Below are 285,498 nucleotides of genomic sequence, written 5' to 3'. Positions count from 1 at the left end.
GAAACACTGGATTGCCTGTATTCTGCAGCCAAAATCATATATACATATATCCTGTCTTCTCTATGCCGGAACCTCTTCAGAGTAGTACCCTCAGAGCTATTGAGAGACTGTTTCCCAGGCTATAGTCCTCAGTAAGGTCTCTGAATAAAAACTGAGACTGAGAACTCTTAGAACTCTCAGCATAGCCTAGGGCCTGACTGGCCAAGTGCAAAGCCAGGAGAGCCCAGCCCAGGGGCCCATGCAGGGGGCTGCTGCCCCAGCCTCCTAGGACCTCGCCAGGTAGGTAGATCTATTAGTGGTGGCCCTGGAATTCACAATGATCTTGGAAGGCCAGCCTGGGTCAGATGGCACCCCCTATATTATAAAGTAATTCTTCCCTGGTAGCTCAGATGGTAAAGAATCTACCTGAAGGAGGGAGACTCAGGTTCGATCCCTGGATTGGGAAGATCCCCTGGAGAAAGAAATGGCAACCCACTCCAGTATTCTTGCCTGGAGAACCAGAGGAGCCTGGCGGGCTACAGTCCATGGGGTCGCAAAGAGTCGGACACGACTGAGTGACTAACATTTCAAGGAACCCAGCTTCCTCTCCTTTCAGGTTTCAGGCCTAGAAAGTGCTTGAGGCCAGGGACTAAGTGGCTGGTTCCATCGTTTGAGAAGCGCGTGTGCAATGAAGGAATCAGGGAGGGAGCCCAGAAACATCCTTAGTTGGGGCTGAAGGAAATTGGCAGAGCATCCCTTGCCTTGGCCTCGAGTTCCGCTTTCCATTCCAGAGCACTTTATGCTGAAGCATAAAGGGACCATGAAGAAATAACCCTCAAGGGATTTGTGCATCCACAGGGAGACAGGCAGACACCTGGCAGCTTGCCAAGCAGGACAGGAGGTGCTGTGGGTTGTACGAGGCCCCGGAGTAGGAGAAGCAGGGGGAATCCAACACCAAGCCACAGGCCAGTGCGGGGAGGGCTACTCACTGGCCCCTGTCAGTGGACCCAAAGGGCCTGGTCTCAGCACTGCCCTTCTGGAAAACCTGACCTATCGTTCTCAACATCTCCATATATCCCATTGGCTGTTATTCTCACCAGCCTCATTCTTACTATTCTGCCGTATGCGCCAAACAGAGGTTTATACCAAGGGCTATGGGAACACCCAAGGAGGTAGTGACATGCTCTGCCAGAGGGGTGGCGGTCAGGGAAGGCTTCATGGAGGAGGCAGCTTTTGAGCTGAGGCTTGCGGGGTCTTTGGGAATTCACCAGGATGAGAAGGAAATTCCAGGCAGGGAGGAAAACGCACACACGCAACAGCATGGTAGGCGTGGTGATTGCTATGGCTTAGGGGTGGATCGAGATACAAATGAGGCCAGCCTGAAGGGCCTTGAGGACCAAGCTAAGAAGTCTGTGCTTTACCCTGAGAACACTTTTCTCTCATTTTACTCAAGGGCTTCCCAGGTGACTCAGTGACAAAGAATCCACCTGCCAGTGCTGGTTCCATCCCCGGGTAGGGAAGATCACCTGGAGGAGAAAATGGCAACCTGCTCCAGTATTCTTGCCTGGGAAATCTCATGGACAGAGGAGTCTAGAAGGCTACAGTCCATGGGGTCGCAAAGAGTAGGACATGACTTAGTAACTAAACAACACCAACACCTTACTTGACATCTCAGTGGCATTTGGCCTCTTTGTCCCCCTTTCTTCTCTTGCCTTCTGCAGCTAATGACTCCCTGGCACTCCCTTCCTCGGCTCCTGCTCAGGGTCCTTAGTGAACTCCTGCTCCTCTACCTGGCCAGCCAGGGTCCTCTGTGTAAGGACCCCCTCGCAACTCAACCATGTTCCTTTCCCCCTGAGCATCTGCATGGTTGGTTATTGGATATTCTATCATTTGTGTGGCTGTGTGATTACTGGCTTTCTCTCCGCCAGCCTGTAAGCTGATTCCGTGCACCGCACCTGGCACTTAGCAGACCCTTCATGAATGTCTGTTGAGCGAGCTGATGAACAAAGGGCAACATGTGTGATGGGGGAGGGGTGGGGAGGGGAGGCACCAAAGGGGTGTGAGCTGGGAAGAGCCGTGGCTTGTTTCCTTGTATTCTGGTCACTCTATTGGTTCCTGATCAGAGGGGGCTGGAAGGAATGGGGGATGAGGCACCGGCAGGCTGGAGAGGGGAGACCAGATAGGAGGATTTCAAGTCTCTGGTTCTGCCTCTGAGGACCCCAGACCATTCCAGGTGGGCCCCCACTGAAGCAAAAAGAAATCTAGAGATTCCAGCCTCTGCATTCTGCATGTGTGCAAGTTGTCTCTGACTCTGTGCGACACTATGGACTGAGCGCCAAAGAATTGATGCTTTTGAACTGTGGTGTTGGAGAAGACTCTTGGGAGTCCCTTGGACAGCAAGGAGATCAAACCAGTTCTTCCTAAAGGAAATCAGTCCTGAATATTCATTGGAAGGACTGATGCTGAAGCTGAAACTCCAATACTTTGGCCACCTGATGTGAGGAACTGACTCATTAGAAAAGACCCTGATGCTGGGAAAGATTGAAGGCAGGAGGAAAAGGGGATGACAGAGGACAAGATGGTTGGATGGCATCATGGCCTCGATGGAGATGAATTTGAGCAAGCTCTGGGAGTTGGTGGTGGACAGGGAAGCCTGGTGTGCTGCAGTCCATGGGGTTGCGAAGAATCGGACACGACTGAGCGACTGAACTGAACTGATGGACTGCAGCCGCCAGGCTCCTCTGTCCATGGGATTTTCCAGGCAAGAATATTGGGTTGCCATTTCCTTGTCTGGGGGGTCTTCCTGTGATTCCCACCTCGTGGGTCTCATCTCTGGACACCTGGCTTCTTCCTTGCAGGAAGAAGATGCCAACACCCAGCCACCTTCTACCCAGCCAACTAGGGGCAAAGCCAGCAAAGAGAGCACCAGCACCGTTTTTGAGTGAGCCTTCTTTCTGTGGACATAGCTCTGTCACTGCACTGACTGGTCCAGAATGAAACTCACCCTCCAGCCATTGGCAGGAACATCCTCAGAGACCCAGCAATTCCCAGGAAAGCCCTGAACAAGGGACCAGAGCCTGGAGAAGGGTGATGTCTGGTAGCCCTGTTTACTTCTGAGCAGGGATCCAGACCCCTAGAGAGGTAAGGTCTGTTCACACCCCTGCCCCCATCATCCCACCCTCCCAGTGCCCCCAGGGAGGTACAGCCCCCTGAAAAGGATGAGGCTTGGGTGCAGGGCGGTGAGGGAAGAGGAGAGACAACTTGGCTCCAGGTGTGGTTCTCACAGTAGGACATCAAGCACTGGGGAGAAATGCCCATTATATGGATGAGGCCCAGGTTGACTGTGATCTGCCCCCATTCTGCCCAAATTCTCAGAGTTAGTGGTCTTCATCACATTCAGCCTCCACAGCATCCCTCATCTGCTCAGCTTGGTAACAGGACCACTTTCCAAAGCAGCCTGCTCATCCTCAGATGGGCCTCGCCCCTGCCGTAGCAGCTCCCGGAGCAACCTCTGCAGTGGGCAGTATGACCTTCGTTTTGCAGTTGAGTGACCTGAACTGGAGGCCAAGTTCACACAGTAAAGCAGGCCTCCTGATGCCCATGCAGCTGCCCCTTCTTTCACACCAGGGAGCGGGCAGCTCCCCTGTGGTCCTTCCCTCTCCGGGGCTCAGCCCTGCCTAGACAGTCCCCTCCTCCTCCTCTCCCAGCAGAAGACACACACACATGCGTGCACACGCACATGCGCGCACACACACACACATACACTTCCAGCACCAATGTCTGTCGGCAGGAACAGACACCCTGGCATATCTTTCTGGTTCTATACTGTCCTGTACTGGGAGCTGGCCCTTTGCCTTCCACTGTCTTGTGAGGAACCTTCTGGACTTTCCCCCCAGACTTCTTTTGTTTTTCTCTGTCCCCCTCTGGGTGCAGCCCCATCTGCTCTCAGCGGGAGCAGAGCTGGGCTCTCTCTGCAGAGGACGTGTAAGACCATGAGGAGCCTGTGGACCACCTTGAGAGCTCAGCAGGCTGGACACCAGCCAGGCCAGGCCTGCGTGTGGGCCCAGAAGTTGTCCCCAGCTGATGATGACGTGCCTCGTGTCCCCTGCCAATGCTGCAGGGAGTGGACCCTGGAGGTACCCAGCAGGCTGGCATAGAGGTCAAAACCCAGAGCCTTGGTATCTGCCTCTGGGCTCAAACCTCGCTTCTTAACTGTACTGCTTCTAGGCAACAGGGCTGATAGTCATTCCTACATCATAAGATTGTTCAGTTCAGTTCAGTCGCTCCGTCATGTCCGACTCTTTGTGACCCCGTGAACTGCAGCACGCCAGGCCTCCCTGTTCATCACCAACCCCCGGAGTTCACCCAAACCCATGTCCATTGTGTCGGTGATGCCATCCAACCATCTCATCCTCTGTCGTCCCCTTCTCCTTCTGCCCTCAATCTTTCCCAGCATCAGGGTCTTTTCAAATGAGTCTGCTCTCTGCATCAGGTGGCCAAAATATTGGAGTTTCAGCTTCAGCATCAGTTCCTCCAAGGAACACCCAGGACTGATCTCCTTTAGGATGGACTGGTTGGATCTCCTTGCAGTCCAAGGGACTTTCAAGAATCTTGTCCAACACCACAGTTCAAAAGCCTCAATTCTTCTGCGCTCAGGTTTCTTTATAGTCCAACTCTCACATCCATACACGACTACTGGAAAAACCATAGCCTTGACTAGATGTACCTTTGTTGGCAAAGTAATGTCTCTGCTTTTTAATATGCTGTCTAGGTTGCTCATAACATTCCTTCCAGAGGGGTGAAAGAGGAGAGTGAAAAAGTTGGCTTAAAGCTCAACATTCAGAAAACTAAGATCATGGCATCTGGTCCCATCACTTCATGGCAAATAGATGGGGAAACAGTGGAAACAGTGTCAGACTTTATTTTTCTGGGCTCCAAAATCACTGCAGATGGTGACTGCAGCCATGAAATTAAAAGACACTTACTCCTTGGAAGGAAAGTTATGACCAACCTAGATAGCATATTCAAAAGCAGAGACATTACTTTGCCAACAAAGGTCCGTCTAGTCAAGGCTATGGTTTTTCCTGTGGTCATGTATGGATGTGAGAGTTGGACTGTGAGGAAAGCTGAGCACCGAAGAATTGATGCTTTTGAACTGTGGTGTTGGACTGCAAGGAGATCCAACCAGTCCATCCTAAAGGAGATCAGTCCTGGGTGTTCATTGGAAGGACTGATGCTAAAGCTGAAACTCCAGTACTTTGACCACCTCATGCGAAGAGTTGACTCACTGGAAAAGACTCTGACGCTAGGAGGGATTGGGGGCAGGAGGAAAAGGGGACAACAGAGGATGAGATGGCTGGATGGCATCACCAACTCAATGGACATGAGTTTGGGTAAACTCTGGGAGTTGGTGATGGACAGGGAGGCCTGGCGTGCTGCGATTCATTGGGTCACAAAGAGTCGGACACAACTGATCGACTGAACTGACTGACTGACAATAATTAAATGAGTTACTATATATATCTGGCAAATATTTGTTGAGTGCCTGCCTGCTAGGTGCTTGGACAGGGAGAACCAGAACTGTCCTGGGCACAAGCGAGGGATAACACTGTGGATGGAACCAAGGCTCTGATCTCATGGAACTTAATATATATATATATTTTTTGGCCAGGCCACGCAGCCTTTGTGTGGGGTTTGTGTCCATTCCCTGTGCAGCCTCAGGAAAGACTTCTTTCCTCTCAGGACCAGAGGGTCTAAGGATCTTTTCAGCATGGTCATCGGAGCTCCGAGGCTGAACCAGGCTGGGGAAGGACCTTTCCCACTGGAGAGTATCTAATAGGCAGCACCGCCCGCACCTTCAAGCTGATCCCCCTTGCTCCACATTGAACACACAGAGCGATGCACTGGCCCATAACCTCCCTGAGCCCCCGTACTCATACACATTCTCAGCTTCTCCTCCATTCATCCCTGGGTTCCTCCGGGGAGGAAGAGGGGAGGGGGATGACATTACTGGGACCTACTGCCCCACCGCTCAGGCCCAGTGGAGGTTCAGGTGTCTCCCGTCCCTCCTCACAACTCAGATAAGGGATACCAGATGGACAGGATCTGACAGCTGCACTTAAAGCCAGCTGATTTCTCTTCCATCTGGAGGCCAGGGAGACGCAGGCTCAGGATTGTCCCAGCAGCCATGGCCAAGATGGTGGCCCCCGACCCATCCCCACCGGCAGAGCCCTCAGGAAGGGAGAGCTGAAATACCCTCCTTTTCCCCACCTCCCACTTCCTCAGAGGGGAAGAACTCAGGGCAGGTGGGATCTGGGTGCTGGGACACCTGTGTTCCAACCTTCCATTCTGGGAGTTTGGCTCTGCCCCACTTCCCCTGGTCCTGGCAAGTAACCCTTCTGTGCACCTGGAGTCCCGAGAGTTCACAGAAGAGGAGCCACACCTGGGAGCGGAGCACAACAAAGAACAAACAGGAGGCTCAGGGGTTTTAGATTTCTTCTCTGCCAACCACAGGAATGTTCCTGATGGCTCTGCGGGGGGTGGCAGGGGTGGGGTGGGGAACCCACCTATCACACAGAGACCCAGAGAGCCAGCTCACCCTTAGGCACAGAGCTTGGGTACATGGAAGAACCAGCTCTACCTGTCCTCCTCCAGCCCCGAGGTCCCTGGGCCAGGGCAGCCTCAGGGGAGAAGCCTGGCTTCAATTGCGTGAATTTGTGAGGCTACCTCCAGACCCCAGGTTCCCGAACAGGGAAACCCACAGTGGTCTCCACCACCCCCAGGGTCCAGTCCAGGCTCCTTAGGCTGGCCGTGAGGGCCCTTCCCGCCCTGGCTGCCATGGCCTCTCTGCATCCATCCCTTGGCGCTGGCCCCGTTGGCCCTTCTACAGCACACTTTCCGGGCTGGCTGGGCATCTTGACCCGGGCAGCCCTCTCCTTCTGGAATGCCCTTTTCCACATTCTATTCTGGAGAGGCCTGCTCAGCCTTCCGGGCCAGGTTCGGGGATTGCCTCCTCTGGAACACCTTCCCTGGGTCCCGCAGGGCTGGCTGCTCCCTTGCCTGGGGTCTGCAGGAGTGAGCAGGGGTCTCTCCCAGAGCTGGGGTCTCCCAGGGGGCTTTCTGCCTCCCTCACCAGACTTCAGTGAGAGCGGGCCGTGGTCATCTTTGTGGCCCAGCCCCTTGGATGGGGCCTAAATGTAGCAAATGCTCAGTAACTCTTTGATGAGGAAATGAGTGAGTGAATGAGGGCGGGCAGTGTGAGGACTTGGGCTCCCAGGATCTCTGACCCTTGACCGTGAACTCCCTGTGGGCCAGGTGGTTAGGTCATCGGGGCTCAGAGCACCAAGCCATGAGCATGGGTGTGGACTCCCAAACCCAGGCTGCCCACATACAGATTCCCAGGGGAACAAGCATTCATTGAGCACCTACTGTGTGCATCACCCCAGGCCATTCTCTCCCATGCTTGGCCCTTCCCATCTGGCCCTTTCTCTGTCCTTCTCTCCACCCAGAATGTTCTTCACCCAGATCCTCTTATGGCTGTTCCTTGGATTTCATCAGATCTCTGCAGAAAAGTCACCTCCTCCAGGAGGCCTTCTATGACTTAAGGTTCTCCCCTCTCTATGCCTCATTGTCTTGTCTTAATGCTCTGTAAGGGCTTCCCTGATAGCTCAGTTGGTAAAGAATCTGCCTGCAATGCAGGAGATCCTGGTTTGATTCCTGGGTTGGGAAGATCTGCTGGAAAAGGGATAGGCTACCCACTTCAGTATTCTTGGGATTCCCTGGTGGCTCAGAGGGTAAAGAGTCTGCCTGCAATGTGGGAGACCTGAGTTTGATCCCTGGGTCGGGAAGATCCCCTGGAGAAGAAATTGGCAACCCACTCCAGTATTCTTGCCTGGAAAATCCCATGGATGGAGGAGCCTGGCAGGCTACAGTACCCTTGCCTGGAAAATCACATGGATGGAGGAAGAGCCTGGTAGGCTACAGTCCGTAGGGTTGCAAAGAGTCGGACACAACTGATTGACTTCACTTTCACTTTCTTTCATTTCACTTTAATGCTCTGCACCATGCTATTACTAGCCCCTAATTTTCATTTATTCATCTGTTTGGTAATTGTCTTTCTCTTCCTCCCTGCCTCTGACACACAGAATGTAAGGCTCTTTAAATGTAGGCATTTGGCCACCTTGCTCTCTGCTGCATTCCCATAACTGGAATAGGGCCTCGCATAAAGTGGGTGTTCAGTAGATGTTCAGTGAATGAATGAACACAAGCCAGACAGTCCCCCTTTTCACAAGGTTCAAGGTACAATAGACAGGCACCTGCTTGGAGAAGGCCACCCACATTGGTGCAATTTGCCACCGTTGATAAAAGCCTTTTCCCCATCCATGGAAGCTACAGTCACATCATGACAGGGGCCTCTGTCCTTTACTGACATCCCTGAAGGAAGGGATGGCTCTTTGCATTTGACAGGTGAGTGAAGGAAGCTCAGGTGAGGCTGTGTGCTTTGCCCTCAGGTCAAACACGTTTATAATGCCTCTGTCTTTATTACCTGAGGCTGTTCAGGTGGCTCAGTGGTAAAGAATCCACCTGCCAAGGCAGTAGACTTGGGTTCCATCCGTGGATTGGGAAGATCCCCTGGAGAAAGAATTGGCAACCCACTCCAGTATTCTTGCCTGGAAAATTACACGGACAGAGGAGCTTGGCTGCCTACAGTCCACGGGATTGCAGAGTCGGATATGCCTTAGCGACTAAATAGCAGTAGCTATATTACCTATGTAATTCTCCCTCTGGTGTCAGTGGCTTGCCCAAGGCCTGGTAGCCAGGAGAGGCTGCTGGAGTCTTGAGGCCCCCCTCTGCCTTCTGATCAGAGCTCCTTCCTGGGGCTACTCATTCCAGCCCTGCCTTCTCTCCCCTCTGGCCTGGGGAACCAGGTGGGGGATGAGGTCTCTATCCTCCATGATCTGGGTTCTAGCACCATGTCTTCCCAAGGCCTCGGGCCATCTCTGCCTTGCAACCTCTTGGCCACAGAATCACTGTGCCCTACGCGGCATATCCCCCGAGCCCCTGCCCGCAGACCACCTCCCTCTTCCAGCTACTGTCTCCAGCAGGGAGAGTTCAAAATGTTATTTCTCTTCTGCTTCCCTCCCACTTTTCCTTCCCATCGCATGAGTACAGGATGCCATGGAACTGACCACATTGCTGGAGGAGAGACGGGGATGGGGGGCCCCAGGTGCGGGTAGAGGAGCCGGCTGTGGGGAGCTCCCTGGATTCTGTGTGGGGGTGGTGATGTGCTGAATGTAGCCATCTAGGGAGATGACCTTGCCTGTTTCCCAGGGTGGTTGTAACAACGCACCCCAAACTGAGTGGCTTCAAACAACAGACATGGAGACTTCCCTGGCAGTCCGGTGATTAAGAGGTCGCTTTCCAATGTAGGGGGTACAGGTTCCATCCCTGGTCTGGAAGCTAAGATTCCACATGCCTCATGGCCAAAAAACCAAAACATAAGACGGAAACAAAATTGTAACAAATTCAATAAAGACTTAAAAACAAACAAACAAAAAACCCCCAGACGTTTATTCTTTCACAGTCCTGGAGGCCGGAAGTCTGAAATCAAGGCATCCAGGGGCCCGTGCTGCCCTTAAGAGTTCTAGGGAGGAACACTTTCTTCCCTCTTTTCAGCTTCCAGTGGTTCCTAGCAGTCTTTGGCGCCTGTGGCTGGGAGACACGTCGACCCAGACTCTGCCTCCCTCATCACACGGCCGTTTCCTCCCTGTGGGGTCTCTGTGTAGCTTCGTCTTTATAGGGAAGCCAGCTGTTGAGTTTAGGCCCCACCTGAATCCCATATGACCTCATCACGTCACATTCACAGGTACAAGTGGGGGCTACGGTTAGGCCTTCAACATATTTGAGGGAACCCGCAAATCCCATGGACGGAGGAGCCTGGTAGGCTGCAGTCCATGGGGTCGCTAGGAGTCTGACACGACTGAGCGACTTCACTTTCACTTTTCACTTTCATGCATTGGAGAAGGAAATGGCAACCCACTCCAGTGTTCTTACCTGGAGAACCCCAGGGACGGGGGAGCCTGGTGGGCTGCCGTCCCTGGGGTCACACAGAGTCGGACACAACAGAAGTGACTTAGCAGCAGCAGCAGCAGCAACAACTATAGGGTAAGGGAATTAGAGAAGGTGAAATTCAGAGAAAGAATGAGACGGGCACTTTACAGGAATAGATCACCTTTAATGAAGCGAGAAGGGGCAGCAGTCAGGTTAGTGGGCTGCTGCGCTAAGAGGAGAGCAGGTATATATGGAAAACATATATATACGGAGATACATTGTTTTGAGGGGTCTGTTTCTCCTCAAGATTATTTTTGATTAGTTAGCTTTCAACAACTGGGGCAAGGAATTCCTGAGACCAGCTGGAGACTGGGATCGGCTGGGAGCTGAACGTAATCAATCTTAATGTCCGTTCCTTTCTTCGGGGGAGAAAGTTCTTTATTCTGTATAGAATGGTGGGGAGGGCCTGGAGGGGAGCTTTAACTCCGGGCTATTTTGAGCCATGTAGCTTTCCTTCACCAACGGAGCCCACAACCCTGACTACAGAGAGTGCAGGTTGGCGTGGAAGGCCCTTGGGTAAGGGCCCAGATTTGTGAGTTCAGAATGTCGTGTCTATGTTTTTACGTGCCTGTGTTGGGTGTGTGTGTCTGCGTGTGTGTGTGTGTGTGTCTGTGTGTGTGTGTCTGCATGTCTGTGTCTGTGTGTGTGTCTGTGTCTGTGTGTCTGTGTCTGCGTGTGTGTGTCTGTGTGTGTGTGTCTGCATGTCTGTGTCTGTGAGTGTCTGTGTGTGTGTGTCTGTGTCTGCGTGTGTGTCTGCGTGTCTGTGTCTGCGCGTCTGTGTGTGTGTGTGTCTGTGTCTGCGTGTGTGTGTCTGCGTGTGTGTGTCTGCGTGTCTGTGTCTATGTGTGTGTGTCTGCGTGTGTGTGTCTGCGTGTGTGTGTCTGCGTGTCTGTGTCTGTGTGTGTGTGTGTGTGTCTGTGTCTGCGTGTCTGTGTCTGCGCGTCTGTGTGTGTGTGTGTCTGTGTCTGCGTGTGTGTGTCTGCGTGTGTGTGTCTGCGTGTCTGTGTCTATGTGTGTGTGTCTGCGTGTGTGTGTCTGTGTGTCTGTGTCTGCATGTCTGTGTCTGCGTGTGTGTCTGCGTGTGTGTGTCTGTGTGTGTGTATGTGTGTGTGTGTCTGCGTGTGTGTGTCTGCGTGTGTGTGTCTGCGTGTCTGTGTGTCTGTGTGTGTGTGTCTGTGTCTGTGTGTCTGTGTATGCGTGTGTGTGTCTGCATGTCTGTGTCTGTGTGTGTGTGTGTGTCTGTGTGTGTGTCTGTGTCTGTGCATCTGTGTGTTTGTGTGTCTGTGTGTGTCTGTGTCTGCGTGTGTGTGTCTGCGTGTGGGTGTCTGCGTGTCTGTGTCTATGTGTGTGTGTCTGCGTGTGTGTCTGCGTGTGTGTCTGCGTGTGTGTGTCTGTGTGTGTGTATGTGTCTGTGTGTGCTTTGTGCCCCAACCGCTCCGAGCCCTCTCACCTCTGATGCTGTAGCCAGGCCCCCAGGAGGAGGATTCTCAAGGAAGTAGCCTTGGGGTGTTTAAGCAGACTTGGACAGGCCACCTTTCATGGGGGACGAGCTCCAGGCTCAAAACGAGCAAGATCCTGATGGTGTGGTGGTGCGGAGCTTCGAGTCCAGGTGGGGGACTCGCTGCCTCTGGCTGCAGGCAGTTATCCAGGCAGAGATGCTCTGAGTAGAGCCCTGCGGGCACCCTGGGATGCAGGCCCGGGGAGGGGCCCCTGCAGGTCTCAGGAGCCAACTCCATCCTCCTCCGTCCCCTCGTTCCTCACTTGGGGGAACCTCATCCTACAGGACTTTCCAACCCAATCCTGGGCCCTCCCCCACCCTGCCACCTGCGGGCGGGCAGACACCTTCCGGCAGGGCGAGAACACTGGACTCCAGGTGGGAGAGCTGTGTGCACACGCTTGGCCACTCACTTGCTGTGACCCAGGAAGTCACTTTGCCTTCTAGGCTCCATTTCTGTCTGTCCCACCCCTCAGCCAGGGCCTCAGGATGGGCACCCACCACTTCCAGCTCTTTCCTAGCTGCACACAGCCTCTGCCCTGCCCACCTCCCTTCCCGTCTCTGCTCACACTGTTGCCCTGCATCCTGCCTGGTTAACTCCCCTCCACTGCCCTCCCCCGCCTCACCCTGTCCCGGCCAGGTGGGCACGCCTCACCTCTGTACCTGGCTCTTCTCCCATGCCACAGAGCACGTCTCCCGCAACAGACTGAGCACAATGAAGCCTGGGCTCATCCTTTTCCTTCTTCGTGTCCCCAGAGCCAAACACAGGCCTGGAGCTCTAGTTGCCCACAAGTGAAGTGAAGTGAAGTCGCTCAGTCATGTCCAGCTCTTTGCAACCCCACGGACAGTAGCCTACCAGGCTCCGCTGTCCATGGGATTTTCCAGGCAAGAATACTGGAGTGGGCTGCCATTTCCTTCTCCAGGGGATCTTCCCAACCCAGGGATCGAACCCGGGTCTCCTGCATTGCAGACAGACGCTTTTACCGTCTGAGCCGCCAGTTGCCCGCAAAGCGCTTGTTAAATGAAGGAATGAACCAGCAGACATCTGAAGGAGCCGGGCCTCTCAGAGCTGGGCGTCCATGCCTCTCTTCCAGACCTTATCTTCGGTCACATTTATGCACAGAGCTGGATCCCCAGTCCCACCCCAAAGGGGGCTCCTCCAAGGACTGATGCACATCCTCTTCCTCCTGTAGTCCCAGCACCAGCCCCAGGGAGATTTCAGAGGTGGCCAAGGGGCTGCTTCTCTCCTGCCCCCTGCTGATGAAGAGGGGGAATTGGAGGACGTCTGGACGCTTCTTTGGCTATCAGTGGGCCCGTCCTGGCCTGGGGACAGGAGAGTGGTTTCTATCATGCGGGGGAACAATGGCCTTCCCTTTGCCTGGTGGTCTGTGTTCTTCGTGCGCCTAACAATAGCCAGAGGACCTAGTTAGGGCTTTCCCCTTTCCCTCCTTCCAGAGCTACCCCACCCCCGTGGAAGGATGTGTGGTCGGTATCCGATTGACCCCCAGATCTCCAGGCTGGTCTGGGGGCCTCTTCTGATGCCTGAACAGCATCACTGAATTACAATTTTTCAATTGTCTACTCTCCCCCACTCCCAGATTGAGATCCCCAGGAGTAGGGCATCCCAGTCCATTTACTTGGTCAACAGATCTTCACTGTGTCAGCCCCACGCTGGGGGTTTTCCGCCCTCGTGGAGCTCACCTCTGTCTTGTCTTTAGGCCCAGCCCAAGCTTGGCACACATGCACGGAAGCGGGTGCGCATGGATGATTCAACAGGCAAGTGGGGGAGGGCTTTGGGATCCCCTCTACAAGTGCCCACACTCTGGTCCAGGCTGCTTGCTGCGGCCCAAGCAAAGCCCAGGGGAACAGGCAAAGAGCCAATTGCAGAGCAGCGGTCGCGGCAGAGCACGGGCTGCTGTCGGCTGCTCTGCCAGACCCACCCCGCCTCCTGGGGAGCTGGTCAAGGAAACCAGTGGCAGAGGAGACGATGGGACAGAGTGATCTCAGATGACCCTCACAGCCCTGCTACTCAGGGTCGCGTGAGGGTCCTTGAGTCTGGCCATCCACGAGGCAGGCCGCCGGCCTCCACAGCTCTGGCTGATCCAACCGGGAGGGCCAGATACGAAGGAGGTGATGGTAGCACACTGAAAGGTAGGTGGCCTCCTCCCCTGCTTCTGGGCACAGGCCTGGGACTGGAGTCTGCAGTGGAGGGACGATGACCAGGGGACACAGAGCAGCCTGCCCTCACTGAGTGACCCTACGGGAAAGGTGCCGGTGTGGTGGGACATGCCAGGCTCTTGGGACTGCAGCCAAGTCTCAGCCGCAGTCTGGACTCCTTGGGTGGTGAATCCTGTTCACAGTCCCGCTTGGGAGCCACCCTCTAGGCTTCGTCCCCCTTCCTCGGCCAGTGCAGGCCATTCACCGCCCTGACCACTGCTACAGATCTGTGGGTGTGTCTTATCCATCTCTAATTCCCAGGCCTCTCCAAAAAGCCAGCCCAAGCTCCGGGAATACACAAAGGCCACGAGTCACGGTGTTTGTCCGGACCTGCACCAGGAGTTTCCTCAACGCGAGCCCACCTGAAGGAGTCCAGCCGACAGCTGATCAGAAGCTGTGAGCTCCCCCGGGCCTGATCAGGTGCCCGTTGGCTCAGTCACCTTCATGTCCTGTCCTGCCCTGCCTCGAGGGGTGGGGGGGTGGGGAGCTGATCCCTGCACACCATGTGGTTTGGGTTCACTTGCCAACAGCTTCCTGGTTAACTTAGCCCACAGGATCTCCTGCTTGGAGATCAGGAGACAGGCAGGGAGGCCAGAGCTCTCCTCCCCACCTCTTGCTTCTGACAGCATCGCCGCCAGTACCCGTGTCTCTCCTTCGTGTAAGGTCCCGCCAGACAGCCCTTCTCACGGTGACCCAGCCTAGAGTGCAGGGACCACCCCAGTGGCTCCCTGCTGTCCACCCATTTCAGGTCGCCAAACCTTTCCGTTTGCCCTTTCAGCTCTCCAGGGAGCCTTGTTATCTCCCGCCCCACTTCACATCCCTGCTGGGGCGTCGTCTGCCCGACCGGACCTGGCTGTGGTTCCCTTTGCTGCCCTCTGTATTCCCCGATCATAAAGACACAGCACGCCAAGGGCAGGTTGGAGGCAGTTTCTTTATACAAACGTAACCAACGCAACGGACCCGTCAGCATACTGCTGGGGCACACGCAGGTCCGTCTCACCACCCCTGGGGCAGAAGTCTGGGTGGTAGGGGTGTCACTGCAGGGGAGGAACACTGCACAGGCCTGGGGACTGGCGAGCACACCAACAGGGAGCCCCCGAAGGGCACGCACAGACACACGGACACTGGGTAACCAAGAGCACTACACACAAGGCCAGGAAGGAACAGAGAGCTGGGATGAGCCGACCCCCCTTCCCCTAGGTTTCTTCGGGGCAGGGAAGTGGGTGGGAGGGGCCTGGGCCTGAAGCCAAGCGCCCTAGCTGTGCCATGAGAGCCACGTGTCCTGACCGTGCGCCCTGCTTTCTGCATCTGGGAAGTGGGGACCACTGTACTTCAAGAAGCTGTCACGAGGATAAAGGAGATAAACAGGGACACATATCAAAATACTCAACACAGAGCATGGCACATAGAGGTGTCCAATAAATAACTTCGTGTCAAGAAAATCTCAGCTCAGAGAGGCCCTTTTTGAGAAGGCCAGGAGGGGAGATCGTATCCCTGGCAACTTTCTCAGGACATCAGGACCCTTGAGCACTCCTTGGAGCCTGTGGCTGCTGGAGTGGCCAGGGCCCCGGAATACACGGTGCCAGGGCAGTTGAGGGGGGCGGGGGGCTGGACTCCCAGGGAGGCACCCGCGGAAGCTGGGTAGACACCCGAGGAGTTGGGGGTTGTGCCAAAATGATTCTGCACGTAGCACAAGCCGGAGGCAGGCTGGTACGGAGGCAGGCTGGGCATGTGCCCAGGAGCGCACGATGGCCAGGCCGCCAGTTTCTGGCTACTGGCGTGCTGCATCTGGGCGGCAGGGTGGTTTGGGGTCAGGTGAGGGTGGCCGCTCTGCGTGGGGTAGGAGCCAGGCACAGGGTTAGGCCTGGAAAGGAACAAGAGAGAAGACGGGCGCTGAGCTAGTCATGCCAGGAACACAGCACCCCGAACTGTTGATCCACAGGAGAAAGGCTTGGACTCGCTGCACTGCCTTCTATTACAACATGCTGTGGACGGGCATTTCCTGTAACCAGCTGTCAAAGTGCCACATGGGGAGAAAGGTCATATTAACTGAACAGAAAACAGATGCCCAGAGCGGGCAGGGACCACTCACGGCCCTGCAGTAAGCCAGCAGGAAGAGGGGCGATCGGGCCCATGCCTGAGACCCCTTGAGGTATAAGGGCAGTCTGCAAGTTGGATGGAGTTTGGGATGGGATCACGGTAGTTAAGCGTCTTCCATGGCTGGCCTAGCGATTCAACCAAAGAGAACAGGTCCACTTCTGTGGTGGTCGGAGGGCAGGGCTCCAACACGGTAACACAGGGCTCGGGCCCAGGCCTCGTCTACTGGCAGATGGTCCCCCAGTGACGGCAGGAAAGAAGGCTTATAGCTCAAAGTCCCGGCAGGCAGGGAACGGACATGACAGGTGCGGGGAGACAGGTGGCTGGGACTACAAAGGAGGACACATTCTAAGGGATTTAGCCTGTGAACTTTTGTGGAGATTTCTCAATACGAAGAACGAATGTCAACACCACTGACACCTGTGTTGCTGCTGCTGCCACCGCTAAGCCGCTTCAGTCGTGTCTGACCCTGTGCGACCCCATAGACAGCAGCCCACCAGGCTCCCCCGTCCCTGGGATTCTCCAGGCAAGAACACTGGAGTGGGTTGCCATTTCCTTCTCCAATGCATGAAAGTGAAAAGTGAAAGTGAAGCCGCTCAGTCGTGTCTGACTCTTAGCGACCCCATGGACTGCAGCCTACCAGGCTCCTCCATTCATGGGATTTTCCAGGCAAGAGTACTGGAGTGGGGTGCCATTACCTGTGTTAGGTAACAATTAAACTTTGATACATTTCAGTCCAAACCTAGGCTTATAAATCAACTGAAGTACAGACACATGACACTTAGCAGCACTTTCGGAATTTTAAAAATGCAGAGGCTCTGGCCTATAAGAAGCTTGATAAGAGCCTCCAAGGGAAACAAAGCTGTCCAGGCTGCCAGGACTGATGCCAAAACCAACATGTGCATCAACGTTGCCCATGTCCTGTTGTTGCGTGATCAGAAGCATCATGTTCTGTTCTGGGTGCCTGCAACAGGCCAGGATGATATGGGGTGGGACACTATGCCATGTGGGTCACCATATCCCCAGCCAGGTCTGCACGTTATGGGGAAGCAGGATCACTGGGCACCACGGGTGTCACAGTTACAGAGAAGTGAGTGTGATCCAGCGTGCAAGACCGTCCTCACCGGGGGCTGCCTTGTAGAGCAAGGCCCCAGCCGCCAGGGGTCAACATGGTCAGCTGTTTTAGAGGGGCTTCCTTCACAGAGCGCGGCTGAGGAGTTTGCAAATGAGGACCCCTAAGTTCTCTCTGAACTGAGCTTAGAACTAAGTTCTCTCTACATTCTGTGAGAACAGCAATTAAGAACCAAAAAGCTATATAATACAGCTAATTCTAAATGTAAACACCTCCCACCCGTTGTTGCTGTTCAGTCGCTCAGTCTTGTCTGACTCTTTGCGACCCCGTGCACTGCAGCACACCAGGCCTCCCTGTCCTTCACCACCTCCCAGAGCTTGCTCAAACTCATGTCCATTGAGTCGGGAACACCATCCAACCATCTTACGATCTGTTGTCTCCTTTTCCTCCTGCCCTCGATCTTTCCCAGTATCAGGGGCCTTCCAAAAAGCTAAAATACAGCTAATTCTAAATGTCAACACCTCCCACCCACTGAGACTCCAGGAATTACTTGCCTGAAATAAAATGAGTGAATGTGCGTTTCTATTTTTCTCACTACCTGCTCCTGCCTTTAAGAAATGGTCAGAGCTGGGACTTCCCCGGCAAGGTCCAGTGGTTAGGACTTGGCACTCTCACTGAGGGGGCCCCGAGTTTGATCCTTGGTTGGGGGAGGGGGGTTAAGATCCGACAAGCCACACAGCATGGCCAAAAAAAAGAGAAAAGAAAAGAAAATGGTCAGAGGGCTCTGAGCCACTGAAGGCTGAGAGTCCGCCTCCTAAAATAAACTATAAGCAACAGCTTCTGATTCAACCAAGATCCTGCCTCCAGGCCAGTGTTGGGGACAAGATGGACTCCATAGCTGGCCCAAGGCAGAAACGGGCCATGGACAAAGCACTTTGACTTTGCGGTGAACCCCTTCTCTGGGAGGGAAACCTCCTCCATCGTGAACTCTCAGCATCGACAAAAACCAGTGAAGGCCATCCGAGGCTGGCAGCGTGTGTGCAGGAGGGACAGGAAGTGAGCAGGACCCGGAAGCAGGAGCCCCTGGCTCTCGACTGGGCGCTTCTGACTCTGTGTTACCTGGAGAAAGACGTTTGTCCTCTTTGGGCCTCCTCTCTGACAGGAGGGAGTGAGGCTATGTGAGCACTCCATTGACAGTTAACGCACCTGGACTGGAAAACAGTAAATAAACTTCGCCTTCTCCCGCCAGGTGGCCAAGAACACCCTGAGGTTCAGGCCATGCCACCTCCTAAGCCTCCCAGTCAGTCAGGTGGATCGCGCTTCTTGCCAGCGTCACCTGCCGGAGCCCAATCCCAGCCCCACAGAGTGCTTGTCAGTGCTGAGGGCTGGTGATGCCACTGATGGGGCCGCAAGTCCCTCGGGATTATGTGCAAGGGCTTCAAATGCCTCCCATTGAATGCCCTTCCTGCTTGGACCCCACTCTGGAAGCAGCTGGGCAGAATCCAGGATGCTGGGGAGAAATCTGTGGACAGGTTTTGCTGGGTAGGCCTGGGCGACCCACACCCTCTTCCCTATTCCCCAGGACACCGAAAATCAGTCGCACCCTCTATAGCAGGGGTCCCCAACCTCTGGGATCTGATGATCTGAGGTGGATCTGACAGCAGAAATAAAAGTGCACAAAAAATGTAATCGCTTGAAATACCCTGAAACCACCATTCCCCCCCACCCCCAATCCCACTCCTGGTTCATGGAAAAACTGTCCTCCATGAAACTGGTCCCTGGTGCCAAAAAGGCTGGGGACTGCGCCTTTATAGGCCCTGCAGCTGCTTCAGGAATAAAGCAAGCACGGCCTTCTGTAACTTACTTCCGGCTTTGGGCTGCCCTCCTTTCGGCTGAAGAGCCGGAGATGTACTTGAACATGGAAATCCTCCTCATCAGGCTGAAGGGGAACTTCTGGTCGAGCTTCACGGCGACTTGCTCTGGGACGTCAAAGGAGAAGCAGTAGGTGAGGCCGTCTGGGGTCGGTGTATTAAGGAGAAGTGGAGAGAGCTGAAGGGAGGGGGCTGCACACTGCCCCCAGGACCCAGGAGCCACGCTGGCTCCACGCAGGCCTGGGCTTATTCCACCATCATCTCTGGACTGCAGTTTCCAGCTCAGGGGAAACCAAGAGTTGGAGTTTCTAGCCTCCGTTCCTCGGAGGGAACACAAGGCAGCAACGATAGGCAGGCAAGTGCTGACACCTTACCCATCCTCTCCCCTGGGCCTCTTGAGCCCCTGTAATGACCGTCAGAAGCCAGCATGTGCCTCTGTCTCTTTAAGTGGGATGAAGCAGGCGGCTAGTCTAATACCCTCTGGGAGGTCTGACATCTTGTCCTTTGTCCCTGGTCGAAGGAGCCTTGCCTCAATGTGATCAAGTGAGCTTCCCGTGGGCCTCTGTGGCAGCCCGCCCCCCACACTGTCACCAGCTCCCAGAGAGGTGAGGGCACCCTGGTCGTCCGACCTGCATCAGCCCGTCACTGCCGAGATGGCCAAAAAGAGTCAGCCTAATTGCCAGAATATTTATGCAAGGAATATAAGGCTTATTCTAAGTTTTTAACCACTCATATGGTCAAAGCCTACCTTAAAAATATTCTTTTCTTATTCTTCTGAGAAAAAGACTAAGCAAAACAAAAACAAAGAAACCTGTTTCCCGGGAATACCTTTCATGGAACATCTCTAGCTCATGGTTATTTCAGGATCCTCCAGTAAAAAAAAATTAGTCAACTGGGCTTACACCTTGGAAAAAACCAAATCAAAGTATTTTATTAACTGGCAGTGCTAAGCCATTGTATGGAAAGAGCTAAGGGGATCTCTTCCAGAAAAGAAAACTCTGGCATAAAGAAAGGAAGTGACCTGCCTGAGGCCGCGTGGTTCCAAATCTGAAGCTAGCACACAGAATACCTAAGTGTGAGCTCTACCTGCCTGAACCCCCCTGCCCCGACCCCCAGGACCTACAGTGTGGTTCACCCTTTGGCGTGTCAGTGTTACTACAACAGCCCTCTAGGAAGGATACATGCTAGCCCGATTCCCAGGCCACAGACGTTACTGAGGAAAGAGGTCTGGGGAATGAGCCAGGAGGCACAGAGCAGGAGCCACGGCACCAGCAGCGAGGGCACCACCACGCCGAACACCAGGGCCCGCCTCATCCTAGAGCGGACGCAGTTGACTCCCAGCATGGCGAAAGCCACGGGGGTGAAACCGCGGGCATCCTCCACCTCCCCGAGCTTTGACAGCGATGACACAGCTTCAAACGACAGGAAGATGATGGCGCAGATGATGGTGAAGACCACGGTGAAGAAGCAGTGGCGGACGGTGCCCACGGTTCTCTCAAAATTGCCAGCAAAGCGCCAGATGACGATGGCACCGCAGAGCAAGGAGACGGGATTCTCGTAGACAAAGATGTAGGTCACCAGCCTGTAAACTGCAGAGGGAACCGAGTTAGAGGCCCGATGGTGGCTTGCTCCCAGAAGGGAAAAGCCAGGTTACAACCCACCTAGGAAAACAGGGAGTAGCTGGCTCTCGTTGCCAGGGAAAATCAGCCCGGAGCCAGTGGGATAAGCAGAGGGGAGCAACAGCGAAGGACCCAGGACTCAAAGTAGAGGCGGGGATGTCTAATCTTTGCTCTTTCCCAGACCTGGAGCAAGTCTTATCTGTGACTGGCTTCCACGTGGGGGAAAAAAAATAACACTTTTTAGCATGGGATGGTCTTTTATAATTTGTAATGTCCTTTATAATCCTCTTTGAGGCTTTAATACTGACCTATCTCACCGGGCAGTTTGAGGGTTAATTAATTGTAACAGCTTCAGGTGGATTGAGTGGGTGTCACTTAACACTCTTTGTGCCCGTCTCCTCGGCAGTAATCCTGACCTCTCCTTCCATAGTGGCTGTTCAGAGGAAGAAAAAAGGGACCATGAATTATTGTGCACCTGTAAAGATGAGAAAACTATCACTAAGAATGTAGATACAGAACTCAGAAGTCTTTCTTGCAAGTGCTTATCCAGTCTTAGAGGTAGAGTGATGCTCAATATGCAATAAGACAGTAAAGAATCTTTTATTTTTCTAAAAGCAGTCCTTGCTTCTGTATTTTTATATCCCTGCAGGCCAAAACACTAAACTGAAGGAGGGGGGTGATCAGTGAAGTGGCAGTAACATTGGATTTGGAAGTCTAAAGCAATCTTGGCTCTGTCACGCCTAGACTGGCTGAGTTCAGCCCAGACACAGGGCCCTGTCGGCTTCAGTGTTCTTACTGTAAAATAAAATGGATACACTCGAGGCCCTCAAAGGTCTCTTACGTGTCTAATACTCACATTGTCCATGAATCCCACACTCAAGAGAAGCCGCAAAGTAAAGGGAAAAAAAAAGGGAGCTCAGTTTAGGCTGGCATTTTGCATCTGTCTCTGAAGACAGACGTGCTGTGTGTATCCAGGGTGAGGGTGAGGGGGACCACTTTTAGATTTGAGCAGGGAGGCAGGCTAAGAACCATATACCTCAGTCAGGCCATCTCTGTAAGGCTTCGTTATCTGAAGAGTATCGTCATTATTGTTGAGTACTTCCAACACTGAAATCCCAAGGGTACATGTGAAGATTCTAGAAGCAATTCTATATAATTTGGGGATTAGAAAGCCCAAGGTTCCAGTTCAAAAACGTCACAAGATGCAAAGAACAATCTGGGTTCCTGTGTCAACTGTATGACTCAAAAGCTCTGTGAGTCTTCTCATTAAGCCTCAGTTTCATTTAAAGAATGGACAACAATAGCCCATGGGCAATAATGCCTACAGTAATAATACGTCATGAGATCACCATGAGAATTAAAAGAGGTTAATGCATGTGAAAGTGATTTGCAAAACAACAAAAGTTACACAAATCTCCCATTTTCTCCCCAGAAAAGAATGGGGAAGAAACAGGAGACTAAGAACGTCTTTTATGAACAGATATTTATAATTAATTGGTCTGCAAAATATCTCCATCTCCCCAAGAAAACCAACACCTCTCCCAAAGGTACAAGACACCCGGCTCCCGCTATAAGCTGGGAATCGGATTCAGGATTAAGATAAAACAAAGATGCAGAAGAAATTCTAAACCCCAGGAGGCCAGGATGCTTACAGAGGTGGCCACAGATACAGCTCAAGTGTCTTGAGAAGGTGGGAAAAAAAATTTTTTTTTTTTCCAGTGGGGGGTTGGGCCCTAAAGCAGACGTAGGTGTGAATGTGACAAGGGAGAGAAAAATCCTCCTCGGCGAGCAAGCAGGGGTGAATGAAACCTAATTGCTACGAATGGATATGAGAGCCCTGACCAGAACGATGACGACAGGGACGGGAACAAATCTGGGTAGGGAAGGGTTACAAGGGATGATCAAGATGGGGCTCTGCACACAGACTTGGAATATGGGGCTGGTCCTCCAGGTGGGGAGAATGATGCGGACGGAGACGGGGTGGCGTGGGTGCTGGGAGGCCGGAGCCCAGGGCCTGGCGAGGTCGGAGGAAAAAGGACTGGCACCCGGGACCCGGCCCCGCCCTGCTCACCTTGCCAGTTGCGCAGGGCCTCGGACCGCAGCGAGAGACCCGAGGGCGCCAGGGGCTGCTGCAGCAGGAATAGACGGGGCCCGGATACCAGCAGCGAGAGCAGCGCGGTGAAGAAGGTGGCGGATGGCACCTCGGGCCACAAGGACCAGCTCCGGTACCCAGGCTCCGAGACCGCCATGGCCGCCAAGGCTCCCGCTCACCTACGCAGCTCTGGCTGGTTCTCGGCTCCTTCCGCCTCCCTGCGGCTGTCACCCCTGGCAACAGCGGCGGGGGTGGCCGGAAGCCCCGCCTCCCAGAGGCCCCGCCCCGTGCGGAGTTACCCAATCCGGTAACTCGCGCTGGCATGCCTCCCACGCGCGTAGGCCGCAGGGAGTCCAGCCAGTAATCTGTGGCTGCAGCGTCCTTGGAACTGGCTAAGAGTGCCGGGTGGGAGCCGCTTGGGGGGCACCGGGCGGGGCGGCTCGAATTTTGGATTTAATCATCTCAGCTCTAGCTACCTAATGAGTATTGTGCCTTGCAGTTTACAGAGCCTTCGATCTTTTTCTCTCTCTCTCTCACACACACACAGCCTCCCTTATCTGTGTTTACCTTCAATAATACCAGGGAAGACACTAGGGTCTGGGTAATGCAGTTAGATGGCAAAGACAATTAGAACTCAGGTTCCCGCTGTTGCTATGGCCTGAAACTGGCTACTGGCAAAGAGATTGGGAGCAGGAGGAGAAGGGGATGACAGAGAATGAGATGGCTGGATGGCATTACTGACTCGATTGACATGAGTTTGAGTGAACTCTGGGAGTTGGTGATGGACAGGGAGGCCTGGCGTGCTGCGATTCATGGGGTCGCAAAAAGTCGGACACGACTGAGCGACTGAACTGAACTGAAAGACAGGTTTTGGTGCCTGGATTAAAGAAACAGGGTAGAAGAGGAAGGAGGAATTCCACGGAAGGCCCTGAAGTGTTGTTCAGTCGCTAAATTGTATCCGACTCTGACTGACTCTGCGACCCCGTGGATTGCAGCACGCCAGGCTTCCTTGTCCTTCACTATCTTTTGGAGTTTGCTCAAATTCATATGCATGGAGACAGTGATGTCATCTAACCATCTGTTGCTCAAATTCATATCCATTGAGTCAGTGATGCTATCTAACCATCTCATCCTCTGCCACCCTCTTCTCCTTTTGCCTTCCATCTTTTCCAGCATCAGGATCTTTCCCAATGACCTGAAGTATTCGGGATGTAATATAACAATAATAATAACCAAGGTCTGTTTTAGCCCTTAAAGTCTGAAAAGCACCTTCACCAGAGAAGAAAAGCACCTTCACCTGCACCAGTTGTTTAGACAACTGAACTATTGTTTCCTCAGTAACAGATGCTCCAGACTAAGACTAGGATCTGAATCCCTGTTTGCTAAGTGCTGACTTTCTTCCCTTTTCACTATTTCCCTCTAATATCCTGCCTACTGCTGCTGCTGGTGCTAAGTCGCTTCAGTCGTGTCCGACTCTGTGCAACCCCATGGACTGCAGCCTACCAGGCTTCTCCGTCTATGGGATTCTCCAGGCAAGAACACTGGAGTGGGTTGCCATTTCCTTCTCCAATGCATGAAAGTGAAAAGTGAAAGTGAAGTTGCTCAGTCGTGTCCAACTCTTAGCGACCCCATGGACTGCAGCCTACTGCTATGCTAATGCTATGCTATGCTAAGTCACTTCAGTAGTGTCTGACTCTGTGTGACCCCATAGACGGCAGCCCACCAGGCTCCCCCGTCCCTGGGATTCTCCAGGCAAGAACACTGGAGTGGGTTGCCATTTCCTTCTCCAATGCATGAAAGTGAAAAGTGAAAGTGAAGTCGCTCAGTCGTGTCCGACCCTCAGCAACCCCATGGACTGCAGCCTTCCAGGCTCCTCCATCCATGGGATTTTCCAGGCAAGAGTACTGGAGTGGGGTGCCATTGCCTTCTCCACAGCCTACTGCTACATGTATATAAATTTGACTACTGAGAAATGAACAAATGCTTCATTCTCTGTGCTGGACTTTCAGATCCGTTCCCAGACCTAGTCTGCTCTCCTGTCAGTGGTTCTGGCAATATCTGTGTTCCCATGAACCTCAGGAAGGGAACCTGAGATTCTTTTCATCATTTGTGTTTAGTACTCAAAAATAACCGTAATTTTATGGGTATAAATATACAGCCATGGAACATATTTCAGCGAATTCTGTGTCAGTTCAGTTCAGTTCAATTCAGTTGTTCAGTCGTGTCCAACTTTTTGAGACCCCTTGGACTGCAGCATGCCAGGCTTTCCTGTCCATCAGCAATTCCCGAAGCTTACCCAAATTCATGTCCATCGAGTCGGTGATGCCATCTAACCATCTCATCCTCTGTCATCCCTTTCTCCTCCTGCCTTCAATTTTGCCCAGTATCAGGGTCTTTTCCAATGAGTCAGTTCTTCGCATCAGGTGGCCAAATTATTTAGTTTCAGCTTCAGCATCAGTACTTCAAATCAATATTCAGGACTGATTTCCTTTAGGATGGACTGGTTGGATCTCCTTGCAGGCCAAGGGACTCTCAAGAGTCTTCTCCAACACCACAGTTCAAAAGCATCAATTCTTTGGTGCTCAGGTTTCTTTATAGTCCAACTCTCACATCCATACATGACTACTGGAAAAACCATAACTTTGACTAGACAGACCTTTGTTGGCAAAGTAATGTCTCTGCTTTTTAATATGCTATCTAGGTTGGTCATAACTTTTTTCCAAGGAGTAAGTGTTTTTTAATTTCATGGTTGCAGTCACCATCTCCAGTAATTTTGGAGCCCAAGAAAATAAAGCCTGTCACTGTTTCCATTGTTTCCCCATCTATTTGCCATGAAGTGATGGGACCAGATGCCATGATCTTAGTTTTCTGAATGTTGAGTTTTAAGCCAACTTTTTCACTCTCCTCTTTCACTTTCATCAAGAGGCTCTTTAGTTCTTCTTTGCTTTCTGCCACAAGGGTGGTGTCGTCTGCAAATCTGAGGTTATAGATATTTCTCCTGGCAATCTTGATTCCAGCTTGTGCTTCATCCAGCCTGGCATTTTGCATGATGTACTCTGCATATAAGTTAAATAAGCAGGGTGACAATATACAACCTTGACATACTCCTTTCCCGATTTGGAACCAGTCTGTTGTTCAATGTCCAGTTCTAACTCTTGCTTCTTGACCTTCCTACAGATATCTCATGAGGCAGGCCATGTGGTCTCGTATTCCCACCGCTTGAAGAATTTTCCAGTTTGTTGTGATCCACACAGTCAAAGGCTTTTTTGTAGTCAATAAAGCAGAAGCAGATGTTCTTCTGGAACTCGCGTGCCTTATCAATGATCCAGCGGATGTTGGCAATTTGATCTGTGGTTCCTCTGCCTTTTCTAAATCCAGCTTGACCATCTGGAAGTTCACATACTGTTGAAGCCTGGCTTGGAGAATTTTGAGCATTACTTTTCTAGTGTGTGAAATGAGTGCAATTGTGCAGTAGTCTGAACATTCTTTGGCATTGCCTTTCTTTGGAATTGGAATGAAAACAGACCTTTTCCATGCTGTGTAGATTTAAACTAATGCTGCTCATGATGCAGCAGTGGGCGTGAAAATGAAGGTTTTACTCAACAGGAAGCAGCATATGACTCTGAAGTGCAGTGGAGCAGCTAAAAATAGCGAGTGGGGACTTGGGCTGCTGGAACCAGAGTCTGGGCCTTGGAAAGAGGAAGGGAATGGTGGTCCCATTTCCTCTGTGCCACTCCAGGAGTTCTGCATCTGCTTTCAGACATATATTTTGGAAAAGGATGTAGAAAAATTAGGGCTTGTCCAACAACAAGTGACTAGGATGGGGAGGGAAAGGGGGACTTCAAATCCTATTTGATGAGGGACAATTAAAGAGATCAGAGAGACTTGCCTGAGAAAGCTTCAGGGGTCCTGACCACTGACTATGTGAAAGGCTTTCCTGGAGGTGAGGGAGTAGACTTATCCTGTGTTCCTCCAGAGGGGACACCTGGGGATGAAAGGTGGAAAACAATAGGGCACCACTCTGGGCTTATGAAAGAACTTTCTGACAACTTGGGTTGTTCATCTGTGGCACGAGGGGCCTTAGATGATAGTGAGCTCTCCACAACTGGAAGTGTGCAAGCAGAGGCAATCTGGGGACTTGAGGAGCCTCTTAAAGTGATTCAAACGTCAGGTTGGAGATGGAACTAGATGCCTTTAAAAGTTTTTCTGGACCTTCAGTTCTAAGACTCCATAAACAAACAAATGCACATAGAGGGTTGAGACACTTGCCATTTACTGGGGCTGTGGTTCAGTTGCTAAGCTGTGTCCAACTCTTTGCAACCCCATGGACTGCAGCATGCCAGGCTTCCCTGTCCTTTAGTATCTCTTGGAATTTGCTGAAACTCATGTCCATTGGACTCCATGCTATCCAATGGTGATGCTATCCAACCATCTCATCCTCTGTGGCCCCCTTCTCTTCCTGCCCTCAAGCTTTCCCAGCATCAGGGTCTTTTCCAGTGAGTCGGCTTTTTGTATCAGGTGCCAAAGTACTGGAGCTTCAGCTTCAGCATCTGTCCTTCTCATGAATATTCAGGGTTGATTTCCTTTAGGATTGACTGGTTTGATTTCCTGCTGTCTAAGGGACTCTCTAACGCTTGCTCCTTGGAAGAAAAGCTATGACCAACCTAGACAGCATATTAAAAAGCAGAGACATTACTCTGGTAATGGTCCGTCTAGTCAAAGCTATGGTTTTTCCAGTAGTCATGTATGGATGTGAGAGTTGGACCATAAAGAAAACTGAGTGCCAAAGAATTGATGCCTTTGAACTGTGGTGTTGGAGAAGACTCTTGAGAGTCCCTTGGACTACAGGGAGAACAAACCAGTAAATCCTAAAGGAAGTCAACCCTGAATCTTCATAGGAAGGACTGATGCTGAAGCTGAAGTTTCAAAACTTTGGCCACCTGATGCTAAAAGCCATCTCATTAGAAAAGACCCTGATGCTGGGCAAGATTGAAGTCAGGAGGAGAAGAAGATGACAGAGGTTGAGATGGTTGGATGGCATCACTGGCTCGATGGACATGAGCTTGAACAAGTTCTGGGAGTTGGTGATGGACAGGGAAGCTTGGCGTGCTGCAGTCCATGGGGTCACAAAGAATCAGACACGACTGAGTGAATTGAACCGAAGGCACTCTCAAAAATCTCCAGCACCACAGTTCAAAAGTATCATTACTGCCCCCTGGTGGACAGTTCTGTGCAGGAGTCCTTTAAGTTTGTTGGTGAAGAGGCCAAATCCGAAGCAGAATACTGCCCCCTTGCCGGCTGTTCGGGGAAGCGGCTCACATCTAGATGGATGGCTTGATCTGGGGACATCTGAGTAGGTCCAAAATCCTGGATGGCCCCCAACATGCCCCCAAGGTAATGTAGCTTCAGCCTTCCATGTCATTCATGTTCCGTGCCAGCCTACCCCACCTCTCTTTTCCCACACTCGTGGAGTGGGGCACACAGCAGCAAGCCCACTCCCTAAATACACATGCCCTCAGAGAAAGGAACACCAGTCCCAGGACACCTGGCTGGCATCGCTGTTTCTGCAATGATCTTCCTTGGATCTCTCCCAACACATGGTTTCACTGGGACCTGGGAAGCCAGGTTGGCAACAGTCAAACAGTGGGAGCCCTTGCAGGCTGCGGTGAGCAATGTGAATCTTATTCCAAGAAAGTGGAAAGTTTAGAGGGCTTAAACTAGATTTTCCTGAATCATTTATGGTTTAGAAAGTAAGGAAATGAGCCCTCTCAGACACTGGGAGGATTGAAAGTTGGTGGAATTTCTGTAGAAGGAAATTTGGCAGTATCTTGCAAAATGACTAATGCACTCATCTTTGATCCAGCATTTCCACTTCTAGGATTTTAACCTACTGACCTATTGGCATCCATGGAATATGTCTTACATAAAACATTATCTACTGCAGTAGTAAATACTGGAAACAACAGGATGTCCATCATGGAAAGAATGATTAATAAACAATGGTTCATTCTTCAAAGGAATATTCTATAACCATAAAAAGAAAAAAAAACTGAGAAAGTTATGTATCAGTATGGGATGATATGTGAAATATTTTCTTGAGTGGAGAGGCAAGGTTAATATCAGTGGATATACCGTGCTACCATAAATATAAAGACTTGGGGAGAAAAAGATACCCTACTCTGTGTGGAATAATTCTGAGGCTTCCAGGGAGAGGAACTGCATGACTGGGGACTAAGTTTGGGAGGGCTCATTCCTTTGTAAACTCTTGGATATATTTAAAATTTTAAACTATTTGCCATGGCCTGAATGTTTGTGTCCCTCCGATCCATATGTGGGCTTCCCTGGTGGCTCAGACAGTAAAGAATCTGCCTGCGATGTGGGAAGCCCAGGTTAGATTCCTGGGTCGGGAAGATCCCCTGGAGGAGGGCATGACAACCCACTCCAGTAATCTTGCCTGGAGAATCCCATGGACAGAGGAACCTGGTGGGCTACGGTCCATAGGGTCACAAAGAGTTGGAAACGACTGAACCAATGTAACACACACTTATGCACCTAATGATTAACTGAGATCATTTCTCCTTTTTCCCTTTAAAAATTATCATGGCTGAGCAGAATCTTCAGGATTGGTCTCTGAACTTATCAGTTCACCCTAAGTAAAATAACTTTCTTCTTGACCAAAGCTTGCCTTGTTGGCTATGGAGTGGTGAGTGGCCCAATCTGAGTCCGGTTACAGACCTTCACCAAGGCTCATTTTGCCTCAGTTTTTCTCTCCAATCCTGCTTCCTTCCCTGGCATAGATATTGATCCCAAGAGCACTCCCCAATAAATGACCACTTCTCTCTCAGAGTGTGCCTCCCAGAAAACCCAATGCATAAAGATAGAGTTAATTTTAGGAGTTTTCCAAAGTGGTAGGGCTACTTTATACTCCTCCCGGCAGTAAAAATGAATTCCAGTTGATTCACATCTTTGTCAATACCAGGATGTATTCATTGATTTAATTTGCATTTCTGTGATGACTGATGATGGTGGCCATTTTGTGAAATGCTTGAATACAAAGAAAATGTTAAAAATGAAACAAAAAAGATGCCTTAGAGAGAGATGACCATGGCTGGACACAGCAGCTGAGGTGGAGAAAAATAAATGGATTTGGAATGCAATCTGGAGGTGGCACCTGAGTTAGCTGATGGAGTGGGTATGCAGAGTAAGAGAAGGAGAAAAATCAAGGGCAATACTTCCATGAATTATGGTACCCCATAAAGATCTGGGGCTTCCCTGGTGGCTCAGTCGGTAAAGAACCCGCTTGCCAATGCAGAAGATATGGGTTCGATTCCTGGGTTGGGAAGATTCATTGGAGAAGGAAATGGCAACCCACCCCAGTAGTCTTGCCATGGAAAATTCCATGGAAAGAAGGGCCTGGCGGGCTACAGTCCACGGGGTCGCAGAGTTGGACGTGATTGAACACACACACGGTATTGGCCAAAGGACTGGTGAACAGTGGAGTAAGACAGAGGACCCATCGTATATAAACCCTCACGTGTGGGCTCAACTGATTTTTTTCTAAAGATTTTTGATGTGGGTCAATTTTTAAAGTCTTTATTAAATTTGTTACAATTTATGTTTTGGTTTTTTGACTGCAAGGCACGTGGGATGTTAGTTCCCCGACCAGGGAAAATCTGCATCCCCTGCACTGGAAGGCAAAGTCTTAACCATTGGATCGCCGGAGAAGTCCTCGGTCAATTGATTCCTGACAGAGGCACCAATCCCATTCACGGGGGAAGGAATAATCTTTTCAACAAATGATGCTGGAAAAGCTGGATGCCACATGCAGAAGAATGAAGTTGAATCTTTTTTTTTTAACCTCAGCACACTGGTTCCATATATATATATATATATATATTTTAAAGTTGGATCCTTATACCAAACACACACACACACACACACACACAAATTAACTCAAACTGGATCAAAACCCTAAAACTATAAAAACACTTTGAAGATAGCATGGAAGAAATCTTCATGACATTGGGTTTGGCAGTTATTTTTGGATATGATGCCAACAGCACAGGCTATAAAAGTCAAAATAGATCCATTGAACCTCATCAAAATGTGAAAATTCTGTGCATCAAAGGACACTGTGATGAGAGTGAAAAGACAACCCACAGAATGGGAGAAAACTCTTTGAAGGCAATATAGGTGTAAACCTTTATGACTTTTAATTACGCACTAATTTCTTAGTTTTTATACCAAAAACCCAAGCAACCAAAGAAAATAAAGATAAATTGAACATCATCAAAAATAAGAATTTTTATGTGTCAAAGGACACTATCAAGAAAATGAAATGACAATCCACAGAATAGGGAAAAAAAATGTTTACACATTACATATATGATTAGGGTCTAGTATTCAGTTTATAGGCTTCCTCAATTGCTCAGTGGGTAAAAGAATCTGTTTCCTGCCAAGGTAGGAAACACAGGAAATGTGGGTTCAATCCCTGGGTTGGGAAGATCCCTGGAGGAGGAAATGACAACCCACTCCAGTAGTCTTACCTGGCAGGATACAGTTTAAAGGATCTCAAAGAGTCAGATATACAAATAACTTAAGAATAAAAAGACAACCCAGTTTAAAAACTGGGCAAAGGATCTGAATGGACATTTCTCCAGAGAAGATATACAAATGGGCAATAAGAAAATGCTTAAGATCATGAATCTTTTGGGAAATGCAAATCAAAACCATACTGAGATACCACTTTACAATCCCCAGGATGGTTATAATTTTTTTTTTTTAATGGAAATTGCAGTGTTACTGGGGATGTGGAGAAGTCAGAACCCTCGTAACTGCTGAGGAGAATGTAAAATACTAAAGCCACTGTGGAAAATAGTGGTAGGTTTTCAAAAAGCTATGCATAGAGTTACCATATGGCTAAGCAATTTTAACCCTATGTACCTAACCTGAGAGAACTGAAAAACCAGCGTTCAAACAAGAATTGGTATAGGCATGAGCATAGCAGTATTATTCATAATAGCTAAAATGTGGGAACAACCCAAATTCCCATCTGCTGGTAGATGAGTAGACAAAGCATGGTAGACAAAATAAATACAGTGAAATATTCAGCTGTGAAAAAGGATGAAGTACTGAAACAGTTGTAACATAGATGAGCCTCGAAAACATTATGAACAAGTCCAAAAGTAGGTCATATTGTGTGATTCCCCTTTTTTGAAAAGCCCAAAGTAGGTAAATCCAGAGACAGAAAATATGTTAGAGGTTGCAAAGGGATGGGGGAGAGAGAGGGGATGAGGGAATGAGGTATGGTGTCTCTTTTGGGGGGTGATAAAATGTGTTTTAGAGTTAGTGGTGATGGTTGCCTAACTCTGAACATACTAAACACGATTGAGGGAGTTCCCTGCTGGCCCAGTGGTTAGGATTCAGTGCTTTCGCTGCTGTGGGCCTGTGTTCAATCCCTGGTTGGGGAACTAAGAGCCCATAAGTCACATAGCATGGCCAAAAAATTACAAATAATTAAAGAATAAAGAACCAAAAATAACTGACCTCTATACTTTAAATAGTGAATGAATTTTATGGTATGTGAATTATATTGCAGGGAAGAAAGAACGTGCTCAAAAAATGCAAATGAAAAAATAAACTAAAAATGGATAGGATTGTATGCCCCCCCCCAAATAAGTTTTCTTGTGTGTAAACTTAAAATATAATTTTTAAGTATGAAAGAGTTTAGGTTTCTTGCGGGCAGATCCTTTGTCTGCATCAAACCGATAAATCCCAGAAAGCTGAATACATTGCTTTATGCTTAGTAGCTGTGGATTAAAGTAAATGATTATCAAATCCGAGTTATTTTCTTTGGGCAAGCATCAGCATGTTTGGGGCAATTACTCTTAGATTTATACAGTTTAGAGCTGACAAAAGGTTCCTGTTTCTCTGTAATTGACACGTCTTCAATTACAGCGAACTCACATTGACCTGCAAAGTCACTTTCCAAGGTGTTGCCAGCTGCCAACTCGGGTCAATGTACCCTAAGCCTTCCAGAGAAATGAACCTCCACCCACAACTTTCCTTCTATGCTGTCTAACCCAACTTCCTCATCTCCTCCCCAGATCCTATACATGTGTAGATACTCAAACCCACAGTGGATTGTGACATGAACAAGAAATAAACTTGCATTGGGTCTAACCACTGAAATCTGCTTGTCTGTCTTTCTTATCAAGACCCTGGAGTAAAAGGATGACAGACAGACTCAAAATGGGGCCATGAGGCTCTTGGGACTTCCTTGATGGTCCAGTGGTTAAGAATTTGCCTGCCAATGCAGGGTTCAATCCCTGGTCTAGGAATTGAGATCACACTTGCCTTGGGGCAACAAGGTCTGTGTGATGCAATTACAGAAGCTTGCATGCTTCTCTAGACAACAAACAAAAACCTCCAAGACTCTATCTTAAAAAATGGGACCCTTAAGGGAAACTTGGTAAAGGGACTATTTGTAAAGATGTGGCCAGGTAGGCAGGTAGGTACCCCAGGGCTGGGAATGACTAAGAGCCATTAGACCTGCAGAGCCTGACAGGCAAGAGGTACCAATAGAGGGATGACCCAATATCCACAACACAAGAATAGACCAATCTCCCCCCAAAAAAGCAAGGGGGGTGTTTTCTTTCAAAACCCACCTGCAACTTCCTCACCCCCAGAAGTAACCCTAACTCTGAACTCCTCACTGTTGGGTCGTAGGAACCCAAAGGAGAAATCCGAGAGAGATCTTGCTATACAGGAGATGGCAAAGGTACCCACTGGCTGGAGGAATACAAAGTCATAAGTGAGTTGGCTGGGGGAGATGACAAAGGTCAATCTGATCTCATAGGAGGATTCAGACTTTGAAAAATGAAGCAAAGTAAGAGAGAAAGGGAAGCAGAAGGATGGCTTGGTTTGCAATTCTTTGGGCAGAAAGAGTAAGGAAACCCAAGAATTGATGCTTTTGAACCATGGTATTGGAGAAGACTCTTGAGAGTCCCTTGGACAGCAAGGAGATCAAACCAATCCATCCTAAAGGAAACCAGTCCTGAAAATTCATTGGAAGGACTGATGCTGAAGCTGAAGCTCCAATCCTTTGGCCACCTGATGCGAAGAGCTGACTCATTGGAAAAGACCCCGATGCTGGGCAAGATTGAAGGTAGGAGAAGAAGGGGACAACAGAGGGTGAGATGGTTGGATGGCATCACCAACTTGATGGACATGAGTTTGAGTAAGCTCTGGGAGTTGGTGATGAACACAGAAGCCTGGCATGCTGCAGTCCATGGGGTCACAAAGAGTTGGACACTGAACTGAGCTGAACTGAACTGAAGAAGGAAAAGGGAACGGGGGAGGGGAGAACCCAGGGAAATTCTCCTCCAGTTGCCCTGGTAACAGACTCTATCCCCACTCCTGGGGTGAGTCAGGAGAGAAAACTCATGTAGATGAGGCAACAAGAATCGGGAGGGATCACAACTCACATGTGTTACCTTGGCTCCATCTTGGGGCAAATCTGGGGAGACTTTTAAAAGGGTTTGTGACTCTGACCCACTCCCAGGCAGTAGGTTCTGGAATTGCATGTCTGTGATGGCTTCCTGCCACTGTGTCTGCTTTGCTGCCTGGTAAACGCAGACTCCCCTTCCAGGCCCCTGGGTGGGTCAGCCTGACACTGGCTTGGCATCCTATGATCACATCAGCCAGGAGGCCATCCTCCAGGGACTGGGGCGTGGGCCTCATGCACTGAGACATTTAAGCCCTCGTTGGAGGAGACAGTGTGAAGCAGAGAAGAAACCCTGCATGGGAATTACAAGACAAGGGCTTATATCCCAGCCCAGCCTCCTATGTCTGGCTTTCAGGCATCATTTCAGCTCCTCTGGGCCTATAAAGTAAGCCTAGTAAGTCCCAGCAAGGCTGTTCTTATTCAGAATCAACCAATTTTCTTTATTTTTTTTCGGCTGATTTTTGGTTTCTTGAATGGCCCTTCTGGGGAGTGGACAGGGGATGGTTTAAAACTATATAGTCTCATCAAACACAAAGAGAAGGTTTATACGAAATCAGCAGATACAAATTTGGATACATGAAGGCACAGATAAAATGTTCTTCAAACCTTAACCTTCCTACCCAGATGGCAAATTCCTCTCCATGAAGCACAGTCTGGTCTCTCTTGCTCTTTTTAAAAAATGTCTATTTGGTTTGATTTATTTAATTTTGACTGTGCTGAGTCTTCATTGCTGTGGGCTTTCTCTAGCTGCAGAGATTAGGGCTACTCTTTGTGGGCGTGCCCAGGCTTATCGGTGCAGTGGCTTCTCTTGTGGAGTACAGGCTTTAATAGCTGTGGCTCATGGGCTTAGCTGCTCTGTGGCGGCATGTGGGTTCTTCCCGGACCAGGGATTGAACCTGTGGCCCCAGGCGGATTCTTAACCACTGTTCTACCAGGGAAGCCTCCAGTCTCTTAGGTAGAAATCAGTTCCTCCCTCCCCAAAGTTGAGTCATACTCAGCTGCCCACTTGGGACTTGAGTAAGTTACTGCTTTTCACCAACTTGTTTCCTCATCTGAAAGGTACTTAACTTCATAAGTGTTTCTTGCCTACTCCTGATGTTTCCCTCCACGTGGTGGAAGTTTATTTGCATTACACTCCTGGCCTTCCTCTGTCTGTCCACTTACTCTGTTCCAGAGAAGTTGGAATAACTCAGTTGCCTGGAAAGTTTGAAGGAGAATTCACGTGTCTCCCCTCACCGCCCACCCTCTTTTCCTTTGCTTTAGAGCTGGTTCTTTCCCTTGGAATATATTTTCTGTTCTTCTAAGAACAGGTTCCCTGCCTAAGCCTGCCCCATCCAGCAAAGCAGCGACTGGGCAGCAAGGTTGTTAACTCTGGGCTTTTATATCTGATCCCATTATGGCTCTTATACCAAGCTGCCATTCTCCGATCTAGCCTATATTAGTGATAAAGGAGTCATCTAAAAATATATATATTTACTTATCTATTTGTCTGCACTGGGTCTTAGTTGTGGCATGTGGGATCTAGTTCCCAGACCAGGGATCGAACCCAGGACCCCTGCAGTAGGAGCTCGAAGTCTTAGTCACTGGACCACCAGTGGTGTGTGCTTAGTCACTCAGTCGTGTCTGACTCTGCAGCCTCATGGACTGTAGCCCACCAGGCTCCTCTGTCCATGGGGATTCTCTAGGCAAGAATACTGGAGTGGGTTGCCATGCCTCCTCCAGGGGATCTCCCCAACCCAGGGATTGAACCCAGGTATCCCATATTGCAGGTGGATTCTTTACCATCTGAGCCACCAGGGAAGCCCAAGCCCCTAAAGGAGTCATTTTGATTGTCTATATGTTGTCTCCTTTGTCTTCTGTCTTAGTTCAAAACTCAGACAGAAGGAGGGTTCTGTTATTTACAAAACAGAAACAGACTCACAGACTTCGAAAACAAACCTGTGGTTTCCAAAGGGGAAAGAAGGGAGGGGAGGGATAAATCAGGAGATTGAGATTAACATACACACACGGCTACATATAAAATAGATAAGCAACATGGCACAGGGAACTCTACCCAACATTCTGTAACAACCTGCATGGGAAAGGAATCTGAAGAAGAAGGGAAATATGTGTATTGTATAACTGAACCACTTTGCTGTATGTCTGTGGAAGTTGGGCTTTCCTGGTGGCTCAGATGGTAAAGAATCTGCCTGCAATGCGGGAGGCCTGGATTCGATCCCTGGGTTGGGATAAATCAACCACAACCCAATGTAGAATAAAAATTAAATTTAAAACAGAAGGTTCTGGAACTTCCCTGGTGGTGCAGTGGTTGAGACTCCGTGCTTCCAATGCAGGGGCATGGGTTCAATCCATGGTCAAGGAACTAGGGTCCCATGTGCTGTGAGGGGAGGCCAAAAGAAAAAAGAGTTCTGTTCATTGGCCCCGTGGTGGGTTGTATTATTGTTCCAAAGATTTACTGTTTTTCCCTAGAGGAGATTATTCTCTCCGCACTCCTAAAGTCAGGATGTGCATTTATTGAATGTAGCTAATGAACCACGTGGGTACAAGACGCTTACTCCTTGGAAGGAAAGTTATGACCAACCTAGATAGCACATTCAAAAGCAGAGACGTTACTTTGCCAACAAAGGTCCGTCTAGTCAAGGCTATGGTTTTTCCAGTAGTCATGTATGGATGTGAGAGTTGGACTGTGAAGAAGGCTGAGCGCCGAAGAACTGATGCTTTTGAACTGTGGTGTTGGAGAAGACTCTTGAGAGTCCCTTGGACTGCAAGGAGATCCAACCAGTCCATTCTGAAGGAGATCAGCCCTGGGATTTCTTTGGAAGGAATGATGCTAAAGCTGAAACTCCAGTACTTTGGCCACCTCATGTGAAGAGTTGACTCATTGGAAAAGACTCTGATGCTGGGAGGGATTGGGGGCAGGAGGAGAAGGGGACGACAGAGGATGAGATGGCTGGATGGCATCACTGACTCGATGGACGTGAGTCTGAGTGAACTCCGGGAGTTGGTGATGGACAGAGAGGCCTGGCGTGCTGCGATTCATGGGGTCGCAAAGAGTCGGACACGACTGAGTGACTGATCTGATCTGATCTGACCATCCCTATTTGTCCTTTTTCTCTGCCACGAACCTGACTTGTTCAGATATAAGCTGTTCTTGCAGCCTGGGATATGTGAGCATAGCGGAGTTGACCATAGAATAACATGTAAAGTGAGCACGAAATCGCCTTTACTTTTTTCTTTTGGTAAGCAACTGAGATTTATGGGTGGTTATTGTAATATTATAGTGAATAATGACCTGTACAAAAATTGGTACCTAGAAATACGAAAATCTAAAATTAATTGCATTGGCAGTCATTGGAGATCCAGGAAAAAAATGGCAGTTTGTGTTGCACAGTGGCAAAACCTTTGTCAAAACTATCACCTGAACTAACTGGGAAGGAAGTTGACTTAGCTAATGAATTTTTGGCTTTGGGATAAAGAAATGAGAAGACAGAATTTGGGGCCATGACTAGGTTTCTCTCGGTTGCATCTGACACATATTCATGAAGCTAACTAAATTTTTGAGAAAGTTGTAGCATCAAAAGAACCATCCATCTGAACTAAAACGGAAGTATTTCAGTATTTGAAATAATCCTGGGACGCTTTAACATTCTAAGGCAAGAAGGAAACTGAGAAGGCTACTCAGCTTCCACAGAGAACTTGTGCTCCAAAGTTTACTTCAGATAAGGCCGCTGGGTGTAATGGTGTAGACAGAGCTTCTTCAGGAGCAGATTCAAGAGCCGCAGGGAACAATGGACTAGGGAGACCCTTCCAGAGACAGAAACGATACCCAGTCAAAGAATTTTCCCCAATCCCAGGCAGGCAGCCTTCCATCTTTCTCCTGTTTGAGTGGGAGTGTATACCATGATTAACCCTTCCTGTTCTGCCATTGTGTGTTGGTGAGTATTGGGTTAGGAGGAAGTCCAGACATCAAGGAATTTCCCCCTATCCCAGTTAGGGAACTTTTGCCAGGAGGATTTTAGAAATGACTTAATAAAATGCTATTTGATTATGAAATGAAATTTAAAAGTCATCTTCTTTGGGCAAACATGAGCAACTTTAGGGCAAATATTCTTCCACTCTCGTGGCCCAGTGCTGACAAGAGATTCACATTTCTCAGTTACCTTCACTGACATGAACACATGTTGACCTGGATCCGCGTCTGAGATGCTGCCAACCAAGGTCACCGTGCCTTACAGAGAAACAAACTCTCAATCTGACTGTGTCCCAACCACAACTTCTCCTATACATTTTGATCCAACTTCCTCTTCCTTTACCTTCTTTCCAGCTGCAACTGAATTTCTCAACACACACACACACACAGATACACAGACACTCACACCCTTATCGCAATCCTTTGACAACTCCCCAAACCAAAACACACACACGCACACACACACACCCCTATCTCAATCCCTTGACAATTCCCCAGACCAAACCATACACACACACACACACACACACACACTCACATACACAAGCACACACACAAACACACCCCTATCTCAATCCTTTGCGAATTCCCCAGAGCAAAATGTTCCCTTTCCACTAGAGTTCAGCTCTGTGGTAAACCTCAACTCTGCTGACAGCCTAAATTTAGATAAATTTCATTCTTGCTAAAGAGTTGAGAATTCCTGTTCACAAAGAGAACCCATCTTTATTTCACAGGAAGTCCCCTTTGAATCATGGGCAGAAGCACCAGGCTCTTCAAGGCTGCCCTCTATATGGACAGGCTGGGAGAGAATGTCCAATCAGAACAGACTTGGCCAATAGTGAGCAGAGCTTGTTATTTTTACTCTAAGCTCTTTGCTTTAGACATCTTTGCCACAAGCATTTTCCCTGCAAACATTTTCAACTTATTTATTCTTTTTGCCACATAGGGCTACTCACTGGAAAATACCCTGATGGTGGGAAAGATTGAGGGCAGGAGGAGAAGGGGGCGACAGAGGCTGAGATGGTTGGATGGCATCACTGACTCAGTGGACATGAGTTTGAGCAAAGTCCAGGAGATGGTGAAGGACAGAGAAGTTTGGTGTCTACAGTCCAAGGGGGTCACAAAGGCTTGGACATGACTGAGAGACTGAAAAAGAACAAATCTGTCATCAGGCAATTTTGCTGTAAAAGATAAAACAGTGCAAAATGAAAGAGGGACATTAAAAAGGACACCCTGAAACACGAAACCTGAATAACAAAATCCAACTAAAAAAACTTTATTGCGAAATACAAAACACTTGAACGAATTGAACATGTGTGTAAGTTTGTGACAAAACTGCACAAATAAGTTTTCGGGATTGCGCCTAAACCCTGTCTCTCATAGTGTCACGTACGTCGTTCCTAGCATCATGCATTTTTCTGCTTGTTGATTCGTATTCTCATTACACTTTTTTTTCCTTTCTCACTAAAATTTCTATTTTCAAGGGAGGTGTCAGTTTCCAGACGCTGGGGTGTGTGTTTGTAACAGCTCCAGACTGCACTGGGAAAGCCTCTGCACTGTTTTTGTTCTTGGTGCATTGTCCATATCCGGGTTGATAGATGTTCCAAAGTTCTGTGGGAAATGGGGGTTCAACGCTGAGCCTTTAAGGCCCTCAGCCTCTTTTTCCTCCCACATGGTATATTTAAAAATAAGAAACCAGCTGTTGGGGAACTCCTTGGTGGCCCAGTGTCTAGGACTCTGCTTTCACTGCTGAGGGCATGCAAGTTCAAGCCCTGGTTGGGGAACAAAGATCCCACAAGCTTTGAGTGGGGGAGAAGAAAAAAAACCCCAGCTCTTGGGGCCAATCATTGTCATCGATCAGCTTGATAAAGCCATCAGTTAACATCATTAACTGGAAGAAACACTAACACATTTCAGCCAATTGAAACCGAAGCGTCACCAGTTACAGTAAGTCCCCTATATACAAACTGTCATGTTGTGAACTTTTCAAAGAAGCAGACGTGCCTCCACACGCCAGCTGTTGTGCTATTGTGCTTTCCAAGATACTCTACGATTAAAAATATTTTCTTTATTTTTTTGTTTGTTTTTTATGTACATATTATTTGTTTGAAAACTATTATAAACCTATTATAGTACAGTATATATAGCTGATTGTATTAGTTGGTACCTAGGCTAACTTCGTTGGACTTACAAACAAATTGGACTTAACGAACATGCTCTCAGGACAGAACCCTTTGTATGTAGGGGACTTACTGTATTTTATCTTTCAAAGCCAATTAGTGATGTGGTGGCTTTCTGGATGGCTCAGTGGTAAAGAATCTGCCTGCCAATGCAGGTTTGATCTCTGAGTTGTGGAGATTCCCTGAAAGAGGAAATGGGCACCCATTCCAGCATTCTTGCCTGGGAAATCCCATGGACAGATTTCCATGGCAAGTCTGGTTGGATACAGTTCATGGGGTCACAAAGAGTTGGAAATACTGTGACTGAGCACACACAGGTGTGTGGTGAAAATGTTTGTAGCAAAAATGTTTGTGGCAAAGATGTCGACAGCAAAGATGCTTGAAGGTGAAATTACCTAGAACCGTTTCGAGGATAGATGGAATTCTGACTGTGTCTGGCAGGTGTGACACTGGTCAGTGATAAGTTCTCCTTACTAGAAAGGAAGCCTAACTTTCCACTCTGGGCCCAGGCTGCCAACACCTCGGTACTGCTCTTTGGGCCAAACATGGGCACTAAGACACAGAGCTCAGGCGTACAAGGGGAGGGAGGGCTGACCTAGCGAAATAAAGCTATTTTCTGATCACATAGCTATTTTCTGGATGGCATCACTGACACAATGGACATGGGTTTGGGTGGATTCCGGGAGTTGGTGATGGACAGGGAGGGCTGGCGTGCTGCAGTTCATGGGGTCGCAAAGAGTCGGACACAACTGAGCGACTGAACTGAACTGAAAGCTAAAGTAACACACATCTGTTGGATGTCTACACTGTTCTACAAGGTTCTTCTGTGTATTGAGTCTAGCAGGAGGCTCCAAGCTGGTGAAAAACCAGTCCCCACAGCAGAGCTGAAATGAGAATAAAGATCTTATCACTCTGACTCAGTACTAAGGAAGTGTCCTTTATCAGCATCAGTGGGAGCTGTGTTTCCTCTGGAAGGGGTAGAAATTCCATTGTAAGACAACCTGGAAAGAGGCCAGTCCTTGGACAGTAAATGGTGGTGGGGGGGTGGGGGAGACAGGGCTCAGACTGATGGAGAGCAAAGGTCTCTCTCTGTTCCCTGGCCTCAGGCCCGCTGAACCTACGCTCTGAGGCTCAGGCAACGGAATGGTTCATTTTATGTGTCAACTTGGCCAGGCTAAGATGCCCAGGTGTTGGTTGAACTCCTGTCTAGATGTGGCTGCGGAGGTATTTTTTAGATGTGGTTAAGGGAGGGATTGGGGGCAGGAGGAAAAGGGGATGACAGAGGATGAGATGGCTGGATGGCATCACCGGCTCGATGGACTTGAGTCTGAGTGAACTCCGGAAGGTGGGGATGGACAGAGAGGCCCGGCGTGCTGTGAGTCATGGGGTCGCAAAGAGTCGGACATGACTGAGTGACTGAACTAACTGAACATTTAAAAAAATACTTATTTACTTTTATTTGTTTATTTGGCTGCACCGGCTCCTAGTGGCGGCACTGGGATGTCCGATCTCTGCTGCAGCATGCAGGATCTTTAGCTGCAGCATGGGAACTCTTAGTTACGGCATGTGGGATCTAGTTCCCTGACCAGGGATCGAACCTGGTCCCCTGCCTTGGGAGTGCAGAGTCTTAACCACTGGACCACCAGGGACGTCCCTAGCCATGATTAACATTTAAATCAGTGACTGAATAAAGCAGATCGTTCTTTGTAATGTGATGTTGCTGTTCATTTGCTAAGTCGTGTCTAACTGTGTGACCCCATGGACTGCAGTGCATTGGGCTTCCCTATCCTTCACCATCTCCTGAGTTTGCTCAAACTCATGTCCATTGAATCGGTGATGCTCTCTAGCCATCACATCTCTCTGTCCTCCCCTTCTCCTCTTGCCCTCAATCTTTCCCAGCATCAGGGTCTTTTCCAGTGAGTCAGCTCTTCGCATTACAGTGTGATGGGCTTCATCCAATCAGTTGAAGGCCTTAAGAGCAAAGCCTGAGGATTCTGGGAAAGAAGGAACTCTCCTTGCAATACACAAATCCTCTCTGAGCTTCCCGTCTGCTGCCCTGTGAAACTTCGGCTTGACACTGTGACATCAGCCTGAACTTCCAGCCTGCCATCTTGTCCTACAGATTTTGGACTTGTACAGTCATGTGAGCCAATTCCTCAAAATAAATCTCTATCTCTGTTTATATAGCTATAGATAAACACTCTATCGTTCTGTTTCTCTGAGAATCCTGATTAACGCACACAATTTCTCCAGAAACCAGCTCCTGCGAGGGCTGAGGCTGGGAGTTGGGCAAGAATGGAGTTGGAAAGGAGGCTGTGGGTGGATTGACCCCTGTGGATTTGGGCTGCCGTCCCTTCCGAGGCTCAGCTGGGAGGGTGTGGATCAGGGTCAGCAGATGATGGCTTGTGAGCCAAATCCCTTGCAGGCCACTGTGTGCAGCCCATGGAGTTAAGATGGGGCTTTCCATGTTTCAAAGGCTGTCAAAACAAACAACCAGTCAAAAAGACTATGTGACACAGATTGTCCGTGGCCCACAGTGCCTAAAACGTTTATTATTTGGCATTTTACAAAAGCAAATCTGCAGACCCTGCTATGGATTATCCATTAATGTCCAATATGCTATTTTTAAATGCTTATTCATTTATTTTATTTCTGGGTCTTCTTTGCTGCATGGGCTTTTCTCTAGTTGCAGAGAGCAGCAGCTACTCTAGTTGAGGCGTGAGGGCTTCTCATTGCAGTGACTTCTCTTGTGGGGGAGCAAGGGGTCTTGGGCACTTGGGCTTCAGTAGTTGGGGCTCCTGGGCTCTGGAGCACAGGCTCAATAGTTGTGACTCACGGGCTTAGTTGCTCCGAGGCATGTGGGATCTTCCTGGACCAGGAATCGACACCATGTCTCCTGCATTGGCAGGATTCTTTACCAGGGAAGCCTAACGTTCAATATACTAGTTTTGTTAGAAGTTACAGTCTGATCACAGCTGCTCTGTGGGGAACTGAGAGATATATGGGGTCAAAGAAAAATTGTATCTTCTCCGGGAGTCAGAAAGCTGAGAGCTGTGGAGAATACTGTCAGAAAAGGGAGCCAGGGCATGGTCATCTCATAAGACACAGATGTGGTCAGAAGGACAGAGGGCAAGAAACTGAGAAATTCACCTGAGTCATGAGAAGCAGCGCTTGAGGAACACACAGAAATGACAGGTGAATAATACGATGGGAACTGGGTCCCTGTATTGGTAAAGCAAGCTCTAGGTAAATCTCATTTGGGGGTGTTTAACGAAATACATGGACTTCATTGGGGGACTTCTGAACTTTTTAAAAAGTGTTTATTGAATTCGTTACAATGCTGCTTCTGTTTTATGTTCTGATGTTTTGGCCTGCAGGCATGTGGGTGGGGTCTTAGCTCTATGAGCAGGGATCAAACCTGCACCCCCGTATATTGGAAGGTGAAGTCTTAACCACTGGACCACCAGGGAAGTCCCTGAATTTACCTTTTTTGTGGATGGAAGATCAGAATTATTCAGCATGAAAACCAAGTTGGTAAAGTGAGGTGGTTGATGGGCAAGGACTTGAAGCCAAACGGTTTGGTTGGTCTCGTGTCACCCAGGCTCTGCGGAAATATTCAGACATAGTTCTGCTCCAGGAATAAGGATCTCTTTCTAATGATGAGATCCTCTTGTTCATCACAGAAATACAGCTTAAATGCTAGGATATAGCAAGACCACACCAAGTTCTGAAGAAGCCTAAAATAGTCTTTTTCCCAACTTGAATATAGAAACTTTTAGGGAGAATGATGCTTGTTTATAATATTATACTTGTACTATTTATAAAATATTATTTATTAATGTAGGTATATGCTCATTTTTAAAACTGCATGTTATAATGTATATTATATAGCAATTTATTAATTTGCAAATATTGGACTTCCCACTCTCTGATTTCATGAAACTAATTTTTCCAAATGCCTTCCTGAATCTTTGACACCAGTGGCTTTATTATTACTGAAATCCTCCTCATAAACACACACACACACATACACACATACCTTTCTATTTCAGAACATTTTAAACTTGTATCACATCAAGAGAACAGTACAGTGAAACCTCAAGTACCCATCACTAGCTCCAATCATTAACAGTGCCTGGACAATCTCACTTTCTTTGTGTTCACCTGTTCATCTCTCCCATATCATCTTTTTCTCTTTTAAAAATTGAGATAAGGGCTTCCCTGGTGGTCCAAAGGTTAAGAATGCGCCTGTCAATGAAGCAGACACAGGTTCGATCCCCGGTCCAGAAAGATTCCACATGCCATGGGGCAAGCAGGCCCAAGTGCCACAGCTACTGAGCCCATGTACCCTAGAGCCCGGGCTCTGAAACAAGAGAAACCACTGCAGTGAACACCGCCTCGCCTGAGCACCACAGCGAAGAGTAGCCCCCGCTTGCCACAACTCGGGAAGCTCACACATAGCACCAGAGACCTGCTGCTGCTGCTGCGTCGCTTCAATCGTGCCCGACTCTTAGCGACCCCATGGACTGCAGCCTACCAGGCTCCTCCGTCCATGGGATTTTCCAGGCAAGAGTACTGGAGTGGGGTGCCATTGCCTTCTCCAACCAAAGACCTAGCACAGCCATAAATAAATATCTTAGAAATTGAAGTAAAGATTACATAAGATTAACCATTGTGAAGTGTATACAATTCAGTGGCATTGGGCATATTCACAATGTACAACCACGCATTCTGTCTCGCTTCAAACTGTTTTCATCAGCCCCAGATAAACTCCTTACTCCCATTAAGCAGTCTCACCATTAACCACTAATCTGCTGTCTGTCTCTTTGGGTTTACTTTTCTGAATATTTCATACAATATGTGATCTTTTGTGTTTTGCTTCTTTACGTCTTTAATAAATAAAGCTTTTGGGGATAATGTAATTATAAAGGCAGTCTTCATTATGATATAATCATAATGACTACTACAACATCCTTCAAAATCAACAAGTTTTTAGAATCTTGTAAGTTATCAGTTTTCCCAGTTATCTCAAAAATATCTTTTTATCATTGATTCGTTCCAGTGAGACCCCTGAATAGGCCCACACAGTACACTCAGTTGCAATGCTTCTTAGGTCTCTCTTTCTTATAATATTTCATCTTCATGTAGTTGCATTTATTATAGAAAATAATATACTGACTAAGAATACTACTGGAATTCCATCACCTCCACTAGCTTTGTTCGTAGTGATGCTTTTAAAGCCCACTTGACTTCACATTCCAGGATGTCTGGGTCTAGGTGAGTGATCACACCATCGTGATTATCTTGGTCATAAAGATCTTTTTTGTACAGTTCTTCTGTGTATTCTTGCCACCTCTTCTTAATATCTTCTGCTTCTGTTAGATCTATACCATTTCTGTCCTTTATCAAGCCCATCTTTGCATGAAATGTTCCCTTGGTATCTCTAATTTTCTTGAAGAGATCTCTAATCTTTCCCATTCTGTTGTTTTCCTTTATTTCTTTGCATTGATCGCTGAGGAAGGCTTTCTTATCTCTTCTTGCTATTCTTTGGAACTCTGCATTCAGATGCTTATATCTTTCCTTTCCTCCTTTTCTTTTCACTTCTCTTCCTTTCGCAGCTATTTGTAAGGCCTCCTCAGACAGCCGTTTTGCTTTTTTGCATTTCTTTTCCATGGGGATGGTCTTGATCCCTGTCTCCTGTACAATGTCTCCCAAAGAAAGGCAATGCCAAAGAATGCTCAAACTACCACACAATTGCACTCATCTTACATGCTAGTAAAGTAATGCTCAAAATTCTCCAAGCCAGGCTTCAGCAATACGTGAACCGTGAACTTCCAGATGTTCAAGCTGGATTTAGAAAAGGCAGAGGAACCAGAGATCAAATTGCCAACATCCTCTGGATCATTGAAAAAGCAAGAGAGTTCCAGAAAAACATCTATTTCTGCTTTATTGACTGTGCCAAAGCTTTTGACTGTGTGCATCACAATAAACTGTGGAAAATTCTTCAAGAGATGGGAATACCAGACCACCTGACTTGCCTCTTGAGAAACCTATATGCAGGTCAGGAAGCAACAGTTAGAACTGGACATGGAACAACAGACTGGTTCCAAATAGGAAAAGGAGTACGTCAAGGCTGTATATTGTCACCCTGTTTATTTAACTTATATGCAGAGTACATCATGAGAAACTCTGGGCTGGAAAAAGCACAAGCTGGAATCAAGATTGCCGGGAGAAATATCAATAACCTCAGATATGCAGATGACACCACCCTTATGGCAGAAAGTGAAGAGGAACTAAAAAGCCTCTTGATGAAAGTGAAAGAGGAGAGTGAAAAAGTTGGCTTAAAGCTCAACATTCAGAAAACGAAGATCATGGCATCCGGTCCCATCACTTCATGGGAAATAGATGGGGAAACAGTGGAAACAGTGTCAGACTTTATTTTGGGGGGCTCCAAAATCACTGCAGATGGTGACTGCAGCCATGAAATTAAAAGACGCTTACTCCTTGGAAGGAAAGTTATGACCAACCTAGATAGCATATTGAAAAGCAGAGACATTACTTTGCCAACAAAGGTCCGTCTAGTCAAGGCTATGGTTTTTCCTGTGGTCATGTATGGATGTGAGAGTTGGACTGTGAAGAAAGCCGAGCGCCAAAGAACTGTGCTTTTGAACTGTGGTGTTGGAGAAGACTCTTGAGAGTCCCTTTGGACTGCAAGGAGATCCAACCAGTCCATTCTGAAGGAGATCAGCCCTGGGATTTCTTTGGAAGGAATGATGCTAAAGCTGAAACTCCAGTACTTAGGCCACGTCATGCGAAGAGTTGACTCATTGAAAAAAACTCTGATGCTCGGAGGGCTTGGGGGCAGGAGGAAAAGGGGATGACAAAGGATGAGATGGCTGGATGGCATCACTGACTCGATGGATGTGAGTTTGACTGAACTTCGGGAGATGGTGATGGACAGGGAGGCCTGGCGTTCTGTGATTCATGGGGTCGCAAAGAGTCGGACACGACTGAGCGACTGAACTGAACTGAACTGAAGAATACTACTTCCCTCACTCTTACATTTCATGCAACAATTTTATTCCAACACAGCAATGCTTCTTAAGTCTCTTTTACTCTCTCTTTCTTACAATCCTTAATTTCCATGTAGCTGCACCCTTCATAGGAAAGAATATACTGATCAAGAATACTGCTTCCCTCACTCTCACATTTCATGCAACAGTTTTATTCCAACGTGTGTATATCTAGAGCAGTATTTTAAATCTTTCAGGAGGGTAGCTGCAGTACATCCACAGCACATACATATTTAGGATGTCTCAGGATTTTAATAGAGCACTTTTGGAAACTGTGTATGACGTCATCATTGGAAATCTTATCACAAGCCAGAAGCAAGCATCTGTGACATCTACAAAACTTCCATACTGTTTATTTTTGCAATATTTTTATCGCTAAGTACTGTATTGCTTTTGTCTTCCTTTGTATTATGGAATATTTTAAACATGTGCAAAAATAGAGAGAAGAGCAGAGTGAGCTTTCAGTTACTCACCACCCAGCTCAACAATCGTCAGTTTATGACATCAAACTTCATATGTGTGTCTTTCCATCTCACCCCCTCTCCAGTCTGTAGTGTCTTGAGGCCATTCCCAGACATCATATCATTTCAGCTGTAAATATTGTGTAAAAAATATAAGGACTCTCTGTAAAAGCACAACTATAATACTATTATAGCTAAAAAAAATATTAATTCATTAATGTTACTAAATGTCCAGTCCATGTCCAATTTATCCAATTACTCCATAATATTTTTTTTAATAGTTGGTTTATCAAGATTTTAACAAGGTACATACATAAGTGGTTGATATGTCTTTTTTGGGAGAAGTAAAGATTTTTTAAAATGAATCTTTATTGGAATATAGTTGATTTACAATGTGTGTTAGTTTCTGCTGTACAGCAAAGTGGATCAGTTATACATATACATATATCCACTCTTTCTTAGATTCTATTCCCATGTATTGAGTAGAGTTTCCCATGCTATACAGTAGGTTCTTATTAAATATCTATTTTATATATAGTGTGTGTATGTCAATCCCATCATCCTAATTTATTCCTCCCCACCTCTCCCCTTCACGCAGATGTTTTCTGCATCCGTGCCTCCATTTCTGTTTTGTAAACAGGCCCATTTGTACCATTTTTTTTAGATTCTACATATAAGCAATATCATATGATATTTGTCTTTTTCTGACTTCGCATGACAATCTTTAGGTCTGTTCATGTCTCTGCAAATAATTAATCATTCCTGAACGTCATCAGATGGCCAGTCTGTGTGTCAGATTTCCCGTTAGCCCTTAATCTATATGCATCCATGCATATATCTTTTACAGTTGGTTTATTTGAATCAGTATCTAAGCAAGGTCCACACATCGCAGTGGTGATGTGTCTTTTAAGTCTCTTCTTCCGTCAACTACTGTTTGTCCTCCCTCCTTCTTTATTTTTTTCCCTTGGAATTTGTTGCTTGAAGAGACTGGGTTGTTGACCCTGTAAAGTTCCTACATGGCAGATCGACTACCTGGGGTGCTATTAATATTTAATGTATCCCTCTGTCCCCTCTAGTTCCCGGAAACCTATGGTTAGTGGCTTAATCTGTTTCAGCTTTAAGTGTTTTGCAAAGACTACTTCCTGGGGTCACTGTGACCTTCCATTAGGAGGAATCTCATGCCCCTGTCTTTCTCTCTCTTCGTGATATTGAACGAAATGATTTTTGCCTGGATCCATTATTTCATTAAGAGGTTGAAAAATGGAACATTATGATCTCATCATTTCTTTCTTATTTATTAGGTGAAATTCATGGAGGGGAAGGTTCCCTTGGCAACTACTCGGTTGCCCTGGATACAGTTTGCACAGGAAAGCCAGATTAATTACTTGATTCGTTTTTTTGGTTTTTTTTTTTCTTTAGTTTTCTGGGTGAGTTTTTTCCTTTTTTCCTCATCCCTTAAATGACTGTTAGGGGTTGAATTGTATCCCACTGCCCAAAAGATATGTTCAAGTTCTAACCCCCCAAACCTTGTAATGTGAGCTGTTTTGAAAATAAAGTGAAAGTCGGGGTACTCTTTCTGCCCCCTTCTGATGCCTATGTCAGAAGCTTTCTCTATCTCCTTTATACTTTAATAAAACCTTATTACACAAAAGCTCTGAGAAATCAAGCCTTGTCTCTGGCCCCGGTTTGAATTCTTCTCCTCCGGGGGCCAAGAATCCTGGTGTCTTCGCGTGATTCAACAGCACCCTTTCATCTTGGGGGCTCGTCCGGGATCCTTCAGGACAAGATGGGAGCTAACAATTCCAGCCTCATTCCTTTGAACTGTATCCTGAAAAATTGGGATAGACTTGATCCCCAGGGCTTAAAGAAGACGTACCTGGTCTTCCTATGTGATACTGCATGGCCATGGTATCCATTGGAGGACGGTGAACGGTGGCCACTTGGAGGGTCTTTTAAGTATAATACTGTTCTACAATTAGACCTGATACTGGGGCAACTTATTCTGTGCTTTCTGAAGCCCCTGGCCCACTTTCTTCCTGATCCGCTTCTGTAATGGGACTGTCTGGACCAGCCAAAAGCTCGGGAGGATCTAAAGGATACCCCATTCGACGATCCTGACATGGAAATATTTACAGATGGCAGTTCTTTTGTTCGGGATGGAAAGTGTAAAGCAGGTTACGCCGTGGTGACTGCTAAACAGGTTTTGGAAGCAAAATCTTTCCCCCAGGGAACCAGTGCTCAGTTAGAGAGCTTGTGGCTCTGACCCGAGCTCTAGAATTAAGCAAAGGGCAGCGGATGGGCCTGATAATCTATGTGAGCCTACTTCTGCTGACTCCAAAAATCCTGAGTCTGCCATTTGATCCTCAAGACAATGTCTTCCTGTCCTGGGCTCACTCCTATGCTGCATTCCACAATCGGTCTAACTGCTGGTCTGCGGAGCACTCCCCTCTTCATCAGTGGAAGGCTTCCGGTGGTGGACATCCCCACTTCAAGGAAAAGACTTTCTCCAAGTCTGTGAATACCTTCGACAACAATCACATGCGATGCCTCTTCTTCATCTGATGACATCTACCAACCCTAAAATGGACTGGTGCAACACGTTGCACTTTAACTATGGACATAATGTGACTTTTAATTTCGATTTTAACTTGTTTTAATGACTATGTTGCCTGCATCTGTAATTGTATAACTGGATTTGTTTCTAGCCGCATAAAGCTTTTAAGTTACAAATGGTTGCTCAAACTCCTGCTACTGCTGTAGCTTCCTCCAACTACTATTCGGGGCCCCTGGATCAGATATGCTCAATATGAGGATTAGGAGAATATGTTGCCTCACCAATTTAGGGACAACACCCCTTGTCAGCTCAGAAGCAGTTATGGAACAAGAACGACGCCCCTTTTCCCTAGGCAACATAAAAGAAAAGGGGAGAATGAGAGAGTCATTTCCTAGGCAGGTTGATAGGGAGTCTAGGGGTCCCCAAGGAGAGAGGGGTCTGGAATTCTCAAGGAGGAAGAAAGGACAAACTTTTTTTTCTTTCTCCACATTCCTTAGGATTATATAACAATAATGTATCCTGCCTAAGGACAGTCTCTGGATTAAACCTTCTGTTATCTTAAAATGTAAATTATGGGAGTAGACCTGGTCTTTACAAGGATGTATCCTGCTTGAGGACAGTGTTATCTTAAAATGTAAATCATGGGAGTAGGTCTGATGAGGTCTTTACAACCTCCAGACCTTCTTTGGATTATATAACTTCATTGTTAACACTAGCAAGCGGGTACTCTTTCTACCCCCTTCTGATGCCTATGTCAGAAGCTTTCTCTATCTCCTTTATACTTTAATAAAACTTTATTACACACACACACACAAAAATAAAATAAAGTGAAAGTCACTCAGTCATGTCCGACTGTTTGCAGTCCATGGAATTCTCCAGGCCAGAATACTGGATTGGGTAGCCCTTCCCTCTCTAGGGGATCTTCCTAACCCAGGGATGGAACCCAGGTCTCTGGCACTGCAGGTGGTTTATTTACCAGCTGAGCCCCAAGGGAAGCCCTTTTTGGAAATAAGGTTGTTGCTAACCCTAGGACAAGCCCTTAATCCAATGTGACTGGGGTCCTCAAGGGAAGGGGAGAAGATGGCCATGTGGTGGTGGAAGCGAAGTGACACTCCAGCAACCCGAGGGGTACCAAGGAGTGCCGGCAAACACCAGAAGCTGGAAGAGGCAAGGAAGGAGTCCTCCCTACAGGTTGGAGTGTGGACCTGCCAACACTTTCATTTTGGACAACTGGCCTCCAGAACAAGGAGACAAAACATTCCTCTTGTTTCCAGCCTCCCAGTTTGTGACACTTTGTTACGGCAACTCTAAGAAACTAATAGAGTAACTGATGAAGTTTTACATTTTTTAGATTATTTTATTTGTTTATTTTATTTTAGCTTTGGCTGTGCTGGGTCTTCAATGCTGTGTGGGCTTTTCTCTAGTTGCGGAGGGTGGAGGCTACTCTCTAGCTGTGGTGCGAGGGCTTTTTGCGGTGGCTTCTCATGTTGCAGAGCACAGGCTCCGGGGCTCGCGGGCTTCCGCATTTGTGGCACGTGGCTCAGTAGCTGCAGCTCCTGGGCTCTAGGGCACAGGCTCAGCAGTTGTGGTGCACGGGCTTGGATGCTCCGTGGCATGTGGGATCTTCCTGGATCAGGGATTGAACCTGTGTCTCCTACACTGGCAGGCAGATGCTTTACCACTGAGCCACCAGGGAAGCCTGAAGCTTTATTTTTTAAGTGCCACTGTGAACTCACAAATTTGACCATATTTTTTGTTTTAATCCGTAGCAGTTCATAATTTTTGATGCATTTCAAATTGTCCAATCTTTAGTCAGTGAGGCCCTCTCCACTTTGACTCCTGCTCCCCTTTAGCACAATTGCAGTCATCTTTGCTTTTTTGCTTATCTTGGATATTTCCAATCCCAGAACTGAAATAAGTCATTTTCTTCAAAGTTCTCTGGTTTCTTTAGTGGGAAATAGTATTTAGAGACCACATTCTGGGCCTCTTAGGATTGCTCATTGCTACCGTAAGTGGTCATTTTTCTGGGCCTTTTCAGTGGACAGAGCTAGGAAATACGAATTTATTTTTCTTTTTTCTTTATCAAAGAATAAAATCTTTACTGATAGAACAGTTGGTCTTATGATTTTCCTAGTACCACACATATTTCAAAAAATATATACAGACAGCTATGATTATTATTGGTATCAACTTCAGATATGCAGAGGATACCACTCTAAGGGCAGAAAGCGAAGAAGAACTAAAGAGCCTCATGATGAGGGTGAAAGAGGAGAGTGAAAATGCTGGTTTGAAACTCCATATTCAAAAAATGAAGATCATGGCCACTAGTTCCATCACTTCGCAGCAAATAGATGGTGAAAAAGTGGAAACAGTGATAGATTTCATTGTCTTGGGCTCCAAAATCACTGTGAATGGTGACTGCAGCCACAAAATTAAAAGATGCTTGCTCCTTGGAAGAAAAGCTATAACAAACCTGGATAGTGTATTAAAAAGCAGAGATATCACTTTGCCAACAGAGGTCTGTATAGTCAAAGCTGTGGTTTTTCCAGTAATCACCTAGGGATGTGAGAGTTAGAGGTAGAGAAAGCTGAGCACTGAAGAATTGATACACTGAAACATGTATAATGTTTCAAACTGTGGTGCTGCAGAAGACTCTTGAGAGTCCCTTGGACAGCAAGAAGATCAAACCAGTCAATCCTAAAGGAAGTCAACCCTGAATATTCATTGGTAGGACTGATGTTGAAGCTGAAGTTCCAATACTTTGGCCACCTGATATGAAGAGCTGACTCATTGGAAAAGACCCTGGTGCTGGGAAAGATTGAGGGCAAGAGGAGAAGGGGGTGACAGAAGATGAGATGATTGGATGGCATCACCAACTCAATAGACATGAGTTTGAGCAAACTCCAGGAGATAGTGAAGGGCAGGGAAGCCTAGCAGGCTGCAGTCCATGGAGTCAAAAAGAGTCAGACACGACTTAGCACCTGAATAACAATATTCAATTACATGGGTATTTGTTGTTGTTGAGTCACTAAGTCATGTCTGACTCTTTGTGACCCCATGGACTATAGCCCACCAGGCTCCTCTGTCCATGGGATTTCCCAGGCAAGAATACTGGAGTGGGTTGCCATTTCCTCCTCCATGGGATCTTTCTGACCCAGGGAGCGTGCTTGCGTCTCTTCCTTGGCAGAAGGATTCTTTACCACTGAGCCACATGGGAATCCCTACTACATTTTATTTAACGATTCATCAGTTGATAGATGTTGGGTTGTTTCCACTTTGGAGCTATTATAAATAATGCTCTAAACATTATGTCAAAGTTTTGTGTTGATGTATGTCTTCATTTCTCTTGTTATATACCTTAGAGAAAAATTGCTGGGTTGTATGCTTGACCTTTTGAAGAACTGCCAGACTATTTTCCAAAATGGCAGTGCCATTTTACATTGCTACCAGCACTGCATGAAGGTTCAATTTTTCCCACATCCCCATAACACCTATTTTTATCTGTGTTTTTGATTAGAACCATTACAGTCAGTATGAAGTGCTATCTCATTGTGGTTTTGAATTGCATTTCTCTCATGACTAATGATGTTGGGCATCTTATCACATGCTTATCGGTCATTTCAGTACCTTATTTGGAAAAACATCTGTTCAGATCCTTTGTCTATTTTTAATCAGGTTATTTGTCTCTTTATTATTGAGTTATAAAAGTTCTTTACATATTTGAGGTCCAAGTCCCTTATCAGATGTATGATTCACAAATATTTTATCCTTTTCTGTAAGTTGTCTTTTCCCTTTCCTTTTTTATTTATTTGCTTGTTTTCTTAGTATACATATTTTATTGAAGTATGTCTCAGGTACACAGCAAGGCAATTCAGTTATACACACACACATACATTATTTTTCAGATTATGTTCCATTATAGGTTATTACAAGATATTGCCTATAGTTCCCTGGTCTTTTCACTTTCTTGATAGTGTTCTTCACAGCACAAACTTTTACATGCTAATGAAGTTCAATCTATCTGTTTTCTCTTTGGTGGCTTGTGCTTTTTTAAATATAATTTTATTTATTTATTTTTGGCTGTGCTGTATCTTTGCTGCACAGGCTTTTCTCTCGTGGCAAGCAGGGTCTACTCTCTCGTTGTGGTGTGCAGTCTTCTCTTTGCTGTGGCTTCTATGGTTGTAGAGCACAGGCTCTGGGGTAAGTGGGCTTCAATAGTTGTAGCACGGAGGCTCGGTAATTGCAGTTCCTGGGCTCTAGAGCACAGGCTCAATGGTTGTGGCCCTATGGCATTTGGGATCTTCCCAGATCAAGGACTGAACTGTTGAACCGGTGTCTCCTGCATTGGCTCTTTACCACTGAGCCGCCATGGAAGCCCTGTGCTTTTCGTGCCATGTCTAAAAACCCATTGCCAAATCCAGAAGATTTACCCCTATGTTTCCTTCCTATGTTTCATAGTTTTAGCTCTTATGTTTAGGTTTCTCATTCATTTTGAGTTAGTTTTTGCATATAGTATGAGGTAGGCGTTCAATTTCTTTCTTTTGCGTATGGATATCCAGCTGTCCCAGTACCGTCTGTTGAAAAGCCTGTTCTTTCCCATTGAACAGACTTGGTACTTTTGTCAAAAATCAATTAACTGTAAGTGTGCTGTGTGCTTAGTCACTCAGTCGTGTCCCACTCTTTATGATCCTATCAACTGCAGTCCGCCAGGCTGCTCTGTCTATGGGATTCTTTAGGCAAGAATACTGGAGTGGGTTGCCATGCCCTCCTCCAGAGGATCTTCCCAACCCAGGGATCGAATCCAGGTCTCCCGCCTTGAAGGCAGATTCTTTACCATCTGAGCCACCAGGGAAGCCCATGAATACCAGAGTGCATACCTATCCCTTCTCCAGGCAATCTTCCCAACCCAGAAATCGAACCGGGGTCTCTTGCATTGCAGGTGGATTCTTTACCAGCTGAGCTACCAGGGAAGCCCTTGACTGTAAATATGACGATTTATTTCTGGGCTGTTAATTCTATTCCACAGATCTATACATTGATCTTTATACCAGTATCAAACTATCTTGATTAGTTTCTAGTAATTTTGAAATCAGGAAGTGTTAGTCCTCCAATTTTTTTTCTTCCTTTTTGGCTATTCTGGGCCCTTTGAATTTTCATATGAATTTTACAGTCAGCTTGTCAATTTCTGCAAAAAAGCCACCTGGTATTCTGCTAGTAAATCAACTTCTGGAATGTTGTCATCGTAACAATAATAAGTCTCCAACCCATAGACATGGAATGTTTTTCCATTTATTTAGGTCATTTTAAATTTCTTTAAACAATGTTTTATAAAATAAAAAGAACATAATATTTTGTAGCTTTCAGTATATAATTCATTCACCTCCTTGGTTAAATGTATTCCTGGTTATTGTATTCTCTTTGATGCTACTGTAAATGGAATTATTTTTTAATTTCATTTTCAGATTGTTCACTCCTTAGTGTGTAGAAATAAATAATCTCCCCCCCACCTGCTGGGACATACCATCCAGAGTGTGGGACCTTAGTTCCCCAATCAGGGATTGACCCTGTGCCCTTGGCAGTGAAGGTGAAGTCCTAACCACTGGACCACCATGGAATTCCCAGAAATATAACTTTTGTATTTAATATTGCTCTTGTATCCTGAACTCATTTACTAGCTCTAGTTGTGTGTGTGTGTGTGTGTGTGTGTGTGTGTGTGTGTTGTGTTATTTAGGGTTTTCTATATATAATGTCATGTAATCCACAAATGGAGATGCTTTTATTTCTTGCTTTCCAGTCTGGCTTCCCTTTCTTTCTTTTTCTTGCCGAGTTGCCCTGGATAGAATCTCCAGCAAAATGTCTAATAGAAGCGATGAGAACAGACACCCTTGGTTGTTTCTGATCTTAGGGAGAAAGCATTCAGTCTTTCACTATTAAGTACATTGTTAACTGTGGGTTATTTGTAGATGCCCTTTATCAGGTGAGGAACTATCTGCCTAGGTTTTGAGTGGTTTTTCATGGAGGTGTTGAGTTTTGTCAAATGCTTTTCCTGCATTTATGAGATGATCGTGTTTCTGCCCTTTATTCTATTGATATGGTGTATTACATTGATTAATTTTTTATGTTAAAATGACCTTGCCTTCTTGGGATAAGTCCTGCTTGGTTATGGTGTATAATAATTTTCTTATGCTACTAGATTCAGTTTGCTAGCATTTTGTTGAGAATTTTTGTGTCTATATTTATAAGAGATATTGGTATGCAATTTTCTTTTCTTGTGATATTTTTGTCTAATTTTGGTAGCAGGCTGATACTGACCTCATAGAATGGGTTGGAAAGTGTTTCCTCATTTTCTATTTCTTGGAAGAATTTGTGAAGAATTGATATTACTTCTTCTTTAAATGTTGGGTGAAATTCACCAGTGAAGTCATCTGGGACTCAGCTTTTCCCTGTGGGTGGCTTTTGATTACTAATTCAATCTCTTGTCATAAACCTATTCAGAGTTTCAAATTAGTCTTGAGTCAGTTTCGGTAGTCTGTGTCCTTCTAGGAATGTGTTAATTCTGCTTATCTATTTTGTTGACATATAGTTATGCGTATTATTCCCTGTAAGTACTACTTTAGTGGCAACCCATAAGTTTTAGTGCAGTATGTTTTCATTTTCATTCATCTCAGAGTGTTTTCTAATGTTCCTTGTTACATCTTTTCTGACCCATTGGTTAATTTCCTTATGTTCTTAATATGTATAGACTCTGCAGTGAGAACACCTCTTTTGTTCTTTATCCACCTAGCTAGGATTACTATCAATTTTATTAATCTTTCTAATGAGCAACTTTGAGCTTTGTTAATTTACTCTACATTTGTTCTCTATTTGATTGATTTTTGCTTTTATCTTTATTATTTGCTTCTTTTTGTTCACTTTGGATTAATCTTTGTATTCTTTTTCTAGCTTCTAAAGATAAAAATCTGGGTCACCTATTTTAAACCTTTCTCTCTCTCTCTAATATAAGCATTAAAACTATAAATTTCTCTCTAATCACTGTTTTAGTTGAATACCACAACTTTTGATGTGTTGTATTTTCATTATTATGAAATAATATTTCATATTATTTTTATCAATTCAAAATCTTTTCTAAGCTCCCCTGTAATTCCTTCCTTAATCTATGGATTATTAAGAAACATGATGTTTAATTTCCAAATACATTTTTCGTGGATTTGTTATCATTACTGGTTTTAATTTAATTCAATTTTGGTCACAGGACATTTTCTTTAATATTTAAGTTTTTTTTTAAAATTTATTTATTTTTGGCTGCTGTGGGTCTTCCTTACTGCAAGCAGGCTTTTTCTAGTTGCAGCAAGAGGGGGCTACTCTCTACCTGTGATGCACGATTTCTCATCACTGTAGCTTCTCCTGTTGCAAAGCAAGGGCACAAGGGCACTAGTTTTCAGGCTTCAGTAGTTGTGGCCCATGGGCTTAGGCGCCCGAGGCACGCAGGATCATTCCAGCCCGGGGATTGAACCCTTGTCCCCCGCATTGGTAGGCGGGTTCTTAACCACTGTACCACCAGGGAAGCCCGTATTTCAGGTTTTTGAAATGTACTGAGCAATTGGCCAAGCACATTGTGTATCTCAATGGCCATATTATATGCATTTGGGAAAAAATATATTCTGCCTTTGTCGAAGGTAGTGTTCTATAAACGTCAGTTAGGTCAAAGTTATTAAGAACTTCTATGTCCATACTGATTTTGAATCTACTTCTTCTATCACTTACTGAGAGAACTGTGTTATAATCTCCAACTATAATCATGAATCTGTCTGTTCCTCTCTTTAATTCTGGCAGTTTTTCCTTATGTGTCTTTAATTTCTTTTTATTTGTCTGGTTGTTCTGCACTGTATGCAGGACCTTAGTTCCATGACCAGGAATCAGACCCATGTTCCCTGCATTGGTAGTGCAAGTCTTAACCACTGGACCGCTAGGGAAGTCCTTTTCTTCAAGTATCTTTAAACTATTAACAGGCATATACATATTTATAACTGTTATGTCTTCCTGATGAATTATTACAAAATGTCCCTCCTTATATTTATACGTCTTCCCCCATCTATTTATTTTCAACCTATCTGTGTCTTTATATTTAAAATTCATCTTTTGTAGACAGCATGTAGTGGAGTCTTGCTCTTTTATCCAGTCTGACAACCTCTGCCTTTTAACTGGAAAATTTAGTCCTGTGCAGAAAAGAGTTACTCATAGCATGGTCAGCCTATCCTTAGACCTAGCCTTAGAAAGACCTGCTTATGAGTTTGGTCTTTGGTTGGCATCTGGGAACTTGGTCCTTGGAGTGCATGCACGCTAAGTCACTTCAGTCCTGTCCAACTCTGTGTGACCCCATGGACTGTAGCCCGCCAGGCTCCTCTGTTCATGGGATTCTCTAGGCAAGAATACTGGAGTGGGTAGCCATGCCCTCCTCCAGGGGCATCTTCCCGACGCAGGAATCGAACTTGCATCTTTTATGTCTCCTGCACTGATAGACGGGGTCTTTACCATTAGTGCCACCGGGGAAGCCTGGTCCTTGGCGTGTTTTCCTAGTCAATAGTTAACTGATAAGGAAGATTCATTCTGGCCAGAACATTCGTTCGAGCAGTATGGTTTATGCTGAACACCTGCCTGCCTTCTGGGATTCTAGAATTTGGTATATTCCTGCCAAAGAGTGGGCTTCCCTGGAGGCTTGATGGTAAAGACTCCACCTGCAATGCAGTAGATGCAGGAGACATGGGTTTGACCCCTGGGTTGGGAAGATCCCCTGGAGGAGGGAATGGCAACCCACTCCAGTATCCCTGCCTGGAGAATCCTCTGGATGGTGGAGCCTGGTGGGTTGCAGTCCATGGGTTTACAGAGAGTCAGACACAACTGAGCAACTAAATACACACACACATCTCACACTTACTAACTCAGCTGAGTCTTTGACAATGCTTTTGGGCTGGCAAACAGGGTGGAGATCTCCATGCCCATCTTACAGGTGGGAAAACTGGGGTTCAGGGAGAATTAGTGAACTGTCTGCTCTCACTACGGAGAAGGCAATGGCACCCCACTCCAGTACTCTTGCCTGGAAAATCCTGTGGATGGAGGAGCCTGATGGGCTGCAGTCCATGGGGTCGCTAAGAGTCAGACATGACTGAGCGACTTCACTTTAGGAAATGGCAACCCACTCCAGTGTTCTTGCCTGGAGAATCTCAGGGATGGGGGAGCCTGGTGGGCTGCCGTCTCTGGGGTCACACAGAGTCGGACACGACTGAAGTGACTTAGCGGCAGCAGCAGCTGCTGCTCTCACTAAGCCGCTAAGTAGCAGAGCTGAAATCAAAATCTATCAACTGTTTGTCCAATGTCTTCCCATGTTGCTGCATGACTGCAAAATAGAACTGCTTGTGCTGTGCAGACAGAGTCTCCTCTTGGCATCATCATATTATGGGAGACTCTGTCCATCAGGAAGTCATTCCTTGTAAGAAGCCATTTGTTAAGGTCCTTGGTGGCAGAAACCAGGGGAAAGATGAGCAAAGTGGGCTTTCTCGTGTGCCCTGTCTTCCTGCTGAGGTTGTAAGCCTCCTGAGGACAGAAGGGGTTCACGGGCAGAGTGGTATGTGCGGAAACTCTTTCCATCTCCTCTCTCAGTGCCGTGATCTGTTTTGGTGCCTCCTACCTCTCCCAGGAGCTCATTTAGAACCCCATCTCCTCCAGACTCCCCAAACTTGCTGGTAGCTAACTACCCAACCCAACGAGGACTTCCTTCTGTGGCCTGAGCCACTGAGCCCATGAGTAGGAGCCACTGGCCCCACTCATGGTCTTGGATGGATTGGGCATCACCATAATTCCATCACTCATTTCTACTCTTGCTTTGCAATTTGCAAAGTGCGCTTATAACTGTCATTCAAGCCTCCTACTGGTTCCAGGAAGTAAGACAAGCAAGTACATACCAGAAGCATATGATTTCCGATGATTCCAACCAATCCCATGAGATTTGAAGTCAAGCAAGTGGGAAAAGTGTGTCTGATCCCAGACCCACCTCTTCAGTATCCTTGGGCAGCCCAGTGAAGGAGCCGGGCCTCTGTGGCTCCAGCCTCAGTATCTTTCTGTCTTAGGGAAGAAATCCAGCTGTGATAATCCTTCAGGAAGAATGCCCTTTCACTTCTCCTTTTACTGAGGTCCTTGACCTTGAGCTTTTGTGGATCAGCAGAATCTGATCCTTCCTTGACTTCCAATCAGGAGCTCTTTCTACAAGAGAAGGATGGGACCTGGCCTTGGGCAAGACAGGAAAACCGGGTGGCTATGGCTTCCTGTCCGCAAGCCTGGGGAAGCCTTGCCTTCTTAGGCGTGGCATCCTTAGCCGTGGCCCATCCGAGGGACCCTGTGCGCATGCCCAGAGGCCTTCCCTTCCTCCTGCACCCACCTGTTTTTGGTGAGCCTCCAGTTAGTAAATACCATCCAGCCTCCCTCTCAATACCACTGTTTCCCCTCCTTGCATCTCTCAGGACTTAAGGACCATGAGTCCCCTAAGTCTTCATTCTGCGTTCCACCCAGTAGTACACCGAAGCTAGCTCCTCCCACCTGGAACAGCATCTCTTCCCAACTCCATGTTCAGGTTGAAAGCCTGGAATCAGGCATGTGAGGAGTATTTACATCATGTGTTGTTATTGTTTAGTCACTAAGTCACGTCTGACTCTTTGCGACCCCGGGGGACTGTAGCCCGACAGGCTCCTCTGTCTATGGGATTTCCCAGGCAAGAGTACTGGAGTCAGTTGCTATTTCCTTCTCCAGGGGATCTTCCCGACACAGGGATCCAACCCACATTTACCACTGAACCACCAGGGAAGCCCATATACATCATAGGAATGAGCAAATGTTGCAAAACAGAGCTTTCCTCTCAGAGCCAGTTAAAGATTTACCAGTGCGTCACTGGGCTGCATCTCACCTGTCTGTCAACCAAGAGCTGCCAAAGTATTTGCTGATAACCACTGGTGTTGGTATCAGTTACTTCGTTGGAATTTCTGAGTCCCCTTTCCCAGCAGGTCAGCCTGACCTCAGGGGGCAGAGTCAGCCAGGTACTGGCAGATGGAAGCCAGGCCATGTGCCCTGAATTGATAAGAACTAGGGGATAGGGGCAGACCACGAATAGTTTCACACACACACACACACACACACACATACTCACTCCTGGTTTACTTTAATATTTGTGGGTTTATTTCAATGCATATTGGGAAAAAATATAGCCAGTACATTAAATCTGTGATTTCAAGGACTTTGTGTGTGTGCTTTTTTCTTTTTTTTTTTGACTGTGCATGCAGCTTGAGGGATTTTAGTGGCCTGACCAGGGATCAAACCCAGGCCCCTGGCAGTGAGAACTCCAGGTCCTAACCAATGGACCGCTGGGGAACTCGGTCGTGGATATTTTGGGATGAGCTCAATTTCTGTTAGGTGTAAGATAGATTGGGTGGTGGGTAAACATTCTGGAGATGATGGAATGGTTGAAAGTTTAGTTGTTGGTGATGGGGTCCTAGTGAAGAAGTCTAGGCAGGGGAGTGAGCCGGGCAGTGTGCACTGTAGGAGGAGATTTCTCGCATCTGTGTGCAGAACAGATGGGACGGAGGCAAGTTGGGGGGCAGTGGGATGGGGTTGAGAAGGAACAGGTGGGTCTGGGAGTTAAATTGGTTCAATCAACAAAATTAGAGACATTATTAGATATGGGGAAGGGGACAATGGTGACTTGACTGGACGTTAAGAACAATACGTGAGTTGCATCTGGGGCAGGACGATTGAGGTATGTTTATGTTATCTCTGCCGCCAATCTCCCAACCTCATCTCCTCTCATCACCTTCCAGAACTCAGTCAATCCGTTGCTTACCAAGCTTCCCATTGGCTTAGAATACCTTTGACCCCCTCATCCTGTGGGAGTTCCTGTTGTCTTCTTTTTTTAAAAATTGATTAATTTTTATTGGAGTACAGTTGATTTATAAAGTTGTGTTAATTTCAGGTGTACAGCAAAGTGAATCACTTACCTGTGTACATATACCCACTCCTTTTTTTAGATTCTCTTCCCACACAGGTCATTACAGAGTATTGGGGTAGTATTCCCTGTGCTAAACAGTAGATCCTTATTCTCTATTTTATATATAGTGTGTATATGTCATCCCGGTCTCCCCATTTACCCTTCTCCCTGTCCCCCTTGGTAATCATAATTTTGCTTTCTACATCTGTGACTCTATTTCTGTTTTATAAATAGGCTCATTTTTACCATTTTTTTTTAGATTCCACATATAAGCAATCTCATATGGTATTTGTCTTTCTCTGTCTTACTTCACTCAGTATGACAATCTCTAGGCCCATCCATGTTTCTGCAAATGGCATTATTTCCTTCTTTTTTATGGCTGAGTAATATTCCATTGTATATATGTACCACATCTTCTTTATCCATTCCTCTGCCAATGGACATTTAAGTTGCTTCCATGTTCTGGCTACTGTAAACAGTGCTACAGTGAACACTGGGATATATGTATCTTTTCAAATTACAGTTTTCTCCAAATATATACCAGGAGTTGGCTGCCTTTTTTCCTGAAGCTTCCGCATCCCCCACATACAGCCATGTTTTCCTTTGTGCTCCCAGAGCCCTTTGTCTCTTTGTGCCTGGCAGGTCCTTGGCACTAGCGAAGACTCCCCCTTGTTAACATTTATTGCAGGTCAGACACCCTGCCAGGAACATTATGTACAGCTCATGGTTCACTCTCTTCTCCTAATACCCCTGGGAAGCAAAGGGTTTCATCCCCACTTCACAGATGACAAAATCGAGGCCAACAGAGCCAGGATCTGAACCCTCGCTTAATCACCGCTAATGCGCGTGCTCTTAATCTCTCTGCTTCCTATGCCTTATCATGCTCAAGTGTAATCATTCATTTGTGTGTTTGTCTTTGCACTGGACTTAGAGTTCTAGTGGCATTGAGTCTGAAATGGGTCCTTCCCTGGATCCCAGAACCTCAGCGCTACATGGGACTTCTTCATCTAAAGCTTGAATTTCCCACTAGGGAGGTCTGCCAAGAAGTGCTTGCATGGCCCACTTGTTGGGGAACTCGATACCATCCAAGATGTGCAGATTTGTCTCTATATGGCTCTGGCCACTACTAATGTCTTCCTTTGTTGAGTTTTACCTCTTGACCCCTGCTTCTGTCTTCCTGGGACCTCCAGTGTCTAAGACAGAACAATGTGCCTGTATGCTCAGTTTTATCCAACTCTTTGCGACTCCCTGGACTGTAGCCCACCAGGCTCCTCTGTCTATGGAATTCTCCAGGCAAGAATACTGGAGTGAATTGCCATCTGCTACCCCAGGGGATCTTTCCAACCCAGGGATCAAACCTTTGTCTCCAGCATTGCAGGTGGATTCTTTACCATCGGAGCCGTTGGGAAAGCCAGATGGTAGCACTGACTGAGATATGCCAGGGGATCTTCTAGTTCCCTTTGGTTTAGAGTTGTCCCAGTTCACTAGGCAGACTGGGCTAGCTGGTTAGCAGTACCACTGTCTCTGCTCCTGCTTCCATTAAGTTGAGCTCTGATCTCCAGTGCTATAAACATATGTGTTAGTTGCTCATTCGTGTCTTTGCAACCCCATGGACTATGGCCTATGAAGCTCTTCTATCCATGAAATTCTCCAGGCAAGAATACTGGAGTGGGTTGCCGTTCCCTTCTCCAAGGGATCTTCCTGATCCAGGGATTGAACCCAGGTCTCTTGCATTGCAGGTGGATTCTTTACTGTCTGAGCCATGAAGGATTCCCTCCTATAAGCCTGATGTATGATAAAAACAAATAGAGTGAATGCATAAATTCATATCGCAAGAATGATTATTTTAAATTTATGAGACTTTAATATTTTTTATTTTTGAGTTCATTTTATGCACTGAGCCACTGACATAATCATATCTTTAGTTTTTATTCCTTGGTCAAGAAGCCTATTTTACCAGTATATTTATATACATCATCAATAAATAGGCCTACAATTAGATTTTTGGTTTATTACATAATATTTCCTAACCCTGTTTCAGTTGGAAACAAACATCTTACATATTGGTGTTGTGTGTTTGCTGAAAGACTCAATGCAGTTTATTTTATTCACTTTTGTTAAAGATTAGGGTTAAAGATGAGGGTTAATTTTGTTTCTCCTTCTTTTTCTTTTCAGGAAATGTAGAAAAATTTTTATTTTAAATTCCTGGAGTCAGAAGTAACCATTGTGAATATTTTGGAGTTTTTTTTTAATTTATTTTTAATTGGAGTATGATTGCTTTACAAAGTTGTGTTAGTTTCTGCTGTACAACAATGTGAATCAGCTATAAGTATACATATATCCCCTCCCTCTTGAGCCTCCATCCTCCAACCTTCCTACCCCTCTAGGCCAACAGAGAGAAGCAAAATGAGCTCTCTATGCTATACACAGAGAGCTGTCTATTTCACACACGACAGTGTATATATGTCGATGCTATTCTCTCAGTTCATCCCCCCTTCTCCTTCCCACCCTGGGTCCGCAAGTCTGTTCTCCTCATCTGCATCTCTATTCCTGCCCTGCGAATCAGTTCATCAGAACCATTTTTCTAGATTCCATATATATGCATTCATATATGATATTTGTTTTCCCTTTCTTCTCTTGAGGGAATAAAAACCATTTTGGGGGAGGAATTGAGGAGTGGACATCTCTAACTAGGAAATACTTCTTACTCCATCCTACCTCTCTGTTAGCACCCCATCCACCGGCCCTGTTTGTGTGATCATTACCATGTGGTCCTTTATCTCCCCCCAGCCTTGGCCACAGACCTTTATTTTCACCTTGATGCTTGCCAATCGACACCTTCACCTCTATTAACTATTTACTTGCCTTTGAGATTACCTCATATTCACTTTTCAAGCGTGCCTCAGTGGTAAAGAATCTGCCTGCCAAGGCAGGAGACTTGGGCTCGATCCCTGAGTCAAGAAGATCCCCTGGAGGGGGATCCCCTGGAGGAGGAAATGGCAACCCACTCCAGTATTCTTGCCCGGGAGATCCCATGGAGAGAGGAGCCTGGCAGGCTTATAGTCCATGGGATCGCAAAGAGTCAGACAAGACTTAGTGACTCAACAACAGCAATTTTTTTCACAGCCCAGTAAAATAAAGGTGTTTGAAAAAAAAAAGAAAAGTTGAGTTCTGGGAAGTCCTCCTATCAAGAGATCAAAGGGCAAGGTGCTTCATAGCTGTCACCTGTCTCCCCGTTGCACTGCCCAGGGCCACTTCCCTTCCGGGACGGGGCTTAGGGTATGCGAGGAGATGACCGCCCCGTCAGAGCTCCCCCGGTCTATCAATGGGCTGGCCTCTCTCTCCGAGCACTCACCCCCACCCCATGCAATGAAGCCATATTCTCAGATGTCCTCGTGAACTTTGGACTTTTGAGTTTTCAAGCCAAGCCAAAGTGAAATGTACAGGAGGATCCCCTCCCTGCCCTCGAGGCCCCTCCTCCCCGCCTACTCTCCCAGACACGATAGGAAAGGGGAAACATTTCTAGATTTGGTGCTACAACTTGTCACTTAGCCACCTCCAGGTAAGTGGCTCCCAGGACCATCCCCTGTTCCCAGTCCTTTGGGACCGTGTGTGTGTTGGGTAACGGGTGGGGAGGGTACCAGGGATAGCAGTGATACCCCCAGCCTGCTCTCCCCTGATACTCTGCATGTCTTACCCCAGTGCCTATCCATCCTCCTGGCTCCTTCCCGCATCTCCCTCACTTTCCACCCCAGACACTCTGTCTTCAGCCACTTTCAGTTAGGAGGTCGGGGCAGGAATCCAGGAGAGAGCTGATGGAGCCTGGTGCCGTGGTTCTTCAACAGAAGATGGAGGACCAGTCCTGCTGCATCATGGCTCTGGGGCTTGAGTAGGTCATTTAACCGCTCTGAGCCTCAGTTTCCTCACCTGTGAAATGGGAATAATAAAGGATCAGGTAAGAGCTCAGAAAGGGGCTTCCCAGGTGGTGCTAGGGGTAAAGAATCTGCCTGCGAATGTGGGAAATGCAAGAGACATAGGTTTGATCCCTGAATCGGGAAGATGCCCCTGGAGAAGGGAATGGCAACCCACTCCAGTATTCTTGCCTGTAAAATCCTATGGATGGAGGAAGCTCAGGGGTGGCTCAGTGGTCAAGAATCTGGCTATCATGCAGGAGATGCAGGTTTGATCCCTGGGTGGGGAATATCTCCGGAGGAGGAGATGGCAACCTACTCCAGTGTTCTTGCCTGGGAAATCCCATGGACAGAGGAGCCTGGAGGCTACAATCCACGGTGTCGTAAAAAGTTGGACAGGACTGACCAACTGAGCTTGTGTGCACGCCTAAGGACACCAGTTATATCGGATTTTATCTCTTCTGAATGACCTCATTTTAACTTGATTTTCTCTGTGAAGACTCTGTCTCCAAATCAGGTCCCATTTTGATTCTGGGGGTTAGGACCCCAACACTCATTTTTTTGAGGGAGACAAAAATTCAACCCCACACTTTATTAATTGATTGATTCTTATTTTATTCAGTTCATCACTATCCACTATTACTGATCAACTGTCTCAGACTTGGCCAGTGTGAGCTCCGGCAAGCTAGCTCCTGTGTCCTTTGGACATATGATTCTTTGGGCAATTTCTTTCTTTCTGGCACCAAAAGGATATTCCAGTTTCTGCTTTCTTTGACCCAGCACTGGAATCGTTTATTTCTCCAAGGAGAAATATCTTTGCCAGGTATGCTCATCACTACTGGTGTACTACCGTTTCTGAAAGATGATATTTACATGGACACCTCTGCTTTCAATTCAGCACCCTTGGGTTCACGCACTCCTTCCCCTGTTGCATATTTTCTTTTTTGAAACAATGTATTTATTTATTTATTTATTGTTGGCTGTCCTTGGCCTGTCCTTGCTGCACTGGCTTTTCTCCAGTCACCGCAAGCGGGGGCTACTCTCCAGTTGCGGTGCGTGAGCTTCCCATTGCAGGGACTTCTCTTGTGGTGGAGCTCTAGAGTGTGTGCAGGCTCGGTAGCTGTGGCACACAGGCTCAGTTGCCCTGCGGCATGTGGGATCTTCCCGGATCAGGGATTGAACCCGTGTCTCCTGCATGGGCAGGCAGACTCTTAACCACTGGACCACCAGGGAAGTCCCCCCACCCTTTGCATATTTTCAACACTCTTCTCCAAGAAGGACAAACATGGCTTCCATGATCCTCATTTCCAGAGGCCTAGAATACAAAAACAACCCTCTTATTTTAAGCTATTGTGTGCATGTGTGTGTATGCTCACTTGATCGGTTGCATCGGACTCTTTGCGAACCCATGGACTACAGCCCATCAGGCTCCACTGTCCCTGGAGTGGGTCACCATTTCCTCCTCCGGGGGATCTTCCCAACCCAGGGATCAAACCTGCATCTTCTGAGTCTCCTGCATTGGCAGGTGTATTTACTACTGGCACCACCTGGGAAGCCCATTGTAAGCTGTTAAAAGTCACTTGTGTGTAGAGGGAATGAGTGTCTTTTATTGCCTTTTTATACAGTAGGCTTTGATATAAGAAGGGACAGAGGGAGTCAGGAAGTACTGGGGTCTTAGGAGGGTCGGGGGAGGAAAGAGAGAGAAGGAGGCCCTCAAAGCTTCATCTCTCTGAGGACTCGGCCACGGAACCCGCCTAAGGAAGCTTCCTTTTCTGCTTGTTTGCCAGGAAGTGTGCCCAGGGTCGGGGAGAGCCGGGGGAAAACCCACTGCTTCCTGCCCACCTGTGTGCCCTCTCAGATTTCACTCTCATTAATCAGACCCTTGGATGAAAGTCAGGCCATGTGAGGGAGATAGACGAGAGTTTTGAAACTGGGTGTGGCCTTTATGAAGCCTTCAAGGCCCCACCACTGGAACAAACATTTGGAAGGTGTCCTCAGCAGCTTCTTCTTTTTTGGTTGTGCTGCAGGACTTGTGAGATTAGTTTCCCCGCCAGGGATTGAAGCTGAGCCCGTGGCGGTGAGAGCACAGAGTCTTAACCAAACTAGATCTCCAGGGAATTCCCTCCTTTAAATTTTAATTTAGATAAAATCCACATCACGTAAGAATTCACCATTTTAACCTCTTTAAAACATACGTGTGAGTGGTATACTCACAGTTTGTACAACCGTCACTACTATAAAATTCTAGAACATTTTTATCACCTCCAAAAGAAACTCTGTATCTCCTTACTTTCTCTTCCTACCAGGCCCCCAGCAGCCAGTAATCTGCTGTAAATCCTTATGGATTTGTCTGTTCTGAACATTTCCTACCAATGGAATCATAGTGTCTGGACTGTTGTGCCCGTCATTTAACTTAATGAATATATCGGTACTTCGCTCCTTCTCACGGCTGAATAAAATCCCGCTGTACATTGCACTGGAGCCTTGTCCATTTATCACTGGAGGGACATCAGGCTGTTCCCACTTTCCAGCTACTACGAATACTGTTGCTATGAAGGTTCAGGTGCAAGTTTCCATGTGAATGTCTGTTTTCCGTTTTCTAGGGTTAGGGTGAGGGTATGAAGTTATTGGATCATATTGTAACTCTACATTTAACTTTTTGAGGAACTGCCAAATTTTTCCATAGTAATTATACCATCTTACATTCCCCATGAGTAATGTGTGAGGGTTCCCATTTCCTTGGCAACGCTTTTTATTTTCTGTTGTTTTTTTTTCATAGCCATCCTTGTGGGTGCGAAGTGATATCTCATTGTGATAGCTCATTGCTTTTCCCTATTGACTAATGATGCTGAGCATCTTTTCATGTGCTTATGGAACATTTGTCTCTCTTCTTTGGAGAAATGCCTAGTTAAATTCTTTGCTTATTTTAAAATTATATTTTTTTGTCTTTGAATTGTGGACTTTGTATATTCTGGATCCTAGAATTATCAGATAATTTCCAAATATTTTCTCCCATTATGTGGGTTGGCTACTCACTTTCTTGAGAGTGTGCTTTGATTCACAAAGGTTTTTAATTTTAAAGAAGTCCAACTTATTTATTTTTTTCTTTGCTTGCTTGTGCTTTTAGTGTCATATCAAAGAAACTGTTACTTAATCCAAGGTCACAAAGATTTATACCTATGTTTTCTTCTAAGGGCTTCCCCCGTGGCTCAGATGGTAAAGAATCCGCCTGCAATGTGGGCCACCTGGGTTCCATCCCTGGGTTGGGAAGATCCCCTGGAGGAGGGAATGGCAACCCACTCCAGTATTCCCGCCTGGAGAATCCCCATGGACAGAGGAGCCTGGCTGAGAGTTTTATAGTTTTAGCTCTTTCATTTAGATTTTCGCTCTATGTTGAGTTAATTCTTCTATGTGGTATGAAGAGGGGCGTCACTTTATTTATCTGCTTATGGATATCCAGTTGTTCCAACACAACTGTTGAGAGACTGTTCTTTCCCATCAAATGAACTTTGCACCCTTGTCAAAAATCAATTGACTGTAAATGTAAGGGTTTCTTTCTGGACTCTCAACTCTGTTCCTGTAATCTACATATCTGTCCTCATGCCGGTATCAATCTATCTTGATTACCTTAGGGTGCAATAAGTTTTGAAATCTGGAAGTGTTAGTCCTCCAACTTTGCTTCCTTTTTCAGGATTGTTTTGGCTGTTCTGAGTTCCTTGCACTTCCACGTGAATTTTAGGATCAGCTTGTCCATTTGCCTTCTATTTCTTAACCTTTTTTCTTCCTCACATTCCCTCTATATTTCTAACACCCTACATTGTGGTTGAGGTTTCAGCTGCAAATAAGATTCAGTCAGGGACCGTGTGACCAGGAACAAGTTACTTCACCTCCGTGCAACAAAATTAATAATATCTACTCCATAGGGTCATTATTGTAAAGATTAGATTAAATGACATGATATACGAAAGGTCACTGGAAGAGACTAAGATTGCTTAGTCAGTTCACCAGCTTGTAAACAAGTTGTAATAAAAACAACAAAACAAGATGACCACCTTTTGTTTGCTGAAATGTTCTAATAGGTATACACTTTAGTGAACTACATCTTTGGTAAATAAGCCAATATTTTTGTAAAATTTTTAATGCTTCCAAGTCAATGAAGAGTTTATAAAAGTCTCCTTACAAAAGGCATTTAATATGTCATTGCCTGGTAGATTATAAGATACAATTATCACTGTTTTGTACTTGATATATTATCTCCCAAAGAAAGAATGGTCTTTCCATGAAGAAATGGACTTTCTGAGTTGTGTTCGCTCCTGGATCCCTTGTCCCTAGAACTTACCTGCCACTTAGTATAATAAATATTTGTCGGGAAATAAAGGAAACACATAACCATCTTCTCGTGGGAACTTGATCTATCCAGACGGGGAGCCAAATACTTGACATGAGTTATCTTACTGAATCCTCATAATAACCTACAAGACAGATATTGTCACTATGTCCCATTTTACAGACGGGGTGTGGATGCTAAGGTTTGGAGGAGTTAAGTAACACTGGCCACCCAGCTGAGTTAAGATTTCAACTCTGGCAGGTGACTCTCCAATCTAGAAAGGTGGTCCTCTGAGCCATGGCTCCTGGTCAGTCTTCTCAGGGTTTAGGGAGGGGCTTTATTTTTTTTTTAACTGATGCAAAATGTTTATTCCAAGTTGGGAGGGTCTTTAAAAGATGGGTTCTGGACTGGCTTCCATGATGTGGGTCTTAGGAAACCCACAGGTGCTTCTTACCCACAATCCAGGACGCGCCAGGGGTCACACCCAGATTCCGTATCGCCCTCTCCTCTAGGCACCTCAGGTCAGTCTAATGTGTGGAGCAGAGCCAATTAAGCTCTCTCGACCCCTGATCGTCCCTCCCCTGGGAAGCTACGTGATCTCCAATCCCTGCCCCCGGTCCCTTCCTATCACACCTGCTGGTGTATCCAACCATGACTCGAGACCACAGATCTGACCTCACTGACCCTGACCTCAAAACTGAGTGGCCCCCCGCCAACAGGATCACGGCTGAGCTTGCCTGGCGAGAGGCACCGCCTGAACCTTGAACTCAGGTAGAACTCAGTTCAAATGCCAGCTCTCCCCTTTCCTAACCTTGGAGTTTCAGTCTCCTTGCTATAAAGTGGGGAAAATTAACGCAGACAAGAGCTTCAAAGTACTTAGCACCTTCATCGGCAGGTGGGGCTCTGCTCCGTTGGTCACCTTTCCTACCCCATGCACCCCAGCCGAACATCATAACCCCTGTCTGTGGTCTGCTTTTGTACCACTTAGGGTCATCAAGGCCCATTCTTTCTTGCTGGGACTCGTCTTTGTGTATGGAGTTGTTTCTAGTCCAAGCTAACAGCTCACCTCTTCTGATCGGTTCTTATGAGGATGTGCCTTGGAGCGCCCTCGTCCATTTGGCCGCTGTGCGTTGGCCCAGCTTCCCTTTGAATTCTGTGCTTCATCGTCGCTCATGGTGTGACCCACCCAGGAGAGGCAACCAGGACAGCACCCTGGCTACTGTTCATGAGGGCAGGACCACTGCCACCTGCTCCCTGCCAGGAACAGCTCTGATCCCCCCAACTGCTCAATTCCTCCCCAGGGCCAGCTCCTCTGAAGAAAACATCGGAAGGGAAAGGCCCTCAGCAAGGATCTTGGCCAGGCTTCTCAGACTGCAGATATTCTTAGATTTCAGATATGCTGTCTCTGTTTCTGTCGTATTTACATACCATTTGTTCTGTGATTTGCTTTATTTCGTTTTTTTAGTCAAAAAAGGCTTCCCTAGTGGCTCAGTTGGTAAAGAATCTGCTCGCAATGAAGGAGAAGTGGCTCAGTTGGTTAAGAATCTGCTTGCAATGCAGGAGGCCCGATTTCATTGAAACATGTATAATATCATGTATGAAACGAGTCGCCAGTCCAGGTTCGATGCACGATACTGGATGCTTGGGGCTGGTGCACTGGGACGACCCAGAGGGAGGGTAGGGGAGGGAGGAGGGAGGAGGGTTCAGGATGGGGAACGCGGGTATACCTGTGGCGGATTCATTTCGATATTTGGCAAAACTAATACAATATTGTAAAGTTTAAAAAAAAAAAAAAAAAGAATCTGCTTGCAATGCAGGAGGCCCGATTTCAATCCCTGGGTCAGGAAGATCCCCTGGAGAAGGGAATGGCAACCCACTCCAGTATTCTTGCCTGGAGAATGTCATGGACAGAGGAGCTGGGCTGGCTACAGTCCATGGGATCTCAAAGAATCAGACACAACTTTGAGACTAACTTTCAGCCCTCATTTTTTTTAGTCAACTCATATTTTCTCTATCACTGTCATAGATATAAAACCCCTCATCATAGACCCTAACATTTAAATTAAAATGAAAAGCGCCCATTCTTGTATCCCCGTGGTGGTGTGACTGCAACACCGGGGGAAATGCAGATCTGGCCAACACCCCAACTTCTCAGATGGACAAAGCACAGCAGGGGAAGGGGCAGGGTCTGAGCTGGAGTGGAGGGGCTCTGGGTGCTTCATGGAGCAACCCCCTTTCTTTCTGGCCACCTTGCACCATGTGGGATCCTAGTTCATGGACCAGGGTTTGAACCTGGGCCCCCAGAAATGGGAGCTCGTAGTCGTAACGAATGGACTCCTTCCCCAAGTCTTTGCATCCACTGTCTTGCCCTCCTGCCTTCCTTCTCTTTCTCTAGCTATCTCTTTCTATTCTGCTTTCTTGAAACCTTCAACTTATCCCTCTCTTACTTTGAGTAATTGCTCTGGCTGTTGGATTCCCCGTTTCAAGCGGGAACATGCAGGTCCCCGTGATGGGAGTCGGGGTAAGTGGCTCTGTGGTGGTGTCTAGTCATCTTTTGTAGATTGCATTTTTCCCCTTTGTAAAACAGGTTGGTAATCCCTGCCTTACCTGCTTCCCCAGACAGAGTAGTGAGACTGGGTATCGTGTTTCGTTTTGTCTTGAACCAGCCTTTCTTTTATTATTTTAAAACTAATTTTTATTGGAGTGTAGTTGTTTTACCATGTTGTGTTTGAGTGGGTTTTTGTGTGTTTTTTTTGAAGTGTCTTGGGGAAGTCTGTAATTGGTGTTAACTAATTGGGGTGAGGCACCCCACCCCAAACCCTCCCACTAGATGACCTTCTGCCGTCCCACTCCGGTTGCAACATGTGGTCAATGCACGAAGGCTTCCCACCCTGCTCAGTCCAGTCCCCACTCTTCTCTGGCGTGCTACTTCCCTTCCCAGTGCCCCCTGAGTCATGAAACCCAGACAGACAACAGGGTGTCCCCTCTGAATCACTGAGGAGCAAGGATTAGAAGGGGTGCCCTAAAATGGACTTGTGAAAAGCTCTTGCACATGTAAAGGGCTCTCATTGAATGCTCCCATCTTCTGTCCAGTGAGAGTTGCCACTGCTGGCTGGGGAGGAGCTGAGTGGGGTGCTCAGCAATTTTCACTCTATGAACAAGGCACTGCTGATCAAGGCCTCCCCGACTTCATCCCTGTCCCCATCAGAAGACCTGCCACGTGGCTCCCCTGTGTACCCACTGACCCCAGTCGGGCTGGGCAGAGATCCCATGGGAGTCCCTGATCCAGAGGAGAGTGACCCAGAGTTGGTCCATCATATATTCATTCTACAAATACTGGCCATGGAAGAGGTGACCTGCACGGGACTTGGTGGAAATGGGACATTGATCTCAAGGTGTTCATGGTCAACTGGGAGGCATAGACACACAGCTGGTCACCATCAGCCAGGTGATGTGGGCCACTGTCGTGCCCCACAGGTGTGCTCTTGCAAGACCAGAGTGGAGAGGCTGGAGAAAGCCAGCTGTTCCTGTGAGAAATGGAATGGAGAGGACGGAGTAGATTTGGGAAAGGAAGCAGCAGTCTCTAAACATGGGGTCCCAGGCTGGGAGCCAGGAATGGGGGACGGAGTTGGGTGGGTATCATGTTCCATTCAGTGTGACAACTGAGCTGAGTATTACGGGTTACAAAGCTCTAGGACAGTCCCCACTGCCTTTCATCCTCCAAACCTCAGCACAGCCAACCTCACACCCTCCACAAGGGCATCCCCTACTTTCCTCCTCGCAGTACTGGCCAGTCCTTCCAATGTCCCCTTGTCTCAGGTTTGGGTCCCTAAAGGAGACCCTGAGATGAGGATTCATGGGCCAGTGGTTTATCCAACAGTGCTTCCAGGCGAAACCAGCAGGGGAGAAGGGAAGCAGACACCGAAGGGAAGGGGTCACTCAAGCCTTGTCTCACAAAGAGAAACTGACTCAGCCCTGACAGGAACACTGGAAACAGTGTAGATCACACTGGACCTGGAGTCTGTACCCCTCCAGCCAGCACTGGTCAAGGGCTTCCCTGAGGATGTAAGTTTCCAGACACTTCCCACTTTCCTAGAGCCTGTAGGCTAGGCAGCTCTGGCAGCTTGGGGGCTAGAAAGGCAAGGTCACCAAGAGGCGGTGTGCATGAGCATGGGCAAGGGGTCTGAGGGGCTGGAGACGGATGATACTTGACTCTACGCCCACTCCGCCAGCACCTGCAATAGCTGATTCTATGCACTTGATCTTATATGTGCCTCCCCACTTAGAAGCCTGGCACAGGGTACATGCCTAATAAGAGCTGCTAAATGAGTGAATGGATGATAGTGTTACCCATTTTCAGATGAAGAAACTGAGACTCAGAGAGGTGAATGACTGACCCAGAGTCCCACAGGCAATGGCCAGCATAGCCAGGCTCCATATCAGCCTTCTGACTGTGCATCCAATGTGTTTGCTCTTCACCCTGGCGGGGGAATGCCCTCCTCCTCCAGCTCTTTCTTAGCATGCTCAGGATAACCCCTGACTCAGCAGGCAACAACTTCCCCTTTGCAGATCTGAGGCTTCTAGGACTTTGAATGGGGGGGGAGGCTTCCCAAAGAGAGGCCGCTATATAAACCGATGTTTCCTCCTAGCTGCCTGAAAAGGGCCAGAGGGTAGGTCAAGTGCTCTCATCCCAGCCGTTCTCTTCTTGCCTGCCAGCACTGAGCCCTGAGCTGCCCTCTCTGCTCTCCAGAACATGGCAGGGCCCGTGACCATGGCAACCAGCCTCCTCCTCTTGGCCCTGTGCATTGCCCCTGCAGGTAAGACCTCTGACCCAATCCTGGGTCTCCTGTTCGGGATAGCCATCCCAAGGGCATGACTGGGATGGCATAGCAGAGCATGGAGGACCGAGCAGCCTCGGTCTGCAGGGGAATGGTGAGAAGGGGGGCAGCCCAGTGGCTGGACCGGAGGTGTTTAACGCAGGGTGCGTGTATGCTAAGTCGCTTCTGTCATGTCCAACTCTTTGTGACCCTATGGACTTTAGCCTGCCAGCCCCCTATGACCATGGGATTCTCCAGGCAAGAATACTGGAGTGGGGTTGCCGTGCCTTCCTCCAGGTGATCTTCCCAACCCAGAGATCCAACCTGTGTCTCTTGCGGCTCCTACGTTGCAGGCGGATTCTTTATCCCTGAGCCACCAGGGAAGTCCTTAGGGTATGGGCCCTTATTGAAGCTCAGAGTCTAGGGCAGGCTAGTGGAGACCATGGCTCTTTTCTCTCCTGTCTTCTAGACTCCGTGACACTCCCCTCTTCCTGCTGCATTACCTTCATTTCCAAGAAAATTCCTGAGAGCCGAGTGATAAGCTACCAGCTTACCAACAGGAGCATCTGCCCCCAGGCAGGAGTGATGTGAGTAACTATTACTCAGGAGGAGGAGTAACTATTACTCCAGGCCCACTGAGGGCCCTGCTCTGTGATCCCGGACAGGTCACCCCACCCCCCTGAACCTCAGCTTCCTCACCGTGAGATTAGCAAGAGGATTCAGAGTTGACCATCATAAATATACGAGGCAACCTCTGGGGCCTATTTTTGTTGTTGCTGTGTAGTTGCTTACTTCTTCCGACTCTTTGCCATACCACGGACTGTAGCCCACCAGGCTAGTGTCCATGGGATTTTCCTGGCCAGATTACTGGAGTGGATTGCCATTTCCTTCTCCAGGGGATCTTTCCCGACCCAGGGATCGAACCTGCGTCTCCTGCATTGGCAGGCAGACTCTTCACCAGTGAGCCACCAGGGAGATCCATTGGGGCATATAACATTCCCCTAACTAACCCGCTCAGCCATTACATCAGCTGCAGTTGATTATCCCCATTTGACGGGGGGCAATCGAGGCTAAAAGGTGACCTACTCAAAGTCACTTAGGACTTGAAATAAACTTCAGAGTTTCGAGACAGCAAGTGGGAGCTCACTTCGTAAACAGCAACAGAAATGTGATCTTTTCTTAACCCAGAAGGTAGTATTTATTATGCATAACCATTTCCTTGTAGTGAATTGTTTAAAGCTGCTAACACTTGTTCAAATTGTTTTGCATGCTCAGTCACCTCAGTCATGTCCAGCTCTTTGCAATCCTATGAACTGTATAGTCTGCCAAGCTACTCTGTCCATGGGATTCTCCAGGCATAAATACTGGAGCGAGTTGCCATGCCCTTCTCCAGGGAATCTTCCCAACCCAGGGATCAAACCCATGTCTCTTATGTCTCCTGCATTGGCAGGCAGGTTCTTTACCCACCAGTGCCACTTGGGAAGCCCCCAAAGCAAGCGTTTATGCAATGGTTTACAGAATTCAGAGAATTGCTTTTATCAGTCTGGAAGTTAATTAAAACTTTGAATCTTTATTTTGTCTGCATCTTTGAGGGGCATTAAAGAAAACCATTGTATTATTATTGGTAATTTTCTCCATTGGCACCAGACCCAGCTCCACAGCCTGGCATCCCTGGCTTGGAAGAGGGCATTCCACTGCCTCCTCCCAGCTCTGGCATCCTTATCAACCGCCTTTCCTTGCACAGCGTGTGAACTGGAGGCCTTTTTGTCTTGGGGGTTTTCAATGCAACTTCTCTCATTCCCTGTGAGTAGACACTGTGTCTCTCCCTTCAGACCCAGCGTTCTCTGCAGGCAGGGCTGGGCTTCCCCACCTGACAAGGAGGTTACCGAACATGAACATGAAGTTTTTGAAACAAAGGGATGCAGACGCACAGAGAGAAGACATTGTGTTCAGAGCCTGCCAGGAGGCTGGGGCAGCGCATGTTCTCTGGGCTTCCGCGTGCCCTCCTCAGGAAGGGAAGGGATTCCCCGGCCCCGCCCGGCTTCATGGGTGCCCTGTCTTCTCCCCACAGCTTCACCACCCGGAAGGGCCAGAAGTTCTGTGGCAATCCCAAGTTGCCGTGGGTCCAGAAGTATGTAAAGAACTTGGATGCCAAGCAGAAGAAAGCCTCCGCTAGGACCAGGGTGATGAGCACTACAGCCCCCTTCTGGAGACACCTGGCCAACAGCACCTTCATCTAAGCCCGGCCCTGGCCCCCAGTCCTGAGCTTGGGCCTGGGTCCCGCCTCCTGGCAGGCTGCTCTGGGCCTGGTGAGCCAGCGGTGGTAGGCAAAGGACTGCTGTTGCCGTTTCTTTGCATCATTCTCAGGGGATGTGTCTAGTTTATTTAAAAAACCCAAGGCTCCAAGGATCCCAGCCTCTTGCTTTTCCTGAGCTGGGGAGAGAAGGTCCCAGAAGCAGGGCCGTGGCACTCCTTTGTCCTTCCTCTGAGCTGGAGCCGGCCCTTCTCCAACTCACAGGTTACATAAGAGTCCCAGTGGACGAGGCCTGACCTACAGACAGATTCTGTTTGTGCCTTAGCCTGCAGGTAGCTTCGATGGGCCTTCTGGTCTTGTAGTGAGGCCTCCAGGCTGTCTGCCTGTCTGTCTGTCTGGGGATGGGTGACCTCTCAACACCTGTAGCTCTCCATCATGATGGGGATGCTCCTGGGTTGTCCTACTCACAGGTGAATAAAAACCCAACAAAAATAGAGGGCTCTTGGTCACAGACACTGCCAGATCCTGGCCCTCCTTGCACACCTCTGTGGGACATGATTAATAACGTTTTCAGGAACTCGTTGGTTTTTGTAATGAATGCACCTGGAGGACTTGGGTGAGGGGCCAGCCTGGGGAGCTGCATTCTTCTGTGAAGATACGGGATTGAGGAGATGTTTTGCTTCATGGTATGTTTTGGCTTCCCTGCTGCTTTGGGGATAAAGACCCACTCTGCCTTTGAGGCTGGCCTTTCCCCTACGTTTTGCTGAGGGGTAGATGAGGTGGGAGTTGAGGGCGAAGAGGATCCCAGTTTTTTCCCAGCATCATGTCATTTGTCTGTCAAGTGTAAAGGGACACACTGGATGTTCTGAAATGACAATCCAAGTAAAATAGAATCTTTCCTTCGAGGTTGGTCCTGTCTTTCCTGTTCTCATCTCCCTCGGGCGGGAGGTTTGGGGTGTGAACAGTTGAGTGTGTGCCCAAGAGATCACCCTGAATGAGTTGTCCATTCAAGGCTGGGAGGGAATGAAGGCAGCCTGAGCCCAGGGCATCCCAGGAGTGGTCTCGGCCTGCCCTTGGGAATCCTGTTATGAACTTCGAGAAACATACATGCGTGACTGGATTCAGTTAAATTTATAAACAATTTCCACAGAACACATTGTTGCACAACCAGCTGTTTAGGCTTCATAAGACTATTAAATTATAAAAGATGGTCTCTGGATTCAAAGGATCAGGGAGAAAAATAATACATCAGCACTTACAAGTCAAAAGCAGTATGGCTTTCATACCAATCCTGATTGATAAACTGCAGGAGCTTGAAATATGTCACTTAACTTCTCTGAGCCTGTTTCCCTCATCTGTAAAATGTTGTTGTTGCTGTCGTTGTTCGGTTGCTAACTTGTGTCCTATTCTTTGCAACCCCATGGACTGCAGCACGCCAGGCTCCTCTGTCCTTCCCTATCTCCCGGAGCTTGCTCAGACTCACGTCCACTGAGTCGGTGATGCCATCCAACCATCTCATTCTCTGTCACCCCTTCCCATCCTGCTCTCAGTCTTTCCCAGCACCAGGGTCTTTTCCACTGAATCAGCTCTCCGGGTCAGGTGGCCAAAATATTGGAGCTTCAGCTTCAGCATCAGTCTTTCCAACGAATATTTGGGGTTGATTTCCTTTATGATTGACTGGTTTGATCTCCTTGTTGTCCAAGGGACTCTGGGGAGATGAAAAACTTTTCATTTTTGTTTGAGTTTTCCCCAGAAGCAGTCCCCAAAATAAAGATTGGGGTTAAAATACTACATTTGGGAGGCACTGGTCGCACGCACAGGAACCGCCACCAGGAGAATGAGGATGTAACACGAGAGACAGAAAGCAGCCAGTAAGAGTGTGATATCAAGCGGAGGGGAATCAGCTCCAGTCACTGGGAAGCGGTGTGAGACCCACCCCTCAGAATTATACCTCCCTCCATCGGTCATTGCCAACTGGGGAGAGATCCCCAGCCGTCTTCCTGCAGGTGGGAGGCAAGCCAACCTTCCACGGTTCAAAACAAGCCTCCAGGTACAGAAAGTCTGAAGAGCACTGAAAAGCCTGGCAGTAAACTGTTTAAGTTCTCTGGTTGTTGTTGTTCAGCTGCTAAGTTGTGTCTGACTCTTTGCGACACGGTGGACTGCAGCATGCCAGGCTTCCCTGTCCTTCACTATTAGCTCAAACTCATGTCCATTTAAGCTGGTGATGCAATCTAGCCATCTCTTCCTCTGCCACCCTCTTCTCCTCCTGCCCTCAGTCTTTCCCAGCATCAGGGTCTTTTCCAGTGAGTTAGCTCTTGGCATCAAGTGGCCAAAGTATTGGAGCCTCAGCTTCAGCATCAGCCCTCCCGATGAATATTCAGGGCTGATTTCCTTTAGGATTGAGTGGCACTTTCTTTTAACTCCATACAAAGCAGAATCAAGGGTATGGATAAACCACGCAGAAAAGAGGACATTCTGATGTGGGGAAAAGAGCCTGCAGAAATCCTTAACAAAGAGCTGGCATCTGAATGGTGACTGAGCTTTCCCTCTGAAAATAAGAGTGGTTTTCTAAGGAGGGAAGAGAGCTTGCACCTTCAGGGATGAGAGACTGAACCACAAATAGACATTGGTCTCATAGGTGACAACAGAACTCTGACACAGAGCCTCTGTAGCAACCAGCCCAGAACCATCACGAGAGGGTTCAGTGACTGCCAGCGCCTTAATGGTCCCCCTTGTCCAACTTGGAGCCAGTCAGAGAAAGCCAAATATACTCCTGGGGTTTTCCCTGGAGGTCCATTGGTAAAGAACCTGTCTGCTAATGCAGGAGACACAAGAGACTTGGGTTCAATCCCTGGGTCGGGAAGATGCCCTGGAGTAGGAAATGGCAACCCACTCCAGTACTCTTGCCTGGGAAATCCCAAGGACAGAGGAGCCTGGTGGGCTACAGTCCATGAGGCCACAAAGAGTTGGACACGACTAAGCAACTAAAAACCAGTTGTTAAGACTTCGCCTCCCAGTGCAGAGGATGCTGGTTTGATCCCTGGTCAGAGGAGCTAAGAGTCCACATGCCTGGTGGCCAAAAAAACAAAACATAAAAAACAGAAATAACATTGTAACAAATTCAATAAAGACTTTTTTCCCACACCAAAAAAATATTTAGAGAAACAAACAAACTCCCAAATCAATCACAGAAGATGTCTGCTTCTAATTATCCCGTCTCCAGCTTCCTGACCCCAGCTTCCAATGAAGACATCCCTGTGCCTTCCTTCACATCCTCCCTGAAACTCTCCCACCTGCCCGGTGGCCCATGAGTCCCTGCAAAACGCGAATGATGCATCTGACTCCTCTGCTGAAGGAACTGTCTTTTCTGGTTCTCATCTGGCGGTTCGTGTTTGTTTCGTCAGATCTGGTACAGCGGCAGCCTGGCTCATGAAGAGGATTGAAGGCAAGGAGATGAGTGCCCCCGAGAGGGTGGAGAGGCTGGAACTCTGTCCTACAGCTGGCAGGTGTGTCTCCTGGTCCAGCCTCTCTGGATGGTCTGGGAGCATATGTTAAAAGGTTAAACACGCATCCCATTGACCCAGCAATTCCACCTCCAGGAGTGTGTCCTACACACTTGCCCAGAAGTGCATGTACAAGAATGCAGGCAGTGCTATTCGTGTGGCTTCTCTTGTTTCAGAGTGCGGGCTCAGTAGTTGTTATTCACGGGCTTAGTTGCCCTGTGGCGTGCAGGATTTTAATTCCCAGACCGGGGATAAAACCCATGTCCCCTGCATTGCAAAGTGGATTCTTAACCAATGGACACCAGGGAAGTCCCCCAAGACATATTTTTAAGTGGAAAAAAAAAAAAGCAAGGTGCATAAGGGCATGAAGTGTATGATCCTATTTGTGCAAATAAAGATGCTTGTATGCTTAGCAACTTGATGGACACAGACCATCAAGAGTGGTTGCCTTTGGCAAGTCAGAATGGGAGTCAGGGAGACAGAAGATATTGTGACATCTTTATTAGTACTTTTCTGGGGTGTTTAAACTTCTTGCGATGTGCACTTATCCCTTTTGTAGTAAAAACTAGTGTACGGAAGCTGTATTTTCTGTGCCCCTTTCCCTCGGGCCGTATACCTTCGGTGTGCTCCTGACTTCTTCCAACAGTCAGGAGGATCTGTGGCTCTGTGCCTGGGTACGTCATTCTTTGCCAGAAATACCAGGGAATGAAGAGCCCCAGGTAGCCCTCAACCAACAGCTAATTAGAGTGGATGTCTCGAAGAAGGAAATGGCAACCCAATTCTGTATTCTTGCCTGCAGAATCCCACGGACAGGGGTTGAACCTGGTGGGCTATATAGTCCATGGGGTTGAACATGACTGAGGTTGGACATGACTGAGCCATTGAGCACGCATCAGTGTAGTAGAAAAAAAAACATCGTGTTCTGTTAACAAATATAGTACAAATAAAATTAACAAAAATAAAATAAAGTAGACATCTAACCACCATCCCAAGTCCCTATCTCCTTGGTGGAAAAGGCCCTGGGGAATGTGTTCTCCGCTATCTGCCAACAAATTGCTGTTTCACAATCAATTACAGGCTTGACAACACACCCTTCTGGCTGCCTGCCCTTCTTGCTGGTGTGTCTGCATCTCCTAAATAAACTACATACTCTTGGACCCTCATCTCAGGGTTTGTTTCTGAGGGAATGCAAACCAAGTCAATCAGTTTAAGTGACCAAAAAAATAAATAAATAAAGGAGAGACCACTCTGTCTGAGGAGTCAGATGGATTTGATTCCAGCCCCCTCCATTTTTGGCTGTGTGATGCTGGAGAAAGTTAATTGAGCTCCCTGGCCTCAGTTCCCACATCTCTAAAATGAGCATAACAGAAGTATCTGCCTCATGCATTGGCCATGAGGACTAAATAAGGCACTTAATGCATAGGAAACGCTTATCCTAATGCCAGGCACATGGTAACTACTCAATGCGTGTTAACTGCAGGCAGGCTCAAGTTAAGGCAGGAGGCAGAGAAGCCGAAGCTGGTCCTGCTATGGCCAGGGCACCTGGTTGACCCTTCTGTGGCCATTCCAGTGTCTCTGGGCCCACCTACTTCCTCCTGTCTCATTTCTCTGATGGTCATTAAGTGCCTCTGCAGAAAGGAGATCCTCACTGCAATGCTGATTGCGGAGCAACTGAACTGTCCACCAGAAGTCCCAGCCTGCCTTGACCCTGGTCTCTCTTTAGAATGTGAGCCTTGGCTGTGGGTAGTCAGTCTGTGTGTAGGGAGGTGACACCCTCCTGCCCCGCTTCTGGGTTGGCCACCAGCACGATGACAATGCATGGAGTCACCCAGTCTTTCTCCTGCTACCTTGAGATATTCCCGAGATGGAGAGGGTGCTGGGAATTGCTGTGGTCAGGGAGAGACAGAGCTTTGTGAAACCAAAGTTGGGCTGTATTTGGGAGAGCAACCTGCCCCAGACAAAACCTGTCATATGACTCACTGAAACTGAGTAATTAAGCTCTGTTATAGCCCACGGCTGGTGGATCAAAAAGTATAATCGTAACCCAAGGGTAGGGGAGGAAGTGAGCACAGGTGAGCCCCTGAGCCCGAGGAGAGGGGTATGAAGGAAACCCACAGAACAGCAGTTCTCAACCCTCCGGGGCCTCAGAATCTGGCTTGCTCTAGTCATGGCGCATGGGCTTCTCATTGCAGTGGCTTCTCTTGTTGCAGAGAATGGATTCTAGGGTGCACAGTAGTTCAGTGGTTGTAATGCATGGGCTTAGTTGCCCCTTGACTCATGGGAATCTTCCTGGACCAGGGGTTGAATTCATGTCCTTTGCATTGGCAGGTGGATTCTTAACCACTGGACCACCCGAGAAGTCTCTGTGCAAAAGCTTTTAAGTTTAATTAGGTTCCATTTCTTTATTTTTGCTTTTATTTCTGCTGTTTTAGGAGAAAGATGCCCCTAAAATATATTGCTATGATTTATGTCAAAGAGAGTTCCATTTATGTTTTCTGCTGGGAATTTTATGGTTTCTGGACTTACATTAGGTCTTTAATCGATTTTTAGTTTATTTTTGTATACGGTATTAGAAAATGTTCTAATTTCATTCTTTTTTTTTTAAGTCATTTAAGCTTTTATTTTTGTGAGAGGATTCAAAGGAGAGCTTTAATACAGGTGAGACTCAAGGCTTTTGAAGAGGATCTAAGTCTTGATGAAGTGATTCAGACTCAAATCTTGAATGCATAATCATGGTAGTTCCCAGGGTCTTCAAAAACTTATATTTGATGCTTTCCCAAAGTGCTAAGATTTGAATGCCAAAGTGCAAACTGATTCATGTTTCTGTTCATTAGTGGTCCATGGATTTCTTTAAATGAAGTCATGTTAGCGCCCACAGATATCAGAGTTCTGCAAAACTGGAATCCGCGGTTCCAGGATGACCACAGATGCCCTGCCCCTAATTTCATTCTTTTACATGTAGCTGTCCAGTTTTCCCAGCACCGCTTGTAGAAAAGACTGTTTTTTCTCCATTGTTTATTCTTGCCTCCTTTGTTGTAGATTAATTGATCATTAAGTATGTGGTCACATTATTTCTGGGCTCTCTGTTCTGTTCTGTTGATTTCTGTCTGTTTTTGTGCCAGAACCATACTGTTTTGATTACTGTCACTTTATAAAGTAGTCTAAGTTAGAAAATGTGATTCCTCCAGCTCTTTCTTTCCTCCAGTTCTTCTTTCTCAAGATTGTTTTGGATCTTTTGTGTTTCCATACAAAATTTAAAACTATTTGTTGTAGAACTTGTGGTTGCTGGAGGGAAGGGTGGTAGGAGGGATGGTTAGGGAGTTTAGGACTGACATGTACACACTACTATATTTAAAATAAAGAGCCAGTGAGGGCTTCCCTTGTAGCTCAGTCGGTAAAGAATCTGCCTGCAGTGCAGGAGATCTGGGTTCGATCCCTGGGTTGGGAAGATCCCCTGGAGAGGGAAATGGCAACCCGCTCCAGTATCCTTGCCTGGAAAATCTCATGGACAGAGGAGCCTGGTGGGCTGCAGTCCATGGGGTTGCAAAGAGTCAGACACAACTGAGTGACTAACACTAAGGACCTCCTGTATATATATATTTTTAAAAAAGCAGGGTCTTCCCTGGTGGTCCAGTGGCTAAGACTCTAAGCCCCCAAATGCTGGGGGCCTGGGTCCAATGCTTGGTCAGGGAATTAGATCCTACATGTTGACATATGGCAAAAGCCACCACAATATTGTAAAGTAATTATCTTCCAGTGAAAATAAATTAATTAATTAAAAAAAGAGAGAGAATTCTGAAATTAAAAGACCCTGCATGCCACAACAAAGATCCAAGATCCTGCGAGCTGCAACTAAGACCTGGTTCAGTTCAGTTCAGTTCAGTTCAGTTCAGTTGCTCAGTCGTGTCTGACTCTTTGCGACCCCATGAATCGCAGCACGCCAGGCCTCCCTGTCCATCACCAACTCCCGGAGTTCACTCAGACTCACGTCCATTGAGTCAGTGATGCCATCCAGCCATCTCATCCTCTGTCGTCCCCTTCTCCTCTTGCCCCCAATCCCTCCCAGCATCAGAGTCTTTTCCAATGAGTCAACTCCTTGCATGAGGTGGCCAAAGTACTGGAATTTCAACTTTAGCATCATTCCTTCCAAAGAAATCCCAGGGCTGATCTTCAGAATGGACTGGTTGGATCTCCTTGCAGTCCGAGGGACTCTCAAGAGTCTTCTCCAACACCATAGTTCAAAGCATCAATTCTTCAGCGCTCAGCCTTCTTCACAGTCCAACTCTCACATCCATACATGACCACTGGAAAAACCATAGCCCTGACTAGACGGACCTTTGTTGGCAAAGTAATGTCTCTGCTTTTGAATATGCTATCTAGATTGGTCATAACTTTCCTTCCAAGGAGTAAGCTTCTTTTAATTTCATGGCTGCAGTCACCATCTGCAGTGATTTGGGAGCCCCAAAAAATAAAGTCTGACACTGTTTCCACTGTTTCCCCATCTATTTCCCATGAAGTGATGGGACCAGATGCCATGATCTTCGTTTTCTGAATGTTGAGCTTTAAGCCAACTTTTCACTCTCCTCTTTCACTTTCATCAAGAGGCTTTTTAGTTCCTCTTCACTTTCTGCCATAAGGGTGGTGTCATCTGCATATCTGAGGTTATTGTTATTTCTCCCGGCAATCTTGATTCCAGCTTGTGCTTCTTCCAGACCTGGTGCAGCCAACTACATAAATTAAAAAAAAATTTTTTTTAAAGTAGATGTCAGAGCTTTAAAAAAAATTAGTTCTAGCTCTTTGGAAACATGTTCTTTGTATTTTGGGGGGAGGGGGGAGGGGAAATGCATGACAGTCTTTTCTTTTAAATGATTTTCAGTACACCAAGTAGTAACATGTAACAAGTTAGTGAATTCTAATCTAGCAATTTTGAATAAGAGAAACTAAAAGCAGCCCAGTACTAGGACCCATTGTTCTAACTCTTAGCCGGAAAAAGTACTGTATTAAGGCTGGCTGCTGCTTCACATCAGTTATAAATAAATACTTACTACTTTTTCAGAGATAAAGCCCCTGACCTTCAAGAGAGACTTAGGGAAAGAAATATTTTAATCCCATTCTTTCTTAAGAAAATTGGGTTTTTAAAAACTATCTAAGAAAGAAAAGTCAGTGTTAATAATATGCTGCTTGACCGAAAAGGCATAGAAAACAGACAACATATATCCATTAAATTTCTAAGATATATGAGGTAAAAAGATACCACCTTTGGATAAGCTTGCAGCCTGTACAAAGAATCTATGTTTTCTATTCTGCAAAAAGTGAAGGGACCTACTATATAACACACAGAAGTAATTTTAATGCCTTTTTGTAAGACTATAACTCCAGCCTTGCTCAAGCCTTAGGTTCCATGAAGGCATTCAAAACACCAGTCCACAGAACAGGTGCTTTTCTCCAGCCTCTATCTATTTATGCGGTAGTTCTCATGGATTTCTGGCCAGATGGCGCAGACAAAGGCCAAGAGGTTATCCAGGACGTCATCCCTGTCCTGCCGGAAGTAGATCTGAAGGATGGTCATGTTCTCCCGGGTGTCCTTCTCCACTTCAGGGCTGCAGCTGCTGTGGGATCGCAGAGCCCAGCTTCCTTGGCCTGGAATTCCTTCTCCTCCCGACTGACTAGCCATGTCGGTGGCAGCAGCGACTTATCACCCCTGTCCTTTGTATCTTGAAAGGGATTGCACTGAATCTATAGTTTGACTAGGGAGCGTGCATGCATGCAGCATGTTTCCATCATGTCTGATTCTTTGTGACTCCAAGAACTGTAACCCGCCAGTTTCCTCTGTCCTTGGGATTATCCAGGCAAGGCCACTGCAGTGGGTTGTCCTTTTCTCCTCCAGGCGATCTTCCCAACCCAGGGACCGAATCTGAGTCTCGTGCTGCTTCTGCACTGGCAAGCAGATTCTTGCCAATTGGGAAGCCCAGATGGCCTAGGGTAGTATGGTCATTTTAACGACATTAATTCTTCCAGTCCACATCCTAAAGTCTTGTACTTTCTCAAAGCCTTTGAACTTTTCAGAGCATCCTCCCCTCCCTTCTCCTCCTCTCCCACGTCTCCTCCTTCCTCTCCTCCTCCCTGGGTTTTTCTCCTCTCTCCCACCAGCCAGCCTTCCTACCGGGTTCAACAAGGTCCCACCCACCTATCGAGAGGACGACCATATAATGATGGGGGTCCCTGCATTGCTGACCCCCCAGTGATCAGTTCCTTCAGAGAAACAGCGGTTCTCTTCTCCCCGATTCCCACTTCCTTCCTGGAAACGGACCTTCTGGGAGGGGTTACTGGCAAGGGGCTTTGTTTGGCAGAGAAAGATGTTTTGCTGTCAGAACTTCTGGATTCTTATTGCAGATCTAGATCTCAGCCCTTGCAAAGCGATTTGTTCCAAAGAATCCCAAGGCCTCATCTCTTCAAGGCCTTGTAAAAAGGTGGTGGTTGTTTAGTTGCCAAGTCGTGTCTGATGAACTGCAGCACTCCAGGTTCCTCTGTCCTTCACTATCTCCTGGAGTTTGCTCAGACTCATGCCCATTGAGTCGGTGATGTCGTCCAACCATCTCATCCTCAGTTGCCCCCTTAGTTGTCTGGAATTCTCTGATGCTCCAGTGGTGGTTAGAACTCTGTGTTCCCCTGCAAGGGCTCAGATTCAATCCTTGGTTGGGGAATTAAGATCCTGCAAGCCACACAGGTATACCTGCGGCAGATTCATTTCGATATTTGGCAAAACTAATACAATATTGTAAAGTTTAAAAATAAAATAAAATTAAAAAAAAAAATCATCAATCCAAAAAAAAAAAAAAAGATCCTGCAAGCCACGCAGCCAAAAAAAAAAAAGTAATTGTTTAACTTCCCAGAATTACACATTCATCAATTTCCAGGAAATCCCTTCAGAAAACATTCAACATTTACTCTCCTAAAGCTGTGTGCCTGGGTCTTTCACCCAGCATTCCACCCAAGAAACAGATGAGGCTGGGGGAGGAGAGAGAGGGGACATAGGGAAGACAACTCAGGCACCTCCCCAGCTTGACTCCTGACCAATCCCATCTCCGCTCTTTCTGCCCCTTCTTTGATAAGGGGAATAATCACGTTCAGATAAGTTTTGTTTGGCCTCTATATTTCTTGATTCTAGGGAAAAGAAATATACTGTGACTGGCTTTCCCTGGAAATCTCAGTATCCTTCTCCTGACTCTCTGGTTGGTAGTCGTTTAGTCGCTTAAGCGGTGCTGGACTCTGTGACCTCATGGACTATAGCCCACCAGGCTCCTCCGTCCATGGGATTCTCCAGGCAAGAATACTGGAGTGGGTTGCCATTTCCTCCTCCAGGGGATCTTCCCAACCCAGGGATCAAACCCGGGTCTCCTGCCTTGCCGGCAGATTCTTTACTGACTGAACTACAAGGGAAGCCCTAATTTCAGAACAGTGATAAATCCTAGGGAACATGCACTTCTTGTCTGGATGCTGTGGGTATGACCCCCTCTGGTGATATCACCCAGGGACCTGTTTCCAAGACTCACCTGGAAAAACATCTCTCGGATCTCAGAATTAGGAAGAGCTGCACGAATCTCAGACAACCAGCAGCTTGCTTTTATGTTGTGTATGCTGTGAATCTTGGGACTGATAGCACTTCCCTTTTGATAGCATTCAGTTCAATTCAGTCGCTCAGTCGTGTCCGACTCTTTGCAACTCCATGAATCACAGCACGCCAGGCCTCCCTGTCCATCACCAACTCCTGGAGTTCACTCAGACTCACATCCATTGAGTCAATGATGTCATCCAGCCATCTCATCCTCTGTTATCCCCTTCTCCTCCGCCACCAATCCCTCCCAGCATCAGAGTCTTTTCCAGTGAGTCAACTCTTCACATGAGGTGGCCAAAGTACCGGATTTTCAGCTTTAGCATCATTCCTTCCAAAGAAATCCCAGGGCTGATCTCCTTCAGAATGGACTGGTTGGATCTCCTTGCAGTCCAAGGGACTCTCAAGAGTCTTCTCCAACACCACAGTTCAAAAGCATCAATTCTTTGGCTCTTATCTTTCTCCACAGTCCAACTCTCACATCCATACATGACCACAGGAAAAACCATAGCCTTGACTAGACGGACCTTTGTTGGCAAAGTAATGTCTCTGCTTTTCAATATGCCATCTAGGTTGGTCATAACTTTCCTTCCAAGGAGTAAGCGTCTTTTAATTTCATGGCTGCAGTCACCATCTGCAGTGATTTGGGAGCCCCAAAAAACAAAGTCTGACACTGTTTCCACTGTTTCCCCATCTGTTTCCCATGAAGTGATGGGACCAGATGCCATGATCTTCGTTTTCTGAATGTTGAGCTTTAAGCCAACTTTTTCACTCTCCTCTTTCACTTTCATCAAGAGGCTTTTTAGTTCCTCTTCACTTTCTGCCATAAGGGTGGTGTCATCTGCATATCTGAGGTTATTGATATTTCTCCCGGCAATCTTGATCCCAGCTTGTACTTCTCCCAGTCCAGCGTTTCTCATGATGTACTCTGCATAGAAGTTAAATAAGCAGGGTGACAATATACAGCCTTGACGGACTCCTTTTCCTATTTGGAACCAGTCTGTTGTTCCATGTCCAGTTCTAACTGTTGCTTCCTGACCTGCATACAGGTTTCTCAAGATGCAGGTCAGGTGGTCTGGTATTCCCATCTCTTGAAGAATTTTCCACAGTTTATTGTGATCCACACAGTCAAAGGCTTTGGCATAGTCAATAAAGCAGAAATAGATGTTTTTCTGGAACTCTCTTGCTTTTTCCATGATCCAGCAGATGTTGGCAATTTGATCTCTGGTTCCTCTGCCTTTTCTAAAACCAGCTTGAACATCTGGAAGTTCACAATTTATGTATTGCTGAAGCCTGGCTTGGAGAATTTTGAGCATTACTTTACTAGCGTGTGAGATGAGTGCAGTTGTGCGGTAGTTTGAGCATTCTTTGGCATTGCCTTTCTTTGGGATTGGAATTAAAACTGACCTTTTCAATAGTATTAGCTCATTGAAAGCTCGCTAACCCTCGAAGGCAAACAGGTGCCACACCTTATCTGTCAGTCCTTATTAACCCTTTGCTTTGACGTTATCACCTAATTGAGGAGTTTGGCTCCAGGACAGAGCCTGAAGCAAGTCAACCTTGAGGCCTTTTCTCAGGGTAGGGGGGTGGGCAGGGGAAAGGATCCTGAGACACCCAGAGGCAGGATAAGACACAGACATGAGACAAACCTGGCTTTGAACCTTGGCTCTACCACCTGCTGTTGGGCTTCCCTGGTGGCTCAGTGGTAAAGAATCTGACTGCCAATGCAGGAGACACAGGTTCAATCACTGAGTTGGGAAGATCCCCTGGAGGAGGAAATGGCAAACTACTCCACTATTCTTGCCTGGGAAATCCCATCACCAGAGAAGCTTGGCGGGCTACAGTCTGTGGGGTCGCAAAAGAGTCAGACCCAACTTAGCGACTAAACAACAAAACAATCTGCCACCTGCTATCTGTGCGACCTTGAACAAATCACCTCCCTTTTCTGAATCCCAGTTTCTTTGGATGAAAAGTAAGGATATGAAAACCTCCCCCAGAGAACTGCCATGAAGATAGATGGAGTGACTGGTAACAAACAATACCCTCTCCCCCGCAAAAAAAGCTTGTCTTTTTCCAATTCCTGGAAACATGTTTTCTTTTCTGGACTCCATCCAGACTAGGACACTGCCTGGGCTTCCCAGGTGGCTCACTGGTAAAGAATCCTCCTGCCAACGCAGATGTGGGTTCAATCCCAGGATCGGGAAGATTCCTTGGAGGAGGGCATGACAACCCACTCCAGTATTCTTGCCTGGAGAATCCCATGGACAGAGGAGCCTGGAGGACTATAGTCCATGGGGTCTCAAAGAGTGGGACACAACTTAGTGACTAAACAACAGAACCACAGGGACACTGCCCACCGCCTGGGGAAACCCTCCTGACACCCTGTGACTCCTTCTGGCCTCTCCTCTCCCTAACGGAGTTTCCACTGTGACCTTCCGAAGGTGGAGGTCGTGTCTGTTTACTTGGCTTTGGTAAGGACAGGGCTGGATCTTGTCCAGCATGATCCGCCAAAGCCTTGGGGAGCTCCTGGGCACCTGGTAAGAATTCAGCAAACGCTTGTGAAATCAATGGGTTCCAGGCACTGCACTGAAGGCTTGTGAAGACAAACAAGGAGGCTTCTTACTTGTCTTCTACGTCCTGCTTGTCCCTCTCCAGTACACCCTCCTTACAACAGCCAGAGGGTTCTTTATAAATCTAATCTTATACACTGCTTTAAATTCCTTAATGTCTCCCCATTGTGTTTAGGATAAAGAAGAAAATGTTTGGAAATTCCTGGCAGTGCAGTGGTTAGGACTCCGCACTCTCACTGCAGAGAGCCAGGGTTCAATCCCTGACCCGTGGTCAGGGAACTAAGATCCTGCAAGTCATGTGGTGCAGCCAGAAAAAAAAGAAGAAAATGCTTGACCCATGGTCTACATAGAAGACAACAGAGCCGAGTCGGAGGGAATTCACCATGAGGCCCGTCACTTTCAGGGTCCCTTCCAAGCCCTGAACCTCATTTGGTAGCTTTGCATCTATTAAAAAAAAGGGGGGGGGCCACCAAATGTATAAGCATTCAGTTAATTCAGTCACTCAGTTGTGTTAGACTCCTTGCGACCCCATGGACTGCAGCACACCAAGCTTCCCTGTCCATCACCCACTGCCAAAGCTTGCTCAAAATCATGGCCATTGAGTCAGTGATGCCATCCAACCATCTCATCGTCGTTGTCCCCTTCTCCTCCTGCCTTCAACCTTTCCCAGCATCAGGGTCTTTTCAGATGAGTCAGTTCTTCACATCAGGTGGCCAAAGTATTGGAGCTTCAGCTTCAGCATCAGTCCTTCCAATGAATATTCAGGACTGATCTCCTTTAGAATGGACTGGTTGGATCTCCAGTTGCAGTCCAAGGGACCCTCAAGAGTCTTCTCCAACACCACAGTTTAAAAGCATCAATTCTTCGGCACTCAGCTTTCTTTATAGTCCAACTCTCACATCCATACATGACTGCTGGAAAAACCATAGACTTTTCTGACTCCCTAGCCTCATTCACATTCCCTTAGTTTACACTCTTAAAGCTCCCTGTGCTTCCCCATCCAGGTAGAATTAATAATCCATTGCAGGACTTCCCTGGTGGTCCAGTGGTTAAGAATTTGCTTTGCAATGCAGGGGACAAAAGTTCAATCCCTGGTCTGGGAAGGCTCCACATGCCTCAGAGCAACTAAGCCATGCACCACAGCTACTGAAGCCCACTCGCCCTAGAGCCCAGTGCCCTGCAGCGAGAGAAGCCATTGCAGTGAGAGGCTTGTGCACTGCGATTAGAGAGTAGCCCATGCACAGCAATGAAGATCGAGCACAGCTGAAAATAAATTAATTAAAAAATAATCTACTGGGTGACTGCTTTCTGTTCAGTATCTAGTCCCTCCGCTAGAATATACACTCTCCGATAGCAAGGACTGTGTGTCTTGTGTTGACTAAAAAGATGCACAACGTGAGAGCTGGGAGTTAAGTTTTATTTGGGGCAAAAGGCAGGCTGGGAGACAGCGTCTCAGATAGCTCTGGAAGACTGCTCCAAAGAGGCAGTGGGGGAAGGTCAATATATGAGATATTGGTGAAGGAGAAGTTCAATATAATCAAGTGCTTACTTTACAAAAGGTTTTCTGCCAGTGATGAGGATCTGATGTCATCATTTAGTGATTTAGTGCTCTTCTAGATATGAAGAACCCACTCCAGTGTTCTTGCCTGGAGAATCCCAGGGACGGCAGAGCCTGGTGGGCTGCCATCCATGGGGTCACACAGAGTCGGACACGACTGAAGTGACTTAGCAGCCGCAGCAGCAGATATGAAGAGGTGAAAGGATTGGGATCATGAAATCAGTTCCCGAAATATGTAACAATCTGTTAGATAGTTCTAAGGAACAGGAAAGACGGGTTCCACCAGCTTCCCTATTCATACTGTTCATGGGGTTCTCAAGGCAAGAATACTGAAGTGGTTTGCCATTTCCTTCTCAGAAGTGAAGTGAAGTCGCTCAGTCGTGTCCAACTCTTTGCGACCCCATGGACTGTAGCCTACCGGGCTATTCCGTCCATGGGATTTTCCAGGCAAGAGTACTGGAGTGGGTTGCCATTTCCTTCTCCAGAGAATCTTCTCAACCCAGGGATCAAACCCAGGTATCCCGCATTGTAGGCAGACGCTTTACCATCTGAGCCACAAGAATTATACAAAAAAGATCTTCATGACCCAGATAACCACGATGGTGTGATCACTCACCTAGAGCCAGACATCCTAGAATGCAAAGTCAAGTGGGCCTTAGGAAGCATCACTATGAACAAAGCTAGCGGAGGTGATGGAATTCCAGTGGAGCTATCTCAGATCCTAAAAGATGATGCTGTGAAAGTGCTGCACTCAATATGCCAGCAAATTTGGAAAAATCAGCAGTGGCCACAGGACTGGAAAAAGGTCAGTTTTCATTCCAATCCCCAAGAAAGGCAATGCCAAAGAATGTTCAACTACCCAACATTTGCACTTATCTCACAAGATAGCAAAGTAATGCTCAAAATTCTCCAAGCCAGGCTTCAACAGTACACGAACTGTGAACCTCCAGATGTTCAAGTTGGACTTAGAAAAAGCAGAGGAACCAGAAATCAAATTGCCAACATCTGCTGGATCATCAAAGAAGCACTAGAGTTCCAGAAAAACATCTGCTTCTGCTTTATTGACGACGCCAAAGCCTTTGACTGTGTGGATCACAACAAACTGTGGAAAATTCTTAAAGAGGTAGGAATACCAGACTGCCTGACCTGCCTCCTGAGAAATCTGTATGCAGGTCAAGAAGGAACAATTAGAACTGGGCATGGAACAACAGACTGGTTCCAAACTGCAGTACATCAAGGCTGTATATTGTCACCCTGCTTATTTAACTTATACGCAGAGTACATCATGAGAAACACTGGGCTAGAGGAAGCACAAGCTGGAATCAATATTGTCGGGAGAAATATCAATAACCTCAGATTTGCAGATGATACCACCCTTATGGCAGAAAGTGAAAAAGAACTAAAGAGCCTCTTGATGAAAGTGAAAGAGGAGAGGGGAAAAGTTGGCTTAAAACTCACCTACAAAACTTAAAACTCAACTCAACTAGAAAACTAAGATCATGGCATCCAGTCCCATCACTTCATGGTAAATAGATGGGCAAATAATGGAAACAGTGAGAGACTTTATTTTGGGGGGGCTCCAAAATCACTGCAGATGGTGACTACAGCCATGAAATTAAAAGATGCTTGCTCCTTGGAAGAAAAGCTATGACCAACCTAGATAGCATATTAAAAAGCAGAGACATTATTTTGCCAACAAAAGTCCATCTAGTCAAAGCTATGGCTTTTCTAGTAGTCATGTATGGATGTGAGAGCTGGACTATAGTCCAAGAAAGCTGAGTGCCGAAGAATTGATGCTTTTGAAATGTGGTATTGGAGAAGACTCTTGAGAGTCCCTTGGACTGCAAGGAGATCCAACCAGTCCATCCTAAAGGAAATCAATCCTGAATATTCATTGGAAGGACTGATGCTGAAGCTGAAGCTCGAATAATTTGGCCACCTGATGTGAAGAACTGACTCATCTGAAAAGACCCTGATGCTGGGAAAGATTGAAGGCAGGAGGAGAAGGGGATGACAGGGGATGAGATGGCTGGATGGCATCACTGACTCGATGGACATGAGTTTGAGTAAGCTCTGGGAGTTGGTGATGGACAGAGTGCTGCAGTCCATGGGATCTCAAAGAGTCAGACACAACTGAGTGACTGAACTGAACTGGACTGAACCAGTTTCCCTGGAGCACAGAGTGCCTCATTCTCCAGTCTGAATTCCCCTCAGGCGGTGCCAAAGGTCAACAGCTGCAATAGCACAGGGCTCAGTCTCTGCAGAGGCAGATGGCAAACGTCCTTGCTATTGTTCAGTCACTGGCAGATGCTCTTGGCAAGTGCCAATGTGTAGTTGACACTTGTTCACCTCGGGATCTCAGCATCTAGCACCATGCAAAGAGCATGAAAAAAAAAAAAAAATGTTGAATGAATTAGTCAGTGAAGAAAGAATTTACTGTCCAGGAAGAAAGGTAGATAGATAAGCTGGTGAATTTCAAAAGAAATGATGATGCTGTCTGTGGTTCAATGCTGCACAATGTTCTCTGGGAACCACGGGAGAGCTTGGAAGGGAGGATGGAGGAAAGTTTTTGTGAGTTGTTGACATAGGTCATAGGTACAGAGGGTGAAGTCTCTGCAGATGCAGAACAGGGCACAGCATCCCTAGCAGAAGGATATTTGGTTCCTACTGTGAATCCACATGTAGCAGATACTGGGGGTGCCCAGCCCACCTCCCTTCGCACCCACCCTCCTATTTTCACTGTTCCTTCCATCCCCCATCTGAATGCACCTGAGGTGCTTCACCTGAGGGCTCCCTCTAGGCCCACGTGCCCCCACCAGTGGTGGTGGGAGGTGGAAGATGAAAGCTGCAGCTTCCTGGCCCTCAGTCGCAAGGACTCAGATTCTTGTCCAGAGGTCTGATGGAGCCATTGCCCTCAGCAGGAACATGCTTATTAAGCTGCCCTTTCATTATTGGCTGCCTTCCCATCTCTGTCTCACTCCTCCACACCCCAATGGTATTTCCTTCCGTCTTCGCCTAAATATGTTGTTTGCACTCAAATTCATGTCTCAGGGTCTGCCTCTAGGAAAACCCAACCTGGGGAAAAAATACAAGCAAGAGGGGAGAAGCCCTCACAGAAGCATGAGGCTGTGTTATGTAACTCAGGCTGCTGTAAGGAAATTCCACAGGCTGGGGGGCTTAAACAATAGACATTTTAATTTTCTCGTGATTCGGGATGTGGGGACTCCAAGGTGTCAGCAGGACTGGTTTCTCCAGGGCCTCTGTCCTCGGCTTGTAGATGGCCATCTTTTCCTGGTGTCCTCTGACCATCTTGTCTCTGTACACACACATCCCTTGTGTCTCCTCCTCTTCTTTTTTAAAAATAATCTTATTTACTTAATTTTATTTTTGACTACATGGGGTCTTTGTTGCTGCATGCGGACTTTCTCTAGTTGTGGTGAGTGGGGACTCTTCTTCTTTGTGGCCCTCAGGCTTCTCGCTGTGATGGTTTCTCTTGTTGTGGAGCACAGGCTCTAGACATGTGGGTTCAGTAGTCGCACTGTGATGGTTTCTCTTGTTGTGGAGCACAGGCTGTAGACATATGGGTTCAGTAGTTGTGGGGTGTGGGCTTAGTTGCTCTGCAGTGTGTGGAATCTTCTTGGACCAGGGATTGAACCCATGTCCCCTGCATTAGCAGGTGGACTCTTATCCACTGGGTCACCAGGGAAGTCCTCCTCCTCCTCTTATAAGGACGCTAATCCTGTTGGATCAGGGCCCCACCCTTACGACCTCATTTGACCTTAACTACCTCTTTGAAGACCCTTATCCTCAAATATAGTTACACTGGGGAGTAGGGCTTCAACATATGAATAAAATTCAGGGGAATAAAATTCAGTCCATGAAGAGGGGAACTGGGGAAAAGCAACTCAGCTAAGGAAAGTTGGGCTTAGAGAGGCAGGTCAGTTGTCAAAGCTCAGTGCCCAAGATGACAGAACAGTAGGTCTGATTCCAAAAGAGTGTCCATAGCAATGGAAATGCAGATTTGACAGTTCAGAACTTGGGAACCACACAGGATGGGGGTTCTGAGATACCCCTATATATGTGCTGGGAGCCTAGCTGGCAGGTTGGAGGGGAGGGGGCAGGGCTTCAGCCATAGGGAAGGGTCTGGGAGGAAGAGTGGGATCCCGGGCCACCAGCCATGGACTGGCATTAAGGACATACTCAAGGCCCTGGCCAGATGGGCCTATTACACAAGTACCAAGAAGAAGAGGTTTCAGCAGAAGTCTATTTACAGACATGCTCCTTGTCTGAAGAGACCCAACTGCCTCACAGATACATAATTATTAGCCATAAGAGGGGAAAGTTGATAATTAGGACTACCCTGAAATTTGGAATTTATATTCATTAGAAGACACCAATAAGGGAGTGAAAAAGCAAGAGATTTTTGCAATACATCTAGAACAGCTGAATTGCACCCCTGCCCCAAATTCATATCCACTCAGAACCTCAAAATGAGGCCTTATCTGAAAACAGGGATTTTGTATATATAATTATTTAAGCTAGGAAGAGGTCTTCACTTGGACTCTGGGGGTGCTCCAGATCCAGGAATTATGGCCACTGAGACAAACTCTGGAGGGCAAGTAGGAGCCTGGACGTTGAAGTTGGGCATGATGCCTAGCATAGACTGCCAGGTTGAGGAGAGGCAGGACTTGGAAGAAGGAGGTTGAAACAGTGCAAACACATGTGACCTGAACCAGACTTGTAGACATACCAGGGGAAGGAGAGAGTTGATGAGTTGATGGATTGCGAGAGTGGAACGTGTGAAATAGCTAGCTAGTGGTAGTTGTTATATAACACAGGGAGTTCAGCCCGATGCTTTGTGATGACCTAGAGAGGGATGGGAGGGAAATTCAAGAGGCAGGGGGCATATGAATACTTAATGGCTGATTCACGCTGTTGTGCGGCAGAAACCAACACAACATTGTAAAGCAATTATCCTCCAATTAAAAAATTAAAAAAAAAAACAAATTAAAAAAAAAAATGTGTGGGCTGATGTGACAGCCAGCCAGAACTTTTCCCTAAAATGAGAAAAACATTCTCAATACTAAAGGAGGAGGAGGAAAGAAGGGAAATGAGAAGGTCATGACACTGATAAAACATTAACTGCAGAGGGATGTGTTTTATTTACCATTTCCTTTCCCTTCACTAATTTATCAGATCATATTTATTGAAATATAATACATAAATCCTACGGATACAGCTCAATGAATTTTCACAAGGATAAAAGGGTCCTCTAGCATGCAGATCACTCTGGTACTCTTGCCTGGAAAATCCCATGGACAGAGGAGCCTGGTAGGCTGCAGTCCATGGGGTCATGAAGAGTTGGACATGACTGAGTGACTTCACTTTCATGCACTGGAGAAGGAAATGGCAACCCACTCCAGTGTTCTTGCCTGGAGAATCCCAGGGATGGGGGAGCCTGGTGGGCTGCCGTCTATGGGGTCGCACAGAGTTGGACACAACTGGAGTGACTTAGCAGCAGCAGCAGCAGCAGCATGCAGATCACGGAATAGAGCCACTTACCAGTCCCCCAGGCTCCCAGCTTGGCCCTTCCTTCCTTCCAGTCACTATGCCCAAGGGGTGACCCTATTCTGATTTCCATCGTAAAGGGTTAGTTTTGCTTATTTGGTACTTTATATATAAGGAACCCTACAATGTTTCTCATTCATGTCTGGCTTCTTTCCTTCAACACTGGTCATAAGATACTTTTCCACATGTGCTGGTTTAGTCCCTCAGTAGTGTCATATTCAAAAGCAGAGACAATACTTTGCCAACAAAGGTCCGTCTAGTCAAGGCTATGGTTTTTCCTGTGGTCACGTATGGATGTGAGAGTTGGACTGTGAAGAAGGCTAAGCACCGAAGAATTGATGCTTTTGAACTGTGGTGTTGGAGAAGACTCTTGAGAGTCCCTTGGACTGCAAGGACATCCAACCAGTCCATTCTGAAGGAGATCAGCTCTGGGATTTCTTTGGAGGGAATGATGCTAAAGCTGAAACTCCAGTACTTTGGCCACCTCATGCGAAGAGTTGACTCATTGGAAAAGACTGTGATGCTGGGAGGGATTGGGGGCAGGAGGAGAAGGGGACGACAGAGGATGAGATGGCTGGATGGCATCACTGACTCGATGGATGTGAGTTTGACTGAACTTTGGGAGATGATGATGTACAGGGAGGCGTGGCATGCTGCGATCCATGGGGTCACAGAGAGTCGGACACGACTGAGCGACTGAACTGAACTGAGTGTCAGACTCTGTGGCCCCATGGACTGTAACCCACCAGGCTCCTCTGTCCATGAGATTTCCCAGGCAAGACTACTGGAGTGGGTTGCCATTTCCTTCTCCAGGGGATCTTCCCAACCCAGGGATTGAACATGCCTCTCTGGAATTGCAGGTGGATTCTTCACCACTGAGCCAGCAGCCCTCATTGGTTATGTGTAATTCTCATTGTTGTATGGTATTATATTACATTCATAAACCATGATTTATTTTCCATTCCATGTTGATGGATACTTTTGGTAGTTTCCAGCTTGAGGCAATTACAAGCAATGTCTTTAGGTGCATGGATGTACACTTTTCTGATGGATATACACCCAGGAGTAGAATCTGTGTATGCTCATTTTTAGCAAATACTGCCAAGAATTTTCAGTCCCACTGGCAATACTTGAGTTTCCAGTGCACCATATTTTCATACTGAGTATATTCCATCTTTTTCATTTTAGTCATTCTGATAGGGGTGTGATAGCCCGTTCTCATTCTAGTTTGTTTGCATTTCACTAATTACTCACTTAAACAGCCCCTTTTCCTTCGCCATTAGGGTTTCCTCTTTTATAAAGAGTTTCCGTCAGTTTTTTCTATTGGGTTATCTGTGTCTTCCTTATTGATTTATAGTGTTCCTTAGAAATTCTGAATTCTAGACCTTACAGATACAAGTTGCATTTGTTTCTCAGGGCTTCTGGAACAAATTATCACAAACCATATGGCTGAAAACAACAGAAATTTATTCCCTCATGGTTCTGGAGGCTAGAAGTTCAAAGTCAAGATGTCAAGAGGGTCATACACGCCCCTGAAATTTCTAGTGGAGAATCTTTCCCTGTTTCTTCTTATCTTTTGGAGGATCCTGGGTGTTCCTGGGCTTGTAATGGCATCATTCTGATTTTTGCCTTTGTCCTCATGTGGCCTTCTTCCCTGTATGTCTCTCTACCTCTTCATGTGGAACTTCTTAACAGGATACCAATCATTGATTTAGAGCTGAAAGGGGAAAAGAATCTTTGTTTCCTGTCTACTCAGTGAAACACTGTATTCTGCATACTTTACTTCTGATGAGGATGTGGGAGAGTTTTCCTCACACCCAGCGATTCTCAGACACCAGCTGAGTTCCTACAATTTACTCAGTTCTGACTGTCTACCTGGAGATCGTTTCAGATCCCACAGGCTAAGGGCTCAGTCCCACAAGATTGCACCCACACTTCAGATGCCCATTACAAGCCCAGGCTACCACCTTGTAACTGGACAGGACCCTATGAGGTCTTCCCCAGACAGACCCACCCCACCTCCATCCTTTGTCTGCCTCTTTTTAATTATTTTTATTTATTTTTGGCTGCTCTGGGGCTTCACTGCTGCTCAGGCTTTTCTACACTTGCGGTGAGTGGGGTCTGCTCTCCAGTTGCGGGGGTGTGGGCTTCTCATCGCTGTGGCTTCTCCTGTTGCGGAGCACAGGCTCTAGACCTCGCAGGCTTCCGTAGTTGCAGCACATGAGCTCAGTAGCCGCGGTTCCTGGGCTCTAGATCACAGGCTCAGTAGTTGTGGTCCACAGGCTTAGCTGCCCCACAACATGTGGAATCTTCCAGAAGCAGGGATCAAACCTATGTCCCCTGCATTGGCAGGCAGATTCTTAACCACTGGACCACCAGGGAAGTCCTCTTTGGAGATGTTTATAGAGGCTTTACTGTGCAGGCATAATTCATTAAATCACTGGCCACTGGGGATTATTTCAACATTCCAGATGGTTGTGATGTTCTAACAGACTTTGAGACCCTCTAAACTGGATGAGATACCCCTAAGTGCCCCCCTCAAGCAGCCCTGGCACCTCACCTATGTGAAGCACTGGGACGCTAGGAAGGGCACATCCCTGGAGCATCATTCTTGAACACCCATTGTGTAATCACACTGCTCTACGCTCCTTGCCTGAGACTGTCCAGACCTCCTTGAGAACAATCAACACTTCAGAAACCATAAAAGCTTTGGCCAAGAACCAGACATCTATCTGGAACAGTCATTGATTTATAAAAACAATTGAGGTCAATTCACTAGAATTCTTACTTCATTTCCTCTGTATTTGCTTCTAAAATCATCAGTGTTGATTCCAACCATTCCACTGGCTGAGAGACTTTCCTAGTGTGCTGGCTCCTCCCCTCCCATGATACCTCCTGACTTTCTAGTCTCCTTTTCACAGATATAAGGTTACTTCGCACTGAAGGGTCAAAAGAGCTGCTTTTGTGCTGAACCATAAAATTCTCTGGAACTACCTCCAGGGTCAGCTCAGCCCCATAAAAGAGGGTTCCTGACAAGACAGAGGAATTAAAAGGAAGGCTCTGAAGGACCCAGCTTGCAGCACGATGAAGAACTTCCCTATGGCTTCCCTTCTTTTCCTGGTTCTTATCTTGAGTGTCGATCTCGGAGCTGCCACACGTACGGAACTGCCCCACTCCCTTCCCAGGCTGACCAGGGATGGAAGCAAAGGGCCAGCTCCAAGACCCTTCCTCTCTCTGTGTTTTTTCCTCTAAGGTGGCAGCGATGTGGCCAAGTTCTGCTGTTTCCAGTACAGCCAAAAAACCCTTCCCTGGAAGCAGGTGCATAGTTATGAATTCACCAGGAACATCTGCTCCCTGAAGGCTGTGATGTGAGTATTTCTCCTTTGGGTTTTTGGGGTCCCTTACGAGTTATGTAGTTAGAGAGGTGCTGAGCAGACCACACCCCCCACCTCAGGGCCAGGATGAACCTCAGGCTGGAAACCTGGTCAGTCGGTTATTGTTTAACCTCGGGCATTAACAAGCGTGACCCTGAGCTTGCTTTCCTGGCTTGCAGACCATGATCCAGGGATCTGCCAGGCACTGTGCTAAGTGCTAGGTATAAAAGAATAAACAGCCCTTACAGACCCAGGTGGCACTAGTTGTAAAGAACCACCTGCCAATGAAGAAGAATGTGGGTTTGATCCCTGGGTTGGGAAGATCCCCTGGAGGAGGGCATGGCAACCCACTCCAGTATTCTTGCCTGGAGAATCCCCATGGACAGGGGAGCCTGGAGAGCTACAGTGCACAGGGTCCCATGACTGAAGCAACTTAGCACGCCTTCATAGATCTTACATCTAGCATCAGAAAGAGGGCATTAAAAGACACTTGCACAAAATAGGTAATCTCAATTGTATGAGTGCTTGAAAAAGGCAGCAGGAGAAAAGAGCAGGAGGGAGCATGTCATTGGAGAGGAGGTAAAACTTAATCTCTTCCCTCCTCGGGGCTCTGGCTGAGCCTGAGGATTAAATGAACATAAAACAGATTATTAGGAGGAAAGCATACAGATTTTTTCATGCACATGGAGCCCCCACAGGAAGATGAAGCCCCAAGGAAGTAGCAAAATCTACATGCTTTTGTCCAAAGCCTACATGCTTTTGAACAAAGAGGGAATTGTGGGAAAGTAATTAATATATATGGGGGTGAAGAAAGCCAAAGACTGATAAGGGTTATCTTAATAATGTTTGTTTGTACAGTTTTCTTGGCCTTGACTAACTCTGACGTTAAGAATAATTTTTCCTCCAGGTACAAGGAGGACATTTTTCACATGGGAATTTTATCTCCTGCTTTCAGGAGGCAAAGGGGAGGTCAGAATGCCCTTCTTGCACTTGCTGGTGTTTGGGTTTTTTTGTTTTGTTTTTTGGGGTTTTTTGTTTTTTGAGTTTTTTAGTGTCTTTAGCTCAAAATAATCCTTTTGTCAAAGTGGCATATTTGGGGGCAGCATATTTGAGTACCCTTCATCATAGTCACAGGAGGACCTCACTTAGCGTTGGGAGGCTTTCCTGGAGGAAGTGACATTTACACTGAGAACCCCCAAGGGCAAGTGGGAGCGGCCCAGGTGAAGGGGGCTGGCAGGAGCGTGGTGGATGGGGGAAGGGTGAACATATTTCTGACAAGGGAGGCAGGTGGACAAGAGGCAGGTCACAACAAGCCCATCGGCAACAGGCGAGATGACACGTACCGGGAAGGGCCCCTGGAAGGACTAAACGAGGTTAACATATGCAAAGCACAGAGCTCTGAGCCTGCGTACAGTCAACGTTCAGCAGATGGAAGTGATGCTAAGTCGCCTCAGTTGTGCCCAACTTTTGGTGACCCCCATGGACCGTAGCCCGCCAGGCTTCTCTGTCCCTGGGATTCTCCAGGCAAGAATACTGGAGTGAGTAATGGAAGCGATCTTGAAGTGTAAATACACAAGTAGGGGCCGTCACTGCTCTCCAGGACTTGGGGTTCCTGAGCATGAGAGAATGTGCAGAAAGGTAGATGACAGGCTCCAAGGACAAACCCAAATATTGTCACAGTTAAGGGCAGGCAAGAGGCACCCCAGTGCCCAGGTACGCAGGGGGATGCTCCTGGGCTCAGGATGCGCTCCCTGGCTCTTCTCCTTTGTGACTTGATTGACTTTTTGGAGCTTTAGAGACATTAACACTTAAACCAACAGCTGGCAAAGCTAAGCTAAGCTCAAAGCAGCGGCTCTGTCCCAAGTTGTATGACCTTGGACACAAGTCATTTGTAAAAGGAAGGTGAGGGGTCTAGATCAGCCATCTGTTGCTGCATAACAAATCACTCAAAGTCTAGTGGCTTAATCCAACAGTGATAATCTTCTTATCTCTCATGGCTTCCCTGGGTCAGGAATTCCAGAAGGGCTCGGCTGCAAGGCTCTGGCTTGACATCTCTTATGTGGTTATGGCCAGATAGCGGCTTCCCTGGTGGCTCTCCAGTAAAGAATCCACCTGCACCGCAGGAGACACATGCAGGAGATGCAGGTCCGACCCCTGGGTCATGAAGATCCCCTGGAGAGGGAAATGGCAACCCACTCTAGTGTTCTTGCCTGGAAAATTCCATAGACAGAGGAGACTGGCAGGCTATGGTCCACGAGCTCACAAAAGAGCTGGATACAACCTAGCAACTCAACAACGGTAGACTGATGGTGCTGGAGCTGGGTCAGCTCGGGGGGCTGCAGGCATCTCTCTGCCTCCAGGGCATCTTTGTGTGATCTCTGTTGGGCTAATTTGGGCCTCCCCACCGAGTGGTGACCTGGGGTGGCAGGACTCCTTACAAGGAGGTCCAAAGCTCCTGCATGGGTGCTTAGTGAACCAGGCAGAAATTCTACAACCTCCTATGGCCTAGCTACCAAGTCACATAGCATCACTTCTGCCATTCCTATTGGTCAGCCACCCCTAGGACTGGCCTGAATTCAAGGGGAGGAGACATAGATCCCCATTTCTTAATGGGAACAATGTCAAATGGATGTGCAAACATCCGTGAAGCCCTTTTTCTCCCTTATTTTCCCATCCTTTGGGCTCTTCTCCCCTGCACGTGCCAGGGCAGGAACCCCAGTAAGTACACGGTGCCCCAGCTTAGAGCACCCTTGACTTAGGCTCTTGTCACTTCTGAATGCTCTCAAGGAGCAACGGGTGAAAACAATTCAGGGACATCAACCACAACCCCCAGTCTTTTTTTTTTTTTTTTTCATATTTATTTATTTGGCTGCTCCAGTTTTTATTTGCAGCATGTGGGATCTAGTTCCCTGACCAGGGATTGAGCCCAGTCCCCACTGCATGGGGAGTGCAGAGTCTTAGACACTGGACCACCAGGGAAGTCCTACAACCCCTGGTCTTAAGGAGCTCACAGTGTGGTAAGGAACATGGGAATCTTCTCCCCATGAACAGCTGTGGCAAACAGCCCACGGTAACGTGATTAAGAATTAAGTGGCACCACGTGTATGAGGTTCCTTTGTGCGGTGATGCAAATGTTCTAAAATTGATCGTGGCAATGGCTGTATCATCTACGGATATAGGAAAACCCTTGAATTCTAATTATAACTTGAAGTGGGCCAATTATATGGTGTGTGAATTATATCCCAATAAAGCTGTTATATTAAAACAGAAGAATTTCGAGGCATGGTGCAGGTTGCCTGCTTCAAACCAGAGCTGTTGGGACATGTTTCCTGACAAACGTGGGCGAGGAAGCATGGCTTCCAGTGGAAAACAGGCTACGGGAGAGGAGGGAAGGCAGGGCCGGAAGAGGGAGCTGGGAGGCTTCCCTGGTGGGTCCAGTGGTTAAGAATGCGCCTGCCAATGCAGGGGACACGGGTTCGATATCTGGTCAGGGAACTAAGATCCCACAGGCCTCGGGGCAGCTGAGAGCTCATGCCCTGGAGCCTGAGCTGGAGCCGGAACACCACAACTAGAGAGGGGCCCACATGCTGCAATAAAGACTCGACCCAACGCAGCCAGAAAGAAGGAAGAGGGCACAGGGACGGGGGTACAGCAAAGGGGGAGCGATCAGGAGATCATCTGGGGGGCGGGGGCTGCCCCTCAACTCCATCCTTTTCCAGGAGGCCAAAGTTCTTAGTATTGACTCTCAGCATCTCTTTTCCGCAGATTCACCACCAAGAGAGGCCGGAAAGTGTGTGCCCAGCCGAAGGAAGAATGGGTGCAAAGACACATTTCAAAACTCAGAGCCCAGCAACAACTGTGACCTGACCGCTGAATTTTCGCTCCAAGACTCCTGGATCCGGCTCTGCACTTGGCTCTGCTGTCCTTTGATGGAGCCTGAAGAACTTTTCCAACTGAAGGCTCTACGGGTCTGGTAGGGTGGAGAGGAGAGTTTTCAACCAGTCTTTTTTTGTTTTTAATAAAGATTTGATTTGCTCGATAAACATTCTTATTCAATTAAAACCTGAATTTTCTTCAAAGAAAATAAAGGAGTCAATATTTGCAGCTGACTGCCTGGCCAGTCCCGAGTCCCTGATTGGACCATGGTATTGAATTCTCTGTTATGTTTTTGTTTGTGGGGGGAAAAAAAAAAAGCAGGGACAATGTTGATATATTTTGGCAAAATGCCCATGAACTGTTTTAACATTATATAGAGGGATAAGTTTATGTTATATGGAAAATTAAACTGTACAGTACCTCGTGGCCTGTTTTTGCGGGATAAATGAAGTACATCCATATTGGGCAGGGTTTTCTCATAAGGTATTAATTAATAAGCTTCCCTGGTGGCTCAGCAGTAAAGCATCTGCCTGCCAGTGCAGGAGATGTGGGTTTGATCCCTGGGTAGGGAAGATCCCCTGGAGACGGAAATGACTATCCACTCCAGTATTCTTGCCTGGGAAATCCCCTGGACAGAGGAGCCTGGTAGGCTGTAGTCCACGGGGATCACAAAAGAATCGAACACGACTGAGAGACTAACATTTTCACTTCATATAGCATAAACAACCTAAAAAAAAATTACAGATTCACGGGAAGTTGCAAAAATAATATAGAGAAGTCAGGTGTACCCTCTAACCCAGTGTTCCCCGACAGTCACATCTTACACAATTATGGTGAAATAGCACACCCAGGAAATCGACAGTGGTGTAAGTGTCTGTATGAGTCTGTCGTTCTATCCCGTGCGAGATTCCTGAAGCCACTCGTGCAAACGAGAGCCAAACCTATTCTGTCACCACAAAGATCTTACGAGTGTCTTCTCTTCTCAGTCACTTCTCCCTTCCCCCACCATCCTTAACCCCTAGCAACTCCTAATCTGTTCCCCTTCAAAATGTTGTCATTTCGAGAATGTTATACACATAGAATCATATCATATGTGACATTTTGAGGTTGTTTTTTCAAAAAAAAACTTCACATAATGCCCTTGAAATACATCCAAGTTGTTGTGGGTTCCCACAATTTATTTATTTTTTTTTTTACCAATGACTAACTAGTATTTCATGGAGCGATACTCTGCAGTTCATTTAAACTACCCTCTCATAGGTTTTTAGTTTGAGGTTACTACAGACAAAGCTCATAAGAACCATCACGTACCCACAAGGGTTTTTACATGGACATGGGTTTTCATTTCTCCGAGATAAATGCCCAGGCATGCAATTAATTGCTGGGTCATAAAATAAATGTATGCTTAGTTTTTTAAAGAAAATGCCAAGGGTCTTCTCTGGTGGTCCAGTGGGTAAGACTCTGTGCTTCCACTGAAGGGGGCATGAGTGCAATCCTTGGTCCACTGGTTGGGAATCGAAGATCCTGCATGCCTCCCGGTGCAGAGAAAAGAAACTGCCACACTATTTTCCAGAGGGACTGTTGTTTTTACCTTCCCACCAATACTAAGGATCCAGGTTTCTGTGCCTCTGAGCTAGCATTTGGTGTGATCACTTACTTTTAATATTAGCTGTTCCAAAATTAAATCACTAATGAGTGTGTGCTGTTGTTCAGTCTCTAAGTCATGTCTGATTCTTTTGCGACCCTATGGACTGTAGCTTGCCAGGCTCCTCTGTCCATGGAATTTTCTAGGCAATAATATTAGAGTGAGGGGCTTCCCTGGTGGCTCAGAGGGTAAAGAACCTGCCTGCAATGCAGGAGACCAGGGTTCGATCGCTGGGCAGGGAAGAGCCCTTGGAGGAGGGCATGGCAATCCACTCCAGCATTCTTGCCTGGAGAATTCCATGGACAAAGGAGCCTGGAGGGCTATGGTCCATGTGGTTGCAAAGAGTCAGACACGACTAAAGCCACTTAGCACAATATTAGAGTGAGTTGACATTTCCTCCTCCAGGGGATCTTCCCAATCCAGGGATCAGACCCATGTCGCTTGTCTCTTCTGCATTGGCGAGCTGATTCTCTACCACTGCACCACTGCGAAGCCAAGGCATCTTACTGTGGTCAGCTATGTGATACGGCTATCACTATGCAATGTCTCCTCATGTGCCTATTTGCCATCCACATATCCTCTTTGGCGAACTAGCTCTCTTGTTTTTTCTCTACTTTCTAACTAGAGTGTTTGTTTTTTCACTGTTGAGTCACCAGATATGAGTCCTTTGTCAGATATGTGGCTTGCAAATATTTTTTCTCGGTCTGTAACTTGTCTTTTCATCTTCTTAACAGCTTCTTTCACAGAGTTAAAGATTTAATTTTGATGAAGTTGAGGTTAATTCATACACCATAAAATTCACCATTGAGAAGTGTACAATTCATTGATTCCTTTGTACTGCAACCATCATCACTACTAACTCCAGAATATTTTCGACACCCCCAAAAGAAACCCCATCCCTGTTAGTATTCACTCCCTAACAGCCCTAGCAACCCCTTCTCCCAATTCTTTTCCATCTGAGTTTTGTTTTATGGCTCAGAATACGCAGTGTTCCTTGTTGTACGTTTCTCAGGCATTTGAAAGGAATGTGGATTTTGCTACGGCTGGTGGGTGGAGCCTCTTATAAACATCAGTTAGGTTCTATTGGTTGATGATGGTGTTGAATTCTTCTATATCTTTGCCGATTTCCCGAATCGCTGTTCTATCGGTTTTTGAGACAGGGGTCTTGAGATCTCCAAGTATGGTTGTGGATTTGTCTATTTCTCCTTTCATTCCTATCAGTTTTTGCTTCATATATTTGCCAGCTCTGTTACTTGGTGCATACATTTTGCAGAACTGCTGTTTACGACTGCTACACCTTCTTAAGCGTCTGTCTACAATGCAGAAGACCCAGGTTCAATCCCTGGGTTGGGAAGATCCCCTGGAGAAGGAAACGGCAATCCACTCCAGTACTCTTGCCTGGAAAATCCCATGGACAGAGGAGCCTGGTAGGCTACAGTCCATGGGGTCGCAGAGTCGGACACGACTGAGCGACTTCACTTCACTTCACACATTCTTGGTGGATTGACTTCTTTATTATTATCTAATGCCTCTGTCTGTCCCTGGTAATTTTTCTGCCCTGAAGTCTACTTTATCTGATGTTAAATATAGACCTGGCTGCTATCTTTTGATTAATATTTGCATGCTATATCTTTTTCCCATCCCTTTACTTTTCACATACCAGTATTATTATATTTGAGTTGAATTTCCTATAGACAGTATATATTTTGGTTATTAAAAAAACATCTATTCTCGGGAGTTGCCTGGTCGTTAGGTGGTTAGGACTCAGTGCTTTCATTGCCATGGGCTGGGTTCAATGTCTGGTCCAAGTGCTAAGATCTCGAAAACCACGTGGTGCAGCCAAAAAAAATTTTTATCCTGCCCAATCTTTGTCTTTTGACTGGTACGTGTAATCCATTTATAGTAGGGAGTGATATCTAATTACCTGGGTGGGGATGAAAGTCTTGCCTTGGCCTTAAAAAAATGGCTAAAGGAAGTTCTTTAAACAGAAAGGAAAAGATAAAAGAAGGAATCTTGGAAATCTCACAGAAGGAAATCTGTGAGTAATAGTAGATGCAAAAACTCAGCCTTCCATAAGGCTTGGGCTTCCCTGGTGGCTCAGAATCCGCCTGCAATACAGGAGACCTGGATTCAGTCCCTGGGTTGGGAAGATCCCCTAGAGAAGCAAAGGGCTACCCACTCCAGTATTCTTGCCTGGAGAATTCCACAGACAGAGGAGCCTGGTGGGTTACAGTCCATGAGATTGCAAAGAGTTGGACACAACTGAAGTGACTTAGCACACACTCACACACATAGCAATATGTACCAGCTAGGAGCAGACTGGCTGGGAGATCCCCACACCACAAGAGAAAATGTCGGAAGGATGGCAGTTCATAAGACACCATCTGCAAATAACGTTCAGGATCTAACGGGAGAAGTGACACGCCAACAAATCATCATGGTTCGATTTGTACTGCACCATGAGATAAGAATTGTCAGAATAACCAACATTTATATCATGACTTTGGGGCTTCCCTGGTGGCTCAGATGGTAAAGCATCTGCCTGCAATGCAGGAGACCTGGGTTTGAGCCCTGGGTTGGGAAGATCCCCTGGAGAAAGGAATGGCAACCCACTCCAATATTCTTGCTTGGAGAATTCCATGGACAGAGGAGCCTGGCGAGCTACAGTCCATGGGGTTACAAAAAGTCGGACACAACTGAACGACTAACATACAAATATTATGACTTAGTGTGAAGGAAGCCTTTCTGCTGGAAGTCCAATCTTCTTAACTTAGCATCCCAGGTTCTTCCATGATGTTTTAGATTTACTTTCACTGGAAACAGGCCTTGAGATTTTAAAAAACCTGAGTGTAGGACTTCCCTGGTGGTCCAGTGATTAGGAGTCCGCCTGCCAGTGGGAGGGACACGAGTTTGAACCCCGGTCCGGGAAGATGCCACGGGGCAGCTGAGCCGGTGCACCACAACTGCTGAGCCCGCACTCCAGAGTTGAGCGCTGCAGCAGGAGAAGCCACTGCAGCAAGAAGCCCGAGCACGGCCACTAGGGTAAGTCTGAGCACAGCAGCAAAGACCCCGTGCAGCCAAAAATAAAAACTGAGTGTACATAATATATTTTGGAAGTGATCAGAGGAGATACCAGTAAGAAATGAGGAAGTGAGACAGGAAAGGGAAGGCAAAGAATAAGGGTGTATTATTAGGCAAGTTGTCACTCTGGGCAGCTGAGCTTAGTCTTGTTGGGGACCTCTGGGAGGCAATGACTGAACAGCAGGTGTCTCAGAGTTAACCCGACTCAAGGGGAAGAGAGCAAGGCTGTTTATAAACCAATTCCAGTCGGTCAGAGGCTAATAGATGCTGGCGTCCAGGAGACATACGCATCCTATCTGCTGTGTATGAAGCCACAGTGGGTCATCAGAGAGAGCCCTCAAAGAGATGCAGATGCTGGCGGGCTGGGATACCAAGGTGAGGCCCGAGGGCTTATGCGCAGGGCACTGACAGCATTAGCTTCACTGGGCAAGGCTGCAGCCTACTTTTCCAGCTGACTTACCTAAGTAAACACACTGGGCCACTCGGTGCTTTCCTGAATAACGTGAGACAATCCCTAGCTCACTTCAGGCCAACCAGTGGTCATTTCTTCCATCTCCTGAAAGCTATTTCCTCCACCAGAACATCCCCTCTCCAGTTCCGGTCTCTCCCTGCCAAAATTCTATCTGCCAAACAAGATCCCCCCAAATGTCAAAATGCTTCTTCCATTTGCTGAGAACACTGAAGTTTTCCACGAGCTCTTGGTGATTTTGCTCCATGCCCCCAAACAGTGTGTGCTCGCGTCATCGTGTCTGACTCTTCGCAATCCCTAGACTGTAGACAGCCAGGCTCCTGTGTCCATGAGATTTTCCTGGCAAGAATACTGAAGGGAGTTGCCACGCTCTCCTTCAGGGGATCTTCCCGACCCGGGGATCGAACCCGTGTCTCCTGCGGCTCCTGCATTGCAGGCAGATTCTTTACTGCTGAGCCACCTGGGAAGCCCCCTCCCAAACAGTTAGCAGATCTCTTGTGCCTTGGGAGGATGCTGGCATCTTTTGCTCATTTTCTATGGTACTCCTTGACAATTATAATTTTTTTAAAGATTTTTTTTGATGTAAGCCATTTTTAAAGTATTTATTGAATTTGTTACAATACTGCTTCTGTTTTATGTTTTGGATTTTTTGACAAGGTTTGTGGGATCTTAGCTCCCCAACCAGGAATCAAACCCACACCCCCTGCACTGGAAGGTGGCGTCTTAACCATTGGACCACTGGCGATGTCCCTACAATTGTAATATATTTAATGATGCTCTTGGATTTCTACCAGACTGTAGGTTCCTGGAGGTCAGGAGTTAAGTATAAATATCTTTGCAGAAATGAAGGACTTCTAAAACATTTGTGGACCATGCCAAAATGCTCCCAGACATTTTTTGCCCAGGCTCCAGTAAGAGTGGTATATATACACGCAAGCCTGCAAGACCAAGGTCATGTTGATGGGTCTAGTAGAAGGACAGAGTTTTGTGGAATTCCTTGGCGATCCAGGGGTTAGGACTCCCCATGCTTTCACTACTGAGGGTTTGTGTTCAGTCTCTAGTTCAGTCTCTAGTGGGGGAACTAAGTTGATCCCACAAGCATCGCATTCATTGCTCAGTTGTGTCCGATTCTTTGCAACCCCATGGACTGTAGCCCACCAGGCTCCTCTGCCCATGGGATTTCCCAGGCAAGAATACTGGAGTGGGTTGCCATTCCCTTTTCCAGGGGATCTTCCTGACCCAGGGATTGAACCCCGGTCTCCAGTTTTGCAGGCAGATTCTTTAGGGTCTGAGCCACCAGGGAAGCCCAAATACAAGAAACGAAAGGGGAAAACACACACACACACACACACACACACACACACACACACACACACACACACACACACACACACACACACACACACACACACACACACACACACACACACACACACACACACACACACACACACACACACACACACACACACACACTTTTGTCTGTAGTTCCACACATCGACCAGCAGATGGCAACCGTCACTTACCATATGTCAAGGACTCTTGTTTCCTCTCCCTGGACAATTCTCAGATAATGAGAAGTCCATTCTCTGAGTCTTTACTGAGGATCTACCTGAGGTCCTGGATCACATGCAGGCAGCTAAGAAGGAAGGCAGAGGAGAGACAGGAGAAAAAGGAAGACAGTTAAATTTTCAGGGATTGAGGGTCTTGGGGAGAGGGGAGCAATGAAATACAAAGTAATTAAGACCCCCTACAAAACACCCCACTCCAGTACTCTTGCCTGGAAAATTCCATGGACAGAAGACCCTGGTAGGCTGCAGTCCATGGGGTTGCTACGAGTCGGACACAACTGAGCGACTTCACTTTCACTTTCATGCGTTGGAGAAGGAAATGGCAACCCACTCCAGTGTTCTTGCCTGGAGAATCCCAGGGACGGGGGAGCCTGGTGGGCTGCCGTCTCTGGGGTCCCACAGAGTTGGACACGACTGAAGCGACTTACGGAGGAGGCAATGGCACCCCACTCCAGTACTCTTGCCTGGAAATCATGGATGGAGGAGCCTGGTAGGCTGTAGTCCATGGGGTTGCTAAGAGTCGGATATGACTGAGCAACTTCACTTTCACTTTTTACTTTCATGCATTGGAGAAGGAAATGGCAAGCCACTTCAGTATTCTTGCCTGGAGAATCCCAGGGATGAGGAAGCCTGGTGGGCTGCCATCTATGGGGTCGCACAGAGTCGGACACGACTGAAGCGACTTAGCGGCAGCAGCAGCAGAAGCGACTTAGCAGTTAGCACAAGATAAAGGGGGGCTTCCCAGGTGGCACTGGTGTCTCCTCCTATGCAGGAGACATAAGAGATGTGGATTCGATGAGGAAGCTTCCCTGGTGGAGGGCATGGTAACCCATTCCACCATTCTTGTCTGGAGAATCGCATGGACAGAGGAGCCTGGAGAGCTATGGTCCATAGGGTCGCAGAGAGTCTGACACGACTGAACAACTTAGCAAGCACAAGATAAGGGACCTGTGTGAACCTGGCTGGAGACATGATCTCCTTGGGCTCAGTTTCTTCATTCACAAAATCAGAATACTGGAATAGATGCTAAAAAAGAAGTTAGCACGTGCAGATCTAGCTGTGCAAGGCTTTATGAAGAAGACTGGGGCTGGGTGCAAAAAAGTGGGCAGGTTTGGTAAGGGAGACACAGTTGCAAGAATAAACATCTTTGTCCATGATGCACTTGGTTCTTCCCATTCTTTGAACAACCATTGATTTTCACCCACTCTGTGCTAGACACTCTGCTAGATGCTGGGGACACTGGGTTGGGGGGCAGGAGGGATGGCAACTAAAAGCGGCAAAGACTTTCCTAGGAGTTCATGGTCTAGTGGAGAACTGACACGACAGCAAGTATTTGCGGCGACATTTGTACAGTGCCATGAGATAAGAGCTTGGTGTTTAAAATCTGCAAAACTTAATGAATTGGGAAGAGGTTCAAGTGAACTCTCAGGTGATGTTTTATGAGTTTGTAGCATTTATACTTCTACAAGTATCAGAGCTTCAAATTGCACAGAGACTTCAGGAGGATATATCTTGTATCTTTATAGACCTGGCCGCCTCTTTTTAAAACAGTCCTTTGCCTGGGTGGGCTGTTTATCTGCTTGAGCACCGAAGTTTCTTTTTTCTAGATTTGGTAAAGGAATTATGAACAATAGTATTAATTCTCCTGTAATAATTTGAAAGGAATTGGACCCTAATAGTACTCTTGACTGGAAAAATCCCATGGACGGAGGAGCCTGGTGGGCTGCAGTCCATGGGGTCGCTAAGAGTTGGGCACAACTGAGTGACTTCACTTTCACTTTTCACTTTCATGCATTGGAGAAGGAAATGGCAACCCACTCCAGTGTTCTTGCCTGGAGAATCCCAGGGACGGGGGAGCCTGGTGGGCTGCCATCTATGGGGTTGCACAGAGTCGGACACGACTGAAGTGACTTAGCAGCAGAAGCAGCAGCAGCATGAGATAAGAGTTGTCAAATACCTAACACTGATGTACCTATTGCCTTATCATTTATAAAACACATCAAAAGTATTTCTCAATCTGGCAAGGTGAAGAAGAAGAAAATGATTCCCATTTTCAAGGAAGCAGAGGTAGAGACAAGAGGTGGTAGGGTCAAGGTCACACTTCCGCCCGCAGTGGTGCATCGTCAGCTAACACCAGTTCCTCCAAATCCACGTCCTGTGGTTTTGTCCACTTCCTCATCCTGCTTACAAAAATATGACCCTGCTGATCAGCTACAGAATTGAAAAATATTGGTCCTCAGAGAATTGGTCCGCAGAGCTTCAGAAAAATCCTTTACTCTTTAATAATAAGGGAATATTCATTAGAAGGACTGATGCTGAAACTGAAGTTCCAATCGCCACCTGATGTGAAAAGCTGACTCATTGGAAAAGACCCTGATGCTGGGAAAGATTGAGGGCAGGAGAAGGGGGTGACAGAGGATGAGATGGTTGGATGGCATCAACAACTCAGCAGACATGAGTTTGAGCAAACTCCGGGAGAGAGTGAAAGACAGGGAAGCCTGGTGTGCTGCAGTGTATGGGCCACAAAGAGTCAAACATGACTGAGCGACTGAACAATTCTGGAATAAACAGATCTCTTGGTTTCTTGAGGATAATCTGGGGCTATTGGGGTAGGATATGCTCCCAAAGCGACTGCCAGGAGCTGGTGTTCTTGCTCTGTCTCACGGTTACTGGCTCTCCAGAGCCCCTCAGACTCATCCCAGGTTGATGGGAATCTCATGAGACACTTGTCCTTCCCTGCTGAGCCCCGGAGGTCCGCAGGGAGTCACTCGGTCTCCAATTCCATTTGGTTAAAAAAGGAGCATACAGACTTCCCTGGTGGTCCAGGGGTTAGAAATTCGCCCGCCAATGCAGAGGACATAGATTCTATTCCTAGTCTGGGATTATCCCACATGATGCTGGGCAGCTAAGCTCATGCCCACAACTATGGAGCCTGCCCCTAGAACACGTGCTCCGCAGCAGGAGAAGCCACTGCGATGAGAAGCTCACGCGACGCAACTAGAGAGCAGCCGCTGCTTGCTGCAACTAGAGACAGCCCGTGTGCAGCAACAGAGATCCAATGCAGCCAAAAATAAAATAAAATACATTTTTATAAAGGAGCATGCTCATGTAGGACCCTGGAGATCCATGTGGCTGATGCCCCCATGGAGATTTCCAGAAAGACTTCTCAGGATCCCTTCAGCTCTGGACAATTAAATCTCAAAATCCCAAGTTTTATACCTGGTTTGAGCTCAGTCACTCCATCTTTCTGAAAGTCGCTCAGTCGTGTCCGACTCTTTGCAACCCCGTGGACTATACAGTCCATGGAGTTCTCCAGGCCAGAATATTGCAGTGGGTAGCCTTTCCCTTCTCCAGGAGATCTTCCCAACCCAGGAATCAAACCCAGGTCTCCTGCATTGCAGGCAAATTCTTTGCCAGCTGAACCACAAGAGAACTCCATCTTTGGGGGCCTTTAATTTCTAATTTAGGGTTTTTTTTTTTTTTTTTTTTGTCATTTATAATAATCCCTTTCATTTGCATGTAATTTAAAAACTGATAAAGTCTTCCCACATCCTCATGATTGCTTTTATTCTTTACAACATTGTTAGGAAATTTTTTCCTCTAATTCAGAGATTAAAAATAATATCTATGGCTCCAACGGACATGAATTTGAGTAAACTCCGGGAGATGGTGAAGGACGGGGAAGCTGGGCATGCTGCATTTCATGGGGTCACAAAGAGCCGGACCTGACTTAGCGACTGAACAACAGGCTCCAAACATTTATTAGTAGCTCAAGTGGCAGAGTTTGAATTCAATAAGCCATGCCTTCAGCTCCCCTGCAACCTGCCCATGGTGCTGTGTGCCTTCTCCAAACACACCCTCCCCTTCCCAGCTCCCGAAATTTCTGCATGTGCTTGCCTCTGCTTGCCAAGACCCAGCGTGAACACCAGCTTTCTTCAATCCTGACAGTGAATTAATCCTACTCTCTGCCATGTCCTGAGTTTTGCAAACTGCAGTGGAAAGAACACAGAAGGGATCGGAATTCCCACCTCTGCCAGTTGTTAGTTGGGTGACTTTGGGCAAGTTTCTTAACCTCTCTGAACCTCTTTCCTCATCTCTAAAGTATACTATTGAGAGATCATTTTCAGAAAAGGCAAAACCATGAATTCATACAGGCATGAAAAAGAACACTCGGTAAAGATTTTATTTTACTCATCACGAGGGAACCAGGAAAATGTTACGGCTGGTTCAAAAGAGAATCTGAGAAACAGACACCTTTATGGATCAAGAATATTGAAATGAATCAAATCTGTTTTTTAGAAAAGTGTGTCTGACATTTGTATGGAGAACAGGCTGGAAACACCATCAAAAGCAGGGATGTATCCATGTTCCTAACAACATCTTTCACAATGGCCAAAAGGTGGAAATGACCCAGATGGCCATCAACCAACGAATGGATACCCCAGATGTGAAGTATATATACAATAGAATATTATTCAGCCTTAAAAGGAACACAGGCTGATACATGCTACATGAGTGAACCTTGAGAACATTATGCCAAATGAAAGAAGCCAGAAACAAAAGGATAAATATTGTATGGTCCACTTATAGGAGGTACCTAGAAGAGGCAAATTCATAGAGACGGAAAGAAGCGGAGAGGTTACTGGGGACCAGGAAGGAGGGTGGTGAGTTATTATTTAGTGGATTCGGAGTTTCTGTTTGACTTGATAGAGAAGTTCTGGCAACGGATAGAGGTGGTGGTTGTGCGACATTGCAAATGTACTTAACATCACTGAATTGTATACTTAAAAAATGGTGAAAAGGATACACTTTATGTTACTATATTTTAACCACAATGAAAAACAGCTTTTTAAAAAAGCTGTGGGGAGGCTGCTGTAGAGTTCCTATTGAGAAAGGCTGAGGGCCTCATGGAGGCAGGACAGGAGAGATGGGAGAGAGAAACTCCTGAGTTACCCAGGGCTTAAACCCAGAGGCTTTCGTTCCTACCTGGGTACTCTCCTGGGCTCACATGCTTTGATTCTATTCTAAAATTGCCTGCATCTGTTATACTACCTCTATGAATTATCTAATACATCTTTGATATTGTGCCTGGGCTAATGTCTGACGCATAGTAAATTCTTAATACCAATGTACTGGATGAAGGAAGAAAGGAATAAAACAAAAGCAGTAGAACTCCACAGCAATGGCTCTCAGGGGACACAGAAGAGACAGGAGCATCTTAGAATCACAGGGAAGCTTTTCTTAAATGAATCCTGCCCAAGGGCCACACCCAATACCAATACCCGGGGTCAGCTGGGACGCAGGCAGGGGGTTAAGGAACCCAGATGAGGCGGACTCCTGCCAGGAGTCCCAGACGTATAGATGGAAGAGGGTCTCAGCAAACACTGGGACCCTGACACAGAGGAGAGAGAAGCTGTGGGCGTAGAGACAGGAGCCGAGAATTGGCCAGAATGGGCTTGGATCTTTAGAAGCCAATCACAGCGTGTCCATTTCCCTGCTCTGGTCCTTAATGACCTTGCCTCCTCCATTATTAGTCCGGTGTTTCAGCTGAAGTTGTGACTCTGCGGATCCATTAAGGCTCTCCTGGGGCTGTCTGGCTTCCACCAAGTGCATTAGAGCGGAGAAGGCACAGGCGTAGAGGCAGCACTCAGCCCCCACCGCGTCCATCCGTTGGGCCCCTCCCCTCTCCTCCCCTCTCCCCAGCCATCAACCCCAACAAATTCAAGGTGCTTGATTAAGAGCATCGCTGCACTGAGCATGTTACTGGACCCTCCCACGTGTGAAGCAGTTCTCCCGTTAGGGGACTTTTGCACGTGATCGAAACATTGCAAGGGGCGGGGGTGGGGGCGGGGAGGCTGAGAGCGCCGGCTTGGACTCTGGCTGCCTGGGCTGGGAGCCCAGGGCCACCACTTATCGCTTTGGGGATCTAAGATAAGTTCCTGAACCTGAACTCGATCATTAATCCCGGTTTCCTTACCGGCAAAGTGGAGATTATAGTGATACCAAGCTCCAGGGGTCGCCCTGAGGTTTAAATGAGGTAATTGCATTAAAAGCTGAGAGCGCAGGGCCGGCTCTGTAGTCAGTGATTAACTCTGGGCGGTTGCTGCAGCGGCTTCTTCTGTTGTCTTTATTATTGTTACAGTGAGAAGGTTGGACAAGATAGTCTCAGGGTCCTCTCAGGGGCTAATGTTCTGTTCATTAAGTAAATGTTTATGGAGCGTGTATACTAGGCAAAGTCCTCTTCTAATAGAAGCGAGGAGATAGGCATGAAAGAGAAAAATCTCTGACTTCACATTTCCGGGCAGGGTGGGGGGAGAGTGCAGATACGTGATAAAGGAATAAACATAATAAATAAGTAAACTAGATAGTGCATTAGAAGGTAAGAACTTTGGGAAGTCCACGTCGGTCCAGCGCTTAGGGGGCCTCCCAGATGGCACTGGTGGTAAAGAATTGGACTTACAATGCAGGAGATGTAAGGGACAAGGGTTGGATCCCTGGGTCGGGAAGATCCCCTGGAGGAGGGCATGGCAACCCACTCCAGTATTCTTGTCTGGAGACTTCCATGGACAGAAGAACCAGGCGGGCTACAGTTCATAGGGCTGCAAAAAGACAAGACTGAAGCGACTTAGCATGCATGCACGCCAATGGTCAGGACTCTGAGCTTTCACTGCAGAGGGTTCAAGTTCTATCCCTGGTCTGGGAACTAAAATCCCACAAGCCCTGTGGTGTGGCCAAAAAAAAAAAAAGGTAAGAGCTCTAAAAAAGTAGAAATGGTAGGAGATGCTCAGGAAGAGTCTCACTGAGGTGACCTCTGAGCAAAGACTTGAAGGAGGCGAGGGCATGAGCCCTGCAGGTGTCTGAAGGAATAATATTCCAGGGAGTGACAATAGCCAGTGCAAAGGGCCTGAGGTAGAAGTGTGCCTGGCTTTGGTAGAGGACACAGTCTAATGAATGAGAAGTGAATGAAATGAAAAATAGCAGGTGAACCAGAGATAATGGGGTCAAAGCATGTAGGGTCTGTGACTTATTGTCAAGACCTTGGCTCTTAATGTGCACTGGTTATGACACTGAATTGCACAGGCAGTTTGGGGTGAAGTATCAGTGGGAAAGAATAGCTTTATTCCTTTGCCAGGCAAAGGGGGCCACAGCTGGCTAATGCCCTCAAAACTGTGTGTCCCGATCTGGAGTGGGGTTGGGGGTGGAGGAGTCTTACAGTCCAGGGGTGGGGTTGTTGATAAGGATTTGTGTGTGTGTGTGTGTGTGTGTGTGTGTGTGTGCTGGGCGTTCCTTCAATCCAGAGATCACCTGCCATCAAGTGGTGATGGGGTGAACTGTGATGTGGACAGATGATTTACGTGCAAATGGAAATCACCAGGAATTAAGACAGGAGTAATGTTGGCACAAGTGACAGTGAGCTGGAATCGTAAATATTTTAAAATGTAGGTTTTGAGACTTCCCGGGTGGTCCAGTGGCTAAGACTCCATGCTCCCAGTACCGGGGGCCTGGGTTCAATCGCTGGTGGAGGAACTTGATCCTACATGCTGCAACTAAGACCTGCAAAATATTTATTTAAATAAAATTTATTTAAACAAAAAAAATAAAGTGCAGGTTTTATTATTACTCAGGTGTGGTGAGGCCACCAGATCAGGAGATGACTGCCATTGAAAAGGTAGTTTGTTATACTCGCAGATCCCAAGAGCAGGGTCGTGTCACCCCACACAGAACCACACAGGGGAGCAGTGGGGTGGATCAGGAGACAGAGGGAGAAGGAAAACTATGAGAGCCTTTGCTGTGGTTTTAATGGGCGACGCAGGGTCAGCAGGCCTAGGGTTGGCTCCTTTAGATAACTTCAGCGGGTTCTGGGGTGTAGGGCCACCCCTAGTTGTCTGGTACCGGCCTGGGGGCTGATTATGGAAGGTGGGTTGCCCCCTGAAATGAGAGCTCCATAAAGGAGGAGTTAAGGTGTGAACCCCGGGGTGGGGGGGGGTAGGGGGGTGGGGTTTGCATATGAAAGATACACTCCAGGGAAGTTGCGGTCTCTAAGAGTTAGTCGACCTAGGAAGGATAGTCCCAAGGGAAGATTTCAGACCCAATGTTTCCTTCGCTGTTGCCTGAAAACCCTTGAAGAGAGGTCAGAACCTCCCACCCCACAGTGATCAGGAAGGGCAGGAGAGGAGAAAGGGAGAGGGAAGGAAGGGATGGGAGGAGACACGATGAGAGGGAGGAAAGGAAAAGGAGGAGAGAGAAGGAGGCTGATTCTTTTGGTTTATTCTCTTTGATTTTTAAAACTCTAAACATCATAACTTTGATAAAATTTTTTTTAATTTAAAGAAAAAGAAAGATAATTCCAGTATTATTTCCTTGGACCTAACAGTTTGCCGTGGCAGGAATTAGTTAAATCCTTATTTTACAGATGAGGAAGTTGAAGGTCAAAGAGGTTAAGTGATGAGTACATAGTTAGCAAGTGGGTCTGGCACTTGGCCCTGGTTAGGGCCGATCCCAAAGCCTGTGCTTTCCCCAGCTGTGCGGGCTCACTGTCTAAGGAAGAAATGACCAGGCACCTGATGCATGGTCGCTGGGAACGTTCCAGACCCACCGTCTCCTTCTTTGTCTGCCAAGGATGCTGGAAACTCCTCTAAGAGAGGACAGAACCTCCCACCCTACAGCCATCGAGAAAGCAAGGAGCTCGCCCTTGGTGCTCACCGGCCACTTATATTGTGACTCTTCCTTCTTGTCTCAAGAATCCGGGTTCCCTAAGTCGAACTAGCAGACACCCCTTGTACCTGGGCCCTTTTCCCTTCCCCACAGCACCCCTCCCCCGATAGGGACAGCCTCAGAGAGGGTAAACCAAAGGACCTGCCCATCAAGACAGAAAATTGTCAAAGGGACACCTTTGAAACCCTTCCTCTAACTGTCCTACTCAGCCTGGCCTGAGCTCAGATCCTCTTGCCCAAGATTTTGAATCTTGACTGAACCTGAAAGCCCCACAGAAATCCTCTCCCAATCTCACTCCTCTCTAGACACAACCTGAGTGTCTTCCACCTGTCTTCTCTCTCATGGCCTGGGACCCCCCTGTGCGCTCCCTCGTGGCAGCCTGCCTCTCTGCAGCCCTGTAGCCCCCTCTTCCTCTTTCTATTTTTCTTCTCATCCCATTTCTCCACCCTCGCTTTTCCTGACACATGATTTGGATTAGTGCCATAGAGCATAGTGACAGCTTCTCCTGCCTGTGTTTAATTCACTTCTCAACACACTGCAATTTAGCATCTGTATAGTAAAGCACTGACCTCACCTAAGGAGAGGGCTGGCTTTGCCTGCAGCTCCTGGGCGATGATCTCAAAGCCCTTCGAATATCCTGCCTGATAAGAGCATCTCTGTTTACCTGGGGGCCTCCAGGTCTGACGGTGTTCTCCTGCCTGGGCTCTAATGACGCTGAGATCTGTTAGCCTGCCATCCCTTTGACTTCTCAGTCCTCATTTTCCTTGACCATTTCTTGTGGCTACTTCTTAACACTTGCTCAAGTGATAAGCACAGTGAGGCTTAAGCTCAGACCCAGATCCCCACTGTGGTAAATCCCTAACTTGGTTCCCTACACTGTCCCCTTGCTCCTTAGTCATCGTGACTGGTGTGAAGGATTTAAAGTCAAACCCGAGAGCTGTGACGCTCCGAGGGCTTTAATGTCCGTCACTCCAAATCTTTGTTGTGACGAGACAAAGAACCGAGGAACATACACTTGCGTGACATCTATGGTGCTGTGACTCGGGTTTAACCTGGCTGAAACAACCTCTGCGCAGAAGAGGCCAAGCACAGCAGGAGCCCAACTCAGAGAAGCTCCTTCGATAGAAGGAAGGCAAAGAAACCCAGCACAGGGGAAGGCCCATTGTGCTGGAAACCGGGACAGCGAAAAATGAACTCAGCAGAAAGCTCACATGGCCCAGTCTCAGATTCCAGAAGACCTCTGGTTAAGGTAAGAGGTCCTTGCTCCTATGGCTGGAGGGACCTTTACAATCTCTCGTTTCTTGTTTCCTAGAACCTCCCGCAAACAGGCGGGTGGCAGGGGGCACACTTGAGGGACTCTGGAGAGGCCACTCCTCAGCATGTCCCAAAGGCGCTATCTGCTGAGCCCCAATAGCTGTTACCCAAGCCGGTGGGGGTTCTTCTGTCCTTTCTGTTCTCTGTGTCAAGGATCAGAACAATGAAACTGTGAGCACCGGTCAGATATTTAGCAAATTTTCTGGCGGGCTATGAAGGGGATTCCTTGGCACATTTTTCCCATTGCTTTTTCCTCCTGTCCTTCAGCTCTCTCCTGGGATTCAAGCCCGGCCAAAACTAATGAAACTCAGGCTCTGATGTCTCATTGCAAAAATTCATTGAGAGACAAAGCGATAAGAGGTGGATTTGTTAGGATCCAGAGAGAAGCCACTCTTCTGGGTGTGAACCATTTGCGAGGGCAAGGGATGGGGCCATGGAATTAGGCCTGGCTAGATTTTGTGAGGACCCCACTCCAGTACTCTTGCCTGGAAAATCCCATGGACGGAAGAGCCTGGTAGGCTGAAGTCCATGGGGTCGCTAGAGTCGGACACGACTGAGCGACTTCACTCACTTTTCACTTTCATGCATTGGAGAAGGAAATGGCAACCCACTCCAGCGTTCTTGCCTGGAGAATCCCAGGGACGGGGGAGCCTGGTGGGCTGCCGTCTATGGGGTCACACAGAGTTGGACACGACTGAAGCGACTTAGCAACAGCAGCAGGTACATGTCCTAGTGTGTCCACAGGTGAACTCATCACCTTTCCCTGAACGTATTCCTCATCTAGATCAATGGCATTGTTTGGCCCTGCAGACCCTAGACCCTGGTGCATCACTGGGATCAATCCAGTGCTATCTTCCCACTCCTGGCTTGTAGTCTGCTTGTCCAACTTTGGTTCCGGTTCCCATTTGGGCTTAGTTCCTGTCTCCTTGGTTCCTGACTTGACACAGCCCCTGGCTCCAGTTTCAGATTTTGCCTTAGGCTCCTGAGTCAACCAGGAGAGGTGTCCCCTTCCAGTTTAACTGGCCTAGTCAGGTGCGGGGCATCCTAGACCATTCCTGGTAGGTCTCTGCTGTCTTCTTACTGGTCACCACACTTCTCTTCAATCTATCCTGACTCCCTACAACTCACACACACACACGTACAAAATTAACATTCTGAGTACTGGCTTGAACATTTCAAGATCTGTCAAAGCCTTTAGACAATAAAGTATAAGTCATTGCTACATAACTAAGGGAAGCTTGCCATCTTGGAGCTTCTATTATGCACCAGCTAGTAATAAACTGAGAATCTGTTTTAACCAACATAAAAAGCACTTATTGGGATATGTTTTGTTGTTTCTATATTTATCAAATATTATGTTTACATTTTCTTAATTTTATTTTCTAAATTAAAAGATCCATAAGGGTGTTAGGGTTAGGGTTTTCTTACTGAAAAAAAGACAAGAATACATCTGGTATGATTCCATTTATATAAAATTCTAGAAAATTCAACTAATTTATGGTGGCAGCAAGCAGATCAGTAATTGCCTAGGCACAGGGGTTTGGGAGGAGGAAAGACCAGACTGGACTTCCCTGGTGGCTCAGTGGTAAAGAACCTGCCTGTCAATGCAGGTACGCAGGTTCGATCTCCGGGTTGGGAAGATCCCCTAGAGAAAGAAGTGACAACTCACTCCAGTATTCTTGCCTGGAAAATCCCATGGACAGAGGAACCTGGCAGGCTGCCCTCTATAGGGTCACAAAGAGTCGGACATGACTTAGCTACTGAACACGCACGCAGGACTAGATTACAAAGAGACATGAGGAACTCTTTGAGGGTAATGAATATGTTCTTGATGTGGTGATGTTTTCATGAGTGTATATTTGTATGTCAAAACTCATCAAATTGTATACTTTAAATAGATGCTGTTTCAGATCAGATCAGTTGCTCAGTCGTGTCCGACTCTTTGCGACCCCATGAATCGCAGCACGCCAGGCCTCCCTGTCCATCACCAACTCCCGGAGTTCACTGAGACTCACGTCCATTGAGTCAGTGATGCCATCCCAGCCATCTCATCCTCTGTCATCCCCTTCTCCTCTTGCCCCCAATCCCTCCCAGCATCAGAGTCTTTTCCATGAGTCAACTCTTCGCATGAGGTGGCCAAAGTACTGGAGTTTCAGCTTTAGCATCATTCCCTCCAAAGAAATCCCAGGGCTGATCTCCTTCAGAATGGACTGGTTGGATCTCCTTGCAGTCCAAGGGACTCTCAAGAGTCTTCTCCAACACCACAGTTCAAAAGCATCAATTCTTTGGTGCTCAGCCTTCTTCACAGTCCAACTCTCACATCCATACATGACCACAGGGAAAACCATAGCCTTGACTAGACGAACCTTTGTTGGCAAAGTAATGTCTCTGCTTTTGAAGATGCTATCTAGGTTGGTCATAACTTTCCTTCCAAGGAGTAAGCGTCTTTTAATTTCAGGGCTGCAGTCACCATCTGCAGTGATTTTGGATGTTGTTTAATGTTGATTAATTATATCTCATTAAGCTATCAAAATATGTATACTTGGGCTCCAGGATCCTGTAGGAATAATGTGGTCAGCTTATGTGTTCTATAGTATTTGGAGAAGGAAATGGTAGCCCACTCCAGTATTCTTGCCTGAAGAATCCCATGGACAGAGGACCCTGGCAGGCTACAATGCATGGGGTTGCAACAGTCGAACATGACTTAGTGACTAAACCACCATCAACAACCACCACCACCACAAGGTATTAAATCAAATTCAAACTAGATGTGGGGTGGGGAAGATTTCATCAGTTACAGAGAGGCAGGTAATAAGACAACTATGACTCCCACAATGGGTTTCCCAGAGATAGATTCCATATCTGGAAACCAGGCATCCCCAGAACATATAAAACAAGTGGTCCCAACATTGCTTGGAGAGACTGGAGGAACTGAAAGCAGCGAGCAGAGTCTTATCATCTACATCCTGGGGGAGGGTTTCCCTCAACCCTTGGCAAAGGGTTTTGCTGCTGCGGCAAGTGGGAAATCTTATTTTTAACTCACTCTTGAGTTTCACGGAGGAAGGTAACTCACTTGAGTCTTTCTCCACAGGGTGCCTCCAAACCACAAATTCCCGATTCCTTCTCTGATTTATTCTAATAAGAAGTAGGCTGATCCCTTAATCCCTGTTTAAAGGGCCCCTGTTTACTGAAGCTATAAACTCTGGGCAAAGGCTCACAAATCACTCTTTAGCTGGGTCCGGAGCAGGAGGTGGGCAGAATGGACAGAAGGAGGTGACACTGGTATGCAGCCTGTCTGTTTTCCTGGTAGGTACACTCTGGTGAGGGCCCCCTCCACCCCCGTCCCATGCTGGGAGCTCTAGATCTAGCCTCCACTCATATCTACTCTGCTCTGAGCCTGGAAGGAGGGCGGTACCTGACCCATCACCTTAGCCCTCTTCTTCCAGCTGGGTTTGGCCAGTAGGAGGCGCTAGTAGGAAGTGAAAGGATGGGAGGGGTGGAGGTTGGGGTCTTCGGTAACTGATCTTCTACCTTAGGCCACAGTTCTTGTCAGGTGCCTCGTCTCCATGACTAGAGCAAAGCCTGGAAAACTAGGTGCCAGCTAATCTCATCCCAGAGAAAGCCAAGGGGAGCCACTCCAAGGCCTCCCCTCCAAACACAGTCTAAGAGAAGGCAAAACCAATGTGCTTGCGATGCAACTGTAGCCTCAGTGCAGATCCCTCCACCATGGTGGTGGTTTAGTCCCCAAGTCGTGTCCGACTCTTGCGACCCCATGGACTGTAACCTGCCAGACTCCTCTGGCCATGGGATTTCCCAGGCAAGAATACTGGAGTGGGTTGCCGTTCTCTTCTCCAGGGGATCCTCTCAACCCAGAGGTTGAACCTACATTTCCTGCATTGGCAGGTGGATTCTTTACCACTGAGCCCCAGGGAAGAGCCTTCCATCATATGCCAATCCTTCTTCTATAGAAATTCTAGGGCTTCCCTGCTGGTCCAGTAACTAAGACTCAGTGCTCCCAATGCAGGGGGCCCTGATTTGACCCCTTGTCAGGGAACTAGATCCCACATGCCGAAACTAAAGGATCCCGAATGCTGCAACTGAGACCTGGTGCAATCAAATAAAGGAATATTTTTTAGAAAGAAAAAAAAATTCTAATTCTGGCCCCAACACTGCCTCCTCCCTCCTCCTCATTTCCTTTGTCCAAACCTATTCACAGAACCCATCACTTCATGGCAAACAGATGGGGAAACAATGGAAACAGTGACAGACTTTATTTTCTTGGACTCCAAAATCACTGCAGAGGGTGACTGCAGCCATGAAATGAAAGACACTTGCTCCTTGGAGGAAAAGCTATGACCAACCTAGACAGCATATTAAAAAGCAGAGACATTACTTTGCCAACAAAGGTCCATCTAGTCAAGGCTATGATTTTTCCAGTAGTCACGTATGGATGTGAGAGTTGGACTATAAAGAAAGCTGAGCATCGAAGAATTGATGCTTTTGAACTGTGGTGTTGGAGAAGACTCTTGAGAGTCCCTTGGACTGCAAGGAGCTCCAACCAGTCCATCCTAAGGGAAATCAGTCCTGAATATTCATTGGAAGAACTGATGCTGAAGCTGAAACTTCAATACTTTGGCCACTTGATACGTAGAACTGATTCATTTGAAAAGACCCTGATGCTGGAAAAGATTGAAGGCAGGAGGAGAAGGGGACGACAGAGAATATTGTTGGATGGCATCACCAACTCGATGGACCTGAGTTTGACTAAGCTCTGGGTGATAGACAGGGACGCCTTGCTTGCTGCAGTCCATGGGGTTTCAAAGAGTCCCACCCAACTGAGCGACTGAACTGACTGATTCATAGAACCTCCCACAGGATTGAACTCTCTCCTGGCTTGCTAGTGGAGGCCCTCCTGGGCTCTCACCTACTGCCGGTGTCTCCCCATTGGTTCCCTTCCTTCCCGTCGCCCCCAGAATCCCATCCACACGATGCCAGCTGGCAAAGCCGGCAGAGGCTCCCCGGTGCCTACATAGGCCCACCCCCTCTACTGCTTCTCTATTGAATGTGTGAATTTTTTCAAAAGCTGTTAGTCAAAAAAAAAAAAAAAGTAACGCCTTTCTTTACTTTGAGTTGCAAAAAAGCATTTATTTTTAAAACACCAAAATTGGCATTTGAACAGAAAACTTTTAACTTTCTTCAGCATCTCGGCTAAGGATCTTACTTCCACCCCCCTCCATCCCCCACACGCCTGTCGTCAGTACCTTGGCTGACGACGGAGCAGGATGGGAGGGGTGTCCCAGAGCCGGGGATAAATATTAAAATGTCCACATGGGTTTCTACCAACGAATACATCCTGACCAGATCCAGAGGGTGAGAGGTTTGGAAAGGTGTCGAGAAGTTTCCACTGACCCAGCCCAGCGCTCCCTGGTCTGCGAACATTACAAAAGGGATGGGCAGGGATTCGGGGCAGGGGCAGGACGAGGGAGAAGGCGGTGGGAGCAGGGTGGGAGCCGCCACCCACGGCGGCCAGGTTTGCGACCCGCTGAGCCAACCTGCGGAGGCCCGGCCTCAGGGCAAGCGCATCCTGGGACGCGGGCCGCCGAGCTGGTCCATCGCGCGCGCTCCTGTCTCCGGCCCGAAAAGAGTTAACAGGCCAGTCCCAAGCGGGCCCGGATTCCCTGCGGGAGGCCCAGCTCACCGCCAGCTTGACCCCCGCCCACCAACCAAGCCGGGACCTCGCGGCGCCCGGGGTGGGGTGGGGAAACTGGGAGAGTGCGGCTCGCGGGGAACGCGCGGGTGCAGCCAGGGGCTGGAGAGCCGCGCTCTGGGCGTCGGGGAAGGGGCGGGCTAGGGCAGGTCAGGCCCGCCCCCGCCAGGGGCGGTGGAGGCCGGTGACCGACAGGCCTCCGGGCCCGTCCCGGCGCGTCTGATGGTCCGGAGCGCCCGGCAGGGCAGGGCCGGGGCGGGGGCTCTGGAGAGGGCGGGGGCGGACGGGGAAGCCTCTGGGCGGGGGCGGGGCCTCGGCAGAGTAGCAGCGCTCTCAGCCAATGGGAGGCGGGCGCCTTCCCGTTAGCGCCGGATCCCAGTGGATAGGGAGGGGCGGGCGGCGCCGTGGGGATCCCGGGGCGGCCCAGGGCCCCTGACTCGGCTCCGCGCGGCGACATGGACCGGATGGCCAGCTCCATGAAGCAGGTCCCCAACCCCCTGCCGAAGGTGCTGAGCCGGCGTGGGGTAGGCGCGGGGATGGAGGCGGCGGAGCGGGAGAGCTTTGAGCGGACTCAGGTGAGGACCGGGGCGGGGTGGGGGGGACACCCCGGGTCGTGCACGGCTGGGGCATCCCGCAGTGTCTTGGAGGGGACTCGAAGGGAGTAGGGATCTTGCAGGCCCAGGGAAGGACGGAGCACGGGGGCATCTGTGTGGTGGTCAGGGCGATCCGGGAAGGTCGGGGACCCCGGGGGCATCCCGGCTGGCCTGGGGGAGAGGGCAGGGCGGCTCCGAGCAGCTGGCACGATCCGCGCGGCGCGACCGACTGGAGCCGGTCCCAGCGGGGCATGGCAGGGGTCACGGGGGCGGTGAGAGGGGAAGGAACGGGAAAAGGGGGCCGAATGGAAGGGGTGCCCCTAGGCTGGGAAAGGTCCCTGGGGTGGGGGCCACAGGGGGGTCGCATTTGTGGCAGCGGAGAGTGGGGCGCTGAGTCGGGAATGTGAAGGCTGGGGCGCCCTGTCCTCTCCGCTCGATCACTTCAGGACTACGTTGACATTCCCCCCATCCCTAGCATCCCCTTCCTTGTGCCTCTAGCTTGGCTCACACCACCCCCCAGCTGTCGGCCTCGGAGGACCGGACTGAAGGGGTCTGAGCCGGGAGGAAGGAATTTAGGAAATGCGGTGTGTGGCCGAGTTTGGAAGATGACCGGGGGCTGGAGGAGGGGGCCGGCCCAAGGACAGAAATTGAGGCTCTTGGACCAGTGGCCCCGATTCTGGTCAAGTTGAGTTGTCCCGGGGTGCCCAGAACCCTGAATCGGGGTTTTGATTTCATCCCCCCAAATGTGCCTGACAGCTAATAGGCAGCCTGCCCTATTTGTCCAGCCTGAGCAGGGCTAGGGGCCAAAATTCCTCACTGTCATCAACAAAAAGCCACAATCCATTTTTACCTCCGAGTTTTAATGCCTGGTGTATTGATTGGACTGAATAAAGCTGACATGTTTATGGTGTTCATCGGCTCGTTTGTATGCAAAATCCATTTCACAGGGCATAGCACTTCTTTTAATCCTACTGCCAAAGTTGTATGGGCAGGTTTGTTCCTGACTCGTGCTCACTCTTGCTCTTGGAGTGGAACCTTTGAAGATCCAGGGGGCTTCCGCTGCCAGAAGCTGGTTCTGCTGTTCTATTCTGCTCCCCATCCCCCCCTCCCCAAACTTAGTACCATGTGAGGGAAGGGCAGTGGGGTTTTAGATAAAGATTGTGAGGTCCTGATTGAGTGTTCTATGTAGGGAATCTTGCAAAGAAGGAAGGTTTTCATGAAAACCCAGGGGACTTCCTTCTCTTCTTTTTCCAGGCACCTCTGGCCCTTTGCAGGTTTGTCTGGGTGGTGTAAAGTAGGCAGTGTCCCCTCCCTAGGTCATCATCCTACCCCACATGTGATGGGAGAGAAGGCTCTTTACTTCTCTCTCCCAGGGTCTGGCTGGGTTTAAGCTTTATTTTCTGACTCTGTGGATTGGACCCCAGAAAGGAAGGAAGATACTTGTCTGCTATGGGCATTATGCCCTTGTCTAGCTGTCTGGGCACATAAGGCTTCTTGCTCCAGGAAACAGTGTAAATCTTTCTTGTAATGGACAAGGAAAATAAATGGTAATTCATTCCTTCTAGAGTCTCCAGTAAAAACTGGAGCAATAGAGAAATACACGTAAGAGTTTGACCCATTATAGTGATGGAAATTAGGTTTGTGAAAGTTTCTCTAGCTATCCAGGGACGTCCCAACAAGGAGAGTCTAGGTCAGTGTTAGGCGGTATCTTACATTCTGTGGGACACTGATAATTGGCCAGATTTGAGCTAGTGGCTTGTGTGTGTGTATGTGTGTGTGTGTGTCTGTAAGGGAGGTAGAATGAATCAAGAAAAGAGTTTCTCTGTTGTTGAAACTATTAGGGGAATAAGAGAGTGAAGAAAAGGAAAGAGAATAATCCTAAAACCTCACCTTAGTCAATCTGCAAAAATGTGTATTGTTTAATGGCTAATTATCCAATGTATGGGTGTGCTAGTCACTCAGCTGTGTCTGAATCTTTGCGACCCCATGGACTGCAGCCTGCCAGGCTCCTCTGTCCACAGAATTCTCCAGGCAAGAATACTGGAATGGGTAGCCATTCCGTTCTCCAGGAGATCTTCCCAACCCAGGGATCGAACCCGGGTCTCCCTCATTGCAGGCAGATTCTTTACTGTCTGAGCCGTATAAACATGAGTTAGAAAAAAAATTTAATGAGTTAAGAGAGCATGAGAATCAGTGAAGGCAGACTGATGATTGTAACTGATTATGTGTTTGGCACTGTTTTGAGTAGTTTATTATATCACCTTCTTTAATCTCAGTAAAGTGCTATGTGGTGATATTGACAAGGACCTATGAGGTGAGTATCAACCACATTTTACCTGGAGAAAATTGAGGCACAGAGAAGTTAAGTAACTTGCCCAAGGTCACACAGCATGTCGTGATCCCAACCTTTAACCGCATCTCTGTGTGGCCTCTGAGTACTGGGCAGAGCACTGGAATGGGAGCTGGAAGAGGCTGAAGTCTGATAGCCGGGCACATGGAGGGGCTGTGTGGCCCCAGGCAAGTTTTCCAACTTTTCTTAGCCTTGGGTTCCTTATTGCAAAATTGGGATACTACTTACCTCACAGGTTGATTGTGGGAGACTCGATTAAATGATATACATGGAGGCGTTTTGTAAACTGGGGAGCACTGTGGTGGTGATGATTGCTATAATCTGAGGGGGGGAGGGGGCCAGAAAAAAGGCCAAGTACTGGGGCAGGCTGTGATGAACTGGTCAGTAGAGGGACACAAGTGTTCCTGGTTAATGCAGTGATTACCAGGAGTGATTGCTTCAAGTCCAGGCTGCCAGGGTGCGAAGCGGGTGGGAGCCCTCCGAGGTCTGAACCCCATCCTTCAGCCTGAGCCGGCACTTGCTGGGTAGGGAGGAGGGATGGGGCATTCCAGGAGAGAAGGTATGGTCTGGAGGCAGGTGTGAATGAGATTCATCAGTTAAGGTGGACGGAGCAGAATCGGCTCCTCCCACCTCCAAACGCCTTGCGCCTTGCACCTGCTCCCTGTCCTGTCCCCGTTTCCCTGTGACCCCAGCACCCCGTGAGCTTCCTGAGGGCGGGACGGTGTCTCGCTCTAACTTCTGTCCTCATGTGCCCGGGGCTGGTGTTAGTGGTGAAGTGACGGTAGTCTTGGGTCCAAAGTGAAGGGCTGGCCCCGGCTGGTATGCCTGGCCTGGATGGGGAACTAAGCTCTGGGCCACAGGGCACATCTGTAATTACTTGATGTTCTTTCTTAATGGCCCCCAGTTCCCTCCTGGTCCTGCTTTGTCTCTGCACTGTCAGCTGGTGGCCCTGCCCCAGGCCCCTCCAAGGACTCTGAGTTCCCTACTTTCCTTCTGGTCGGGTTTGTGCTCCAGCTGTCTGTGCCCTCAGACCAGACTTGTTTTCCCACCGGTTGTCAGCCTCTTCCAGGAAGCCTTCCCTCCTCAACTCTCCTGGGATCATCCTTCTATTTCATGTGATCACTGTCCCTGCCAGCCCCCGGCTCCAGCTAGACCCCCGGTGTGCCCCCCACTCAGCCCATCACCAGCACCCTTCAGGCTCTGGGGACATAAAAAGCAGTTCTTGCCCTCAAAAAAGCTACAGTAATAATGATACGTAGCCTGGAGCACTTTACAGTTTATAAAGCTTTAGCACTGTTGGGACTGCACTGTGGTTGGGTGTTATCACCCTCATTGTATGGATGAGAGCTTGGTAACTTGCCCAGGACTGCCAGTTGGTGAATGAAAGGGTCAGAATTCAAACCTGAGACTTGGGGCTCTAGGCCCTGGTTCTAGGTCTCAGGCCCTGTCCACCACACTGTCCTTATATCAGCCAAGAGGGCGATTCTGGAATGAATCAGGAGGGTTGCCACTCACAGACAAAATGTCCTGTCTGTATTTACTTAGCTGGCAAATGGTTTTCTCCATGGTTTGCTTGTTTTTTCAACATCCTCTTAGTGAGTACATACTGTGAAGGGGACGCAGAGATGAGTAAGATAAAGAGACTGGCCCCAGAGGAGCTCATGAGTCAGCGGGGAGGTGGACCGGCCACAGCGGGCCTCCTCCAAGGGGGACAGAGGACCCACGGCGCCGGCAGCACTGGAGCCAGTAGCAGGGCAGGACCTGCTGCATCAGAGCCTATATTTCAACCAGACAGGGAAGTTTGAGCTGCTGCACTCTGTGGCAGCTGAGTGCTGGGATCAGAAGAGAGCACAGGGCTCTGGAAACACAGAGGAAGGGACAAACCCTTAGTCACACTCTCTTGGATGGAGCCCACGACAGAGTAAAAGATGCTAACCAATCATATAATGAGAAGAGCCAGGAGACAGAAACAAATATTTGTAAAGGGCTTGCTGGGTCCTAGGGACTTGCTAGGTGATTTATAGCCATTATCTTATTTGATAGCTCAGGCTCAGAGAGGCCAAATGACTTTTCCAAGGTCACACAGCAAGCAAATAGACCAGCCAGGGCTTCAGAAGCAGATGGCAAGGCCTCTTCTCCACGTTTACATCATCTGCCATCTTGAACATGATCTTCAGCAGACGCTCAGCCTTCAATTCACCAGCTGAAAAATTTTGGGGTTGGGCTGGAGGGATCAGTGGTTCTTAGACCTGGCTACACCGAAATCGCTTCTAACATAAAAGATTCTGTATACTGTCCCCTGCTTGCTCCCTTAGTCAGTACTGAAAACTAGAAAGGATGCTGAGAGCTTTCTTTGGCTCTGTGGTTTTGTTCTCTTCTGGTTTCCTCCCAATGATACTAATGAGAAAAGCCAGCATCGATCACACTTACTCTGTGCAAATATAGAGGCCTTGCACAGACCTCCCCTTTTAATCGTTACAAAAAACTTACAGATTATGAAGTGTTAGTCACTCAGTCACATCCGACTCTTTTGCGGCCCCATGGACTATAGCCTGCCAGGCTCCTCTGTCCATGAAATTCTCCAGGTAAGAATACTGGAGTGGTTGCCATTCCTTTCTCCAGGGGAATCTTCCCAACCCGGGGGGTCGAACTGGGTCTCCTGCATTGCAGCCAGATTCTTTACTCTCTGAGCCACCAGGACCCCACCCTGTTTTATAGATGAGGCAGTTGAGGTTGAGAGGCTTAATAACCAGCTCAAGGCTCTGAAGTGAGTAAATCACAGAGCTGGGACTCAAAGCCAGGAAGATCGGCCCGCGAGCCTGGTTTTTTCCGACTGCCAGCCCTGTGGCACTGCCTGGGCCCCTCTGGCTCTCGTCCGTCTTCCTCCCCTTGGGGAAACTTGGGATCCCCAAGTCTCTGTCCTCACCCCACTTCTCTTTTACCTCCTGTCCACTTCCTCTGCCCTTATTTCCATCTGATGGTTTCTGTTCTCACCCCCATGACACCGACTTCCTGGCTTCCGTGACCACTTCCCATTGGACATCTGCTCCCTGATAAACCACTCATGCCCCAAACTCCACTTGGGCCTCCCCAGCCTGTGAACACCTGAGCCCTGCTGCCATGACTCCCATCATCTCCCAGGATCCGCCGGGAGCCCTCCCTGCCTCTTGCCCGCTCTGCCACACTGTATTCTATGATGTTTCTCCTATCCTTCTCTCCTTGGCTTATTGCTGTCCCTACCCTATTTCCTCTTGCCTGCATCTTTGTAATCCCATCCTTCCTGCCCCCTCAAAGAGCCTGATGACTGGTGGATTGTCCCTAATGCCCAGCACTGCCCGTATAACTCGCTCTTTCCAAAAACCTGTGCTGGCTGCCCAGAGACCCTGCAGGGTGTGGTGCCTTCGGGATCCCTAACCCCTGTCCTCTGCAGGCCTTAATTTACAGAGCATCCTCCACCAGGCAGCTCCTGTCATCTGGTTCAGGTGTGCGGGGGCCATTCCCTACTGTGTGTCTCTCCTGTTCATCTATGCTCACATCTTGGCTTCCCTTCCACACTGGAGGTTCTTTTTTTTTTTCCCAGTATTTATTTATTTGGCTGCACCGAGTCTTAGTTTTGACATAGGGGATCTTAGTTCCCCGACCAGAGATCGAACCCAGGCCCCCTGCATTGGGAGTGTGGAATCTTAGCTACTGGACCAGCAGGGAAGTCCTAAGACTGGAAGCTCTCGAGGGCAGGGTCTGAGTCTTAGCGGGCTCTTGCATGAGGCAGGCACTGGGGCCTGTTTGCCAAACATGTGAATGTACAGCAGTCAGAGGATCTACAGCAGCCTGGGGCCGTAGGCAGGCCTCTGCTTGCAGAACGCTTTTCTTTGCACATTTCGGAGGTTCCCTCTCTGTCTCCTTCAGTTTCCCTGATAATTGTATCTCACTAGATGCCTGCCCTGTGTGCCAGGCCTGGGCACCCAGGGTACCGTGGAAGTACATCACTCAGCTCCTGAGAGCTTGGTTGGAGAGTTCACTCAGGAAAGAGCCTGATGGGGCTGGAAACAGAATTAAGGCTCACGGGTAATGATTTGAATTTCCATCAAGTTCAGACACTTGATAAACATTCCCAAACTGTGGTCTTGGACTTCCCGGGACTTCATTCTGCTTCAGGTCAGATCTTTCTGAGCTAGAAGAGGTTACCAGGAAGGGAGAGAATCCGGCCTGGTGTCCTGGGCCCCTGGACGTGGCCAAGGGCAGTGGCCTCTGTGCAGGCGCTGGAGTTTGGGGCAGAGCATAAAAGAATTTAGGATGGTTGTGGGAACAGGAAGTCTGGGGATGTTAGGATGAGTATAAGAATAGGAAGTCTGGGGATGTTAGGATGAGTACAGGAACAGGAAGTCTGGCTCTGCCCCTGCATCTCATTGCAAAATGAGGAGGCTGGAAAAGATTTCTGAGGGTCCTTCCAGGTCTCAAATATTTCAGCTTTAAAAAAATATATATTTCAGCTTTTAGAACTCCTGTAAGCAACCTTTCACATTAAGATCAGGACACTTGTTTCTTCTGAGCTGTCAACTGCTGCCTTGAAAGGGGTTCCCAAATGCCCCCTGTTTGTGGGATGGGGCTCGGGTACCAGTGATGTGGGGCTCACGAAAGGATGGTGCTGCTCCTTAGGAAGGGATGGGGTGTGTCCGTGTGGTCCAGGAGAGAAGATTCCCAGCCCCACTTGGGCTCTGAAAGAGTTGCTCGCTCGCAAGGCACTGATGAGGCTCGTTTTATGCTCCCCATCTGCGGGCCCACTAATTCCACTACCTCAGGACCAAGTGTGCAGGGGGCCTGGGTGGGGTGCGGGGCGTAGCCTGGCGCGGCAGCACCACGGGCCAGCGGCCAGGGCTTCTCCCGCATCCAGAAGGGTTGGCGGCCTGGAGAGGTGCCCACCTGGGAAAGGGAACTTGTCAGCCCCACCTCTTGGCAGGATGGTGACTGCTTCCTGTTTTCCTGTCTGGGCAGGCAGGGAGGAGCCCTGTTCCCAGCTGTGGGCAGTGAAGTTTGACGCTGCGGGGAGAGGGCTGGGGACCCAAGGTGTCGTCTGGCACAGCCTGCGGGGGAGACAGCACGCATCTTCTTGGATCTGAAAGGCCGCGCTTTACTGCCACCTCTGCTATTAGTGCTCAGAGAGCCCAGGAAGCTGGGCTATTCAGGAAGCCAGTGTGGCCAGTCACTTCTTTTAACTACCACTGTGTGAAGTTTTCAAAGTACGTTTACAAGTAACCTCTTTTCAGCCACGGAGCAACCAGGCAGTAGGTAATTTTGGTCAGTTCTCAGGCATGGACACTGAAGCCCAAAGAGCATCTGTGGCTTGCCCAGGAGCACCCAGGAAGTGGCTGAGGAGCTGAGGCTGGAACCTGGTGGGTCTGATCTCAGATTGTACACTTTCTTTTCCAAACTCCTAAAGCTGAAGCCTGGCCAAGGCTGGTAACTTCAAAAAAGTACAGAGGTTTTTTTTTTTTTTTTTAACTCCCTAGATTTTGTTTCAATTGATTTATTTGGACATTTGAAATTCCTCCCAGAAGATATTTTGCAATACATCACATCCCAAAGACAGAGGAGCCTGGTGGGCTACAGTCCATAGGGTTGCAAAGAGTTGGACATGATTGAGTGACTAAGCATAGCACAACATAACTGTCAGATAGAGTAGGAAATGGCAACACACTCCAGTGTTCTTGCCTGGAGGATTCCACGGATAAAGGAGCCTGGCGGGCTACAGTCCATAGAGTCACAGAGGGTCGGACAGGACTGAGCGCAGCACAGCACAGCACTGTCAGAAAAGCCTGTATCCAGAATATGTTTTAAAAAAGGAAAACCAGAAAGGACAACCCAATAGAGAAACAAGCAGGAGGAACTTCACAAAAGAGGATAAGCAAATGGCCAATAAACATATAAAAAGGTGGACAACTTTGTTAGTAAGCAGGGAGGTAAAAATTGAAATTACACTGAGATATTGCTATATGCCCATCAGGATGAAAGAAATGAAAATGGGGAAAAAATTCACAGTGCCAAGTGTCAGCAAGCATGTGAAGCAATGAACGCGCTCCTGGACTGCTGATGGGCCGGACACTGGGGCAGCTGTACTTCAAAGCAGCCTGGTTGTCTCTCTGGTCAAAGCTATGGTTTTTCCAGTAGTCATGTATGGATGTGAGCATAGCACCATAAAGAAAGCTGAGCATCGAAGTACTGATTCTTTTGAACTGTGGTGTTGGAGAAGACTCTTGAGAGTCCCTTGCACTGCAAGGAGATCCAACCAGTCCATCCTAACCTGAATATTCATTGGAAGGACTGATGCTGAAACTGAAGCTCCAATGGCCACCTGATGTGAAGAGCCAACTCATTGGAAAAGACCCTGATGCTGGGAAGGATTGAAGGTGAAAAAAGAGGGTGGCGGAGGATGAGATGGCTGGACAGCATCACTGAGTCATGGACATGAGTCTGAGCAAACTCCAGGAGATAGTGAAGGACAGGGGAGCCTGCAAAAGAGTTGGACACCACTTAGTGACTGAACAACAACAGCATTAAAGATTAGCACACTCAGTAACCCACCAAGTCCACACCAAGCAATATACCCAACAGAAATGTATGCCCACGCACCAAAAGGTATTCATAGAAGAGTATTATTCATAATCATGTTGTGTAATAACCCCAAACTAGAAACAACTCAAGAGCTCATCAGCAGTAGATGGATAAGTAAATCGTGATCTTGTCTCTCATGGGACTACTGTACAGCAGTGAAAATAAACTATAGCTACCCTCAACAGCATGGGGCACTCTTTTTTTTTTCTGACAGGGACCATTTATTTTGAAGTCTTCATTGAATTTGTCACGATATTGCTTCTGCTTTATGTTTTGTTTTTTGGCTATGAGACATATGGGATCTTAGCTGCCCAACCAGGGATCGAACCTGCATCCCCTGCATTGGAAGACGAAGTCTTAACCACTGGACCACCAGGGTTAAGTCACAACATGACTCTTACAAACACAATGTTGGGGGCGGGGGGAGAGACGGACACTCAAAGGACAACTGTGAAGATTTCCATTTATATTAAGTTCAAAAAACAGGCAAAGCAAAACTGGAACTTAGGGGTGCTTGCATAGATGATAAAACTGTAAAGACAAAAGGGACTGATTATTCTAAGAGCCCAGATAAAGGTCACCTCTGAGTGCAGGAGAGATGAGTGAGGGGGAGGGTGTTCAGAGCAGGGGCACTTCTGTGGTTCTGCCATGCATCTGTGTCCTGGCCTGGATGGTGGTTTATGATAATTCATTAAGCTGTACTTTTTCGCTTCATGCAGTTCTCTCTATTTATATATTTCAGAATACAAAAGATTATAAAAAGCCTCTTTCCAGGGAGTAGGAGACTGTCTCGTGGAGGCTAAGTAAGAACCTGCCATTTAGATATCCACCCACCCTTTGAGGTCTCTCTCAAACACAGCCTCCCCCGTGAAAGTGCCTCTGACGCTGCCCTAGAGCTGGGAAGTGTTTGATTTATGAATCATGCGTCTACAAGCTGCACACTCCGAGCGCTGCTGTAACACGGAGCGGGGCGGGTGACACCTATCATTAGGCCACACTTAGCATGGTGCCCTCGGCTCCCGTTGACGTGTGTCTTGTGTCTCCCTCCCTCAGTAGCAAACAGGTGCTCGTTCCTCACTCATCTTTTGGTGAGTTGCCCCAGTGTCTTGCAGAAGGCTTTACACCAGCCCCAGCTCAGGATGTCTGTTAAATATGAAATATATTAGAGAGAAGTTCTCAAAGGAGAGAATGAGAGAAGAAAGTATGTCTCTAAGCTCAAAAGAAAGCACATTTGAATAAACCAAAGACCCAGATGGTAGGCACAGAACCTCAGACTTGGCTCCTGCTCCAAAGATTTAGATCAAGCCAGACATGATGAAGGAGAAGAGGAGGAGAGGAGGGCGTCAGAGGATGAGATGGCATCACCAGTGCAATGGACATGAACTTGGACAAACTTCTGAAGATGATGAGGGACAGAAAGGCCTGGCGTGCTGCGGTCCATAGGGTTGCAAGGAGTCGGACACACTGGGCGACTGAACAACAAGGCGTGATGAGCCACTGTGAGAACCTGGGAGCTTGAGGAGTGTCAACTGGGCACACGGCAGAGATGCTGACCTAACAGTGGCTCTTTTGAGGTCTCTGTCTGGCTGCGTGGTCCCGCGGCCAGCCCCTGGTGACTGCTCTGTGAGTTAGCGCGTCTTACCTAGGCTGCCACGTGCCCCTCTCCCATACTGGCCTGGATGCATATTCCTTCTCTGGTCTTCCTTGGATCTGGCTTAACTGATGCTATATTCTTCCCTCTCATTTCCCATAATCCATCAGAAAGATACACAGGCGTGAGTGCTGTGGTTTCCTCTCTGAGCAAGATCAGCTTCCCTTGGAGTCACAGGTGAGCCCAGGGCTCTCCCTCTCCAGGGTTAGCATGTGTGTGCTCATTTGCTCAGTCATGTTCAACTCTTTACCACCTCGTGGACTGTAGCCCACTAGGCTCCTCTGTCCCTGGGATTCTCCAGGCAAGAATACTGGAGTGGGTTACCGTTTCCTACTCCAGGGGATCTCCCTGACCCAGGGATTGAACCCACATCTTTTGGGTCTCCTGCATTGGCGGGAGGATTCTTTACCACTTGAGCCACCTGGGAAGTTTCCAAAAAGATATACGTCGAGTTCCTTTTCTTTGTCAGCTCAAGTTCCTGGTACAGCGTCTGGCCCTGAGCAACTCTCGATACAGGTTTGTGGAATGAAGGATAAAATCTTTTTGGTGAAGGACTGAGTGAGCATCAGCCATTTTTGGTCCCAGTTCTGAACTGTGAACCCTGATTTACAGTCCCTGAATCTGGGATCACATGAGCATAATTGGAGCCACCCAGAGGGACCCTGGAAACCTCGTCCCTTTGATGTAACTGTGGGTGGTCCTTGGGGACTTCCTGTTGATTGCCATCTCCCTGACTCATGCCTGGAAGTGACTTGCCATCTCCTGCTTCCCTTGAGATCCTTATTCCAGGATGGGACCTCCCTGTGCAGCCGAGGTCCTGTTACTGCTAAGAAAAATCTAACACAAGCAATGAAAAAAGAAAGAAGGAAGGAAGGGAAGGAAAACCCTGTCCATCTAAACCTGGACTCCACGTCCTGCCACAGACCTGCTCATTCTTCTTTGTTCTCAGTTTCAGAGAAACTCAGTTTACAAACCATCCCAGGCCGTTCCACTTGGAATTGTCCCACTCATTCTAAGAGACCCCTCTCTTCTGCATGGACCTCTCCAGCTAGTCATCGAGTCCTACTCTTCTTGTCTCCTTGACTGCGTCTCACATCACCCCAACTTCTCCGCCACCCTGCCTGAGTTCAGGCCTTCATCTCAAGACTTAGCTATTTATTGCACGGCCCACCTGGCCCTCCTGCCCTCCAGTCTTGACTGTCATAAGTTCTGCCCTTGCCTTGGCTGCCAGAGTTGGGTTTTAAGAGGTCCAAGTATTTATATCACTCCAGATTTTAAAAACCTCTGTTATGTGTAACTCTAAGCTGAAACCCAAGCTTGTTGGCATGACACAGAGCCAGGCTTTGCCAGCCTTAATGTCCAGCCACCGCCGCCAAGCACCTTAGAGTGCTCCCAGCATGACCCAGGCTTCTCCACTCCTGGGTTTTTCCAGGTGGCAGCCTTCTCGTCTGCCCAGAACGCCTCTCCCATTTTATCCACCTGCCAAACTCTTTCCATCTGGTAAGTCCCACCTTCGTGGCCACTCCTGTGGAAAGTCCCCCTCCCTTCTCCAAGCAGATTTAGTGAATGGTATTTCTCTTCGTCAGTCTTCCCAGGTGGCACTAGAGGTAAATACCCACCTGCCAATGCAGGCGATATAAGAGACATGAGTTCAATCCCTGGGTTGGGAAGATCCCTTGGAGGAGAGCGTGGCAACCCACTCCAGTATTGTTGCCTGGAGAATCCCTCGGACAGAGGAGCCTGGTGGGCTACAATCCATAGGGTCACCAAGAGTCAGACACAACTGAAGCGACTTAGCACGCATACATTTGTGTCTGTTCTGTGTTAGCATGTTTATCTGGGTGTCTGTCCCACACTGGACCATGAGCTCCCCTATAGCTTAGCTCTGCACCCCGTGCACAGGATTCAGCACCCAGAAGGACCTTGGGAGATGTTTATTGAGTCAACTAATGATGCATTTTAAGGACCTGATTGTGTTTGATTGTTGTTGCAACAGAAGAGGGAAGGGGCCCAATTCTCACCCAGGGCAGGTGCTCCCCACCAAAGTGAATGCATTTGATCTATGTCATGTTGACCTGAAACGAAAGTTTTGGCAACACTGTTCAGATAAATGTGAGCATGTTTTAGGAGTGGAGACTTCAGTGGGAGGGACAGAGGTGGTTCTTTGTGCAGCCACAGTACACACCTGGATGGGAACTAGGAGCCAAGATTCCTGGTTTTTGTTCTACTGGCGGGCTGACTGGTGTTCCTTCTGCATCTCAGAAGTGTGATGTAGCAGGTAGAAAATGCCCCCACCATCAGCATAGCCATATCTTCCGTTACATGGCAAAAGGGACTCTGTAGATGTAATTAAGGACCTCAAGATATGGAAAGAAGGGACTTGCCTAGCTGTTCAGTGGTCAAGACTCCCTTTTTCTAATGCGGGGGGCGTGGGTTCAATCCCTAGTCAGGGAGCTAAGATGCAACATACTGCATGGCATGGCCAAGAAAAAAAAAGAAACAGGAGCCTGGAGTGTCCAAGTGGGCCAGTCTGATCACATGCCCTTAAAAGCAGAGAATCTTCTCTTGACTGCCAAGTGGAAGGGAGACATGGCAGAAGGGAAAGCCAGAGGAATTCCAAATGGGAGAAGGATTCAACTTGCCACTGCTGGCTCTGATCGGGAGGGGCCCACATGCAAGGGCCCAAGGGACCCTCTCGGAGCTCAGAGTGGCCCCTAGCTGACACAGCAAGGACGCGGGGACCTCAGGTCTTAAACAGCAAGGAATTGGATCCTACCAACTACTGGAATAACCTTCAAAGTGAAATCTCCCCAGAGCTCCCAGTAAGGAATGTAGCCCTGCTGACACCTTGATTTTTAGCCCAGTGAGATCTTACTGGCCTTCTGACCTACAGAACTGTGAGATGATAAACAGGTGTGGTTTTTAGCTGTTCAGTTTGTGATAGTTTTTTTACGGCAGCGATAAAAGCTAATCCAAGATGGTATTAATAACAGGTAACTCGCGCTACAGCAAGAAGCCCAGTGGAACCCAAAGAGGCCACCCTTTAAACCTCCAGGGACACTTGTTATTTCATCCGTGCTTTCTGTGGCCATAGAGAAAACTTTGGATTTCCACACTTGGCGCTTATTCACAGACATTTTCTCCTGGAAAAACAATTCAGCAGCCTGTTCAAAACATTCTTTCCTGCTGGGCCATGGAGTTCTCTGGTGCAGTTCCAAGTTTGAAGATCATAGGTGTAAGTTACTTAACCTTAAAATTTTTTTTTGTTTTTGATCAAGTAAGTGCTGTGCTATTTAAAAAAACAAAAACAAAAACTCAGGTGGGAAATCCCAGAGTTACTATAGGATCCTGATGGTGTCTGCACTCGAGGGAGCTGACTGAAAGTCAGGAAGCGCAGGCGGGAATAAATGCAGGGCTTCCCTCAGGGTGGGCCTGCCCTGTCCTGAGACTTACTTAGGTTCACTGGTGGTTTGGAATGTTCCCCAAACTCTGGGCTTAGTCCCCGATGGGTCAGCAGGTAAAGAATCCGCCTGCAGTGTAGGAGACACAGGTTTTGATCCCTGGGTCAGGAAGGTCCCCTGGAGGAGGAAATGGCAACTCACTCTAGTATTCTTGCCTGGGAAATCCCATGGACAGAGGAGCCTGGTGGGCTCTAGTCCAAGGGGTCGCAAAGAGTCAGACACGACTGAGCACAGGGCCCATTGTAGCAAAGTTAATCTCTTCATTTTGATGATTTTTTCTAGGGTTATATAAGATGTTAGTTAATATAAGGGGAAGCCAGGCAAAGATGTACGGGAACTCTGTACTATTTTTGCAATTCTTCTGAAAGTCTAAAATTATCTCAAACTAAAATGTTAAAAAAAAAAAAAAGAATGGCATGTTGCTTGGCAAACGTTAGGGCTGAGTAAATGTACATTCCACTGCTCCCTTGGGTCATCATGGGGACCCTGGAGACCCCACAGACGGAGGGATGGGACAGTGGGGTCTGAGGAGGGAAAGTGTGGAGAGTCTGGGCTGCATCAGGGGAGGCAGCAGGGCGGGGTGCCTTCTCCAAAAAAGACTTGCTCGGAGCTCCCCCCTCCCCTGCCCCGGCCCAGGTCTCAGAGGGAGAAATGGCCATGGAGGACCCTGTCTGTGGTCTCGCAGATGCGCTGCTGCCAGCCTCCACCTGCTGCAGTCAGACAAGCTTAGCTCCAGTTCCAGTTTGGTTACTTATCATGGGAAGGGGGCGAGGCTTGGGAAAGCTCCCAGTGCATGGGATAATGTACTGACATCTGGGCTCAGTGAGGGATTTGAATGGGAGGGCCCAGATCAGTAGCCAGTGCCAGTGGTGGCTTCCCCTCCTGGGAAACCTTCTCGATTGGCCCCCACAGAAGAGCCCATCACCCTGCAGGGCCCCCGAACCAGTTGCTTTGTGTCCCTAAGGACCCTCTCTAGGGATGCCCTTCTGAGTCTCATGGTTCGTATGTCTTGTTGGCCCCATGACTTAGAGCTTGTGCAAACCATAGGATTTGCCTATAGGGAAATGTACAAATCATTGGGTGAGCGAGTGAATGAATGGGTGAACAAGTGAGTAAATGAATGAGTGAACCAGTGAATGAGTGGAATGGGTGAGTGAATGAGTGAGTAAATGGTTGAGTGAGTGAATGAGTAAACACATCTCCCTCCTGCCCCTCTGAAAGAGGACAGTATTTACTATATATGATTATTGGCCCAAATGCTTGCCCGGTGTCAGGCTGTCGTCTGGGATGACTCTGGGAGTGTTCAGACCAAGCACCCTTTTATTAGGCTTTTTCTCCTTCTCTCTTGGGTGCCAGTCACCTCTCCAGAAAAAGCAGTCAACTCCTATCTTACACTGTTTGAACATCTCCAGCTCTGACGCTGTTTGTCAGTGCTTTGGAATTCTCCAGGCCTCTCTCCTTGTTGCTGAAAACTTTTTGCCACAGGAAATCAGGCTCATTTTAAGGGCCAAACAGTCACTAAATATAGCCTCCTGGCATAGATATTTAAAGAGCTGTGTTGGTGATGTTATGTCTGAACAAAGAAGAAGGAGAAAATAACTTTTTTTATTGATAGAAAAGTGAAGTTATATCAGATTTTCTGTGGGTCCGCAGGGAGCCGAGCGCCCTGGGGGGTGTCAGTGTCTTAATTATAGAATCACCAGCTTAGGGCTTGGGGTTTAGATTTCTGTTGCCAGCCAGTCATTTCTTGAAAATTCCTTCTCCTCTCCATTTAAAAATACCTCCTGCCCTGGTAAATTACCTTGGACAAGTGTGACCTCCCTGCCACGCCCAGGGGCAGGGAGGGGGCAGTGCACAGGGAGGTGTAAGAGATGCTCTGCCCACCCCAACTCCACCCCCTGGGACTGCAGGGGCCTAAGTGGAGAGCCCACCCAAGTGCTGGTTGACCAGACGACAGAAGTGGAAGGAGTGGGATGGGACCCTGGGATCTTTATTTGGTGAAAAGCAGAGTTTAGAGAACGCTTCCTGCCTCAGAGAAAGGTCTGGACTGAAACTCCACTCACACTGGTCGGGTCCCCGATGGCGTTGGGGTGGGGCTTCCGTGGGGGCTAACTGCATCCCACCTCTTCTTTCCTCTGGCTTCCACCTCGGGCTCATCGGGTGGTCAGGATAACATCAAGAGTATAAAGCTTCAGCGGTGATGCTTTGTTTTTTTGTTTGGTTTGGTTTTGCAAATGTTCCTTTTGGAATATATAAACAGAACTATTCTGGGAAGTTCTTCTGAACTTACACCTCTTTCTGTAAGAAGCTCTGTGCAGTGGGCTCTCATAGTCTTTATATGTGTGAAGATGTCTGTATTTCACCATCCTTTCCCCCCCATCCTGTTATAACCAAGATTTTATCAATATGTACCTGTTTGGTGGTCAGTACGCAAACGTCAGTTCCGAGGCTAGTATTAAAAAGCCTACACAATGGAGCTACCAAACTGCCAAAGAATTACTCAGCCTCTGTTCCAGCTTAAAATTTAGAAACTCTTTATCCATAAGTAGAGGACACCAGAGCTCAGAATCTTCATATATTGCTAACTTGTAAGTCTTTTGTGAGGAATGTCCTGATAACACAGGATATGATGTCTTACACATTCTATCCACAGCACATTAACAGGTTTGGGGAAATTCCGGACCTTCGCTTGCATGATATTGCCACAGAGAGTGTGCAGTTCTGATAAGGAGACAAAAAGACCATATAGAAGACACAGAGGTGATATAGTAGGGAAAAACACAATTACGAAAAATGGATCATTTAAATGACTGTCATTTGGGCTGTGTATATTTCAGGGGATTTGAATAATGCCCTTCACAGTCTATGGAATGTTAAGTTTACATCTAAGAAACCTCCCAACATTCCACTAATTTCTGGTCTTGCTGAGATTAACCAGCACACAACTTTTACCTCTTAAAAAGGCGGTTGCACTTTTGTATTTAAAGATGTATTTAGGACTTTCTCAGTGGTCCAGTGGCTAAGACTCTGTGCTGCCAATGCAGGGGGCCTGGATTTGATCTCTGGTCAGGAAACTAGATCCCACATGCCACAACATGCCACAAGAGTTTGCATTCTGCAACTAAAAAGATCCAGCTGCAATGAAGATCAAAAACGCATGCTGCAGCTAAGGCCCCGTACGGCCAGATAAATAAATACGAAAGAAAGATGTATTCAAACAAGGGATATGGTGGGATTCCAAGCTTCTTAAAAATATGTTTCCAGAATTCCAGAAAACTTGCCATTTCTACAATAGTTACGCAACTTGCTTCTTGGAGTTGTAGGAGAAAGGTTTCTAAGAACCACCACTAAGACTGGTCTAAGACTGCCTTGTTTCCCACCACTTTGGAGCCTAAAATATCTTCATTTTCAGATTCTGGCTCTGCTGTTAAGTCTCCTTTAGTCTCTACTTGATGATCCTCCTCTGCCCATTTTCTTTTGCTTCCTTTTCCTCTTTTGTTGAGACTTTTTTAGCCAGAAGATTTATCCTTTCCTATAGCCTTTTTTTTTTTTTTTTTGCCTAAGATTCCATTTTTTTCCAAAGCCAGATTAGGTGACTGTTTGCTGGTATTTTGGGTGTTTCTCCTTAGCGCCCATTCAGCAGAATTGGCTTTTGTTCTTGGTATCTTGGCTGCAAGTGGTGCCTGTGGACACGGTGGGGCAGGGGTGCTGGGCCAGATACCTGTGGGTGCCGTGCAGAGACATTCCCAGAGCCAGGAGCCTGATCATTCCTCCTCCTGCTACCTGAGCTGCTGGGATATAAGATGGAAGTGGAATAACAGATGCAACAGGATTAGATTAGTTATTTTCTTCAGTGCTCTGAAGCTGCTAGTCTGTTGTCTTCAGACAGTTAACCTAATTGTCAATCCCCTGTGGATAATCTCCCTTTTCTCTCTGACAGCTTTCAGGATTCTTTCTTTTTAATGTGGTGCACTCTGTACACTGGCATTTTAGTTTATTGTTCTTGGGACTTGCGTTAGCTTTTACTCTAATTCTGGATGTCTTAGCCATTATCTCTTGGAGATTTTTGCCTCTCACTTTTACCTTTATTCTCCCTTTTGCAACTCTTATTAAATGCATCATGGAGCTTATTGTTCTGCTTGCCATTTTATTTCATCTCTCATTTCTATTTCCTGTCTATTTTTCTGTGTTTTCACTCCAGGTGATTTTCTCAGTTTCATCTTCCCATTTACTAACTCTCTCTTTAGTTGTGTTTAAACATACCCTGATTTCTAGAATTTCTATTTAGTTCTTCTTAAAATTCACTTGCTTGGGACTTCCCTGATGGTCCAGTGGTTAAGACTTCACCTTCCAGCACGGGAGGCACAGGTTCAATCCTCGATCAGGGAGCTAAGGCCTCAGGTTCCTCTTCAGAATTCTCTTCAGAGTTCCCGCCTGGAATTTCCCAGAAAGGAACGCTGGAGGTAGAATCAAAGACCAGTGTCCCAGGGACTTCCCAGGTTTCCCAGTGGTTAAGACTCTTCGCATCCACTGAAGGGGGCATGGGTTTAATCCCGGGTCAGGCAACTAGATCCCATGCTGCAGCTAAGAATTCACATGCTGCAACTGAAGACCCTTCGTGCTGCAACAAAGATCGAAGACCCCACCTGCTGCAACTAAGACCCAGAGCAGCCAAATAAATAAATGACTAAATATTAAAACAGAAAACAAACAAAAACAGAAAGATCAGTGTCCCAGAGACTTCCCTAATGGTCCAGTGGTTAAGATTTCATGCTTCCACTGCAGGGGGCATGGGTTGGATCCCTGGTCGGAGAGCTAAGACCCTGCAAGCCTGATGTGGCAAAAAAAAATAAATAAATAAAAAAATCGGTGTCCCAGTTTTGGCTTCAAGTCACACTCTCTGTATGATCTTGGGCGACTTACATCTCTATAAAGGGAGGACCACTGTACCAGTTAGCGTAAATAAAATGTATAAGAATACAGTGTGAACATTGACACAGCTCTGGGAGGGTCGATGGCAGTCATTCTCATTTAAGGGTAAAAGTTTGCATGTTTCAGTGAAGGGCCACGTGGGTGCTCCAGGGTCGTGAAGCCCTGTGAGACTTTTCTCACCGTCTTCTTATTGGTGTCCTTCATACATCATTTTTTGTCTCTGCTGTGGGTGTATAGGTGGTAAGCATCATGTCTGTCAGCCAACAAATTTATTTTTGAGGGCTTGCTCTATGTGACAGGTGTAAAAACCAGATTCTGCCCTTGTGAAGGCTCTGCCTGGTCCCCGGAGGGACAGGGGCCCTGTTCTCTTTGGCTGGTTCTCCAGAGTTCCATCAGGGCTTTGACTGCGTGGGTTAGTTGCAATGCCTGCCAAGAAGATCTGCCCAGCAGCCTTCATCACTCAGCAGATAAGGTTTCCTAAGCGCCTGCAGTGTCAGGCGCCAGGAGTCAGGCATGAATCAGACTTGATTGCTGAATTCAAGTTGCTCCTAGACCCCAGGAAGAACAACGGGGGAGCTGAACGGTCACCGGTCACCGCAGTCTGCTAGCCACAGAAGCAAAGGATGCTAGAAAGGGTGGGAGGAGCCCAGCGAGGCAGGATTAACTGTCTGAAGTTGCTTATTAAAGAGCCCAACTGGTTCTAAAACTGCCAGCTGGAGAAGAGTAGGAAGCCCTGTGCAGACTGGAGGAGCGGGGAGCCCTCGGGGGCAGGTGAGCCTGGAGGAAGGCTTTGGAAAACTGGGGTGGGGTAGCTGAGGGGAAGAGGGCGGAGGAAAGCATGAGTGAACAGGGACTACTACAAGCAGAGGCCACAGACTGGCGGCCCAAGGGCTGGATTCTTTTGTGGGCTTGTTTTATTTGGCCTGCACATGATTTTTTTTTTTTTTTTAAATGGAACTCAGTGTCTTTACACAGAGAATACACTCTTTCCTTCACCACCATCCTTACCATTCCTCATTTTCATCACTGGCCTGTCTGAACACATTTATGGAATGAGCCTAGACCCCTGCCCTGCCCTGGTCACTGAAAACCCAGAGGAGTCAATGGAAAAGAGTCTCCGTATAAGGAATACAAGTGTTGGGAGTGAGATTATAAAAATCAACAATATTTTGGCCTATATATCAGCAGCCAGCTTGAGACTGTACCACAGGACAGATCCTAGTCAGTGCAGCAGCAAGACCATAAAACACCCCTGGAAGAATCTGAGGGGCTTCCATGCTCCCAGTGCAGGGGCCCATGCTCCATCCCTGGTCAGGGAGCTGATCCCACATGCCTTAACTAAGCATCCCAAATGCTGCAACTAAGACCCGACACAACCACATAAGTGTTTTTAAATAAGAGATTCTGTGAAATCTCTACGCCTTCACTTACATTTACTGAGTGTCTGCTGTGTATTTTATTTTACATTTAAAATTTTACTTAATTTTTGAAGAGATAATATACTTACTTGGTTAAAAAAAAGCAAAAAGGCTCCTTCCTGTTCCTGTCCCCCTATTGTTGAGTCCCTGCTCAACTCCAAGAGAGAGAACCACTCACTGATTCCTTTCTGCATCCATTCAAATATTTTATTTTTATATATAAGCAAATACACATATAGTGGAATATTACCCTCTTCCCCACTATTAATACAAATGATAGTTCAGAATCTTGCTTTTTCAGGAACCTTCCTGGTGGTCCAGTGGCTAAGACTCCATGTTCCCAGTGCAGGGGGCCTCGGTTCAATCCCTGGTCAGCAAACAAGATCCCACCTGCCACAGCTAAGAGTTTGTATTAGTTAAGTTAAAGTCGCTCAGTTATGTCTTGACTCTTTGCGACCCCATGGACTGTAGCCCTCCAGGGGTCTTCCCAACCCAGGGATCAAACCCAGGTCTCCCACACTACAGGCAGATTCTTTACCATCCAAGCCACCAGGGAAGCCCAAGAATACTGAAGTGGGTAGCCTGTCCCTTCTCCAGGGGAATCTTCCAGACCCAGGAATCAAACCAGGGTCTCTTGCATTGCAGACGGATTCTTTACCAACTGAGCCACCAGGGAAGCCCAAGAGTTTGCATGATGCAAGAAAAAGATCGTGCATGCCCCAACTAAAAAGATCTAACATGCTGCAACTAAGATCCGATGCAGCCAAACAAATAAATATATATATATTTTAAAGAATCTTGTTCACTTAACCAACCATCTTGGCAGTCTTTATATGGCAGCAGATAAAAGGTTTCCTCATTCTTTTGTACAATATCAATAAAAATACTGATTTGAGATAAGACAATGGACTCCAGAATAAAACAGCTTGAATTTGAACCTGGTTCTGTCTCTATGACCTATGACCTAATTGTTTCTCTATGCCACACTTTTTTTTTTCCCCATGAATAAATGGAAATGATAGGTACCAACTCAAACTGATGCAAGAATTTAGTGAGATGATGCTTATAAAAGGACTTAGGATAATGCCTGGCATCAAGTGAATCCCCCAAATATCAGCTGCTTTTCTTATTCTTCTTAAAGTGATGAATACTACACACACAGGGTAAGGTAAAGGAATAAGGAGTGACTTGGCGGGTGGTATTTGAGATAGAGGGGTCCTGTTGAAAATTGTAAGACTTTACTGAGAGATAGGAAGCAGATGAGTTAATGGAGAGACGTACTTTGTTTGGACTTTGTAGAGATGTCAGCTCTTCCTAGTATAATTTGTATTTGTCCTATTTGTAACCAAAGGGCTTCCCTGGTGGCTCAGTGGTAAAGAATCCGCCAGCCAATGCAAGAGATGCAGGTTCAATCCCTGGGTTGGAAAGATCCTCTGAAGGAGGAAATGGCAACCCACTCCAGTATTCTTGCCTGGGAAATCCCATAGACAGAGGAACCTGGCGGGCTACAGTCCAAAGGGTAGCAAAGTCGACTTGGCCTTGTTGACTGAGCGACTAAACATCTGTTTGTAACCAAAACCCCGGTAGAATTTATTTTGGAACCTAAGTTTTTCCAAAATTTATCAGGAAGTATAAATGAGAAGAATGTTAAAATTTTGAAAAAGATTGTGGTGGGGAGAAACTTTCCTTATGAAATACCAAAACCCATTTTAATGATTAAAACAGTGACTTCCTCATTTAAGAATACGTAGATTGGGATTTCCCTGGTGGTCCAGTGGATAAGACTCTGTGCTCCCAAGGCCAGGGCCCCGGGTTCTGTCCCTGGTCAGGGAACTAGATCCCACATATTGCAACTAAAGAACCCACATACTACAATGAAGAAAGGTCCTACATGCCACAGCTAAGACCCAGTGCAGCCAAATATTTTTTAAACAAAGGAAGTACAGATCAATAGAATAAATAAATAGGATAAATAGTCCAGAAACATACTTTATACACATGTAAATTAAGTATATGTCAAAGGTGGCCTCACACTTCAATAGGAATGGAAAGATTACTTGATAAATCAGGTGAGACTTGTTTGGTTAGCTGTTGGGGAGAAGAGGATGTTTTCAGTGCTCACCTTAAGCTGCTGCTGCTGCTGCTGCTGCTGCTGCTAAGTCACTTCAGTCGTGTCTGACTCTGTGCGGCCCCATAGACGGCAGCCCACCAGGCTCCCCCATCCCTGGGATTCTCCAGGCAAGAACACTGGAGTGGGTTGCCATTTCCTTCTCCAATGCAGGAAAGTGAAAAGTGAAAGTGAAGTTGCTCAGTCGTGTCCGACTTTTAGCGACCCCATGGACTACAGCCTACCAGGCTCCTCCGTCCATGGGATTTTCCAGGCAAGAGTAGTGGAGTGGGATGCCATTGCCTTCTCCGACCTCAAGCTGCATGCCTGTATAAATTCCAGAGAGATAAAATGGTTAAATTTGAGGGGGAAGAAAATCAAACCTTTAGAAAAACACTTGGAGAAGGTCAAAGGAAGTTTGGAGTAGAGGAACTTGAAGTTTTAAAGCCATCAAAAATATCACAGTGAGGATGGGAGCGGAGTCTAAAGGAGAATGGATACACGTGTATGTCTGGCTGAATCCCTTCTCTGTGCACCTGAAACTGTCACAACATTGTTAGCTGGCTGTATTCCAATACAAAATAAAAAGCTTTTACAAACGTCACAATGAAAACAATGTGAATTCATACGATCACAAGAAGTTAAGGGTTCTGTTTTAGTTCTCCAGGTTGGCTGTTATAAAGTGCCATATACCAGGTGGCTTAAAACAACAGAAATTTATTTTCCCACTGTTCTGGAGGCTAGAAGTCCCAAATCAAGCTGTCGGCAAGGCCATGCTCCCTTTGAAACCTACAGGAAGAAATCCGCCCTTGCCTCCTCTTAATAGTTTCTGGTGTTCGCTGGTACTCCATGTTATTCTGTGGTTTGTAGGCGCATCGCTCCAACCTCTGTCACACAGGTGTCTCCTTGTGGGTCTCTGTGTCTCTCTCTTCTTATAAGGACACTAGTCATCTTGGGTTAAAGACCCGCCCTTAACCAGTGTGGTCTCATCTCGACTGAGCAACAACCCTTTTTCCATACAAGGTCCCATTCTGAGGTACTGGGGTTTAAGACCTCAGCACAGCTCTTTGAGGGGCCGTCATTATATCACTGGCTTCATGCATCAGGGCACAACAGGGAACTTCAGCTGAAGTAGTGGAGTGGCCTTCATCTCTCAAGACTTACGACAATACTAGTGAAAACAAGAATGATAAAGGCCCACCAAGACAAAAGGATGAGAAGGGATCACTCGACAATGAGATACTTAACAGTTTAGGAAGAGTTGGAGAGATGGTAGCAAGAGGAGTGCAAATGTGTTCTGCTGTGTGCCAGTGCACTTGAACTTGGAAGCATCCTGGTGGGGATGGGGGTTGGGGGGAGGCAGGACTGAAGTGAGAAGATGTCTGTAAGAACTGACACTCCCAACACTGCATTCCAGTAGGCAGGCATTTATCCTGCAGCAGTGGACCAGGTGGGAGAAACTGACCCAAGGGAGATCCTCACTCAGAAACACCAACCATGCTGGGAATTCCCTGGTGGTCCACGGGTTAGGACTCGGCACTTCCACTGCAGGGAGCACAGGTTCAGTTCCTGGTCGGGGAACAAAGATCCTGCAAGCCCGCTGCACAGCTGAAAACAAAAACAACAACAAACAAACAAAAAAAAGAAAACCTCCAGGTGGCAGAGGGTGCTAAGAACAAGGATTATCCTGGAAGCAGTGCTCCATCCCGATGAGTCAAGTGCATCCACCTCCTGGGCGGGGGATCAAAAGATGCTTCTCTGGAGAAATTCAAGTTCTTAAAGCAAAACCCTCCATAACCTGATCTCTGGGAGGCCCAGAGGTAGTCTGGCTCCCTGTCCACCCGCCCTAAAACAAAATTTGCCAGTTGATACATTCCACCCCCTGGCACTTCCACATGGACCTTTCAACTAACTTTTTAGAGCCTCACAGCTAATACAACAGCCAATCAAGGTTTAGCCAAAGGTAAGGAAAGGCAAGTCCCAGCACAAACAAAAGAACAGTTAGGAAAGAGCAGCTTATAAAAAGACAATGCCAGCTCGGAGGAAATCTGCAGAAACTTCCAAGTAGTATTCCCATAGAGTTCAAGAGGGCCGTGAACTCAAATTTCATTAGAAGGTAGAGGAGATAAAGGCAGAGAAATCTCTCACAAAGTAGCAAAATAGGACAAAGAGTTGAAAAGCACAGAAAATAGCTGAGAGTCATGGAGAATCAATCCAGAAGTGTCGATATAAATATATTTAGGGACTTCCTTGCTGGTCCAGGGGCTACGACTCCACAGTCCCAACGCAAGGGACCCAGGTTCAACCCCTGGCCCGGGAACTGAATCCCACATGCCACAGCTAAAGCTCCTGTGGACCGCAACCAGCACGGCCATATAAATAAATATTGAGAAAAAAACACTAGACTTCCCTGTGGTGCAGTGGTTAAGAATCTGCCTGCCAAGGCAGGGGACACGGGTTCGATCCCTGGTCTATGAAGATTCCACATGCCACGGAGCAACTGAAGCCTAGGTGCTCCAGAGCCCACCAGCCACAACTAGGGAGCCACAGACAAATAAACATTGAAAATAAAATGAAATTAGTAAATGAAATAGCAGGGTCATTATATTAATTGGACATCTCGAATTCATTAGGAGAAGGGCATGGAGATCAAAAGTGGGAAGTAGAGTTGGGAGGGTGGGACGGATGACGGCTCACTGATGATTAGAAGCTATCCTTACTGCTTGGTTTTGGTGGTGGTGCTGTAGAATTCACACGGCACAAAGTGAACCATTAACCATTTGAAAGCATCCAGTTCAGAGGCATTTAGTACCTTCAGAGTGCTGTGCAGCCTCTACCCCTCCTCAGTTCTAAGGCATTTTCATTCCCCCTGCAAAGGAAACTACATACCCATGAAGCCGCCCCTCCCTGGGACTTCCCTGGTGGTCCAGTGGTTAAAACTCCACTCTGCCAATGGAGGGGGCCCAGGTCAGGGAACCAGAACTCACATCCCTCAGCTAAGGGTCCCACGTGCCTCAACTAAGACCTGGCACACAATTCTTTCTTTTTTTAAGCAGCCCTTCCCACCTCTCTGTCTCCTTTCCTCCCCGCCGCCACCCCCAGCTCCTGGCAGCCACTAATCCACTTTCTATCTCTACCCGTTCTGGAAGTTTGATTTCAGTGGAATCACACAGTATGTGACCTTTTGTGTTGGCTTCTTTCACTTAGCATGATGTTTTTGAGGTTCATCCTTGTTGTAACATGTCTCAGTATTTCATGCCTTTTTATGGCTGAATAACATTCTGTCCTGAGAATAATACCAGCTTTGTTTGTTTATCCATTCATTTAACTGAAGGACTTTGGGTTATTTCCACTTTGGGGCTGTTGTGAATAGTGATGCTATGAACATTCATTGTTCAAGGATTTGTTTGAATACCTATTTTCAATTCTTTGGGCATATACCTAGGAGTGGAATTGCTGGGTCATGTGGTAATTCTGTGTTTATATTTTTGAGGAATTTTCAGACCCTTCCAATGAAATTACACTGTTTTACATTTCCTACCAGCAATGTAAGAGGGTTCCAGTTTCTCCACATCCTTGCCAACACCTGTTATTTTCTGTTTTGCTTCTGTTTTTTTTTTCAGTTGACAGCCTAGTGGGCGTGAAGTAGTATCTCATGATTTGGATTTGCATTTCCCTAACGACTAATGATGAGTATCTTTTCAAGTGCTTTTTAGCCACTTGTGTACTTTCTTTAGATAAATAAATGTTCGTTTGTGTTCTTTATCTATTTTTAAACTAGATTGTTTTTCTTTTTGTTGCTGAGTTGTAAGTGTGCTTTATATATTCTGGATTTGTTGTTGTCTTAGTCGCTAATTTGTGTCTGACTCTTTTGCGACCTCATGGACCATAGCCTGCCAGGCTCCTCTGTCCGTGGGATTCTCCAGGCAAGAATACCAGAGTGGGTTGCTATTTCCTTCTCCAGGGAATCTTCTCGACCCGGGATCAAACCCATGTCTCCTGCATTGGCAGGTGGATTCTTTACCACTGAGCCACCAGGGAAGCCCCTATATATATTCTGGATACTAGACTCTGATCAGATATATGATTTGCAAATATTTTCTCCCTTTCTTTGGTTGTCTTTTCACTTTCTTGATGGTGTTACCAGCTGACTTTAAAACTATATTCATGTGTGATTTTGATGATCTTTATTAAAAAACTGAAATCAGTAAAAGAATAAAATCATAGATAGTATTTTTTAGGATAATATGTTTTAAAATGATAGAGTATTTAGAGTATTTTTTTCCATTTTTAATTAACAAGCAAAATATTAATTAAAAAAACAACAACACAACAACAAAAATCCCTAAAGTTGGAACTGCAGTAAGTCAAACTGCTGCTGGAGTTCAGAGTAAATGTCTTAGTATATAAACAACTTATACAGACCTCTAAGAAAGACACAGACACCAGTAGGTGTCATGAATAGATGACTCAAAGGAAAAAAAAATTCAAAAACACAAGAAAAATGAGAAAATAAAAGATGCAAGTTAATAAGATTGATACATTTTTTTCTAGTGACAAAATTAAATAATGGCAGGATATGCAAAATAGATACTCTTCTGATAAAGAAAGTACAAATTTATATGCCTTTTTGGTAAGCAATTTGGTACAGTGTGTCAAGAATCTTAAAAATATTACTCCTTTTGACCCAGTAATTCAAGCTCTAAGAATCTATCCTAAGAAAATAACTTGAAATATAAAAACCTCTTACATACCAAGATGTTTATCATGTTTGTGTGTTAGTTACTCTACTCAGTTGTGTCCGACTCTTTGGCACCCCATGGACTGTAGCCCGCCAGGCTCCTCTGTCCATGGAATTCTCCAGGCAAGAATACTGGAGTGGGTTACCATTTCCTTCGCCAGGGGATCTTCCTGACCCCAGGGATTGAACCCAGGTCTCCTGCATTGGCAGGCAGATTCTTTACCATCTAAGCCACCAGGGAAGCCAGTTTAATAATGGAAAATTGTAAGGTCTTCCCTGGTAATCCAGTGGTTAAAGATCCACCTTCCAAAGCAGGGGACGTGGGTTCGATCCCTAGTTAGGAAACTGAGATTCCACATGCCTCAGAGCAACTAAGCCTGTGCACCGCAATGAAGACCCAGAGCAATCAAAAAATAAATAACAAAGTTGTTTTTTTTTAAACAAAAGTAATGAAAAAATTTAAACAACCTAAACATTCAACAGATGGTGGATGGGTAATTTCAACTTCAAGGAGAAAAATGACATCTAAAAGTTTATCTAGGGACGTCCCTAGTGGTCCAGTGGTTAGGAATCTCCGTGACAATGCAGGGCAGGGAATTCCTGACAATTCCCTGGTCAGGGAACTAAGATTCCACATGAGGCTCAGCAGGTAAGCCAGGGCATTGCAGCTAGAGTCCATGCGCCTCGACCAAAGATACCACATGACCAAATGAAGACCCTCGCGTGCCCCAACTAAGATCCGATGCAGCTAAATAAACAAATTAAAAAATGTTTTAAAGTTTATCTGGAATATGGTCTAACCCTCTCTTTTTTAAAAAAACTTTTTGTTTTGTATTGGGGTTTAGCCAATTAACCGGAGAAGGCAATGGCACCCCACTCCAGTACTCTTGCTTGGAAAATCCCATGGACGGAGGAGCCTGTTAGGCTGCAATCCATGGGGTCGCTAAGAGTTGGACACGACTGAGCGACTTCACTTTCATTTTTCACTTTCATGCATTGGAGAAGGAAATGGCAACCCACTCCAGTGTTCTTGCCTGGAGAATCCCAGGGACGGGGGAGCCTGGTGGGCTGCCGTCTCTGGGGTCGCAGAGTCGGACACGACTGAAGCGACTTAGCATAGCATAGCATTAGCCAATTAACAATGTTGTCATAGTTTCAGGCGAACAGCAAAGGGTCTCAGCCATACATACACACATCTAACCATCCTTTTTTAAAAGATTTCATTTATTGGTAAAAATAAAGATAAAAAGATAGCATAAGGAAAAGAAGGAAATAAATAAAAAGGTTACCTCTGGGTGCAAGTCGCTCAGTCGTGTCCGACTCCTTGCGACCCCATGGACTATACAGCCCATGGAATTCTCCAGGCTAGAATACTGGAGTGGATAGCCTTTCCCTTCTCCAGGGAATCTTCCTAACCCAGCAATCGAACCCAGGTCTCCCACACTGCAGGTGAAATTTGTTAGCTGAGCCACAAGGGAAGCCCAAGAATACTGGAGTGGGTAGCCTATTCCTTCTCCAGCAAATCTTCCTGACCCCGGAATCAAACCGGGGTCTCCTGCATTGCAGGCGGATTCTTTACCAACTGAGCTATCAGGGAAGCCCTCTGGGTGGTGGAATATTAAATAAGCCATCTCCCTAGCTGTTGCACAATCATTGGACCTGTCTCAGCTAGGACAGTTTTCCCAGGATTTCCTCATCTAGCAGGAAGAGGAGGATCAGAAAGTGGAGAAGACAGCTTGGAATGGGCTCTCGCTGCACCTGTGTGATGATTTAAGTAAAGGTTTCTGCCTTCCTTAGGGCTGAGGCATCTGACTCAGAATGCTGGGAAATGCAGAATGCATGAAATTTATTCCCAAGCTCTTCAGTCAGTTCAGTTCAGTTCAGTCGCTCAGTCGTGTCCGACTCTTTGCAACCCCATGAATCGCAGCATGCCAGGCCTCCCTGTCCATCACCAACTCCCGGAGTTCACTCAGACTCACATCCATCGAGTCAGTGATGCCATCCAGCCATCTCATCCTCTGTCGTCCCCTTCTCCTCTTGCCCCCAATCCCTCCCAGCATCAGAGTCTTTTCCAATGAGTCAGCTCTTTGCATGAGGTGGCCAAAGTACTGGAGTTTCAGCCTCAGCATCATTCCCTCCAAAGAAATCCCAGGGCTGATCTCCTTCAGAATGGACTGGTTGGATCTCCTTGCAGTCCAAGGGACTGTCAAGAATCTTCTCCAACACCACAGTTCAAAAGCATCAATTCTTCGGCGCTCAGCCTTCTTCACAGTCCAGCTCTCACATCCATACATGACCACAGGAAAAACCATAGCCTTGACTAGGCGGACCTTTGTTGGCAAAGTAATGTCTCTGCTTTTGAATATGCTATCTAGGTTGGTCATAACTTTCCTTCCAAGGAGTAAGTGTCTTTTAATTTCATGGCTGCAGTCACCATCGGCAGTGATTTTGGAGCCCAAAAAAATAAAGTGTGACACTGTTTCCACTGTTTCCCCATCTATTTCCCATGAAGTGATGGGACCGGATGCCATGATCTTCGTTTTCTGAATGTTGAACTTTAAGCCAACTTTTTCAGTCTCCACTTTCACTTTCATCAAGAGGCATTTTAGTTCCTCTTCACTTTCTGCCATAAGGGTGGTGTCATCCACTGGAGAAGGGAATGGCAAACCACTTCAGTATTCTTGCCTTGAGAACCCCATGAACAATATGAAAAGGCAAAATGATAGGATACTGAAAAAGGAACTCACCAGGTCAGTAGGTGCCCAATATGCTACTGGAGATCAGTGGAGAAATAACTCCAGAAAGAATGAAGGGATGGAGCCAAAGCAAAAACAATACCCAGCTGTGGATGTGACTGGTGATAGAAGCAAGGTCCAATGCTGTAAAGAGCAATATTGCATAGGAACCTGGAATGTCAGGTCCATGAATCAAGGCAAATTGGAAGTGGTCAAACAAGAGATGGCAAGAGTGAATGTCGACATTCTAGGAATCAGCGAACTAAAATGGACTGGAATGGGTGAATTTAACTCAGATGACCATTATATCTACTACTGCGGGCAGGAATCTCTCAGAAGAAATGGAGTAGCCATCATGGTCAACAAAAGAGTCCAAAATGCAGTACTTGGATGCGATCTCAAAAACGACAGAATGATCTCTGTTTGTTTCCAAGGCAAACCATTCAATATCACGGTAATCCAAGTCTATGCCCCAACCAGTAGCGCTGAAGAAGCTGAAGTTGAACGGTTCTATGAAGACCTACAAGACCTTTTAGAACTAACACCCAAAAAAGATGTCCTTTTCATTATAGGGGACTGGAATGCAAAAGTAGGAAGTCAAGAAACACCTGGAGAAACAGGCAAATTTGGCCTTGGAATATGGAATGAAGCAGGGCAAAGACTAATCGAGTTTTGCCAAGAAAATGCACTGGTCATAGCAAACACCCAAGCTCTTACCAGTACCCATTTTGCGCCAGGGACCAAGGGCGCAAAGTTCAAGAAACCTCTCAACACCGGGGAGTTCATATTCAAGATCAAATAAAATCCATTAGGTTTTCAGACCATCTTCCATGCATGCACCTGTCACAACCCACACAGTTGACATCCCTCTACCTGCAGCCGTTTCTAGGTTACCTGAGTGTTATTTTGTGGACAGTCTTCACCCTCTATTTATTCTCATGGTTTGTGGCCTGGGCTCCTCCTGGACATACAGTCACTGACTGTACTCTAAGGAGACCAACTGCCCTGTTCCCACTGCCAGGGCCAGGGCATAGCCAAAATGTGTGTTTAGAGTGTTCATTCCTATATGTATGAAAGTGAAGTGAAAGTGCTAGTTGCTCTGAGTCCTGTCTGACTCTTTGCGACCCCATGGACTGGAGCCCACCAGGCTTCTCTGTCTATGGAATTCTCCAGGCAAGAATACTGGGGTGGGTAGCTATTCCCTTCTGCACTGGATCTTCCCGGCCCAGAGATCAGACTCAGGTCTCCTGTATTGCAAGCGGATTCCTTACCGTCTGAGCCACCAGGGAAGCCCTTGGATATGTATAGATAAATTTATATCAGGTTGGCCAAAAAATTAGTCTGGGTTTTTCCAAAACATGCATGTATCTATCCCCTGGTGGAGGGAATGGCAATCCACTCCAGCATTCTTGTCTGGTGAATCCCATGGACAGAGGAGCCTGGCAGGCTACAGCCCAGGGGTCACAAAAAGTCGGACATGACTAAAGGGACTTAGCAAGCAGGCATGCACATACATGTATACATAGTTTTACAAAGGGTGTTGCCTTTGTAAAAAATTTTAAAAGAGTCTGCTTTGCACTTCCCTTTAGGGTTTCATTCTGTGTTTGCTCTGTTGCCTTGCTGTCTGTGTCGGCTGCAGGCTGTCCAGAAGGCTCTGAACAGAGGGAGGAGGGGTCCCGGGTGTAGCCACAGAGTGGAGCTGAGCCAGGCGAGCTCGCAGAGGACGAAGGGGGCCTTGAAGAGAGCTTCCAGTCAGCAGGTCTGCTGGAAGCACTAGCCCTTTGCCTGTCACTCAAGTCGAGTACACCCAGTGCCGTGGGGCCACTGTCTGGCTGCTGGCGGCCGGGGAGATTTCAGCGATTTGAGGTTGTTCTTAGGACCCAGAGCTGGGAGGGTTGTGATGAAGCCCCTCCCGCGCGGGTGCAGTGCAGCTGTCCTGGAGAGAGGGCCAGAGGCCACCGAGGGGGGAGGGAGGGCGGGCGGCAGCTGCTGGCGGCGGGCGCAGGGCCGGGTGGGCGGAGCCTGACAGGTGAAGCGCTGTGTCCCCGGTGCCCTCATGCGGAGGGGCCCTCATCCGGAGGGGCGGCCCAGCGCGTCTCCCCTCAGCCCAGCTCCCTCTCATCCGGGCAGCGCTTGGCTGCCTCCCAAGTCGTTCACCTCTTGAGAGTCTCTGCCAAGACCCCCGCCCTCACCCCCTCTTGCAGACCCAGCAAGGTGGGCACCCTGTTGGAGCCTGGACTCCACGTTCCCCGGGTCCTCTTGGCCTTGGACACTCATTGTGAGGCTGAGGCTTTTCTGTTTTTGTGGTGGGGCTGTCTCACTCTCCAGTCACAGAAAGTGCCAGCCATCTCATCCTCTGCTGCCCTCTTCTCCTGCCTTCAATCTTTCCCAGCATCAGGGTCTTTTCCGATGAGACAGCTCTTCACCTCAGATGGCCAAAGTATTGGAGTTTCAGCTTCAGCATCAGTCCTTCCAATGAATATTCAGGACTGATTTCCTTTAGGATTGACTGGTTTGATCTCCTTGCAGCCCCACTCCAGACACCTCCCAGTCCTTCTTAAATGTCAGGTGTATGATGAATGTGGATGTTTGCTGCTTGGGGTTCATTTGAATCCTGCAGCCTGACTCCTGAAGTCCTTGAATAGCATACCCCATCCCGTGTACCTTGGCCTTGCCTGACCGGCAGAGCGGGGATGGATTAGCAGCAAATCCTCCTACATTAGCAAGGAGGAAGTGGGTGCCCGGTCAGAATGGTTTGCTTCTGTTTATGAGTTTTGTAGCAGGTGTGTTCTGGAATGTACCAATGTGTGTCTATATGTATCTGTCAATGCCTCCTTAAGCATCCCAAGATCAAAGGCTTGTAGAAGCAACGAAAACTCATGTCTCCTGAAAAATAGGAATATTAATTTTCTCAGGGCTACTGGATTTGTTTGTTTTGTATTGGGCTTTGTGTGTGTGTATATGTATAAAATGAGGATTTTAGATAAAGAGTTGATTTAGATAAAGAGCTTATCTAAACTTAATAGGCATTATCTAAACGACAGGCATTTAATTTTTTAAAAGCTTAAAAATATACTAAAACCATAAGAAACTGAAATATACTAAAATGGGCTTCCCAGAAGGCTCAGGAGTAAAGAATCTGCCTGTAGGGAGGGGGGGTTCAGGTTGTGGAACACATGTACACCCGTGGCGGATTCATGTTGATATATGGCAAAACCAATACAATATTGTAAAATAAATAAATTAATTTAAAAAAATAATAAAAATAAAGAATCTGCCTGCCAATGCAGGAGACGTGGGTTCAATCCATGGGTCTGAAGGATTCCCTGCAGGAGGAAATGGCAACCTGTTCCAGTATTCTTGCCTGGAAAATCCCGTGGACAGAGGAGCCTGGTGGGCTGCAGTCCATGGGGTCACAGGAGTTAAACACGACTGAGTGACGGAGCACACACATGCATATACCAACTATCATAATTAAAGCAGTTTAGAGCTTGGCAACTTTTGGCTTAGTGACAGACAAAAGAGAAAAAATTAGTTTATTTAATACTCTTTCATGGATACAAGGAAATAAATGAGTTTTTCTGAAAGTATCAGTTTCTTGAGAGAGAATTTAACAGGCGTTTATTGATTGCTTGACATGAGCAGGTATTGTGCAAGCCCTGTTTGCACCTGTGGAGAGTGGACAAGGCAGGTACCACTTTCATGGGTCCAGAGGGTGGGCAGATTGTTCAACTGCCATGACAAACATGCTCTGGCCATAAAGCAGAACAGGTGCTGTGGGTGAATAATAGTAAAACCGCCTTGGGGATGGCAGGAAAGGAGATTGAGGCCAAGATTGGAAGGAAGAGCAGGAATTAGCTGGAAGAGAAGGTCAAGGACATTCCAGGAGTGGAGAAAACACTTCTCATTCCAGGAATGGTGTGGCATGCCTGCAGGGTAGACAGGGAGGGGTTAAGGGGTTTAAGGTGGGGATGAAGCCTCAGGATAGATGCACAGGATCTTGAGGCTGTGTTGAAAAGGTTATATCTTATCCCAAGGACAATGGAAAACCTTCAAAGGTCGATGAATGTCATGATTGCCCCCTGCACTCTTTAAAGACCTTTTTGGCATATAGTTGTGACCCCATAAATTTTTGAATGAAGTGGGTAGGACAGGATGAAAGGGAGGCCTCATTGTCAAGAAAGAAGGGACTTCCCTGGTGGTTCAGTGGCTAAACTTCCGCACTCCCAATGCAGGGGGCCCAGGTTCAAGCAAGCCCCGGTCTGGGAACTAGATCCCAAATGCCACAACTAAAACAGAACCAGTCAAGCAGAGATCCTGGGAAAGAGGTTTTCAGGAGAAGCAAACAGTATGTGCAGAGGCCCTGAAGCAGGAACCAGCTTTTCAAGAGTCAAGACTGCCTGAATATCTGGAGCAGAGTGAGTGAGGCAGAGAAGGATAAGAGATGAAGTTGAAAGTTATTGTGTATAAAATACATAAAGAAGAACCTACTGTATAACACAGGGAACTGTACTCAATGTCTTATAATAACCTATAATGGAAAAGCATCTATAGATATATATCTGTATATCTGACTTTGCTGTACTCCTGAAGCTAACACAATATTGTAAATTAACTATATTTCAATTAAAAAAAAATTTTTTTAAAGAGAATAGGAGGAAACGAGACACCCTATTATTATGGCTCAGAACCCTGATTTTAATGTCTGTTTTATGAAATCAAAGTGACTGAGAATTCAAGAATTGGCCTTGTATTTTTACAATCACAGTTTAATTTTGAATTGGAGGTATGCCCATGCGTTAATAAAGTGTGTAAGGTGGTATGACTAATAATATTAAACTAACATGGTTTCACTGATGGACAGAGTTTTTTTTCATTTACAGTGTCTCACTTGATCTCTACAACAACAATAAAAGCAAGTTTTATTGTTTTCACATTTATTTTACATAAGGGAAAAGAAGCTTAGGGAGTTAATTAAGACTTTGCTAAGTAGCAAGAATCCACGTCTTCTAAATCTCACGTTCTTTCCAATATTACCCCATAAGTCAAGCAGACGACTTCATCTTTTGTTTATTCAAATCCTCAGGGTATGTTGCCAAGGTATCTTTTTTCAGAAAGTCTATTTTTGAAAAATATTAATAACTTGATGCTTTTCCTATTCCAGCGATTATTTTTAATAACCTTTTTCTATTAATAATACTAATGCTAATTGTAGAAAATCTAGAAAAACATTTTGAAATCCCACTCAGATAAGTGCTATTGATATTTTAGTGTTTCTTTCCACTACCTGTCTATAAATACACTGCCTATAAATCTGTGTGTATATATACACATTTGTTGTTTGGTCACTGAGTCCTGTCTGACTCTTTGCAATCCTTTGGACTGTAGCCTGCAGGCTCCTCTGTCCATGGAATTTCCCAGGCGAGAATAGTGGAGGGGGTTACCATTTCCTTCTCAAGGGGATCTTCCTGACCCAGAGATCAAACCTGAGTTTCTTGAGTCTCTTGCATTGGCACGCAGGTTCCTTACCGCCGAGCCACCAGGGAAGCCCATGTATACGCGTGCACTCAGCCACTTCAGTAGTGTCCAACTCTTTGAGACCCTATAGACTGTAGCCCTCCAGGCTCCTCTGTTCGTGGGATTCCCAGGCAAGAATACTGGAGTGGGCTGCCACGCCCTCCTTCTCCTTCCCGACCTAGGGATTGAACCTGATCTCTTGAGTCTCCTGTACTGACAGGGGGATTGTTTTGCCACTAGTGCCACCTGGGAAAGACCCATATATACACATACATATATGTTAATACATTGATAATTTTGTTAGGAAATTGTGCTCATACTGTACACTGTTTCATATGATGTTGTGAAAAGTGACAGGGCCTGACAGTGAAGGTTAATTAGGCCCTGAAGCCAGAATGTAGCAGCCCTGTTAGCTGTGCACCCTTGTCATGCTACTTAGTCTTTTTGGAACCTCAGAGCACTATGAGCTGATTGCAAACCTTCGTGCACTCTCCTCCGATCCCAGGTGATCTCTGTTCCTGGGATCAGGAGCTGGCCTGTGTCTGAAAGCCGCCCTCTCCTTCTCCCCTTGGCCAGCAGGGTCCTCGTGGTCAGTGCCCTCACTCATACCCTCTGATTCGTTGCCCCATGACCTCCGTAACATCCTCTCCAAGCAGCTGACTCCCAGAGCAGGCAGGCCCCTTCCAGTCTCTGGATGATCTCCCGGAGGCAGTCTGTGAGTCTCCAAGCATGTCCCCATACATACAACAGTCTACATATCAACAGTGTCCAGGTAACAATATACAGGCAACAAGGTGCGTATCAACAGCATCCACCTAAAAATGGACATCTTGATGTTGTTTATATCAGCAAACGGACTCTGCTTTTATTTGTTTATTTTGGCTTTTTTTTAAACTGCCATATAGAAGGAATGGTTTCTTTTTAAACAATACTTATTTATGGGTCTTCCTTGCTGCTCGAGGGTTTTCCTCTAGTTTTGAAGAGCAGGGATTTCTCATTGCAGTGGGTTCTCTTGTTGTGGGCTCAGTGACCTCTGGGCTCAGTGTTGATTCGAAAACACTAAACCACCAGGGAAGCCCCCAGGGAAAGGGTTTTTAAAGCATGTGTGACACCAAGAAGCTATAAAGAAGTTGAGCAATTTGGCTATGTAAAAATCAAAAGCTCCAATACAGGAAAAGATACCCTGAGCAGAGTCAAAATACACAACACCCTCCACATGCAGCTGGGCCTCTAACACTGCTCTGTGACCCCCTTACTTGTTCAGCTTGTACTTTCCAAGAAAACCAAAGTCATTAGGTGTAAATGTTCTCTGCTTCCGCCATCGGACCTGTAAATGTATTGAACTCAAACCCGTCCATTCCACCTCCTACCAGTTAAAACCCATCCATTCCACCTCCTGTCTGAAGCTAACACTGCCTCTGTGCTGGGTTCCCATCCACCTTGCCCCAGCAAGCCCGTGGCTATGTTAATTGCCCCAGTCCCCTCACCCTACCTGCTGCTCCCGGCCTGTCCCTTACCGACCGCCCACTGGGTGTCACCTCCTGGATACGTCCTGTCTCTGTCCTCTCCTCTCTTTCTTCCCTTCGCTGCTCGGGAGCAGGCCTCATCATTTCATGTCTGGACCATTGCAGCAGCATTGTCTCGGGTCTCTTTTAACCTGACCATCTTTTTTTTTTGTTTGGTTTTATTTTGGCCAGAACTATTTTTTTTTTTTCCCCGACCACAACCCTCGGCTTACAGAATCCTAGTTCCCTGACCAGGAATGGAATCTGGTTCCTCGCCAGAGAAAGCGCTGAGTCCCGACCATCAGACTGCTATCTGCCCGGCCACCTTGATATTACAGGCGAAGCCTCTCACACTAAGACCTGCTCGCAGCCCCTGCCATCGGTCAGTCTCATCTTCTGCAGCTTGGGGATCAGAGCCCTGTGGAAGGAATGCCCTCCTGGGTGGGGGAGCACCTGTAATTTGGGAAAAACCTCCCATCCAATTCGAGTTCCAGCCTTGATCTTGACATTGCAAAGCGCTCTCCTCCGTGACCTCTAAGTGCCCAGCTCCCCAGACTCACCTGCCTTGGACTTTTTGCCTTAGTGACAACAGCCTGCCACACACCTCCCCACCCCTTCCAAGAACACTTGCTGCTCTCCTTCAGCAGGGTGGATTCTGGTCATCTTCCAGAACTCCAGTCAGCCACCGTGGACCCTGAGCCCTGGGCTGGGTGGTGACACCGCCTCCTCCGGGCAGCCCTAGCATCCTGCACGTGCCTCGGTGGTTTGTTGAGCAGCCTGGTGGTCTGGGTGCCTTTTAGGAGGCTGGTTGGGAGCTGTCTCTAGAAGGTGGAGCTCATATCACCACTTCAGCCTCACTCAGCTTTGGGTTCTAGCAGCCAATTCTTGGGCGATGGGAACTGCCCCCCTTCCTTCCTCTCGAGCATCTGTCACAATATTGAAACTGTATTAAAATGATGTCTTTGTGTTGTCTCCACCCTCCACTGTAAGCATCTTGAGAACAGGGACAGTGTTTTTTTCACACTGCCTGGCATGTACCCAATGCTACAGCTGAACCGAAGAGGGATTTGGCAAAGCCCGGACAGGGTTTAATGTTTTCTTGGTCTTTGTACTGGAACAGATGGTCATAAAGACAGTTTATGAGATGTCATTAGGATAAGTGTAAATTCCTGTAGTTTCATCCAAAAGTTACAGGCATGTGAATTTCGGGCGGGCCACTGTGGCTTTGCAGCAGTTTGTGTGATAAGAGGTGGGGATTTTCACGGAGGAAGCAGCCAGGGTGGCGAGGCTGCAGGACGCTGCTGGGAGGTTGACCTGCCCAGCTGGTGTCCCTGAGACGTTGCTCTGTCATTATCCCCACTCTCTCTTGTGTCTTCAGTAATTTTCCCTCCCATCCGTCTGTCCTCTCAGCCTGTAAACATGCCCACGTGTCCCCCAACCTTTCTTTCTCTTTAAAATAGTTATTTATTTATTTACTTGGCTGCTCTGGGTCTTAGTTGGGCTTCCCTGGTGGCTCAGACAGTAAAGAATCTACCTGCAATGCGGGAGACCCAGGTTCCATCTCTGGGTCGGGAAGATCCCCAGGAGAAGGGAATGGCAACCCACTCCAGTATTCTTGCCTGGAGAATCCCACGGACAGAGGAGCCTAGCGGACTACAGTGCATAGAGTTGCAAGGAGTCAGACAGGACTGAGCAGTTAACACTTTCACTTTCCAGATCTTATTTGCAGCATGTGGCATCTAGTTCCCTGACCAGGGATTGAACCTGGGACCCCTGCATTGGGACCTTGGAGTCTTAGCCACTGGAGCACCAGGGAAGTCCCTCCCTTAACCTTAAACCCACTTTCCCACCTGGCTTCTTCCTTGAGGTGTCCCCCCACTCCTGTCCTTTCTTTTCACACACCTCTGCCCTCCTTTCGATCAGAGAACCCTTTCCCACCTTCAATTCCAGGACACCACGTTCTCTTGATTCTTCCTCCCTGCCCAGAGCTAACTTCATCTTATTGGAAAGATGACTACCCTCCAATGCCAGCTGCTTCCCCATTTCTGATTTTTCCCACCATGACGCTGTTGGATACTCCCCCTCCCTTCCCCCAGCCATGGTTCACCGACTCCCTGCTTCCCTTAAGTCTGTCTTCTCCTCACGCCATCATCCATCTCTCTTCAGTTGCAATTCTTATCTGCCCGTAAACAGGTGCAGATCTTCCCCGTCCTTATGCACCCTGTTGGCTTCTCAGGACTCTTCCATCCCCTTAGGAACCTTCCTGGGATTCTCTACTCTTCACCTTTAGCCTTCTCCAAAGAAAAGGCCACCTCCCTGCCTTCCTCTTTCCCCTCTCCCCAAATGTTCAGCATCTCACAATCAGACTTAGATCTGAGTTTGTCTGCTGTGGTTGCTTGCTAAATGACGTCAGAGACCTAGCCAGCAGCTTTTTTTTTTTCCAGCCACACCATGAAGTTTTGGGGGTCTTAATTCCCCCACCAGGAATTGAACCCGGCCCTTTGCAGTGAAAGCACCAAGAGCCCTAATCACTGGACGCCATGCAATTCCCAGCACCTTTAATTGAGTGCCTTGCCTCCCCTGCTCTCCCTGGTTCCCATCCTCAGGGATCTGCCTGCAGGATTTGGCCAACTCCTCCTTCGAGGGCGGCGCCAGGCTTCATCTTCTCCTTCCACACTGTCTGGACTTTCTTGGGCTCTGGCAGTGGCCACTCCTCCTATCCTAGATGGAGACTTTGCCTGGGGCTCTGTCCTTGGTCTTTTCTCTTCTTAACACTTTCCCTATTGTTTATGATAATAAATGTATTAAATAAACATATTATCATGTCTGGGGACAGCCTGGAGCATTTAACAGGGATGCTTGCCTACAAGGGGTCCTCAGTGTTCCTCAGGAGCATCAGCTAATGGGAAGAGCATGAGTTTTAATGTAGACAGACACAGATTCTGATGCCTATCCTGGCCTTGATCCTTGTCTGTTGCGTGATCTCGGGCACACTGATTACCTTTCTAATTACAGTACTCGTGAGGATGACATGTGATAATGGGTGCTCAGAAAAAGCGGCTTCCTTCTCCTTCCTGAGATGGAAGGAGCTGGAAAAAAACGGAGTGGGCTGGGCACCGGCATGGGGGACCCTAGGACACCCAGTGAGATCAAAGCCAAGCATTTGTGTGGCTTCAGGATTCAGAGGAAGGCCATTGGCGCGACTGTTCTCATCTGCCAGGACCCAGAATCCTTCCTGAACGATCTTCAGTTTTAGCCCTGGAACTGGCCGGAAGTAGGAGAAGACAAGATGACCTGAAGCAGCATCTGAGGACATGTGAGATCACTGGCTGTGTCCGCACCCATAAATGACCGGCCAGTGGTTGGAATTTTGCTGCACTTGCCCTGGCCCTTTTGGCCTGCACACTGGCCTGCCTTAGTTCACTCTCCTGCTGTTTTTATAGTTGTTTTCTCTGCTGTCCTTCATCCCTCGACCCCCACTACATGCATGAATACCAATACCCAACCCCGATGCCCCCTTCCTGACTTTCCCTCCATCGGAGTTCAGCTGCTGGGGTAGGAGATTCCAGGGTCTTATCACAGGTCTCTCAGCTCTTCAGATGTTAATAGCATCACACCCTGTCAGCTGGGAGCTGGGTAGATGTGTATCCCACCTGCAAAATCCATGTATACCTGTGGTGGATTCATTTTGATATTTGGCAAAACTAATACAATTATGTAAAGTTTAAAAATAAAATTAAAAAAAAAAAAAAGAAAACGAGGAAGAAGCTGGTTAGCCAGCAAGCAGATTTATCTGGCAAGAGCCAGGGTGTCTTTCTCTCTCCCTTTTTTTTTCTTTTGAGCTTTTTTTTCTGTTAACATTTTTAGATCAGCCTCTTTCTTTTAACCTGCCGTGTAGTATTCCTTAGAATTGCTCTTTTTTGTTTGGACTTTGTGCTGTTGTGGGAAGAGTTGAGTTGCTTTTGCTTTTTCCCTAGGAACACTGCTTCAGGGAGTGCCCTTGAACATGACTCATGGGAGTGTTTCTCTAGGACAGATCCCAGGGCTTAGAGCAACGATCCACAAGCTTTTTGGCACCAGGGACCGGAAGACAGTTTTTCCACGGACCGGGGTTGAGGAGGGGGGTTGGTTTCAGGATGGTTCCATTATATTTATTGTGCACTTTATTTCTATTATTATTATTACATCAGCTTCACCTCGGATCATCAGGCAGTAGATCCTGGAGGTTGGGGACCTGTGGGTTAGAAGATATAAGTATATTTATGCGTATTTGAAATTTTATTAGATCCTGCCAGATTGCCCAAAGACTGTACCACCACAGGAAAAATGTTTCTTTTTTGGTGTCATCATTTCATGTCTTGCCTAAGAAGGTATTCTCATTGCTAAAGGTATAAACAGATTTTTCTGTATTTTCTTCTCCGTTCTTCTGAGTAAGTTCTAACAAGTTTTGCTTTTTACATTTGATCCCACACACCCTGGAGCAGGGGGATTTTTTTTTTTTTTTTTTTCCATTGTACTGGTACCTCCTGAAGAGTCCGCTTTGCTTTTAGACTTGCTGTTCCATTTCACTGACCCATACGTTTACTGCTGTACTACTACGTCATGTTTTAAGTGTTTATCCTTTAAAAATTTTTTTGATCATATAATATATATAAAACATATAAATAAATTATATATATAAATATAAATTTATATATGGATATAAATTTATAAAACATAAATTTTCCATTTTAACCAGCTTTAAGTATACAGTTTAGGGACTGCCCTGGTGGCCTAGTGGTTAAGACTTCACCTTCTAGTGTAGGGGCGCATATTCAGTCCCTAGTCTGGGAACTGGGAGGCTACATGCCTGGAAACCAAAAAGCCAAAACGTAGAAGCAATACTGTAACAAATTCAATGAAGACTTAAAAAAAAAAATCTTAAAATTATACAGCTCAGTGGCATTAATGACATTCCTTGTGTTGTTCAACAGTCGTCACTGTTTCCACAATTTTTCATCGTTCCAAATAGAAGCTCTGTACCTATGACACAGGAGTTCCCTTCTCCCCTCTAACCTTGTGCCCTGTAATGTCTACTCTACTTTCCGTGTCTGCAAATTTCTGTATTCTAAATTTCACATAAGTGAAATCATACAGCAGTTGTCCTTTTGGTCTGGCTTATTTCACTTAGAATTAGTTTACAGGAGTCATCCACGTCATATCATAAATCTTTATAGCTGAAGAATATTCCATCGTATGGATATACTCCGGTTTATATATCCGTTCATCTGTTGACCAGCAACTTCCTTTTGGCTGTTCTGAATAATGCTGCTCTGAACATTGGCATACACCTGTCTGTTTGAGTTCCTGTCTTTCATGTTCTTGGGTACATACCCAGGAGGGGAGCTGCCGGGTGCTATGGTCATTCCACATTTAACACTTTCCCTTGGTGGTCACAGAGGAGAGGTCATTTCCTTCATTTTAGTAGTCGCTCAGTCCCTGAGCCTCGTTCTTACTCCATTTTTTACATTCACCTGTCCCCGTTTCCCCCCACCTCCCAAAGCCAAGCACTGATATTGGCACAGGGTGGTACCAAGTGCAGGTCAGCCTGGGTGGACACATGCACTCTAGACCATGGGAAGTGCAAGGTTCCCCCTGATTCTGTCACAAGACAGCAAGAAGCCATGGAAAGAGCCTGCAGTCTTAACGTTGTTCAGTTGCTAAGTCGTGTCCAACTGTTTGCGACCCCATTGACTGCAGCACGCCAGGCTCCTGTGTCCTCCACCATTTCCTGGAGTTTGCTCAAATTCACATCCATCGAGTCGGTGATGCCATCCAACCATCTCAGCCTCTGAGAAGCCCCCTTCTCCTCCTGCCTTCAATCTTTCCCAGTGTCAGGATCTTTTCAAATGAGTTGGCTCTTCACATCAGGTGGCCAGAGTATTGAAGCTTCAGCTTCAGTCCTTCCAGTGAATATTCAGGGTTGACTTCCTTTAGGATTGACTGGTTTGATCCCCTTGCTGTCCAAGGGACTCTCAAGAGTCTTCTCCAGCACCACGATTCGAAAGCATCAATTCTTCAGTGCTCAGCCTTCTTTATGGTCTAACTCTCACATTCGTACATGACTAATGGAAAAACCATAGCTTTGACTGTGTGGACCTTTGTCAGCAAAGTGATGTCTCTGCTTTTTAATATGCTGTCTAGGGTTGTCAGTCTTAATACTGGTGTGTGAATCCAACAGGAGACCTGAATTCTGTTTCTTATGTGAGCCCTTACTTTCTGTGTGTCTTGTTTAACTTATCTGTCAAAGGCAACAGCACCCTGATGTGCAGGACGTTGAGACAGAAGATCTGGCTGTGAAAGCCCTTTGCTAAAGTCAAAGGCACTCACCAGTAGGAGGGAGGGAAGAGTCCAAAGTATGTGCCAGTCAGAGTGGAGCCTGGCATGCTGGTGAACTGATTTCTTCCAGGCATTCATTCCTGCCTGCAACCACTCTCTACTGAGTGACTGCTCTGTAACAGGCGATGTTCCAGAGGCTGGGATTCAGCCATGAGCCAAGAGAGAGAAAGAGGCCCTAGCCTCATCAATCTGCTCAGTGATCCAGGAACAAACCCCAAGAGCCCTACCTCCCTTCCCAGTGCTTTTGGTACCAACTCTAGACTTTTTAAAAACACAGCATGACATAACATGGTGAAGAGCTTTATTTTAAAGAGACGTCTCTAGCTTTAAGGAGAAAAATGGGTTTGAAAATGTAGAACAAAGACTATGCCAGGGGACTTCCCTGGCCGGTCCAGTGGTTAAGACTCTGAGCTTCCACTGCAGGGGGTGCGGGTTGGATCCCTGGTCAGGGAACTAAGGTCCCGCAAAGATCCCACATGCCATGCGGCATAGCCAAAAAAAAAGAAAAAAATGAATAAGCCACCTATTGGCAAGTCACATCTGCTTGAGATGCCATGAGGAGAGCCTTCTGGGGTTTCTGCGTGAACCAAACAAAGAGAAATGATTTCAGCTACTCCCCCCCCCACCATGCCCTGGGAAAATTTGAGAGCTGTGGCCTTCAGGTCTCTTCTTGAAGGAGTTGAGAGATGGGAATCAGGGTGACTGTCACCAGGATCTCTGCAACACTAGGTCTAACTAGGAATGGTGCCAGTGACATTTCAGCCCTGTTTGGTCCCACTGGAGACAGGGATTGGCTTATCTGGTTTGGTCACTGAGCCCTGCCCCTCGGGAGCCCTTGGAGGTGACCCTTAAGAGTCCATAGGCTCTGAGCACACATGCCACGCCCTGACTGTCAATCAGCTCCTTGAACCTCTCCATAACCCTCTACCATCTCTGAAAAACAGACTTAGGCAGAGTTAAGGAGAGACTTCCCTGGTGGTCCAGTGGCTAAGACTCCAAGCTCCCAATGCAGGAGGCCCGGGTTTGATCCCTGGTCAGGCAACTAGGTCCCACAGCCTACAACTAAGACCCGATGCCGCCTAAATATAGAAATATGTATATTTTAAACAAAATAAAGTTAAGGGCCTTGGTCCAAGTCACACAGCTATGCACGACAGAGCCTCTTTCTGGGACACTCGTTGAGTCAGATTCCAGGAGCTGGGCAAAGGGAGGAGCAGGAAGGTTGATGGGGCAAGAATTGGCAGGAGATCCTAGGTGATAAAACCTGTTAGACTCATGAGGACAGGTTTTATGATTTATTAATAAACTTAGCAATAAAGGGACTTTTCTGGAACTTGGAAAATTTTATAGGCACTAATAGTTTCCCAAGTACCTTCCCATATGTTCTTTTTCACTTGATTATAACAACCTCTTTTAAGAGTGATTTTTAAAAATTTATTTATTCATGTGTAGTCGTGGCACATGGGCTTAGTTGCTCTGTGGCTTGTGGAATCTTCCCAGACCAGGGATTGAACTTGTGTCTCCTCCATTGGCAGGTAGATTCTATTTCCACCTATTTCCAGATTACCAAGTTGTTGGAAATAAATACAAATAACATATAATATACACACTATATATATCAATATATATACTATATACACACTATATTATAATAGTGTACATATGTGTAATATTAAACACTGGACCAGGGAAGTTCTAGGCAATTCTCCTTTTAACCTACGTTAACTAGCTTCCTTTCATCCATGGGGAAATTGAGGCACAGAGAGGTTGTGGGACTTGCCCAAGGCCACACAGCACCAGGGTTGCAGCCCAGAGTCTCGTGATTTTCCAGGTAAACTGCCCAAGGCCAAGTGGCAGTGAAAACTGGAAGCTGGACTTGAACTTGGGAATTCAGGAAAGCTTCTGTTCATCCAGACTCTGCCTTCAGAATCCTAGGGTGTTTTTACTGGGGTGGGGGGGGTGGCCCTTGAAGACCCTCTAACTGTCCCTCCTTCTCGCGAGGGCCCCGTGCTCACGGGTGCCCCCTACCCCATCTGCTTGAGCAGCTACCTTCTGCTTTTGTACAGAGCCCATGTCCTGGCTCTTAAAAAGGAATGCGTGGGATGAATAAGCACCTAAAAATAACTCTGGATCAATTTTGGGTGGGGGGAGAGGGCTGTTTTCCTTTCTCTCCTCCTCCTCCCTCCCTCTGCCCCCAAGGCCCACAAACCACTGCTGGCTGACAGCTGGGCCAGGCTGGCTTCCTGTAAGGCTGTAATAACATGGAATTAACCCAGCAGCCGCCCTCTCCAGCACGGAAATGCCAGTGCTTGGTCACTACAGACGTCTCTGAGTTGATACCTTCAGGCCTCAGTCCACGCTCCTGGAACAAGTCTTTTTGCTCATCAGCTAAGAGATTCCTGAATTTGTCCTCCTTGGGGAAGGAGCAGTGGAAAAACCCCTCCAAATGAGAGGCTGGCAGCTTCTTGACTGGGCCGTCTGAGGGAGCCCCAAATTCCTGCCTCCCAGAAGGGGCCAGGCAGGCAGGAGCAGAGCAGCCTGGGCCCCTGCGTTGAGGTTTCCAGGCCGTCTACTGACTCAGGGACTTGGCTGAGTGGCTCCCATCTGTCTCTGTGCTTCTAACAGACCCCTGACTTCCGCCGGTCACCCACGGGCTGATGGGAGAGGCTTTAGAAATCCAGCACATCTTTGTTGCCCAGAACCTACCAGCTTAAAGCAGCATCCTGAGAGTAGACACATTTCTTCCTCATAGGGGTCTCTCTTGGAAAATGGATTGGTTCTGGGGGTGTGCTAAGCATTCTCGTATAGCTCAGCCATGCTTGGGGGTCTCTTTCCCTGTGATATAAAATACATAGAGAGGGAGATCAGTGTTTAATGATGGTAAGGGTTGGGGGATGGAATGGCAATGTAAAGAAGGAAAAGAAATCTACCAGGGGCGGGACTTCTCTGGTGTTCCAGTGGTTAAAACTCCACGTTCCCAATGCAGGGGGCCTGGGTTCGATCCCTGATCAGGGAACTAGATTCTGCATGCCACAACTAAGACCCAGCCAAAAAAACAAAAATCTATCAGAGTCAATGGGTTCAGAGGTCCCCACTTAGGTTGAACCTTTGGCCAAGGGATGGAAAATTCCAGAATCCCCAGTGTAGAAGTGTGAAGGGAAGTGCCACACTTCCTAGTCTCCTGTACCCCTCATTTCAGCCAGGACTGGGGTGGGGCTTCCTGAGCCAGAGCTGTGTGGCCAGGGGTTGAGTTGTCCCCAGTCTTGGGTGCACATCTGCACATTCCCAAGAGGAGCTTTAAAATGCAGATGCCCAGGCTCTGTCCCCAGGCCATTTATATCAGCATCCCTGAGGTGGGGCCCAGGCTTCCCAGGTGACTGCAGCATGCAGTGAGGTTAGAGAGCCACTTCCAGCAATAACAACCTCCGTTTCCCTCTCTGCCACTGTCTTGCTTCTCAGCCTCTGATTTCTCAGATTCAGAAGTGGGCATTGCCATGCCAGGCATCGTGTCCTACATAAGAGGGGTTTGGTAGATCATGCTGAGGGCTGCTGCTGCTGATGAAGATGATGATGATTCTGGCTCCACTCTAAGGACTAGAAGCATTCTAAATGAACTTTTGTATGACTTCATTAAAAGGAGTCCCAGGATTCCCTGGTGGCCTAGTGGATAAGAATCGCCTGCCAATGCAAGGGACATGGGTTTGATCCCTGGTCCAGGAAGATCCCGCATGCCTTGGAGCAGCAAAGCCTGGGCACCACAGCTACCGAGCCCGAGTGCTCTGGGGCCCCGGGGCCGTGACAAGAGCAGCACCACAAGAAAGTATCCCCTGCTTGCCCATGCACCGTGGGGGGAAGACCCAGCACAGCCAAAAATAAATAAAATACTTATTTATTTTATTTATATAAAAAAAGAAAAAGTGGGATTTCCTTGGTGGTCCAGTGGTCCGGTGCCTTAGATTCTGCACTCCCAATGCAAGGGGGCCCAGGTTCAATCCCTGGTCAGGGAAGCAGATGCCATATGCCTCAACTAAAGATCTCACATGCCACAACTAAGACCCATTGCAGCCAAATACATAAATAAATAAAATGAAGAAAAGCAACCCCATAAATTAAAATGCATACTAACAGTAACATAGTTCAAATTTCCTGCCAACCCCGGTGAGGGCAGGTTTCCCACGGGAAGGGCAGTGCCAGGTGCCCAGCATGATTCAGTGTGAATCTGGAGTAAAGGACTCTGGAATATACTGCCTATCTTCAATCCTGGATCCCCTGACTATTAGCTGTGGGGCTCTGGGAAAGGCGCTTAACCTCTCTGGGCCTCCCTCCTTATCTGTAAAAATATGGATAATAATAGAAACACTTAGTATAGGAGGTTGTTGTGGGAACTAAAAGAAATAATGCTTGTAAAGTACTTGTCACAGTGCCCAGCACCTGGTAAGAACTCAACAGATATTATCAGTTACTATTATTATTCACAGCATGACACACCCCTCCCCCCAAAAAAAACATTACACCCACCTTCCCTCATGCTTCCTGGTTCCCTGCCCTCCCTGCCCTCCAGTATCCTGACATACATTCTAGGTCCTGGAACTCTTATGTATCTTGAGGGTTTGTTTTTTTTTTTTGTCTTTTTCATTAAAAAAAAAAAAAAATTATTTACCGGGTCTTAGTAACAACATGTGGGACCAGGTATCCAACCCAGTGAAAGTGAAAGTCGCGGCCGACTCTTTGCGACCCCATGGACTGTAGCCTGCCAGGCTCCTCTGTCCATGCAATTCTCCAGGCCAGAATACTTCTCTAGGGGATCTTCCCAACCCAGAGATTGAACCCAGGTCTCCCACATTACAGATTCTTTACCATCTGAGCCACCAGGGAAGCCCAGCGAACCCAGGCCCCCTGCATTGGGAACTCAGAGTCTTAGCCACTGGACCACAAGGAAGCCCCTCTTTTTCAACTTTTTTAAGTGTCATCATCGCAGGGTTTTTCACAGGGTTTGATTCCTGATTGGGGAACTAAGATTCTGCAAGCAGCACAGCACGGCCAATAATAATGTTCTATCTGCCTTACTTGAATTGAATGAAATAATGGACAAAAAGTCATTTTGAAAAATTTATAAACTTTACAAAGTTTACAGCTCTCTGCATATGCTTGTTAGCAGTAGCAGGTAGCATAGTAACATATATTACATATGGCTATTTTGTAGGAAGTACTGCATAGTTTAAACCTCGTTGCTGCTGCTGCTAAGTCGCCTCAATCGTGTCCGACTCTGTGCGACCCCATAGACGGCAGCCCACGGGGCTTCCCTGTCCCTGGGATTCTCCAGGCAAGAACACTGGAGTGGGTTGCCATTTCCTTCTCCAATGCATGAAAGTGAAAAGTGAAAGTGAAGTCGCTCAGTTGTGTCTGATTCTTAGCGACCCCATGGACTGCAGCCTACCAGGCTCCTCCGTCCATGGGATTTTCCAGGCAAGAGTACTGGAGTGGGGTGCCATTGCCTTCTCCCTTAAACCTCGTTACTGGGAATTAATGAACTCTCAGTGCTCTAGAAGACACAGCCCTGAGCCGCTCAGTGGACTCTTCAGTGTGGTATTTGTAGGGCTAGGCTGCAGAATCACAGTTCTCCAGTAGGTGTCACCCTCCACCAGGACACATTCTCTGCATCTTCCGTCCTGACTTCCTGCATCCATTCAGCACTTTGTACATTTTGCAACTCCATGGATTGCAACACGCCAGCCTCCTCTGTCCTCCACCACTTCCTGGAGATTGCTCAAATTCATGTCCATGGAGTCGGTGATGCCATCCAACCATCTCATCCTCTGTCGTCCCCTTCTCCTGCCTTCAATCTTTCCCAGCATCAGGTTCTTTTCAAATGAGTCAGTTCGTTGCATCAGGTGGCCAAAGTATTGGAGCTTCAGCTTCAGCATCAGACCTTCCAATGAATAGTCCGGGTTGATTTCCTTTAGGATTAACTGGTTAGATCTCCTTGCAGTCCAAGGGATTCTCAAGAGTCTTCTCTAGCACCACAATTCGAAAGCATCAGTTTTTTGGAGCTCAGCCCTTTTTATGGTCTAGCTCTCACATCCGTACATCACTACTGGAAAAATCATGTCTTTGACTATACGGACTTTTGTTGGCAAAGTGATGTCTCTGCTTTTTAATACACTGTCGAGGTTTGTCATAGCTTTTCTTCCAAGGAACAAATGTCTTTTCATTTTGTGGCTGCAGCCATGATCTTAGTTTAAGTTAAGGGTGGAACAGTGTTGTGGGTGTGGAATTTAGGTTGAAGAGAGCCTGGAGGCAGGGAAGTAAGTATGGGGTAGGTTGCTCGGTGAGGCTCAACCTCTGCCTGAGGGAACTCAAGTGAGCAGAGAGAGCCCAGGGCAAGAACCATCCCCATCCAGGGTTGATGCAGGCTGTACCCAGAGGCTGTCCCTTGCTGGAAGGGACACTGAGTGACTGGCTGCTCAGTGTGTCAGGGATGCCTTTGTAGAGAAGCTGATATTTGAGACGGGTCAGAAAAGGTAAGAAAGAATCTTCCACGCTGAGAAGGTGGGAAGGGCATTCCAGGAGTATCCGGAGATTCACTGGAACCTCATTGATGGGGGTGGACAGGAGAGGATGGGAGAAGGTGGCCAGAATGGAGGGTGATGACGCCAGATGAGTAAGGACCTTGAAGGCTGGGTGAATTGTAGAAGGGTTTTTTGTTTCGCTTTGTATTCCATTTGGGGTTGGCCAGTAAGGGGTCACAATTAAAGGTGTAGAAGATGAACTGGACAGGTAGAGACCGGAGGGTGGGGAGGCCAGTTAGGAGGCTGTGATTTAGTCTTACCCAGTGCAGGAGCAATTGGTATTGGGATAGAAGATATAGACTGGAAACTATTGGCAAGAAAGAATCACATGGACATGGGAACTGATTAGATGGGGTGAGAGTGGGAGTTGTCAATGGAGGGATTAAGGCCAACCTTCATGTTTCTAGCTTGATGAACTAAGTGGATGTGGAACAGGAGCAGATGGTGAAAACAGAGGTAAAAGAAAATATTATCTTTGGATTCCTTGAGTCTGTGAGTCTGAAACCTCCAGGTGTTGATGTCCAGTGAAAGCCACTCAGTCGTGTCTGACTTTGCGACCCCATGGACTCTACAGTCCATGGAATTCTCCAGTTAGAATACGGAGAGGGTAGCTTTTCCCTTCTCCAGGGATCTTCCCAAGTCAGGGATCAAACCCAGGTCTTCCGCATTGCAGGCAGATTCTTTCCCAGCTGAGCCACAAGGGAAGCCCAAGAATACTGGAGTGGGTAGCCTATCCCTTCTCCAGTGGATCTTCCTGACCCAGGAATCGAACTGGGGTCTCCTGCGTTGCAGGTGGATTCTTTACCCGCTGAGCTATCAGGGACGTCCAGTAGATAGCGGAATACAGTGACCTGGAGCTGATGATGAAAGAACACAGTAGGGGCTTCCCTGGTGGCTCAGTGGTAAAGAATCCACCTTGCAATGCAAGCCCCCTGCCCCTAATGCAGCAGGAGAGGAACAGCCGCTACTCCTGGCTCCTGCTGGTCTTAAGAGCAGTTCCCTGGCAAAGAAGTCCAGCAGAGAGGGTAGCCCTGAGGCCGGCGCTGTCTGGAGCCTCGACACTGTCCCTCGTTACCTTTGCCCAGTGTGTTAGTTTCTTAGTTGTATGTTAGTGTGTTAGTTTCCTGTGTCCAGTGAAACCAGTGATCATTAACTTGGTAGCTCAAACGACAGAAATGGATTCTCTTGTAGATCTGGAGGCTGGAAGTCTAAAATCTATTGAGACAAGATCAGGGTGTTGAGGGGACCCCTTCTTCCCACAGACTCTACGAGCGAGTCTGCTCCTTGCCTGCTGGAGCTTCTGGTGGCTGACAGCATCTCTTAGCTTGTGGCCGCATCTCTCTAATCTCTGCCTCTTCTGTGGGTCAAATCTCCTTCTTGCAAGGATGCACAAGACCCCATCAGAGGTCTACCCAGATAATCCAGTTCCTCTTCCCACCTGGGAATCCTTGCCTTAATCCTATGTGCCACGTAGGGTAGTATCTACAGGTTCCAGCGATTGGGACCTGATGTCTTTGGTGGTGTGGGGGCTAGGGGTGGGGGTGATGATTCAGCTTACTCCAGGCAAGGTTTGGGAAAGTTCTTTCATTGAACCCTTACCACCTGTATGTGAAGCAGGTGCCACTGTCCCCATTTTAGCAACAAGAAAATGAGCTTTGCCAGCTAAGGGGTCACAATCTATTGGGCGATCTTGATCAACCCCAGCTAAGGGTTCATAATATATTTCTTTAAAAGATTTATTTATTTAGGCTGCACTGGGTCTTAGTTGCAGCCCTCAGGATCTTTAGTTGTGGCATGTGGGATTTTGTTCCCTGACCAGGGATCAAACCTGGGCTCCCTGCATTGGGAGCACAGAGTCTTAGCTTCTGGACCACCAGAGGCTAAAAAATATATAATATTTTTTAAACATGAAATATATCTTTTTTTTTTTTCTAAGCTAAACAGGCTGTTGTGCATTTAGTCAGGTGGCTGCTGCTGCTGCTGCTGCTGCTGCTGCTAAGTCGCCTCAGTCGTGTCCGACTCTGTGCGACCCCATAGACGGCAGCTCACCAGGCTCCCCCGTCCCTGGGATTCTCCAGGCAAGAACACTGGAGTGGGTCGCCATTTCCTTCTCCAATGCATGCAAGTGAAAAGTGAAAGTGAAGTTGCTCGGTCGTGTCTGACCCTCAGCGACCCCATGGACTGCAGCCTACCAGGCTCCTCTGTCCATGGGATTTGCCAGGCAAGAGTACTGGAGTGGGTTGTTATTGCCTTCTCCGTAATCAGGCGGCAGATAATCCAAAACTCATTTCTGTGTCAGGTGGCTTGTGTCTGCTGGCTCACCTGGCCCTGATCTCCCTTGGGTGTCCATGTTGGAGGATGAGGAAGTGGTGACATGCTTCTCTCCTGCCTCGTCGTACCTCGTTGGGGTTCACCCTTGTGGACATGCGTCAGTAGCAGGGTCCATGTAGCCCAGAATGCCAGCACCAACCAAAGGAGCCTTCCTGTCTTCCCCGGCCGGGGCACAGTACAGAAGAGGCTTGCCAAGAGTAGCTGTAGGGTAGGGTGCGAGAGCCGGTGTGCAGTCCACATTTGGGGTTAGACAGAGGGACCTGAGCCCAGAGAGCCCTTTCCTGCAGCTGAGGGCCCCTGGACTGGGCTCCGGAGCTGGGAAATAAAAATAACCACTGCGACAAAAGCCCCTGACCCTCCTGTTCTGCTTTTGTATCTTATCTATATCATCCTTTATTTCACAGGGTTTTCACATCCCCCGAGAAGGCAGGCAGAGAAACAGCCCCTATGTCATAGATGGAGAACTCAGCTTTGAAGGGGAAGGGGCTGCCCTACTCAGCCCAGCAGGCCCTGGGGCCAGGAGTGCGGACTTACTAGCGCTCCTCCTCAGCCCCTTGGTGTGGGTCAGAGGGTCAGGAGGGTTGCAGATGCATGTGATCACCTATTCAGTAGAAAGGATTTCAGAAGCTGGACGCTCAGGGGCGCATGAAAGCTCTTTGCGGCTCAGGCTGCACTGTCCTTGGGCTTCCCAGGTGGCGCTAGTAGTAAAGAACCTGCCTGCCAGTGCAGGAGACGTAAGAGTTGAGGGTTCAGTCCCCGAGGTGGGCAGATCCCCTGGAGGAGGGCATGGCAACCCACTCCAGTAATTTTTGCCAGGAGAATCCCATGGACAGAGGAGCCTGGTGGAGTCTCAAAGAGTCGAACATGACTGAATCAACTTAGCTCCATGCACACAGTCCTTGGTGAGCTTTCTTTTGCCCTCATTTCCTGCCAAATGTGTGACCTGGGGCCAGTCACCTCCCTCTCTGGGCCTCAGATTCCTTACCCTGTAAAGTAGGCTTGGCCTCGGTGGGCTCAGGTTCCTGCTGACTCGGTTAGTAGGAAGCTTTCTTCTTCCTGCTCAACCAAGGATGCCGGTGAGGAGCCTGTGTTGAAACCAGAGGCGTCGGGCCTCCAGCCTTTTTCTGGAGACCTGTTTCCCCAGAGAGCATTTGCCAGGAGCCCATTTCCACCCCCAGCCGCATCTCCTTGCAGAGGGGCGTCTATCTCCCATTTCTCGTAGGCAGACTAGGTATTGAGTAAGGGAGGGGGCCCTGCGCTCAGGGCAGCTTCATTTAGAAGCCAATTTCTCGCACTGCAGGCAGGATTGGAGGGGGACCTCGAGCCTTCGGGGATACCTGTACCACTTCCTTCTATTCGTCCATCTGTTTGCAGACCCCAGACTCATCTGGGCGTCCCCCGCCCAAAGCCTCCCTTCCCGGGGGGGATGAGCCGCAGGAGGCTACCACTAGGTCTGAATTCTGCCTTTGTCCAGTGAAGCCAAGTTGGGAGGGGCAGAGCGGACCCCCTGCCCCCACTGGAATGTCGGCTCGGTGCGCGGGGTGGGGTGGGGGCAGTCCTCGCCCCCGCTTTACAGCCGCCTCCCCCGCTCACTTCCTGAGTCCCCCTAATCCCACCACCCCAACGCGCACACGCGCGCATACACTTCCCGGAGGCCCGGCGGCCTCGCTGCGGGCTCAGCGATCCCGGCCCCAGGCCTGGGGGGGAGCGGAGAAGCGCCCTTTTGTTATTCAAATCACACCCTCGCCGCGCGCCCTGGCCGCAGGCTCTCCGGCCCCGGGAATCCATCCCCCGATTCCACCCGCCCCGGAGCTCCCGCACCGCCACGGCCACCGTCGCGGAGGCCCGGGCGCCCGCAGCCGAATCCGGGATTCCCCGGCCCCCGGGGCTCCGCCGGGCCGCGCCTCCCCCGCCCCTGGAGCGCGCTGCGGCTCGGCCCCCCGCCCCCGCCCCCTCCCGCCTCCCCTCCCCCTCCCCCTCCCCTTCCTTTCTCCGGACCAGTCTCGGTCCTGCCGCCGCCGCCGCCGCCTTCCCCGGTCCGCGGGGGCCTCGCCGGCCGCCCTCCCCGCAGCATGGCACCATCCAGGCTCAATTAGCCGGGAGCAGCGTTCGGGGCCCGCGGGATCTCCAGGGGCGGGGGGCGCCCCTGCAGCCTCCGTCATGGATGTGAACAAGATGGTAAGTCAGGAGCCGGGGCCACTGCCCTGGAGCCTCGGCGTCCCCGTCCCTCCCCCCTCCTTCCCCCGCTCCCTCCCAGTCGGCTGGATCCATTGAAAGTTTCTGTATTGTTGATCCTGCTGTTGGCCCCAACTCCAGGCGTGCCGGAGGAGGGAGCGGGGCCAGGGCTGTGGAGGCGGCTGGCGGACACGGCTGGGCTCCCCGGTTTCCCGCCGCGCTGCCGCCAGGGCTGCCCCGGAGACATCGCTTAAGACTCCGGGGAGAGACGGCCGTGGAGCTCGCCTCCCACACGGGGGAACCAGCCTGGTGGTGGGAGGCCCGGGCTGCGGGAAGGGGTTCTTCCTAGCTTCTCCAGAGCCCCCCTGCTTCACGCCGATTTCAGATTTAGGGGGATTTTTTTGGACTGAGCCAGTGAGCAGGGGGGCACAGGTGGGTGGCCTGGGAGGGCAGAAGCCAGGGCTTTAACCATCCTAGAGGGTGATGGGGCAGGGGTAGAATCCTTGGCTTAGAATCCTTGGAGTGGTGTTCTAGACTAGACGCTTGCTTGTAGACCCCCAACTGCCTTGGCCTGGGGGGCAGCAGACAATCCCCTGCCTCTTAAGCGTGTGATTCCCTGGTGAAACTGATTGTCTCCCAGGGCTTCCCGCCCCCCTACTCCTCCAGAGGCACCAAAGGAGCTGAATACCTTGTTCATTGACTGATTGAGGAGCATACCTGGGGCTGGGGCGGGGCGGGGGGGCGGTGCGGGGAGGGGCGGCAGCAGGATGTGATTTGGGGAACTCTGAAGGGAGGAGTTCCCCTGGAGCCTTGGAGAGCTGGGGCAGGTTTGCCTAGGGGTCCTTATTGGCTCCTACTCTGAATCTCAAGTGTTCTTCAGATCACTGACCCTGGCTTTAGACCCACACTCCTGCCTCATAGCCTTTGAGGGCTGGTGTGTCAGGCTGGAGAGGTATCCCCTGATATCCTGTGCTTCGTGGGGGGCCCAGGGCTTCCGCAAAGGACCTGGGTTGGGGTGTGTCTGGGGAGACGGGGTTCTGGATCTGCTGGTACCTTAGGGAAGAGAAGGTACTGTAATTTCAGTTCATCTTGTATAGAATTAGGCTAGCTATTTTTCCAGAGTGTTCTTTTAAAGTAACCATCACTTTGGAGAAGGCAGGTGAGTTCCTGGCCCTGTCAGGCCTTTGGCATTCAGTCTTAGGTAGGGCACTGTGGGCGAGGAGGAGATGGTGGGTGAGAGTCATTCCTTCCCACAGCAGGAGACCACGCTTAAACTGAGTGCTGCCCCTGGGGCCGGGGCCCCGGGTGAGGGACCTCACTGGCTCCCATCCTCATCTGTGGACGCATAACTGCCCATGGTGGGGCAGTGCCAAGAGGCTAGACCACCGTTCCCTATGAGTGTACCATAAAAGCTTATTTTCTTTGGCTAACTATTAGCTATACCTTTCTGACAGTCTTCTGTGCACCTGCAGGGGTGGGAAGGTAGAAGGCCTTTTCCTTGAGGTGTCTTAACCAGACCAGAGTCACCTGTCTAGGCTGTGGAGGAGGTGGGGGTAGGGAGGAGGACAGGGAACCTAGAGTTCTAGACCAATGGCTGCCAACAGATCACCTCTGAGCTTCCTTCTGTCCTCGAGCTTAGATTCTTTTTCCAAAGCCTGGTCTCTGAAGACCACCTTGCAGGGTTTAAGGACCTCTGTCTCTGGAGATCTCGTCCACTTCAGACACTACCACCTCCCTCCATCCATCCCCTCTTCATTTTATTTATTTCTAAAGGTAATTTGATTTTTTACTCTATTTTTAGCTGTGCTGAGTCTTCAACGCTGCGCTGTCTTCTCTCTAGTCGTGGCGAGTAGGGGCTTCTCTCTAGTTGCAGTGTGCAGGCTTTTCATTGCGGTGGCTTCTCTTGTTGCGGAGCAGAGGCCCCAGGGCACTTGGGCTTCAGTAACTGTGGCACGTGGGCTCAGTAGTTGCGGCTCCTGGGCTCTAGAGCACAGGCTCAATAGTTGTGGCACACAGGCTTGGTTGCTCCGAGGCAGGTGGGATCTTCCTGGATGACAGATGGAACCTGTGTCTTCTGCATTGTCAGGTGGATTCTTTACCACTGAGCCACCAGGGAAGCCCCCATCCATCCCCTTTTGAATGCAACAGCGTTTATTTAATTCCTGTCTTTCTATAGCAAGTACCGTGTGAAGGAGACAGAAACATAATGTATGGCCTCCCTGCTCCTCTGACCCTTAGCATTTAGGTGAGGGGTCCAGAGAGTGCAGACCCGGATCAAAAGTTCTCAGCTCCGAGAGCTGTGAGCTCTGAGAACAGAGGGGCTACAGAATCTGGAAGAAAGATCCTCGGTTGGGTCTTCAAGGCTGAATGGTTTCAGCTCTGCTGAGAGTAGTGAGGGGTGTTCCTTACCAGTGCGCAGAGTTGCAGAAAGAAAAATGGGCAGAACCCATTGGATGAGGCTGAGGACAGAGTTCTGAGATGAGAAAATGTTGAGATCGCTGGTTAAGGTCCAAGCAGAAAGGCGTTGAATGCCAGCCAAGGCATTCCAACCTTGGCCTGTCAGCAGTGGGTAACCTCTGGAGAATTTTGGGCACAGGAGAGGCACATATGTTGCCTCTTTCCTCCTTTAGTTAAGGGTCCAAACAAAAGTGATACTAGATTCTCATTAATCATTGAGCAGCCAAGCTCCCAGCCCAGAAACAATTGTTCTCGGCTCTTTGTAAAGAGCACAGACCCTGGACTGTGGAGCAAGAAGAACCTTACCCACCCCAGGGAGTTGGCATCTGCTTCCCATTCCTGCTGAAGGCCAGAGTAGCTATTTGTTCTGACTGTGAAAACCCCACTCTGGTTTAAAGTTCTCATTCTGGGGGTCCTTAGTTCCAGGGTAGACCTCGAACCCAACATTGCAGCCACATCCTTGAATGAGCCTTGGAATTTCCTTGCTTATCACTGAATGAGAAAAAGCAGATTATAGTTTATCCCTTTTCAGCGTGTTTCTTAACCTTTTAGCCTCATGTGTAAAATGATCCTTGAGCATCCTCATCAAAGTTGGAAATAATTCTTCAAGGTGCAGGACCTAGCATAGTAAGTCCTCCATGTGTAGTGGCTGTTATGAGTTGTGTCCCACTCTTTGTGACCCCATGGACTGCAGCACATCAGGCTTCTCTGTCCATGGGATTCTCCAGGCAAGAATACTGGAGTGGGTTGCCATTTCCTTCTCCAGGGGATCTTCTCGACCAAGGGATCGAACCCAGATCTCCTGCATTCTAGGAGAAGAATCTGCCAGATTCTTTACTGTTTGAGTTACCCGGGGAAGCCCAATGAAAGTCCCCAAAGTCTCATCTAAGATGACTCTGATTCCCCCCTCCTCCAACATAGCCTTTATTTTCTTGATTGGCCTAAAAAGCTGAACTCGGGCTGTATTTCAGTTGACTTGCTTTGGGGAACCTCTTCTCCCAGGTCTAGTTATCTTTCTGAATGACAGTAAAAATGACTGGGGACAGTGGATTCACCAGCTGCTGTGACCTGATGAATTTTTGATAACATCAGATATCTGGCCAAGGGAGAACTGGTTTAACCCGACAGTTTAACCCAGAGTTGATAATGAGGTCTGTGCCTTTACTGAACACAGAGCAGAAATGCACAGTGCTGTAATTGCCAGAGCAGAGGCAACACTTGTCAATTCTTTTTTTTTTTTTTTAATATTTGTTTATTTTTAATTGATTGATGATTGGTTTATAATATTGGTTTGATTTCTGTCATATATCAACATGAGTTAACCACAGGTGTACATATGTCCCTTCCCTCTTGAATTTCCCTCCCACCTCCTGCCCATTCCTGCCCCTCTAGGTTATGACAGAGCCCCAGTTTGAGTTCCCTGAATCATGCAGCAAATTCCCATTGGCTGTTTACATATGTTAGTATATATGCATCCATGCTGCTCTCTCCATTCATCTCATCCTCCCCCTCTTCTTCGCTGCCCTTGTCCATAAGTCTGTTCCCTAAGTCTGTTCCCTAACTTTGTGTCTGCTCTTCAAGCAGATTCGTCAGTACCATCCTTCTAGATTCCATATACACGCATTAGTATACGATTTTGTTTTTCTCTTTCTGACTTACTTCACTCTGTATAACAGGCTCTAGGTTCATCCACCTCATTAGAACTGACTCAAATGCATTCCTTTTTGTGGCTGAGTAGTATCAATTCTTTTTCTTAAAAAAGTTTTATGTATTTATTTAGCTCTGCCAGATCTTAGTTGCAGCATGCAAGAACTTTGTTGCATCCTGCAGGCTCAGCAGTTGTGGCACGCCAGCTTAATTGCTCCGTGGCACGTGGCATCTTAGTTCCCCTGATTGGCAAGGCCCATTCTTAACTGCTGGACCACCAGGGAAGTCCCAAGTTCCTAACAAAAGGTGGTATAGTTTATATAACAATTTGTATTTGCATTATAGTGCTGTACAGCTTACAGAGCATTTCCACCCGTGTTCCTGCTCACCACAACTCCAGGAGAAACGCAGGGCAGAAAGAATTAATCATGCTTTACAGATGAGAAAACTGACGTTCAGAAAAGGGAAGTCTTGGAACCAGATCTGGTACCCCCAGTCCTCCACATCACCAAAATGGTGACAAAGTCGATAAAGGGTAAGGAAAAAGATTTAGGGACCAGATTCTAGAGCTGACAGAAGCTTATCTAAAATGATGAGCTGGAGGTGGTGGCTTTTGGCCTCTGGTTTCCCAGGGGAGAAGATCTAGGAAGAAGGGTTTAGCTCTTATGTGGACTGCGTGCCTATATGTGTGTGTGTGTGTGTGTGTGTGTGTGTGTGTGTGTGTGTGTGTGTGTGTGTGTGTGTATACACATATATATATCCTGGAGAAGGAAATGGCAACCCACTCTTACCTGGAGAATCCCATGGACAGAGTAGCTTGGTGGGCTCAGTTCATAGCGTCGCAAAGAGTCAGACCCGACTGAAGTGACTTAGCATGCATATATATATATATATCATTTTGTTTATTTATTTTTGTTTTGGGCCATCCTGGATCTTCGTTGCTCGGGCTTTTCTGTAATTGTGGCCACAGGGGTTACTCTCTAGTTGCGGTGCACGAACTTCTTGTTGCGGTGGCTTCTCTTGTTGCAGAGCACAGACTCTAAGGCACACAGGCTGTGCCTTCCGTATTTGTGGCTCTTGGGCTCTGGAGCACAGACTCAGTAGTTGTGGCCCATGGGCTTAGTTGCACCAGGGCATGTGGGATCTTCCCGCATCAGGGATCAAACCCATGTCTCCTGCATTGGCAGACGGATTCTTTACCTCTGACCACCAACGAAGCCCGTATCGCTGTTTCTAAAGCTTGGGGTGTCTTTATGCATCTTGCCTGCCTGCTTCAGATGTCAGATTTCTGATTCCTGGGATCCTCCAGCTTAGGGGCTTCCCACGTGGCTCAGCAGTAATTATTCACCTGCAGTGCAGAAGACATGGGTTCGATTCCTGGGTTGGGAAGATTATCCCAGAGAAGGAAGTGGCAACCCACTCCAGTATTCTTGCTTGGGAAATCGCATGGACAGGGGAGCCTGGCAGGCTACAGTCCAAGGAGTCACAAAGGGTCAGACGCAACTTAGCGACTAAACAACAACAGCAACAACGCTCCCGTTTACACATCAGGAAGATGGGAAGAGGTCAGGAAAAAAGTGGAGAAAAACATCTAGGTGTCCTGAGTGAACAATATTGATGGCAGGGCAGGAATTAGCTTCAGGCTGACCTGCTGTCTCCTGAGATTCGTGCAGACTTGCTGGATGGAGGAGAGGCATGGAGAAGCGCTGAGCCAGAGAGATCCCAGGGTAAAAAGATGCCCAGGACTCCACCCATAGCTCACATCAGCTAATAGCTGCGTGGAAAGGAAAGCTTAGTGTCCAAGCTGAATAATCAGTCAAAGCTGGACATGGATGACTGGCTTGGTGAAACCAGAGCAGCGTGCTCAGTTCTGGGTCACAAAATATCGGTTTAGTGGGTTGCAGCCAAGCTTTTGAAAGAGTGAAACAGACCAGAAAACATCCAAATGTCTTCCATGTAAGACGGTTCATGAAATTGATTGGGTTGTATACACACACACACACAGCGATCTGCCTTGTAAGATGTGCTTTTTACTGTGGTTAGTGTCAGAGAAGGTTTGAGGCGTCTGACCTAGAGACTGATCAGAGGGCAGTGAGGAGGATGTCAGCCTCGTGAAATGAGTAGTCCAGTCAGTGAAAGAGAAGGCTGATGGACAACTGAGGGCTGTTGGGAGGAAGGTGTAGTTTACCTACTCTGGGGGTCTCTGGGAGGCGGGGTTTTGGCTGGCCAGGACTGCCTTACAGCAGAGCGTCCATCCTGTGGCAGAATCCACTTCCAGATGAGAGAGCACACCTCGTGGCCATTGGAGGGGGGACCCTGGAGAAGCATGGCCCCCAAGTCCTTGCCAGCCTGGAGACTGGTTCAGGCTTTGGGAACAGTTCTGAGAGACCTGTGATTCCACATCTGTGGTGTGATGGGCTGCAGGTGAAAGGCAAACTCCTTTTCACACTGGGGAGCAGTTTCGGTGGAGTGAGCTTTAGGTACCACCAAGCACAGTTTCTCAAACTGAGCTGAGCATTACGGACCAGCCACTTTCTCAGGACAGCCTGTGGAATAAGATCAGGGATCAGAGCTGACGTTGGCCTCAGCCAAGTGGCAGCGGGGAAGGACATCTGTTATTTGCCTCTTTAAAAAATGCTTAGGGGGAAAAAGAGTTTTTGATTTACCACCTGATGTGTGTGTAAGAGAAGTCGCTTCAGTCATGTCCAATTATTTGAGACCCCATGGACTGTAGTCCGCCAGACTCCTCTATCCATGAGATTCTCCAGGCAAGGATACTGGAGTGGGTTGCCATGCCCTCCTCCAGGAGATCTTCCTGACCCAGGGATCGAACCTGCGTCTCTTACGTCTCCTGCACTGGGAAGCAGGTTCTTCTTCCCACCACCTGGGAAGCACTTTCCATCTGATTGCTGTTTCTTATTGTCACCAAACACAAAGATTTTGTCCTGCCCAGATGAGGTTCCTGTTTAATTCAGACACATGTGGGATTCTCAGTTTATGCGCAGGCCCCTGGGGATGGGTGTTAACATGCCTGGGACCCAGAGCTGAGGATGGCCGAGTTGTCTGTTGAAAGATTTGGAATCAAGGAGGGGAGGCAGATTTCCTGGAAATGCTTTGCGTGGGAGGACACCTGGACATTTGTGGTTGTAGAACACTCTTGGGTTTCCCTTGTGGCTCAGTTGGTAAAGAATCCTCCTGCAATGCGGGAGACCTGGGTTGATCCCTGGGTCGGGAAGATCCCCTAGAGAAGGGGTAGGCTACTCACTCCAGTATTCTTGGGCTTCCCTTGTGGCTCAGCTGGTAAAGAATCCACCCGCAATGTGGAAGCCCTGGGTTCGATCCCTGGATTGGGAAGATCCCCTGGAGAAGGGAGAGAATACCCACTCCACTATTCTGGCCTGGAGAATTCCAAGAGTTGGACATGACTGAGTGAATTTTTCATCATTTCATCATTATCAGAACACTCTTACCTGGATTATTTTCTCCCTTGAAATAGCCTTGAGGGGATTTCCTGGTGGTCCAGTGGCGAAGGCTCCACGCTCCCAATGTGGAGAGCCTGGGTTTGACCCTGGTCGGGGAACTAGATCCCACAGGCTGCAACTAAGACCTTGCATAGCCAAATAAATAAATAAATATTATGTATCAGTTCAGTTCAGTTCAGTTCAGCCACTCAGTCGTGTCCGACTCTTTGCGACCCCATGAATGGCAGCACGCCAGGCCTCCCTGTCCATCACCATCTCCTGGAGTTCAGTCAAACTCACGTCCATCGAGTCGGTGATGCCATCCAGCCATCTCATCCTCTGTCGTCCCCTTTTCCTCCTGCCCCATCCTCAGTGGACTCTAAAGTCACTCTGCCGATCAGTGACTAAATTCAGATGCACCTGCAGGATTTTTTTTTTTTTTTTAGTATTTATTTATTTGGCTGTGATGGGTCCTAGTTGTGGCACACAGGCTTAGTTGCTCTGCAACATGTAGAATCTTAGTTGGGATCTTAGTTCCCTGTCCAGGAATCGAACCCATGTCCCCACATTACAAGGCAGATCCTTAATCACAGGATCACCAGGAAAGTCCCCACATGCGTTTTAAGACAGCCCAGCTCACAGATGACCAGTCCTCCCTGCCGACCATTCCCACCCCTTACCCCCCACCCATACACAGCTGGGTGATTTTCTTGAAGAGCTTTTTCCACTCCACCTGTGTCTCCTTTCTGGGACCCAAGAGGTCCCAGTCCAAAGCCAGACGGGCACGTGGTCTGGCAGCTGCCCCTGGACCGAAGAATCTAGGAAGCCAGACAAAATTCATATTTCCCAGATCCCCAGAGAAATTAAGCCATTTACGAAGAAGGAAAAAACAAAACAAAACCCCTGTCTCCTCTAGATTCCCTGGTTTCTAGTGAGTCTTTGATGTGGAGGTGACTGCTGTGAGCAGGTAGCGGAGGCCTGTTTGTAAGTGGGAGTGGGAGCCAGCCCCACCCCTGCACACAGAGGTGACCTTGGTGTCCTGAGACCACCGTAGACGCTGACCCGGGGCTTTGGAGTCACAAAGGCCAGAGGCTGAGTCCTGATGCCACTCTAGTACCGTGGACAGGTTAGTTGACTTTGCTGTCCATCAGCTAACTTTCGAAGATCAGTTGGTGTCTGCCGACTCTGGAGGGGTTAGGATGACATGTTTACAATTCTTGGCCCCTGAGAAGTGTGCATGTGATTGCTCAGCCGTGTTGACTCTTTGCGACCCTGTGGACTGTGGCCTGCCAGACTTCTCAGTCCATGGGATTCTCTAGGCAAGAATGTTGGAGTGGGTTGCCATGCCCTCCTCCAGGGGATCCTCCCCACCCAGGGATCAAACCTGCATCTCTTGAGTCTCCGGCATTGGCAGGATTCTTTTTTTTTTTTTTTGGAAGGAGGATTCTTTACCACCCTGCCACCAGTCCATAATTATTAATATTGTTGCTCATTCATTCAGGCAATAAATAAAATCTTGAAACTTTAGTTGAGGGTGTAGAGTAGTCTTTCTTTTAGGATGACCTCTGCTGAGTGAGCTCAGTCTAGTGGGGCAGTAAGTAATTACACGACTTGCGATAAAATGCACAGGGTCCAGTTGTGGGATGTGCTAGCATGGGAGAGGGTGGTACTCTGCCTGGCACTAGAGGAGGGGGGCTAACTGAGAAAACTGGAGGAGGGGAAGGAACGAGCCCAGAGGGTTAGGAAGGTAAGGGCATTCTAGGCAGAGAAAGCCACGCACGCAGAAGCACACTGTCGGGACTTCCCTGGCAGTCCAGTAGTTAAGACTTCGCCTTCCAATGCAGGGGGTGCAAATTCGATCCCTGATCAGGTCCCACATGCCTTTCGACCAAAAAAAAAAAGCATTAACTAAGACCCAGTGCAGCCAAAGAAAACAAAAACCCCAGCAAGGTCACAAGAGCCTGGGATTGGTTCAGGAACCACCTGCACTTTTATGCCAGACTAGGGGCAATCCCCGTTTCTGTGGGGCTAGCCAAGTTCCCAGGACATGGGGTCCAAAGCTTTATACCTTGGTGCTCCCTGAAAGAGTTGGTGTTTAAGCTGTGCTTTGAGTCCAGGGAGCAGCAATGTCATTGATGAAAAGACTTGACGCCCAGTAGATGCTGACTGAATGGGTGATTCAGTGAGAAGAGAAGACATTCCAGTTGGGAGCGTGGTACTGCATGCTGGCTAGAGGATGTTGAGTGGATCTGTCAGGAGCAGGGCCAGAGGAATGGGGGAGGAGAGATAACTGAGGGCAGGGCGTGAGGGTCCAAGTTAAAAATAATCCACAGGTGTCTCGTAAGTGAGGCAGTCTCCACTGAACAGTCAGACTGGAATGTGCTCCACTGGCCAACAGGCTCACACCCCTTGTAGCCCCAGTGCCTGGAGATGGTCCTTACTAGTGCCAAGATAAGTGTGGGACCTGCATACCATGGGTAGGCGGAAGTTGTTTTGAAATGAGCATTTCATTAACTTTCTATCATGACCTCTCTTTGGAGCACTGGTTGCGCCTCATTTTCTGGGACCTGAAATAGCTTTTCTTTTGCTGGATTTCTCCCAAGCTGGATTCTTTGGGAAATAGTCTTCTTACCAAATCCGTGCCTGCTTGGCCCCGCCAGCTCAAAGATCTGTGTCAGCAGTTTTAGCGCCGGATGGCGATTTTCCCGGTGCCGTCACCCAGGGTCCTGGCCGTCATCCCTTTTGCCCTGTACATATGTCAGCCTTGCCCCCTGAGTCAGCAGACTCTGGTTCTGTCTCGTACAACTTTCTGCCCACGCTTTGACTTCTCAGCTCTCGAGGGGAAGTGGCCGTGAGTGCCCTGGCCTCGGGTGCGGTAGTTGAGGAGGAGGGCTAGGCTCCTGAACTTTTGGTACATTTTGTTTATTTTAAGAAATTATTTACTTACTTATGGCTATGCTGGGTCTTCGTTGCTGCTCAGGCTTTCTCTCGTTGCAGTGCAGAGGTTTCTCGTTGCAGTGGCTTCTCTTGCTGTGAAACACAGGCTCCAGGCTGCTGGGTCCTCAGTAGTCTTGGCTCCCAGGCTGCGAGCACAGGCTCAGTAGTTGTGGTGCCCGAGCTCAGTTGCTCCGAGGCACATGGGATCTTCTCGGATCAGAGATTGAACCCGTATCTCCTGCACTGGCAGGTGGATTCTTTACCACTGAGCCACCAGGGAAGCCCACAGTTTATTTTTATTATTTTTTTTTTTTGGCTGCACTGGGTCTCCCTGCGCTGCGCAGGCTTCTCTATTTGCAGCGCTCTGGCTTAGTTGCCCCGAGGCACGTGGGATCTTAGTTCCTCCACCCGAGATGGAACGCCAGTCCCCTGCATTGGAAAGCAGATTCTTAACCACTGAACCACCAGGGAAGACCCCACTTTTGGTACAGTTTAATCTCATGTAGCTGTAGTGAGGAAACAGGTCATGCACAAGAAAACATTTAACTTGTGCCAGTCTTCAGAAAATATGAAGAAGTGTAAGGGAAAAAAAGCAAAGATCAGGCATATATATTCCCACTATCCAAAACCGCTGCTAACAATTTGGTATAGATCCTTACAGACTTTCTTATCTGTAGGCGTGTAGGTATACATACCAACACACACGTACACGTGCAAGGTTGAACCGGCTGAAAGGACAGTTTTTAGAAGTAAAAAATGGCCAGATGTTCATTTGACTTGACCAAAAGTAAGCATATCCATGGGCTTCTCCGGTGGCTCAGAGGATAAAGAATCCGCTTGTGATGCCTAGGTTCAATCCCTGGGTTGGGAAGATCCCCTGGAGAAAGGAATGGCTACCCGCTCCAGTATTCTGGCCTGGAGAATTCCATGGACAGAGGAGCCTGCGGGGTTGCAGTCCATGGGGTCCCAAAGAGTTGGACACGACCGAAAGACTAAGCACAGCATAGTACAAGCACATCTGTATAGACAGATACACACGCATATTAAACAAAATGGGGCCATGCCGTAATGCAGTTTTGTAAACTTGTAGTTTAGCTTTCACTGTGTCTTAGATCTGGAAACACACAAAGAGTGGTCAAGGTCATGGGTCCTGGGGTTCAGATTCTGTGTCCACCGCTTGCTCACCTGGACAGGCAACTGGGGCTCCCTGAGCCAGGGTTTTCCCGCATGTGTAGGGGAATGTGAAGGGCTGTCCTAAGGGCAGAGGAGTGAGTGTGTCTGAACGTGGTTTAGACCAGTGTCTGGTGCAGGACGAGCACTTAGCAACTGTCAGCGATTCATATTTCCAGACGAGTAGAGCCGTGTATCACTTCACTGTAATCATTCCTGTGCTAATAGACATTTGGCTGTATCCATTCTCCACAGTTGAGGTGAGATCCTTGTATACACATTGATGCGTGTCTATCTAGTCACTGCTTTTACACTTTAGTAACTTGGGCTTTAAGATTGGGGCTTTTAAGGGACTTCCCTGGTGGCTCAGTGGCAAAGAATCCACCTGCCAATGCAGGAGACATGGGGTTTGATCCCTGATCCGGGAAGATCCCACATGCTGTAGGGCAACTAATCCCGTGCCCCGCAGCTACTGAGCCTGTGCTCTAGTGCTCAGGAGTTGGAACTACCGAAGCTCACGCACCCCAGAGCCCATGCTCTGCGACAGGAGAAGCCATTGATGTGTTTCGGGCGGAGTGGTGCTTGCAGGGAAAGTTGCTTGGACAGTTCTCTTTTCTGTTGCCCTGTAACTCTGTAAACTGGACTCTCTGGTGCCAGCCTCCTCTTGGCTTTTTCACACTCTGGCAATACTGCCATTGGGCACTGACCCCCACTTTTGTGACCGGCACTGGCTGGCCTCTCCCCTGAATGCACCTTCTCTAGGCTGGCTCACTGGGTCCAGGGAAGGGCTGCCATGTCTGACTTGTTCAGCTTGGTGGGATGCTTACCCCCAGGCCTCCCTGTATCCTGCCCCCACCCACCCCTCTTCCCACTGGCTGTGTATACAATGCCACCATCTTTCTCCCCACCTAGATCGCTGTCTTTGAAGCCAGGACTTCTGACTTACTCCTGAGTTAACAGTGAGTTAACTGAGTGCAGCACTTGACAGAGGTGCTCAGTATTGTCTGATGGGTGAATTTATTGAATGAATACAGTCATGACTGACCAGTTAATGGCAGAACTTAAATACGCAGATGGTTTGGGGAAAGGGGGTTAATCTAGGTTATAAGGGTGGCTTGAAGCAAAGGCTTGAGGTGCTGCTGTGAGTCCCTGGATGTGTCTAGCATGGTTGGAGCTGTGCTTTATTTTTATTTATTTATTTTGACTATGCCATGCAGCTTGCAGAATCTTAGCTCTTTACCAGGGATCAAACCCGTGCCCCCTGCAGTGGAGTGCAGAGTTTTAACCACTGGAACACCAGGGAAGTCCAGGAGCTGTGCTTTCTTATTATTGCTTTTTAAATATTTATTTATTTGGTTCTGCCAGGTGTTGCGGCATGTGGGATCTAGTTCCCAGACCAGGGATCAAACCCGGGCCCCCTGAGTTGGGAGTCCTAACCACTGGACCACCCGGGAAATCCTCAGGAGCTGTGCTTTAGAATGAGAGGTCTGACCATGTCATGACCATCAGTAGCTGGTAGCCCAGAAACCAGCAGGGCATCAGGCCTGGGTGCCTGGTGCGGGTTCACCCTGCCTGGCCCCTTTGGGCATCTCCCTCTACACCCTGCACTTCTGAACCGTGTGGCTTTTCCCCAGAGGAAGGGCTCTCCTTCACCCCTCAAGAAACAAGAAGTGAACGTTTCTGGCTGCTCCGCTTTCCCAGGAAGTCACATCACAGCCCCAGAGCTGATGACGAAATCCGCCTCCAGAATTAGCAACCACCCCTCTCTCCACTTTAGAAGACCGTTTAGCAAATCCACCCCAGCTCGTTGTTACTGCCTGGGTCTGGGGCTGGAAATATCCATCAAGGTTTCCACCTGCCAGCTGGACAGTCCAAGGCCTCCCGAGGGTAGCTGGATCCTGCCTGCTCATGTCCACTGTCTTCTCTTTGGCTCCAACCTGAGTTCAGTGATGTCTGTGCTTTGGTTGTATGTTAATAGGCACGTTCCTGGAACCTCGAGCTTGACATTGACCGACGTGTTCTCTCAGTGGAAATGAGTCAGAAGGATTTCTCCCCAGGCCTGGAGCCATGTAGCTGGGATGAATGGGCCTGTGATGGGACTCCAGATGTTTTGTCCTTATATTTCCTCTGCTTCCCCCAGACTCCCATCCCTGCCTCCTGCCCCCCCAAACGGACACATCCACTGCAAGCTTCCTGGTGCCCATCTTCCCAAAGCAGGTCACCCTCCCTCCCCCTCCCCTCTTTCTTGCAAGGCCTCAGTGAAGAAGGATCACCAGACTGACCAAGTATATCTGAATATTGATTCCGTTAGGGTCTATCTATGCTGACGACTATCAAACAGATGTATCTAGCAAGAACTCATCAGTAAAGAATGTGCCTGCCAAGCAGGAGATTAGGGTTTGATCCTTGGGTTGGGAGGATCCCTTGCAGGAGGAAATGGCAACCCACTCCAGTACTCTTGCCTGGGAAATCCCATGGACAGAGGGAGCCTGGTGGGCTGCAGTCCATGGGGTCTAAAAGAGTTGGACATGACTGAGAGACTTAAGAGTGAGTGAGAAGCTCTATCAGACTCCAGGCTTGCACATCCCCTGGCTCATTTATAGCTCCATCTGGATATCCAGTGAGCATCCTTTATATAACATGTCCAAAAAGAAGCACCGATCTGCCCTGCCCCAAACCTGTCCTCCCATGATTCTCTGCATCTTGTTAATGGCAACTTGGGTCCTCTCATTACTCTGGCAAACAGTTACGGTGCCCTCCTTGACTTCTTGGACTTCCCTGGTGGCTCAGCCGGTAAAGAATCTGCCTGCGAGGTGGGAGACCTGAGTTCAATCCCTGGGTCAGGAAGATCCACTGGAGAAGGGCATAGCAATCCATTCTAGTATTCTTGCCTGGGAAATCCCATGGACAGAGGAGCCTGGTGGGCTGCAGCCCATGGGGTCGCAAAGAGTTGAACACTACTGAGCGATTAACACTTTCACTTTCCTTGACTCCTTCCTTCCTCACACCCCACGTCCAAACATCAGCGCATCCTGTCAACTCTGCTTTCAAAACGTATCCAAATCCCGTCACATCTCAGCCCATCACATCTCAGCTTCAGCCGGGTCTGAGCTCCCGTCATCTCCGACATGAACTAACGCAACAGCAGCTTGACCATTGTCCCTGCTTCCAGGCTGGTCCCTGAATCCTCTTCTTAGCACAGCAGCCAGAGGGATCCTCTACAGAAGTGAGTCAGATCATATCACCATTTTGCTCAAAACTTCCCAGTGGTTCCTGTCTTGCTGAAAACAAAAGCTGGTCCTTCACAATAGTCCCTGGCGGTTTGGCCCTTCCCACCTCTGACTTCTCAGCGCCAGCTACACTCTTGTACTTCATTCGCTCAATCATGTCCGACTCTTTGTGACCCCATGGGCTGCAGCACATCAGACTTCCCCGTCCTACGCTTGACCTCTAGCTATTTCTTACACCTGCCAGGTGGGCTGTGCCTGGAACTGTCCCTGAGGTGTCTGCCCGGCTTGCTTCCTCATCACTTTCTACTGCATGGCTGTGTCACCTTCTCAGATAGCCTCCCCTGATGACCTTGTGCAAGGTTCTTTCTAACGCCAGCCTGGAATGCCCCAACCCTGTTGTTAGCCTTGTCTTTCTTCTGTAGATCACCATCTCATGTACTGTGTACTTTATTTACTTCCTCTCTCCCACTGTTATATAGGAGTCACAGGATCAGAGACATCATTTTTTTTTGTTCACAACTGTATCCCTAGTTGAGTTTAGTTCAGTTGCTTAGTCGTGTCTGGCTCTTTGCTACCCCATGGACTGCAGCACGCCAGGCTTCCCTGTCCATCACTAACTCCCAGAGCTTGCTCAAACTCATGTCCATCAAGTCAGTGTTGCCATTCAAGCCCCCGTTCTCCTGCCTTCAATCTTTCCCAGCATCAGGGTCTTTTCCAATAAGTCAGTTCTTCGAATCAGGTGGCCAAAGTATTGGAACTTCAGCATCAATCCTTCCAATGAATATCCAAGACCGATTCCTTTTAGGATTGACTGGTTGGATCTCCTTGAAGTACAAGGGACTCTCAAGAGTCTTCTCCAGTACCACAGTTCAAAAGTATCAATTCTTTGGTGCTCAGCTTTCTTTATGGTCCAACTCTCATATTCATACATGGCTACTGGAAAAACCATAGCTTTGACTAGATGGACCTTTGTTGGCAAGGTAATATCTATGCTTTTTGAGATGCCATCTAGGTTGGTGATAGTTTTCCTCCAAGGAGCAAGCGTCTTTTCATTTCATGGCTGAAGTCACCATCCCTAGAGTATTGCCCAACATATGATAGGCTTCAGGAAATATGTGTTGAATGATTGAGTATGAAAAGAATCCAGGGACTTCTCTGGCAGCCCAGTGATTAAGAGTTTGCCTTGCAATGCAGGGGGAGCAGGTCTGATCCCTGATTACTCAGACCCCACACGCCTCAGGGCAACGAAGCCCACACGCTGCAGCTACTGGGCCTGCGCACTCCAGAGCCCAGTGCCACAGCTACTGAGTCCGTGCACCGCAGCGAGGATCCGGAGTGCCCAAACCAAGACCGGACACGGCCAAATAAATAAATACTCTTTAAAAAAGAAAGTTCAGAGCGGGTTTTCCTTGAGTTTAGGGAAGATGAGAAGAGACTCCAGGGGCCCTTTAAGAATCAGTGAACCATAATCAGATAAAACAGTAGACGTAGGTCACGGAGAGCAGGGCTGGGTATCTTTTGGAAGAAGACAGTGACCATCTCTATTGGGCCAGTTCTATAGTTAGCCAGACTACATGGCAGGAGAACTCTTTTTCTGAGGTTTATGTAACAGGGGTTTTGTATAAATCACACTTCTGTAAAAGGAATCCTATTTTAAATGTACTAGCGGAGAGATTTCTATTTAAAGGCCTCTGATGTCAAATTCTTCTGTAAAACGAATAATCCCCTAATTTGTCCTTAGCGTCAATTCACATTTTCTGGAAAAAAAAGAAGATTGTATTTACTTTATATCAAGGTATGCGTGTCTGAGCTGAGGGGATCTCTTCTTTTTCCATTTTTCCACTGTCTATTATTTCCTTTTCCTTTGCTCTCATTCTTCCCCCTCTTCGTTCCCGATTTTCCCTTGGCTGAGTTTTTTCTTCTCCCTTAGGCTTTGACATAGAATGTTCTTCTGTAACATGGCTGGGCTTAGAGTATGATAAACGGTGGCCCCTTCTCAGACCAGAAGAATCCAGTCGTGGGTGGAGCAAAGGAATCTCTTAGGTGCATACTGGGATCCAGGGGTCGGCTGTTGGGTGATACTCAGGTACAGCCAGGTTGGAGAGCCACTGACAAAAAAAAAACAAAAAACCATCGTGTGTATTTGTCCTTCTCACATGCATGCTTACTCTCTGTAGAACGAGGCTGTGGGGAACTTCCCTGGTGGTCCAGTGGCTAAAACTCCCCGCATTCCCAATTCAAGGGGCCTTGGTTCAATCCTTGGTAAAGGAACTAGATCCCTGATCAGGGAACTAGATCTCACACGCTGCATCTGAAGTTCCCAAGTGCTGTAACTAAGACCCAGTGGGCTTCCCTGATGGCTCAGCAGGTAAAGAATCTGCCTACAATGCAAGAGACACAGGAGACACAGGTTCAGTTCCTGGGTAGGGAAGATCCCCTGGAGGAGGAAATGGCAACCCACTCCAGTATTCTTGCCCGAAAAAATCCCATGGACAGAGGAGCCTGGCGGGGTATAGTCCAAAGGATTGGAAAGAATTGGACATGACTAAGCATGCAGCCAAGTAATTTTTTTGTTTGTTTTTAAAGAGAGAATGAGGCTGGACAGGCATCCCCTTTGGGGCTTTGCAGAAGGTCGCTTCTATGAATTTGGCCTTAGACTGTGAGCAGAGGCTGGCTGACTTGTCTGGGGACTGGGGTTCAGGGCTCAGGAATGTCCCTTCTTGGTCTCCTCTCAGTACGTCACCCACCTGTCACTATCTCAGGTGAGAGCAAGCTCCCAGGGCCTCTGCCTGATGGAGTGTAGTCCAGGTGCTCTCAACAGTATCTGCCCACAGTGACCTTGGACGCCACAGGCCCAACACTCAGCCTGTTTCCCCTCAACCTGGATCGAGTTCCTCTCGAGAAAGAGTGAAAGTGAAGTGAAAGTGTTCGTCGCTCAGTCATGTCCGACTCTTTGCGACCCCGGGGACTGTAGCCTGCTAGGCTCCTCTGTCCATGGGATTCTCCAGGCAAGAATACTGGAGTGGGTTACCGTAGCACAACTGTGTATTACGGAGGTTTGGTGGAAGGTATGTGGACAATTGAGACCAGGACCTGTTTCCATGACAAGAGTACTAGTTGATTTGTTTAGAGGTTGTCTGACCTCGGGGAGGGTCTTCTTCAGGTAGCCTCTCTAGGTTTTCTGAAAGACTTTCTCCTTTTTTATTCTCGTGGGACCAAAAGATCATAACAGATGTGCTAAGGTCAGAGCAGGAGTTTAGTAAACAAGCTGGCTCTGGCTAAGAATTCAGTTGTAACCATCAAGGTTGTACAGTGTACAGCCTGTGCCTGGCTGGTGTGGCTGGGTCTCTCCAAACCCACTTGTTTATAAAGTGTGCCCAGGGACGTCCCTGGTGGTCCAGTGGTTAAGAATCTACCTTGCAATGCAGGGGATGAGGGTTCGATCCCTGTTTGGGGAACTAAGATCCCATATGCCCTGGAGCAACTAAGCCCACGGGCCACAACTAGAGATCCCACGTGATGCAGCCAAGACCCAGAGTGCCTCCACCAAGATCGGATACAGCGAAATAAATAAATATTTATTTATCTTAAAATAAATAAAGTGTGCCCAGCTTCCTTGCCAGGGTTTCTCAGCATCATGCAAATGAAAGCTCTCTACAGACTGAAGGGCTAGACAATAAAGGAGAAATGCCGTTGCCATGATGATCCAGGCACACCTGGTCCACACGTTTGAATGAGCCGAACAGGTGAATTGGGAAGATTTAACGTGACCGGATTCACTGCTGGAGTCAAGTACCATATTTTCGCTCAGCCACCCCCTTGTGTAAAATAGGGCTCTATTTATAAGTTCTTTTGGGAAAATTGGGTCACAGTCATGTGGAGACCACCATCTGAAGTGAGAAATAAAGCTGAAGGAGGAGGTGTGAGGGGGCGTCGCTGCAGCCTCATCAAAGAGTTTTGATTTCACGAGATCAGTGACCCCATGATTTCTCAGCTGGGAGGACTCATGAGTTATTCTTGCTGCTATATTTATGTCTGGGGTAGAGGAAAGTAGAGGGAGAAGGCTTTAGAGTAATATGGAGGTGAGTTTGCTTTGAAAGTTGTTCTGTCATGTCCGACTCTTTGTGACCCCATGGACTATACATACAGTCCATGAAATTCTCTGGGCTTGAATACTGGAGTGGATAGCTGTTCCCTTCTCTGGGGGATTTTGCTGTAGAAATAGAACAAAAAAGCAGAGGTTTGGGGGATGGGGAAAGTGGCAGGCTCTGGCACTAGCAGGGTGTCCTGAGTGCCTCCTGACTCATTCATTAGACACAGAGACACTTAGTGGGGTCTGGGAGAGGCACGGAGCCAAGGGAGGGTGGTCCTGTGCTCTGCCGCCTTCCACACCCCCCTCACCCACCACGCCCCCCAATGTCCCAGCCCTATGTCTTGGGGAAGTCAGAGCAAAGTCACTCCTGTGCTGCTGAAAGAGAAAAGGCAAAATGAACCTCCAGGTTAGAAATCTGGGTGGAGAGTGCTGGAGGGCATGGTGAGGGGAGGAGAGGAAGTTGAGCAATGCGGGTGGTTTGGGGAAAGACACAGCTCAGGGTTTCCACTCGTGCAGACCAGCTGTTCCTCTGGAAGCCAAGGCCATTGCTCAAGGCTGCTCGAGCCCAGCTCGGCCCCTCCTAAATGACCAGGATGCATTGGACAGGCAGGCCCAAGGCATCACTTTCTAGGCAGAGTACTGGCCCCAGGAGGGACTCGAGTGAGTCCTCGGCGCAACCCCTGTGAATGTGGCGGCGTGGCAGTTTGGGTCACTTGGAAAGCAGAACGAGCCTTGTCTGTGACCAGAGAACAGAACTGGGGTGAGGGCAGGGCATGCCTCTCCAAAGCTATGGCAGCCTGCAGGTGGGGGAGAGGGAAGATGAGCCAGCGTCGCCTTTTTCCCTGAGACGCGGTGTCTCAGGATCTAACCCTCGTGCCCTCCATCCCGGGACCTTCTGAAGGCCCTCGTGGGTACCCCGCGGTTGTCATAGATGCCCTCCCCTGGGAGGGGAGGCAGCTGGTGTGCGGAGTGGCTGAGCCCCACAGGAGACACTGGGCTGCCCTCGGTGGGGGACGGGAGCTTTCGTTTGGCTGGGGGACAAAGCGTGAGGAGGATGCTGATCTTTGCCTGAGAATGTGCAGAATGGCCTGGTTGAAGGGGACTCTTCCATAGTCCTGATAAATAAGGGTGGGAAGGCGGAGTTTGTTGGCTCCCTCCCCCCATCAGGAGGATGCATTGGGCTCTCCGTTTCGGTAATCAGTCACCCTTGTGCTGGATGGTCTGATTCAGAGCCTGTCGGAAATTTCTGGGGATCTTTAGGGATACAGAGCTGGGGGGGCGTCTTTCCCATCATGGTAGCCCCTATTCTTTCTCATCCTTGTCTACAAGATGTTATGCGAGACTGTGTTAAGATCCTTGAGGACGGAAAGTCAGATGCACATCCCATTGCTTGGTTTTCCTGAGATGCTGGCCTCACGTCTTAAAGGGGAAGGGAGGTCAGTCTCACAGGAGTTGCTTCCAAGAATGTAAGTGGGCTCCGGGTGATGGGTGCTGCCTCTTCTTTGAGGAGTCTCTTGTGAATCGTGTGTGGAGTTTTGCCTTCTCTTCTGGTCAGTCACTTTATCCTCACCTGTGTGTTCCTTTGGACACCAGTCCGTTTCCCCAAGATCTCACCACGATGCCCAGAGTATTTGTGCATCACTGCTGTTGTTGTGTAGTCTCTCAGACGTGTCAGACTCTTGCGACCCCATGAACTGTAGCCCGTCAGGCTCCTCCATCCGTGGGATTCTCCAGGCAAGAATACTGGGGTGGGTTGCCATTTCCTCCTCCAGGGGATCTTCCCAACCCTTACTGTCTTAATGCCTTGTGTGTTGGTCGGAAGCTTGAGCTCACTCAGCTCCGGGGAGACTCCTGACTCGCCTTGGGTTTGCTCTTTCGACACACTCTGACTCTTTCAGTTCAAAGATCATTCTGGACAGAAAAGACAGAAGCAACAAATAGGCGTTTATCATCAATATGGCATCATTGCTGAAAGCAGCACGCCCATTCCCTGCTTGTTCTTTTGACTTTTCACGTGATAAGGTAGCCCTTTTGGGGTCTCGAAACATTTTTTGGAATTCCCATCTCATCTTGGCTTTAGCTGTCTGGTCTTGCTTGCACACATAGGCGTAGGTAACCCGTATACCCACGCTGCTTTCTTTCCTCACTTGAAATTGCAGAGTCAGGGCAAGGAAGGAAAGAATAGGAAGAGGAACAGGAAGAGGATGGTCTTTATCTCCCTATAAATAGTTAACTCTTAGTGACAAGATCCACTTTCACTCACATCTCCTGTGGCACCAGTATGGTATCCTGGACCAGGCAGTGCTGGTCCAGGTACATGGATCATCCCCATCGCCTGGGAAAGACCCACCGGGCTTTGTATATACGCACAGTCCTACAGCCTACATGGCAGCCCTGCCCTGCATATAGTAGATATTCGGTCAAAATCACAGTTCTTCTGTATTTTCTTCCTTAAAAAATTTTTTGTTTTACACATCCCGTAATTCTCCATCAACCAATGTAAAGTGTATTAGTTCTGTAGCATTTAATACATTCATGATGTTGTATGACCATCACAGCCATCTAATTCAGCACGTTTTTCATCACTCCAAAAGGAAATAGTGGACCTGTTCAGTTGCTCCCCTGTTCCCCCTCCTACCCGAATCTGGCAGTTAGTAATCTGCTTTCTGTCTCTGTGGATTGGCCTATTCCGGATCTTTCACATAAGTGGACTCATACAATATGTGGCATTTTGTGTCTGGCATCTTAGCGGCATGTATTTGAGATCCATCCCTGTTGTAGCATACATCAGTTCCTCTTTTTGTGTGTTTTATCATGGTAAAAATGTGTATACTGGGACTTCCCGGGTGGTTCAGTGGCTAAGACTCTGAGCTCCCAATGCAGGGGGCCCAGGTTTGATCCCTGGTCAGGGAACTAGATCCCACGCGCCGAAACTAAAAATGCCACATACCACAACGAAGATTGAAGATCCCACTAAGACCCAGCACAGCCAAATAAATAAATAAGTATGTATATTTTGAAATGTCTGTATCATAAATTTTACCATTTTAACCTCTTTTAAGTGTACAGTGTGGTGGCACTGAGTACTTTCATATTTTTGCATGACCATCACCACCAGCCATCTCCAGAGCTTCTTCGTCTTCTGGAACTGGAAACTGTGTCCCCATTCAACCTTAACTGTCCGTGCCCCGCTCCTCACAGCCCCTGGCAAACCCTGTTCTATTTCTCTCTGAACGTGACTCCGCTAGATTTCTCATAGACGTGGAATCCAGCAGTGTCTGTCCTTTTGTGACTGGCTGGGCTTACTCAGCCTGATGTCCTCGAGGTTCATCCATGTTGTAGCAGGTGTCAGCATTTCCTTCCTTTCAGAGCTGCATAATAGTCCGTCATGTGGACGCACCTCGTTCTGTATTCCTCTGTGGAGGGACACTCGTGTGGCTTCCCCAGCGTCTTCCATCTTGAACGCTTGTTTCTTCAGCTGTTCTGGGTGTTTCACAGCCCTGGCCACCCTGCTCCCAACACTGGTTTGTACGTCTCACCAGTCACAGAGCTGAGGGACATTGTGAATCCTTTCTGCCCTGCGTCTCGGGCTCAGGCACTTGGAAAGAAGATTCTGGAAACTTTTGCAGGGTTGCAGACTAGGGTACGGGAGGTAGATAAGAGACCAAACCAAGTCACAGGCGCTAACCGGACCACCAGCCTCATCTGTTTATCCCAAGCTTCCAAACCTGATACGGTGAGGGTCGCAGTGTGTAACCCCCACCCCCGCCCCCCCGCCCCCCCGCCGCCCGCTGCTCATCTCCGAGGCCCTTGGTGGTGGCCACCTGTGGCTTTGCTGAGCAAACGCTTCCAACCCTCTGCGTGCCCATATCATTCCTTCTGTCTCCTTTCTGTCCCACTTCCCGCTTTTTCCTTCTGCCCTGCCTGGTCTCTGGTTTTCCTGTACTTGGCCCGGGCAGTGGGCCCTCTGGTCCCCGGCTTTGGGGACCTGCCACCACCCCCTGCATCCCCACCCCCACCCCCCCACCAGGCACATCCTCGGTGCCTGCCCCTGCCATGGAACCTTTGCGAGCCAGCCCGGCCTTGGCAGACCGAGCGCTGGGCCCTGCCAGCAGCTGTGTGCGTGATCCGACCATGGCCAGCTGCCCCCGCAGCCCCGGCCCGGGCCTGGCTCCCCACAGAAGCACGGCCTGAAGAGTTCCTGTTGGCGGCCACTGTCCTGAGGGCGCAGAGGACGGTGGGGGTGCCGGGGAGGGGGTAGGCTGGGGGAAAGCGGCCCTTCCTGCCGTGCCTGCTGATAATCGGCTCTCCGGAACCAGCCTGGGACACAGGGGCCAGCTGGGTCAGGAAGTGGCGTACAATGCCGCTCTTTCAGGGGAGACGCTGCGCGGTCTTAGGGCCTGTGTGATTCCAGGGGAATCGGAAACAGCCTATTCTTGGAGGATGTTCTCTAACCTGGGCCGGAGGTGAGCAATGGAGCCCCAGACTTCCCACCCTCTGCCTGGGGTTCGGCCCCCCCAGGCATTGCCCAGCTCCAGACCCAATTATTTCCTTCAGAGGAGAGGGGAAAGAGAGCAGATTTCCTTAGGAGACCATGAATCACATTCCTGGTGCTTTTTAGAGGCAGGCTCACCGGGAAGCAGTCATTAAGTCCTTAATGATTTGATGATTTATTAAGACTCTGTCCTGCCTTAGCAGCTGTGGGCCCACGAGGGCAGAAGCCAGGGTCCTCACCCTTGGGATTTTAACCTCGGTGCGGGAGGTAAGACGATATGCTTGTTGTCAAATGCATGAAGAGAAACGGGACTTCAAAAAGAAAAAAGGAATGAATTACACAGGATTGGCCATCGATGCTTTGTGGTGATCTAAATGGGAAGGAAGTCTAAAAAAGAGTGGAATGTATGTGTACGTGTGGCTGATTCACTTTGCTGTACAAGAAACTAACACAATATTGTGAAGCAAGTATACTGCAATAAAAATTAATTTTAAAAAATTATTGGCCAAAGTGGCCTGGCAAATCTAAAGGAGAGATTCAAATTGCCGACATTCATTGTATCATAGAGAAAGTAAGGGAATTCCAGAAAAACATCTACTTCTGCTTCATTGACCATGCTAAAGCCTTTGACTATGTGGATCATAACAAACTGAAAAATTCTTAAAGAGATGGGAATATCAGACCACCTTACCTGCCTCCTGAGAAACATGTATGTGGGTCAAGAAGCAACAGAACATTACATGGAACAACTGACTGGTTCACAATTGGGAAAGGAGTGTGACAAGGCTGTATATTGTCACCCTGTTGATTTAACTTATATGCAGTGTGTCCACATGCATGCTAAGTCACTTCAATCGTGTTCAACTCTTTGTGATGCTATGGACTGTAGCCCGCCAGGCTCTTCTTTCTGTCCATGGGATTCTCCAGGCAAGAATAATACTGGAGTGGGTTGCCATGCCTTCCTCCAGGGGATCTTCCTGACCCAGGGATCGAACCTGTGTTTCCTACTGCTGGTGGATTGCAGGTGGGTTCTTTACCGCTGAGCCACCAGGGAAGCCCACATGCAGAGTACCTGTGTGAAATGCTGGGCTGGATGAATCACAAGCTGGAATCAAGATTGCTGGGAGATATGCAAATGATACCACTATAATAGCAGAAAGTGAGGAAAGAGCTTCTTGATGAGGGTGAAAGAGGAGAATGAAAAAGCTGGCTTAAAACTCAGCATTCAAAAAACTAAGATTATGGCATGTGGTCCCATCACTTCATGGCAAATAGAAGGGGGAAAATGGAATCAATGACAGATTTTTTTTTCTGGGGCTCCAAAATCACTGTGGACAGTGACTGCAGCCGTGAAAATAAAAGATGCTTGCTTCTTGGAAGAAAAGCTATGACAAACCTAGACAGGATACTAAAAAGCAGAGTCATCGCTTTGCTGACAAAGATCTGTATGGTTAAAGCTATGGTTTTTCCAGTAGTCATGTATGGATGTGAGAGTTGGACCCTAAAGAAGTGCCAAAGAATTGATGCTTTTGAATTGTGGTGTGGAGAAGACTCTTCAGAGTCCCTTGGACTGGAAGGAGATCAAAAACTGAAACTGAAGCTCCAATAAAGGGAGTGAAGAGCCGACTCACTGGAAAAGACCCTGATGCTGGGAAAGATTGAAGGCAGGAGGAGAAGGGGCAGAGGATGAGATGGTTGGATGGCATCACCAACTCAATGGACTTGAATTTGAGCAAACTCCAGGAGCGAACTCCACTGAAGGACTGAGGGACAGGGGATCCTGGTGTGCTGCAGTGCACCAGGTCTCAAAGAGTAGGACACAACTTAGTGACTGAACAACAACAGAGAGAGGTTTCCATGCCTCTGCCTGGATACTTCGTTTTTTTTAACTTGTTTTTGGCTGTGCTGGATCTTCATTGCTGCCTGCAAGCTTTCTCTAGTTGCAGCGAGTGGGGCTTCTCTTGTTTCAGAGCACAGGCTCTAGGCACATGGGCTCGGTAATTGTGGCTCATGGGCTTAGTTGCTTTGCCACGTGTGGAATCTCCCCAGACCAGGGATCAAACCCCTGTCTCCTGCACTGGCAGGCAGATTCTTAACCGCTGGACCACCAGGGAAGTTCTACTTGTATACTTCTAATAATAGGAAATTCTCTTTCATGAGACAGCTTTAAACTTATCCAGAAACCACCTCACAGTACTTCTACCCATTGGTCTAGTTTTGATCCCTGGAGTTATTCCTCCTTCCACATATCCACCTTTCAGAATATTGATATTCCTCTAAAATGTTTTCAGGCCCCACGTGCATCCCCGTCTAGGTCACTCTCTTCTAGAAGTAGTTTAGTTTGCCAGTTCCCTTGATAACGTACAAAGTCTAACAGTGAATAGATAGTGTTTTACATGTGAATTTATCTTCCTAGAGAGTTAGAACCATCCCCTCCCTCATTTTGAACACTGTGCTTCTTTTAATACATCTGGAACTCAGACTTGCATTTTGATCAGCCACAGCACAATGTTGCTTTTATTAAGTTAGCAGCCAAATAAAACACCTAAATCATTGTCACAAGTGCTGCTCTGCGTCATATCTCCCCTGTGCTCTCTTTAGACCTAAATATAGGGAACTTCCTTTATACCTGCTGGATTGCATCTTACGAAGTTTCACCCATTTCTCCAGTCTGTGGACCTTGTCTGTGGTGTGGCTGGTATGGGGTTTGTTATCCAGAGCCTGAGCTGTGGAGCCCCACTTCCAAGTCTGAGTTCTAGCTCTCCACTGGCTGGTGGAGGGGTCTTGGCAATTTACTTGGCCTTCCCCCACCCCGCCCCAAATATTTATTTTCCTGCGCCAGGAGTCTTAATTGCAAATCTAGGTCCCTGAGAGTGAATGTGAAAGTCTCTCAGTTATGTCTGACTCTTTGTGACCCCATGAACTATAGAGTCCATGGAATTCTCCAGGCCAGAATACTGGGGTGGATAGCCTTTCCCTTCTCCAGGAGATCTTCCCAACCCAGGGATCGAACCCAGATCTCCCGCCTTGCAGGTGGATTCTCTACCAGCTGAGCCACCAGGAAAGCCCGTGACCAGGGATCGAACGCAGTTCGATCAGTTTGATCAGGGATCAAACCCTAGTTCCCTGACCACGGGTCAAACCCAGGCCGGCCAGTCCTATTGTAATTGTTTCATAGCCCACCTTACGTCCAGTTCTTTCCATTTTCACGTCCACCCTTTAGATTGAGAGCTCCATTTCTTCTCTTCTCTGCTATTCATAGCTGCTTCCAGGACTTCCCTGGTGGTCCAGTGGTTAACACTCCGAGCTGTCAATGCAGTGGGCGTGGGTTCGATCCCTGGTCAGGGAACTAAGATCCCACATGGCCAAAAAAATATATATATAGCTTCCTTCAACTCTTCCTCCAGCTGCTTCCGTCCTTTTCTGCCCTGCACGAGGCCCATTGCCCTTTCACCCCCTCTGAGTGCCACCTCCCCTTCTGCTTTTATCCCCCACTTCCGCCCTTGCACATGTGTGGCCCAGTGGCCCAATTGGTCCTCGTGTTCCCAGCTTTTCTGGAGCTGGGCTCCAGGATCTGGCCACTTGAATAGAATGACCTTGGGCAAGTGGGTGACTTAGCCTTTCTGGGCAACAATCATAGATGCCCCTCGAGTTCGTAGGCAGCGTCACTGAGAGGAGTCTGAGTGTCAGGGGAACACCTGGGAGACAGGTGACCCCCTTCTTCCTTTGTTAGTTTCCCTGAGCAGCATCACAGTTTCACAGGACAGGACATTTTCAGTTTTCTCACAGACACAGTCTAGAGTTACAGACTCATGAGATATTCTTTAATGTGGCTTAAGGGAATTTAAAGGTTGTTTTTGTTTTGTTTCTTTGTTTTGTAAGTGAGGCTCATACCACAAATTCGGGCAACTGGTCTTTGATCCGTCAGTATAAACAGATATTTGTGGACTAAATCTAAACCCCACCCATCTCAGCCCTCTCTCGAGACCCTGACTCAGTTTCTAGCATTTCCAACCAACAAGGATTTCTCTTTTTCCATCACAGCCCTTACAACACAGCCCTTAGAGCTGGCTATCTCTCCCGACCCTCTAGGACCTGGCCACGTCCAGTTCACACCGTCCTGGATTTGAGTCTCTGACTGTCATCTTACATTTATTAGGTCCCTTATAATTCCTTATGAATGCAGGCAACCTTTAACGGCTCAGCAAATCTGGTCACTTTGCCCAGAGGTCTGTCTGCAGCCAGGATCCCATCATTGTGTCAGAGCCAGGAGAGAAACATAGTTGAAAGCGTGTGACTCGCCTGAGGAAGTCTGAAGAAAAGGGAATGGCCTGGTACAGGCCTGGAAGCAGAAGCCGAGAAACAGGTTCAAGGAAGGACTTGTGACGAGAAAGCTGGAAGCACTGGCCTCCAGAGGACACGAGTACTGCCTCAACGGGAGATTTGGGGCAATAAACTTTTTAAGCCAAAGATGCTGATTAAACACCTGAGATTTACTTATTTTCTTAATATTTTATTTATTTATTTGGCTGTGAAGTGAACTGAAATTCGCTCAGTCGTGTCCGACTCTTTGCGACCCCATGGACTGAATTCTCCAGACCAGAATACTGGAGTGGGTAGCCTTTCCCTTCTCCAGGGAATCTTCCCAACCCAGGGATCGAACCCAGGTCTCCTGCATTGCAGGCGGATTCTTTACCAGCAGAGCCACAAGGGAAGCCCTTATATGAGTCTTAATTGCAGCATGCAGGATCTTTTTTTTTTTTTTTAAGAGTCAAAGAGAGAAGGCTTATTTTATATTTTATTTATTTTTGGCTGTGCTGGATCTCTGTTGCTGCACAGGCTTTTCTCTAGTTGTGGCAAGCCAGGGCTACGCTCTCGTTGCAGTGCACAGGCTTCTCGAATCATGTGGGATCTTTAGTATCAGAATGCAAACTCCCAAGTTGTGGCATGTGGGATCTAGTTCCCTGACCAGGGATCAAAGCCGGGCCCCATGCATTGGGAGCTCGGAGTCTTAGCCACTGGCCCACTAAGGAAGTCCTGGGAGTAAACTTCTTACCCATTTCTGGCAGCATGTCTTATGTGAGATTCCTTCTGAACTGGTCTAACCATTGCACCTAGAGCCAACAACTGTGCTCAATGGCGCCCCCTGCCTGTGCCATAGAGAAGAGGGAAGGAAGTGTCTGCCCTCTCCTTGTCTTCAGGGATGACTAAGCCTGATGGGGAAAGGAGCCTGTGTTAGTCTCTTGGGGCTGCCACAACCAATTACCACATATCGGGTGGCTTAAAACAATAGACATTTGTTGTCGCAGTCCTGGAAGCAAGAAGGTCAAAATCAAGGTGCCAGCGGGGCCATGTTCCCTTTGGACATTCCATCCTGGCCTCTTCCTAGATTCTGTTGGTTGCCGGCTGTCCTTCGCATTCCTTGGCTTGTAGGCACATCCCTCTGGTGTCTGCCTCCATTTTCACATGGCTCTCTTCTCCCTGAGTGTCTGTGTCCCTGGGTTTTCATGTGGTTTTCTTATAAGTACACCAGTCATACTGGACTTGGGACCCACCCTAATTCAGTACGACCTCATCCTAACTATCTCTGCAAAGACCCTATTTCAAATGACATCATGTTCACAGGTGCTGGGGGATTTGAACTCCAACGTATCTTTTCTGTGGAGACACAATTCCACCCATAACAGAGCTTATGCTGTTAAAGAATTTGAGTCTGGCTCACAGACCTGTGTTTGTGAAACAAACTTATGGTTACCAAAAGGGTTGCAGGGGTGGTGGGGGGAGAGGTAAACTAGGAGTTTGCAATTAACATGTACACATTACTATATATAAAAATAGGTAAATAAGGATTTCTCTGGCGGTTCAGTGGTTAAGACTGGGCGCTTCCAATGCAGTGGGTGCCAGTTCGATCCCTGGTCAGGGAACTAAGATCCCACATGCCACAGGGCAACCAAGCCCATGCCGTAGTGAAGACCTGGTGCAGCCAAAAGTAAAAATAAAAATAAAGAAATTATCCTTAAAATTTTAGGTGTGATCATAATAATATGATGGTTAACATTCAGTCTTTTTTTGTCTTTTTCCCTTAGAGATTTTTACTGAAATATTTGCTGGTAAAATAGCATAACACCTGGGATTTCCTGCAGATAATCCAGGGAGCAGGGGAATCAGTAACCAATGGTAAAAAGCCGAGGTCAGCACACCAGGCATGTGCTCAGTTGCTCAGTGGTGCCCAACTCTTTACGACCCCGTGGACTGTAGCCCAGCAGGTTCCTCTGTCCGTAGGACTTTTCCAGACAGGAATACTAGAGTGGGTTGCCATTTCCTTCTGCAGGGGATCTTCCCGACCCGATCAAACCCACCTCTCCTGCTTTGGCAGGTGGATTCTTTACCACTGAGCCACCAGAGAGGCCCCAGGACACGAGAGGTGCAGGCCAAATCCAGACCACCTCCTGATTTTGTAAATAAAGTTCTATCGGAATGCAGCCACAGTCATTCATTTCTGTATCTCTGAGGCTGCTTTTTCACTCCAGTGGCAGAGTTAACAGTTGTGATGGAGACCATGTGACCTGCAGAGGCTAAAATATTTACTAACTGCTTCTTCACAGAAAATGTTTGTGACCCCTCATCCTTAAGAAAGCGTGTTTGGCTACAAGTTCATAGTGCTGGGGACTGATTATATGAGGACTTATTAGACGGACCATTGCATTTGTGTGTGCTTGGACTTTTCCATAATGAAAAGTTAAAAAAAAAAAAAAAAACGTGGAGCCAGTAATCTCACTCCTTATACTCTATTCCTTGGGAATGAAAGCATTGATTAATAAGGATATATGTATAAGAATGTTTACTAAAAGAGTTTAGTGGAAATAAATTGCTTCCCAGTACCAGTTGCTATATATCACATCCACCCACACTGTGGAATATTATATCTTCTTAAAGAATGAGCCAGAGTTTTACCAGTTCACTTGGAAAACATATCATGGGATATTTTCAAGTGATATTTTCAAGCAAGATGTAAAAAAGTCTGTGCATGGCAGTCCCAGTTTTATAGGACAGTGACAAAGTTAATCCTTCAGAATGTGGGAGTGTGTGTGTGATTGTGTGTGCACGCTCACACTGGGGTACGTGTAGGGTGTACACGTGTAGGGTACATAACAGGTTGTTAACCTGAGTTGGAATAGAATGACATTTGTGGAAGGGAGCAAAACAGAAAAAGGCTGTTACTTCAAAAACCAGGCTACCTGATACCATCCTGTGTGTGTATGTAGAAATTATATTCATATGTGTAATGTGCTTTGTTAACTTCAAGAGAGAATTATGATTCTGAAAACAACCGGAAGGAGTGAATATTTGTCATGCCTTATAAATAAAAGGGAGTTTGGTTGGAAGTTGGAAAGTGCCCAAGAGCAGGGAGACAAGAGAGGAGAGTGACCACTGTCGACCCGAGCCAGCTAGGGGAGGCTCCATGGAAGGTTCTAGCCGGGCGGGGGCCGCGTCCGGATGGTCTTTGAGCCACAGCCCCTCCCTGATCTCAGCGCCTCTTCCTCCTGCTCCCGGAGAAATAATGTTTCCCTGGGGGATGAAAGACATCCCTTTGTGCAGGCTTTAATTGCCATGTTGTTGTGCCAAGTGAATGAGTGGCAGGCGGGCGCAGCAGCTGGGCACAGCCAATGCCAGGCAGCAAAGCCCGCTGCCTTAGGACAGCCCGGGCCAGCTGGCCTGGGAGCGCTGCCCGCCTCTGCCCCCCACGGTGGGGGGTGGGGGCCGGGCCTGCATGGGGACAGGGGGACACGGGGGTCTTCGGGGAGAGAGGAGTCATTGGAGGGAGGGGCAGGGGCGGGGCGTCTGGAAGGGTCTCAGCCACGGTCAGAAGCTTATTCATCTCATCCTCCTTTCCCCTTCCCCACCCCCACTTCTTGTTTTTCAGACTGTCAGCATCAACAAGGCCATTAATACACAGGTAGTGGCCGTCAAGGAAAAACATGCCAGAAATATCCTTTTGGAGGTTGTTCTGAAGACCGACCCCGAGGAGCATCAACTTGTGGGGACGGAGGTCAGGGCGAGACATCCTTGCTCAGCTGAAGGAACAGGCATCCCCCCACTGGCCAGGCCCCTGCAGGCTCTGAACAGTGTGGGTTGGCAGCAGCTGGCTTCAGAGCCCACAGCCCGTCGGGGTGGAAGGGACTGCAGCAGCCATCCAGCCTGGTCCCGCTCCTCTCCTGTGACTTAGCTTTGCAGAACTGCCAAGACCTTTGAAGTTACTCTCCTTTGAGATGTTTCCTCGGGGCACTGGAGGTCTTTTCCCTTGTATCATCAAAGGACTCTGGCCCTGCACTTTGCCACCCTGACCACCCCCTTGGGGACCTGATCAAATGCCTTTCTCTGAGCATGAAAGCAAAACAGCGATCTGGGCAGCAGCGGTTGGCCTTAAGCCGACACAACGGCTCTACCATGGAAATATGAGCCTCTTGAGTGAGCTGGTTCAGCCCAAACCAGAGGGAAGAAGATGGGAAAGTCAGGGAGAACTAGGGCAGTGGTCCCCAACCTTTTCGGCACAGGGACTGGTTTCATGGAAGACGATTTTTCCACAGATGGGGCAGGGGGTGGTTTCAGGATGATTCAAGCACATTACACTTACTATGCCCTTTATTTCTGTTATTACATCAGCACCACCTCTGATCATCAGGCAGTAGATCCCTGAGGTTGGGGACCCTAGGGTTAGGAAACTGATGATTTGAGGGTTTTCACCAAGTGCCCCCACCACCGACGCAGAGTTGGCAGAAGCCTCAGCTTCCCCTATGGCTCAGTGGGTAAAGAATCCGCGTGCAATGCAGGAGCAGCGGGTTCGATCCTTGGGTCTGGAAGATCCCTTGGAGGAGGAAATGGCAACCCACTCCAGTATGCTTGCCTGAAAAATCCCATGGACAGAGATGCCTGGCGGGCTACAGTCTAAAAGGTCACAAAGAGTTGGACAAGACTGAGCAAGCGACTTAGCAGCAGCAGCAGATCACGCACGATAGGCCTACTGGGCAGCCACCATCCCAGGTCTGTGGCTTTGGAGAGTAGTACAGGCGGCACTCTGGCCAGTGGATCCCTCAGGAACTGCTCTTGAAGTCAAGTCCAGGTGCTGGAGGGCTATGCCCCAGAGGCCAGAGGAGAGGCTGCCAGTGGGGAAGCCTTTGTGTTTGCTGGGACGGAGTACGGGGCAGGGAGGCTGGGTTTCCATCTGGGCTGGGAAGCTGCTTCTTGCCAGGGTTCAGCAAGGCGGCTGCCCCACAGCTAGTCAGGTTGGCATAGCCTGTCTTGAAGCCGTCCCACCCCAGCCCCTCTGTGCAGGAGACCCGCCAGGTTAGAAGGCCAAGGAAGTGCAATACTGTCAGGGCGATGCCCAGGAGAGGTCAGGCCCTCGGGAAATGTCCCTGGCAGCGTGTACTGCTCTTCAGTGGCAGGAAAGCAACTGTCTTTAGTGGAAGATGCTTTCGTTGGAATTAGGGCTTTGCTGCAGGATGGGGCTGTTGAACCCCTACCGGCTACCCCAGAAACCTGGCCCAGCGGTGAGCCCCGCCAGACCTTGCCCTTTTACTCCCTTGACACTTTACTGAGTCAAGAAAACCAAACCAAGAAAAGCCTTATTATTAGTGTCTTCCCAGATGGCTCAGCGGGTAAAGAATCTGCCTGCAATGCAGAAGACGCAGTAGACAAGGGTTTGATTCCTGGGTTGGGAAGATCCCCTGGAGAAGGAAATAGCAACCCACTCCACTGTTCTTGCCTGAGACATCCGATGGACAGAGGAGCCTGGTGGGCTACAGACCATGGGTTTGCAAAGAGTTGGACACGACTGAGTGACTAATTCGTGAATCAGATTAGTGTCCCAGTTGGTTGTCTCAGAGAGTTACCCAGTCCTGACCCTTCTCTGTGAAGAATACCAATCCGTCAGTCTGGCGCAAGATACGAAGTAAGAGACAGCTATCCTGGGCCAGTGTGCCCTTCTGAATGGGGCATGAACACAGAGAGGGCCAGGGCACACCTTGCCAGGGAGGCACCCTGGGGCGATGGAAGGGACCTGGAGGCAGATTCCAGAATCCCGTCACTGGAGCTCTCTGACTTGCTCTGGAACCTTGAATGGGCCCAGTGAGGCCTCTGCAACCCTTAACTCCCTTGTCTGTCAAATGAGAGTGTTGGCCAAAGAAGCTTCCAGAAGCTAACATTCCAGCTCTGCCTTTCTGGGAGTCTTTCTGCCTCCCAGTTGCTAAGGGGTGAGTAAACGTTGAAAAGATCCCCTCCACACAGAGTTTTAAAGCCTAAAGATCTCACAGAACATTTATTCTCTATAGGTACTTTTTTTTTTAATTGGAGTATAGCTGCTTTATGTAGTTGTCTTTGTTTCTGCTGTACAGCAAAGTGAATCACCTATTCAGTTCAGTTGCTAGTCGTGTCTGACTCTTTGCGACCCCAAGCCTAGCAGCACGCTAGGCTTCACTGTCCACCTTCTGCCAGAGCTTACTCAAACTTGTGTCCATCGAGTTAGTGATGCCATCTGATCATCTCTTCCTCTGTTGTCCCCTTCTCCGCCCGCCTTCAATCTTTTCCAGCATCAGGATCTTTTCCAGTGAGTCAGTTTTTCGCATCAGGTAGCCAAAGTATTTGCATCAGGTGGCCAAAGAATCAACTGTATGTATATGTACAGCTTTAGCTTTTTTGAGCTTCCTGGCCACTTAGGTCACCACAGAACTTTGAGTGGAGTTACCTGTGCTGTGCAGCGGGCTCTCATTAGTCATCTGACACAGAGTCGTCTGTATGTGTCAGCCCCCATCTCCTGATTCATTCCACTCCCTCATCCCCCGTCCTGTGTTCACACGTCCATTCTCTAGGTCCGTGTCTTATTTCTGCTTGGCAAATAAGCTCCTCTGTATCACTTTTCTAGAACCACATGCAAGTGATTTTATACAGTATTTGGTTTTGTGTGTGACTTATTTCACTCTGTATGACAGTCTCTACTACTACTACTACTAAGTCTCTTCAGTCGTGTCCGACTCTGTGCGACCCCGTAGACGGCAGCCCACCAGGTTTCCCCGTCCCTGGGATTCTCCAGGCAAGAACACGAGTGGGTTGCCATTTCCTTCTCCAATGCATGAAAGTGAAAAGTGAAAGTGAAGTCGCTCAGTCGTGTGCGACTCTAATGACCTCATAGACTACAGCCTACCAGGCTCCTCATCCATGGGATTCTCCAGGCAAAAGTACTGGAGTGGAGTGCCACTGCCTTCTCCGTGACAGTCTCTGGGTCCACCCAAATATGTGGAAGCTAAACGACTGGCCTGTCATCGTCGTGCAGGGGCCACGCTGTCTTCTCTGTATCATTGCGTTTTTCCTATGTGTGCTGCCACAGTGCGTGCTCTTTATCAGTACATTCATAGAGCATCATCTCCCCTCGTTACCAGCTAAATAAGCATTGGGAAGCCTGGCTTCATTTAGAATTGCGGTTCAGACAGTCGTTTATCCTGGGTGCCTGACAGGTGAACAGGTTGGTATCCCCAACTGTGGTGTCCACTCCTGGAGGGCGGGGGGGTGAGTCTTATTTTTCTTTATATCCCCGAGTGCCTGACATGAATTGGATGCATTAAGATGCTTTTGAAATTAAAGAAAGACAGAGGGATGTGCTTGCCTCTTTCCATGCCGGTGTGCACAGCCAGCTCCATGCCTGCCCTGGCTCCTGTTTTGGCAGATTGCTCTTGGGTAAATGGCTTCCCTGGTGGCTCAGATGGTAAAGAATCCGCCTGCAATGCAGGAGACCTGGGTTCAATCCATGGGTTGGGAAGATCCCTTGGAGGAGGGAATGGCTACCCACTCCAGTATTCTTGCCTGGAGAATCCCCATGGACAGAGGAGCCTGGTGAGCTACAGTCCATGGGATCGCAGAGTCAGACATGACTGAGCGGCTAAGCACAGCAAAGGAGCCACAGTCTGCCTTGAGAAGTCATCTCAAGAGAGGGTAGGGGACCGTCTGTCTCTCCTCTTGGCTTCCTTCTAGTCCAAGGGGGCTGTGCTTGAGGTGAAACTGTAAGTTATTTCAGAAATCCATCTTTAAGAACAAAGGCTGGGGGACTTACCTGGTGATCTAGTGGCTAACACTCGGAGCTCCCAATGCAGGAGGCCCAGGTTCAAGCCCTAGTCAGGGAACTAGATCGCACAAACCACAACTGAGACCCAGCACAACCAAATAAGCAAATTAAAAAAAATTTTTTTTAAATATTAGTTATTTATGTACTTATTTTTGGCCGTGCTGGGTCTTTGCTGCTGCTTGGGCTTTTCTCCAGTTGTGGCAAGCAGGGGCTGCTCTACATTGAAGTGCATGTGCTTCTCATTGCAGTGGCTTCTCTTCTTGGGGAGCACGGGCTCTGGGCATGTGGGCGAGCTCCGTGGCTCTAGAGCTCAAGCTCAATAGTTGTGGCGCATGGGCTTAGCTGCTTTGAGGCATGTGGGGTCTTCCCAGATCAGGGATCGAACCCGCATCTCATGCATTGACAAGCAGGTTCTTTACCACTGAGCCACTAGGGAAGCCAAAAAAAAATTTTTTTTAAGGGTGATTTCAGCTTCCAGACCCAAAATTGTGTGTTCAAGTAACCCCTCTCAAAATACAAATATCAGTCCCAGGAGGGAATTTTACCACACCTTCTAGCTCAGAAGCAAAGTAGCATGTCTTTTGGGTAAGTCCCATAGTTTCTAATCTGAGGCAAGTCTTTCCTAAATGGTGCAGTGCCTCTTACTAGAGCCTGAACGTGCTGTGCTGTGCTAAGCCGCCTCAGTCATGTCTGAGTCTGTGTGATCCCATGGACTCTAGCCCACCAGGCTCCTCTGTCCATGGGATGCTCCAGGCAAGAATACTGGAGTGGGTTGCCATGCCCTGCTCCAGGGGATCATCCTGCATCTCTCATGTCTCTTGCATTGACAGGTGGGTTCTTTATCACTAGCTCCCACCTGGGAAGCTCAAGACAGGATTTGTACTTGGGGTTGATTGATGCCCAGATACTGGGTGTGTGAAGCCTGTATAAGCTTCCATCACAAAAGAAACATGGAAATCCTCTACTTTCCTCCAAAAGGGTTCCCTAATTACGGACGCTTGGAGGTCTGTTAAAATCACTCAAGGCCAGAAGGACATTTATTAAATGCAAACCGTGGCAGGTGGTCCGTGGGTGGCAGGTATGTTTGAAATTGGATCTAGGGGGCAGAATTCCGCACACAGGGAATTTAGGTGTTAGAAGATGACGGTACCCCTGAGCGAGGCCAGGAAGATTTTTAGAAGATGCAGAGTGAAAGAGTCGTTTTCTTTTTTTTTTTTGGTGACCCACAAGGCATACGATATCTTAGTTCCTTGACCAGGGATCAAATCAGCGCCCCCTGGAGTGGGAGCACATAGTCTTCACCCCTGGAGTGCCAAGGAAGTCCCAAGAGTCATTTAGAGAAAATATTAATACATTTTAAACAAAGACTGCCGCTTTCAGGGTAAGAGCAGAGTGGCTCTTAGAGGAATCAGGTGCTACTTGGAAGAGGAACCAAGGTGTCAGTAGCCAGGGCCCTTGAAGAACTGAAGCACGCCTTTGAGTAGTGGATAAGAGGGAATTTTCAGAAGCCGTATTGTGTTGGTAAAATATTAGCTGCAGTTATGTCCCCCTCACAGGCCCCATCACAAACTCAGCAAATCTAAAGGGCAGAGTCTCCCTTCCCACAGCAAAGCCCTAATTCCAACCAAAACATCTTCCCACAGCAAAGCCTTAATTCCAACCAAAGCATTTTCCCACGAAAGGTCAGCCAGGACCACTGCTGGCCCAGAACTTACTTTGCAAATTAGAAAAAGTCACTCCTCCCAAGAGACCGCCGTCTCTGGGGAAATCATCTAATAAAATGAATATTAGAATAAGGTGCCTTTTTGCCATCTGTCAAAAAATTGCCGAGATACCTACCCAGATCCTCGGTGCCTTTGTTACGAGCGGCGCCCCCTGCTGGAGAGTGCTGAATAAGGCACCACCCCCGTGGCGGCCTGCTGCAGGCCCCACCCGGGGTTGGTGCCCAGGCAGGCCCCATCCGTACCTTTGTTTTCCATGACCCTCCCTCACCGTGCATACTGGGCACCCACCACGAGAAGGGAGCGCAGACCTTTTGGTCTGTTGTCAACCGGCTGCCCCTGTCCAGCAACGCAGTGCTCTGCTGGAAGTTCTGCCACGTGTTCCACAAACTCCTCCGGGATGGACACCCAAACGTGAGTGCCTGCGGCTGCAGTGGATGGGCGGGGAGCCTGGGACCCACGTGGGGGAAGTGCAGTTGCCTGAGTCACAGGGGCCACTGTCCACTCTGGCACTAGGGATGGCAATGCCCCTATCTCCTGGCCTTCTGGGTACCAGTCTCAGAGATGGGTTCACCTCTCGCATCCCCTCCTCTGCCCCACCCCAGGCCCGGCTTTCACCATCCTCTTTCTCCTCTCCTTGTCTTCCCTCTCCAGGTTCTCAAGGACTCTCTGAGATACAAAAGTGAATTGAGCGACATGAGCCGGATGTGGGTGAGTCTGAACCCGCTCCTTGGGGCCCCCTGCACCGCCTCGTCCTTCCCCAGAGGCCACAGAACAAGGAGTGTGGGATGAAACAAAGTCATCTCTTTCACCTTGTTTCGGATTTCTCTCACAAGCCTCAGGGAGGGGTTCGGGGATGCCCGAACATGGAACCATGATATTCAGTCTTACCTGGAGTCCCTGGAAACTGTTGGAAGGTTCCAGGGCCAGGGAGTTTCTCCTGCCAATGGAAGCTCATGTCCCAGTGGTCTGTGGGCACTGGGATCCCTTGGCAATGGCACTGTCATAGTTCCTGCTTCTTTCCTTCTCCTGGTCCCATGGGGGTCATAGCACCTTGAGAACTGGCATTCCCAATCTGAATGCCAGTGGATTTTCTTTCCTGGTTGGGGATTCTCGGTGCCTTAGGAAGAGGGAAGAGGTAGGTGGCAAGATCTGAATGGGTTTAGATCTGGTAAACATACCAGAATCTCTCTGGATTCAAGGAGTATGTGTAAGAACGGGAGGTAACCTGCTCTTTGAAGAATCTCCCCAGTGGACGCTGATGTGTCTTTTTGTCCCACTGGATAAGAACTGCTATGTTAGCCGTTTCCTTAAAATTCTTACCTGTCTCTGTCTGCACTCACAAAATGTTAGCAATTATATAGTCCAATCTACCCATTATAGATGAGAAATACAGACCCAGGGAGAGAAAGCAGCTTTTGTCTCCCACACTGCAGGCAGACGCTTTACCACCTGAGCCACCAGGGAAGCCCTTCCTAAGTCACAAGACTAGTTAACCTGTACAGAGCAGAGGTTTATCCCCAAATCTCCCACCTGTATGCTAGAGAGTTTTGTTACATTTCTGTAACATGGAAAGCTTAGGTCTTTTTCTTTTTTTGTAGAATATATCTGGTATATATTTTTCCATCCTTTTACTTATAAGTTTTTATATTTTAAATATTTTTTACATGTATATGTATTGCATTGTGGCTAGAGAATCAATATCATATTGATATTTCAAAGTTTTTTGAGCCTTGCTATATGAGCTAGTTCATGGTCAGTTTTTCTTTAATTGAACTGTAATTGATTTATAATATTAGTTTCAGATGTACTGCATAGTGACTGACTTTTCTGTAATCTTTTGTCTTAGAAATATATTTGTCAATAGCATTTAGTTGGATTCTTTAAAAATTCAAGATGGCAGCCTTTGTCTTTTAACAGGACCTTTACTCTGTTTACATTTATTATAATGGATAATATCTTTAGACTTACATCTCCTATCTTATTTTATGCTATTTGTCCTATCTGTTTTGTTTCTATTTCTCTCATTGTTTACCTTCTTTTGGATTGATTGGGTATTTTCTTTCTCATTCACTTTCCCCCTCATTACTAGTGGGAAGATACAAAAATAAAAGCAGAGATTTTTTTTGTTTTGTTTTTTTTAATCTGTTGACAATGTTATCTAAAAATGAAAAGGGTCTGCTTAGGTTATCGTTATCTAAAATTCATATCTTTGTTTCCTGTATAGCACAAAGACCTTAGAATATTTTAACACCATTGGTTCCCTCGAATGCTGTTGTCGTATATTTTAAATTTTGGTTGTTTTTAGACCCCATATTTTATTTTAATTGTTGTATTTGGTGCTCTTCATTTCCTGTTACATCTCAGAGCATGCATTTGGGATCTCTTTCTTTCTGCTTGAATTATTTCCTTTAGAACTTCCTTTAGTGAGAGTCTGCTGGTGGGAAACAAGCACTTTTGCCTGATGGAGAATGTCTTTATTTCACCCTCATTCACGGGAGATATTTTCTCTGACTTAAGAATTCTGGGATGATAGTTCTTTTCTTTTAGTACATGGAAGATATTAGTCAAGATACCCTTGCATTGGCTTATGGCTTCCTTCATTCTTATTAAGTCTGCTGTTAGACTCATGGTTATTCTTTGAAGCTAATCTGTTGTTGTTTTTTTTTTTCTGTTTATAAGTTATTATTATGTATCTAGGTGTGAATTTAGTTTCTTTGGACTTCTTTAATCTGTAGATGATTATCTTTAATTAGTTTTGAAAAATTCTCATTGTCTTTTCAAATATTGCCTTTGCCTCATTCTGTCTTTTCCTCTGAGACTCTGGTTAGCAGTATTTTCAACTTTCTCACCCTATTCCCCGTGCCTTTAAACCACTATTTCATTTGTTTTCTCCCTGTTCGCCTCTGTACTGCATTCTGGGTAATTTCAGTCCATCTAGTGTTCATTTCACTTATTCCCCTTTCAACAAGGTCTAATCTGTTGCTAAACCTCTCCATAAGGTTTGCAGTTTTGTATAGTTCTCATTTCTTGGAATTTTAGGTTTTGTTTTGTTTTCAGATCTGCTTGGCATTCTTTATAATTTATTGTGCCCTGCATATATTTTAAAACAGTCTCTAATTTATTTAGGCTTATTAAATACATGATTTCGTATATCACTTTTTATACTTCCAGTATCTAAAGTCCTCAGAGACCCGTCTCTGCCATCTGTTGTTTTGGTGAATTTTGCTCACGCTATGTGCTTTCTTCTTGTGCTGAGTTATTTTTCTACTGTGAGTTGCTCATTTTCCTGGACACTTTTTTTTGGTGGGAATTCTCTGAATTCTAACAAAGGCAGGTTCCTCCGGAGAGAATTGGCATTTGCGAATTGGGATCACTCTAAATTAAATTCTCAGCTTAAAAGTTTTATGAATTCTGAGCAGATCCCCTTGATAACTGGCTCACAGTTCAGTTCTTGGAAGCAGTTTTCCCCTCCCTCTGATCACAACAGTGGTTTCGGGCAGTGGATTTTCTTTGCAGTCCTCGGGGGTCTCCTTCAGCGCAGAGCATGTGTGTTATTTCCAGTTCACCCTTAATTTCCCTGCACCAGGAAGGCAGTCGGCTCTTCCACTAGACTCTTGAACTTGGGCAGGTGAGAGCCCTGCCTCCAGTTCACCACCTGGCCCTGGAGACTCAGAAAACCAAAACTCGGGTTCACTTGGTGTGAGAAAGTATCTCCCCACCCCCCACCCCTGCCCCCGCCCCCATTTTGACCCCATCAAGCCATTTGCTCTCTGAATATCTGAATTACTCAGTTCCTGGCCTGAAGATTCCTTACTCTCCTGCTAGTTCATTAATACCTTCAAAGTGTTTTTAATGTCTCACTCAATATTGTTAGTCGTTTTCAGTGGGAAGGTCAGCCCAGGTACCTAGCCCCCCTGCCTTATCCAAAATATAATTCTTCTGTGTGGTCTGTCTCTTCCATTTGACTAAGACTTTCTGAACTTAGAAGCCTCTTTTACTTGTTTTTTTTTTTTCAAAGCAGCTTTGTGACCCCATGGACTATATAAAGCAGTTTTAGGTTCACTGAAAAATTGAATGGGAAGTACAGAGATTTTCCATGTACCCAGCATCCAGACATGCATATAGCCGCCTCTGTCATCAGCATCCTCCGCCACAGTGGTGAATTTGCTGCAATGAATGAACCTGCTGACACGTCCTTCGTAATCACCAAAGTCTATAGTTTACAATACAGTTCACTCATGGTCGTTGTACATTCCTTGTTGTCGCAAAGTCGTGTCCAACTCTGTGACCCCTTGGACTGTAGCCCCCCAGGCTCCTCTGTTAATGGAATCAGTTCAGTTCAGTGGCTCAGTCGTGTTTGACTCTTTGTGACCCCATGGACTGCAGCTCGCTTCCCTGTCCATCAATAACTCCCGGAGCCTACTCAAGCTCATGTCCATCAAGTCGGTGATGTCATCCAACCATCTCATCCTCTGTCACCCACTTCTCCTCCTGCCCCCAATCCCTCCCAGCATCAGAGTCTTTTCCAATGAGTCAACTCTTCGCATGAGGTGGCCAAAGTACTGGAGTTTCAGCTTTAGCATCATTCCTTCCAAAGAAATCCCAGGGCTGATCTCCTTCAGAATGGACTGGTTGGATCTCCTTGCAGTCCAAGGGACTCTCAAGAGTCTTCTCCAACACCACAGTTCAAAAGCATCAATTCTTTGGCTCTCAGTCTTCTTTATGGTCCATGGAATAGCTCTATAATTTTACCTTTTCCAGATTCCATATTGTTGAAATCATATAGTATGTAGTCCGAATTTTCAGACTTAGGTCCATTTTTTTAGTTGAATTGTTTGGTTTTTTATTGTTGAGTTTTAAGAGTATATTTGTACATTTTAGATAACTGTCTTTTATGAGATACGTCCTTGGCAAATATTTTCTCCTAGTCCGTGGCTTATCTTCTCGTTCTCTTGACAATGTCTTTTGTAGAGCGGAAGTTTTTAATTTTAATGAAGCCCAACTTATCAATTATTTCTTTCATGGTTTGTGTCTTTGGTGTTATGTCTAAAGAGCCTTTGCCATACTCAAAGTCACCCAGGTTTTCTCCTCTGTGATCTTCTAGGAGTTTTATAGTTTTGTATTTGACATTTCAGTCTCTGATCCGTTCATCCTTCACTTTTCGACCCTTGTGCATTTTCCCATGATGATCCCTGGTGGTTAGGCTGAAGATGACTTGCTTGCAGTGTCCTTTTTTATATTTTCCAAGTTTTCTTTTTTGTTTTTTGTTTTTATATTTTCCAAATTTTCAACAGGGGATATATGTTATTTTCATACTCGGGGAGAGAAAAAATATATTCTTTTAAAAAGACGTCCCAGCTGTAGGTCTTTCAACCCAAAGTTCTCAGTGTTGACAGCCTACTTTCTTTCCTCTTCATCATAGGGCCACCTGAGTGAAGGGTATGGGCAGCTTTGCAGCATCTACCTCAAACTGCTGAGAACGAAGATGGAGTACCACACCAAAGTGAGTCTTTTCAGCAATTCTGCCGGCCCTGCCAGCCACCCCTCAGAGACCACCCCGCCCCCACCCGGGCTGTCCCTTCTCCTCACACCTGGCTGGGCTTTTTTGGTTTGTTTTTTGGCCATGCTGGGCCTTGGTTGCAGCATCAGCTTCTCTCTTTGAGGCACAAGGACTTCTCTTGTGGAGGACAGGCTCCACAACGCGTGGGCGTCGTTGCCACAAGACATTTGGGAGATTAGTTCCCCGACCAGGAATCGAACCTGTGTCCTCTGCATTGGAAGGCAGATTCTCAGCCAGTGGACCACCAGGGAAGTCCCCCCTGGCCACGCTTAATTGTCAGGTTTTCCAGGTAATAGGACAGCCTGGCTTCTCAGGGAATGTTCACACCGTATCCCAGCTGTGTGCGAGGAAACATTTTATAGAGTGACCACAGTCAGTGGGATGTGACTGGAATGTGGCCTGGGATTTTGGCCCAGATCCCCTGCACCTTTTGTTCCCCATTTTGCAAAGAGAGAATCCTGATTCACAGAGTGTGTTCATTCGCTAAGTCACGTCCAACTCTTTGTGACTCTGTGGACTAGCCCGCCAGGCTCCTCGCTCCATGGCGATTCTCCAGGCAAGAATACTGGAGTGGGTTGTCATTTCCTACTCCAGGGGATCTTCCCAACCCAGGGGTCAAACCCACGTCTCTTGTGTCCCCTGCACTGGCAGGTGGATTCTTTACCACTAGCGCCATCTGGGAAGCCTGATCCACCAGGTGGCCTTATGAAAATATTTCAGAAGCACTGACTTGACTGGTAATAGAAATAACTCCTTCCATTCATACAGTATGTGTCCACACAGGACCTTCTGCTCAAGATATGACTTTAGTTATTATTTCTTACATACCTAATGCATATAAAAGTATGTGCCAAGTGGCATATAAGGATAAGGAGAAAGGGTCTGCTCTTTAGGAGTTGACAGATCCATTGGGGAGAGAAGCTTGCACACTTGCAGTAGCTGTATAATAGTGCCAGGTGTGTGCCTGCAGAAAAGTGCCAGGGATGTTTCGAAAAGATGGGGGGGGGGGTGGGGCTTGATGTGGTCCCTGAAGGGTGGGCATGGTGGCAATAGAAGGTAAGGAAGAATGGCCCGCCAGGTGGGAGGGGAAGCGGCCTGAATTAGGGAGCTGGCAGTGGAAATAGAGAAAGGAAGAAACCTAAGAAGAAATACCATAACTTGGTGTATTTATCTCCAGTATCTTTTATATACTCAAGGGGTATCTTTGATTCATGCAAACCATCCTTAGTTGATTCAACCTTTTTTGAATATCATTTAATCTTCACAACAGCCCTATAAACATGTATGATCATATCCTAGGAAAGTGAAACTCAGATGGTGGCTGGGTCCCTTAAGGGCCTGAGTCAGAAAGCTCCTCGGTGCTGAGGTGGGATTCTAACCTCAGCCAGGTCAGTGTGGAAGCTCATGGTATATCACTGAGGGTCTACCCTAGGCTAGGGCGAGGTGAGGTTCTGGAGAGAAAAAGAGGGATAGACTTTGCTGCTGCCTTTGGGGGTCACAGTCTGGTTTGGAGGGAAGAAGGAGGGCCCACAGAAGTGAGTCAGGGGGTGTCTTGCCCAGGTTCAGGCAACCAGGTGGGCTTCTAGGAGGTGGTGACACTTGAGCTCAGCCTTAGGGCATTACAATTACCTGTGCTGGATACACATCACCCCAGAGCTTAATGACTTAAAACAACAGCAGTCTTTTGTTGTCTCTGACATTCTGTTGGTCTGGGGTTCCACAAGGGCTTGGCCAGCAGTTCTGGCTGGGAGTTTCCTATGCGGTTGCAGTCAGATGCCAGCTGGAGCTGAAACGGTGGGGGGCTGGCCTGGCATCTCTTCACGAAGTCTCAGCACTAGTCAGGGCTTCCTTGCAGCCTGGTGAGTTGGCCAAGAGAACAGGTAGAGTGCATGGCATTTAGATGACCCAGCCTCTGAAGTCACAGGGTGTCCCTCCCACCATCCTATGTTGGTGGAGGCCGTCACAGACGTTCCTAGAGTCACAGGGAGGGGACTGTCATCACTCCAGGTGGAATATCAGGGTCACATCATAAAGAGAGGGTGTTGACTGGGATATGTCACTTCAACCACAGTTCGCCCTCTGGTCCCACCGTTCCCATCTCTCTCTGCCTGCTGTGGAGTACTTTTTCCCCCTTCTCCAGACCCCAGGCTGCCACTTAGCAGGTAGAGAGGAAGGGGCAGTGAGGAAGGGCAGGATGGGTGTTCCTGGCAGTGGATTAGCTGAAGACGTAAGGGCAGGAGGCCCAGGACACTGGCGTCCACGTGGCACTATCGTGAGACCCACGTTAGTGCGAGAAGCAGGCAGGGTGGAGAGCGACAGGTGCCTGGGCTGGTGTGTGAGGTCATCCATTCAGTGTGGAGGATGACTTGGGAAGAGCTGGGCTGTTGGTGTGAAAGATGGGGAGAGCCAGGTTTATACAGTTATCTCTGGGACAGACAAGGGTCAGGGACTTCCTGAAGATTGGCAGGAAAGGGAAGAGAGGCGGGGACAACAACTGGAGGAAGATGTAGGGCCATGGGAAAGACCTGGAGCACGGGACGCGGGCAGGAGCCTAAAAGGCAGATGGAGTCGTGGGCGCTCGGCACTGTGGGTTCCTGGAGGACCAAGAGCGGGAGTGCTTGTCTCCCTTGTCCCGTGTGTGGCCCAGCATCTAGCTCAGAACAGGGGCTCAAGCAGGATTTGTTGGGGTGTGCATGAGAAAGAACCAGAAACTGCTGCTGCTGCTGCTAAGTCGCTTCCGTCGTGTCCGACTCTGTGCGACCCCCTAGACGGAAGCCCAACCAGGCTCCCCCGTCCCTGGGACTCTCCAGGCAAGGACACTGGTGTGGGTTGCCATTTCCTTCTCCAAGGCATGAAAGTGAAAAGTGAAAGTGAAGTCGCTCAGTCGTGTCCGAATCTTAGCGACCCCATGGACTGCAGCCTACCAGGCTCCTCCGTCCATGGGATTTTCCAGGCAAGAGTACTGGAGTGGGGTGCCATTGCCTTCTCCAACCAGAAACTAGATTGGTTCAAATAGCACACAGGGAGGGGCTGATCCTGAGTCAGGAAGGAGGTGGCGACTCCTCTTTGAAGCTGGAGGAAGGGCAGGGCAGGTGGGTACCTTTGAAGCAGGGAAGGGAGTGGGAAGCAGGATGCCGAGTTTTGATATAAGAAAGCGAGCACGTGACATGGTGAGGTGCCGAGGGTGATGGCATGGGATCTGGGTATCAGGTGCAGAGTCGGGCAGTCATTGATGGAAAGGGGAACCAGTGGGCCAGTAGCAAGGACTGTTGGTTGCTCAGTCGTGTCTGACTCTTTGCCACCCCATGGACTGTAGCCCACCAGGCTTCTCTGTCCTTGGAATTCTTCAGGCAAGACTACTGGAGTGGGTTGCCATTTCTTCCTCCAGGGGATCTTTCTGATGCAGGGATTGAACCCGGGTGTCCTGCATTACAGGCTGATTTTTTACCATCTGAGCCATCAGGGAAGCCTCAGCAAGGGCTGTTAAGCGGCAGTGGGGCTAGAGAGCAGGCTTCCCCGCTGGCTCAGTGGTAAGGAATCCCCCTGCAGTGCAGGAGCCTCAGGAGACATGGGTTTGACCCCTGGGTAGGGAAGATCCCCTGGAGGAGGAGCACGGCAACCCACTCCAGTGTTCTTGCCTGGAGAATCCCATGGGCAGAGGAGCCTGGCAGGCTGTAGTCCATAGGGTCGCAAAGACTCATACACGACTGAAGTGACTTAGCAGGCACTCACGCAGAGCTATAGAGCACAGTTACATAGTGATGAGTTGTGAGTCATTCTCCAGGGAGATGGGTAGCTGGTCTGAGACACAGAGCATGCGACAACGATCCAGACTCACTGGGCTTCACGGCAGTGTGGTGTGAGGACAGGCAGGAAGAAAGACGAGGGCGAGGTGCCATACATAATGTCCAGACCCAGTGAGGAAGTGAACACAGCCAGAAGGGGGCGATAAAGGAACCGGCTTGGGGACTTCCCTTTGATCCAGTGGTTAATACCCCGCGCTTCCAATGCAGGGAACGTGGGTTCGATCCCTGGTCAGGGAACCACATGCTGCATGGTGCGGCCAAAAAATAAAATCGATTAAAAAAGAAAAAAGCAACCGGCCTGAGTCTCTGAGGCAGAGGAGCCGGGGTGGTGGGCCTCAGGACAGGAGGGTGTTACAGCCAGAGACGGAAGTGCCCAAGTGGAGGATTTCTGTCTTCAGAGCCTGAAGAACTCACCCTGGAATTTAGAGCCCTCTTGTAGACTGGCCACCATCTCTCTGTGCTCCTCTCCACCTGCCGGCTGCCCTGTGTTCCCTCCGCTCCGGACAGACCACACTGAGAAAGACAGGAGACTATAGATACTCAACAACTGATAATCCCAGATAACCTCCCCTGACTGCGGGGGTGCTTTCTGTAATCTTCTCCAACCTTCAAGTTTCTTTTACTAATTCTGTTTTGCTGAAGTTAATGTGAGAATCGGTTTGCCTGGCCCTGAACTCACAATAGAAGCTTCCAGAAGTGGTCAGAGGACAGTGGGACGCCTGGATAGGGTTCAGAATGTACTGGGGATAAGCAGGGGCTACACTGCCTGCCTGGTGGGGGTGTCAGGTTGAGGACCGCCAGCAGTCACGCCCTGGGTGTCCTTGCCCCAGGGAGACGATGTCCGTGGTACAGGCTGTGGGGGTGGGGCCCTCCTTGGGGTCCCAGGGGTGGGATGGAACCTTCCCTCTAATGACGGGTGGGGGGTGTTCTTTGCTGTGAGCCAGCCGATCACGGGACCTGTGTGTGTGTGTATGTGTGTGTGTGTGTGTGTGTGTGGTTGTGAGCGTGGCCACACTCCCCAGGGAGCATGCAGGCACCCACACCAAGCAGAATCCAGCCTGTTGCTGCCGGAGCTCAGTGGGCCTTGGTGTGCGTGATGTCCGCTGTAGAGCTCGCTCTCAGGGTGCCCTGTGCTGACTTCCTCTGCCTCCCTCCCAGAACCCCAGGTTCCCAGGCAACCTTCACATGAGTGACCGGCAGCTAGAGGAGGCTGGAGAGAGTGACGTCAACAACTTGTAAGTGGCCCACCTCACGCCCTGGACAGAGGGGTTCGGGAGCTTGTGTAGGTCTCCTCACTTCCGGTTAGGGTCACAGAGGGCCTGAAGGCAGGGCCGGTAGCCGAGGTGGGGACAGAGCCGCTAAGTGACTTGACCTAGGGGCCACTTACTGCTGGTGCCTCGCCCAGAACCCTTCCAGGGTGTTTCCTGCTCCAGGCCTCCCTTCTCTGTGCCCCTCTGCCCTCCCAACACAGCGTGGAACCTGCCCGCTTTCTCTACCGCTGTCACTGTTGAATTCGCCCTGCTTGATCTCCCAACAGCCTTAATATCCACTTAGGTGGGGGCTGAGACTCAGAGCTGGTATGTGTGTTCATGCGTGCACACCTGTGCACACATGCTTTGGCGGCAGCACAGGTACACTGGCCTTTGGGCCGTGGAGTATAAGCTCTCTTTCCTCTTGGGTCCAGTTTCCAGCTGACAGTGGAGATGTTCGACTACCTGGAGTGTGAACTTAACCTCTTCCAAACTGGTGAGTCTCTCCCTCCCGTCTGGCCCAGGCTTTCCTGGCCATCACCTGACCCCCAGACTGGTTCCCTCCTGGGAACAGCCAGCCCAGCCCCCCATCTCCAAACAAGTTGTGCAGCACAGGCCAGGAGGATGGAGCTGCCCCACCGCGTCTGTGCCCTCGGCCCTGGTACAGGGAGAGGTTGAAGCCCAAGAGCATTCTCAGAGTCACGTGACCAGAAGGGCTGCAGTTCCCCACCACATTGGCCTCCCTGCTAAGCCCAGGCCTCCGAGAGTCCAAAGACACTTCCAGCCTCTCTGACAGTCCCTGGACTGTGGCCCCAGCACTGGCTGGTCCTTTAGCCCAGACCTGTCTGCCGCTCAGCTGGGCTGGCCCTCTTTCTGCCCCAGCATTCCATGATACTTGGCTCTGTTTCCGTATGCCTTGATCCCTTGGGTTATTAGCAATGTATGTTGAGCTCCTCCTCAAAAATCAGGAACTAGGCCCTGCTCACCTCTGTTCTAGCCCTGTGCCTGTCACTGCAAGTGCTCAACAACCAAGTTCAGGAACACTTGCTTTCTAGATGAACAGCAGTGAAGAAACAGCAGGTGAACAGAGTTCATGAACTGGTGTCAACATCCATCTGAATGCTCTGGGGTGAATTAGCTAGAGTTTTCTAGAGAGAGCTACCCGAGTCTTTGCACACACTCCTCCATGGTTGAATGCTGGTGGTTTTCTCATCCTGGAGAGGGTGCTGATTTGGAATCAAGAGCCTCCTCTGCACGTCTCCCCACCCGCCTCCATCCTCATTCACCTCTTGGTGGTGGTGGTTTAGTCACTAAGTCATGTGACCCCACGGACTGTAGCCTGTCAGGCTCTTCTGTCCATGAGGATTGTCCAGGCAAGAATACTGGAGTGGGTTGCCATTGGCTTCTCCAGGGGATCTTCCTGACTCAGAGATCAAACCCACATCTCCTGCATTGGTAGGCGAGTTCTTTACCAGCCACCAGGGAAAAGCCCATTCACCTCTTATGAGCCCAGAAACTGAGAGAAATGGGATCGGAAGTCTATCCAGCTTCTAAGTTTTAGTCTATACCCTTGTAGATTTGGATCAGAACCTTCGGAAGAGGGTGCCCCAGGTTTTCAACTGTGGGAAACGTAGGCCAGTTACAAGGAATGTTGACTGGATGCACCTGCAATGATTCTCACAGTGTGGTCCCTGGACCAGCAGCATCCGCATCACCTGAGAACGTATTAGAAGCACACGTTCTCAAATCCCACCCCAGATCTTCTGAATGAGAATCTCAGGGGGTGGGACCCAGTCATCTGTTTTAACGAGCTCCGCAAGTCTGCACTGTCCAGTATGGTAGCCAATAGCCACCTGTGACTATTTAAATTAATTACAATTAAATAACATTAAAAGGTCAGGGCCTCCATTGCACTCATCATAGTGCAGGCACTCTGCAGGCACACGTGGCCAGCAGGGGTGGACAGCCCTTCCATCACCGCAGAATTCTCCTGGAGTGATCCCTCCAGGGGACACTGATACATGTTACAGTTTAAGAAGCACTGAGTTAGAAAATACAGTTTCCACCCTGGCTGCTTATTGGAATCACCTGGCGGGGGCACGCTTTTGACCCCCCACTAATGCCCCAGCCTTGCGGGCATGCATGGGTGCTCAGTCGTCTCCGACTCTTTGCGACCCCATGGACTGTAGCCCACCGGGCTCCTCTGTCCATGGGATTTCCCAGGCAAGAATACTAGAGCGGGTTGCCATTTCCTTCTCCAGAGGCATCTTCCCGACCCTGGAATCGAACTCAATCTCCTGCATTGGCAGGCAGATTCTTTATGGCTGAGCCACCCGGGAAGCCTCGCCCCCGCCTTAGCCTGGACCAATTAAAACAGAAGCAGGGATGAAGGAGCTGTAGGCAGACATGAGTCGTCTTTGCGTTTCCCTGGGTAATTCTAATCAGTCTCCAAGCCAACCCGAAGAACCGCTGCAAGTTGCTATGCCACTTATAGGACATTCTCATTTAATCCTTACAAGACCTCCTTATGAGACCCTTATGAGGAATGTGCCATTAGAACCATCTGCGTCTCACGGAAGAGCACCTGGAGGCACCGAGAGGTTGAGTAACTTTGCCCCGGGTCACACCACTCTAGATGTTACTGGATGCCAAGGGGCATTCCTGGAAAGCAGCAGACCGGCCAGGAGTAGCCTGGGATTCCCTGCCAGAGTGGAGCCTAGGGAAGCCAGGAGACTTGGGGATGGCCGCCTCACAGTGACAGCTGCTTCTAATTTGTGTCAAGAAGAAAAGCTGCCTTTTAATTAGAACTGTTTGGGATTTTTTTTTTTCTTTTCAGTTGCCAGACTTAAGCCCGTTAACAGGGATTAGTGTGGCCGGGGAAGGTCAAGCACAGTGGCTCCGGGCTTTCCTCCGGGCTGCCCCACGCACTGAGGGCCTGCGGGGGGAATTTCTCTCAGTGCTGGCCACGTGCGGAATCTCTGGAGGCGGTGGCAGCCACTGCGGGGAGATCAGTCTGCCCAGTGGTGTGCACTGACGGTCCACGGCCAGGCATCTAGTTGCTTGGTTTAGGGGCATCTGGAGCCTGGGAGAGTGGAGGGCAGGTCACCCACTCCCCCCAGGGACCTCCATCAGCCTTGATCCTGATGGTTCACCCTCTTCCTGGCTCCTTGCCCAGTGTTATCGAAGCCTCTCTGGTTGTCCATCCGAGGGTTCTGCACATCGCCCCGTCTGGTGTTCCAAGAACACTGGGACAAACCACCAGGAATCCCGGGCTGAATTATCTGCTCCTTTGTGTTCTGATCGTTTGATATTTTCCCCACATGGTTTCTATTGCCACACCCAGACTGGGTGTTTCTTAGGGTCAAGGTCACCATGAGACCGAGCTCATGCCTGAGACAGAGGGCTGGGTGGGGCTGTGTGAACAGCCCCTTCCCATCCTGAAAGTCTGAGTCCCCTTAAAACTGAGAGCTTCTCTTGAACAAGAATTCACCTCCCACATTAGATCAGAAATCTGCCAGGTAATGTGTTTTTTCTGCCAATGGGGGGCAGGGAGTGTAAAGCTCCTCAGACTGGAAGGAGGCATTTGGGGTGCTCCCCCACAAATCCCTTCTTTCCTGGGCTCCCACTGGGCTGTACACGGCATAGAACCAGTTCATTTCACTGGTTTGTGACACAGGGAGCCAGTTGACTGCCGGGGACACAGGCTCCTACTCTATTCGCTGGCCACGGGGGCTCTGGCTTTTAACTCAACATCTCTTAAGCAAAACCACTTCTGGCTTTGTGACTGCCTTCAAGTTGCTTACCTCCAATTTCCTCTCCTGAATAACAGGGATGCTTTTAGCTACCCCGTAGGAGTGTTGAATGGAGGAGGAAATAGCCACCCACTCCAGTATTCTTGCCTGGGCAATCCCATGGACCCAGGAGCCTCCATGGGGTCACGAAGAGTCGGACACGCCTGAGCACAGCACAGAGCAGAGGAGTGCTGAAGGGTTAAACATATTAACACGAGACCATGGTTGCACAGAACAGGTCCTCTGGTGCTGGACGCTTGTCCTCTGCCCTCTGAGAAGGTGCCTCTCATTCCCCAGCTCTGCTCACATCTCCCCTCCCTGTCCCCTAGTATTCAACTCCCTGGACATGTCCCGCTCCGTGTCGGTGACCACAGCCGGGCAGTGCCGCCTCGCCCCGCTCATCCAGGTCATCTTGGATTGCAGCCACCTCTATGATTATGCTGTCAAGCTTCTCTTCAAGCTCCACTCCTGTGAGTACTCTGGACTTGATCTCTGGAAGCTTCTGGCCGCAAGGCCGTCCCTGGAGAGAGGCAGCTCCCCCTGCCCCGGTGCCCTTGGCTTTCTGCTCCTATTTCAGAAGGCCCGCGGAGCTCCCAGCTGTGTTGATAATAAAAGATCGGGACCAAGCCTTGCTGTGTGCAGGGACGCACCCAGCCTGCCCTAGCAGTGACCCAGGATGTCCCTGCCCTCCCCCTCCAGGCTACCACGTTGTTCGTGAACCGATAGTGATACGTTATTATTCACCGAAGTCCATGCGTTATGCACATTTCCAGTTTATGCCTAATGACCTTTTTCTGTCCCAAGATCCCACCCGGGTCACGGTGTTACATTCCGTCATCAGGTATCCCTAGGCTCCTCTCAGCTCTGACGGTCTCCTTGGACTTGCCTTGTTTTTGATGACCTCGACAGTTGTTTTTATTACGTTTTTCTCCACTTTATTTTTGGGTGCCCTGGGTCTTCGTTGTTCCACAGGGGCTTTCTCTAGTTTTGGCGAGTGGGGGGCTTCTCAGTGGGGTGGCTTCTCTTGTTGCAGAGCATAGCTCTAGGCCCAAGGGCGCAGTAGTCGTGGCTCACGGACTTAGTTGCTCCACAGCCTACGAAATCCTCCCAGACCAGGGATCGAATCTGTGTCTGTCCCTTGCGTTGGCGTGTGCATTCTTAACCACTGACCACCAGGGAAGTCTTTAAGGAGTCCTGGTCGGATACCTCGTAGGATGCCCCTTTGAATTACTATACTTTATATGTGTACTCCCTGTTTATACCGAATGATAGTATCACATTCAAAAATTACTAAAATTGAAATTTAAGACACTGTAGCTGAACTGCACAGAACTGTACAATCTGGGAGGTGAATGGTCCCCACTCTGCCAGGGAGGAGGCCGGCCCTAAGAGGCTGCTTGTCCAGCATCATAGAGTCAGCAGTTACCGAACCAGTGCTAGACTGGATCCTGTGGGTCTCAATCCTGAGGTGTTTGGTCCCTGCAGTAGGCTCTCTGGGTCTCTCCCAGACTCAAGTCTGGACAAGGCCTCACCCAGGGCACCCAGTATACACGGCCCCTGGGAGAGAGCCCCCCTCCAGGCCCTGCTCTGGTCCACCCTGCTGCTGTGCTCAGGGGCACAACTTCCAGCCCTCTGTGCCCAGGGAACTCACACTCCAGGAGCAGATAGAAGGAGAGTTGGCTGATAAGCACCTCCAGAGTCCCTGCTGGCCCCAGCTGGGCCCAAGAGGTTACCAGTTCCCGGGCAGCTCTAGGTCAGGAATGCCTTCCCCTGGGCTGACCACTGGCCCCAGGGAGGATGGTCCCCTCCCCTCCCCTGCCCTCTGCCCCTCTTCTTCCCTCTCACTCTTTGCCAATTCCTTCCAGGTCTCCCAGCCGACACCCTGCAAGGCCACCGGGACCGCTTCCTGGAGCAGTTCACAAAGTAAGCGGCTTGAGTGACAGAAAAGCAGTGAGTCTAAAAGTGCTGTAAATGCAACCCATCCTTGCAGGAGCACTTGCTTTGATTTTTTTTTTATATTTTATTTTTGGCCACACCATGCGGCAGCCACGTGGGATTTAGTTTCCCAACCAGGGATCGAACCTGCACCCCCTGCCTTAGAAACGTGGAGTCTTAACTGCTAGACCACCAGGGAAATTCCAGGAGCACTTGCTTTTAAATCATCGAGGGACAAGGGTACCTGCTTTATTGCTTTAAAGGCGAAGGAAAAGAAGGTGTGGGCAAAACTGCCAATGACTGGGGAAGCCATCAGTTCTCTAATAAATCTCATAGAGGAGGGTGATTCCATTTATTCATTCATTGCCTCCCTTATGCCCAGGACTTCATCCTCTTCTCCTTTTCTTTACCTAAATTCTCCTGGTCTCATGCCATGTACATGCTGACAGCTCCAAGAGATGTATCTCCAACCAGACCTCACCTCTGAATCCCAGGCTCACATCCCCAGTGGTCTGTTTGACATCTCTACACCAAATTGGGGCTTCCCTAATAGCTCAATTGGTAAAGAATCTGCCTGCAATGCTGGAGACCTTGGTTCTATTCCTAGGTCGGGAAGATCTGCTGGAGAAGGGAAAGGCTACCCACTCCAGTATCCTGGCCTGGAGAATTCCATGGACTGTATAGTCCATGGGGTCCCAAAGAGTTGGACACGACTGAGTGACTTTCACTTTTCACACCAAATTTACATCAAACTGAACTCTAGGCTTTCTTCCCAAAACATTTTCTTCCCGATCTTTTTTATCGCAGTAAATACTGCCCACCGTCCGCTTAGGAGAGAGATCTGAAACTCACCATTCTCCTCATTGCCCATGTTTAATCCATTAGCGAGTTCAGATGATACTTGGTTTATCTACAAACAGATCTTGGCTCTCGTTCTGCCTCCCACCTCCTCTGATTCTTTTGCTGTCTACCAGGACCCTCCAGCATGGGCTCAGTGCTCTGCTCCTGTCCCCTGCAATCCCATCCCCACCCAGCAGTTAGAATGACCTTGTAAAAATGTAACCCCCTTGCTCCCAACCTTTCAGTGGCTTCTGAGAACAAATCCAAGCCCCTCTGCATGGTCTGCAAGGTCCTTGCACGGTCTGGCCTCTGCCCGTCCTTGCTGACCCCTTGTCCAGCGCTCACAGTGTTTCAGGCGCACCTTGTGGGGTCCTCTTCCAGTTCTTGAAACGTACCCACAGCTCGGAGGCTTAGCACTTGCTATTCCCCCTCCTCATGATGCTCTTCTTCCAGCCTGGCCAGCTCCATCCAGGTCATCTTCAGTCACCTCCGCACAAAGGAAGTCTCTAGCCGCCTTATTTAAGTGGGGTCTTTCCCCTCATCTCCTATTCCATCCCACCTCCCCACCCACCCACCCTTGTATTCTCCATTATAGCAGCTTTCTAGTTCTAAGAATGACCTTATTTTTGTTCGACTGTCTCGCCTGTAATTGTATCTCTAGCACCTGAATTCATAATAGTTCCTTAAGACTGTAGTGTTCAGTCAGTGTTTGAATCAATTGAGGAACTAAGCCCGCTATCCAGTCTAGAAGAGGAAGAGCTTGTCTGACGGGGGCAAATGATTCTGCTGTGTTTGGGGAAGAAAATTGGTGATGAGATGACAAGTCCACTTCATCTTTCAATTAAGCTTGCCCAAGAAGAGGGGCCGGAATGGAGGAGAGACGGGAAGGAGGGAGCCAGGAAGGACACTAGCGTGATTGTTTTCCTTGTTAATTTCTTCATCCTTGACTGCAGGAAAAGCATCTCCCCCAGAACCCAAGCCCAGGCTTCTCTTGCTGGTTGCTGAGTAGCAATCAGAGGGCAAGTTCAGAGTTGTGCAAACCACCCAGTTCCTTATTCTGTTTGAAAAGCCTTGTATGTTTATGCTATAAAAAATGACTTATTAAATCCTAGGAGACAGGCCCTGGGGCTGACTTCCTGGAATGTTAAATTCCAGTAGCTTAGGAAAGCAAGAGCCTATTACTGTTGGCTCCAGCCCAGAAAGCGGGGGGCGTGTGGTCAGGTGATTCAGTTTCCCTTCATTCTTCAAGCTAATGAAAGCATCACCTTCTCTCTCGCAGACACAGCGGCTGAGGCCTCAGTGTCCCCAAATTCGGGGAAAGCAGCAGTGAGGTCACAGGGACAGTCCTAACCTTGGGGTCTGATGGGCTGTCCTGAGACCCCAGGGGTTTCGTTTTTTGGGCTGAGCAGGAGAAAATTCCGTGCTGCAGAGCGAGGGCTATCACTAACCCGCTTTCATCTCAGAAAGAATGTCTGATGCTCTTGGCCTTCGATGCTTTGATACAAGATGGAGACTTGAGGATGAGAAAAAATTGGAGTTTCTTCATTCCCATATCCATCCAAGATTATTTGTTGTTGTTTTAGTCACTAAGTCGTGTCCGACTCTTGAGACCCCATGGACTGTAGCCTGCCAGTCTGCTCTGTCCATGGGATTCTTCCAGGAAAGAATACTGGAGTGGGTTGTCATTTCCTTCTCGGGGGAATCTTCCAGATCCAGGGATTGAACCTGCATCTCGTACATTGGCAAGTGGATTCTTTACCCCCGAGCCACCTGGGAAGGCTCCACATGGAGTCGCAAAGAGGCGGCCACGACTTAAAACTAAGCAACACCAACATTGCTCACCCCTAGATCAGTGAGGGCTGGCAATACATAATGTCTCCAGCAGCGTCATAATTGCACCATAGAGGCCGTCTCCTTGGCAGCCTGTGCCCGGAGCTGGGCAGGCAGTAGGAAAGTGGGGTGTCCCCTCCTCGGGGCTAGTGAAGGCCCCCAGCAGCCCTCCAACCTCTCTCCACCCCTAGGTTGAAAGATTTCTTCTACCGCTCCAGCAACCTGCAGTACTTCAAGCGGCTCATTCAGATCCCTCAACTGCCAGAGGTAAGCGTGCCAGGAACTGCCGAGCCCAGGGGGCCTGTCCTCGAGGCTGGCAGGCGGGCAGGGTTCAAGAAATGCGTCTTCCCTCTTCAGAACCCACCTAATTTCCTACGAGCCTCCGCCCTGTCAGAACACGTCAGCCCCGTGGTGGTGATCCCAGCCGAGGCGTCATCTCCCGACAGCGAGCCGGTCTTAGAGAAGGATGACCTCATGGGGATGGATGCCTCCCAGCAGGTGAGGACCTCGTGGGAGGAGCTCACTCAGCCCTTCCCAGTGCCCCCCGGGTGCAGGGAGGCGGGCGGAGGACCGTGGCCAGGCTCGGCCACCTTCTTATTTATTTATTCATTTGTTTGACTGCACTGGCTCTTTCTATTTTTTTTTTTTTACACTTTGTTTATATATGGCTGTGCTGGGTCTTCGTTGCTGTGCAAGCTTTTCTCTCGTTTCAAAGAGTGGGGGCTACTCTTCGTTGCGGTGCAGGGGCTTCTCTTGTTGCAGAGCACCGGCTCTAGGGCACACGGGCCCAGTAATTGCTGTTCTTGAGCTCTGGAACACAGGCCCAGTAGTTGCAGCACACGGGCTTAGTTGCTCCGAGGCATGTGGTATCAAACCTGTGTCTCCTGCGTTGGCAGGCAGATTCCGGACCTGGGATCGAACCTGTGTCTCCTGTGTTGGCAGGCCGATTCTTGACCACCGAGCCACCAGGGAAGCCCCTGCAGCAGGTCTTTGCTGTGTCACATGAGATCTTTTTAGTTTGGCATTGGGGGTCTTTGGTTGAGGCATGTGGAATCTGGTTCCCTGAGCAGGGATCAAACCTGGGCCCCCTTCACTGGGAACAGTCTTAGCTACTGGACCACCAGAGAAGTTGAGGCACATTCTAACCCAACCGCCGACCTAGACAGATCACGCTGCCCTGCCGTTCCTAGGAGGCACTGTACTTAGATTTGAACCAGATTAAGAAAGCATCTGTTCCCACGTGTGGCTGTTGAGACCCACACAGACCCCTCTGGGTCTCTAACTTTGTCTGCACTCCTTTCTGGTCACAGCAGAATTCATTCGACAGCAAGTTCGATGACATCTTTGGCAGCTCCTCCAGCAGCGATCCCTTCAATTTCAACAGTCAGAATGGCGTGAACAAGGATGAGAAGTGAGTCCAGGCTGTGGGGTTAAAGCAGATGGTGTGGGCCCTGTGTTAAGCCGAGCTTACTCGCCACACCCAACTGAAGAGGAATTCTCCGGCTTCATAGATAAACGTCTTGACCTTCGAGTTGTTTAGTTACTAAGTCGTGTCTGACTCTTTTGCGACCCCATAAACTGTAGCCTGCCAGGCTCCTCTGTCCATAGGATTCTCCAGATAAGAATACTGGAGTGGGTAGCCATTCCTTTCTCCAGGGAATCTTCCCAACCCAGGGATTGAACCCATTGGCAGGCCGATTCTTTACTGCTGAGCCACTTGGGAAGTCCTAACCTTTGAATACTGACCCCTTTCAAATCCTAGAGGAGTAGCCAATGAGGCTAGGATACCTGTGGGCCCGTGGGTAGTAGATTAGTATCTGGAGACACTGCGGGTCTTAGAGTTTAACTTACAGGATTTCAAAGAATTGTTCCCAAATGAACATCGGCTTTTAACCTCCTCCCCGGGTCTCCCAGCTCGCATTTCAAAGGAAAGAGAAGCACAGTGGAAGCAAACTTGCTCTCCTTCTCTTCCTAGGGATCAGTTAATTGATCAGCTGTTTGGAGAGACCAGAGAACTGAAAGCACAGCTGGAAAACATGAAGACTGAGGTATGAGTTGGGCTCAGATCCACCTCTGGGCTTCACCGGCACATGATAGCTTTCAATATTAAATTCTCTTCACATCCACTCTTGTTGAGCCACATCTTAATGGAGGGTTAATTAGTAGAAATGCCAAAGCCAGAGCACCAGGTTGTCATGTATTTCCAGTACACTTACCCTTGCGAGCAGCGTTTAAGCCACACTCCAAGGGCCCTGTGATACTTGGAGAGAATCATGACCACCAGCTGGCCGTGGTGATACCTGTTCTTGTCACGTGGTGATGAGAAGGTTTGGCTTGTAGCTTTGCCGGCTATTTGCAGTATCTGCTGCTGACTCATGGATGATCAGATCCTTTACCTGGGACCAGCAAGCATTCCAGAGAAGGCAATGGCAACCCACTCCAGTACTCTTGCCTGGAGAATCCCAGGGACGGCGGAGCCTGGTGGGCTGCCTTCTATGGGGTCGCACAGAGTCAGACACGACTGAAGCGACTTAGCAGCAGCAGCAAGCATTCTCCTCTTCCTCATTCTAGCTGGTCTGTCATTGCCCCCAGGCCCCTCTAACAGGACCGGAACTCCCCTGCCCTCACCCCCTGTTGGTGGGTGGATGGCTTGTAGTGACCTCTCTTTTCGAGGCCTTGGGAGTGAGCTCGTTGGGAAACCCAGGTGTTTATTTGGTTGGCACTAGAGATGTGGTAGGTGGGACCTTCTCGTCCCACCCCTCGCTCTCGCTCATCCCTGGGCCCTCCCCACAGAGCCAGCGGGCCGTGCTGCAGCTCAAGGGCCGCACCAGTGAGCTGGAGGCCGAGTTGGCCGAGCAGCAGCACCTGCGGCAGCAGGCGGCCGACGAGAGCGAGTTCCTCCGGGCCGAGCTGGACGAGCTCAAGAAGAAGCGCGAGGACACGGAGAAGGCTCAGCGGAGCCTGACGGAGATCGAGAGTGAGGAGCTGTCACTGGGGTGGGCATGAGGGTGGGGCCGGGGAGGGCGGCACCCCGCCAGCCCTGGAATGCAGGCTGAGGCTGGGCACCAGGGTCCCTGCCTGGCGTCTGTCCAGAGGGCCTGTCGTGAACGTCAGCATCAGCGGTTAGGAGGAGGGGTTGGAGTTCCCCATGAGGCCCTGCTGGGAACACAGAGATGGGGACACAAAAGAAAAACAGCTTATGAAAAATCGTGGCGTAGCAGCCAGTAACACTGATTTTAAAATGCCAAATTTGGAATGCTCAAGGGGCATGAATCAGTGGAGGGATTTGAATCAGGTGATTCTTTGTTAAAGCAGACGTGCCAGAGGACTTTAATTTTAAGTGAGACTTTTATGGGAGAAGGAGGTATAGATGCTTGTGGGAAAGCAAGATAGTCTTCTAGGGACTCTGGCTTATCAGAAGAGCAGAGGGTGCCCCGCCAGTGCAGACGCCTCACCTTGGTCCTTGACAATTCAGGGAAAGCCCAAGCCAACGAGCAGCGCTACAGCAAGCTGAAGGAGAAGTACAATGAGCTGGTGCAGAACCATGCCGCCCTGCTGCGGAAGGTAGGAGCCTCACCACCACCATCACCAGCACCCTGTCCCCCGTGCCCAGGGCCCCCTGCCCAGGGGAGATGTCGACCCAGGCTGGATGGCTTCTCCAGGGCCAGTGTCCCCACCATTTCTTGGAAACCAGAGCTCCCTGGCTGTCGTAGCTCAAGCTCCCCCTTAGGTACCAGCCCTACTTGTGATAGTCCCCATCTTGATCATTTTTGCAATACAAAGAGTCGAGCATCTGAAGGCAACAGCTTCCTCTGGGTGGGGAAGCGATGTCTGTGTTCATCTTTAGGGCACTCGCAGTCTGAGTGCCGTCCTTGGTTCTACAGGGTAATGGCCTGTAAGCGGGAGGTAAGCCAGTTTGAGACACCATTCTTCTCTTGCAGAATGCGGAGGTGACCAAACAGGTGTCGGTGGCCAGACAAGCCCAGGTGGATTTGGAACGGGAGAAAAAAGAGCTGGAGGATTCTTTTCAGCGCATCAGTGACCAGGCCCAGCGGAAGGTGAGTGGAAGGAGAAGTAGGTGGGAGTCGAGGAGGGGTGCCGTCCATCGAGATGGAGGGGGCTTTGAGCACTGCACAGAACTGAGGGCCTTGTCTTCACGGGCGGATCTGTGGGGAGGGTAGCAAGGGGCCCTAGGGCACAGGACATGGTTACTCACGTGTACGCTGTTAGGGGCATGACGTGATGAAAGGTCTGAAGTTGAGTGGGGCTCGTCAGCTAAGATGAATCTCAAGGAGGTTTTGAAGTGGAAGCAGGTGGATGTCAGAGAGAGGATCGGCATTTACAAAGACCCACAGCCAGGAGCTGTCTGCAGTCATGCCTTGGGGTGGAGTTGGCATTAGACGGCAGGTTCCGTTGGCATAAGAGATGGCAGGTGGATAAAACAGAGTGCCTTCCACTTAGGAGCAGGGGCTTTCACACTTCTCTGTGTCCCAAAGTAAAAACAGCATCTGATGGAGAACTTCCCTGGCAGTCCAGTGGTTAGGACTCTGTGCTTCCAGTGCAGGGGGTATGTGTTCCAGCCCTGGGCGGGGTGCTACGATGCCACGTGCCGCATGGTATGACCAAAAAGTTAAAAAAAAAAAAAAAAATCTAATGAAAATCAAAGTTTCACAGAGCGATACTTTACCTTATTATGTGGGTTATTTTTTGGCTCTGTTTATTGCATTTAAAAAAAAAATGTTCGTTATGAATTCTTACTCATGGGTCACAACCTGCTCTTTGAAAAAAATACCACTTAGAAATCAAAGAAGGGGATTGCTTCAAGATGGTGAGATAGGGTGAGTCAGCAGAATACCTACCAGGTGTTGGGATGCCTGAATTAAAAATCTGGTTCTGCTTTGATTAGTGTTATTTGTGGGCGCAAGCATGACATTTGAGTGTGGTGCTCAGTTGCTCAAGCATGTCTGATTCTTTGGGACCCCATGCCTAAAGCTCCCCTTGACATTTCCTGTAACTGGAAGAAAAATTATTGGTTCATTCTGACCTCTCTTGCTTCTATATAAAAATTATACAGGGACTTCCTTGGCAGTCCAGTGGTTAAGACTTCTTCAGGGGGCATGGGTTTGATCCCTGGTCAGGGAACTAAGATCCCGCATACAATATGGCATGGCCAAAATTTTAAAAATAGTTAAAAAAAAAGATTAAACAAATCTACATTTATAGCTTGGGAATTTTTTTACACGTATTTATCCCTTGAAGCCACCACCTAGATCATAGTACTCCTGTTTTTCTTCTCATTCAGACTCAAGAACAGACAGAAGTACTAGAGAATTTGAAGCAAGAACTTGCCACCAGCAAACAGGAACTCCAGATTGTCCAAGGCAGCCTGGAAAATTCTGCCCAGGTTAGTGTCGCCTGTCTTTCCCTTCCTCATTCTCTTCCCCTTGGGCTTCGGGGTTGCTGTCAGCTAGGGCTTCCCAGGTGGTGTTGAGGAGAAGATACAGGAGATGCAAGAAAGATAGGTTCGATCCCCGGTTGGGAAGATCCCCTGGAAGAGGGCATGATGACCTACTCCAGTATTCTTGCCTGGAGAATCCCATGGACAGAGGAGCCTGGTGGGCTACAGTCCGTGGGGTCCCAGAGAGTCGGACACGACTGAAGCAACTTAGCACAGCATCCGTCCCCACCGGCACGTGGTCCCCTTGGTCCCATCCAGGATCAGTCCGCACTCGGGGATGCGGGTGACAGATTCCTGGTGGCCCGGGAGAGGGTTTGGATCTCTGGGAAGGGGACAGTTTCATTCTCCCAGCAACTCCCTCTGGGCCAATCCATCCCCATCACAGTCGGAGGCAAAGTGGACTGCCCAGATCACAGACCTGGAGAAGGACCGGGACAGCCTGATGAGCGCCATGGCTTGTCGGGAGGAGGAGCTGTCCGCTCTTCGGGAGCAGCTGGAGTACACGCAGCTCAAACTGTCCAGCGCACAGGCGAGTACCGGGCGCTTCTGGGGCAGACCAAGTCCAGTCTTACACCTGTGGGCGCTGGGTTGTGGGTATTGGTGGAGGCAGGGGGGCTGTGAAAGGGAGTCTGGGGCCTTTGGCCAGATTGTGAAGGTGAATACTCAGCGAGCATAACTTCTGATGCCTCGCTCGGGGCAGATAAGAAGGGACCTGGGCCTCTCTCCCAAGGACCACCGTGGTCCAGCGCCATAGCGTCCTGGGCTTGGTGGCACACGCCCGCGGACAAGGTTAAAGGCTTTTTCTCTGTCGAAACCCGTGGCTTGGGCCTCATGAGCAGCAGCTTGAGCTAAGGTGCCAGGAATCCCAGCTGTGTCACCGGTGGATACTGGGTGGAGGCTCATTAGGGAGGTCTGTGGCCGACCTTCACCTCCCGGGACCACCATCTCTAGGAATCTATATGCCGGCTCGAGAAGGATCAACACAAGATGCTTCTGGCCGAGGCGAGGAGGGCTGCAGAGCAGGTGGTGCAAGAGGCCCTGAGGCTGTTTGAGGAGCCCACTCTCTCAAGCTGCGCTGGATCTGCAGGTGCCCCTCCCCTGGTGGCTTCTGGGTGTCATCCCCCCTGCCCCTCGGCACCGATCCTTGTGTTGGTGTTGAACTCCGTGTGACTCTGACTCAGGCTCCCAGCACAGCTGTGTGTTAGGATCACCTGGGGATGCCTAGGCCCCACCCCCTAGGATCTGTAAAATGGGCAGTGCCTATGTCCTGGGCAGTAGGACTTTCCACACCCCCAGCCACCTCCCACAAGGGGACACCTACAGTTGTGGATCACACCCATGAAATGCCTTCTGGGGGCTGTGGCCTGAAACACCTCTGAATGCCAGGAGGGGGAGGGACAGGCAGCCCTGTGTGCCTCTAAGAACAGTGTGGTCTCAATCCAGACACGGCTGCCGTGAGCTTCAGATCTAGACGGGGAGGCATCTTCCTTAAGCACAGAGGGGCAGAAGCGATACCCTCCCCCTGCACACCCCCAAGAGTCAGCAAGGGCGTAAGCCAGGGCCCACTGCTCTAGCCGCCAGAGTCCTCAGGGCATGCCGTTGGAGTCAGAGGGGGCCCCCATTGCAAGAGGATGGGGCACACATTAGACAGAAGAGCATCCGGGCCCTGGGGGATCTGGGAAGGCGTGGATAGCCATGAATAGATTCCAGCTTGTTTTGAAGCAGAGGGAGCTTGTTGGCAAAGTCCTGAGAGGTCCCATTGAGGACAAGGCAGAAGGGAGGGAACAGATGATTTTTAGTATTAACTAGAAAGGTCTCGATTTGGTGAAGTATTTCAGGAAGGACTAGGATATCTTGTTCAGCGGGGAACCCCCACAGTTACAAAGGAAGGAACACATGTGGGTACCTCGTTGACTGCAGAAATGCTAGGAGAGCAGGCAGCTGCGGAGGGGTTCCTCAGGAGATGGTGTGAGCTGGGTTTTGAAAGAAGAAGAGAAACGTGAAGCCATGGAGAGGAAGAAAAGTGGGGAATAATAACCCATAAAAACAGCCGACGTTGCGGCATGCGGGATCTTTAGTTGTGGTGTGTGAATTCTTAGTTGCAGCAACTAAAGATCCCTCAGGCTGCAATGAAGATCAGAGATCCCGCGCGGCGCAACCAAATTAAAAACAAACAGCAGGAAGAGCTGACGTTTACTGCGAGCTCGCTATGCTCTGTGAAGGCAGCATTCTCAGTGCTTTACGCGCCTCGGTCCAGCGATCCTCACCGTGATGCTGGGGCATGGTACCGTTATCCCTCCTTTGTCGGGTGATGAAGCAGGCGCACATGACCTGAGAACACAGCCAGTAGTGCTAGAACCAGGGGCTGCAACACCTGTGCAGGGAGACTGCACTTTACCTCTTACTCGATGCAGTCTCTGGATCAGAGCACAAAGGCGCAGCCATGGGAATTGCTGCATTGTGGGCAGAGCGTGAATGTAGATTCGCCCCACGGAGCCAGGGCTCTGAGCTCGAGAGGAATGAGAATCCAAGAGCCTTTTTTTGTTGTTTAATTGAAGTAGAGTTGATTAACAATGTTGAGCGTGGGCTTCTCAGGTGGCGCTAGTGGTAAGGAACCCGTCTGCCACTGCAGGGACCGTTAAGAAACACAGGTTTGATCCGTGGGTCAGGAAGATCCCCTGGAGGAGGAAATGGTAATCCACTCCAGTATTCTTGCCTGGAAAATCCTATGGACAGAGGAACTTGGCGGGCTGCAGTCTCTGGGGTTGCAAAGGGTTGAACATGACTTAGTGACTGAACACAAAGTTTCAGGTATATAGCAGAGTGAATCAGTTACACATATACTTTATAAATTTTTTTTAAAGATTCTTTTCCTGTATAGGCCAATGCCTAGGGCCTTGAAAGACTTAATAAGAAGGCCGGGTTAGATTCAATTGGCAGTGATGGGAAGTTAGGGGTGGAAACAAGGCCGTGGTGTGGTTGCCGTGGTTCTTGGCTAAAGGACCAGATAACTCCAAAGCAGAGCCTTTGAAGCTACAATGAGAGAATCACGTGTCAGCATAGCCAACGACCTCTCCTCCCTCCCCACTCTCAGGGCAGCTCCTGCAGGGCAACACGCCTCCCCCGTCCACCACCACCCTCCGCCCCTCAAGGTCATCCATGAGGCAGATTAACTAATGGGGATGAAGCGAGCTGTGACTATGGCTCTGACTTCACCCTGTCTTCCCTTTCACAGATCATCTGCTGTCCAAGGTCAACTCCACTTCCAGCTGCATTGAGCAGCTGGAAAAATGCTGGAGCCAGTACCTGGCGTGCCCGGAAGGTAAGAGCTGAAGGATAAGTAGAGTATACTGCTAGCAACAGCCAGGTGACGTTCAGAAATGTTGGAACATAGCAATGACCATCAGTTCCTTCGCCCCCAGAAAAGGAGTGTGTGTGTCCCTCTTGCAAAGTGGGGAGGAAGGAGGGACCGAAGTGACACCCCTCCAGCAGGACTGAGAACGTTCCCTTTCAACTCCTGCAGATATCAGTGGGCTCCTCCACTCCGTAACACTCCTGGCCCACCTGACCAGTGACACCATCGTTCACGGCAGCGCCACCTGCCTTAGAGCCCCGCCGGAGTCGGCCGACTGTGAGTACCGGAGGGGAGGGGCCGCCCCAAATGCACAGGGAGCCCGGGGGACCTTTGAAAAGTCTCCGTCACCTTGCCTCTGCAGCTCTGATTGACGCCTGTAAGCAGTACGGCAAGGAGACCCTCACCTATCTGTCTTTCCTGGAGGAAGAAAGAATCTTTGAGAATGCCGACAGCACAGCCATGAGAAGCTGCCTCACCAGGATCACAGCCATTAGCGAAGTATGATCAGTGTTATTTATTCCTGCGGAAGGTAGTTCTTGGAGTGAGGGGTGGGGGCTTCCTTGGGAATCGGTGATGTTCTAAGCCAGTTCTTTCTACACTTGAAACTTGATTTAAAGTAAGAGGACTGTAAAATCTGACCACCTGATTGACTTTCCTGTTCTGCCTAAATCACTGGCTGTTAATGGAGTCTGCTGTGTGATTATCACCATGCTCAGCAGCGCAAAGACGGCTTTCCTGTTTTCAAGGGTTTTTATCTGGTTGGGCAGGTAACATCTGAAATGAAGACAATATATTTATTCACTCAGTGAGTGGTTAACACCCAGCAAATAGTTGAATTCATTGAATATATATACGAGAGAGAGCAAAACGGCTAAGAAGAGAGCGATCACATGGGGAAGGCAGGTTCCCATGGGGGAGAAGTGGGCCTTGAGATGGAGAACCTGAAATGTGTGGATGAAGGATGACTATGGTGAACGAGAAGCTGCCAACCTTTCCTTCTAGACAATGACATAGTCATAGGATTTTTTTTTTTTAAGTTTTTTAAAAATTTATTATTTATTTGTGACTGCACTGGGTTGGTTGGCGAGCAGGGGCTACTCTGTAGTTGCAGTACGTGGGCTTCTCATTGCAGTGGTATCTCGTGTTTTGGAACACGGGGTCTAGGGCACGTGGGCTTCAGTAGTTGGAGCTCACGGGCTCAGTAGTTGTGGTGCGCGGGCTTCGTTGCCCCACAGCATGTGGGCTCTTCCCAGACTAGGGATCCAGCCGGTGTCCCCTGCCTTGGTGGGCAGATTCTGAACCACTGGCCCACCAGAGATGTCCCACACTATGATCATTCCTGTATATACCTCCTCATGCACACACATAAGAGTTTCTGTATAAACCCAGGAATAGAATTACTAGGTCATAAAATGAATCTCCCACACAGAATGGTAAGTGCAAGAGCAAATCATAGAAAAATACTTGCAGTATCAGTTCAGTCGCTCAGTCGTGTCCAACTCTTTGCAACCCCATGAACCGCAGCACACCAGGCCTCCCTGTCCATCACCAACTCCCAGAGTCTACCCAAACCCATGTCCATTGAGTCGGTGATGCCATCCAACCATCTCATCCTCTGTTGTCCCCTTCTCCTCCTGCCCTAAATCTTTCCCAGCATCAGGGTCTTTTCCAATGAGTCAACTCTTCACATCAGGTGGCCAAAGTATTGGAGTTTCAGCTTCAATATCAGTCCTTCCAATGAACACCCAGGACTGATCTCCTTTAGGATGGACTGGTTGGATCTCCTTGCAGTCCAAGGGACTCTTAAGAGTCTTCTCCAACACCACAGTTCAAAAGCATCAATTCTTCGGTGCTCAGCTTTCTTTATAGTCCAACTCTCACAACCATACATGACCACTGGAAAAACCATAGCCTTGACTAGATGGACCTTTGTGGACAACGTAACGTCTCTGCTTTTTAATATGCTATCTATGTTGGTCATAACTTTCCTTCCAAGGAGTACGTGTCTTTTAATTTCATGGCTGCAGTCACCATCTGCAGTGATTTTGGAGCCCAAGAAAATAGTCAGCCACTATTTCCCTATCTATTTGCCATGAAGTGATGGGACTGGATGCCATGATCTTAGTTTTCTGAATGTTGAGCTTTAAGCCAACTTTTTCACTCTCCTCTTTCACTTGCAATATGGTTCCTTTTAAATAAAGACCAAAACATGCAATCTTTAGTTTTGCAGCCATATCCAACTCTTTGCAACCCCATGGACTACAGCCCACCAGGCTATTCTGTCCGTGGGATTCTCCAGGCAGGAATACTGGAGTGGATTGCCATCTCCTTCTCCAAAACATTCAGACTCAATATTATATTGTTTAAAGATACATTCATAGGGATTTTAAAAACAAACCAAAAAAAGACATGGTAAGTATTCCACTGAATTGTTTGTCTTTAAATGGAAAGTAGGAAGGAAGGCAGATGGAATCAGGGCAGGATATACAGGAGATTTCAAAGTATTGAGGATGTTTCTTAAGCTCTTCCTTAAGTTTGGGTGGTGGATAATATGGGTCATCATATTCTTGACCCACTCATATCTATTTTATACTCTTGTGTGTATAACACTTACTGTTTCTAAAGATCACAGGCTTTGCCATCAGACCAGAGTTTAGATCCCTGCTTCTTCATCTGTTAGCAGTTACTGTGGTCAAGATGTTTGACCTTTCTGAGCCTTGGCTTCCCATCTGTAGGACAGAAATAGTAACTGCCTCGTACGATTCCCCTGGAAGCAAAGTTAAATAAGGGACAGACTGTCTGGTTGGAAGACATCATCCCCATTTGAAGATGTTTTTGAAGTACCTCCCAAGCAGCAAATTCAATCAATGCTACTTTGGGTGGGGTCAGGGTCTGAGCAGCTGCAATTGAGTGGCTTTGTGGGGGTCAATGGAGATGACCTTTTGGAAGGTGGTAGGCTCTGAGTGAGCATAGAGTTGGGAGGAGTGTGGGGTTGCAGAGCTCACGCGGTAGAGAGAATTCCGGACAAGCCCCTCCCTGGCTTGCAGAAGTGTTCCATGGCGGGGTCCTCATACCTTCTGTCATGTGAGGTTTACTGGTCTGCTGCGGGAGGATAAAGAGGAAGTCTGAGGGTGGTCTCAGTGTTCGTGATGCTGTTCACAGGATCTCCTGCCCAGAGGCCTGGACATCAAACAGGAGGAACTGGGGGACCTCGTGGACAAGGAGATGGCTGCCACTTCGGCTGCCATTGAAGCCGCTACGGCCAGAATAGAGGTATGGGAGTGTCTGCGAGATCACCTAAAGTGGTGGTTTGCAACTGCTACCCGTCTGCAGCTTTGTCCGTTGGGTATATCTCAGTCATTCTCTGCAGAAACCCATGTGCGTGCGTGCATGCTAAGTCACCTCTGTCATGTCTGACTCTCTACGACCCCATGGACTGTAGCCCACCAGCATCCTCTGTCCATGGGATTCTCCAGGCAAGAATATTGGAGTGGATAGTTGTTCCCTTCTCTAGGGGATTTTCCTGAGCTAGGGATCAAACCCAGGTCTCCTGCATTGCAAGCAGATTCTTTACCATCTGAGCCACCAGGAAAGCCCCCTTCTCTGCAAAGCCCCCTACAAAACAAACCAAAACCCAAACCCCCTAGGGTCTCTGAGAAACAGAAAATAGAAAGTTCTAGCCAAGGGAAGATGAGCAGTTTCTGTAAGGATCCCATACTTTGGTGTCAGGCCACCCAACCTCAAGTTCCAGACTGATCACTCACTAGTTGTGTGGTTTCCAGTCAGTTACGTTAACCTCGCTGAGATTCAGATTCTGTCTCTATATGATGGTGATGACACTCGTTCCTTCCTCAGAGGGAGGAAGCAGGGGTTCCCAACCTCCGGGCCATAGTCAGGTACCTCCTATCAGATCAGCAGCACCATTCGATTAGAAATAAAGTGCACAGTAAATGTAATGCCTTGGAATCATCCTGAAACCACCCCCCCCCCCAACCCCCCACTGCTGGTCGATGGAAAAATTATCTTCTACGAAATCGGTCCCTGGTGCCAAAAAGGTTGGGGACCACTATTGTAAACAGTTCTGCGTGATAACGTACAGGTGTCTTGGGGCCAGGTGCTCAGGAAATCGACAGTAGCTGTTGTCTCAGGGAAAAGCTGAGCGGGCACCTTGGACAGGTCCTTTGGTGGCAGACTCAGGCCATCCGCCTTGGTAGGAGGACCTGGTGCAGTTGCCCCTGTTGGCATGGTGCCATACTTCTCAGAATTCTGGGCTCATCAGCCCAGTACCAGGATGTTAAGACACTCACAGGCCATAGGTCACACCAGCTGCCTCCTACTGAGTAGTTTGGAGCTCTGAGTTGTTTTCCTGCCCTCACGAGAACATGGGTGGGCACTGCTAGGTCTCTCGGCATCTGAGGGATGTCGGACCCAAGATGTAACAGGCCACCGGTGGGTTCTCAGTCTCTGTGATGTATTCGGAAACCCTGCTTCTTTTTGAATAGGAGATGCTCAGCAAATCCCGAGCTGGAGACACAGGAGTCAAATTGGAGGTGAACGAAAGGTCAGTTTGAGCGGCGTGGTGGCACCTGGGTGATGAGGATCCATCTTGTCCTGCCTTGGCTCATACCAATTAGAGCAGAACATTAAGCCGCCACAGGGAACAGCCGAGTCTGTGAAATTGTCAGTATCAGTATGATTATTATTTTTTGGCCATACCACACCCCTTGGCATGTGGGATCCTAGTTCCTGGACCAGAGATCAAACCCGCATCCCCTGGATTGACAGTGTGGAGTCTCAACCCCTGAACCACGAGGGAAGTGTTATTATTAATACCATGATACCACTATTGCATTACAGGGGAAAGGAACCCCAGGAGTCACCACTGTTCTGTTCCTTATGGAGGTGATCCCCATTCCAGTCTCCTCTCTCGCACACCTTTCCTTCAGGGCTTCACCTCCAGAATATTCCCTTTCCCATCCCAGGTCTGCCTCACTTTAGGCAAGAAAACAAAAACAGTCTTTGGCATTGTTGTGGATCTCTGTTTTGCACCCTTGACGATTTTGTTGTTCTTGCTCTTTTGCAGAATCCTTGGTTCCTGTACCAGCCTAATGCAGGCCATTCAGATCCTGGTCCTGGCTTCGAAGGAGCTGCAGAGAGAGATAGTGGAGAGTGGCCGGGTAGGCGTGGGTGAGGGCCCTGGGCAGAGCGGGCGTTGGTTACACTGGGTACTGAATCCCAGCTCGCTGAGAGGCTGAGTCTACTCCCTACGCCTTCAGCTAAGTCTTGGTGTATGCCATCCAGCTATGCGTGTCCACCCGAGGGTCCAGCTGCCACTCCCATGGACATCAGCAAATGCCATGGAAAGAAGCTGGGGCGCAGCCAGGTCCCCTGAGGGCAGTGAGCAAGAGCCTCCAGCGACAGGCTCATCACCCCAACCGATGTCACTGGAACCTCCCAGGGAAGCTCAGTGTGCGTTGCACGTCCGAGCCCCCAGAGAAGGAAATGAGGACCTTAGTTGCCAACTTTGCACTGTAGGCTCTGCCATGCCCCTCTCTCTTATTTTTGGCTGTGCAGCATGGCAAATGGATTTAGTTCCTGACCAGAGATCGAACCTACAGCCCCCTGCAGTGGAAGCTCGGAGTCCTAATCACTGGACCCCACCAGGGAGGCCCCCCCGTCTTCTAGCAGCAGTTTACTGGGTGATGCAGACAGATTCCCTCCGTCACTTGTTGACAGCGTCCCTTCAAGTTTCTCGTTCCTTTGCTGGCATCATCACCCTCTCTTCTCCTTTCTCATATCCCTGTGTGCAGCTGCTGCTCAGGAGACAGTGGTCCAGGGAGGGGTTATGAGCCTAAAAACAGTCCTGTAAGGAACGAAGGCACAGGTGCTTTGGTAGTGCTTTTTATCAGTCTGAGAGGTGATTTTCTGTGTGTGCTCAGTTGTGTTCGACTCTTTACGGCCCCATGGACTGTGTAGCCTGCCAGGCTCCCCCATCCCTGGGATTCTCCAGGCAAGAACACTGGAGTGGGTTGCCATTTCCTACTCCAGGGGATCTTCCATATCAATCGTATATCCCTGATTGATATATGACGCTGTGTAAATTTAAGGTGTACAGAGTAATTGGTTGACTTACACATATGAAGTGATTATCACAGGAAGTTTAGTGAACAGCCATCGTCTCTTATAGATGCAAAATGAGAGAAACTGAAAAAAACTTTTTTTTCCTCGTAATGAGAACTGTTAGGTTCTATTCTTGAAAGTAAAATGAAAGTGTTAGTCGCTCAGTCGTGTGCGACTCTTTGCCACCCTATGGACTGTAGCCTGCCATGCTCCTCTGTCCATTGGATTTTCTAGGCATGAATACAGTAGTGGGTTGCCAGTATTCAGGGGATCTTCTCCAGGGGATTGTCCCAATCCAGGGATCAAACCCAGGTCTCCTGTATTGCAGGCAGAATCCTTACCATCTCAGCCACCAGGGAAGCTTTGATTTAGTAGCTTTCATACCTAACACATAGGTATATGTTCACCATATTTATCATGTGGTACATTATATCCCTAGTACCTTTGACTGCCTTCCTCGAATTCCCACTCCTCCGACCCCTCAGAAATAATTTTGTTTTTAATATCTATTCATGTGACTGGACTGGGTCTTAGTTGCAGAATGTGGGATCTAGTTCTCCAACTGGGGATCGAACCTGGGCCCCTTGCATTGGGAGCGTGGAATCTTAGCCACCAGGGAAATCCCAGAAATTTTTTTTTTAATCACTGACTGTGTACTCACTGTCCTCTTCTGGCAAATTGCAGAGAGCAACTAGACTCCCTGAAATAAGTTATTTGTATATACATATACTCCAGTACTCTTGCCTGGAAAATCCCATGGACGGAGGAGCCCGGTAGGCTGCAGTCCATGGGGTCGAGAAGAGTCAGACACAACTGAGCGACTTCACTTTCACTTTTCACTTTGATGCATTGGAGAAGGAAATGGCAACCCACTCCAGCGTTCTTGCCTGGAGAATCCCAGGGACAGGGGAGCCTGGTGGGCTGCCGTCTATGGGGTCACACAGAGTCGGACACAAATGAAGCGACTTAGCAGCAGCAGCATGAATAGTATATTTTCTTTTCTTTTGATGTGGACCACTTACGAAGTCTTTATTGAATTTGTTACAACGTTGCTTCCATTTTACGTTTTGGTTTTTTGGCCACAAGGCATGTGGGGTCTTAGCTCCCTGAGCAGGGTTTGAACCTGCACGACATGCATTGGAAGGCAAAGTCTTAACCACTGGACCACGAGGGAAGTCCCATTATATATTTTCTTATATGTACAAGATAGAGATATTGGGATGTAATGGAAATGCTGTCAGCTTTGGAGTCAGAAAAGCCTAGGATTTGTTTCTGTTTATTTTCTGCGTATCCTAAGTGAAAGTATTTTTGCCTCTCTGAATCTTAGCTTTCTCATCTGTAAAATGGGAATAATAATGTTCACCCCCCTCAGAGTTACTGTGAAGATTGCATGGGATAATACATATAAAAAGTACTTGGCAGGTAGTGGGTACACAATAAAAGGTCGCTATTATTACTTCTCTCTTCCCCAGGGTACAGCATCCCCTAAAGAGTTTTATGCCAAGAATTCTCGATGGACAGAAGGACTTATCTCAGCCGCCAAAGCTGTGGGCTGGGGAGCCACTGTCCTGGTGTAAGTATCTGTCCGACCCAGGGCTCCTCACCTCCACCCCCATTCCAGTGATCCACCCCAGGGAACAACTGAGGGGAAAAATCTGGCCCCTAGAAATGGATTGCTAATAAGGACGTTAATAGAACTGAAAGTTTAAAAAGGAATCTGGGGTCTCCTGGGGCATCACAGGAGTGGGGCAGGCAGGCTGGGTTCCCGGTCTGCCAAGGTGATGGAAGTCGTCTCAGTGAGAACAGAGGGGTTACAGCTGTCAGTTTCATAACCCGTCTGGTCTCCTGACTCTCAAGAGACGCAGCTGATATGGTGGTGCAAGGCCGAGGGAAGTTTGAGGAGCTCATGGTGTGTTCACGTGAGATCGCTGCGAGCACCGCCCAGCTTGTAGCCGCCTCCAAGGTAGGATCTGTGATGGGCTCCCCACGAGGGAGAGGGGTCCCCAGCGTCCAGATCGAATTCCTGATGATCTGAGGTGGAGCTGATGTAATAATAATAAAGTCACAATGAACATAATGTGCTTGAAACATCCCTGAAGCCACCACCCCGCCCCCGCCCAGCCTCTACCCTGATCCAGGGAAAAATTGTCTACCGTGAAACCGGTCCCTGGTGCCAAAAAGGTTGGAAACAGCTGCCCCAGGGCACTGTAAGGTCTGGCTAAGTTAGAAACCCGAACCCTGGCGCTGGCCCCAAGAACAGACGGTTTATCCAGCATCCAGGTAGGTGGAGTCTCAAATTAAAATTCTGCCTCCAGGGGTCTCCTAAAAGCCTTCGTTCAGCAGGGCGCCCTTCTACCCCGCTCTCCACATGCACTCCTCTTGGTTTCCTCACTTTTATTGCAAATGGCCTTTAAGGGTCCAGCCATGCCTACCCCTGAGCAATCATACATTCAAGGAGTGCTCAAGTAAGCACAACAGGTTCCACAACCAATGTCTGCCTCTCTTCAGAAGGCTCCAGATTCGAACCATTGCTCCAACTAATCCCAACACAAAGCTCATCACCAGCATCTTTCCACAGGGTGTATAGTTCCCCGGGGAGTGTTCTTTTACGGTCCTTGTTTATGGTCCCAGATTGGGTTTCACAACTGGAACACTTTATCAAAATAGAGGGGAGAGAGAAGATGGGATGATTTGAGAGAGTAGCACTGAAACATATGCATTGCCACGTGTAAAGCAGAAAGCCAGTGTGAATCTGCTATATGACACAGGGGACCCAAAGCCAGTGTTCTGTGACAACCTAGAGAGGTGGGATGGGGAGAGAGGTGGGAGGGCGTTTTAAGATCTAGAGAGGTTTTAAGGTCTACAGCCATGTGTATGCGTATGGCTGATTCATGTTGATGTATGGCAGAAAGCATCACCATATTGTAGAGTAATGATCCTCTGATTAAATGTAAATTTTTCAAAAACTGATACAGTTAGAGTTCAAGGCCACCAGGCAAATAAGCCAGAAATGATTTTTGATACTAGAGGGTGATGGCAGCGGTTGACCCCCATAGGGAGTGATTTTCGAGAAGTTCGTGGGTGGCCACAGCAGAGCCCATACATTTGTCAAGAGCCGTCAGTTGACTGTTGCGTGACCCTAAATCTGCTTGGTCCTGGCAGGTGAAAGCTGATAAGAACAGCCCAAACCTGGCTCAGCTGCTGCAGGCCTCTCGGGCCGTAAACCAGGCCACTGCCGAGGTTGTGGCCTCAACTATTTCCGGCAAATCACAGATCGAGGACACAGGTAGGCTTTTAGAAGCCGAGCTTTTCTTCTCCATCGTGTGTGGGTGGGTACCTTCTTCTCCACCATCCCAATTTCCCACAGGCTGGCTTCCAAATTCTGTCTCGTTTTTCGTCTTTGTACATTCCAACTTATTTTCTTGTAAGTTGAGACACCCCATGGGCATGCTATTGATAGCACTATATGGACAGGCCTTAGCTAGATTTTCCATTGAGTCATTCCTCTGAATTCACAGAAATGACCCCCCAGGCCTAATTGTCCATTAAGGGAGCACGGAGCAGTTCCGATCCTGGTTACCCTGTCTTCCTTCTACTCTGCCCCTTACTTACATCCACGCATTTGTTGGTAAATGACAAACCAGGCATTTCAGCAGAACATTGGCATCGGCCACTTCTCAAGTAAATGTCAGCTGGAGTATCATTCAACAAGACCCTCGTTTTCCCATTCTTACAGACAGCATGGACTTCTCAAGCATTACGCTGACCCAGATCAAACGGCAGGAGATGGATTCCCAGGTAGGAACTCCATCAGTAAGTTTAATCAGACTATTGCCTATGACACTGACCCCAAATATTATTTCCATGGGGAGAAGTCAGAGACTTGGAGAAATGAATACAGATATACATATCACCCCAAGAATGAACATAAATGATGTTGGAAGAAAACAGTGGAGGTGGAGATAGTTGATTAGGAAAGATCAGAATCTTGGGCAGGTAGCATTGACATATATACACTTATTGTTTAGTTGCTAAGTCGTGCCTGGCTCTTTGCAACTCCATGGACTGTAGCCCACCAGGCCCCTCTGTCCATGGGTTTCTCCAAGCAGGAATACTGGAGTGGGTTGCCATTTCCTTCTCCAGGGGATCTTCCCGACCCAGGGATCAAACCCTTATCTCCAGCATTGGCAGGAGAATTCCTTCCTGCTGAGCCTCCAGGGAAGCCCATATATGTACATAGCCATGTGTAAATTTAATAGCCCGGGAAGCTGCTGTATAACACAGGGAGCTCCGCTCAGGGCTCTGTGATGACCTAGTGGAGTAGGATTGGGGGTAGGAAGGAGGTCCAAGCAGCAGGGGGAGATACACACACACATACGGGTGATGTGTGTGTGTATATATATATATATATATATACACACACACACATACAGGTGATTCACTTCATTGTACAGCAGAAACCAATAAACATTGTAAAACAATTATACTCCAATAAAAAAAAATTCCTAAAGTTAATGAGAAGGAATAACCAAGAACCAACCCTTCCTTTAGTGAGATTGTACCTTTTCCTCCACAGTAGTAACCCTAAGTTATCCCAACACCTCAAAAAGACCAGAACCATTGTATTTGGTTTCTTCCTGGACTTACAGAGAACTGGGATTGAAAGATGGGTTGTAACTGGATTAGAATATATCATACAGATAGACTTAACATTAGAGTTGTCCTTCCCCCACGCCATGTTTCCCCCCCATTTCTTTCTGTTTTTATTTATTGAACAATGTTATGTCAGTTTCAGTGATTTGATGTTTACATATACCATGAAATGATCAACTTCAGTCTAGTAACCATTTATCTCCATACAAGTTATTACAATAATATTGACCATGTTCCTTAAGCTTTATATTACATCCCTATGACTTATTTATTTTATAACTGGAGGTTTGTACCTCTTAATACCTTCACTTATTTCCGCCCCCCTTCATTCTTGCAACTTCTGTTCTCTGTATCTGTGAGTCTCTTTTCGTGTTGTCTTGTTTTTTAGATACCTCATATAAGAGAGATTATACAGTGTTTTTCTTTCTCTAGCTGACTTATATCACTTATAAGACCTTCTAGATCCATCCATTTGTTGAAAATGGCAGGATTTTTTATTTAATAGCTGAGGGTGGCTCAGCAGTAAAGAATCCACCTGCAGTGCAGGAGACCTGGAGTCGTAGGTTCGATCCCTTGGCCGGGAAGATCCCCTGGAGGAGGAAATGGCAACCCACTCCAGTAATCTTGCCCGGAAAATTCCACAGACAGAGTGTGGCAGGCTACAGTTCATGGGGTCACAAAGAGTCGGACACGACTGAGCAACTTTCACAAACATTCAGTAGGTTTTTAGTTAGTGATTTATCAGAGCAATATGAGATAAGTTCTTCTCTCGTTTAAGCATTGGTCGTAAAGCATCATTCATTTTCAACAGAGGATCCCAGTGAGAAAGACCCTGGGATAGATGGATGAACCAGAGGGTGGAGAAATCAGAGCAGAGACAAGGGTGAAATTGAGGGCTGGTTGAGCTATGGAAACAGCGTGCATAACAGAGAAGTAGTCCCAGACCACAGAGGAAAGGGATTAGTCGACGTGAGACCGTTCTCAGGTCCCTGCTCAAAGAAAAGGCCAATTTTCCCCACAGGTTAGGGTGCTAGAGCTGGAAAATGAACTGCAGAAGGAGCGTCAGAAACTGGGAGAGCTTCGGAAAAAGCACTACGAGCTGGCTGGGGTTGCCGAGGGCTGGGAGGAAGGTGAGCCTGGCCGAGGACTGCGCAGCCCGTGGGGGTCGGGGAGGATGTGATGAGGGCCTTCCCCCTCCAGGAAAGCTGAACCAGGAACTTCTCCCTCCTCCCTGTACTCAGAGCCTCCCTTCTCTCTAGTGTTGAACAGCCTGAGAGCCCCAAACTGGGGTAGACCGTGGTGAACAGAAAGCTTTTGTAGTCACCTTTCAAGACTTCCTGGTGGCTCAGACGGTAAAGCGTCTGTCTACAATGTGAGAGACCTGGGTTCAATCCCTGGGTTGGGAAAATTCCCTGGAGAAGGAAATGGCAACCCATTCCAGTACTTCTTGCCTTGAAAATCCCATGGACAGAGGAGCTTGGTGCAGGCTACTATCCATGGGGTCGCAAAGAGTCGGGCACGACTGAGCGACTTCATTTCAAGACCTAAATGTTGACCAGTGGTTGGCCACTCACCACTATAGCCTTTCGGGCTCAGTTAACCTGGTTTTCTCCCCCAGGAGTTTTGTTTTAGGTCAGCATCCAGTTGAGTAGTGAATGGATGAATAGAGAATGGTGAAGACCCCAGCAGACAGGGTTAGTGAGTTCCAAGCTTCCGGCTGCCTAGAACCAGTGATGGGTAGCCATGGCCAGAAACTGAAAGGAGTCAAGAGCTAGAAACAGGGTGGAGTGGAGGAAGGTTTGGCCCACCAGCCCAGGAACTCCCGGTCTCCCAGAATCTGAGCGGACTGCTTTTCTACACGTCCAAAGAGGCCAACTTGATCAACCAAGATCGTGATTCTTGTTGGGCTCGCCAGCTCTGGGAACCCACCACAGATGCCTCCTTGGACACTTGACCCGGGAGATTCACTTACGATCACATGCATTTTAGAGCCCAACCTGGCAGCCGTGGTTGTTGGTTAGATGAATGCATGTGTGTACGAAACACTGTGAAACAGAAGTAACTTGTCTTTTAGGAACCGAAGCACCACCATCTACACTGCAAGAAGCGAAAACCGAAAAGGAATAGAGTCACACCGATGCCCCACATGTCAGAGTGTAAATCCTTGCTGCCCATAAATGCACGCGCGCGCGCGTGTGTGTGTGTGTGTGTGTGTGTGTGCGCGCGTGCACTCTGCCCCCAGTCACGGGCCAGACCGTGGGGGTCTACCCCAGGCCTACCAAAGATTCCTTCCACAGGGACACCCTCTGTGTTCCAGCCCATGATCTGGGTTCTGTCACAGCCCCTCCCCCAGAGGAGGGGGGACTAGGGCCACCCCAACAGAGGGGACCTTCTTCCTGGAAAGTCCTGCTTTACCCCCAAACATCTGATGTCCTTTTTGGCGGGGGGTGGGGGCGCTGCTGCTGCTGAGCTGGAGAGGAAAGATCTTACGGCTTTTCTGTCTTCCTTTCAGTCTTTTCCGTTTCATCATTTGCACAAACTTGTGAGCACCAGAGGGCTGATGGATTCCAAACCGGGACCCGACCCTGAGTCTGCGCAGAGTCGGAAGTGGAGCAGAAGCGTCCTGGCAGAGAATGCCAAGGCTGTGTCCCCTCTTTGGGCAGTTCCATGGATTCCCACTGCTTCTTATGGTGGTTGGCTGGGTTGTTTTTTTCTTTTTTTTCCCCCAAGTTCTACTCACATAGCCAACTCTCCCAGGGGATACCCCTGAAGCCCTGGGCTATTGCGGGCCCCCTAACCACAGCAGCTCACAGCGACGGTGCTGACCAGGCTTCGCCGTGGTGCTCCCCGCCAGCCCCCGAGCCGAGTGTCCTGCTGAGCGAGTGTGGGTCCACTGAGGCCACTCCCCGGGGTTGAGCGGAAGGAGAGCGAGTGCCTTGCCTTCTAAAGCTGGAGCCCAGCCGAAAGCCTCTGCCCACCTTCACAAGGGAAGGGGATGACAGAGAGAGGGAGAGGAAGGATGCATACAGCCCAGGTCTTCAGGAGTCCCGCCCATCTTAGAAACTCCCTATGACTGGGCTAAAAAACCTTTACCCCATGCTTGAACCCAGCCGGTGAGAGTTGCCACACTTCCTGCCCCCCCACCCCCAAAGGAATGTTCCATGGTCCCTCAAGTTGGCACCTCCCTTCAGACATAGCCAGGGCCCTAAGGGGGAACATGTGAGGGGTTTCCAATCCCTTTCTGCCTTGGCATCCTCTTGAATCTCAAGGAGAGAGTTCCATGTTCTACCTAATCAATAGACCCAGAAGATCAGGCCATCTTGCTTCCAACAGGAAAGAACCCTGGGCTTGGTTTGGTACCTTGAATATTTATGACTAACCTCCGTTAGCAGCAGCAGCAATCGCAACCTACAAAAAAAAATGCTGGCAGCAACTGAGATTTCAGGTGTGACTATGGCAAGGCATGCATCACTGCCCTGGGACATCTGTCTTTAAGAGGCAGAAACAAGGTCAAGATCTGGTCTGTTACCAGTTTGGATCTCGAAGCAAGAAAGTTCTCAGAGAATCTGGGTCAGGGAAAACCAGAGAGGGGAGGGGACCCCTGGCTCCGACCCCTTCCAACCACACGTCCCGGGCCCTTGCTGCCTTGCGAACAGAATGAAGGAGGAAGATGAATGAGAAGGAGGAGCGTGAACAGTGTCCTGGAGACGGGCAGCTCGCCAGCACTTCACCTCCAGATGGACTCCGGAGTTTAAGTGACCTTCCCATCTTGGACAGATGATGTCTTCCTTCCTTTATCTGTAGCAGCTCATAGATTGTAGCCAACAAGCACGTCCCAGGACCTGTCCCCAAGGACCATAGCTGAGTGCGGCTACGTGACAGGTTGTGAGACCCCTGTTTGATCACTGTGAATCCACTCTCCTTCCTACCCACCCACCACCAACTCCCTCTCTCTCCGTTTTCTCAGGCACTTGAAGAGCTGCCTCCCATTAACTCAGATTATCAGACTCAAATGTGTGCTCTCCAAACTGGGCTAAAGAGGCGGCAGCCATAGAAACTGACCCGGTCTTATGTTGACTGCTTCTTTGTGCTCAGCTATGGATATTTTTCCATCCAAGGCTCAGATGGAATGATGTGTATGTAGCTTCCTTAGCCCCGCTGTACCAGTTAAGCCGATTGGTGTGTTCTCAGCGTGGGTCAGCATCCAAAGGTAGCTGGTCCTTGCTTCCAGCATCCCAGCCATTCAGATGATGTGCTCCAGATTACCAAGGGGCAGAAAATCTAGTGTATTGAGCCACATTAGGCTTCTCTAAATGACTCTCCCTCTAAAAAGCCACAGTAATTTTTAAAACTTGGACGAGCTTTTCCAGAGTAATAAAACAATTATGAAATTACTTACACAGGAACACAGGCTAGTTCAGTCTCCCATGAAGAAATATATGTCGGAATTGGTATAATTACTTTCATAATCACTTGACTTAGAAGCTAGCCCGTTCTCCAGCTGAAATCAAAATGTCGTACCTTGGCTGTTCTAAAAATGAGCGTGTTATTCTGGGTGTGAAACACCTTGATTAAACCATTAATCACATCCTAGGGCTAAAGATGAACCTCACAGTCTTTTAGTCACTGAGTAATATCATTCGTGACTGGAGTCTCATGGGTCAGTGTAAGTGGGTCACAGCAAGGCAGGACAACAACAGAGATGGCTTAGGGCTGACGAGAGGTCGAAATAGAGCTGTATCCATCATCTTAATTCTGTGACACAGTGTCTCTCATCTCTAGAATTAGGATATGAGTGCACCTGATAAGGGAAAAAAAAATCAAAAGACCTGCTTTTGTGGGGTTAAATCTGTATCTGAGCGCGGAGTGTAAGGGAGACTCGAATTTAGATTGTTTGCTAATTCTGCTGCACACGGGAGGATCCCTGGGATCCCACCTGATTTTGAGTCCCTAGCCCAGTGGCTGGAAGAACCACTGCCCAGAGCATCCTTTCTTGGAAGTGTCTGAGCTGCCAAGGCAGACAACAGGCTTTACACTGGGTACCGTGGGGGTCACAAACACGTGTCAGTCCGGTTGGTTTGCTTCTGCCTCCTGCTAAGGAGCTGGTTCTGAGCTCGCACCTGGCTGGTGCCTGCTTCTTAGCCAGCTCCTTAGTCTAGAGGGGTCTCCTGGCTCCACTTACCTTGGTCTTTAATGAGTGGTGAAGTTCTTGCTACCTTCTGCCACCGTTCCATGGTCTCTGGAAATCCTTCCCACCAATGAAAGCCTTCGGTCCTGGCATTGGCCTTCCACCTAGACCGGCTTTGCCCTCTCTCTGCCATCCTCGGTCCTCCAGAGACCACACTGCCTGTCACAAAGAAAACCACCACCTCGGGCCTGCCAGCCATCAACTTGGAAAATCGGGCCAGCTGTCTGCTGCTCACGTCTCCCAGGTCCAGACCAAACGGGATCAACAACCCACAGTGGTGACTCAGTCTCTTACCCCAGGAGCCAAAGCAACACAAAACAATTGGTCAAACATCGTTGGGTCCGATTCTGAGAGTAGGTGATTTCTAGACATGTCTTTCAGGTGACCCTCAACTACCTCAGGTTTGAAGGCCCTAAATTAAGCTGATACTACTCATGGGGACAGACCGAGGAGGGTTCGGAGAAATCTTGGTGATAACGCACTTGTCTCAAACTTACAACAAACTCTCACGTTTCGGTTTGCAGGGGTGGGGTTGGGTTTGTTTTTCTTCTGTTTTTAACCTTTCCCCCCAATTTTCCATTAGAATAGTTCCTACAAATGAATTTCATTTCTTACTGAGTGCCTACCTTCCCAGGGCAGGTAGCCACTGGCTTTGTTTCCTTCCAGCAGTACTTTTATTATGGGTATTAAGACTTTTCTTTGTATAATACATTGCATCTGTGTTTTCAATTTTTCAATAAATACTTCAACCTGGCAATGGAGAGTATTGATAACTGACCAACCAAACTGGTTTTGAGATCTGGAATTCCAATGAAAAGCCGCCATTCACATCCCAAGGTTCACTGACGCATACAACGATCACATTTCCTTTGCTCCTTTATTTATTTATTGGCTGTGCTGGGTCTTTATTGCTGCCCGCGGGCTTTCTCCAGTTACAGCGAGCAGGGGCTATTCTCTAATTGCAGTGTGCAGGCTTCTCAATGCAGCGGCTTCTGGTTGCAGAGCACAGGCTCTAGAGTATATGGGCTTTAGTAGTTAGGGCACACTGGCTTAGTTGCCCCACAGTATGTGGAATCTTCCCCGACCAGAAATCAAACCTGTGCCCCCTGCATTCACAGGCAGATTCTTAACCATTGGACCACCAGGCAAGTCTTCCTTTGCTACTTTAGAGAAAAGAAACTTTAATTCGCACCCCTTAGAACTTTTCCATCCTCTCTCTGCTCTCTTGACCTTGGGAATGGTCAGAGAGCATCAAGTGTGCAATATAGTACTGGAATTTATTTGGAAGACCAGGTCTCTGCCTGAAATCTCGGGTCTCAAGCTATGGATATTTTTCTTCTTCATCCTAGGATAGGTTATGTTCAGGCTCTTCTGCCCATGGAATTTCCCAGGTAAGAATACTGGAGTGGAGTACCACTTCCTACTCCAGGGCATCTTCCCAACCCAGGGATCAAACTTGATTCTCATCTCCTGCAGCAGCAGGCAGATTCTTTACCATTAGCGCCACCTGGGAAACCCCTGTCCATCCTAAACCTGTGAAAATCATCTGCCATCTTAAAATTGCATGGGATGAATTCTGCTCAGGGCCAGAGCTGCCAGTCATAAGGGGATTGAGAGCAAGCCAGTCACAGCTACCAGAGGATTTACAGAGGGAGCTGACAGAATGGGACCGACTGCATGAGGACTTTCCTGTCTGTAACTTAATGCTGCCAGTGTATTAAGCCAAGGGGACCTATCAGGGAGGGAGGAAGATGGGGAAGACCTGGGGTCGGTAAGGAGGAGAATTGCCCAAGATGATTCATCAAGAACAGAGAGAAGGAAGCAAGTAGTTTTTGTGTTTAGTCAATCTGTCCAACTCTTGGCGACTCCATGGACTGTAGCCTGCCAGGCTCCTCTGTCCATGGGACAGGAGGGCAAAGAATCAGGATAAGAGGAGGAAAGTGGTGGAAGTGCACAGGGTGGGAGATGATCTGGATAAATACAGAGGGACCCTTGCCTATGAATGTTTTGTGGTTTTTGCTGCATTTTTGCAGCATTTGCATGCTGGTGGCCACACAGTGTGGCCAAAAATTTTAAAACAAAGCCAGTGAGGCTTAATCTTGCTCACCATGGTTGTCATCAGCCTCTAATACATTACCCAATGTAAGTTTAAGCATTATGGAGTGAATGAACTCTCTTTTTATACCACTCTCTTGCACACATTTCCTGTATCCATTCATTGTACATGCTCTGAAATGCTTAATGAAATGCTTAATGAAGCCTTTATGTTCCCTGTCGTCAAAAGTTACTTTCACATGTTCATTGTTCCCTTTTCAAGGATCTACTCTACCAGGCGCTGGGAACACCATGGAAAGCAAAACTAGATGTGGTCCTGCGCTACTGGAGCTTACAGGCTATTGTTCAGTCACTCAGTCATGTCCGATTCTTTGCAGCCCCGTGGACTGCAGCATGCCAGGCTTCCCGGTCCTTCACCATCTCCTGGAGCTTGCTCAAACTCATCTTCATTGAATCAGTGATGCAAGCCAACCATCTTGTCCTCTGTCGTTCCCTTCTCCTCCTGCCTTCCATCTTTCCCAGCATCAGGGTCTTTTCTAATGAGTCAGCTCTTTGCATCAGGTGGCGAAAGTATTGGCGCTTTAGCTTCAGCATCAGTCCTTCCAATGACTATTCAGGGTTGATTTCCTTTAGGATTAACTGGTTTGATCTCCTTGCAGTCCAAGGAACTCTCAAGAGTCTTCTCCAACACCACAGTTCAAAAGCATCAATTCTTCAGCACTCAGCCTCCTTTATGGTCCAACTCGGATAGCTCAGTTGATAAAGAATCGGCCTGCAATGCAGGAGCCCCTGGTTTGATTCCTGGGTCAGGAAGATCCGCTGGAGAAGGGATAGCCTATCCACTCAAGGTAGCCCAAGCCTATTCTTGGGCTTCCCTTGTGGCTCAGCTGGTAAAGAATCTGCCTGCAATATGGGAGACCTGTGGTCAATCCCTGGGTTGGGAAGATCTCCTGGAGAAGGAAAAGATACCCAGTCCACTATTCTGGCCTGGAGAATTCCATGGACTATATAGTGTATGGGGTTGCAAAGAGTTGGACACAACTGAGCGACTTTTACTCACATCTCATACATGACTACTGGAAAAAACCATAGCTTTGACTATATATTTTTATATTTTATATAATTTATATAATATATAATGTGATTATATAATATAAATATAATCTATAATATATATTATGTATGATTATGACAATATATAAATGATATATATAATATGGAAAACCATAGCTTTGCCTATATATTAATATATAATACACATATTATATGCCGAGGTCCAGCCCCGGCTGATCCAGGGAATTCGAAGGGGAGATGGCTTCGGCGAGTTCACTGGATACAATAGCTTTATTTAAATATTAATTAGAGATATAAAGAGTAATAGAATGAGGATAGCTCAGTAGGAAAATTCAGCGGAGAAAAGAGGCTGAGTAGCTTGGTTTACGTGGAAAGTCAATATAACCTGTGACATCAGGTTAGCTCTGACCATGGAGGCTGCAGGCGCCGTCTCGAGTAGCGGAAGGTGCCCCACCTTAGGCACCTTCTCGAATGGGTCTTAGAAGCCCAGGCAAATAAATGGTCGCAGAGGACCTCCGAGCTCCAGATGGAGACTCAGCCAGAAATCGAGAAGAAGAATGACATGGGGAGACCAAGCTTCGGTGAGCAAGGCCCGTAGCTTTATTTTCAACAGGGGCTTTTATACCCTAAGTTGCACATAGAGGATAATAGGGGATGTGAAATCATGCAAAGTCAGCAGTCTTTGATCCTTATCAAAACCAGGGTTTCTTTCCTGCAAATTTATCATATACAAATGGTTTAGATGATTTACATCATCTTCTGGCCAGAAGGCCTATTAACATTTTATGACTCTTGACAAAGGTTTGTCAACCGTAAGACTTATTGTCTCTAAGAGTAATTATTTTAAGGTTTGGTGCCATCCTCCGAAGGTGTTAGATAAAGTTGCATTCCTATAGGGCAGAGGTGCAGTGGGTTTACAACAAAGGAAAGAATTTATTACCTTAAGGGTCTAAAGTTGCTAACACCAAGGCCACTACTTATTTTTTCTACATACAAAGTATATTAATTACTACACATTCAAGGATACAATACAGGGGATGTGGAAACAGGGCAGCAAGCATTGGCTCATCAATGAAATCTTTTATTAGTTTTATTCTGACAGTTTCTAACTCTGAGAGGCTCTAAGCTATTTGAATATCTTAAGCTTCCCGTGCCTCTCGAGGCTGGGAGACTGTAAATAATCATATGCATAGCTGTAGGAGTCCGGGTAAACTTGTCAGGCAAGTTAGAGAGCTATCTGAGGGGTTTGGATTTAAACACTCCTAATGCCCAGGAACTTTATTGACTGGAGCTGTAAGTTAACTCTTTATCAGAGAGAGTGAGATGGTGGTGGGAGACAGCCCCCATAAAGTCAGAGGTGAGAACACAAAGCAGTAAAGTAGGCAGACTCTGGTTTTTGGGAGTAGATGCTCGAGAATATCCAGGGGGACTCCTGAGGCTTGATCCCGCCATTGCGTATGCCGAGCCTCCTTTCTCATGACCTTTGCCACAGGCGGAGCTCCTCACGCTGGCTCCTGGCAATTATATAATATATAGATAGTATATATATTTATAATATATTATATATTATATAATATGTATTTTGTATATTATATATATAATATATATTAGCCATGCCAGGCATCTTGCAGGAGATATATATATATATATATATATTAGCCATGCAGGATATATATTATATATATATATATATAATATATATATTAGCCATGCCAGGCATCTTGCAGGATTTAGTTTCCTGACCAGAGAGTGAACCTGGGTGCTCTTCAGTGAAAGCGTGGAGTCTTAACCATTGGACCACCAGGGAGATCCCTCCTACATTGTTTAAAATGAAAATTATTACAACAGGTACATCCTCTAGAATCAGCAAACATTGCTGTGTTGTTATTGTACACAAGAGACTACAGGAGAGGGAAAAATAAGAGATGGTTCCTTCTTCAAGAATCTTCCAAACATGGGAAGAAGACAGACACATACATTAGAAACTGAAGTGTGGGAGGGCTGAAACATTATTGCAAGAAACCTAGCATTCTCCAAAGAGAAAAATAGGCAATAACTTTAGGAAATAATGGCATCAAGAGAAAGCTTTTAAGAAATAAGATGTAAGCATGTTTCAAGGCTCAAAAGAAGTCAGAGCAGGTAGAGACTGAAATATGGCAGAAATCAGAGACCCTGATGCTGGCAAAGATTGAAGGCAGGAGGAGAAGGGGACGACAGAGGGTGAGACAGTTGGATAGTATCACCAACTCGATGGACATGAGTTTGAGCAGCTCCAGGAGCTGGTGATGGACAGGGAAGCCTGGCGTGCTGCAGTCCATGGGGTCTAAAAGGGTCAAACACAACTGAGTGACTGAACTGAACTGAGAAGCAACTTCCTTGAGGTGCAGATTCACTTATTCTTCCCACAAATTCTGACTCCATGTCTACTGCATTTAAGGCACAAAGGATACACTGCCAGGGACAAGCCATCCTCCTGACACTGAACAAATGTGATGCATGACCAAAGGATGCGTGTGAAGGACATTGAAAGGGAGCTAATACATTCAAGGAGGTCAGAGGAAGCTTCCATGTAGAAATGACTTTTAGGCTAAAACCTAAAGATAAGAAAAAGTTGGCAGGGGAAGGATACACCAGGCAAAGCTAACAGCAGTGAATGAGAGTTTGAGGAATAACAGAAGCCCTTACCAGCCGAGAGTGACCAAGTTAGAGCCCAATTATAGAAGTCCTTGAATGCCATTTGAAGTATGTGGGACGTTACGCTGGGGGTCTTAAGCACAGTGTAATATAACACTTCATCGTCCTCATAGCTTCATAACCTCAGTAATCTCCTAAATCTTCCACCTGCCTGAATTCTGCCCCTCTCACGCCATCCTCATTCTGTAGCTGAAGTAATCATCCGCCCTCCAAGTTACATCTGATCTTGTCAGCCTCCCTCCAAGTTACATCTGATCTTGTCAGCCTCTGTTGTTCAGTCACTCAGTTGTGTCCGACTCTTTGCAACCCCGTGGACTGCAGCATGCCAGGCTCCTCTGTCTTTCACTGTCACCCAGAACTTGCTCAAACTCAAGTTCATTGAGTTGGTGATACTAACTAGCCAGCTTCTCCTCTGGCCTGCCCCTCCCCAGTCACCCTCTCTGCTTTCTAAAAGCTTTCAATGGCCTCCCATTGTAGTTTCATAAAATTGAGGTGAAATTCACATAACATGAAATTAACTCTTTAGAACATTTATTTCATTCACATTTTATGTAAACAGCACCTCAGTCTATCAATAGTTGCCAAACATTGTCATCACCCCAAAATAAAGCATGGTACCCATTAAGCTGTCAGTCCCTATTCACCCCTCTCCCTAGCCCCTGGCAAGCATCAATGTGTTTTCTATTTCCACGCAGTAGTGTTCAACAGATGGCATTATAAACCAGCAAGGAAATATGAGCTATCTAAACACTCAAAACATTAAGTTTTTATGGATGATATATATTTAGGTTGGGCTTCCCAGGTGGCGCTAGTGGAAAACAACCTGCCTGCCAAAGCAGCAGACATTAGAGATACGGGTTTGATCCCTGGGTCAGGAAGATCCCCTGGAGAAGGGAATGGCTACCCACTCCAGTATTCTGGCCTGGAGAATAATCCCGTATAGTCCATGGGGTCCTGAAGAGTCAGACACAACTGAGCGACTTTCACTTTCTCCTGTTGGTCAGTTCCTGCTTTCCTGTTTGTCTCATTTTGTATCCTGGGAGCTTGTCTTGGCTTTCCTCCTGCCAGAGTGTGAAAACTGTCAGTTCTTTCCTGTGCAGGAGGCCAACTATTGGGTGGGGATCCCCAAGAACATGGCTGTACAGAAATGTGGGCTGCACCCCATTTGCAGCTGATGTCCTTCCAATTGTTCCCAGCTCTCTGGGGGAAACTCTCTTTCTCTGGGCTCTCTTTGGGAGTGGCTCCAGTTCTGTAGAGGACTGCATCTTTGGCACCCTCTTTGGGTAGACCCCTGCTAAATCATATAAGTCTTACTGGTTTTAGTTTTGTGTCAAGACTTCCCTGGTGACTCAGATGGTAAAAGAATCTGCCCACAGCGCGGGAGACCCAGGTTCGATCCATGAGTTGGAAAGATCCCCTGGTGAAGGGGATGGCTACCCACTCCAGTATTCTTGCCTGGAGAATTCCATGGATTTGGTGGGCTACATGGGGTTGCAAAGAGTCAGACATGACTGAGAAACTTACACTTTCAGTGGGCATACACATGCTTTGGTTTTAAAAAAAGAAAAGGAGGAGGGTATTCAACACTGCCAGGAACATTTGTTGTTAAGCTGGGCTGATAGTAAGATATTTGAAATAATTCAGGGGGTGGAGGGGCGGGCAGAGGAGTTCCCTGACGGCCTAGTGGTTAGGATTCGGCACTTTCACTCCCGTGGACCGGGGTCAATTCCTGGTCAGGGAACTGACATTCCCACAAGCCATGAGGCACGGCCAAAAAAAGAAAAGTTTAAGAAACTTTTAATTAAAATTTAAATGTAAAAATTATTAAAAGAAAAAATTTTAAAAAGCGTTCTGTGGTCAGACGTTGGCCTTGTAAGCCAATATTCAGTTCTTGATGGGAGCTATTTTTTCAGGCTTCTCTGGTTCTATGTGGTCCTGCTCCTTCATGGGAACTTCTGTCAAGTGAAATCCCCTTCTCGAACTGCTGCCAACTATGGTTCACCAACCTGTCTTCCTCTCCCTTGCTGACATGATTCTACTGAGGATAAGAGGAATGTCATTGGTTTCTTTGGGAAACTTCCACCTCCCCACACTGGCTCTGCTTCAACCTCTTCCCTGCCACTCAGATGAACTTTGGAGACTTCCAAACAGTGGCTAGATGTTTCCTCAGTCATCAGTCACTAGCCTAAAATGTAGTTCTCAGCCTCCATCAGATTACCTATCCAGGGCAAACAAAAATCTTAGAGACCTGCTCCATAAATAATGATAAAAAGAATTAGCCCTCATATTGAGTACATAACCTCAACTTGTCCCATTTGCCATGGGATAAAATTTGGGTAAAAATATAAAGTGGGTATAAGGGCTTCCATGGTGGTCCAGTGGTTAAGACCCTGTGCTTACAACGCAAGAGGTGCGGATTTGATCTCTGGTCAGGGAACTAATATCCCACATGCCCCATGGCCAAAAATATAAAATGGGTATAAACCAATGAATTTGTATTACTAAGTTTTACTAACTCACGGCTAAAATTTTTAAATGAAAGCTATAATATCTCTGCATTTGCTTATACATGCATGTCTATGCATGTATATTACAAAATATTTAGGTGATATTTTTCTGCCTTTGGATGCTATTACCAGGTTAGTTACAAAATCCCTTAAAGGAGTTCTATTTGAATTGATTTAGACATAAATGTTCATTAGAAACATTTTTTTAGATTGTATGACGGCTGTCATAATAGCATGTGTTTAAAAAACCTTATCAAAACTGGTGAATTTTGTGTAGCCATTTTGATATTGAAGATGGAAGGAAATAAAGCAACATTTTCTGCATATTATCCTTTGTTACTTCAAAAAAGGTAAAAGCATAATTGAAATGCAGAAAAAGATTTGTGCAGTGTATGGAGAAGGTGTTATGTGACTGATCAAACAGGTCAAAAGTGGTTTTTGAAGTTTCATGCTGGAAATTTCTCACTGGACAATGTTCCACAGTCAGGTAGACCAGCTGAAGTTAACAACAATCAAATGGAGACCTTAATTCAGATCAATCAATATTTTACCACACCCCGGAGAGAGCCGACATACTCAAAAAACCCAAATCAAGCATGGAAAAATCATTTGCTGTCACAATACAACCTGGCCCAAATTGAAAAGCTAACACCTGTTCTATTAGTATGAGCAGTAAAGAAAAGTCCTTTTGGCTCCTCACCACCGCTCTTCACGGAGCTTCTACCTAAAACCACAGGTTCTCTAAGGGAAGGCAGCAACCTACTACCGCGGGCTACCACCCCTCTTCCCAACCCCCGGTTGCCTAGCAACCAGCTTCCTTCTGCCCCTCTCGCGTGAGTCGCCCGCAGTGACGCGAAACAGGCGCGGTGCATGTTGGGACCACGCGGGTTCGTGTCCTTCTGGGCCCTCTGGTCAGCGAGGCTGACAGGTCTTCGCGGCCTAGACTGGCGAACGCCGGAGCCTCGCGGGCCGCAGCTGCCTGGGCTGGCTTGTTACCGGGGCCGTGGCCAAACCGTCCACCCTCACCTGGAAGTGCGCGCTTGGGTAAGCCCCTTCCACGCCCTCAGGCCGCATAGGTGTCTCAGGCTTCCCTCTGAGCTGGTCACCAGCGGCTTCCGACTCCGATGATGTGGTGGACAGAGCAGTGTGTGTTGGGGTTTGCCAAGCACGTCATAATTACGAGGCGACTCGATGGACGTGAGTTTGAGTGAACTCCGGGAGTTGGTGATGGGCAGGCAGGCCTGGCGTGCTGCGATTCTTGGGGTCGCAAAGAGTCGGACACGACTGAGCGACTGAACTGAACTGAACTCAGTGCTTAATAGGTGCACAGCGTTTGTCGCTTAGTGAGGGCTCCAGCCGTTCTTTGTTGGTCTTCCTCACTGGGGTTTGCACCCGCCCTCATGGGTCCCACGATGCTGGGACATGATTCTGCTCCTCATCTCAGCAACATCTCTCTCTTCAGGATTCTGTTCCTGGCCCTCTTTTAACAGATGCTGGTCTGCTACACCGTCTTCTCAGTTACAAGGGTGGTTTTAGATGGTTTTTAGTTCTCAAGTAACAGGACTTCTAAGCTCTAAGACAGCATTTTGTCTGTTTGTAGGGACTTGTGTGCCTTTTTTCATATCTCAGACTCTTTCTAAAGTGAAAGTAAAGTCGCTCAGTTGTGTCTAACTCTTTGTGACCCTATGGACTGTAGTCCTCCGTCCGTCCTTGGGATTTTTCCAGGCAAGAATACTGGAATGGGTTGCCATTTCCTTCTCCAGGGGATCTTCCCTACCCAGGGATTGAAGTTGGGTCTCCCACACTGTGGGCAGACTCTTTACCATCTGAGCCACCAGGGAATCCCTTGTGTGCCTTTTTTCATATCTCAGGCTCTTTCTAAACCTGAAGTCAAAATAGTTCACTTTCTTTCCCATTCCCCCACCTTTTGTGTGTTCACTAAATTCCCGTAGTTACCAAGGCATGAAACTGTCAGATTTGACTCTTAACCAGCCTTGTAGCCCCATTGTTCTGTGAGATTCCAGGTTCTATATACAGCTGTCTCCATCCTTTGCATTTTTTAGCCCACTTTCTTTCTTTTTATTTATTTGGCTGCACCAGATCTTTGCTCGTCGTTGCAGCATGCAGGGTCTTCTGGTTGTGTCATGTGGGATCTAGTTCCCTGGCCAGGGATCGATCTTGGGCCCCCTGGGTTGGGAGCACCTAGTCCTAGCCACTGGACCACCAGGGAAGTCACTGTTCTTTGCATTCTTATTGCTCCTCCGCAGGCCCCCCAGGGTCTCTCTGGTGTCTTCCCTTAGTTTTCTTTCCGCTCCTCAGGCTGGATAACTTCAAAGGATCTGTTTTGAAGTCTGCTAGTCTTTTACTTCTCAAATCCGCTGTTGAAACCTTCTAGTGAATTTTTCATTTCAGTCAATGTATTTTTCAGTCCAGGATTTCTGATTGCTTCCTTTCTATCATTCTTTTTAGTAATGTTCTCATTTTGTTCATCCGTTATCTTCCTGATTTTCTTTAGTTTCTTTGTCCATGGTTTCCTAAGCTCATTGAACTTAAGATGCTTGATTTAAAGTTTTTGTTTAGTTAGTCCAGTGTCTGGACTAATTGTTTTCTTTTTTTTCTTGTGAATGGCCCATACTTTCCTGTTGCTTTGTTTTAAATTTTTTTGTTGAGAGCTGTATATTCTAAGTGTTGTAATGTGTCATCAGTGGCTCAATTGTGTCCAACACTTTGTGACCCTATATACTGTAGCCTACCAGGTTCCTCTGTCCATGTGATTTCCCAGGCAAGAATACTGGAGAGGGTTGCCATTTCCTACTCAAAGTGTTATAATGTGATAAGTCTCAAAATGTGATTCTTACTCATCAGGGATTGCTATTTTTTGCTTGTTGAGGGCTGGAACTATTACTTTTACAAACTATTTTTGCAAAATGTGTATTCCTTGTTTTCCTGTGGTCACTGAAGTTTCTGTTCCATTTTCTCTGCTGTCTGTCAGTGACCTGACATAGGACCTGATTTTCTTAAATGTTTGACTCTAAATAGGGAGCTAGGGGAGGTGTATTCTGTCTCTTTTAATCTGATAGATGCTCCAGGAAAAGCCAAAGAAAACAGAGATTTGCCAGTAGGGTCAAATCCAAGTTAAGCATCAATGCTGATCTTCCAGGACCCATCCAACTGATCAAACTGTGTGACCCCAAACTTTGGGAGGACAGTGTTTCCACTGTCTACTCTGGCATCAGCCAACTTCTTCAGGAACATAGGCTGCTATCCTGTACAGCTGCAGCATATCTGAGGAACGAGGGATATTGACTAGTTTGCACATGTTCTTCACTTGTGAAAGACCAGCAACCTTTCCCTTCATTGTTAGAAGGACTCCTCAGGTTGTTAAAAGTTTCTGGTCATGTTCCAAGTTACAAAATAGTTGATTTCAGTCATTCTTTGTAGCTCAATGATTGCTTTGGTGAAGAGACAAACCTCTAGTTCGTCCTCTGTCATTTTGAGTGACATCACTCTGACTCATAGTTTTAGAACAATATATTCTGATAATCTCTGTTTTCTTAATTGGTCTGTTTAGATGATTTACATTTAATATAATTTTTGATTGGTTAGGATTTAAGTCTGCCATTTTACTTATTTTCTATTTGTTCCTGCTTCTTTGGTGCTTCCTTTTCCCTTTTCTTGCCCTCTTATGGGATGGATACTTGAACATTTTTTAGTATGTCATTTTAATATAGCTGTGAAAGTGAATGTGTTAGTCACTCAGTCACATCCGACTCTTTCTGACCCCATGGACTATAGACCACCAGGGTCCTGTGTCCATGGGATTCTCCAGGCAAGAATACTGGAATGGGTTGCTACTTTCTTCTCTAGGGGATCTTCCTGGCCTAGGGATCGAACCTGGGTCTCCTGCATTGCAAGTATATTCTTTACCATCTGAGCCACCAGGTACCCTCCCTAATATAGCTATAGATTTTTTTAATGTAGCTTTTGTTGTATAGGTTTTCAGTGGTTACTGTTGAGATTATGTTACACATACTTATGATAGGTTACCAGTAGTATCAATCTTTACAAGTTCAAGCAGAATGTAGAAACTTTACCCCCTTTAGGTCCCTCCCTTTTCTTCCCTTTATGACATTGTTTCAAATTTTACCTCTACATTAGTTGAGAGCCACATGAGACAACATTATAATTTTTTTTTTCATCTATCAAACATAACTAAAAATTCAAGAGATTGTATTCACACAGATATTTGCCCTAAAAATTGCTTTTTCTTCTTTCATGATATTTCAAACTTCTGTTAATTTCTTTTTATTTGGAGAACTCTTCTTTTGTCACTTTTTTTAGAGCAGGTCTGATAGTGGCAGATCACTTCACTTTCTCCATCTCTTGATATTTTTAGTTCACCTTCTTTCTGGAAAGATATTTTCACTGGATATAGAATTATGCATTGTCATTTTTTTTCTTTTGGCACTTTAAAAATGTTTTGTGATTTCCTTCTCCCCTCCATGATTTCTGATGAGAAATCTGTAGTATTTCAAATTGTTCTTTCTCTGTAGGTAATACTTTGTTTTTCTCCACCTGTTTTTGAGATATTTTTTCTTTATTTTTAATTTTCAGACATTTGATTATGATGTATCTGGGTGTTGACTTATTTGAGTTCATTCTTTTAGGGTTTGCTCAGGTATTTGAATTGGTAGGTTTATGTCTTTTGCCAAATTTGAGAAGTTTTCAGCCATTATTTCTTCAAATAGTTTTTGTGTGCTGTACTCTTTCTCCCCTCCTTCTGTGACTCCAGTGACATGAGTATTTTAGATCTTCTGTTATTGTCCCTTAATGCTTTTTTTTTTCTGTTTTGTCTCTTTTTCTTAGATTGGATCATTTCTACAGATACATCTTTAGATTCACTGATTCTTTTCTCTGTTAAATCTCCATTTTGCTATTGAGTCCATACAGTGCATTTTTTAACTTATTGTAATGTTTAAATACACAGAAGAACTGTACAAAAAAGATCTTCACGACCAAGATAATCACGATGCTGTGATCACTCACCTAGAGCCAGACATCTTGGAATGTGAAGTCAAGTGGGCCTTAGAAAGCATCACTACAAACACAGCTAGTGGAGGTGCTGGAAAGATGCTGCTGTGAAAGTGCTGCACTCAATATGCCAGCAAATTTGGAAAACTCAGCAGTGGCCACAGGACTGGAAAAGGTCAGTTTTCATTCCAATCCCAAAGAAAGGCAATGCCAAAGAATGCTCAATCTACCACACAGTTGTATGCATCTCTATATGTATGTGTATGTATGCACGCTAATAAAGTAATGCTCAAAATTCTCCAAGCCAGGCTTCAGCAATACATGAACCGTGAACTTCCAGATGTTCAAGCTGGTTTTAGAAAAGGCAGAGGAGCCAGAGATCAAATTGCCAACATCCGCTGGATCATTGAAAATGCAAGAGAGTTCCAGAAAAACATCTCTTTCTGCTTTATTGACTATGCCAAAGCCTTTGACTGTGTGGATCACAATAAACTGTGGAAAATTCTGAAAGAGATGGGAATACCAGACCACCTGACCTGCCTCTTGAGAAACCTATATGCAGGTCAGGAAGCAACAGTTCAAACTGGACATGGAACAACAGACTGGTTCCAAATAGGAAAAGGAGTACGTCAAGGCTGTATATTGTCACCCTGCTTATTTAACTTCTATGCAGAGTACATCATGAGAAACGCTGGACTGGAAGAAGCACAAGCTGGAATCAAGATGCCGGGAGAAATATCAATAACCTCAGATATGCAGATGACACCACCCTTATGGCAGAAAGTAAAGAGGAACTAAAAAGCCTCTTGATGAAAGTGAAAGTGGAGAGTGAAAAAGTTGGCTTAAAGCTCAACATTCAGAAAACGAAGATCATGGCATCCGGTCCCATCACTTCATGGGAAATAGATGGGGAAACAGTGGAAACAGTGTCAGACTTTATTTTTCTGGGCTCCAAAATCACTGCAGATGGTGACTGCAGCCATGAAATTAAAAGACGCTTACTCCTTGAAAGAAAAGTTATGACCAACCTAGATAGCATATTGAAAAGCAGAGACATTACTTTGGCAACAAAGGTCTGTCTAGTCAAGGGTATGGTTTTTCCAGTGGTCATGTATGGATATGAGTTGGAGTGTGAAGAAAGCTGATCACTGAAGAATTGATGCTTTTGAACTGTGGTGTTGGAGAAGACTCTTGAGAGTCCCTTGGACTGCAAGGAGATCCAACCAGTCCATTCTGAAGGAGATCACCCTGGGTGTTCTTTGGAAGGAATGATGCTAAAGCTGAAACTCCAGTACTTTGGCCACCTCATGCGAAGAGTTGACTCATTGGAAAAGACTCTGATGCTGGGAGGGATTAGGGGCAGGAGGAGAAGGGGACAACAGAGGATGAGATGGCTGGATGGCATCACTGACTCGATGGGCGTGAGTTTGAGTGAACTCTGGGAGTTGGTGATGGACAGGGAGGCCTGGTGTGCTGTGATTCATGGGGTCGCAGAGTCGGACACGACTGAGTGGCTGAACTGAACTGAACTGAATGTTTAATTCTGAAATTTCCATCTGGATCTTTAGGTATTTTTCTTTGATGAGACTTTCTATTTCTCAGTAAGTTTCAAGAGTGTTCATAATTATTTCTTGCAATATATTTATAACAGCTGCTCTAAAATCCTTGTTCAACAATTTCAATATCTTTGTCACCTTACAGTCAGCATCTGTTGATTGTATTCTCTCATTTGAATTCTTTTTCTTAGCACTTAGTATGAGGAGTAATTTTTAAATTTTATCATGGACATGTTGAATATTATGTTGTGAGGTTCTAGGTTTTTTTTTTTTGGTAAATCTATTTTAGGAGGGAATCAATTTCCATATATTTATATTCAGAATGCACATTCTCATCTAATTTTGTGGGCTTTGGTTTGGAGATCAGTTTCATTTTCACAGTGTTTTTCAGAGCTGTTCTGGCCTGCCCATCTGTCTACTATCCAGACACTGACTTGGAACCTCAGAGTATTCCTCATTGTAGTTCAGTTCCCATAGCTTTTGCTGTGTTGGTACTGAATGGTTGGTTTCACATATGCACTGCTTAGGAAAGCATGACCAATCCTTCGTAGACATGTTTAAAGAACGCCTTTTTCTAGCTCCCTCTTCTGTATTTGGGAGGGGATTAGGTGCTGCCTTTTTACTGTTATTCAGTTAGTGCAGGTTGTGGCTCCTCCCCACAGTCTCCAGGACCTGGCGGGTAGGGGAGAGGCCTCACCTCTGCTTTGTTGGTACCAGGTGGGCATGGCCAACAGGGCTTTGTCTTACAGCCTCTCAGTACCTGGTGGGGAGGGAAAAAGGTATGAGTTCTTTTGTGGCATTTGCCTAGAGTAGGGTGACTGTAATCAAAAGGGTACCTACCATCTTGCAGAGCTCCCCTCCTCATGATCATTTGCTGGAGAGTATAGGCTTTTCTTAGGGCTTGGTTTTATGGGTTGTTTTGCTTTGAGAAGGGCTCAGTGCCATTTTCTAGTTGCAGACTGCTCTAATACCCAAGCCAAAATATATAGGAGTCAAAACAAACAGACCACCCAGGGCACTCACCACTGAGTTACCCCTTGAGTCTCCAGCCAGTTTGCCTTCTTTTCTCCACCTTTTGAGAGGTTTTTCTGATAGTTATGCCATGTGTTTTGAATAGCAATTTTGGTTGTAAGTTGTGAGAGGAAGATGGTGGAATGTGCGTACTCCATCTTCTTTGCACCAGGAAACAACATAAGGCATTTAAAATAGTTTTCTTGGGACTTTTCTTGCAGACTGGTGGTTAGGAATCTGCACCCCCAAAGCAAGGGGTGTGCGTTTCATCCCTGGTCAGGGAACTAAGATCCTGCATGCTGTGCAACCAAAAACAAAAAAAAAGTAAAATTGGTTTCTTGGTAAGTTTTAGAGCATAACTTCTCATTTTAATAACAGTACACTTGTTCCTGTGTGATGAAAAATCCTACCGGTTTTGTGTATTATGTCTCACGGTCCCATACTGCAGCAGCTAAAACTTAAGTTTTAGGCTAAAAGTTAACTCCAGTATACAACCCAGACCTTCTTCCTAAAGAGCTCTGTTGTTCAGCCCCGCTGCCTTTGTACTCTGGCTTATGAGACCTCTCCCAGTCTTCTTCCTCATTCCGTCTATCCATTTGGGCCCTCTCCTCCGGTTGGCTAGCCTCAGCCTTTCAACCCTCGCTGAACTTACAGTAGGACTGTTGGGAAGATTAAATAGACCGATACATGTCAAGCACTGAGAGCAGCAGCTGGCACAGAATAAGTGGTCCTGACATCATAGTAGTGGTTGTTATACCCTCAATTTTGGTATAGCCTCAGGTTTAGGTAAAAGAAACCCCAGCTGTCTGTGGTCTACCACCAAAGTAGGAAAGTCAGATTCTTGTCAGCTTCAGTTTAAAGATGAAATTGACTCATGCAAACATTTACTGAATGCTCACCATGTTGAGTATTGTGAACAAGACACAATGTCTGTCTTCAAAGAGTCCAGAAACTATAGAGTAGGGAGTAATATATATGTGAATGAGCACAATTAAGTAAATAAATGCAATGTAAATAGTCCGTGCAAGATAGTGGGGACACCAGGGTGGTAGTGGCCGTATCTTTGGGACTAAGGAAGGGTTCACGGAGGTGGTAACACTTAGGGTGAATCTTAGAAAATAAGTAGTTTTTCCCCTGAGGAGTAAACGCATTTCATACAGAAGCAGGAGGAACAGAATTTCAGACACATGAATCAGTCTGGCAGGCAGTTTAGTACTCACATAATTTGTCGTGTGTCTACCTTTGGATTGAAATTGTACATTTAGAGAAGCACACAGGCCAGACTCTAACCTGAATTTCAAGGTCCCTTATGATCTAGTCCCTACTTTCTAGGTTTTTTTTTCATCTCCTCCATTTTTTCTCCCAATTTACGTGTAGTTGATTTACAGTGTGTGTGAGTTTCAGATGTACAGCAAAGTGATTCAGTGATACATATACTATATTCTTTCTCAGATTCTATTTCAGGTAGTCCCCTGTGCTATACAGTAGGTCCTCGCTCGTTATCTATTTTGTATATATCTAGCGTTTTCTCTTGGCATTGGCATACAGATGTTTATAATTTTGTCTGATATAATGTGTTAATACCTGCACAGTGATCCACAGTATCCACTCTCTTATTTTTGATTAATTGATTGATTTTGGCTGTGCTGAGTCTTCGTTGCTGCATGAGGGCTTTCTCCAGTTTCAGCAAGCCATGGCTACTCCTTGTTGCTGTGCCCAGGCTCCTTATTTCGTTGGCTTCTGTTGCTGCAGAACAGAGGTTCAGTAGCTGTGGTGTACAGGTCTAGTTGCTCCGCAGCATGTATGTGGGATCCTTCCAGGGATCCTTCTTAACCACTGCACCACCGGGGAAGTCCTAGTATCCATGGGATCTGTGGATCTTAACACACCTCTTGGATCTTGACTCTTGAGACAAGACCAGCAAGGGAGACACATTGAATCCAAAGTATAAAATGAGAAAGAAAAAAAATTCAGTCACTAACCTGAATTGAGGTCGAGGGAAGAGAGTACAGGACAGCAGATGTTTATGTGATAGCAACTTAGGTTGTTAACTGTAGCCTTGCAGGGTCGCCCCACCTCCACTGTGTTGCTGACACGTCCTGTGCAGTTTCTTTTTATCCACAGCTGCCTCGGGCTTAATTATTTCTCCAGACTTTCCTTATTTTATCTGGATGAGAGTTAGGCAGATTCAATTTTATCTTCCATGCAGGGACTGCTGGGGCAGGATATCTACTAAACTACGCAGCTTTCCCCCACTTTCACCAGTTTGGGAACAGCCATTGCCTGCTCTGTCCTCTCCAGTCTCTCTTTTCCTGAGACACTGCTGACTGGAGGCTGCTCCTGTTCTCAGGGGTCCAGCACGGAGGACATGAGCCAGGCCGCTCGGTGTCTCCCGTCTGGACCCTCCCCTGCAGCACTTTTCTCTCGCCTTCCACGCTCTTGTCACATGAACATGCAGCATTCAAGTGCACCAGCCTCTCTTTGGACTGCAGCCATTACAGCTGTGGATTCCTCTACCTAAAGCTCTTCCCAAGGCTCCTCTTAGCCCTTCACCCCCTCAGCCAAAGACAAGACTGCCTCACAGAGGCCTTGCTGACTGACCCTGTCAGCTGTTATACCCCGTCCTGTGCTATCACGACAGCCGGTGGCAGATCGAGTTTTCCGAAGATGGCCACAGAAACGTTTCCCATCACACGTGCTCATCTGACTATGTAACCTTACAGCTTCTTCCATTGAGGGGTGGGAGGTCTGTCTCTGCCTCTTAAACCTGTGCATATCTCAGTGATTGCCTTGACCAAGTAAAGTAGGACAGAAGTGACTATGTTAATTCCCAGGCTAGGTCATCAAAACGCTGTGCACTTCCACCTTTCTCTCTGGGCACGGTGGCTCTCAGAACTAAGCTGCCATACTCCAAGGAAGCACACGGTAATCCACATGGAGACCCAGCACGGAGAAGAAATGTGTACGTGTTCCCGGCCCGTAATTCAGCAGATGTCCCAGCTGACAGCTGTTAGCAATGTGAGTGAAGAGGCATCTAAGTGACGCCAGCCTCCTACCATCGGTCATTCCTAGCCTTTGGGCCTTCCTAGTTGACCTTTCAAATACTGAGTAGCAGAAACAAACCAGCCCACTAGCATCAGACAATCTCTGAGGATAATGATTGGTTTTCGCCACTGCACTTTTGGTGGGGGGCTGCACTTGTCTTTGTGGCTGTGCCCAGGCTTTCTCTGGGTGCGGCGAGCGGGGGCTACTCTCTAGTTGTGGTGTGTGGGCTTTTCTTTGTTGTGAAGCACGGGCTTCAGGAGTTATGGCACGTGGGCTGTCGTCCTGTGGTACGTGGGGATTCCTGGACTAGGGATTGAACCGGTGTGCCCTGCATTGGCAGGCAGATTCTTAACCACTGGACCACCAGGGAAGTCCGCCACTGCGTTCTTTATTGGTTTCTTATACTATTAGTAATCGAAACAGTCTTTACTATTGAATAATTTGGTACTTTCAGTGCTTTTCTACTTAATGTCTGACTTCTTTGTTAAACTACATCCTCCTTGAGGGCTGGTACCATGTCTGTGGTCCGCATTGCTGTATACTGGGTAGCACAGAGCAGGTAGGGGGTGCACAGTAAATGGTGAACTAACAACTGGAAGGGATGCATGTCTTCTCTTAATGTGGTAGACACCAGGCACGTGTTCCTACCCCCAGAACCGCTTCTGACCTGCGGTTCTGTGCTTACCAGGTTATCTCCATCCCTCGCAGGCATCCTCTCTCTCTCCCCACCCTGACTCATCTGTTAGTGAGAGGCGCACCACACTAACAGTGTGTTGTCTCAACCACGTTTCTAACTTGCCAGCGGTGCCTATAACTGTTCATGCCACCTCTGCAGGCGGAAGGGTGGGAAGGGTGAAAAACAGGAGGCCAGGAGTTCCAGAGACAAACTGGATACATTTTAAAATTCTGTTGAGAGAAGAAATGCACATCTTGGGTAGTTTGGTGTTTTGTCCTTAATGACAGTTCTTCACTGACAGTATTAGATTGTTGGAGTTAATAATCCACTGGGGACAAGCTTCAGGCTGCCCTCTAGTGGGAAGCAGCACAATAGAGTCCTCTTTTGGCTCAGATGGTAAAGAATCTGCCTGCAATGCAGGAGACCAGGGTTCTACCCCCAGGTGGGAAGATCCCCTGGCGAAGGGAATGGCAACCCACTTCAGTGTTCTTGCATGGAGAATTCCGTGGGCAGAGGAGCCTGGTGGGCTTCAGTCCACAGAGTCGCAGAGTCAGACACAAATGAGTGACTAACACTGTCACTTTCATAGCGCATTACACCCTAGGCAACCTGGACCTCTGCAATGAAGAAACTCAGTGTAGGAACCAGCTGTCTTGTTGGCTGTGTATCATTAGCACTTATGATATTACCTGGCATTTAGTATAGGAGCTCAGCTAATACTTATTGAACAGACTAACCAACATGTACTGTTCATGAGCACTAGCACGTTTCTTGAGAACCTACTATGTTTAAGACACCAACACAAGCACTGTAGGTTATGCAGATCACAGCTGGGTAGTAAATATTTTAGGTTTAGAGGCCATATGGTCTCTATTACAACTACTCAACTCTGCTCTTGGGGTGGAAAAGCAGCCACAGACAATAGAAAATCTAATGAGTGTGTCTTAGTTCCAGTGAAACTTGATTTTTAATGATAAGTTTACAGTACAAATGTTGATGTGAGACACAAGATTAAGGCCTAAAAGGCCTTGTGGCTTCCCCCCTTCCTTGCTCTGGATTAATTGTTCTGTGGGAAGCCAGCTGCCATGTGATGAGGACACTTAAACAGCCCTGTGGAGAGGTCCATGTAGTGAGAAAATGAGGCCTTCTGCCAACAGCTGGCAGGGAACTGAGGCCTCCTCCAAATAACCAGGCAGTGAGCTGTCTTGGAAGCAGACCCTACACATGACAGCATAATGTCTTGACTGCCACCTCATGAAAGATCCGGAGCCAGAACCCCCACTTAAGCCACTCCCAAATTTCTGGCTCTGTAAGATAAGAAAGGTTTGTTGAGTTAAGCTACTTAGTTCAGGTCAGTTCAGTTCAGTCGCTCAGTTGTGTCCGACTCTTTGCGACCCCATGAGTTGCAGCACGCCAGGCCTCCCTGTCCATCACCAACTCCTGGAGTTCACTCAAACTCACGTCCA

At 48.0% G+C, this 285,498-nt stretch overlaps 4 protein-coding genes, 1 long non-coding RNA gene and 2 other non-coding genes across 14 annotated transcripts; 3 read left to right on the top strand and 4 right to left on the bottom strand.

The window, feature by feature from the left end:
- Positions 1-14,713: 14,713 nt before the first annotated feature.
- RHBDD2 (rhomboid domain containing 2) lies at positions 14,714-22,776 on the bottom strand. 2 transcript variants are annotated; one of them, XM_019988183.2, is made up of 4 exons: positions 22,532-22,776; positions 20,023-20,430; positions 18,835-18,985; positions 14,714-15,665 (listed from the first exon to the last, which is right to left on the bottom strand). In XM_019988183.2, exons 1-4 carry the CDS (start codon positions 22,707-22,709, stop codon positions 15,308-15,310), a joined length of 1,095 nt encoding a protein of 364 aa, XP_019843742.1. In that variant the 5' UTR covers positions 22,710-22,776; the 3' UTR covers positions 14,714-15,307. The 2 variants fall into 2 exon arrangements, with proteins under 2 accessions (XP_019843742.1, XP_070636165.1); XM_070780064.1 differs by lacking the exon at positions 22,532-22,776 and adding an exon at positions 20,503-20,660.
- LOC139179750 (uncharacterized) lies at positions 17,489-18,828 on the bottom strand. Its single transcript, XR_011564097.1, has 2 exons — positions 18,177-18,828; positions 17,489-18,089 (listed from the first exon to the last, which is right to left on the bottom strand). It is a non-coding gene; the product is annotated as an uncharacterized lncRNA (long non-coding RNA).
- A 19,009-nt stretch (positions 22,777-41,785) lies between the features above and the next one.
- Positions 41,786-41,857, bottom strand: TRNAG-CCC (transfer RNA glycine (anticodon CCC)). The gene has a single exon. It is a non-coding gene; the product is annotated as a tRNA-Gly (tRNA).
- Positions 41,858-51,919: 10,062 nt separating this feature from the next.
- Positions 51,920-51,992, bottom strand: TRNAG-GCC (transfer RNA glycine (anticodon GCC)). Its single transcript has one exon. It is a non-coding gene; the product is annotated as a tRNA-Gly (tRNA).
- A 13,578-nt stretch (positions 51,993-65,570) lies between these two features.
- On the top strand, positions 65,571-78,536 carry CCL24 (C-C motif chemokine ligand 24). Of its 4 annotated transcripts, none has more exons than XM_070780063.1 (4): positions 65,571-65,886; positions 75,313-75,379; positions 75,849-75,966; positions 77,451-78,536. In XM_070780063.1, exons 2-4 carry the CDS (start codon positions 75,316-75,318, stop codon positions 77,617-77,619), a joined length of 351 nt encoding a protein of 116 aa, XP_070636164.1. In that variant the 5' UTR covers positions 65,571-65,886; positions 75,313-75,315; the 3' UTR covers positions 77,620-78,536. The 4 variants fall into 4 exon arrangements, with proteins under 4 accessions (XP_070636164.1, XP_070636163.1, XP_019843881.1 ...); XM_070780062.1 differs by having other exon boundaries at positions 65,572-65,886; positions 75,279-75,379; XM_019988322.2 differs by having other exon boundaries at positions 65,573-65,886; positions 75,212-75,379.
- A 22,815-nt stretch (positions 78,537-101,351) lies between these two features.
- Positions 101,352-105,880, top strand: CCL26 (C-C motif chemokine ligand 26). The gene is made up of 3 exons (XM_019988323.2): positions 101,352-101,601; positions 101,698-101,812; positions 105,584-105,880. Exons 1-3 carry the CDS (start codon positions 101,529-101,531, stop codon positions 105,678-105,680), a joined length of 285 nt encoding a protein of 94 aa, XP_019843882.1. The 5' UTR covers positions 101,352-101,528; the 3' UTR covers positions 105,681-105,880.
- A 22,703-nt stretch (positions 105,881-128,583) lies between these two features.
- HIP1 (huntingtin interacting protein 1) lies at positions 128,584-265,140 on the top strand. Of its 4 annotated transcripts, none has more exons than XM_019987708.2 (32): positions 128,584-128,771; positions 214,683-214,746; positions 220,866-221,008; positions 221,249-221,305; positions 226,020-226,100; positions 231,122-231,198; positions 231,648-231,709; positions 235,334-235,474; positions 236,870-236,927; positions 239,801-239,876; positions 239,967-240,107; positions 240,923-241,020; positions 241,585-241,657; positions 242,403-242,586; positions 243,085-243,173; positions 243,551-243,667; positions 244,912-245,013; positions 245,453-245,596; positions 246,019-246,154; positions 248,303-248,389; positions 248,591-248,698; positions 248,784-248,920; positions 251,585-251,695; positions 252,925-252,983; positions 253,506-253,599; positions 256,015-256,115; positions 256,400-256,505; positions 257,705-257,828; positions 258,279-258,340; positions 260,217-260,325; positions 261,270-261,351; positions 261,708-265,140. In XM_019987708.2, exons 1-31 carry the CDS (start codon positions 128,652-128,654, stop codon positions 261,320-261,322), a joined length of 3,114 nt encoding a protein of 1,037 aa, XP_019843267.2. In that variant the 5' UTR covers positions 128,584-128,651; the 3' UTR covers positions 261,323-261,351; positions 261,708-265,140. The 4 variants fall into 4 exon arrangements, with proteins under 4 accessions (XP_019843267.2, XP_019843265.2, XP_019843264.2 ...); XM_019987706.2 differs by having other exon boundaries at positions 240,920-241,020; XM_019987705.2 differs by lacking the exon at positions 261,270-261,351.
- Positions 265,141-285,498: the final 20,358 nt, after the last annotated feature.

Source organism: Bos indicus, chromosome 25 (assembly GCF_029378745.1).
Source record: "Bos indicus isolate NIAB-ARS_2022 breed Sahiwal x Tharparkar chromosome 25, NIAB-ARS_B.indTharparkar_mat_pri_1.0, whole genome shotgun sequence".
Classification (NCBI taxonomy): Eukaryota; Metazoa; Chordata; class Mammalia; order Artiodactyla; family Bovidae; genus Bos; species Bos indicus.
This window is presented reverse-complemented; position numbering and strand designations above follow the sequence as displayed.

Bases quoted from the DNA above. Each gene is read 5' to 3' on its own strand.
- CCL24 (XM_070780063.1), top strand. From the start codon at position 75,316: ATGGCAGGGCCCGTGACCATGGCAACCAGCCTCCTCCTCTTGGCCCTG. The intron at 75,380-75,848 runs GTAAGACCTCTG...CCTGTCTTCTAG, and splicing joins CCTGTGCATTGCCCCTGCAG to ACTCCGTGACACTCCCCTCT. The intron at 75,967-77,450 runs GTGAGTAACTAT...TTCTCCCCACAG, and splicing joins TGCCCCCAGGCAGGAGTGAT to CTTCACCACCCGGAAGGGCC.
- HIP1 (XM_019987704.2), top strand. From the start codon at position 128,652: ATGGACCGGATGGCCAGCTCCATGAAGCAGGTCCCCAACCCCCTGCCG. The intron at 239,877-239,966 runs GTAAGCGTGCCA...TTCCCTCTTCAG, and splicing joins AGATCCCTCAACTGCCAGAG to AACCCACCTAATTTCCTACG. The intron at 248,921-251,584 runs GTATGATCAGTG...TGCTGTTCACAG, and splicing joins GGATCACAGCCATTAGCGAA to GATCTCCTGCCCAGAGGCCT.
- CCL26 (XM_019988323.2), top strand. From the start codon at position 101,529: ATGAAGAACTTCCCTATGGCTTCCCTTCTTTTCCTGGTTCTTATCTTG. The intron at 101,602-101,697 runs GTACGGAACTGC...TTTTCCTCTAAG, and splicing joins CGATCTCGGAGCTGCCACAC to GTGGCAGCGATGTGGCCAAG. The intron at 101,813-105,583 runs GTGAGTATTTCT...TCTTTTCCGCAG, and splicing joins TGCTCCCTGAAGGCTGTGAT to ATTCACCACCAAGAGAGGCC.
- RHBDD2 (XM_019988183.2), bottom strand. From the start codon at position 22,709: ATGGCGGTCTCGGAGCCTGGGTACCGGAGCTGGTCCTTGTGGCCCGAG. The intron at 20,431-22,531 runs GTGAGCAGGGCG...TTCCCTCTGCAG, and splicing joins GGCCCTGCGCAACTGGCAAG to TTTACAGGCTGGTGACCTAC. The intron at 18,986-20,022 runs GTATCCTTCCTA...CACCGACCCCAG, and splicing joins CCTGGGAATCGGGCTAGCAT to ACGGCCTCACCTACTGCTTC.